General features: G+C 40.2%; 3 protein-coding genes and 1 long non-coding RNA gene across 5 annotated transcripts in view; all 4 read left to right on the top strand.

Annotated features, from left to right (window-relative positions):
• Window positions 1–36,356: 36,356 nt before the first annotated feature.
• Window positions 36,357–116,200, top strand: KLHL2 (kelch like family member 2). The gene is made up of 15 exons (XM_053911166.2): window positions 36,357–36,675; window positions 48,985–49,110; window positions 58,398–58,504; window positions 65,099–65,220; window positions 88,767–88,929; window positions 94,475–94,584; window positions 98,902–99,018; window positions 100,215–100,364; window positions 105,254–105,371; window positions 107,625–107,822; window positions 108,258–108,359; window positions 109,632–109,760; window positions 110,822–110,962; window positions 113,800–113,943; window positions 115,071–116,200. Exons 1-15 carry the CDS (start codon window positions 36,650–36,652, stop codon window positions 115,097–115,099), a joined length of 1,782 nt encoding a protein of 593 aa, XP_053767141.1. The 5' UTR covers window positions 36,357–36,649; the 3' UTR covers window positions 115,100–116,200.
• Window positions 116,201–120,696: 4,496 nt separating this feature from the next.
• MSMO1 (methylsterol monooxygenase 1) lies at window positions 120,697–135,056 on the top strand. Of its 2 annotated transcripts, XM_024569230.4 has the most exons (7): window positions 120,697–120,844; window positions 121,522–121,594; window positions 125,501–125,786; window positions 129,218–129,366; window positions 130,246–130,372; window positions 131,765–131,919; window positions 133,979–135,056. In XM_024569230.4, exons 3-7 carry the CDS (start codon window positions 125,532–125,534, stop codon window positions 134,172–134,174), a joined length of 882 nt encoding a protein of 293 aa, XP_024424998.1. In that variant the 5' UTR covers window positions 120,697–120,844; window positions 121,522–121,594; window positions 125,501–125,531; the 3' UTR covers window positions 134,175–135,056. The 2 variants fall into 2 exon arrangements, with proteins under 2 accessions (XP_024424998.1, XP_024424997.1); XM_024569229.3 differs by lacking the exon at window positions 121,522–121,594 and having other exon boundaries at window positions 120,701–120,844.
• A 15,057-nt stretch (window positions 135,057–150,113) lies between these two features.
• Window positions 150,114–218,741, top strand: CPE (carboxypeptidase E). Its single transcript, XM_053911728.2, has 9 exons — window positions 150,114–150,634; window positions 196,970–197,166; window positions 199,119–199,286; window positions 204,450–204,571; window positions 206,034–206,212; window positions 208,568–208,707; window positions 213,735–213,834; window positions 216,224–216,342; window positions 217,936–218,741. The coding sequence occupies exons 1-9, from the start codon at window positions 150,328–150,330 to the stop codon at window positions 218,032–218,034; spliced, it is 1,431 nt and encodes a 476-aa protein (XP_053767703.1). The 5' UTR covers window positions 150,114–150,327; the 3' UTR covers window positions 218,035–218,741.
• A 58,422-nt stretch (window positions 218,742–277,163) lies between these two features.
• The window catches only part of LOC128779287 (uncharacterized), a 4,009-nt gene continuing 2,418 nt past the window's right edge, over window positions 277,164–278,754 (top strand). Inside the window, exon 1 of the long non-coding RNA XR_008425187.2 lies at window positions 277,164–277,270. This is a non-coding gene — a long non-coding RNA (uncharacterized lncRNA). The remainder of the gene's footprint in view (window positions 277,271–278,754) is intronic.

Raw genomic sequence — 278,754 nt, 5'->3', positions numbered from 1 at the left:
TTGAAAACCTATTTCCCACTGCCTCCTCTACCTCCTTCCTAATCCAATTATTACTGCTCACCTGGACTGTTTCAATGGCCTCCTAAGTAGTTTCTCTGTTTCAATCCTTATCCCCATCCCGGTCTATTTTCTACACATTAGCCAGAGTGATCTGTGAAAAGCAAAAATGAAATCGTGACACGCCTCTGTTCAAATGTTCAAACAGCTTACCCTCTCCCTTTGAATAAAGTCAGGAGCCCTTCCCATGGCGTTTAGGTAACAAGAGCAAAGCATCAGAGGCCACCTCAGTCTGGGAGATCCTAGATCTACACCCACAGAACTCATACGGATTCATGACAATCCTAGGGCATTTGGACAGGCATTTAAGGTAACATGCCTTAGAATTTTTACGATGAGACAAAACCCAGAACCTCCAAGTTTTAATATTGAAAGGAAAATTTCTAGGGAGAGGGGATAACTAACCAAACCCATTTGCTTCCTTGAATTTTACTTTAAATTTGAGATCTTCCTGCAATTTATTTAACTGCTGCTACCACCAGGTTGGAACCTTAGTTTTATCATTTTTGTAAATGGAGACACGAATAGTCCCATCTCAAACTTTAAATGAGTTAGTAAGTGTATAAACTTTAAACGAGCGTTGTGATAAAACTTTAAATGAGTTAGTATGTGTATAATGCTTGGAACAAATCCTGGTGCACAGTAAGTACCTAGTTAATTTTAGCTGTTATTATAACAACTTTCTGTCATACCTAGCCCTCACCATTGCATTCACAGAATATGATTCATCTCAAGAGCAGCTAATCCCATGTACCTATGATGGCTCAGAGGCAGTTACTTTCATGAACATGGGTAAGGACTAGGACAAATCCATCCCAAAACATTCTGATGAGAAAGTAACGTGTTATCTGAACTCTCTATGCATGCACTGAATCACAAAATCCTCCACCTGTAAACTCATTATAATCTTGGGTGGGAACATTGATACCATTTTAATTACTTCAAAAAGATTAGTAAAAACTGTTTTGAAAGAATTCTGTCATTGTGTTTTCTTAAAAGAGTCTTTGAAATGGGGTCTGACATGGTGAAAACTTCAGAGCTGGGCTGCAGGTGTAACTAAGACTTACCCATCGCACCTCATTCAGGAAACCCCATCCTGTCATTCTGTAACATGGCAAGAACTCAAAAACTTCCTGTCCCACTTGGAGAACCGAGAGAAATGTAAGCTGTGTGATCAGCAGTTAACAAGCAAAGGAGAACCAGGGTGTTGGCAGGGAGATAAAAAGTCCATTTTATTTCAGGGACCATTAATAATTTGGTTTTGTGCTAAGATTTGTCTTTGACACTAATTTCAACGGGAAATGCTGAATTCTAGGAAGGAGAGTCACAGGCTGGACCCACTCTGGGGCAATTGTAAGGGGGGTGAAGTGTGTCTTAAGTACTTTTCTATGCTCCCCTGAGGACTTCTGTCCTCTTTCACACCCCTCTTTCCTCTTCTTCCTTCGCCTGTTCCTCGATCTGACCCCGTTACTCTATCACGACTCCAAACACTAATGCTACAATACCTTCTATAATGGCTCGGGACCTAGCAACACATACTCCACTCTTTGACCATTGCCCACCTTCTCACCACTATGCCTTCCCCCATCCACTGTCCGCATTGAAAAGAACTTACTCTTTTCCATGATATTATCTCTCCTCAAGCCTTGATGAGTGCCTGCTGCTCACCGCATAAGTTAACTAAAGGAGTGAATGGTCAACACTGTTCTTTTTTGTATGCCTCTGTAAAATGTATGTGCTTATTAATAGGGGTGTCCAGAAGTGGCAAGGACATAACTAAAGGACCAATTTCTCTAATGATGGAATTATAAGAATTTTGGCATAATAGTTGGGGAGAGATCCTTTTTCTGTAGTGTATGATCAAGAAATTTAATTTTATTACATCATGTTCTAATTAAAAGATGTATTACCAATTTTGGCCAGGATTTTGTTGTTTTTGTTTTTATTAATTTTTGCTGAGATTTAATTCATATACCATTCAGTTCACTAATTAAAGTATATAATTCAGTGGTTTTTAAAAATATATTTATAAAGTTGTACAGTGATCACTATTATCAAATTCCAGAATGTTTTCATCATACTAAAAGAGAAAATATTTTTGAATAAGAAAATCTTTCAAGATATATCTCTGAACATGCCTACTTTGCTTCATAAGACAGTGCCTAGAAAAATAATTACTTTTAATGTCTTTCAAAGATTTAGAATTCTTTTGAGTAAGAGGAATAGTCAAGGCAATCACACAATAAAACCTTCCTACAGTTACATTGATTACATTTACTGTTTGAATTGATTGCATTTACAATTAAGTGTATTACATTTACAAGAATATTGTGATAATAAGTTGTAAGTATTTTGCTTTGTTAAAGAAAAGTAAGCAGATGGGATAAGGGCAGAAGGAGAGAAGACAAACCCTTTCCTCAACAGTTTAAAATAATTAGCATGTTCTTTATTTTCAGGTAGAGTAGTAAAAAAAAAAAGGATTTGGGTTGTGTTGTTTAGAATTGTCTTGTCTGCAAGTAGAAGAAACCAACCTAGTTTGAACTAAGAAGAGAGATGAAAATGGAGAGGAAGATGAGCAGGGAGAGGAAGAGGGAGGAGGAGAGAGAGAGATGGAGAAAAGATCTGAGAGAATGTTTCATAAAGACAGAGGAGGCAGGGACACAGGCGGGGACACTGGAACCAGAGCCTGCAGCATCCTACTGAACCAAGGAAAGAGTTTGTACCATTTCTCATCTGCTACCTTTGCGTGCTGACCAGCTTTGTTTCCAGATGGCAGAAAACCTGGCTGCCAAAAACGTCTTAAATTTGTATGAGCCTGCAGGTCCAGCCACCTGGTGAGAGAGTTTCCCAGTTCTCAAGGTTTGGGAATGGCCCAGTTTGGGGCAGTTGTCCACAGCAGAACCAAACTGTTGGTGATATCTTAGATAGACTTCAGGGGTAAAGAAGAGCAGGAAAGAGTTCCCAGAAGAAGAGAAGTGTGGGCAATGAAATAGGTTTTCACTGTGGCAATCTTTGTGGTCTCTAAATGGGATGGTTTCCGTTTGAAATTCCTGCAGTTCCCTACCACTAACTAACCTTGGGAAAAGAAATAGACTCACTGCCTTGTTTGAAAATTAATTACAGTCAATACTTCCAATGCTCAATGTCGTATTTCGTGAAGAAAGTGCTGGCACTTAGTCATATGTGGTAGTAAAATATACAATACAGAGTCTACTCAGCTTAGCCTTTCGATGAAGTGCGGTGAAGACTGACTCGGAAACGGCATTCGGGAGAAGATAACGAAGGCTCTGTTACTGACACAGTCTCAGATATCCATGAGAGTTTTCCATCCCATCATGTAAATAATGAAGACCTATTTGGAGTTGAAGCCAAATGCTTCTGTTACTCAGCTATAAGCTTGAAAGGTAATAGAACAAAATCCCCTTAAAATTTTGCAGAAAGCATTATTTCTGGGGTTCTAGTAACAGTACTTGAAAAAAGTCATCTGTGATTGTCATATTTTGCCTTAAAAGGGGTATTTAAAAATTCTATGAAAACAAATGGCCAATAAGAAATTTATAAGTGTGAAACCTCTTTCATAATAAAGTAAATGAAAAATAAAAGAAAAACCATTGGTTTGGTCAATAATTGGGCAGTAAATTTAAGAAAATGATCATTATTCATTATTGATGCAGATGTGTTGAAATGGGCACTGTCAGGCTCTCCTGAGGGGGTGAAAATTGGCACAAATTTTCTAGGTAAATTAGGCGATCTGTATCAAGTGGGTTTTTAAAAAAGTTTTTAGAAAAGGGATTTATCCCCAACACAAGCAAATATATATAAGTATTATGACATTGGTTCAATAAACCAATATCAAAGAGAAAGGAGAAAAGATCAACATATCAGGTATAAAGTGATTAAGTGGCTAAGGCTTAGCAACGAATACAATGCTATGCCACTGTTGTGAGTGACGCAAAGATATTAATATCACTCCTACTTTGGCTGGCGCTGTGCTTGCTGAAACCTTCACTGTCTGATGGCTCCTCCTGCCCAGCTGCAGCTCCCTTTTCAGCTTCTACGGGGTGAACCTCTCCAGTGTTTCTTATGCCTGGGCAATGCTCCGTTCTCCTGATGTTGTGACCACCTAGCTAAATCAATGGCTTTTGCATATGAAAGTCTAGCGCTCATTTCTCACTTTCTATAGGTTTATACCACAAATTCCTTATAAGAGTTTCCCTTGATTATTGGCACTTGAACCTTACATGTCAGTAATTGGCTGGGTCATCTTTACCCCACCCACTCTCAACATTTCCACTAGTTACTAACATCACTATCACCCAGGTATCCTTGATATAATCTCTTGGTGCCTACCTTTTGATTCCTTATTCATTCTTCATCTATAGTCTGAATGTTTTTCTTTCCAGGGCCTTGAGAACCTTCCTGTGCTTGACATTTGTCATTCTCATACCCTTTTTACTATCCACAGCCCCATGCTCATTTGTATTCAGTACACCATTTTTCCACTTCCTCTTATGCTAAGTTTTTCAAATAATTTCCCTTAAACACCATTTTTATCATGGCTTTTCCCTTACAAATTTCTACAGTGGTATTTGGTATGCTTAATCATAACAAATAAAAAACCCTCCTCTAATCAGGATTGCTCATTATCTTCCTTCTTTACATGCTTCCCTGAGCTTATTTAATTTAATTTAATTTTTTTTCAATTTAATCATTATTTTCAGAGAGAGGAGAAGGGAGGGAGCCAGAAAGGGAGAGAAACATCAATTGGTTGCCTCTTACACCCCGCTACTGGGGACCTGGCCCTCAACCCAGGCATGTACCCTGACAGGGAACTGAACCTGCAACCTTTCATTTCACAGGCCGGTGCGCAATCCACTGAGCCACACCAGCCAGGGCATATTTTATATTTTTTCTATCCTAGTTCCTCTACTCCATCCCAAACTACCTACTTTCTTTTTCCTGTACTAATACACAAATATTGTCCAAGGAAAGCTCAAAGACATAAACGATCTCTGCCTGAGCAATCCTGTGGGGGGCACCCCAGAGTCAGCAGTCATGGCATAGCCCCACAGCTAGTCTTTTGAGCTGTTTCCCCACTTATAAATCCAATCAGTAGTACTAGCCTTAGACTTCTTGTTGTGAGACCCTTCAAATAAAGCATGAGAAAGTGTTCTATAAACTGCTAGGTAATATGCAAGAATAAGGGAGCTCAATGACGTGGACAGCTAAATATCCACAAAGATGCTGCGGTCTCCCCTCGATGTGATCTGACTTTGCGTGAAGAAGCATGTATCAAATGATTTCTGATTTAAATGCTTTAGAGATTTAAAAAACACTATTGAATAAAAACACCTGATTTCCAGCTGTCACTCTGCTTGGTCCCTGCGTTTAACTTGAGAATCTGTTCCCTGCTCAGCATCTTGGTTCATCATGACAAGTAATGTTGGCTCCTTAAAAGCTGGCAAAAGAACTCTTGTCTCTGAGGATATTTAAATCTTTCTTGGCTCATGGTCATTTCCTCTTGGGTGTTGAAATGAAACGATGTCTTCCAGCCTCTCTGAAATAGAGCTGTAAGAAAGACTCGTGATGCTTTCGTTTTGACAAAATGCTCTTCATAAATCACAGATGCAATGGGCTGTGGTCTCGGTTAACAGCTCTTCAAGATGTCTCAGAGCTCCTGCTTTAGTTTTAGATTCTAATTATTTAGATTATTTTTCTACTCCTCTCTTCCTTTTCTTTCTTCATGTTAATTAACTGGGGATATTTCCCTGACATTTTTTCCTCTGTTATTTTCCCAATGCTTGCAGTTTTTTTTCCTGGTCGTTCTGATAGACCATCTGTCAAAATTTTGCTGGTTTTATAGCAGTTCCATGCTGGGTTTTTTTTTCCTCTCTCTCTTTTTAAAATTGCACAAACAATACACAAATAAATTTGCATTGCAAATAGTCCACACAAAACAGGTTATAGAATAATATAAACATACTTAACTATTAAAAAATAGGGAGAAAACAAAAATAAAGCCCACATCACTGCAGAGAAGGATAATGAATATATATATACCCATTAGAAGTTCTGTGCGTTTTCTGACCCACCTAGAACCTCTTTCTTGGAACCCCCTGGGAGCTGATTTGGGTTACGTGTCGGGGGAACTGGTGTGCAGACGTGGAAGGAAAGCCAGCATTACTGTATCACTATCAGAGTTAAAAACTGAAGAGAGAAAAGAGAATATCTAATCTTGACCATGTGAATGTAATAAAGTCAGAAACACAAAAATGTTTGTTTTATAAGTCTGGCTGCAGTATATTGATATTACCATACTATTTAGTAGTCTCAGGAAATCAGTTGTTCTCTACTCAATTACCATTACAATGATTCTCCAAATATTAAGACTGAGTTCAATTTGAGTCAGTCTTTTCCATGTGATTCTAATCATTGTTTTCCTTTTCATGACTAGTGTCATCCACATACTACCACGTGAATATTGAATATCTAAGAGAAGTGCTCAACAATTGCTTATGAACAATTGGAGAATAAAATGCATGCTGGAAACCAACCAGTGTAAATTAGTCATCATATTGTATTTTAGAAAATATGTTTTTTCTCTCAGAGTTGTTTCAGGGGGCTATGCTTATCTGAACAGCTCCCTAAACCCTCCATTCTGTCTGTACATACGGTCTGAGGCAGATTATTCAAAGTGCAATTGAAGGGCAGGCTTCATTGCAATTTGTAGGCTCTGTTCTCATTTGAAGAAACGCAAGCCAAATATAATTGCTCCGATTCACTGGACTTTGGCTGGATTTCTTGCATAAAAAAATAATAACAGAAGGCAATCAAACACATAAGCAGACTGAGTAAAATTGTAGTGTGCTAATCCAGAAAGAGAGCACACCTAAATGCCACTCTCGTGATTGTGCTATTTGAGAATGTGTTGGCTCTCAAAAAGTGTCGCGGATGTACGTCTTGAGGAAAGGGTGGCTTGATTTCATAAACATATATGAATTGTCTATGTATAAAATTCCAATAATACATTCATGAAACTGAGGCAGTTTTTCACTCTCCTTTTCCTAATTAAGATATTTTTCCTCATATTATTCTTGATTGTTGTTCACCAAGTAAAATCAACAGAGATTTTGCCATTTTTAATTATCACATAAAAAACTCACCTGGCTTTATAAGCCAGGAAAATAACAGTTGTAGATTAGAGTCACGTGTTCATGTATATCTTTTTTAAAAAAATTTATGTATTGATGTTTAGAGAGGAAGAGAAAGAGAGAGAGAGAGAGAGAAACATCAATTTGTTGTTCCACTTATCGATGCGTTCATTGGTTGAATCTTGTAAGTGTCCTGACCAGGGATTGAAACACAACCTTGGTGTATTGGGACGACACTCTAACTAGCTGAGCTACATGGCCAGGGCTCATGTATATTTTAATCACAAAGTACCGGAATTTTCATTTGTTGTATGAAAGTTAAGAGGCTTAGGACCTTGAAGGCTAAGAAGCACAGAGACCAAGTCCTTGTGTGGTTGGAAACTGGGCAGAAGCCAGACAGAACCATGTTTTCCAATGAATCCACAAATCCCGCTTCTGAGCACCCCCAGCCTAGGCAGCTCAGTGCACATTCACTTCTAGACCCACCTAGACTCTCTTCAAACTTATTTGTCTTAGAATGCAAGCTTGGTGACTAAATCTCTTACCTTTCTTGTACATCTATCTCTAACATAGGACAAAAGGCAAGTGGAATGAAAGAGGAATAAATTTCCAATGTTCCACTTATGGACAAGATTGGCAAATAATTATAGGGTACACATTTCATTTTCAAATGTTGTAAATAGTCAATTCTCTCATTTTGATATTTGATACAAAACTAAAATACCCTTATATTTGGCCACAACTGGTCTACTTCAAATGGGTTTCCTTTTATAAAACTGTTTTATTGAACTGGTGTATATTGTCAGCATTCCAGCAAATATCTTAGAGCACATATTTCACTTGGATCATTTGTAGAGTAATTGTGTGCTCCATTGTGACTATTAAGATTGAAATAAACCTAGCCTCAACAAATTTAGAAGATTCTCTGTATGTTTATGATAATTCTCTTTCTAGATGTTTTCTGTTTCTAGGTAACGTATAGGGAAATTAACAGGTAGGGATAGTAAGGGAGTGATGAGGTATTCTGCATTTGGAAATATGAATTTTTTCCTTTTGAAAGAAGGTATTGTTTCAGAGAGGAACTAAGATCTCCTAGAATCTGAAGAGCTGCTGTAAACAGATTATCCAGAGCTACTTTTTTTGCCAAGTTAATGTGATCTCCCTTTTTCCCCTGGGCTAGTTTTGTCCCAATTCTTTACTTTTTCTTTTTGGTAAAAGTGGATTTTCTTCTTCAGGCACTATAACTCTCAGTTTTTGTTTTTGTTTTTTTATTTCAAAATATCAAAGACTTGGTTTCTGGAACTAATTGAAAAGATTTTATTAAACATTTTTGATAGGGTAGTGGGGAACGTTGCTCAAATATATTCAGTGGGCAAATCATATTTTTTATAATGTAGACACTTGCATTGTCATTTCTACTGCCTAACTTCTGAACAAGTAAAAGCATTCTGAGAAGTTAAGCATTTAATGTTGGTAACAGTTTGCATATTTTTGGTAACTATCACTCCATTTACAAATATCTAGGCTTCACCAACCATTGCCTTGCCAAGCAAACCCATCAGCTTCAGCCATCCTGTCCAAGGCAGACCCAGATCCAGTGGAAAATCGAATTTGGCCATCTTTAGATTTTTGTAAAAAGTAGTAGATTCTGTATTTCTAAAAAGTCTAAACTACATGTTTTGGTTTTCTTAATGACTTATGATCACTAAATCCATCTTTTTACAGCAACACACTTAGAGCTGTTAGAGGTGGTTAGGATACTCTGAGGCTTTGAAATTAGTTGAAACACCTCTGACTCCTTTTAATACCACTGCTTCCTCCTTTTTTTCCCCAAGATCACCATCGTACCCCATTTCATGTTTGCTTAACATTTATGCTATGCCAAGAACTACATAAACGACAAAATTTCTTCCCTTGAGATAAGAGCTTAGAGTATCACTTGGTTTTTATTGTGGGTATTCAGGGAGCATTGTTCTCTATTGCATGTCAGTGTTGGTAGGAAATATAGGAGTTGGCGTCCACCTGAGCAGGGGACATTTTATGCATATATTTCACAAGCTGTTGTGAAAGGAATGGTGAACAAGGGCTGTTCCTCCCAGAGTCTGTAGTGCTGAACTTGAATCTGGTAAGTCATTGGCAAAAATAAGAGGCGGGTGGGGGTGGTGACAGGACCATGGAAGCAGGAGAGAACAGAACAAGCATCTGATGTCCAAGAGTAAGACAAAAGCAAACCTTCAGAGCTGGAAGCTGGCCTGGTACTACAATTGGGCCTTGGAGTTGGTGGTATTCGCGGCTGGGCCATGAGGTTCTCTGGTTGCGTATAACCACTTTCTTAGAGCACCAATGTTAGATGAGGTCATTCTGTGTTGGTGATGAGGTAAAACAAAGCCAAGGCCACTTTGTAACTGAATCTGAGGTCAACAAAAACAAGATCTACTGTGAAATCATAAAAATGATCAAATACTCTGTCTCCTAGCAGAGTTACTTCTGGCTTTGTTGTTGTTGTTTTGTTTTTGTTAGATTTTATTTATTTTTAGAGAGGGGAAGGGAAGGAGAAAGAGAGGGAGAGAAACGTCAATGTGTGGTTCCCTATCAAGCACCCTCTACCGGGGACCTGGCCTGCAACCCACATATGTGCCCTGACTAGGAATTGAACCAGCGACACTTTGGTTCACAGGCCAGCACTCAATCCACTGAGCCACACCAGCCAGGGCTACTTCTGGTTCTTTACCAACTGCAGCTTTAGCCCCACTTCACTCCTCCTGTCTTCTAGATAAAAATAATTAAGATTCCCCATCATAGAATTTCTCTGACTTTCCGACAGCCTCTGATCTATAGCAAATACCTGCTTTTTGTGAACCCTCCCTAAAAATGTGTTACATAAGCCAAATTTCTACGGAAAGGTCCTCCTGACTCTTAATGAGATGCCCCACAGTTCCCATGTGGTGTGTGGTCTCCATGGTTCCCATGAGCCCGGCCAATAAACCCACATTTATTTGACTCGCAATGTGTTACTGGTGGTCTTTGGCTGTGGTGCATCACCAACAGGCAGGCCAAGATTTAGAGTTTCTATGTATTTTCTCTTCAAAATAAAGGCACTTGAGCCTGCTTTTAAAAATGAAGATTCCTAGAGCCCTGGCCAGATAGCTCAGTTGGTTAGAGTGTTGACCCGATACACCAAGGTTGTAGGTTTGATCCTGGTCGGACCCATACAAGAAACAACCAATCAATGCATAAAAAAGTGGAGGAACAAATGGATGTTTCTCTCTCTTTCTCTTTCTCTCTTTCCTGTGCACTTGCAATTTTTTAAAATTGTGGAAACAGATTTAACATAAAATTTACCACTATAACCATTTTAAGTGCGTCATTCAGTGGTATTAAGTACATGCACAGTGTTATGCAACCATGACTGCAATTCATTTCCAGAAGTTTTTCATCCTTTCAAAGAGAGGCACCGTATCTGTTAAACAATAACACCTCATCTCCTTCTGCCCCCAGCCCGTGGGAACCTCAATTTTAGCCTCTGTCACTGTGATTTTGCCTATTCTAGGAAACTTAGAGAAGTGAAATTATAAAATAGTTGTATTTTTGTGTCTGGCTTATTTTACTTATCATAGTATTTTCAAGTTTCATCCATGTTGGAGCATATATCAGAATTTCATTCCTTGTTCCAGATGAATAATATTCCATTGCATGTATATACCATGTTTTTTTCCCATTCAAATGAAAATTTGGGTGGTTTCCTCCTTTTGTTTTTTGTCAGTAATACTACTAGAAACATGCATACAAGTATATGAGGTCTGTCCGGAAAAATTCCAGCCATTGTTAAAATAACAAGAATGGTTTGCACAACATCGGTGTAACCTGGCAGCCAAGGGGAGTGGACTGGAATGCACATGTCTGAACAGGGATGACTTCACTGTACTAGTCAGGGGGGTGGTAGACTCCTTTGAGTGAACATGTGTACTGTGTGATCATCCCATTCAAAATGACTGAGGCAGTAGAGCAACGAATCTGCATCAGATTTTCTGTGATGCTTGAACATCCTCCACGGAAACTATTCAGATGATTAAGAAGGCTGCAGCTATGGGCAACTGGTGACTGGCCACTTCATAACAGCAATGCACCAGCTCATGCATCCGGTCTTGTGCAGAGTTTTTTGGCAAAACATCAAATCACCCAGGTAACTCAGCCCCCATACAGCCCAGATTTGGCACCCTGCAAATTTTGGCTTTCCCCAAAACTTAAATCACCTTTGAAATGGAAGAGATTTCAGACAATCAATGAGATTCAGGAAAATACAAGGGGGCAGCTGATGATGACTGGGAGAACTGTGTGAGGTCCCAAGACACCTACTTTGAAGAGGACTGAGGTGTCATTGTCCTATATACGATGTATCTTGTATCTTCTTCAGTAAATATCTCTACTTTTCATATTACATGGCTGGATACCTATGGACAGACCTTATATTTTTGAGTTCCTGTTTTCAGTTCTTTTAGGTATATACCTAAGGCTGGAATTTCTGGGTTATATGGTTATTCTAAGTTTGGTTTTTGAGGAACTGCCACTATAGAAAAAATCTTAAAATTTTTGTCCATTGATAGTGACTAAATAGTGACATAACCTTTGGTGACATATTTTATAACATTTTCCCCCTCTGGGATACTTGTTATTATAATATAATAAACACTCTAACAACCCCTTATTAGATTGATAATCAGGAATCCTATCCCTCTTTTTAGAGTTTCATTAATAGATTCCAAGTGTATTTGGACAAGGACATATCTAGCCCGACATAATTTTATTCTATTACTACCACTAGTAGTGGAAGCATTAGTGTTATAGAACTGTTCTGTTAACCAAAAGCAAACCTCGTCCATGTGTTATTTGTTTCTCAAAGCATATGTATAACGCAGACACAAGCCTTAACAATCATTAAATAGTAAGACCTTTTAAAATGGTATTTCATCCCTGACTGATGTGGCTGAGTGGACTGAGTGCTGGCCTGCGAACTGAAAGGTCTCCGGTTCAATTCCCAGTCACAGCACAAGCCTGGCGTGCGGGCCAGGTCCCCAGCTGGGGGCATGTGAGGAGCAACCAACAGATGTATCTCTCACACATTGATGTTTCTCTCCCTCTCTTTCTCCCTCCCTTCCCCTCTCTCTAAAAGTAAGTAAATTAAAATTTTTTTAAATAAAATGGTATTTCAGAAATTAAATCCAAGTTTCCCAAAGACACATGGCTGCGTCTACAGTGATTGCAGGTGAGGGCAAACACAGTGGTAGAATTTCCCCTGTCTGAGAATTTAAACCAGTGGTAGTGTGCCCTGTAGTACCATAATTTCCAAATTAGTCGGTGTTCATTAACACACTCTACTGAGTTGGGAATGAAGTATTAAACACACTTGATTACATTTTGCTGAAAGATCCCTAGACCAGATCCTGACAGGCTGATCACATGAAGCAACATGACCCTTTAGAAAACGACAGTTGAAAGAATAACATGGGTCTTGATCGGTGACTCGCACGAATTGATGTGGCCTTTCAGGGACTGAGTGAGGATCCGGTGCCTCAGCATGGTGCTGGGGTCTGAGAATAGGACTGCAGCCTCTCCAGGAAGAGCATGAAACCTGAAGAAAGTATTTATGGACTAGAGCGCCCTTCTCTAACAAACATGTCGTGGTTCTCCTACACGCCTCCCTCCTTTTCACCCTTTATACGTGATTCCCACCCACCTGCCCACCTGCCAACCCCCTCCCAGCAGATTGGGAATTACCTCTGCAGTAAGAGTGGAAAGACACAGAAAATCAGCCAGGTTCGTGCGAATGTGTTTAAAATTTATATCTTATATTCTAAAATGTAAAGCCCTTTGTTAGCAACAGTTTATACACCAGGACAATGAAACTATTTAAAATTAAAATACTATAGGCTTATGGTTGCACTCTTCAAGAGATTTAGACTTTGTTCCTCTCAGAGCAAAGCAAGTATTTAACAGGGGTTTTCAAAATATCTAGGCCAGCCTTTGGAAAGAGGAAAAAAAGGAGTAAATCATTGTTTCCTATCTGTGGCATCAACACTTTTCGCTCATATAATTTAAAAAAACTTTATTGAGATATAATACACATGAAATAAAATTCGGCTTTTTAAATCATACAGCTCAGCGACATTCAGCATAACCACAGAGCTGTGCAACCCTCGCCACCATCTAATTTCCGAACATTTCATCCTCCTAAAAAGGAGCCTTGTGCCCATTGGTCGTTGCTTCTTGTCCCCTACCTCTCCTAGTCCCTGGTAACTACTGATCTATTTTCTGTCTCTAGATTTTCTTATTCTGGACGTTTCATTGAAATGGAATCATACAGTAGTACGGGACCTTTTTGTGACTGAAAGCTTCCATTTGGCGTGTTTTTAAGACTTTTGTTTATGTTGTGGAATGTTTCAGTGCTTCATTTCCTTTTATTTCTGAATAGCATTCCCTTGTATGTCTGTAACACATTGTTTAGCCAGGCATCAGTTGGTGGCCATTTGGGTGGTTTCCAGGTTTGGCTATTACGAACACTGCTGTGGACGTCTGTGTGCACTGTTTCGTGTGGCCATATGTTTCAATTCTCTTGGGTATAAACTTATTGTTTTAAATTTTAAGGTAACTAAACTATTGTTTAAGCAAATTCATATAGACCATTTCATTCTCTAGGGGTGAATTCGCATGTGATGGTATTTTCATTTTATGACACATGTAATATCTTTAATTAATTAACTTCAAAATTACTCCTTGAAGTAGGACTATAAAAAGGTGGGACTGTTAAGATACATTGTTTACAATCAAATTACAAATGCAAAAATAATCTTGTATATTTTAAACAGAATCCAGAAGTACACTAAAAGACTGCTACTCCATGACAGAGGAGGATTTATTCCCAAAATGCAAATGTAGCTTATAGCTTTAAAAAACTATTAATATAATTCACCATATGAATAAATCAAGGGAGAGAAACTATGTGATCATCTTGACGGATGCCAAAAATGATTTAATAAATTTAACATCCATTTCTAATGAAAACACTTAGTGCAGTACAATTAGATGAATATTTCCTCAATTCATTAAAGTCCAGAGTAAAATAGAGGTGCTGCTAATATATCAAGCCAAGAAGTCAAATAAGAGCTGGAATGGAGGATGAAGGATCATTTTTACAGGTGATTTAAATATATATATATACAAAATTAATAGTTGGCTTATAGACAGAAAATACCTAGTTATAATACACTGACAGAAACGTCCATTTAAATAGCAGCAAAAGTATAAATTACGTAAGAAAACTTTAACAAGCAATGCTATATAAAGAAAATGGTCAATCTTTATTGAGGTCTGAATCCAAGTACAATGCTTTAACCACAATGCTGGATATATTCATGCACATTAACTTATATGATAAAGATAGCATTTCAAATAAGTGGTTTTAAAAAGAGATCATTCTGGAAGGGTTTGGGACAACAGGTCAGTCATCTGGAGAAAACCAAAACAGATCAAGATTTCATCTCCTTATGTGCAAAAATCTTCTAGATGAATAACAGGTGTGAGTGTGACAGCTGAGAAGCTGGAAGTACTGGAACAAGAATAGATAATATTTTTTCCCCTTGGAGGATGGCAGGCCTTTTAAGACTGTACCACAAAAATTCAGAAACCCAAAAGGATACGATTTATAACTTTGACTTTTTAGACTTTTGTGTTACAAACGATCAACCCACCCCCTACACACACACATACTACCACCACCAAAAAAAAAAAAAATGACCTCACAACTCACTATAAAGAAGGGAAAGCCTGGACCGGCGTGGCTCGGTTGGCTGGGCATTGCCAGTTAGATTCCTGGTCAGGGCGTGTGTGGGTTCGGTCCCTGGTTGGTTGCCTCTCCATGTATCTTTCTCACATCGATGTTTCTCTCCCTCTCTTTCTCCTCACCTACACCGCTCTTTAAAAATAAGTAAATAAAGTCTTTTAAAAAGAAGGGAGAAAGATATATGGAAATTGGGAAAATGTTTTGCAACATGATGCATAACAAAGGGCCGAAAATTTTTTAAAAATTATATATATAGGAGGAAGAGCAAATAAAAGATTGCAAAAGAACAGAATGGAAAAATTGCAAAGAGAATTTCAAATGATCAATAAGCATAGATGTTTAACCTTATTAGATATGAAAGACTAGCAAAATAAAATATCAATGAAATATTATTTTATGGTCCAATTAACAAAAGTTCAAAAGGTTAACCAAATTCAGAGTTGGGGATGGTTACAGCAAATGGATACATAGGTTCATGTCTTTTTTGTGGGAATGTAAATTGGTGCAATAGCTCTAGAGGACAGTTTGGCAATATGCATACAATGGCCCAAAACCTCATATAGAGGAATTTATCCAAAAGAAATAAGTGACTAGGTGAGAATAGATGTAATTGGAGGATGTTCTTTGTGGCTTTGTTTACAATAGCAGAAATTCAGAAACAGCCTAGATAAGTAAATGATGGTACACGGGTGTAATAGAACACAATGCAGCCTATAAAACAGGAAAGCAGCCCTGTACTGATGGAATGGAAAGATGTCTGGGACAAATAATTGACTGTAAAGCAGCATGTTTTAGAATAGCCTGTTCAATGTGATTTCATTTATGTAAAATTGTAATTATCCACAAATGTGTACGTGTGCATAGAGAAATGTGCGGAAGATATTCAGATGTTTTCTCTGGTGATGAGATTTTAGGCATATTTTAATTTTTTCCTTTGTACTTTTCTGCTGTGTGGGAATTTTGTTTATGATGAGTATATATCATTTTAAAGACAGTAATCTTGCTTTAATATATTGGCCCTAAATGCAGCTCCTTTCAGCACGGCAATGCGTGTGTTACCAGTCTGGGGCAGAGGTGAGAGTCATGTCAAGGACATTTCTCCCCTAAAATGCCCTCAGTCCTGAAGAAAAATGTAAAAAAGCTCAGCGGCTAGAGGAGGTATTGGAAGTATTTAGTACACTAGACACAACGTGGTTCAGATAGAGTTGGATGACTCCATACCTAATAATATAGCCTCAAAAAGTTCACACAGTGTCCAGGCATCTCTTTAAAATGTCCTACCATAGCCATGACTGGTACAGCTCAGTAGGTTGGGCGTCATCCTGCAAAGTGAAAGGTCTCTGGTTCAGTTTGGGTCAGGGCACATACCTGGGTGCCAAGTTTGGTCCCCAGTCAGGGCACATAGGAAGGTACCTGATCAATGTGTCTCTCTCACATCGATGTTTCTCTCCCTCTCTTTCTCCCTTCCTTCCCCTTTCTCTAAAAATAAATAAAATCTTTAAAATAATTCTACCACCAAAATACTGCATTTATACTTAAAAGTTACATTCATTGTTTAGAAACTTAAAAAACTTGAATTTGCACATATGCCACAGTAAAACATATAAAAATGATGCATCACAAGGCCAGAAAGTATCATTGTCTAGCACCATTGACTCCCTTGAAGGAAACAAACATTTGCAGTTAGGGGCCAAGAAATAGTAGCAGAGCAAAGCCAAATATTGCACACCATTGCCAGCAACCTATTTCTGGCAAAGAAACAAGGATTAGTAATTGAACTATCAAATATAGTTCAAGAGGGTATTATGTTCCAGAGGGAATGGTTTAGGAATATATTTAGTCTTCCATTCCCTGACCCGAAGATTTCTAAACACCAGCAACTATTAGGCAAGATCCCTTGATATTGGAAGCAACGAATGCATACTTTATATTTCTTATAAATTTTCACATATACTTATTTAGGAGTTCTTTTTTTCCTATAATAATGTCAACAGGCATACTGTAAAGAAAATTGTGTCTTAAACTGGCTTCCTTAACACTATACATATTCAGTCAAATTGTATACTCCACTACAATTTGATTGAAAAGTTTTAGACTCTGCTGTCATAGATTCTACTTCCAGTTGTAGCACTGTTACATTGCTTACTGCGGACAAACTTCTTTATTTGTTGACTTGGTCAGCCTAGGCAAAGAGAGAGAGAGAGAGAGACAGAGACAGAGAGACAGGGAGAGAGACAGAGAGAGAGAGCCTTGTCTTACTCCCCAAATGAGATATTAATAAACCATTTTTAAGAAAAGAGAAAACATACTATGGAGATGTTTATTGCATATCGATAACTAAAAGGAAAAATACAGCCCCACAAGTGAAAAGCATGTGTGAACTAATATTTTTACAGTTTCACATTCATAGACAAATTCTACCTCAGTGTGTTGCTAAGGAAAGAAAAAAAAAAGCCCAAAGAAACACCAACAACAAAAAACACCACTTAGCTTTTGAAACGCCAAAGATCCCAAGGTCAGAGAAGTGCAAACAGAGGACAAACTTACCACGTAATGCCAAAAGTTGTTCAGCCTTATCTATTCATCAATCTCTAACTTCTGGATCTAAGTTTTTTTTGTTTTTTAGGAATGTGCACAAGCTATATTTAGTACACAAACTGCAGAATAACATATTTTGGAAAAGGAATTGAAAATAGAAAACTGGTCAAACAGCTTTCTAAATTCTGTTTAGCACGATTCGAAGCACAAAGATCATTGTGGACTGCTAGCTTTTGTTATCTGTAAAACCTAAATTAATTATTTCAGGGTTCTAGTACCAACTGTAGAAGCTCACAGAAACTGGACATTTCCCCCAGCTCTCAATTCATTCACTATCTAGAGGCTAACTCGTAGTTTAATGCAACTTGGAATATCTAAAACAATAGTGACTTTCTCTTTAGAATTAAAAAAAAAAAGTGTTGGCCGATTTCCTAACAAACTCCAAGGAGCAGTACAGTTGGACCAGTAATTCTCAAAGAGGGTAAAGAGTCAACCTGTGTCCCCATCATTCCTCACTCAGGGATGCATGACAAGCTCTAGGTGTCTGTGAGTGGAAATGAATTCAGTATTATAATTTTGTATCTGGGGAGAAACACTCTGACTTTTATAATAAAACTCTAGATGATAAAAAAAATAGGTGTATAGGTTTAAAAAGATTGAGAAGCACTAATAAATACTAAAAATTACTGTAAAGGAAGGATGGTTAATAAAAGCTGATCATTTAGCTGGGAGCTTAAGAAAATTTTCTGGGTAAAAGAGGTGACAGAGGAACAGAGAGCATCATGCATACCAGAGTGTTCCAGTTTCCTCCCCCATCCCATACTTGCCTAGTTCATGAGCAAGCTGTGAATCTGGAAGGCTTAGTCGGTGACTTGATTAGCTTGATTAAAGGTTGAGTTAAGTTGAAATCTTCATCATTGTGTTTCAGAACTGACACTGTGTAAACATAACCCTTGCCAAGTGTCAATTCCAAAAGTTTAAGATTTTTAATTGGGTCTAAGGTGATTGGGAAAGTTAAGGGAAGACGTGGTAATAAGAAAATTAAGAAAAATATACTTGATTTTCAAGTTTGTGAAGAAACTCAGAATCACTAACAATAAATCATCCATTGAATTGAAGTATAGAAATAAATGAAAATGCTGTTCCCTACAATGCACAGGGGTTTCACATTTTAAGGTAACAAGTCAATTGCTGCCAGAAACCAGAAATACAAACACTAATCAAAAGCACATATTATTTGGAGGCAAGTAGCACAGCAGGCACACACAGGGTTGCATTCTGTGACCATGCACTACACAGTAATTCATGGAACTGTTAAGAGAAACACACTCTCCGAAGAACAAACAGGGACGTGTCACCTATAGCCCACAGAGGAAGACATGCTAACATGTAAGCAGAACCGCTCCCGGAAGGGTGATGCCTGGTTTTTGTGTGTTACTCGTGACCTCTCTTTTCAGGCAGCGGTACAGTTGGGGCCCAGGATGGTACAATTTGGTCCCTATGTGTGAGGTTTGTCTGCTGACTTATCCGAGTTAAAATATCCAAAATAATTCTTCATTTGCTATCCATCCTAAAACGCTTTGTTAAAACTCATCAATAGGTGGGTAAAGAGTGCTTAACATAATGAAAACTCTAATTTAGAATAATTATCTGAAAGACTCAAGTGAATTAAAGTCTGATTTATAAAGTTCTTTTTCAGATCTACAAGTTTGTATTTTAAAGCTCTCTTGGAATAGGGGCTCATTTCCACCAAACTCCCAAGGAGAGCTTCTTTTTGGACTTGTTTTAACAAACAAATATCTTTAAAAATTTTTTATCAGTTACATGCAAATAAATGTTGTCACAGAATTTCAAGAGTGCTTGAAAGGAGAAAGGTTAGTCGTTCCCTCTGGATTTTTTTCATTAATAATTCATTTAGTAAACACTTGCATTAGAGAAAGTACAAAGGTCATGATCTTGCCATGCTAGAACTTTCCCATCTTCTTAAATACTGGGTTTATTTCATGAGATGTTACTGGGATCATCGTCATTACTATTATCACACAAGAATGGCAATTGTGCCGTATGTATAACCCTTGCAGAAGACGGTCTGGACGGCAGTTCCTTATGGTTTGACTTTAGCTATTCTAGAACATTCAATTCAACACAAAACAGGATTCTGGAAAAGTTTGTAGGTTTGGAGTGGATTCAGCTAATTAGTACTTATATATAACCTTTTCCACATAAACAAGGTGTTGGGAGGTGGTGTAGACAAAGGTAAGGGTCTAAAGCATTCTTTGAAAGTGACTATGAGAATGAACCGGAGCCTACTAGGGTTGGAGGGTGAGGCGGAATCGCTCAACGAAGTCCAAGCAGGAGCTGCTATGCCAGAGACCTCTGAGCGTGAGAACTCTGTCACAAGCCAGTTGACTGTGACATGGTTTATGTGCAGCATAATCATGGCAATGGCTGATAAATACACTTACGTAAGCTGTGATCATTTCATTAGTAACTCAGAGAGGATAACTGGGAGGACATGGAGAAAGACAAAAGGGGGCACAGAAGAGGCGAGTGGTAAGGACCTTGATCAACATCCGTGCAAATACTGTATTAACCAAAGTTCAGTTGAAGTCTGTGCTGCATGTCCCCTTCCAGATCCTCCAGCCCTCATTTTATAGTGGAGGATACTGGATCTCAGGGAGATGGAGTTAGAAGCCACGCCATGGCAGAAGCAGGCTATCTTTCCCCATTCATCATCTCTGCCGTGGGAATCCTACCCATTCTTCAAGGTTCAATTCAAAAGCCGCCTCCTTGGTTACCCCTTCCTCATTTTTCCCAACTAAAAGTGGTTTCTTTCACCTCTGAATTTCTACAGATTCCTGAACTCTCTCTGAAATGGAATGAATGATAGTTTTGCTTTATTTTGTTTCCTTTGTCCTGGCTTGTGTAGGAAAGGAAAACTTTCCCTTTTTCCCTTCTAGGTTCTTTGGCTGATCTAACAATTAAATTGACATAAGACAGATTAACAGGCAAAAAACAAATTTAATTTTTTACATACAGAGACCATAAAAATATGAAACATGAAAGGAACCAAAGAAGGTAGCTTTTATACCTGTTAGACATAGAAACAATAAATTTGTGAAGAACTGACAAGACAAAGAAGTTTGGGCTTGGGGTAGTAAGTTATTGGAAATAACAGGTTTGTTTGTACAGCCTTCTCTGCCCTAAATTCCCTGTCTCTGGGAAAGCATCCTCTATCCTCCTGCTTTCAGAGGGATGAAGGAGGATCAGAGTGTTCTTCCTGCACCAGCTGTTTCTCAATTAACTTTAATTCAAATTAATCAATATGCCAAATTGGCTTAGTTTGGGGTGGCATATTCTGCTCCCTTCACTTACTATTCTTCTCGTGTCCTGGGCTTGGGCTGCTTCTCAGCAAAGGCCTGCTTGAGCTTGGAGAGGGAGAGGCTCACCCTGAAGAGCACAGCTGACATGTGTGCATGCTGGGAAGGGTGTTCTACATAGAGTGTTCTTTCACTGGAGGAAAAAGAACAGAGGGAAAAAAAATATGTGCCTTGGCGTCTTCCCTGCTTCCTTCTTTTCAATGAATGACCTTCATAAATTCTACTTGTTTTATTTCTCCCTGTTCCTGTGAATCCAGGCATTAGATTATTTAAGGTTTCCACCTCAGAGCATTCTATTAGCTCCACGCTATGATTTGGAAAAAGAAAGAGAGAAATTCTGAGGACCAGTGGTAGACCAGAAAGCTAGGTGGCTTCAGCTATTCTGTTTCCTCCTTGAGTGACAAACAGTAACAGATGTAACTGAAGCCTGTTAGTATGACACTGCTAGGTGTCCCAGAGCCAAGGTAGTCAGGTGTATAGCAAATAATTGATGAATTAACAGCAAGAAAGAATGGATTTATAACTTTTGCTGTCATTATTATGCTGAAGAGAACTTATTATGAAATTGTGTTTTAAAAGGTGGTTTATACCTAAAGGATGAATTAACAGCTTGGAGAAAGAGATGTATCCTGTCAGTGAGCTCCTGTGAATTCAAAAACCCTGAGGAGTGAGTCACTGAAAAGATCCCAAGAGATAACATATTGTTAATCTGTTTTTTCTTCTGCTGGGAAATCAGATGTGAGAGACTTGACGTAAACTATAAAGTCCAATGCTCATCAAATATCTGGAGAAACTTGTGGTAGAGACCACAACAAAATAAAACAATTAAGTGGGCCTAATTGCAAGAAATAGGGAGAATGTGTTTTAGTTGCTACAAAGCCCTGGAAAGCAAAGGCTATGGTCAAGTTGTCAACTCCTGGAGGGAGGCAGAAGCCCCACTTTGTTTGCACAGTCGGTGCTGGGTGTTTGCTGCATTAAAAACTTTGAGACTTACTTGGTCTACACAACGCACCCATGTGCCTATCTTCTGAGGCTCTGCCAATCTTTGGTGTTCTTTGCACTTCACGAAATTGGTGACAGGAAAGCAGATGCCTTCAATCTTTTGTACTCTCTGTTCTGAGCTTGGTTTTCACAGTAATTTCTTTCCCCATTTTTTTTTTCTGGTGAGGAAAAAAGTGATGACTTTTCTGGTAAACGACGTATGCCTCCTTTGCCTCTAAAGATGACAAATCCAAAGGTCACCAGGGCCCCTGTTTTTCATGCCAGGAGACTCTTATAGGCACGCCTCAGAGATACTGTGGGTTTGGTTCTAGATTACGAGTTGTAATCTTTTTTGCAGGTGGAGGGTCTTGTGTTAAATATGTAAAGACAGAATGTCTGTGAAGTGTAATAAAGTAAAGCACAATAAAACAGGGTATGCCTGTCTTGGTTGTTTGGTCCCGGAATTTGGGCCTAGGGTTTAACGGTTTCATTTCCAAACCTCCAGGGCACAGGGCCTTGGGGGATGCCCCCCTGACCAAAGCGCCTGTCCCTCTTTTCCTTCTATAATCTTCCCTTTGTTTCACAGGGACAGAGCCAGCAGCTCTACCTAGAGAGCCTACTTTTTTAAAGTAAAGTGTTTGCAATCATAAAAGCACTATATCGTTAAAAGTAATGATAGAGAACCGTATGGAATAAAAAGGAAGAGTTCCAACCCTTTGCCATCCATTCACTTGAGGCCACAAAGGATAGGTCTTGACCTTGAGAGATTCGGGTAGTTTATGTCAGTACTAATGTTTGAAAAAAGAAAGATCTTATATTCAAAACAATTCTGTCTACAAGCCTTCCAATCATTCACTGTATAGCTTTGATAAAATGCTCGTCAGGTACTATAAAGGATTTTTAAGGTGTTATGCCTAGCACACCCCATGTGTGGTAGAGACTGACAAATGTACACCTTACATTCTTCCTCATGCATCCTGGATTCCTGGGCAGAGGGTGTATGGCGTGGGCGTGTTTCGTGTGCTTGATATCTAAAAATATACTCAGAGGCTGTTCAAAGCTGCTCACTGTTATTTCAGCTTATTCACTATTCCCAGTTTTCACATACACCCGCACCCTCACAGAAAAGGAGTAAAACTGAATTTTACTTCTGCTAAGATGAACACGAGTCCAGATAAATTGTTATAAAACTAGATATAATTTTTTTAGAAGTACCTCACCTCAAACATGCAAGGTTCACTTCCAGTTTGTCCGCAGCCAGGTGTCTAACACTGTTTTCACTCCATTTTCTGGACCTTCAGTGTTGAATTCCAGAGGCTGACATCTGTTTGTTTATGCCTCTACCCGACTTCCGCTGTTTGGGTCAGGGTTTGTTTTCTCCCAGCCTGTGACTCTGAGTGCATTTCTTTTTGTTGTTGTTCCAAGTGCTATTTTACGATGTCAATTTATTATAATACCAAAATATGTTTTTTAAACGTTGTTGGATAAAAATATTTAAAAATTTCCAAAAAAGGGAAGTTTGATAGCACAAATTTATTTGGTCAGAGACATTGTCTATTCAGAGAATCTAGGAGTTTTCTGTTTATAGAATGAATTCAGTATTATTTGTATTTTTCCCTTTGGGATATATAAACACGGAAAAATGGTAGAAAAGATTCAGTACAGTAAACTAAAAAGTGGTCACATTTAACCTATCAATCTCAGTGAGAAGACCCAAAGATGTTTATAAGATGGCTGACTTAGATATGCCCACAATCCAATATGAAGATTTAGGAAACTCAGCGAACTGATGTGACATTCTTGACCACATTTTTCCATTGTCCCCTGTGGTCAAGTAGGCCACACAGGGCATTAAGCAACTCCTGAAGCTCTCTCTGAAATCTAGACTTCAGGCAAAGCAGGCTTTGTTCACATTTCCTGACTCCATTTCTTGGCTCAAGCTTCTCTGTCTCCTTTTCCCAGGAATCCCAACCCACAAATCTTCCACCCACAGCTGGCTGCCTGTACCTGCTGCTACGATATGTACTGACCTGGAGGACAGGATCTTGGCAGTGGCCAAGGTCCATCACTCACCCCTCTGGTCTCATTCACATGGCTTTTCCTGTGTAGAGCTTAGTGGTTAAGAGCACAGTTTCTGGAGCCAGACTGGGTCCAAATGTTGGCCTTGCCTCATGTAGATACATACATACAGACAGGTATAAATATACTCGTAGATATACATATAGCAGGGAACTGTAACCATTGAAGAAGCAGAAACTTCATTTCTTTAAGCCAATCTTTTCCTTTTTCCTTTTGATTCAAACTGGCTTTGTCCAGAGACTTGGAGCATCCTGACTCACCCCCCTCCCTCTCCCTTGCTTGTCTACTCCCTTAATCATTAACCCTCAGGACAGGCCTTGGATCTGTAGACCACAGAGACAGTTTTAGTCCAACTAAAGATAACATCTAGGCCTCGGTTGTGTTTCACTCCTGACCCAAAGAAGTTGAATGAATCCACCGACCAACCACACCCTTGAGAAATGAGAAGGAGTGTTGCCGAAGCTGACATCATTATCAGATGCAGTGATCAGCTACTCCCCCACCCCCAGACCCCAGCACTGACCAATCAATAGAGACCATAGCCCCAACTCCACCATAATTAATGATTTTCCCCATATTTAACCCATTCCCTAGAAGCCATCAGGGAGCCAGGTCTCAGAGTAACAGCTCCTCTGTGCCTCTGGATTTGGTGCATTTTTAAAAAATTAAACCTTTTCTCTCTTTGCTGTAAGTTCCTGTTCACGGTTGATTGGGCTTTGATGCATGCAGGCAAATGAACCTGGTGGCAGATTGGTGGCAGAACTGGCTTGTGCACCTGTGGGGGCTAGCTAGGGAAGGCCAAAATCCCCAGAGAAGGCTATCAGGAGGCAGGCTAGAACTTGCCCACAAGAGCTAAGGCCGAAGTCCACAGATGGAATTTCTTGTTTTTTAGGAAAGCCTTAGTTCTGCTCTTCAGGCCCTTGAACCGACTGACCCAGGTTTTCTAGGATAACATTGACAAGCAACACCTAGATTAGTGTTTGTATAACTAGGGACCATAGCCCAGCCAACTGGCACATAAAATTGCTCATCAACCTTCTAACATCTTATATAATTTACAATTTTCTCATTTATTAAGTCCATTGCCAACTAAAATATAAATTCCAGGAAGACTGGAGGTCTTTGTTTTGTTCGCAGATGTATTTCACAGCAAACTTTCAGTAGCTAGTTGCATGAAATAGCATCGCATGTTCAGCAAGTCTTCCCTGACAACCCGCTGCCCCACAACCAGTACCCACGTGCCCTGAGACAGCCGCTTCTCTACTTCTCCTTTACCTCTGTAGTGAGCTAAATCCACCCACTCCAGTCACACTCCTCTAATCGCTTTACAAGAGATTAAGGAGCACACCAGAAACAACTAAATATCGTATGATTTTATTTGTTCAGCTTATTTCTTTGCTCACATTAGTCTCTTATTTGCATCTACTCCTTTAGCTTTCTTTCCGCTATTCGACTTTGACCAGATGGGAAAAATAAAGGAAGGATTGCTACGATTAAATTTACATATATAAAGAACACTTACACAGAGACCACAAGGCAGCACTGAGGTATTTGATATCTTCACCTGCAGAAACAGTCTTTTCAGTTCAGTAGCATGCACCCGTAAGAGCTCCCCAGCACTTACTAGCACCAAACATATCAATGTTGTGTAAAACAGTGAGGCCACAGAGAGGCCAGACAAGGTCTCTGCCTTCAAATTGTTTGTCGTCCAGTGCAGAATTATGGCCTAATGTCCTAGGGACCAAATCTAGTCTTTATTCAATGTTAATTCAACTCCCACATTGTTGATCTATGTAGTGTTTGGTATTGAGATCAGTGATAACAGTGGGAAATCACAAGATTTGATGTAAAAATCACAATTTTTGGCTTTCCTTGAAGTATCAGAGGATCTACCACAGAGCCTGAATTTCTCCATGGCACAAGCAGCTCAGATCTGAGGAGTAGCTCTGAGAGGAAGGTATGGGCTCTTCCTCTCAGTTCGCCATCTTTCCTACCCCAAGGTTCAGGTCAGATGCCAATTGCTTTCTGTCATCGCACACCCGGCCTGATTAGTCATTTAAGTTACTTTCCTGGCTTCCTGCAGGCATTTGGTTTTGGGGTTCCTGGTCTAGTGGGTTATATTTGATAATACACTAATAAAACACTTTTGAACTCTGCAAAAATAATTCTGCTCCTATGATAGAATTTGATGTTCGTAATAAATCGAAGAGCATTGTAGGCCAAGTATTATTAGTTCCATTTTTCACATGAGGTAATGAAAAATTGGAGTAACTAATTTACTAGTCTGGGTATAGAGGTGGTTCTAGAATTCACATTTCCTGATGAGCCATCCTAAGTTTAAGGAGTACTGTGAGGGGTCTCGCCTCCACCCCAGCTTTCCCCACTACAACATTTCAGACTGAAGGAGTCAAAGATTGGGGAGAGAAGAAGAATTTACACAAAGTTGAGTTTGAAATTTTGCTATTACTTAATACTGAGTTGTGGCCCTGGCCCGGTACCTTAGCTGGTTAGAGTGTTGTCCTGATGCGCCAAGGTTGCCGGTTTGATCCCCAGTCAGGGCCCATATAAGAATCAACCAATGAATGCATAAATAAGTAGAAAAACAAACTGATGTCTCTGTCTCTCTTTCACTCTTTCTTTTTCTCTCCCTCTAAAATCAATAAATATCTTATAATGTATCAGTTTTGATGGTTCCATAACAGTCCATTACATGGTGGTATTATAATAATATTTGGCCCATTACTTATTGGCCAATTTAAATTTCCAATTTATTGCTCCATAAATACACAGCACTAAATGTTTTGGTAGCTGACCCATTGTGTGCACCTCTGATTGCTTCTTTAAGATAAATGGCTAGAAGTGAAATTACTGTCACAAGACACATCTATTTCTTAAAACTTTAAAAAAGATTTAAACTTATTTTTAGAGGGGGAAGGGAAGGAGAAAGAGAGGGAGAGAAACATCAATGTGTCGTTGCCTCTCACTCGCCCCCTACTGGGGACCTGGCTGGCAACCCAGGCAGGTGTGCCGACTGGGAATCAAAACGGTGACCCTTTGGTTCTCAGGCCGGCACTCAATCCACTGAGCCACACCAGCCAGGGCTATTTCTTAAAACTCCTGGTGCTACCTGGTCAGGGCACATACAAGAATAACTAAGTGAATGCAAAAATAAGTGTAAGATCCCCTTCTCTCTTTCTCTCTCTCCCCTTTCCTCTCTCTAAAATTAATTTAAAAAACAAAACAAAACAGTTGGTGCATGTGTAATGTCTCCTTAATCAATGCTCTTCCTTCTAAATTCTCCCCACTGCTAATTCGGTTTGTCCATTTCAACCAGATAAATCTCACTAAAGTAATGCTTGCATATTTTATTTCCTTGTTAAGAAGCCTCAGTGTCTTCTGGCTGATTAATCAGTCTCAAACCACTCTCATCTAGGCATTGGGAGTCCCCTGGGAAAACACCTTGACTCACCTGCCCAACCTCACCTGCTACTTTTCAACTCCAGTTAGGGCAGAGTTATAATTTCTGCCAGGTGCACCATTTATTTTTTCCCTTCCCTATATGAGGAACCTTCTCCCTTTTCTTCTCTACTCATCTAAATCCTATATGTCTCCTAAGGCACAGGTCAAATTATACCTCTTCCAGAAAGTGTTTCCAGGATAACCCAACCCCAAATGATCTTTCCACTCATGTATCGTATTCCCCTATAATTTTAGGTATGTGTTTCTCATTTCCTCAGGGAGGGCCAGCTGCTCCCATGCAGGTTATTTTTTGAATCTTTCTCCAAAGCCAGCACAGTGGTAGGTGCTGAATCTTGGAAAGAACTGCAAAAGTGTGGGATGAGTTAGTGCAGAGAGTTCTGAAGTATTGCCCTGAGTGCTTCTGGAATCAGTCACACTCCCAAACGAAATCAAGTGAATGGACCTGGTAAGTTTTCACAGTGACTTCAGTCATGCTTTTCTAATAACATGATTACAACTAGTTATTGATGAAATATAAATGATTCACAGCTGATCCTTTGAAAGGCACCTCTACTTACTTGCAAAAATTATTTGGAATGAAATTCAGTATAAGAGAAATGTTTCTCAAAGATGATTTAATCACCACAATTACCAAAGTTGTCAGTGGTGGCCGCATTACATGGGCTTTGAAAAACCACTTTAGTGAGATTCCATTGTATGAAGATATTCTTGTTCAAAGCTTGGATTACAAAATAGAACCAATGAATTTTAAAATTATCCTAGACACTGAACATGAAAAAAACTTTAGTTCATTTAAAAATACATAAATTATTTTTCCCACCCCCCCAAAGTATGGTACTTCACAGATCTAAATATACTGCACGTTCAAATAAACTGTAATTATGAACATATATAGCTTCCCACAGTTAGAACTTTAAAAATGAATTGTGTTAAATAAAATTCATGTTGCTGCAATATTTAAATATGCTTTAAAGTAAATCTTTGTAACGAGGCATGTAATTACTATGATTTTAGGAAGATTTAACCAGGAACTAAAATAGAAAAGAGTAAAATTTCAGCAGTTTTGACTAACATGCAATGAACAGATATCCACCACAACCCAGCTCTTCAAGATCTTCATACCCTGAGTTTTAAAAAGATAGCCTTCTTCTTGGACGAGATAACTGGAATGAAATATTATGGAGAGGAAAAAGTACACATTGAAACAAAAGACCTGAAAAAAACAGAAAGAGAGAATCTAGAAATACTAAGGATTTCTGGTCCTGTAAGTCCATTTCTAAAGAACTGATTTTTGCCCTAGCGTGTGTGGCTCAGTTGGCTGAGCCCTGTCCCTGGTCAGGGCACATGCCTGGGCAGTGGGTTTGGCACTCGATCTATGTCTCTCTCTTGCAGTGAAGTTTCTCTGCCTATCTTTCCACCTCCCTTCTCCTTTCCTAGAAAGAAAGAAAGAAAGGAGAGGGAGAGAGAGAGAGAGAGAGAGAGGAAGTAAAAGGGATAATCAATTTTTACTGGAGAAGTAGTGGCTTTGAATCTTGCTCTCTAAGGATTAGAGTAAGAATAAGATTTCCGAGGTTTGGTGGCAGGAGAGGGAAAACCGGTGTGCTGTACCGGAGTGTCTATCTGGCAGGGTCATATTTAATGTGATGCGTCAGCCAAACTTCCGGTGTTCAAAATCTTCCCTGAAATTAGTATCAGCTAGAATGCTGGAGGTATTGGCGACTGGCAGCTGAGCTCTCCCTGCCTGGGTTCCCCACAGCTACAGCAAATTGGCAGCAAGGCTTCCCTAGCAGCTGCTAATGAGCTGATGATACCGTACAGCATGATTCCACTTATGTGAAACAAATACAAACACATGCATTTCTATATGTGCCACATATGTATGTAACTGCATAGACAAATGTTTGAAAAGATGTACATAAAATACATGTTATCTCTTGGGAGGAGGCTGGGGGGAGGTCCTTTCACTTTATGGTTTGAATTTTTTTTTGCTGTAACAATATAATCCTGTATTATTTGTCTAATTTTAAAACTTGAAACCAACACTGACTGGGGTGCCAACCTATGCAGAGAGAAATGTGGAGATTATATAGGGGAGTTTACGTCTTACAACAAAGTAGCTCGCCATGGAAAGCTACATTACCAGTTTCTTCAGGGGTCAATAACTTTATCAGCGATTCTACCTTTGTACCGAGTGTCCTTGTCCTGGCTTATTTACAACTTCCTGCTGGCCGTTTTATTTGCATACCTTGCTATTACTGCAAAGTCTGCAGGCCTCGAACCATACACACCATCATATGCCCCACGTGGCTTTCTTTTTAAAATTAATTCTGTCACCGTACCCTCAGTTCAAAACCTTGGGATGTTTGACTACCTCATCTTCCTTGCCCACATATCAAGTTAGTTATCAAGCATGCTTTTTCTATCTTTGCATTTGGCATTTCCATTTTCCTTTATAGCATGCTACAGATGGACCCTTGAGCAGCAAGGGCTTTAACTGGGTGGGTCTACTTATGTGTAGATTTTTTTCAATAAATATGTACAGCACTGTAAACATATTGTCCTTCTTTGTGATTTTCTAAGTAATATTTTCTTTTCTATAGCTTACTTTATTATAAGAATACAATACACTATATATAACATACAAAATATGGGTTAGTCGAATGTTTATCTTATTGGTAAGGTCAACAGTAGTCTACTAATAAAGTTTTGGGGGGGAGTCAAAAGTTATACATGAAAAAAAATATATTACTTGAGAACTGAACAAAAGGAAGTTCTACCTGGATTTCTGACTACATGAGGCCGGTGCCCCTAACCCCTGCATTTATTGTTCAAGGGTCAACTGTACTTCAGGTTTTCTGATCTCACATATGAGCTCTTGTAACAGTTTCCCAACTAATCTTCCTGCTTCCAGTCTTTCCCACCTGTCAACAGTGTGGCACACCAGTACCAGGTTAAAAGTCTTCAGAGAAGAGTTTGTTTTTGCTACTACCTGGCCAAACACACACACATGCGTACGCACACAACCCTCCCACACTTGTCTACTTATTTCACATAAGGCTTAAAATCCATTCAAGGAACCCTAGAATCCAACCTTAACATGAACATCTAGGCTGTATTTCTTAATACTCCACTCTTGGAATCAGTTATTTAAATCCTCTTTTACTGTTCATTGAACATACTCTCTTTTCCCACTACGAGCCTTTCTCTTTCTCAAGTGCTCAAGTAAGTATTTATCTTGTTTGTGAAGACTCTGTTGTCTGATATTTTTGTTTAATTACTTTGATTTAATTCATTGGATTTATTTTTTGTGTCTGAAGGTAATGACAAGTTTCTTAAAGGCAGAATCTTTGCCTTAAGCTTTTCATTACTTCTATCTGTCCCCTATCATTCCCCATCTATTACAATATATTCATCAAAGAAGTCATTCAATGTTGTCTGATTGACTAACATTAAAGAAACCTTCTCTGTGTCTTCGTTATTTCTGGAGAGCTTTGATGTCATGCTTCTAAAAGTAATAATAAAAATTAATATAGAGATGTAGCATGTAGGTGTTAAAATACACACTACATGAATTTGAGTTAGAATGTATGTTCCTGGAGGTAAATGTTTTGGTTGGTCTATATACAATGAACTGTGCCAGCTGCTCCATTCAGCAGTATTTGTTGCATGCTTATTATTTGCCAGTACTTTTCTTTCTTTCTTTTTTTCTCCCCCTCTTTTAGCATGCCTTTATTTGATGATTTGGGTTACAAGATGGCTGGATACATAAGAGATAAAATTCAGGAGATGGGCAGGTTCTTGGGGCTGCTCAGCAGAAATCCTTTCCCTTTGGGAGAAGAAACACACCCTCATTCTCTGGTCATTAGCAAGTACTTTTCCAAGTCCTGCAGATATGGCAGTGACCAAACAGACTAAAATCCATGCCTTCACGGAGCTTACACTCCAAGGGAGAAGACAGGCAATAAATGAAATAAGTAAGTAAAATACATAGTTTGTCAAATTGTGATATGTGCTTTGGGGAAAAATAAACCAGAAAAGTAGTTTAGGGAGTGTTGAGGGTGCAGGGGTTCATTGCAACTTAAAATAGGGCAATTATTATTTTCCATATCTGGCATAGAAAAAAGTTGATGTAATACCTAAGTATAATACAATTAAGATTGGCTTGAATCAATTTGCCTCAGAAAATGTGACTAGGAATATTTTTCTCATGACTTAATTTTAGTTGGCTTTTAACAAAGACTTCAAAAAATGGCAGCTTACTTCAATTTTAGTTCAATGAAGAATACTTCTCATACATATGTAGTCTGGTTTCAATTCTATTTCTTGGGTTGGATCATTACCAAGATCTTAACAAGGAAAATGAAGAAATATGGATGCCCGAGGAATTGACTAACCACTTATATCCGCATTAAACATGCTTCTCTGCATCCAGAAGCTGACTAAAACCAGACTAAGAACCAGAAAGGATTTCTTGGCAAAGGATCCCTACTTGCAAAAATAATTCCAAGACTTGGGCTGAGCTCAAATTTTAGGATTTATGTGGACATTCAAGACTTATCTTTTCATATTACCATGTGAATAATTGGACCAAATCACACAAACTCCCAGAGGTTTGGTCTCAAAAGGTCTAGGTTTAAGAAGGATATTTTTCATCTCCTCTCTCAGCATTGTTCTTTATTATAGTAAATCATTCTTTTTCATTAATAGAAGTACAGCAATACTTTTATTAATGAGAATGACATTTCGACATCACTTTGTCATCAAAAGTGTGTAATTAAACCAACATACCAGGCATTGGAATACATTCTTAGGAGGAAGGCTAATAGAGGATAGGGTATAAAGATTTTATTTGGCTAAAATAATACCAAGGGAAGTTACCCCATTATAGTAAAGTGTAATCCACTAATCATCCTATTAACTGACAGTAGATAATTTCTAAGTCTGATTGAAAGATGAACGGAGGACACTGATGACCTGCAGATGGTGATGGTTAGAGGTGATAAATTGATGCCAAAAAGAAAAAAAGGAAAAGACTGGGGAAAGTGATAATGCCAAAAAAGCAAACATTTCACAATTTTGCTTATAGTCCATGCTATTAACAGTTGTGATGGACAAATCCAAGCTGTATATTGAAATTTGTGTGTGTGCGTGTGTATAACTTGAGATGAATGACAACAAGCTAGTAATGCTTCCCATAATTTATCAAGAATCTTTACTTGCTTTTTTCTTCCCCCCAGCATTGACACTGTGTAGAAAGATGTTTAGTCCTAGATAATTGTATAATGAAGTATTACATCACCAGACTACATAAATAGATACCATATAATGGTATACAAGTAAAAATAGATTAGGTAAATTTCCTTTTTTAAAAAAAGCACAGAGAAACTGCTTACCTGATATGCATTAGTGTGAGGTCTATTTTTGAATACTTCCTGTACTAATACTTCCAACATACGTCCAATTAAACTTTGCAGCAAACAATTTGCTTTCGTTTCTCCAGGAACCTCTGATATAGGATAATGGGTAGGTGTGCTGGGCTGGAAGTAAGGTGGGTACATTTTTTTTTTTTAAGAGTAAAGTTTTTATTCACTCTCCAAGAAAGGAGAGGAGCATGGTGTGGAGAGAGACACCAGCTAAGGTGGGTATCTCAAAGACAATGAAAACAAGGAAGCAAGCATTTGTAAACTGAACTCATAGAAATGAAGGCCTCCTTCAATGAAAGGTTTCCTATTTGTCTGGAGCAGAAGCTCACATCACCCTATTTAACCCCACAAAGCTCGTAATAAATACCTTAGTGTATTGACAAATCCATTTGCTAGATAGCACAGTCTCACAAGAATATTTTGAAATGCTTCGTAATATATTATGCACACTAAGCTGCTTCCAAATCAAAAGAATAAAAGCAAAACATTAATTCAAAATTAGAAAATCAACTCAAGTAATCCATTTCAGGCTAACTCTTTAGGATGGAAGACATCTTGGAAGGCCTCCCTCTTCTCTAAAACTATTCTTGAATGAGTGATACTTTTCATACTTGCTATCTTTACACTGAAGGGATTACAAAAACATGATGTTTTATAGTCTTCGGTAAATTTTTTCTTTACAGGAGCAAGTCCCGGATCCTTGCCATGTGCGCGTCTGTGCCTGTCATGTCACGTCCTGTGGTTCTGTTGCAACAGCCGATTTCAACTCCATCTAAGCAATTTTGCTGCCAGCTACTGTCATGGACTTGTTCCTCTGTGTGGGTTTTCCTTCTTTCAAAATTGAATTTATCGGGTGAATTCATTGAATTTAATAACATTGGTTATTAAAATGATATGCTTTATAGGTGTGTTTTATAATATTTTTTCTGTGCATTGTATTGTGTATTCACCACCCCAAGTTAAGTTCTTCCATCACCATTTATCCCCCCTTTTTACAAGTGATGTTCGGGTAACTCACATTAGCTTTAGGTTATGGTTACTAATTTGGCTAAGGAGTTGTTTTATTTTACAGTATAGAAATAGATGGACTTTTCTAAGATCTCATTCCTCATTGGGGAGTGAAGGGCTCAGCTAAAGAATAATCAGTATGTGGATGGAGCTAATAACCTGAGCAGGGAGAGGTCAAACACCTGTACATGTTCCATCAGTTCTTATGCCAAGCGAAATAACAATAAATTTTTGCTGGCCTTGGGTATCAATTCCTAATCCTTCATGTTCTTTACTTGAGAAAATGGTGAAACGGACATACAGAGGAAGACATATTAAAAGATTTCCCCCCATAGATAGATTTCTGTTCATCTTCACAATCATTTTTGTTGTGGATGCTGAGAGGCCGCATCTGGCCGAGTACCAGTTTTGTGAAGTTACTTGGCCCACACAAAGATGAAAATGGAAACTTTGGCCTCACAAATTGCTACAAATCTTAGGTAGGTCTGCTTATGTTGAAAGCCTGAGATTTTGTCACTATCTTCTCAGAAAACAACAAAAACTGAGCATAGATTAATTAACATTCTCAAATTGCTTCAAGATTCTTAGATAAGATACCTGATTAAATCTAAGCCTAGACTACCAAGATACTTCAGATCCTTCTCTAGCTGCTCCTTCTCTGTCTCCTTGGCTGAATCCTCCTCATCTTACTGTCTTAATGTCGGAGTGCCCCAGGGCTCACTTCTTGGTCCTCTTCTGCTCTCCAGCTACATTATCAAGCTGATCTCGACTAGTTCCATGGCTTTAACTACCATCTATATGCTGACAATGTACACATTTCAGTCCACCCCAGATACATATAAGTGTCTACACCTGTCTTCACATGGATGTTTAACAGGCACCTCAGACTTACCATGTCTAAATCAGAGTTTACACATACTCCGTTCCTCCCCACCAAATCTGTTTCTTCTCTCTTTTCCCAATCTCAGTAAATGTCACCTTCACTCTCCCAAGAGCCCAGACCAAAATCCTTGGGATCATCTTTGACCCTGGTGTTTCTTATATACTCATATCTAATCTATGAGCAATTCCTGTGTACTTTATCTATTAAATAAAATCTGACCACTTCTCTCCATTACCCTGACTTTATTCCAGGCCTTCCATAGTTTTAACCCCCCTAGGCTAATCTCCTTGCTCGCTCTCTTGTTTCCCTACATATGTTGCTCATATAGCAACCAGGCATCTTTTTTTAAAACTTATTATGAGCCTTTTCTGTTTAACTTTTTTTAAAAAAATATTTATTTTTATTCAGTTACAATTGTCTGCATTTTCTCCCCTTCCCTCCACCCCACCCCAACCAGTCCCACCTCCCTCCCCCACCTCTACCCTCCCCCTTGATTTTGTCCTTGTGTCCTTTATAGTAGCTTCTATAGACCCCTCTCCCCACTACCCCCTCCCCTTATGAGCCCCTTGAAACATACACATAAACACACATAAATGGTGATCAGCATCACTTGGAAGGCTTGTTACAGCACAGACTGCTGGGCCCCGCCCAGAGAGTTCAATTCAGTAGATCTAAAGTGGGCTTGGGGAACTGGCATTTCTAACAAGTTCCCAGATGCTATTGTTGTCCAGCGGGCATACTTGGAGAGCCACCTGCTACATTGTTCTCCTTCCTGTTCCTTAAGAAGCCAGGCAAGATTTTGCATGAGTCTCTGCACTGCTCTTCCCTAGGTCCTGAATCTCTTTGCATTACTCAAGATTCACTGTATTCTATGTCTGTTTAAATGTTATCTTTTGAGAGGCCTTCCCTGACCACTCCTAAAATAGCATCCCATCTTTTCACCCTGAGCATTTTTCTTCATAGTAGGCAGGCATCGTTTCCTGTCTCCCTTGTCAGTCTAGATGGACAACTCCACACACGCGCAGACCTGGGTTTGCTCTCTGTATCGTATCCCTGGCACCAAACCCTTGCCGAGTAGGTGCCCTCTTCACTCGAATGGATCATATACTGAGGAAGGAAGCGCAGCTTCTTGCTTGGGACACTAAATAGGCAAATTCATTTCTTCTTGCCTCGGTGTCACCATTTGTACAGGAACGGGTTGGTTATACTGATGTTTCCCACCTCCCTGGGCATAGGCTCAAATCCAGAGGATAAGATGAACAACCTGTGAAGCAGAGCAGTAAGTGAAGAGCTTTGGAGCGCCCTTTCCCTGCACGACAACACCCCTGTCCGATTTTCTAGCTCTCCCGCCCGGGGACCCACAGACCCCTCCGCAGGAGCCGTGGCCCCGGTCCCGTCCGCGGGCCCGCGTCTCCGCACGGCCCCCCCCACTCCAGCAGCAGTAGCAGCCGCCGCAGCCGCAGCCGCAGCCCCAGCAGCAGGAGGAGGAAGGGGAGGCGCCGAGGGAGGGGTCCCGGGCCGCCGCGGGAGGCCGCCCGCCGTCCCGTCACGGCGTCGGCGCCGGCGGGGCCGAACCCGGAAGTGGCCGAGCCCGCGCGCCCTCCAGTCTCGCCGTCGCCGCCCCGCACTTGGGCGAGCGCGGTAGCCGCGCAGTCGGACGGAGCGCGCCCGGCCGAGCGGGCCACGGCCGCGGGGGCCGCCGCCGCAGGTGGTGGCGCTCAGTGAGGCGGATGGAACGCGGCTCCACGGGTGGGCAGTGCCGGCGCCCGCGGCTGGAATGGTGCTGGCGGCGGCGGTCGGTGCCTGCGTTCTGAAGCCCGAGAGGAGCCACAATGGAGACGCCGCCGATGCCTCCCGCGTGAGTGAGCGGGCGTGCGGGCGGGCTGTGCTGCTGCGGTGCGGAGGAGCGCGCCTCTGCGGCGCGTGTCGCCGGTGGCGGGCGCTGCTCGGGGACGGCAGCCCGGGGCTCGCGGGCGTTGGACGCCGGGAGCCGCGGGGGAGCCGGGGGCGGTGGGAGGTGGGAGCTTCAGGGCGTGACGAGGCGCGGTTCCCGCAGTCCCGAGGCGGTCGCGGGCGGAAACTCAGCCTGGTCGGGCAGTGACTTAAAACGCTGCCCAGTGTTTCCTGGGAAGGGTCTTCCCGGTCCCAGGCGAATGGGAGATTCGGGATGGGGCTGTGCTGGGGGACTCTGCCCATCCTGTGTCTACCTCCGTGGAATGCACGGGCTGCTGGTGCTCAGCTGGCCGACCCCTCTCTAAGGGATGGGAACAGGATGCACTGGAGTCCGTTGAAAAAAGGATACTGGAAAGTACCAGATGCCCGGCGTCTACATGAATTGATCTCAGGTTGCTTGCTTCTCCAAATTTCTAGTAAAATTAATTGAGGAGCATTTACATCACTGAATGAGCCGCGGCTGTTCAGGGCATGTGACCTGTTTTACCTGGCACTGCAGAAAATTGAGTCCAGAAATCAGAGCATCTTCTGTTTCCTTGGTACCTGGGCAGATTAGTAGTGTAGGACCTGCAAGGCACAGGTGTCTTTTTTCCGTGGTACCCAAATACATTGAAGATTACCTGCAACAAAATTACTCTTCAGAAATAATAACAGCTGAACAATTATATGGGAGATATTGAAGGTATTGCATTTTTTAGTTCACTATTTTTATTTTTACATACTGGTAAAAGTGAACTATAAATCCCTGAGTTCTGAGATTTTTCAATTTTGATTTGCTTTCCTTAGTTTAATTTTTATCAGGGAACAAGAGCCCTTTGAATCTGACTTTTCAAACCGCAGACACACCTCATTTTGAAGAACGGCTTACCTTTTCATGAGAGTTATTCATGGAGACTTATCGGTTTTTACTGCGCCCAGCCTCTTGTGGTTCTTTGGTAACATTCCAGCCAAAATATGGACATTAGGCTTGGGCTGAATAATGTTTTGATGTTGAATCCTTTTAGGAGATCTAATAGGATTCTGTAACTACAATTTCTAAAAGTGCCGTATGGAATTTTTAGCTTGAGTGGAACAGGTCATGGGAATCTAAGGAGCAGATGATAAGACTCTTGAATTAACCCTCCTGAGCTGATACAAAGGAGGGTTCAGTTGCTTCGTGATCACTGTGGCTTTGAGGGCTTTGTGATCTGGTTTTGCTCTTTAGCAGGTTCAGGAAGGCTCCTGACTCCTAGGAAACAGGATGGGGGATTGTTAACAGCAGCAGCATGAGCACCAACCAGCAAGAGTTGTGTCCAGGCTCAAGAGGCACTTAAGGCAGGAAATGCTACCTGTGTATAGATAACACATAGTATGTACAGTACACCGTGTAGGTATGTTATCTGTAGCAGACCTGCCCCCTTTCTGTCAGTTCTCTGCAGTCCCTTTTTAGTTTTTGAGCAGAGTGACCTAAAGGAAAGACCAAGGAGATCTTAGAATGCAGGTGAAAAAAGGGCGTGGAACAAAGCCGGCTCTGTGGATAGGGAGTAGAGACATAGACAATGATTTAAATAGAAATAATTAAAAATTATGGGGGGGACGACACTTTGTAAAGTATATGATTGTCTAACCACTATCTTGTACACCTGAAAGTAATACAAAACAATATTGAATCTAAACTGTCACTGAAAAAAGCAAAAAATGAAATATCTGTGTGCTTGCAAATGTGGGTAAACAGAATCTAGGAAAGACCAACTAATACAGTTTTGGTGTCTAGCCCAGTTCTTTGGTATTGAGACTCCATCAGTAGTGCTGGAACGATGATAAGCTGAGAGGTAATGGAAAGCCTGGGATGCCAGCAGTGATGAAAGAATTGTTAAAACTTCTTTAATTATGGGTGGCCAAAATTGGTGAGACTTTTGCATTGTTTCTGTTCATGTAATAATAAATACAAATAGGTTTTATTTTCACTTGGTCTGTCTAGGATTAATTCTCATCCCAGAGATACTCAGAGTGTTATTTACCTTTCTGCTTCCACTCCCACTAACTTGTTTTTCCCTTCTACTCTGAATCATGGGTGCTGATTTGAGAAATGCAAGCAGTGTCTCTGGGAAGTTGCTTCTTCCAGACTCCCTGGGCTTGAGCTAGACTAGGACAGGGTCCAGTGGAAGTTACTGGGAGGGCTCAGTTTTTCATAAGGTTAGATTTGTAGCCTGAGCTTTAAGGCAAAGAAAGATGTTTGACATGGACTTAGAGGGCCTTGGATGATGTCCTAGGAAACTGGGACTCAGATCGTCTTTGTGTGAGTATCTGCTTATTAATTCATTCGTTCTGCAAATATTTGAATGCCTCTCTGTCTGGCACTGTGTGTGGTATTTTTGCTCACACTTCTCTTTTAGCAGTTAGTTTTACATTGCTTTCAAATATCACCTGTTCCCTTTTAGCCTGTTGATATATTTTCTTGGAGGAATGGAGATGACTGTGCCCCAAGCACCCTTGTTCCTTCAGTATGGGCTTGTTGAGCTTAGGTTTTGATCACTTCTCTTTCGACTCCTCATCCTCTCTGATTATCATATAGATTGTCATTGGGCTTTAATATCCCTGCTTATTGGGTTTTTTGCCTCTTTGAGTACATGTGGTATTTTGATGTGTTGCATTTTGAGGTCTGGGTGTTATTAAGGCCGTGGACATGTGCCTCTGAATCTGAAATCTGTGCAGCTAAAAATTAGATGTTATTTATAAAGGAAATACACAAAAGGAAGTGTAAACTGATAAGCTCTGACCTCGGGAGATTTTTATGTATTCTAGCTTTTAGAATTATTTTTAAAAGGCTTTTCATAAATGTTAAGGGAAGACGAGGTATAGGACAGAGTTCATCCTTCGACCTCCCCTCACTGAACAGTTTTCTTGGCCTTTGTTTTCTTACTGGTTCCTATTTCATAAGTTGGCTTTCTTTCTACAGGCTTTACTTTTTTGCTTTTTCTTCTCAAATCTAAGCAAATATACTTCAGATATAACCATACCTTTTTTTCAGTTGGTTCCACTTCAGTGGAGACTCTTGAACTTCAGAGGTGTTCAAGCGTGGGCTGAAAAACATCTTGTTGACCCTGTTCTAAGGGATTTAGTAGAAGATTGGTTGGGTTGGAGCAGAAGTTCTCAGATTTTTGGATTTTTCTGGCTTGTAAAATTGAAGTCCAACACAGAATTGTTAAGTTGTTTTTGTTTTGCCAAGTAAAGAAATTATTGATAATAAACTAGTTATCAACTCTCATGTTTTTGTAAAAGAAAGGACATTTTAGTGCCCCATCACAATTTAAAGAAGGACATAATCTCAGAATGAAGAATAGATCTTAAAGGGAATAAGTTTAGTTTTAGGAAAACTTACTATGTTTCCCTCATTTTGTCACAGACCAGTTCGTTGAAGCCTGACATTTGCGAGTCACTGGACTAGATGACCTTTAATGCTCTTTATAATTCAAAGATTCAATTCCTATGACTTTAGAACCTTGCCATTCATTACCCTAATATCCATTTGTTTTATAGCCAATGGGCTATAAAAGTTAAACCAGTTTTTTGTTTAACTAGTCCTAAGTAAATTGGGCCTCTCTCAGATCATAGGTGAACCTCCTCAATGATAGACAAGGACCTTTAAAATATTCAGGAGCAATAGTAGCCCACAATGTAATGTTGAAAGATGTGTGAATCCATGTGTGTTGAAAGAAGTGTCATATATAAAGAAAATTTCGAACTGCACTTGAGAACTTGAGAGGTGGATTCTGGACTAGGTAGCATTTATGTAGTAGTCTTAAAAATTTCTGTTGCTGGGAAATCACTTCTCCCCCTCCCACCAAATACCCCCCACACCTCTTATTGCTGATGTATATTTTCTAATGCACTTAGCAGGTATTTAATAAATACTAGTAAGTGTGCTTTTGTAAGTGTGACTCTAAATTTACTCATCCATGGCTGTTAAGGAACTGCACCGGGAATGTTTATGAAGATAATTCAGTTCTTTCTTAAGACCAAGGTGATAATGGAAAGTGAAGATTGCCTTTCAGATGTTTTTCTATAGAATTTTACTGAATTCTAAATGTATCTACTGTTCATAATGAGGAAGGTCAGGGTTTTTTTGTTCATATTTGTTAGGCACCTATGATGACCAGGCTTTGGGAATAATCTCAGAAAACAAAACAAAGTCCTTTTCCTCATGGTTGAAGCTGACAGTAAACAAATACATAACACAGTTATTGTAGTGGGTGGGTTAATATACTTTGTCTTACACACTTTCTTCATTTCAGACTCTTGGCATTTGCTAAGTATTTTTTGGACCACTGATTCTGCCTTCAAAAACAAGCCTTTGCTTTCCATAACAGTACTTTTTCTTGGTTTTCTCCTCTAGTTTTTAAGTTGCTAAATGTGATTAATTTATTTTATTTCTTTATCTCACTTGTCAACAACCTACCATATAGTGTGGGCCTCTTATAATTATCCTTTTCCAGAAGTTAAATTACTTTCCCAAACTTACAGAGGAGACACTGAGACTCTGTTGGTCACTTTTTTGGTCTTCCGTGGCTTTTCTTCTCTTACTGTTGGTTGGCAGTGTCTGTTTCTCACAGATGCAGGCCTTGGCCAAGTCTTCTTTTGAGTCATCTGTTAACCTCTGAGTTGTGGCTCCATCTGTATCTTAAGACCAGGCTGAAGAGCTGTGTTTCAGCCTTGAGCTTTGAGCTTCTTACAGAACATCTACTCTTAGCTCAGCTCATATCTCAGATTCAACATTTCTAAGACTGCATTCATAATCTGTTCTCAAACTGATTTCTCTTTGTAACATCTCCACTTATTCAGTGGAGTAATCAGTCTACCCAAAGCCTTGGAATGGTCTTTGATTTCTCTCGTTCATCACTTTCCACATCTTATCGCCTCCCAGGAACTGTAGAGCCATGGTTTCAAGTGTCTATTCTGACTGCTACTGTTTTGATGAACAGATTTCATCAGTTGATACCTGGATTTTTTTCCTGCTATTGAGCTTTGTTTTCTCTCCTCACCTTTCAGTCCGCCTACTATTTGACCCCCTCCCCCCACCCCAACATCTTAGAGGCATGTTACATGACTTACCAAAACCAGATATCTCAGCCAGGTAGTCAAAGTCCTCCATCATTTTGACCATATTTTATGTGTTCAGAATCTGCTTTATCACACACCAAGAGTCTCCAGCCATTTTTCACCCTGCCTGCAGTTAAACCAACTTGGAGTTCTCCCAAGAGTTGGAGCCTCCTAGCCTTCATAAAGTCTTTCCTATTTCCTTCAACTCATGCCAGCTCTCTTTGCATTCCCATAGTATTTATAATCAGTAGCCTGTAATCTCGCGCCTGTGTACTAACTTGTGCCCTTTCTTGCTGGTTTCAGATGTGCCTCCTCAGTTAGGTCGTAAGTGAAGAAGGCTCCTGTGTTCAGCTTCTTTATATCCCTCTCCTGCTTAGCGTAGAGCATGCAGTGGGCATCTAGGCAGTGCTTGCCTACTTGATTTATTAACAGTGGTAGTTGTCTGGAGTGTTACCAATAATTTTAATTGACTGTTGCAATTAAAGATGAGGAAAGCCAGTAAAATCCATAAAAATGTATCTCCATATTCAGTTTAGCTCCTAACTTCAACATTTTTCTTCTGAACTCTGTGTTTACATTTGTGTAGTGTTTAGTATTGCTCCCTGAGGCAAGGAGGTGAGGTGCTATCATCTTTGACTTTCAAGTTACATTTTATATTAGACATATTTGTGGAATAAGAAAGCCTTATTTTATAGTTAAACAGTCCAAAGCCCAGAGAGGCTAAGGAACTATCCGAGGTCAGTTGGTTAGTATTTGGCACAGGTGGGGTACAATTCAGGTCATCCAGCTGATTCTGGCCCTCTTTTAGCACCTTTGCATTCAGTACTGGAAAATGTAGCCCAGTGGATGGAATTGCCACATCGTATTGCTGCCTTCTCTTACCAGCCAAGTGATGGCCATGCTAGGAAAAGTGGCAAAAGGAAGGTCAGAAATATGAGTGATAAAAGACACGGAAATGTTTGAAATGGATCATCAACCTCTTTTAGCACCTTACAAATATCCCATTTGACAGCACTTGTTAACTGTGTATAACATAATCTTTAAAATAAGAATGATCTTGCATAAGAAATGCTTTTACCCTGGTCCCTTTCCTGGTAATAGTCACTGTCAGGGACAAAAAGTGCCTGATTATGCGCTGTTTGTCATGTAGGTGGGAGGGAGAGAAGGCGAGTTGAACTGAAGTAGAGCTTTATACAGCTCTATTGTTCTACTATCTGAGAGCAATTATACTGCAACTTCCATCAACCTCTCCACCTCAGACATCTCAACCACATCCTGCCAAAAGCTTTTTCCCAACACACTTAACAGAGAGCCCCACAGCCAAGTCCTAGGGGCCTGAGGAGGGGTGGCATGTAATACCTCAGTGCTCTGCTGTAATTGCTAACCCATGTTATTAACATTGTGCAGTTACAGTTTCTCTAGATGTTTCCAGCCCAGGAAAATTGGAGACATAACTTTTAGCGATATATGTACTATACTGATGTGTTCTGGGGCATTGTTATGATGTTGTCTGTAAGATGTCCTGTGACCGGATAGGAGGTGTTCTTTAACCTCACAAGATCTTCATATTGAGTTCTAAAACTCTACCTACTGAAGGTACAGTTCCAGTTCTTACATGTCGGTAGGGCAGACATTAACATTTTGAAGCTATATTTATTTGGTAACATTACCATATGTTTATAGGTAACAGTTAGTCTGCTGGTTCTGGACTTAATAAAAGTTTAAATTCTAAACACTTGAAGAAAATTTGCAGAGCATGTCTCTTTGTCTTTAGCTAATTGCAAAAATTGAAACCACAACTCTACCACAAACCGAGACATGTTTCCAATGGAAAAAGCCCTCTCTACTTTTACAACCTCTAAGAAATGTAGTGGTGATCTGGGTGAGAGTATTTTGTTGGGAAACTGTAGTGACATAACAAATATTAGTTACATCACTTCCGATATCCTGGTCTTTGTGTATGGTAGGAGTGTTAGTACAATAACCAAGTTTTGCTAGGAAGACAATAAGCAGGTTTAGCTAGGAGGACAGCAGAGAGAATCAAAGTGGTATCATAAAATAATGGAGAAACTCCAGAGCTGTACAGCATGGATGGTGACTTTGAAAACAACAGCTGCTGACATGAACTTGGCAGAAATTTGTGAGTAATGGTGGGTGACTCATTGCAGGCAGGGGAGTCTTGCAGCTTTTGAGGTGAAGAGGCAGAAGGGAGAGCAGATACGGTGGGTACCAAGGGGCTAAGTATTGGTGTTCTGAATGTGAAATGTCTGGTCCCCTGTTAAATTTTGCAGCTGTATCATTCATAAGAATTACGGCATTGTTTGTACCCGAAGACATTAAAAATATAACCAACCTGTATTTTTTGGTGTTTGTTCTCAATCTGAGATGATTGTCCTAGAGTAGGAGTTAAGTGGGTGGTGGGGTATATCACAGCACCTGAAAAAATTATACATAGCTTCCTTTCACCCCTGCTCCTGGAGATGCTGTCATTTTGATACAATTAGTGCTGTAAAAAGGGCTTTCCTGAATCTTCTTGTGAAGAGGGATGGTTAAGTGTAGCTTGAAAAAATTGCTTGGGTCATTCTGAGTCTATGTCCCCCTCCGTTGGAAATCACTGTTCTCAAGCGAATGATGTACATGGAAAAAAACTGGGCCTAATTTTTAAGGTGTCCTCCAAGTTTTTGTGGTAGGTTTAAACCTTTGCCTGGTTATAGAGTCTTGACTCCTGAAAGGAAACAGCCCAGTCTCTGTTTGCTTCTTCTTGGAGAGTTCAGTAATTGTCAGTAATGTGTTCTTAGCCAGAGTTAGGAGTTACCTGGTGTGCCCTGACAGGTGTGGCTCAGTTGGTTAGGCATCATCCTGCAAAGCAAAAACACCACCAGTTTGATCCCAGGTCAGGGCACATGCCTGGGTTGAGGGTTTGACCCCCCCGTTGGGGGGTGTACAAGAGGCAGCTGATCGATGGTTCTCTCTTACATTGATGTTTCTCTCCCTCTCTTTCTCCTTTTCTTCCCCTCTCTCTAAAAATAAATAAATAAAATCTTAAAAAAGAAAAGAAAGTTATCTGGTCTGAGAAGCCGCCCTTGCCCACAGCTAGGAATTTGTGGAAGAGGCAGTCATTGAAAGCAGACCTTAGAAGTAGCTATTACAAAGCATAGCAGTGGGCTGGGAACAAACCCTTGGAAGCCTAAAATATTTTAGAGTATGTTTTATAACAGTAGGCCATTGGATAATATTAAGACCGTGTGGAATGTAGAGTTAGGGGAAGACTTAAAAAGTGAAAAACCTTGGAAAAGTATCTTCGCCAGATATTTTAAAGAAGACAGTTCTCAGAATGAAGAGCTTTTCTGGAAAAGGCCAGCTAGCTCTTTGCTTTAAAGGGAAGCAGGGACAAGATGTAACGCTGCACTTAACAGTGGTATAACTTAGTGTTACCTTCCACTTAGCCGCTTCCTGGTGTATGTTCATTTTCCACATCTGGAGTTTTAGACATGAAGTGTAATGTCTATTACTCATTTCTGCTTCTGAATGAGAGGCCATCTAACACAAAACCACATAGGAAATGGGAAATTATGGAGAAGGCCTTACTGTTGCAAATGTAGACCTGTGCAGCAGGGAGCTGTATTTGTAAGTGGCTGTCATTACAGAGAACACTTAAAAAAAAAATTAATGGTATTTCTTACTCATTGCCTTAAGCCATTTAAGAAAAAAAAAAGCCTTATAATAAAGTCTTTTTTTTTTTTTTGGTAGAGTTTCTGGAGTACATAAAAAAAGTGGGAGATGAAAATAGCAGTAAGAAAGCACCAATATAGACATTGATTGTTGTATGGTAGTTGACTTAAAGTTAATTCTCTAATGCAAGAGGTTTTAATTTCTAATTTCTTAAGCAAATATAAACATTCTTGACCCTTAATGGTATACTTTCTAGGACAAAGTTGCTTTTGCTTCTATTCTGAGCATTTTCTGGAAAGCCTTCTATGACAGTTTGCTAATCCTCAATATTACATTTTCTGTCTGTTGAAAACTCTTAAGTTGTTCTATCTGGAAGCAGATATAAATATTATCAAATTGCTATATATGTGGACATTCAGTGTTACATGGTCAGTTTGTGTACGTTACATATATCTATTACACAATTTCCCCCTTTTCCTACTGTTTTCCTTATGAAAAAATGGTGTGAAGTGACATTTTGAAAATATGTCTTATACCATAAAGTGTTTCCCCAGTCCCCTCCGCCATTCAAGATGTTCTGCCATCTTTTGACTTCTAGACATACTAATTCTTCTTCTTAGGCCAGGTGTAACTCAACCCTCTAAATACACACACAGAAACGAGAGGCCGCAGGGAGTAGAGTACCCTCTTCTGTTCTCCCACTCCGGCTGTGGGCTCATGTGCTGGAGGCAATGCTTTACCCTCAGTCTTACCTTAAAAATGTAAGGCCTATTTAAAAACTCTCAAGTGGTGGGGAAGCAGGACCGATGCTCACTTCTTCTAGGCAAGCTATGGAATAATCAGCTGTCTCAGTGTGGATTCTTGGGGCGGGGGTGGGGGCTGGTGATGGGAATGAGCAAGGTTATGTTGGAGGTTACCTTAATGTTCGGGTGCCTGAGTTTCATGGCTTCATGTACCACCTAGGTCAGCGATTTTCAACCAGTGTGCCACAAAGACTTTAAAACATGCAGTACTTGACTATTTAGTCAGGGGTACTGACCTCTTTTCCCTTAGACTGTCAAATAAAAAAATAACAATAGCCAACACAACAATAGCTGTCTGGTGTGAATGAATCAAAATCATACCTATCTTTTTTGTCAGATCAGCAAAAAATACATTTTTTGGTGTGCTGCGGAATTTTAGAAATTAGTTGGTGTGCCATGAGATGAAAAAGGTTGAAAATCGCTGATCTAGGTAATCAGTGATTTCCACATTGCTATCTGTAGCTAGATTTTTCTCTCCAACTCTGGGCTCTAGTATCCATCTGATATCTTTTTGACATCTTTACTGTGAGGTCTGATACCTCAGAACCAACATGTATAAAACTGAGCTCTTGATCTTACCCCCAAACCAGTTCTACTTGCATCCTTTCCCATTCAATTAACAGAAACTCAATCCTTCCCAGTTGCTCAGGCCAAAAACCCTGGAGTCATTCTGACTTTCTTGGACATGCTGCATGTGAACAGAACTTGCATTCTGTGAACAAATCTTGTTGTCACTACCTTTAAAATATGTCAGAACTGAGCCACTTCTCACCACTGCTCCTGTCTCCACTGCTACTACCCTGCTCTGAGAGACTGTCATCTCCTACTGCAGTACCCTCCTCAATAGCTTCCCCCCCTTTCATCTTTGACCCATATAGACTATTCCCAACCAGCAACCAAAGTGATCCTTTGAAAACATAGGTTGGATTGTGTCACTCTTCCGCAGAGCTTCCCCATTTAACTCAGGGTAAAAGCCAAAGTCCTTACAATGTCCTACAGGCCCTACATGATCTGTACTCCCCTGTGCCCGCTGGCCCCAGCCCTGGTCTCATTGCATACTCCTGACTCTCTTTACCTTGCCCCTTATCTTTTCTCTGTAGCTCTTACCGTTTTCTAACATGCCACCTACTTTAATGGTTTGTTATGTGTATTATTCCTCCACACATACCCTGGACTGCAAGCTCTGTGAGGACAGAAGTCTTCATTTTGTACATGGATGTATTCCAAGTGCCTAGAGTAGTGCTTGGTCCGTAGTTGGCACTCAAAAAAAGTTTCTGAATGAATTAATGAGAGATAATATTTAAAGTTTCCAATTAGCAATAATCGCATCTCAGATAAACCTCATTGCCACAGCGCAAAGCTGAAAAGATAATATTTAAAAAATGAATCAGCCTTTCAGAAATGGGTCAGGAAAGGAAGAGGTATGAAGAGAAATATAACAATAACTAATGATGTTTGCCTGTTGTTCTTGGGTGATGTATATGCGAGTATGACTTTTTAAGGCTTAGTTTGGTATCCTGATTTTTTAATTTAATAGACTTATTGAGGTATAATTTACATGCCATATACCTCATCCATATAATTGTACAATTAAGTGATTTTTAGTAAATTTCTAGAATTGTGCAATCATTTTCTCAAAGTTTCCTTTTGTACATTAGCAGTTAATTCCACCTCTCCCACTTCCCCTGCCCTCTGTGTTCCCTGATTTTATTTGCTGTTTTATGTCTCTCAAGTCTCAAAGGAATAATTTATGCAATAATACCAATATAACCTTGTGCCCTAAAAAATTATAAATTTAAATATAAAATTAAATATCCAGTGCTAAATGTAGGAATTGGTATTGAACCTCAGTGAAAAGAATGAGCTTGAGAGTCAGACAGGCCTCTTACTCTGTCATTTACCAAGTTACCCAAATTATTTTTGGCCTCAATCTCTTCATCCATGAAATGGGGGTACTAATAGTAATTAGCTCACAGATTTGTTGTGAGGATTAAGCAAACAGTGAAAGAAAAGTACATACTGTAGTCGTTGCCGTATAGTCAGTACTCAGTCTTTAGCTAACATGATGAATGTCTTGATAGAGTAGGTTGGAAGTAGTGTATGGGATAAATAACCTTACTGGGGTGGGAGGCAGGGCTGACTGGGGTAGCAGGGAGTGGTGGGGGTCAAATAGAGACAAGTGTACTTGAACAACAAGAAGAAAAGTTAAAAAAAACAACCTTACAAGTAGACAGCAAAATTCAAATCAGATGCTGAGTTTCTGAAATTTGTATAAAATATGATTCTGTTCCTGTCTTGGTTTGTAAATACTTTGTGACTATAGCAGATTGTAAAAGCAGGTTGATTTCCAATGGAGGAGATCATTTCTTAGCATTTGTGTTTGGAGGTAGCTGCCGAACCACGTTTAGTGAATTGTCATGCTCATGTGTGACAGATGTATGACACCAGGGAGGTAATTACCCACTTTTTTGTTAAAGTCATAGTGACCATCAGAAAATGTTCTACATTGGGTCTTAATCGTACATTTGGATACACTGTGAGACTCCTCTCAGTAAGTGTGGCAGGGGCAGTCATTGTATCTCTTGCAGCCCAATAAGCCTGAACTAAATTTTCTTTAATAAAGTTTTTTTCTGTTTTTTGTTCTTTTCTTTTATGTACAGATGCACAAAGCAGGGTCATCAGAAGCCTCTCGATTCAAAAGATGATAATACTGAAAAACACTGCCCAGTGACAGTGAATCCTTGGCATATGAAGAAAGCTTTTAAAGTCATGAATGAATTAAGAAGGTATCAGTATATTAACATACATGTAAACATGGGTGTCTTCCCTTTTTCAGATGTTTAATAGTAAATATACTCTTCTTGCCTCAGTGTCGTTTTGTTTGATACATAGGAGATTAAAAGCCTTTTCTACAACTGTTTTAAAGGAAGAAAGAAAGCAAATAATTTATCAGAAGTGTAAGTGGTATAAGGCCACTGTGCTTAGTGTGGCAGCCACAAGCCTTGTGGCTGTTGTGAACTGAGACATTCTGTAAGTGGAAAGTACATAATGTATTTCTGAGATTTAGTACAAAAAAAGGGAGGTAAAATACTTATTAATTAATAAGTTTTTTAAATGTTGATGACATTTTAAAATGATAATATTTTGGATATTTTGGGTTAAATAGAATTATTATTGAAATTTATTTCACTTCTGTCTATTTTTAAATGTAATTACTAGAAAATTGTGACTTGCATTATATTTTTGTTGGACTTTGGTGGTCTAGGGTTTCTAATTTGTTACCGCAAAGAATATGGAAAGGAAACTTCTAGATAGAGAAGAATGTAGAACTCTCTGGTGATGGTGGTAGTAATTTGGGGGACCTGCCCATTACTTAGGTAATTCTCAAATGTGCTAAGAGTCACTGTAGTGAAAAGAATGATTCTGAAAGTGGACTGCAAGAGGAGTAGCTTTTTTTTTTAATTAGAAGACTAACGTATGTGTGAACAATATTGGTTTTGTGAGCATTTTGTGAAAGACGTGTTTTTTTCTCATCGTTCCCTTTGTTAAAGTACTCTACATATATTTAAAAGGTTGGGCTAAAAAGGGAATGACTTAAACTTTCCCTTAATGTCACTATGCTTTGCCTTCCTGAAAGCTCATCTTTAGGTCCATCATTTGTTCATTTGTTCTTCAGTTAAATTAAGGAGTCACTGAATATTTGTCTGCTGGTGGTGGGAATACGACGGTGAGCCGGAACAGACATGGTTGCTGTCCTCATGATGCTTATGGTTGACTACAGGAAACGGGCATGAATCAGCCAGAGTCTCACAAATAATGTCAGTGGCAGTTAGTACGGTACGGGGGCCTCTGGAGGCAGATATCACAGGTCTGTGAAGGAAGAAAGACTTCCTGAGAAGATCAGAATAATTCTACTGAGATGTGAAAAGAAATAGAGTTAAAGAAATGTGGTCCAGGTGGGGTGGAAGGGATTAGAGAACAGTGTTCCAGCCAGGGGATGGTGGTGCTCAAGTCTGGTGGGAGGGAGCTGGCCCCGCTGCGGAACCGAGGGGTAGCTGGGGCACAGGTGGCCAGTGGGCCACAGCAGGAGAGGAGGCTGCGTGGGTAGGCGAGGGCCAGCGTTCTTAGGCCCTTATACATTGTGGTCTTTGTTCGGAGTTACCATGCAGGGGAGAAAGCCACTGAAGAGTCTTCAGCAGGGTTGTGAGATCAGATTTGTATTGAAAAGAACACAGTGGCTAATCGTTGGAGAGTGGATTGGAGAGAGAGGGACAAGAGAAAGTTAAATTGAATATTGGAGGTTTGATTTGCTTCCTAGTCTTCCTCTGACATTTTCAGTAAGTAGGTTTTCATTTAGTTTTTGTGAAAAAATACACCTGGGATTACCCAGCAAGTGTGGCTATGCTGTTTCAATATTTGAATCTCATTGTAACAATAATTATTAGAATGTAAAGTGCAGTGGTTATTAAGTGGAACTGAAAGAAAAGTAAGAAAAATATTCAGGTTATTTTGTGACTGAGATCTTTAATGGCTTTTCTTTTTCTTTGAAAAGTTTAGAAAGACTGACTTTAAATAGTCCTATGCGCATTTCGTCCCAAATCCATGGGCTGCCATAGCTGTAGCCTTCCACTGGTGTGTGAGTGCGTGTCTGTGAGCCTCACTATAAAGGGCGGGGAGCAGACCTGGTGGAGTCTGAGGTTCATTGCAGCGCTGACATTCCCTGAGCCTGTGGGACTTTTTCTGCTTACCTGCACGTCATGTGGTACACTTGCTTTGTCCTAGGATTATGTAGCTGTAGCCTTCATCTACCTATTTGTTTCATTTTGGGCGTGAACTGTATGGCAGTGAAATAGTACCTTGTTGTTGAGGCTGATTTTCAGAACAAAGAAAGACCTTTGAGTAGCTGGAGAGTGTTGGCTGCCAGATCTCTAGCCAGGATTGTTTTAATGACGTCGTCAACTGCTAGTGTTTTTAAAAATGAACCCTCTTTGGGTTCCCTTAGAATCACCCACCCCCACCTTTTTATGGTATTTAATACCATTCTCTTTTCTCTTACCCCTTTCAGCCAATTTGAGTATTCTTTTTTTTAAAAAAATCTCCGAAGAGGCCTACTCCTTTACAGCTGAAAATCACTTCTTACGTCCTGCCCTGGCGTCAGTTTCCTGCTGCCAGGAAAGGGTAGCTGAGAGTGACTTCCTGACTGCTGGGAAAGGAGAACTTCCTTGTTCTCACTGCTCTGCACTTGGGCTGTCCCCTCCACTTGGTCAGCTGTGCGCCAGAGAGTTTTTATGAACTTTTGGCTGATAGAAGTGCAATTTAAGGAGTAAAAGTCACTTTTTTCCAATTATAGTTGGTGTGAAGTGTGGTTGTGGGAGTGGGAGGACAGTTTTGTAAAGTTTCAGTTATAGAATTAATATAGTTTATAGAAAAGATATGTTACATTTTCTTTAAACTAGTTTTTTTTTTTAAGATAGTAGGCCCAGATATAGCTCTCTGCCCCAACCCAATATAAGCTTGAATAACTTAAAATTATTTGGATTAGAAATCCTGCAATCACTTGTAAACAGTATTTAGCAAGTGTTTGCAAACACCCAGTTCTCCTTTAAAATCATCCAGCATTCCCAAAAGGCTGGGAGCCAAAGAACAGTATCAGACTTGCCCATGCCCTTCAAGTGTCTAGATTGCTGCAGGAGACGCAAGAGAAGAGGATGAGGTGGTGGAAATTGGTTTGCAAAATGTACGTGGTGAAAAGGATTCTCCCAGGACAAATCCACAGCCATCCAGAGAGGTGGCTTCAGCAGGGCCTGATGGAAGTACAGTAGGATTCATACAAAGGATGGGAGAGAAAAGGCAGTTCCCGGTCTGCATAATTAGGGGGTGAGCATAACCTATTGGATAAAGTGAGTCAAGAATTCATACTGGGAAGTCTGTAGAAAAGGTTAGGAAGCAGGAGAAGCACAGTCTTGTGGCAGGTTTAACTGGTGTGGTTACTTTGGACCTAATCCTGTGGGCAGTGGGAATCAGTGAAGGAGTTTGAAAAGGTAGTAGCATTGTCTCCCTTCCAGGTACTAACTGGGCCCTACCCTTCCCAGATCAGACCAGATCAGGCGTGTTCACCATGGTTTGGCCTTAGACTAGGTAGCAGCATTGTAACATTAATGATGTCAGAGGAACAACCTGGCAGTGTAGTAAAAGGACAGGCCGAGTGCAGCAACATATCTCTGATGGGAAATTCATCTCTTTAAATTTTCCAAGCATTGGTTGGGGATGGGGGAGGAGTTTTTCAAAACACTAACATTTTCAAAATTAATCCAATAGATTTTTTCAGAGAGCTTTTTATGCAACACACAGTGTTGGGTTTCTGGAGGAGGCAAAGAAGCAGACTAAATCCCAGACCCAAGTTTTATGGAGAACATTAGATTGTGAGCTTTTTGAGATATCTGTAAAAAGAACTGTCAAAGGTAGCACTCTGCCTTTAAATAAATATTAAATAAAACCCACTTCGATTTTCTAGGATATGGGATAAGACTGTATTTGAGCTTCAAAAATTTCAATGAATATTAGTGGGGGCCAACCTATTACTTGTTTAGAAGGAAGATAATTTTGATCCTTAAGTTATATTTAGGAGTTAGAAGTTTTCAGTAAGGATAAATCATATGAGACAGTTCAAATGTTCACTCATGGATAAGCCACAAATATTTAGTCATTCAGTTAAAACAGTTCTGGCAGTCTAGAAGATATTGTAAATAAAAGAGCTCTCTTTTGAAGGAGTAATTATTGTATTTTCCCCCAGGACTTTTAGACATTGTGCCCCCAGATCACTAGTAGGATAAAATTGTCTGTTGTGCATCTGTGAAAAATTCAAATTGTGGTTCTATTGGTTATTTGTAATTTGTTGCTTAGATGGCAAGTGAATTAAACAAGAAACTTAAGTGAGCCTGCCTTTCTCTTCATAGCTTTATATCACTGTTTTTATAAGAAATATTAGGAAATTATATAGGATGTGAAATTTTTATCGTTCAGACATACGTATTTTTCTACAATAAGACAGTTTCTTTTGTTTTTGTGTTATACTAGCATAGAATATAAAACATGCCTTGAAGGACAGAACAGTTGGAAAGGACCCCCAGATGAAGTGGACTTGTTTGTTTAGAAAGTTTAAGGGATATTTTGAAGTTTACAGTCTCAGTTTAACTAGTAATTTTCCACCGTGATTTTTAAGCACTCAGGATCAATCTTTTTTAAAATGGTGCTTATTGAGCATGGACAGAATCATTTAAAAATCTCAAAGACTGAAGAATGGATGTTAGTAAATGAATTTACTAACACTACTACTATTTCTTGCTCTCTTCATGTCGCTGAATGATTAGCATGTGTGAGATAGTGCACTCCTTCAGAGTTAGCCTCAGCAGCCCATCTTCAGCCAGAAACCCAGAAAATCTTAGTTTGGCTTGATTTTTAAAAATTATTGAAGCTAAGAGTATCTATCTTGTGATTTATCTCACCAAGTTTAAAAAAAAAAAAACAACTTTTAATGACGAAGTTCCCTTTGTACATATTCTACATTTCCTACCAGGTAGTGGAGTTTTTCACTCACACCTTTAGAAACTCACCTCTGTATTAGTTTTCCATCAACTCTTTTAACTCCCTCATCTCTACTGTGCTCCCTCCCCATCATGTTTTTCTGTCCCTAATGTCTTCTTTCACTTTATTTCTAATTACTCTTTTCATCTTCTCTCAGCGGTGACCAAGTATTCTTGCAGGTCCTCAAACCAGGAGATGTTCCCTTCCCTTCCCTACAGATGGTAACATGTTTTCCCCCATGTGTTCTTGTGGCTCCGTTTTGTCGTTTCACTGTTACCTGCTGTCTTGATTCTATCTGAAAAGAATGCTAGATTCTCCATTCAGGAGCCCCTTGCTAGTTTAAAGCAGTTTCTCAGGTACTGACTGTAGTAGGTTTTCCTGCAACTTTCTAAGTTGACTGTCACTGCTTCCTGCTTCGTGTTTGAAGGTCTCAGTGGGTGCAGATCTGTTGAGGCTGTTCTTCAGGACTCTTAGTGTGGTGGATCTTATTACACCCAACATCTAGGTTTTCCTTGTGCTGAACTGCCACAGAAATTCAAATGCAAACCATCTTGGCTTTAGGAAGAAAAAGAAGAAAGACAGCAGTGGCCCTTGTCTTGGAGTTTTATTGTTCTTTAATTTTATTGGCTTTTTAGCCAGGTTGCATCTGCCTCGTCTGTTAAATGACATTGTCAGTTATAGGAGGTTTGGTAAAATATGTCTGATTTAAGTCAGTAGTCAGGTAGCCTCTCACCTTTAAAACAGCTCATCTCCCTACCCCACCTCCCTGCATGCCAGGTAGCCAGTACTCAATGGTGCGGCTGTACTCTGAATAGCAGCCCCCATCTGGCTCACCCCTGCTTCCTGATCAGCTTTTAAATTCTGTGGCTTCTGACCTCTTCCCTCTGCCCCCACCTTAAAAAAAATGTCTTTGCTTGTTTCTTTGTCCTGACACCTGAGGCTGTTCCAAGATGACTTGGGGCACCTTCCTAGGCTGTGGTTTGTGTTTGCCCTGGGGACTCTTGATGAACAGTGCATCTCACCACCAGCCTGGCATCTCGGTTGTTACTTCTGGTCCATGCCATGTGGCAGGAAGTGCCTCCAGGTATTCCCTGGCACCCAGGAAAGAAAGGTGGACAGATGCCATGTCATCTGCCTACCACCCCCACTTCCAGTAGAAAGTAAATTCTTGTTTCATGTGACTACTAATTATTTTTGATATCTCAGAGCCCGATGGCACATTGTACTTGAAGAAGATATATACACAACAGTGCTAGGTTTTCTAGTGTTAAGAATTCATTCATTTAAAACCAAATAATGTCTTGGTATGTTTAGGCATGTTTTATTAATTTTCAGAGCAGTTTTTTTTCCTGAGAAGGACCCATTCTCAAGATGTCATTTCATTTAGGAGATGGAGTGCCTTTCATTTTTCTGTGCCATCTGAGTTTTACATAAGGGCTATGTAACTCCTGTTCTTCAGATTTGAGCTTAGGAGCAACTTCTCTCCAGAGCCCCTGTAAGGTTGGGCTTGGTGGCTCTTGTGTGTTCCCAAACACCCCACACTTGTACTACCTTAATAGGTCCATTTTGTAATTACCTGTTAGCTCGTCTGTTTTCCCTGCTTGACTGTAAATTCCTTGCTGTCGTGGACGTTTTCTTGTTTATTGTGGTAAACTGACATAGTGCTTGGCACACAGTAGTCACTACTCTGGATATTTGCTAAATGAGTGAGTAAGTGCTAAATAGCAACTTTATCTCATTTTGAAAACTTTTTCTTCCTATAGTCCATTCCCTTGTTAGATTTCAAGTAATAGGAACATAAACTCAAGAACTTACCCTGGTTTTGGGCTGCTCAAACAAGTTTCTCTAAGTTTTATTGCCAGACTTTTCGTTTGTAGCCTTTTCTTCTCACCCCATAGTCATTCAGTTTGTTGATTTCGAATGTGGACCTTAGACTCCGTGTGACCTCACCCAAGGCGTGGCTGTGTATTACTGGTTTGGGAATGCTTTTTTACCTCATTAGTTAGCTAACATCAGCTAATAAGCCAGTAAGACCAAGCTAATTATGTGACACCCAGCAGGTGTTATGCTACAAGGTTTGGATCAATGAGTAATTGTAATTGAAGCTGAATGTAATTAATTTTGTGATTTTGAGGTGTTCAAGTATAACCCCACTTAAGATCCATCTTGAAACTAGAGCACTAAGAGGGATGACTGACAAAAGGAAAACCGGCATAAAGATGCTGTTGACTTGTTTGATTTGTGTCCAGATCCCCTGGTCACAGCAGGGAAATGCCGATGAACCTCTTGCCGGACTTGTGCAGCTCTGCCGACTGCCGTCCCACCCCCTTGTGCGTTGCTCACGCCCTCTGTCTCTTCACACAGCCCGTTCCACAGGTGCCCGTCGGACTTCGCTGCTTCAGGTCTCCATTGCAACAGCACATTCTGCTCTGTCTCTTAGACTTCTCTTGCTCCTTCTTCATTCAGCTAACGTTTAGTTTTTTAGAGCTCAGCTTAAGGTCAGTAGCTGCAGGAAGCCTTTCTACCACTAGTCTGATTTAGACGCTCCCTTATTCCCATAGCGTTTTTACAGTGGCGCTTTCCACTGTCCTGTAATCTTTGATTGTCAGTCCCTTCTGCTATTCTCCTTAGGTAGAGGTGATCCTACACTGCCTTGTTGAATGAGCAGATAAACTTTGATTTTTCTAAACACCCTTGTAGAATAGTGCCCAAAACCCATTAAAAGTGGGCCTTTTATAAACTATATATAGAACTTTAACAAACAGTTCTTAGTATAAAGGATGTCAAATAATAATTTGGTGTTATTTATAATTTATACTTTCTATTCTGTTTTATTCAAACTTTAACAAGTCTTAAAAGCACAAACTTGGATGGTTTTGTGTGGTGGTTAAGAGACCTCTGTTGCTAGACTCTGGGTTTGAATCCTGACATTGCCACTGGTGGGGACTTTAGGCTGGTAATTCAAATATCTTTAACCTGGCCTCCACAGCTATACATTTTGGGAGTAAAAATCATAATTATACCTGCCTCATAAGATTGCGGTGGGGTCTAAATGAGATGGTACATGAAGGTGAAGCTCTTGTATTGTAGCGTCCTGAAAATACCGCTGACTTTTCTCACCCTAGTTATTTGTGAACTCATGGAATTGATAGAGTTGAAGAGTGCTTATATTATTCTCGGAGCAGATGGTAGATATTGTCAGCTCTCCACGCTGATAGAGGAATCACAAAGTAGTGATGTGGAGGAATGACAGATTAGTGAAACATCGTGGCACCTTTTATGACTCTAACGTGGGACCTGCCTGAGGTCTCCTACAGTGTCGTGAGCCATTACTTTGGCACCACCCATGAGCTATACTTCAATCTAAAGGATGCAGTGAGCTCACCGCCAGCTAAAGACTGAGCTCAGGCTGCAGTCGTCACTGGTGCTAGAGGGAGATGGTGCTTGTTACAGTTTCTGCTGGACTGGAGGGAAAATAGATGCCAGTAGCATCTCTGAAAAGTTTTGATATGCACTCCACAGAAACAAGTTTGTAAGCAGTGTGGAAAAGTGGAAAATTTCCTGGACTTGGTTAAACTCTTGTGAAAATGTTGCTCATAAGACTAGAAACTTACAGAAGCAGGCAGGCCACACTTGGAGGAAATAGGCAGAATAGTAGAGGCGGGCCACGTGTGACCTGGTATGCTATAAACAAATTCAGTGTTCAGATAATTGAGGTGTGTTGAAAAGATTTTTGATTTTACCACGCCTGTTTCAGCCGTTGATGCCGTGACTATGAGTAAGGTCAGTTTTAGAGTTGGTGCCTTCTTGCTTGTTCAGAATAAACATCAGCAACCTTTTTTTTTTTTTTTTTTTTTTTGCCAAAAAGACATTTATATTTAGCTGGAGAATCTCACTTAGCAGCTTTTATAGCATGTAAAAAGTGTTTACCACTTGCTTGTGAATAAATTAAAACAATTTAGAATTCGAGGTATATTTGCTAAATAATGGTTTGTTTAAGGTAAAATAATGGTTTTAAGTAACACAATTCTTTTTAATTTTATAATGATCCAAGGTTGTTTTAAATATGTATCTTTTTGGCGCTCCACCCAATTTAGTTGTCTACATGTTTTATCGTGTTTTCCTCTTAATGTCAGGCCGCCATCTGCCATTTCTGTTGATGCTGTTCTTAATTCAAACATCCTCTTTTTGAACAGTCCATTGACAGTTGGCTGCCAGTGATTTCCTTTAGGTTGAGAAATCAGTAATCAAGGTTGGGACTATTTCTCTGTTAAACAAAGGCAAGATTCTGAATAAGGGCCAAGGCATGTTGGGCCTTTGTCATGAACATTTTTTATGTACTTTCTGCTTAAGAATCCTGTTCTAAAGGGTGGTAGTTTTCAGTGTCAACTTCAGAAAAGTGGGCTTTTACTGTAATATTTTTGCATAGGATGCTCAGGACATTTATTATTGCTCTGATTAAATTTTTTTCTCTTTGCTTTGTAAACAGTCAAAATTTGCTGTGTGATGTCACAATTGTGGCTGAAGACATGGAAATCCCTGCTCATCGAGTGGTGCTGGCCGCCTGTAGTCCTTATTTTCACGCCATGTTTACAGGTATGAAATATTTCAGTTACCGCCTTTGTTTTAGGTCTGGACGGTGTGAGAGTGCTTTCTGCCCCAGTGCTCATTGTGCCAGTGGGGAGATGAGATGTGCACAGTTAAATGTGTAACAGGGATGGAAGGCCTGTGAGCCCAGAGCAGTGACGCAGATGGGGAGGACTGTGATGGACAGCACCCAGAGAAGGAGCCGACGTTTCTTGAAAACTAATGGACGTAAAGGGTTTACACAAATGGAGACAAATGCAGAAGGCCCCGTGGAGAGAATGGACTTAGTGTTCCAGGCGTAGAGGGAAGTCTGGAGGTCACCTCACTTTTCAGCCTATTGCAGTCTTGCTGTTCCTGCACTGAGTTAAATAATCCAGAATGTGGGAAGGATAGCAGAGGGGCTGTGAGCCCGGTTGGAATAGTGATTTGGGAAAGGTGCCTTTACTAAGTGATTTGAAAAGGCAATACTAATTTAAGTGGGACTAGTCAAATTTTTATGTCCTGGCGGTCTGTTCTGTCTCTTGGTTTACTTCTTATTTGTTATTCCTGAGTACTCTACACAGAATCACCAGGCTTGTAAGAGGAGGGCTCGATTTGAAATGTATTGGCTTCATTTAGGAATTCCCTAGTAAAATGCTATCCTCTGTACATGGACTTCCTTCAGCTGACACTGCTGTTGCCACTTCCTTGTCAGAATTACCGGATCTTTGGGATCATCAGTCACTTCATCAGTCTGTGCTTTACTCTGTCACTTGCCCAGTGGTTCTCAACTCTGCATGTTTTAGCTGAAAGGCAATTTATGAATACATGAGCTTTGCCTAATGACGGGAATGGGGGGCCTGAAGACATTATGAGTCTATAAATATTCTTAGTGTTTTTCAGTTAACTGGCAGGTGGGTACTTCTTGCAGTTCACCCCTAGTTCTGCCTGAGAATACTTGGGTAAATTTTAGGTTGCTATGTGCTAAGGTTGATGCAAAATAGGGACACTATGTTAATTTCTGGCACATAGTGTGAATTGAGTTCCTCCATTTTTTTTACAACTTTATTGAGGCATATTTTACATAAAAATTAACCCATTTCAAGTGTGGGGTTCAGTAATTTTTAGCAAATTTACTGAATGGTACTGTCATTACCATATAAATCAATTTTAGAACATTTTTATTCCTACATAATGTTTTTGAACTTTATTCATGCCACAGTATGTATCATTGGTTTGTTCCTTTTTATTGCTGAATTAGACGAGTCATTCACCAGTTGATGGACATTTGGATTGTTTCTAGGTGTTGGCTATTATGAATAATGCTGCTGTGAACATTCATGTACAGTTCTTTGTGCAGGCAAATATTTTCACTTATCATGAGGATAGGTAGATATTTAGGAGTAGAATTGCTGGTTCATACAGTAAATTTATATTTAACTTTTTGCTATGCTGTTTTCCATAGTGGCTGTACCAGTTTATTTTCCCACCAACAGTGCACAAGAGTTCCCATTTCTCCAACTTCCTTGCCAAAAGTTGTTACTCTCTTTTTTAAAAAATTGTAGTCATTCTAATGGGTGTGAAATGGCACCAATTGCAGTTTAATTTTGCACTTCCGTAATAACTAGTGATGCTGAGCATCATTTCACGTGCTCAACAGGCTAGACTTTTATGGGTCTTTGTTAATAGGTGCTGTTTACCTATCTGGCAATCTCTGTACTTTTTCTTCTTCTGAATCCACTGAATAGTAAACAGTTTGGCAGAGATTAGGTAAAGAAGATATGGAGACTTGGTCTAGGTGGTTTAGTGTATATACTACATTCATTTAAAATTTGCTAGAATATAAGTCTCTTTATCTCTCTTCTTGGTGTGAAACCTTGTTAAAGTTTACTATAAAAAATATAATGAAGGTCAGGTAGACCTTACATATTTCCCTTCTGTCATATACCACGTGTATTCGTATTCTCTTGCTTAGTCAATAATCAGAAGTGTTTATGGTGGCACAGGGCGTTACCTTCCTTGCTGTCTTGTGACTCACCTCTTAGAAAATGGGGAATATGCAGATGATCCTTTTTGGCCTTTGTTTTTAATCTTCCATGAACTGTAGGTGAGTTTTCACTCATACTATACCACCTGAAAAGGAATTTTGTTACTCATCCTAGTTCTAAGTATTTGGATAGAGAGGAGAGGTGAAAAGTAATTCTGTGATAAGGTTCCAGGTTTCTATACTTTGAAGTATGGGCCTATTTAGAGCAAGGCCAAGTAAACTGTTTACTTAAGAAAGAATGTATCAAATTGGGTTCTTTTTTTTTTAAAGTTAGTTGTTTGTTATAAATGTAGAATTTAAAAAGCTGTTTCTCTTACAAATTTGAGGCAAAAGTGTCTGAAAAGTAGTGGGGAAATACTGAATTTTAATTTGTACTGCTGGACTTCAGGAGTTCTGATTAAAGGTCTTTGAAATGGAAATGTTCTTATTTTTACTTATGTCCTTAAGCTTTTGCAATTTGAAGGACTTCATTTCTTTTCTCAAACAGAGTAGAGAAGGTTCAGAGTTTACTAGTGAAATTGCTTAGCTCATCCTAGAATGCTCGGTGGATGTCGACAGATGTTTGTTGATGGAAATCCTTCATAAGCTTAGAATACCCATGTTCAAGTCTAATTTAAGTGTTATTAATTATGTTAAGTAAAGACGCTACATCTTAAGTTGGCACTTGTTTGTTTTACGTTTCATTCTTCTAGTCATTCATTCATCCAACCAATATTTATTGGTTATTTGCCATATGTCAGGCATTATATGGTACAGATATTAGAAAGACGTCATCCCTGCTCTCCCAGAGCTCAAGAATTCAGGTGGGGAGAGCTAGGTATTGTTACAACAGAGTGGATTTGCAGAATGTACTCAGGGCAAGAGCTTAGGGTGAGAGCTTAGTGTTCTCAGGGTGAGAGCTTAGCTCAGCCTTGGGTCACCCACAGGTAAATCTACCTGGAGAGATTCCATAGGGATTAGCCTGGGGAATGAGAGGTTGGGGAGACAAGGAGGACAAAGCTCAAAAGAGGCATCTTGGTAGGAAATTGCTCTGTGTATGGGGAAAAGTACAAAAAGTTCCTTCTTGATATATTTTAAGTCTAGAAGTGGGAGAGAGAGGAGGCTGGATAGCGAAGCAGGGGTGGACGTGGAGGAGACCCGCATGCCTGTATGGGACCAGTGAAGGCTTCTGGGTGCCACAGTCAGATCTGTGGAGTCGTTCTGGAGGCAGGGAAAGAATAAGGAGGTTCCTGCAGTGGTGTTGGTGAGAGGTGATGAGAGCCCCAGTGGCTCACTGGTAGAAGGCATGGAGGGGTGAGAGGATTGATTTGAGATCTATCTGAGGTTAATTCTGCAGGGTTTGGTGAACCGTGGGTTGGATGGGTAGATCAAGAAGAAGGGAGATTCAAGGATGACTCTTAGGTTTTCAGTGACGGTATCTGTGTGGATATCCTAGTATAGCTACTACACAGAAACCAACACTCTAATCAAGACAAAGAAAATATGGGAAGTAAAAAATGATACAAGATGACCTCGGTACAGTATCACTGGATATCTTTTTAAAAATGCTTCATCAAAAATAAATCTCACACAACCAAACTGTTTAAAGATTTTCTCGAACACAGCAAAGGGCAATAACTAAGGTACTATGTTACAACTAGAATTAGATTGAAATAGCTTTTACAACTCTTCATTCTTAGTGATTTTGGTTTTTAGTGGTTACCGGAATTTTTAAACTTACAATGCAGTCTGTGGCAAACTTTGTTTTTATAAATACAAAAAAATAATGATTAAAATGTTTTTGAAGCTGTGTATGATTGGGGTTGAATTTGCTGAAAGTAGACACTTTTCTGGGGAGAGAAACAGTTTGTATTAAAAATGACATAAGGAATATGTGAATTACTAAAGTGAATTTTAGAGCAATACTTTAAAAACTGTAATATTAAAAACTGCTTGGTAGAGGACTGTTTTTCAGTTATATTTATAAATATTTTTGTATAAGCTAAGTCATGCCAAAACCCTGAGTAGTGAATTCATTCCTTGAGAAAGAGGTACATGGCTTTATTTTGTGTGGCCCCAGGCCCTGCAGGGGTATGCGCATCACAGGGGCCCTAGAGATCAATTAGATATGGCTAATTCTAAAAGTCCACGTGGGAGCCCTGGTCAGTGTGACTCAGTTGGGTGGAGCATCGTCAGGTAACCGAAAGGTTGCGGGTTTGATCCCCAGTCAGGGAGTGTTTGGTCCCTGGTCTGGGAGCATTTGATATCTGTTCCGGGAGCGTGCTATCCCCACTCTGGGCGTGCGTATAGGAGACAACCAATCAGTGTTTCTCACATACACGTTTCTCTCCCTCCCTTACTCTCTGTCCAAAAGCAATGAAAAAATATCCTTGGGTGAGGATAGAAAATAAAAAAATAAAAGTCCATGTGGGAAGTCCACCAAAGTATCTTTACTTTTGGCACAAAAGAGCTTCCAGATGATACAAATCTAGTCTGTCCACAAGATCCAGAAGGATAGCGGAAGATACCTTATATGCAGATAAAGAATTGTTTTTCCATGTTCCTCAGCCCTCCTTTTCCCCCTTTTTTCTTTAGGGGGGAAGAGAAATGTGCTTTAACAGCAGACACATAATCCAGTCTCCTATCTTCCTGCTATATAGACATATGTACCTTTTTCTCTTAACTAGTACCTTCCCTTGTGACACTGATGGATGTTTTCCCTCCTGGGAAGTAGGGTAGTTTTTGAGATATTTTAGTTCTTAGGAGAACAGCTTCTTTCTGAGACCTTGTCAGAGATAATCTGCAGGGAAGCATGCATTTAAATGTACATCACTACTATTTTTTTTTTTCCCTCCAAGGGTTTATGTTTGCAAAGGAATTTTGTGTAGTTATGGAGTCCCTTAGGCTTTTCTTTTTTTAAATTAAATTTATTGGGTGACATTGGTTAATGAGACCATATGGGTTTCAAGTGTACATTTTTTTGATCCATGATCTGTATATTGCATTGTGTGCCCACCACCCAAAGTCAGATCATCTTCTGTCACCTTTACCCTTTACTGTACTCCCCACCCCTTGTGCACCGGTAACGACCATGCTGTTGTCTGTGTCTGAGTTTTGATTTTATATCCCACATACGAGTGAAATCATATGGTCCTTAGCTTTTCCTGACTGACTGATTTTGCCTAGTGCCGTAGTCTTGAGGTTCATCCATGTTGTCACAAATGTCGGTGTTCCATCTTTTCCTGTGGCTGTCGTGTATATGTCCCACATCTTCTTTACCAAGTCATTTATCGAAGGACGTCTCGGTTGTGTCCGTGTCTTGGCCGCTGTGAATAATGCTGCAATGATAGGCTTTTCTGATAGTTTACAGTCTCTGACAGTGCACTGTATCTGAAAAAGAAATGAACTTTTAGGAAATCTTGAGGTCGTTGTGTCCCTTTTGTAACAGTAGATGCCTGATTAAAGTGAGGGTGAAGGACACCAGCATCATTTTTCATGCTGCTGCTTTTATCTTTAAAATATGATGAGTTTTAGAAAGCAATCTTTTTGCTCTTGACATTGTTTTTAGACTGCCCTTGTCATTTTTAATTGAAGTTTTCTTTCCCCACCATTTGATTGCTTATGCCTTGCCATGTCTTGGGTCATTTTGTTGTCCACACATAAAGCTACTTCTTATTCTCCTAAGTCCCTTTGGTTTAGGGGCCATCCCTTCTCCTTTCTGTTTCCCTGTTTCTTTCCACAAGAGAGGATCTTATTTATGATCCCTGAATACTTAATTAATTCTGTGGGTACTAGGAGGGAGGTCCTGTACCACTTTTTAGTAGGCAGTGATGTAAAAGGGTCTCTGGGTTTAGTAAGAAGTGCCGGCATGGAAATGACTTCAGGATGAAGTTACCACAGATGACAAACAGGAATGGAACCTGTGCCAGAAGATCTTTGTAACAAGCCTTTGCCATTGAGTAACCCTTTTGTGATCCCTCTTTTGTCTTGCATTTCCTCAGCATGTTGTGTAACCGTGTTCTTATTGTTTCCTTCATGACAGTTGTGTCCTCCCCATGACGGCAGAGCCTCTGTGTCCAGTGCAGACCGTGCATGTCCGTGGCAGGCACTGGTGTGCTTGTTGGATGGATGCTGCTAACCAAACGGGTCCTTTTTAGCAAGTGCTCATGCTATTAGCTAGAGGGGAAACACTGTGACTCTTCTGGTCATGAGTAGAAATGCAAAACAAAAATAAAACTGCTGGGAAGAATGCCCCCCCCCCCCCCGAAAAAACAAAACAGAAACAAAAAAAAACATGGACAGCATTGGGTGCTGAACCTACAATGACACAGGTGTTATAGTTATGCAGTTGGACATGTGGCACGTTCATTGTTGTGATGTGATTTTTCAGGTACAAGTGGCAACAAGAGTACATCTTATGGTTTGCTCAGGCAAGCTTGTAGGGGAGGTAGGGGAGTGCTTTAGGCCTGCAACAAGTGTCTGATGAGGTGCTTACCGAATACAGTGAGTGGCAAGAAAATGGATCAGTCTGCCTTGGCATTGATATTTCCGCAGCGGTACCCTGCTGTAGTGTCACTCTCTTCTCCTTTGTGTTTTAGGTGAGATGAGTGAGAGCCGAGCAAAGAGAGTTCGAATAAAAGAGGTAGATGGCTGGACCCTGAGGATGCTAATTGATTATGTTTACACTGCAGAAATCCAGGTTACAGAAGAAAATGTACAGGTAAGATAAACACCGCATACCATTTAGTGCTTTATGATCTGCCAGTTTTGTAAGTCAAAAGTGCATACCACCCAGAATACATCTTGTACCAAAGTAATAGAATTCACTGTTAAAACTAATTTTAAGAGGCATTTAGAATGATTATATCTTTTTAATAATGTTCCTGATTTCAGTATTTTTTATATTTAAAGTTCTAAGATGCAAATCCTTTTGTTCTTTGGCGCTTGTTCTTTTATGAAAACACTGTCATATTCACTTGTAACTGCTGATTGATGCCGCCCACATTTGTCTTTTATTCCCTTGAAGGTTAAAGTCACAAAGGATGTTTTTGACTACCAACAACCACTACTTCTTTTATTATTTTAGCATTCTCTTCAGGTGCTTCTACAGCTTAGCTAAAATTAGACATTGCATCTTTCTTTCTGTAAAGATCAACAGTTTTATCTATATGCTATAAATGTTTGAATAATACAGATGTATGTGGAGTAGAAAGTGAAAGTTTGTGTTTGAAATGGCCCTTCCCCTCCTGCCCACCCCAGCCCACTCACACTGATCCACTCTCTTTCCTCAGAGGATAGCCTCTGTTTGTGTGAATTCTTCCAGACCATTTTCTATGCAGTTACACACACACACAGTTTTCTTGACATAAATATATTTTTACTGTATCTGTTGTGCAGCTTGCAATTTTCACTGAACAAAATGTCTTGGATTTCTTTATACTTCCATACACATGGGTCCAGCTCATTCTTTGTGTGGTACCCCATATGTTAATCAGCAATACGATTTTTCACCTTTACAAAGTACTGTAGTGAATTAACGTTTTTACATTTGCATCCAAAAATTTCATGGGGTAGATTCCTCAAAATGTAATTTGTGGGCCAGAGGGTACATGCATATTTTAATTTTTGATAGATATGCCAAATTGCCATCTATATAAAAGTTTTTATTTATTTATACTCCTTCCTACATATCAACGTGTGTTTTGAGGACCACAAGATGAATTAGGACTGACTTCTTAAGAAATAATCTTTAAATTCTACTTGCACGAATAGGAAATTGTGGGTTCAATCTTTTGTCCCTTATAATTAATTAGTTGAAATGTGCTACAAAATATTTGAATGTGGAGATTGATGTCTTTGTGCTTTAACTTGATAAGACCTGCTCTTATTATTAAATCTGAAATATTGGCAGTCAGTGGTGGTCTTTTCCAGATGGCCTCATTAACCTTTGCTTGGAAGTCTTGCTCATGAGGTCAAGTGTTTAAAAAACCCTTGGCTGATGCTGAAGTCACGTATCAAGTTGTGAATTGGGTGCTAGGTGGACATTTTTTTTCTAACATGGCAGGAAGTGTTTGGTATGTGTCATGCGATGACAGCCCAACATGTTCTCTCATTCTGGTCTTTTCTGTACAGTTATGCTCGCTATTTGTTGGATTCTCTGGCATTATTTTCAACAAGACCTTATCTTGGGTTGCTTTTTGCTCCTTCTTTTAAATAATTTAAGTGCATGGGCCTCACTGTGTTTTATGTCTGATCTTCAGCAAATGAATTACTGATTGGTTTCTTTGATTCACACAATGTACCACATGGGGGAAATTGGAAAACATACTGTAGGCCTAGGGGACTGGACTGTGAGCTCAGCCCAGAATGCCTGTTGTAGTAGTTCTTGTGGTGGAGGATGCCTCTCAGGTTTCTTTTAGTAAGTGTCATGTTCTAGTCCTGAAGTTTTAGTCATCACAGCCTTTCAGAAAACCTCTTGCCATCCTAATTTGGCTTTGGTGTATATTGTTTAGCTCTTACAGGAACACATTTAGAGTTGTATTTGGCCCACTTATTAAATGCTTAACATTCATATAGTTGTTTTTTCAAGTGTGTGTGAGAAGAGGCATGTCTTTTCAACATATGGGTATCTTGGTATATAAAGCTTTACTTTTTTTCTTTTTTTTACCTCCAAGTTTTTTTTTTTATTTTTTGATATTAAAGCCTTTATATTTCATTGAAAAACTTGTTTTGGAAAAGGCAGTTTGGAAGTAAAATCAATTAAAATAAACTGCCTTTTCCATAACAAGTATTTTTCAGTGAAATACAAATAAGGGTTTATCTGTCATTATTTTTGTTTGTCTATAGTTTGTTAAATCTTTCTTCTAAGAGCTGTTCACCTTAAGGAAAGAAGTGGTGTGGTGAGAGGTATCTAGTGTTCTTATTCATGTTCAGCTGAAGTTTGGAATGGCCCCAACAGAAGCTCTGCTCTAGTATGCCTGCCTCGAGAGAGGGGACAGAACTGTCTAATTCAAAGGTTAATTATTTTAGGCACATTTTCTCAGTAGAATCACATCTTTGTCAGGTGACCTCCCTTTTGTAAGTTTCTGTTTTAGTAATAAAGTGAAATGCAATTTTAGGATAGCAGATGTCTTAGTCTTTTGCTGTGGGATTGCATGTTTTTATGTAGAATCACAGTACTGTAGAGTGCTGAGGTCCAGCTGCGTGAGTCAGAAAGTGACAGAACAGGAGCCTAACCTTGCTTTCCCTGGTTCCTAGTTTAGGGTCCCTTCTGTGATTCCTTACAGTCCCCTTATTACATGCATTAAAAACACATAGATAATAAGTGTTTGCAGTTAAGGTTGTTAACTTTGAATCAGAATGAGGGGATGAAGTAATTTGAAAAAATAACTCCAAAGAAGGAACAGTTGTTATTGTATTGTATTATACAGGTAATAGGGCTTTAATTCTTGGCTATTTAAGATTCCCTTGTTTGTGTGTATGTTGCTGTTTTCTTTTTGGTTTGTTTTGTTCTGTGTTTTTAAATTTTGGGTTTGAATTTGGGTGTTTTATTTACAGCAAAGCCGAGAAATAATTTGAGCCAAGTATTTTTTAAGTTTGTTTATTTTTTTAAAAGAGAAATAAAAGGAGAATATATATCTTATCAAGATCATGCTTTTTACTGAACTTTTTGTTGCAGTTATTCTGAGTAAAGTAATTTACATTTACCTTTTGTCTAGAGTTTTCAGTTAAATTTTATAAACTTTATGAGTCTGGGGACAGACAGGAAAGCCAAAGGCTACTATAAATTAGGCTTTTACACTTTTGGGGGTCATTGTTTACTTTGAGAATCAGATGAAAACCTGTAGATCCTTTCCCAAGTAAAGTGTATATAAGCATGTATGCACAGAGTTTTGCATACACTTTGAGAGAGTTCAGGTGCTTGTTGTCTCTCTGCCTCCCTTGCTATTAAGAATATTTGGCTTTATATACGTAGGAAGGGTTTCTCATGAGTTTATTTTCAGCTGTCCACTAGGCATTTTACATATTCATTACCAAATTAGATAGGTATTACTCCATTTCATAAATGAGGAAGCTCAAGAAGGTTAGGTAATTAGTTCAACATCACACAGCAACTATTAAGTTGTAATTAACTAGTGTTGCTTAAAAAGAGAGTTTATAAATTCAAAAAGAATACTTTTATAACTAAAAAGTTTTTTTTATTATCCAAAAATTATGGGAGATTTATTCTTCATTTTATGTGTTGATTAACATTTTTGGAAAATCCTGAAGGAGGTTGAATTTTTAAAAACATTTACTTCATTGCTAAATTTGTGGTTTTGTTACATACATTTTTACTTCTCAGCTTTGGGGAATTTGTTTTGGCTTGGTAAAGGCAGGTAAGAGTTTTTCACTTGATGTAAGTGTGAAAAACAAAGGTAAGAATGTTTATAGACAATGACAAATGTGAGCAGATTCTTCATTCCCACATATTGTGAGTGTTTAGCTAGCCACTGGTCCTGTCTTCATTAGAACTTTTATCATGTCAGAAGATTTTAATGAACATCTGATAATTTTGAATGGATGGGTTTTAAACATTTGGTGAAACTTGTATATTGCATAAATTGAAATTATTTAGGATAGAAAATTTCATCCTTTTAGAAAAGGAACAGTATTTATTTATTTATGGAACAGAATTTAAGTGAGAGTGTTTTGAGAGACCTTTAAAATTAATTTTTGGTAAGGAACCCACAAGAGTGTTAACCCAGGCTGAGTACAGGAGAAAATTCAACGTAACATGTCTACTTTATTGGTGGTGTGGGACAGGTTGGTTGGTTTGTTTCAGGAAGGAAGTGCCAGCATGTGTTGTTTTATGGTGCTCTACCCCTGAGTCGGTCCTAAAAGGAGGGCCAGTCAATATGGTTGACCACTTCATCGAAAACAGCTGTTAAAGTGGAGAAACCACTAAAAAAGAATATATGTAGTGTATACTCTAAATATGTTATTTTAACCTAAAACACATAACTGTACAATTGTATGCCGATTTGTTATTGTAAAACTAAGCATGGTCAGCTGCTTGGAGACCCATGTGCTCCTGCTTGCACATACCACCTCATAATGATGTATCAGTTCTCATTTTCCAGTCTTTGTAAGTGCAGCAAGAACTGAGACACTTAAAATGTCAGTGCAAAGTCGTCTTCAAATTACAGTTTCTTTTTCATTCCCCCCATGTCTAATAGGATTAAGAAGTTTCTTTTTGCATTAACACATTGGTCAAGTGATTCTGAAGCAATCAACTTAGTCTTCATAGAAACAACTGTCTTTTTACACTCACATTTTATTGGATTATACATATTTATGTAAATTACATAATTTTAATAATAAATGCAGGTGTCATAAACAGATTTGGGAGCAAATCCAACATGAATAAGTTGATAAAGTGCAACTCTGGTCGAGGGGCAGAAATGTGCGAGCGTATTAGAGAGTACACTTTACAGAGGGTATGGGAGATTCGGTTGCTGGTAATCAGGTGAGTAGATGAGCAGAGGTTGGTAAAGAGTGCTTTTGCTGCATGCATTTCTGCATCATTTACATAAACATTGACATGAAATTCTCATTAGATGGATATTTATCTTAAAAATGAATTTTGAAGACACCCTATCAGTTAAATAGACATTGGTGGAGTATCTGCTAAGTCCTTGGTCCAGTACTAAATCCTGATGCTACAAAAAATTAACAAGGAACAAAGCATAATAAATAAATAGAGTATAGACTTAGACTGGATTTGAATCTTGGCTTTGCTAGTTAAACAACACGTGACCTCGTTACATTGTTAGGTAACTGGTTTATGAAGAGGTGAGACGTGTTGGGACTCAGTAAATGCCTGGTTGGAGTTGAGGCATGAGTCAGAGATGAATGGGGCCAGGAATAGAGGCACTGAACGGGGGGAGCAAGCACTAAAAAATAAATATTTATTAAACTGAGGGTAGCATGCAGTCCAAAGTAAAATGTTCAAGGATGAGTGACAAATTCAGGTTTGAATGAGGTGCTGCAGGGGGCAGCTGGAGGCTCCTGGTAATGATGGTGCTAATGGTAGTAATCCTCATAACTTTAATTAAAATATTTGACTAGAACATTCATTCTCCTGTGACACCAATTAAATGATCTTTTACTCTCTCTATAAAGTTAGGAATACAGAACACATTAAAAGAAAAAAACAAAGAACTCATGGACATGGACAATTGTGTAGGGGAGGGGGGTGGGTAGAGGTAGAAGAGGGTATGGGGGGATAAATGATGATGGAAAGATATAAAATTTTAAAAATAAAAATTTAGAAGAAGCCATTGAGGTCAGCTAGCTTGAGAAAATCTAGAAGCTTATTAAACTTGGACATCACACTTGAAATAGTTTTTAAGTTTGTGTTTGTAGGAAAGCTAGGTACTCTGGAAGCATTAGTAATTAAGTTACTTGTGGTTCTATATTATTAAAATGTATAGTCTTGAAGATATCTGTCCACACAGTTGAGTCATTTTTGTAATTCATGTTTTAAGTAGGTTGGTTCATGTACATAAAAGGCATTATCTTGATGAGCAAAAAATGACTCTTATCTTGATTATGACGTAGCATCTTGTAGCAGGGTGGTAGTAATTTGAGCAGGGATGAGAATAGTTAGAAATACACCAAAGTCCTCATTCGGTGGATTTTTTCCTGGATCCTTAGTCTTTCCCTCATGTTGTTTAGTTGTGCTGCCTGAGTGGGATAGTGTGTTTGTATCAGGCTTCTACTCAGTGATCAGGGTACTCTTCTCCAAACCTGTTTAGGTAGTGAGAGTCCAGCATTGTTTATTTGTTTTTAAAGATTTTGTTTATTTATTTTCAGAGGAGAACGGAGGGAGAAAGAGAGGGCGAAACATCAATGTGTGGTTGCCTCTCACGTGCCCTTCACTGGGGACGAGGCCTGTAACCCAGGCATGTGCCCTGACTGGGAACTGAACCGGCAACCCCTGGGTTTGCAGGCCGACACTCAATCCACTGAGCCACACCATCCATGGTGAGAGTCCACCATTGTTAAATAACCTGTGGTTCTGGCATATTTGCTTTGATATCAGCCAAAGTTTTTATAAACCCTAGCATTGTTGACATACAGTTTTTAAAAATATCATTACCTTTTGGACCTTGATGTCTTAATCCTATTGTCAGGTTAACAAAATTAATGTTTCTGAAGATCATCTCACTTAAGTATACTTGTGCCTTTCTCTAGGATACAGAATTTATGAAAACTTTATTTTTTTAAAAGACTTCATTTGTTTTTAGAGAGAGGGGAAGGGAGGAAGAAAGGGAGAAAAACATTGATGTGTGAGAGAAACATTGATTGGCCACCTTTTGCATGTTCTGAACTGAGGTCTTGGCCTGCAGCCCAGAATGTACCCCAACTGGGAATCGAACTGGTGACCCCTCAGTCCACAGAACGATGCCCAACCCACTGAGCAATACCAGTCAGGGCAAAACTTTACGTTTTGTAAAAAATAATTCTGTAGCTTTATAACATATATTGTTCTATAACATATTCACAAGCTTCTATTTTGAATTAACTTTATGAATACAACTGTAGAAATCTGGTCATGTAAATACATTTGATTTTGTTTACTTTTTTAAATTTTGGATTCTATCAGATAGGATTATTTTCCATTTAAAAATACTGTTTCATAATATATAAATGCCTTCCACTACCTTCTGGTTAATCTCTTGGTGTAGGCTTAAAGCGCTCATTGTTTTTCCCTAGTGAGGTATAATTTACATACCATAGATCTTAAGTGTTCTTTTTACTAAGTTTTAACAAGTGCATGCACCCATTAACTGACACCTAAATCAAGCATTTATGACTCCAAACTTCTTCCCAATAAATACCTCACCCCTGACTTCAGGCAATCACTGATAATGATTTCTACTGTAATAGATTAGTTTTGCCTTTTGTTGAACTTCTTGTAAACGGGACAATACAGAATGCATTCTTTTGAGGCTGACTTCTTTGGCGCAACATAACGCTTGTGAAATTCATCTGTTTTGCAGCTTGTTTCAGTAGTTTGTTCCTCTTTATTGCCGAGGATTCTGTTGTACAGATTTATATAGCATGTTGATGGACATGTGTTTAAATTTTTTGGCTGTTATGAATTAGACTTAAAGCACTTGACTAAGGGTCATTGAGAACAACCACATGGTATAATTAAGCTCCTTTTGGGGGTCAGGGAGAGGCATCAGTAAGATGAATGAAGTTATTTAATTGCCTGTTAAATGTGATTTGGTTTTTTATTACTATTTTGCTTACCCTGTGCTTTTTTCTAATTTTCTCACTTTTTATTCTCCAACAATAATTTGATCTTATTTTAAAATCATTCTTCTTTCATGTCAAGCTTAGGCTTTGAGAAATAAAGTTGGGAGATAGTGAATGAATATTTATTACAGACAGGGTTGAGAGAAGAGAATATAAAATAATTTCTTGTGAAAAATAACATACAACTGAAAAAGAGCTATTTGTCCAAGAAGTGAGAGTGTGTTATGTGTGTGTGCATGTCTGTCTGTGTGTCTGTGTTTTGATTTAGCATCATATTTAAGAATACAAAAAAATCTTTAAAAATTATTGAGATTATTAAAAAAAATTTTGCAGCCTGCTCAGTCTTAGAAAAAAAACCTCTGTTGGAATAAATTTAGTAATCTGTGGGGGCCTCTGAATAATATAAATCAATTTAGGAAGAAGATGAAAATGGAGCACATATGAAAGAAAAGGCAGGAGGGAGAGAAAGGAAAGAGAGGAGAGAAGGAGAGGGAGAGGGGGGAGTTGTGTGTAATAAATGCAGTGCCCCAGGGGCTGTTTGCATTGCTTCCCTTGGTCTCGGTATGGCTGCCCCAAAAAGGAGACAATGAAGGTAAATCATTTTGAAAACAGTATTTGTCAGTTATTTTGGAAATTATCATTCACAGTTATAAATACATTCATGCAGCACCTTTGAAAAGCCAGATGTGTCATTAGGGCCTTGTAACAGGTTGACCTCTTAACCTCTGTTCTTTAAGTTAACTGATAATCTTATTCCCTTAAATGTACTTGCTTATTTTAATTTTTAAAAAAACATTTTTGAGGCCTACTGAAGGTGGTACTCATTGGTCTCAATTTTTTCTTTAGACAGTGGGTTGATGCCTCAATCTTAACACCCTGACCTAACCAGTTTAAATAGAATAATCAATAAAATATACTCAAAAAAAAAGAACAAAAGGAACCAGCCTTGATTACGGATTCCTTCCGGAAGTCCTGAAAGCCTCATTACAGAAGGAAATTTTCTTCTAGTACCATTAGACATACGAAGATTGCCCTCAAAATAAACCTCAAAATAAAACTAACTATATTACTTCCAAAACAAAATAAATAAGTAAATAAATTCTGATTTTGGAAGGTGGACATGGAGACAGTGATAGTCTGTTGTTAGTCTTTTCTTGACTTATGCATGAAGTTCTGAGGTTGTGGGAAGGAAGAATCCTGGATGATCCAATGGAGATAGAGAAGGAAATTTTGATCTGTAGAAGTGAAATGCATGTTTGGTTAGTAGAGAGACTACCAGTCATGTTTTTTGAGTTTCAGGAACTCAAGAATTTTTGAGAGCAGGGACTAAACAAGAGATTAAAGTAGATTAATTCAGATAAATGATAGTAGAAATAGAATAAAATATTTATTTGGGAAGAAGGGGCTGCCTACTTTCCATGTTCCAATCACTTTGCTAAGTACTTACCTCATTTAGTTTATATAAAGTTCAGGACAATTTTTGGTTTTTTTGTTTGTTTGTTTGTTTACAAATTAGAGAATTGCAGCTCAGAGGGGCTAAGTGATTTTCTAGGGTCACACAGCTAGTATGGAGTGTATCAGCATTCAAGGGTAGAGTTCTCTGACTCCAGAGCCTGTGGTGTGATTTCATTCTGCATTCTTTTTATACTAATTGTGTTCTGCTCCTGAGGCTGGGAACTCAGTGACAGATTCAGGGCTAATGTTTACAGCTCCTGAGTCCTTCAGTGCTTGTGGACTTTAGCCTCTGGGATCTGAAGGCCACTTTGAAAGGCAGGAGTGCTGGGATGGTACATCCTGCACGTGCTCATATTAAATGTAAGCGCTAGTGTTAGGATCTAGGTTCTAGGGTGGTAGCTGTATCTGTCTGTTTTGTTCACTGCCATATCCCTAGAACCTAGATTGGTGATTGCTGTTTACTAGAAGCTCAATAAATATTTGTTAGATGAATAACAAGGGAATGCCCACTAGGAACTGCAGGCCCTGTTGGATGAGTGGAAGCTGAGCCAGGGAGGAGATCCTGGCAGGAATGGGACAGGAACAGAGGAGCCTGGGAACTAGCACTCTGCATCTTCTGGGCAGGAACCCAGGGACAGAATTTCAGCCTCTGGAGAAACTGGTCAGTGCACAGCACAGTAGGGCTACATTATTTAGGGCACAGTTAGACAGGCCCTAGTTAGAAGCAGTGAAGGGCATGTGGGCTGGAACTGGATCTGGAGAACAAAGGATCACAGGCCCTTTGTTGCTTAGGACTGGGTTAAGCTGCTTAAGTTATGGCACTACATTCTCTGATAAGAGGAAGGGTTGGATGCAGAAACAGTGCTGCGAACTAGGAAACTGATTGGATGTGAGGGCAAGGAGCACTGTTGTCTTAAGAAGATCAGTGGACAACTTTTTTCACTTATGTCTACTCTGTGTCAAAAAATAAACCTTGTGGAAATGTTTAGTTTGTTCTTTCTGTCTCTGTCAACATTCTTATTTTCAACTTCCTTGAAATCAAGAGAACTTTGCTCTACATTAAGGTTTTCCAATATGAATAAAGCTGTGTGTCCATTTAATTTTATGATATGAATGTGTATCACAAATATTTCAGAAATATTAGATTTGTAAAAACGATTATTAGTCTTCATTGTCTGTCACTGATTATAATTTTTCATCATGAAGATTCAACATTATTTACTTAATTGTTGCCATATTGTTAAATCTTTAGTTGTTTCTGTTTTTACCCACTACTCGTACAAGTAATGCTAAAATAAAATTCATGGATTGTAGCCTATTCCAATTTTGTGAACTGTTTTCTCAGGGTAGATTTCCAGAAACATACTTCCAGGGTCAAAGGCTTTAAACTTCTGTTTTTTGGTAGCTCTTGATAGAGGTTGCCTATTGGCTTTCTAAGAGAGTTGACTAGTTTGCAGTGATGGCAAAATGTGCTAGGTGCCAAGGCTTACTCTACCTTGACCTGAATGCATGTTGTTAAAAAAAATTTTAGCAGTAGTGATAAAAGGTGCTTTCTCATTGTGTTAATTTATATTTATGTGATAATTAGTGAGGTATCAAATATTTTTCCCATGTTTGTTTGCTGTGTGTGTTCTTTTCCAAATTGGCCTTGATTATATCTTTACTTTGAGAATATTTGATTAAAAAAAGGAAGGAATCTTATGCTTTTTGTGAGTGGTCCAGCATAGAATATCATTTTGTGAGGGAGAGAGGAAGTCCTGGAACTCCATTGTCATAGGGTTGACTGTTAAATTTAATCCAAGAAAAAAGTCCTTGAATTAGAACTAGTGCTATTCTGGTCATGTGCTAGGCACTGTATTGAATGGTTGACCATCTAATTTAATTTTTCAACAAGTCTGCAAGATAGATGCTGTTTTCATTATACATTTGAGCCACTGGTGAATAAGTTGTTGATTTAGTGAAACTTTGGGTTAAAAATAATGGGAAAAAACAGCTGTAAAAGGACAGTAGAGGAGAGATGGCTTTCAAACAGGCCCCACAATTTTTTTTTCATACTACCTTTACTATTCCCCTTCATCTTTTTTTATTGTTGTTCAATTACACTTGTCTGCATTTTCTCCCCACCCCTCTACCCCACCCCAGCCAAACCCACCTCCCTTCCCCGCCTCCACCCTCCCCCTTGGTTTTGTCCATCTGTCCTTTATAGTATAGTAGCTCCTGAAAACCCCTCTCCCCACTCTCTCCTCCCCACTCCCCTCTGGCTATTGTCAGATTGTTCTTATTTCAATGTCTCTGGTTATATTTTGTTTGCTTTTTTCTTTTGTTGATTATGTTTCAGTTAAAGGTGAGATCATATGGTATTTGTCCCTCACCACCTGGCTTATTTCACTGAGCATAATGCTCTCCAGTTCCATCCATGCTGTTGCAAAGGGTATAAGCTCCTTCTTTCTCTCTGCTGCATAGAATTCCATTGTGTAAATGTACCATAGTTTTTGATCCACTCATTTGCTGATGGACACTTAGGTCGCTTCCAGTACTTGGCTGTTGTAAATTGTGCTGCTATGAACATTGGGGTGCATAGGTTCTTTTGGATTGGTGTTTTGGGGTTCTTACCCCTTCATTTTTTATACCATTGGAAATGGCATCAATTATAGATATATTCTGCTTAAGAGTTAGCCTCTTAGAACTTTAAATGCCTCAGGAAGGGATTTGTCCTGGAAGGTGATGCACTGTTAACCATTAATATGAGTGAATAAGATGCCTTTCCTTTTGACCCTGCTGGCAGTAGCTGTCCTGAGGGATGGACCTTGGAAAGGGGGATGGGAGCTAGGTGCATTTAGGGAATGAAATACTAAGCAATCAAGAAAGGCAGATCCGGGTAGGGAATCAATCATAGCTGGGTGCACAGAGCAGAGGCCTGGCTCCTGGTGGCTGAGGTTTAGGGCTTTGAGATGTAGAAGTGAGATTGAGGTGGCAGGATGCCAACAGCAAACACTTCCTGTTTTGAAACTGTACTGGGCCAGGCCTACATCCCAGAAAGAGGAAGGAAACTTAATTTCTTCTTCCCTGTACCCCATACTCTCTAAGGTCACAGCGGTCAGGTAGTAATATTGTGTTCATTGATATTATAGTTTATAACTATTTTTAATACTGTTTCTATGAGTAAATGTGCAATGAGCATCAAACAACCAATTGAGAAAATCAACTTGTGAAACGATTTATTTATAAACTGGGGACCTAATGCAGATATTAGAAGATGTCTACTAATGAAAGTTATAAGTTACATTTCATAATGAGACTTTTTTAGTTCAACACCAAATAGCTTCTTTAAGTGTGGGGATAATTTCTTCTCTCTGCTCGTGGCATTTGGACAGCTATTTCTTTGTTTCTTTTCAGGTCCTTGCTGGTGGCATGCAGGGCCCTTCCACTTTAAACAAACAGATGCTTCTGATATGAATATAAAATAGATTGGAAATTAATAAAAATCTGCTTTGAGCAGTGTACTTACTGTACAGTTAATAGTGACTGAGTTGTGAGTTTCAGGTCTGCATGTTTTCATAGACATCTGGAAATCCTATATATGGAGCAATCAGACCAATGGTCCTATCTTCCCATAAACACACTGTCAATGGCTCAGGATTTAAAAGGCTTACTATATAAATTATTTCCCCCAATGGAGTAAATAAATACCCCCGCTGAAAATAAACTATAGATCCTAATAGCCAAGCAGAAGGAATGTACTTGTCTAAGCGAAACATTTCATGTGTAATTTGGCTTGTCAAACAGCATGAAGTAGGATGAAAGCATCGTGCAGCTGGTGTAAGAGTGTCACCCGGGTGCTAATTGTTGGCTCGGCTGTCTTCCATGTCTAGTGTTCCACTCGTCTTCATTAATCAGCGCTAGCTTTCCCCCCACTTCTTTGTTCATTGCAGAAAACATCTCCAGAGAAAAACACTGTCAGGCATTTATGTGTCTTCTTATGTTGGAAATCAACATATCTAGATGAAAAAAAATTTATTTTTCTATTTGGCAGAATGATAGCATTTGAAGTTGTTTATTTAATTAGCTGGCCATGTTCTTTTACTTCATGTTTCTCTAAACGCTTAAGATATTGCTGTGCACGTGAACAAGAAGAGTAATGTGTAGTTACTTACTGTTCTATAAAACACTAGCTTGGTGATGAAAGGCTGCTGAGACTCGGAACCCAGAGGACAGGCCAAACTGAGGCAGTCTCTGTTGAGTGGTGGGTGATAGTCACTAAACAAATAGCTCCCCCTTGCCATTTCTATATTGGCTAGAATTCTAGAGATCCAGAAAGGAGCAGTCCTTTACTTTCTTCTTCTTGACTTTCTTTTAAATAATTTGTGATCATTTAAATGGTATATATTCATTATAAAAAATTTAGAAAATAAAAGTAGAAGTAGAAAGCCTCCATATCACCACTGTCCAGAGATAATCCCCATTAGTAATTACAGTATAATCCTCTAATACTGTCTGTGTTTATGTACATGTGTGTTTACAAAAAAGATAATCATACTGTATATTGTTTAGTAATTAGCTTTTTATACTAAATATATTGGGAACATTGTTCAAGTCTTAAATGTTTGTCTACAATATCTCTTTTAATACAAAGTTCAATCTTACTGATATTGCAGAATTTACTTTATCTGCCTCTTGTTATTGGACATTAAGTTCTTTTCATTTTTTAAATTATTTATTGATTTATTTTGGAACATAGATATTTATTGTATTTTTTTCATTACCATTTAATCCCCTTGTGTTCCACTTTCCCGTCTCAAATTTTGATAAACAGCACTATAATCTTATTTTTATAACTAAGTCTACCTACATTTAGGTTTGGCCCATGGTTCCCCTGGAAGCAAGGCTTTTGGACAGCTAGTTTATTTGGAAAGTGATCCAAGAGAGCAACGGTGAATGAATGAGGGATTTGAATTGGAAAAGAGGGAGAAACAATTTAAAATGAGGTATAGTTCTGGCCACAGCTAAATGTCGCATGTTTATTCTCACCAGGACCTTTTGAGGAGACTTATGCAGCTTGAGAACTCTGCATGGGGTATAAAAACGGAAAATACTTAACCCATCATCCTTTGGACCATTTATGATTGGTCAAGGGTGGTCCCACAAGTGTTACTTCCTGTGAGATTCCAGATCGGGCAGGTGTGAGCCCCTGGTGCGTTGCTGGATGGGAAGCCAGAGAGAGGTTTAGAAGGGGTTTGGTGAGGCACTATTAAGTAACATCTTCACAAAGGTGATCAAAGCCCACGTGGACCCGGAAGCTGCAGCGGCAGCTTGAGCAAGAGGTGGGGCTGAGAGGATTTGCAGTGGGATGCAAGTGTTCCATATAAGTTTGTGTTTCTGGGTGAAAGGACATTTAAAATTGTATCTCTTAAACATTCACAAGAATAACAAATTACATTCAGGTTGATTCTTTTATTAGGCACCTGGATATTCTAGTACCTGAGGACATAACAGGAGGGAAAACAGATGTGACCCTGCTGTCATAGAGTGGAGATTCTTTAGCAGGGAGAGATAGTAAACGTGGAAACAAGTTCATAAGATCATTTTTGACAGCGGTGTTATTAAGCAAATGAAATGGAGCAGTGCTGTTAGTAGTGACCAGAGAAGACCTGAGAATGATGAGAACGGCAGGGTCTAGTGGAGAAGCTTGGGGTAATAGAGTGGACTTAAAGGAGAAACATGTAGGGAGGAGGCTGCAGGAAGGAGAGTTGACTGGGGCCCCAAGACAAACTGCCTGCTTTGCATTTTTTCTTAGGGCATGGCAGACCCAAGAGATGTTTGCTCCTGGAATGTAGCCCTTCCTTAGTATGTACGCTAGATGGGAATTAATCACTTTTATTTAGATTCTTAGAATATATCATTAACATTCGTAACATACAGCAAATATAATTGCTTATTCTTTGATGTTTTAGAATACATTTCAAGATCTTGGAGTGCCTTAAGGTTGTTTTCATCAGCCTCAGGGTTAATACCAGGGAAGCATATGAAAAATGCAGCCAATGTAAATTTTCCATTAGATCATAATGTTTTGTGGTTGGGGGTTTATTGTATCAATAAAATTTACCTCATATAAGAAACAACACTTCTCAACTGCTTCTTTGTTCTACAGAGCTCAGAAAAATTCCTTTTAAAGACATAAATTTATTCTTCAGCTCTCTTTTTTATTCTTCAGACCTCTTAGGTACAATACCCAAGATATTTTTCTGTGACCTAAAGAGAAAATTAAGAAACCACCTCTTTACATTGCCAGGTGTTTCTCACATTTGTTACTAATAGTATAGTTTATCCACTTTGTAGAAAATAAGCAGTGGGATATGATAGCCCCAGATTAAAGCACATTCTTCCTGGGGACTTCCGATCAGGATGGCAGCATACATAAACATGGCTCACACAACCACTTCAAAGTTACAACTAAACTGTAGAACAGCCATCACTCAGAACTGTCAGAAATCAAGGTGAATGGAAGTCTGACAACTACGGAATTAAAAAACCACATCCATACACACTGGGCAGGAGGGGCAGAGACACAGAAGGGACTGGTCCTACATCTATGTGTGGTGGATAAAAATTGAGGGGCGAGCTTTGGTCTGGTGTGGCTCAGTGGATTGAGCACGGGCTGCGAACCAAGGGGTTGCCGGTGTGATTCCCAGTCAGGGCACATGCCGGGGTTGCGGGCCAGGTCCTCAGTGGGAACTGTGTTAGAGGCAAGCACATATCGATGTTTGCCTCTCTTTCTCTCTCCCTTCCCCTCTCTAAAAGAAATAAAGATAAAAATCTTTAAAAAAAAATTCAGGAGTTATATCTTGGGATCAAGGAGTCCCAGCCCCACACCAGGCCCCACCCCAGCCCAGGGTTCCATTGCCAGGAAGCTAAGTCCTCATAACTACTGGCTTCAAAAACCAGTGGGAATTGAGTCAGTGGAAGAAACTTCTGGAGTCCTAAGCAGTTCCTCTTAAAGAACCCACTCACGGAACAGAGAGTCCAGAAATAAACCCAAGTCTCTATGGTCAATTAATATTTGACAAAGGAGGTAGGAGCATAAAATGGAGCAAAAATAGCCTCTTCAACAAATGGTGTTGGGAGATCTGGACAGCTATGTGCAAAAAAAGGAAACTCGATCATCAACTTGCACCATACACAAAAATAAATTCAAGGTGGATAAAAGACTTAAGTATAAGTCGTTAACACCATAAAAGTCCTAGAGGAAAATATTGGCAGGAAAATCTCAGACATTTCATGCAGCAACATCCTCACAGACATGTCCCCTAAAGCAAGGGACATAAAGGAAAGAATAAACAAATGGGACCTCATTGAAATTAAAAGCTTCTGCACGGCTAAAGAAAATAGCACCAAATTACAAAGAGAACCAACAGTATGGGAAAACATATTTGCCAATGATACTTCAGACAAGGGTCTGATCTCCAAAATATATAAAGAACTCACATGACTCCACTCCAAGAAGACAAACAACCCAATTAAAAAATGGACAAAGGACTTGAATAGACACATCTCCAAGGAAGACATACAGAGGGCCCAGAGACATATGAAAAGATGCTCAGCATCACTAGCCATCAGAGAGATGCAAATTAAAACCACAATGAGGTACCATCTCACACCAGTCAGAGTGGCCAACATAATCAAATCAACAAACAAATGTTGGAGAGGATGCGGAGGAAAGGCAACCAACCCTAGTGCACTGTTGGTGGGAATGCATACTGGTGAGGCCACTGTGGAAAACAGTACGGAATTTCCTCAGAAAACTAAAAATGGAACTGTCCTTTGAGCCAGCAATTCCGCTGCTGGGATTATACCCTAAGAGCCCTGAAACACCAATCCAAAAGAACCTATGCACCCCAATGTTCATAGCAGCACGATTTACAATAGCCAAGTACTGGAAGCAACCTAAGTGCCCATCAGCAAATGAGTGGGTCAAAAAATTATGGTACATTTATAGAATGGAATTCTAAGCAGCAGAGAGAAAGAAGGAGCTTATACCCTTTGCAACAGCATGGATGGAACTGGAGAGCATTATGCTAAGTGAAATAAGCCAGGCAGTGAGGGACAAATACCATATGATCTCACCTTTAACTGGAACATAATCAACAAAAGAAAAAAGCAAAAAAATATAACCAGAGACATTGAAGTTAAGAATAATCTAACAATAGCCAGAGGGGAGGCGGGAAGGGATAGTGGGGAGAAGGGTTTTCAGGAACTACTATAAAGGACAGATGGACAAAACCAAGGGGGAGGGTGGAGGCAGGGGAGGGAGGTGGGTTTGGTTGGGGTGGGGTAGAGAGGTGGGGAGAAAATGTAGACAACTGTAATTGAACAACAATAAAATAATCTAAAAATTGGAAAAAAAACCCAACCCCCATACAGACTTACTCAGACTCACTCCCTCTGAGCTCCAGCATCAGGGCAGCTGCTTAAAAGGCACCAGTGGCATACAGAGAGGAACTGAAGTGTCTGGTATCAAGGTGAGAGCTGGGGAACAGCTTAGTACTAACAGACAGAAAGGTAGGAAGAGGCCATTGTCCCTTTTCCTAACCCTCCCTCCACATATCCACAGAGCCAGCAGATGGTTGCCATATCTGAGACTCCCATCAACCTGGCTAACACTGTTTGCCCCGCCCTGGAGACCCCCTGAGTCTCCATCCCACCCAATTTACAGGCCCATCCAAGCTGTTAGCAGTAACTTTTCCATATGAATGGCTGGTCTAGGCTTATGCTTCACAATTCCTAAATCGTCTCAAACATGCAACAGGCAGCCTCAGTGAGCCCCCAGCCCCTGTACCACTTGCTAAGCAGTCTCAGGGTCAGCACTAGAGGCAGCCAGCCTGGATTCACAGCTTGACTTCACCTGGGAATCTCCAAGCCCAGCACAAGTAGCGTCCATCTCATACTGCTTTATAGCTCATGCAGGGTAGCCCCAGGCAGAATACAGGTGGAGGCTGACCTTGGCCTGCACCACCGGGAAACCCCAGGGCCTGTCCACCCAGTGGACAGCTACAGAGAACACTGCTGCACCACCACCCTGCCCTTACACAGCTGATCCTCCATGGTGGGCGGAGGTTGGTGGTTAGTGGTCACAGCCAGTCCTTGCAGCTGACTGGCCTGGAAAAATTCCTCCCATTGACCTGCCAACAGCAATCAGTGCTCAACTATAAGAGGAGGGTGTACTCAGCCCACAGAAAGAGCGCACCACGAATACCCAGCTTGGGTAATAGAGGAGGCTGTGCCACTGGACCCTATAGGACACCTACTATGTTAAGCCACACTACCAAGACATGGAGTCAAAGCAGCTCTACCTAATACATTGAAACAAACAGAGAGGCTGCCAAAACAAGGAGACAAAGAAACATGGCCTCAATGAAAGAACAGATCAAAACTCCAGAAAAAGAACTAAACAAAATGGAGATGAGCGATCTATCAAATGTGGAGTTCAAAACCCAGAGTTTATAAGGCTGCTCAGGGAACTTAGTGAGGACCTCAACAGCATAAAAAAGACCCAGTCAGAAATGAAGGATACACTAATTGAAAGAAAGAACAATTTACAGGGAAACAACAATATGGATAAAGCTGAGAATCAAATCAATGATTTGGAACATAAGCAAAAAACGAATTAGAACAACAAGAAGAAAAAAGAATTTAAAAAAATGAGGATAGTGTAAGTAGTTTCTGGAACAATTTCAAGAGGTCTAGCATTCGCATCATAGGGGTGCCAGAAGGGTCAGAGAAAGAGCTAGAATTGGAATTTTATTTGAAAAAATAATGAAAGAAAATTTCCCTAATTTGGTGTAGGAAATAAACATGCAAGTCCAGGAATCACAGAGTTCCAATCAAGATATATGTGGAGTGGCCCACTCCAAGACACATCATTATTAAAATGCGAAAGGTTAAAGGTAAAGAGAGAATCTTAAAAGCAGTTAGTTTCCTACAAGGGAGTTCCCATAAGACTGTCAGCTGACTTCTCAAAAGGAACTTTGCAGGGTAAGAAATATTCTGGCAAGGGACTGGCAAGAAATATTCAAAGTCATGAAAAGCAGAGACCTACAGCCAAGATTGCTCTACCCAGCAAAGCTATCATTTAGAATAGAAGGGCAAATAAAGAGCTTCCCAGATGAGAAAACAGTAAAGGAGTTCATCATCACTAAACCACTATTACATGAAATGTTAAAGGGGCTTCCTTAAGAAAAAGATCAAAACTATGAACAACAAAATGGCAATAAATATGTATCAACAAATGAATCTAAAAACAAACTATGCAAATAAGAACAGAGACAAAATTATGAATATGGAGGACCTTTTGATGGTTGCCAGATGGGAGCGGAGTTGGGGAAGTGGATGAAGAGGTAAAGGGACTAAGAAGTACAAATAGGTAGTTACAGAATAGCTGTGGGGATGTAAAGTACAGTATAGGAAATGGAATAGCCAGAGAACTTAGACACAGGACCCATGGACATGAACAAAGGGATGGGGATTGCCTGAGGGAGTGGGGGTCCTGGGGGGGGGAAGGGGGCAAAATTAGGCCCACTGTAATAGCCTGATGAATAAAATATAATTTAAAAAAATTAAAAAAATAAAGCACATTCTTCCTTTTCTGTAATATATAAAAATTACAGGGATCAAATGATGTCAGATATTGAAAGATTAGAATACTAAATCAGATCTCCCAAGTCAGGTCTTTCAGAAGTTCAGTAATTTGTGTGTTACCTAGTGATTTTGCTATGTTCTATATTGCTGATACTATTAAATAGTTAATGTTTTTCTTTACATTGACTCAATTTTTGCTTAAATTTACTTAAGAAAAAATTTATGTTATTAAAATAAATAGAAGGTAACTGTAAAAACATATTCCTAACTGTTAACAAGAGAGTGTTTATCTGCATGTCATCTGAAAGCATTATACCCATTTGGTGTATACTGTGCTCACAGCAGACTCTGCCTGTCCCATACCTCGTGTGTGACCTTGGGCAAGTTACTCAACTTCTCCAAGCCTCCGTGTCCACTTGTATATACTGTAATGGGAATAATGAGGTATTATTACCTGCCAAGTGCTTAGCACAGTGCCTGACACAGTAATTACTCGGTAAATGAGAACAACTGTAAGAATGCATTGTCAAAGTTATTATTATCCTTATTACTCTTACTGGAAGAATAATAATGGAGATTTAGAACTTAGACAAGCACTTAAATTCTGCACCTTGAGATGGGGCTCAAGATAAATGAACAAACACTAAACCAAAGCGTTGGTGAATTTGATTTTAGCTCTAGCTTTCCACTGACCAGTTATATGACTTGGTTACGTCATTTGCCCTTTTGCTCTTGGGGGTTTGGTTTCTTCATCAGACATATCAGAAGGTCAGATTTAATTTGATTCTAAGGCATCTAGCTTATATGCTGCCAACTGTTTCCAGTGGTTCTTATTGTGGGGTATTGGTCATCTTAAGTTTGGAGCATTTTTTATTTTGTTTGGTTTAGCTGGCTATCCAATTAATACACAGAGTAATCTAGAATGTTGGTGTGGCCCTAGCTGCTTTCTTGTTTTCATCATGAGTGACTAATGGTCACCAGGGGCCATGTTAGTAAGCCTGAGCCAAATTTTAATTGTTTTTGAAGCTGTCTGTAATTAATTTCTTAATTACGAGCTGTTGATGTTTAGTCCTAGTAAAATTGCATCATAAAACTGAGGCATTTTTGAAGGACTTAGTGACAAAAGGAAAAGATCAATAAACTTGTTTTGTACATTTGACTAACATTTAAGGTATATTTAATATATGTTTGCCAAGCATGGAGACACCTGACTCATTATTGCTATCTATAAAAAGTTATTTTGAATTTCTAGCTGCATGGCCTACAATTAAAATAACTTTTATATTCCTGACCTACTTGACTTGTTTTATCCTTTCCAGATTTGAGATTATACAATTTTGTGAATTTCAGTCTCTTGATAAGGTAGGTCTAGATTTGGAAGTGATGGAGTTGAAATTAAGGAAGATAAAAAAATTTTAAGGCTGTTACAGCTGCTTTTTAAAATGGATGCATGTATGTGTGAGTATATATGTGTACATTGGTATAGTATGAACTGATCCCTGATTTTTTTTCACTTAAGAAATTATCCTGTTTGTATAGTTTTCTTAATTCTTTTCAGTGACTGCAGAATAGTCCATTGAATAGATTATTTTAAGTAACCAGTCTCTTTATGATGGACATTTAGGATTTTTTCTGACATCTGCTATTACCTACAATAATGCTCTAATGATTGTCTTATACACTTGAGAGTTTGTGCATTCATTAGTGTATCTGTAAGTTAAGTCAGAAGATACGGGCATTTGCAATTTTGATTGAAATAGACAAATTGCTCTTCATGGAAGTTAAACCAATACAGGGTGGACAAAAAGTAGGTTTACAGTTGTTTGTATAGAAAATAATACAACAGTTAATAACTAATAATACAAGAATAGCCCTGGCTGCTGTGGCTTAGTGGATTAACTGTGGCTTGTGGCTCAGGCCTGTGAACCAAAGGGTTGCTGGTTCGATTCCCAGTCAGGGCACACCTGGATTGTGGGCCAGGTCCCTGGTGGGGGGCATGCGAGGGGCAACCACACATTGATATTTCTCTCCCTCTCTCCCTCCCTTTCCCTCTCTCTAAAAATAAATAAGTAAAATGTAAAAAAAAATAAACTGTTCTGTGTACTCACAACTGTAAACCTACTTTTGCCAGCCTCTGTATACACTCCCACCAACAGTGCATGAATAAGCCTGTTTGTGCTCAGCCACTTTTTTCCCTCCAGGTACCTCTCTCTGTACTACCAAGTAATTTGAACACTACTGTACTGTACTATGTTTTCTCTGGGAAAAGGCTGATTAGATGGGTCCTCATTATGTGCAAATTTCACAGCGATTGAATCTTACACTGAAGACCACTTTCTTACTCTATATTTGCTGAATTAAGTGGCTGCATTGTTAGGCATCTTGGAATGTACTTTACGTTGCTTCAGAGCACAATTGTACCAGTGTAGGAAATCCTCCAGTATGCAAATTACCTTGACTGAAGTCTCCCACAGAGATTTATTCTCATAACATAAGGAAACACACTATGCATATTATACAGAAGGTTTGGCTGTAAATAGCATTATTTGCACTTTATTTATTTTTTTTAAATTCAGAAGGGGAAGGCATTATTTTTAGATACTGTTTTTATGTGATCAAAAAATGAATATTAGTTGGTGGAGTTGGACTGAAGTTTTCCCCTTAGTCCTTAATTCACGAGCATTTGATTATGTACATGTCGGCACACACACCCAGCCTGTAGGTCTGACAGTTAAAGCTTCTGTGGATTCTTTAAGGAGTTAGAGCAGTTTGTGTTACAGAAAGATGCGATGCACTGTCTTTCTTCCACTTTTAGGACTTCTTATACAGATTTAAGAAAATTGTAAGAGATATTCAAAACTACTATTTCTTTTTTCTCTTTGGGCTGCAGATTGGCTGATATGAAAGTCAATTATTGAAATGAACTTAGGTTTTATTTATTTTTTTATGCTATATGATCTCTTCTAAAATTGACCATTTTTCTAATATTGAGGTTTTTTTTCCTTTTTGCTTATATAAACAGCAGCAGATGTTCGAGAACTTCTTTTTATGATGTTTCCCTTCTAAATTTGACTTTCAAATATCTTCCTTAACATATCACTGTATTAATTCACTTACATGGAAGAATATTTTTATTATTGACCTATTTGAAAAGCAGCTGTGGTGTGAGATGTAGTATTAATAGTGAAGATACTGGCTAAGTCCCATAGAATACCCTATAATTAAAGAAAATTTCTTGGAGCTTTTCAGATAAAAACACAAACTAAAAAGTTGTTATTAGGCAGATACCTTTTATGTTTTCCTTTTCAGCACATATATTACCATCTAGAAACACTGTGTCTGCTTATAGGTAGAGACTGTTGAATTTGAAAATGTTCTGCCCCCCCTCCGAGGAAGGCAGTTTGTTGTGTTGTTCAGGCAGTGGAAGGAAAAATGAGGCTCCGTTATGGTGTCTGTTGCTCTGGGCTCACCCCTGCCCCACAGATCACCAAAACTCATGACCGCTCAAACTAAGGGAACAAAGTAATTTTCACTGAGCCACAGCACCCCGTAGCATCCTAAAAACATGTTTTTAAAATTCAAAGGAACATTTTGTTTATGCTCATAAAAACAGCTATTAAATCAAGTATGATCTAATTTCTCATATTTTCTTATGACTAAGAAGAGACCTTGGAAAGATTCCATAGAAATTTCAGGGCATGGGAAGAGGGTATCACTCTTTTTTTGCAAATAATTGTTACATTACTTTTCTGTGTATGTTTGGATGCAGATCATAAGCTATAGCTGGACCTCTTGTGCCCTGTGTAGAAGCAATAAATAGTGACTGTTTTTCCAGCCAGTCGCCGAACCACACTTCCTTGTGTGTTGCAGGTGCTTCTCCCAGCTGCTGGCCTGTTACAGTTACAGGATGTGAAGAAGACTTGCTGTGAATTTTTGGAATCTCAGCTTCACCCTGTCAACTGCTTAGGAATCCGGGCTTTTGCTGATATGCATGCGTGCACAGACCTCCTGAACAAGGCCAACACCTATGCAGGCAAGTCAAATAGAGCTCCGCTGAGTTAGAGACCAGGAGGAGTCTAGAAATCTTGAGTTATAAAATGACCCTGTAGTGATTTCTGGAAAGTTGTATTCTGTTTCTGGATCTGGACTTTAGAAATGTACATTAAAAACATTATAACGGTAGCACTGCATAATTGAAGCATGCTCATAAAATTCTGAACTTAAAAAAAACCCCACTGTAAATTGGTTTTGGGCCTAAGTAATAGAATAGCTAGTTTTATGCAAGTATTGAATCCTTGTGTATTTTTCTTTCAGATTTTCAAATAGTCATATAAGAAAGTGTTTGCATATGAAATGAAGTCATTTTATCTCTGTGGCTGTTTACACCCTCCTTTTAAATCCATTAAAACAATCGTCTTGCTTAGAAACCTTCAAAGCAATGAAATCTGGATGCACTTGGGTGGAGTAGAAAAGTAGGTTCTGTATAGGCAGCCCTGTCTTAGACAGTGGTCTCCAGGACCTGGTATCTGTGGCAGAGGGAGGGCTTGTTGCTGTTGTCAAGGAAGCCATAACTTGGCTGCTGTGTGGGACCCTGAGATTCCCTGGTCTCTTCAGCTGCGGAGGAGAGATTTTCATTATGGCTTTGGATGTGACTAAAGTACACAGAAGTAACCAATAACTTATTTTGCTTTGAGTTTATAAACATTTAAAACTACATATGTTAGAAGTGATTATTAGGAATTTTCTATTTCTTTAACCATCTTTCTGGAAGGGAAATCTTGTGGAAGTTACACCACCATCAGTCGTCTGTATCTAAGAGATCCAGTAGGGAGAGTGACTATGGGACCTTCCATGACCACTGCCCCTTAGTGAGCTCTGGAACCCCTACTTCTTCCAGCCTTCAGATGTGAGCCCCTCATCCAAACTCTGCTCCATTGTGTTTACTCTGATGAGTGAGAGACGTTTGGACACATAGACCTGGGTAAGGGGTATATGTGTGTGTGAGTGCATGTGCACACGTGTGTGCATGCAGGGCACTGGAAAGGCGAAGTATTCCCGGAATTCCTGTTGCATCTATCAAAGCAATAATGGTAGAAGGTGGTTAGTTGGAAACAAAAACAACAACAAAAAATGCTTCAGTCAAACGCAGTAGGTCTAGTAAATTTGAGCTTTGTGGATTCCTCGAAGGTGGCCTGATTAGCTTAACTTCCCTTTATAAAATTGTTTGCGTAGGAAAATGTGATACAAGTTCCAGAAAGCTTATTTGTGGATGAACTTTCAGAACCCTTTTGTAAGTTGAGGAAAGTCTATAGTGTGTAATGATAGTCACAGAACCCTTTTGTAAGTTGAGGAAAGTCTATAGTGTGTAATGATAGTCACAGAATCCTTTTGAGTGGGATGAGGCATTTTAAGAAAAATCAAAGACAAATTTGAATCCCTTGATGTATTCCCATACAACCAATTCTGTTCTTTAGCAAATGAAAAATAATCCTTCTAAATCCATAAGGTCCATTAACTGCTACATATAATGTACCTGTTTTAAGTGATTTATGTTAGGAAAACCAAGGAAGCGTATATATTTTTTGGTAGTTTTTTTTCCTGCACAAAGCAATCACTAACATTATTTCTTTCTTTGGCTGCTATTGTCTCCAAAGTGCTTGATAAATGTTACTGACTCTTAAGAGATAGGGAGAGGGGCTGGGGAGAGAATGAACAAGGCAGGATTAATGCTAAAGATGTCCATACATATGTTTTACATGGTGTACTATAACTCATAGTTTTACTCTATTAGAAACAATTCATTTCCTATGCTTTCAGGGCATAGATTTTGTTATTTCTTTTATTTAAAATCTTAAATTTATTATAGTATACTACAAAATATGAACAATTTTCCACCAAAATTAGAGCACCTCCATATTTTAGTTTGTAGAGTTCTTCTTTATAATTATGCCAAGATTTTTTTTTGTGGGAAAACTATTGTCACTTCCAGCAAAATTATAAAGAAAAATTGGCTTTTTATCTTTTTAAAAATATTTTATTTATTTATTTTTAGAGAGAGGGGAAGGAGGGGGAGAGAGAGAGAGAGAGAGAGAGAAACATCCATGTATGAGAGAAACATCAATAGGTTGCCTCAGCTGGGCCTGCAACCAGGCAAGTGCCCTCACTGGGAATGGAGCCCACTATCTTTCGATTTGCAGCAATGATGCCCAACCTACCGAGCCACACCTGTCAGGGCCCATTCTCTTCTTGCTCTAACCCTGTTAATCTGTGTATACGTCCTACGTCTGTCCAGGCACTCCACACTGCTCTGCTTTTAGCTTTTCCTCTAGGCTTGCGTACTGAACACATTTTTTTTTTATATGTCCAGCTTTTACATGTGTGTCTTCTCTTCCTTTGTGTTAAGTGAAACTTGGCTTTTCCCCAAAACTGCATGTTGGGCACTCTTCTTTAAGAGACCATTCCCCTGACTCACTGGGGATTTGGGTAAAAGGGTACCTATCACCTCCAGACCATTGTTCTGTCACTGTCGCCATCCTCAGATCTGTACTGGCTGGCTGGTTCTCAGTCTGCAGCATTCTCTCTGCAGCCCGTTTTCTCTCTGTGCCTTCGGGCTTACTTCTGTCTTTGTCACTTAGATTCCCACTGCCTTTTCCCACTACGCTTGGTTTCCTCTGCCACCAGCAACTTCCAAATCTATTCTGTTGGCTCCTTTGAGACCTCCTTTCGTAGTTCCTGGTGACCAGCATCTTTCCTCCATATATCCACTTGCCACCTTAGACCACAATCCCAGAGCATGCAGTGCCTTGTTGGTATTTGGAACTCCAAGGTCTCATCTTTTGTGCTGAACATATTCCTACCTTCTCCTGTGCTTGTTTTTCTTCATGAATCTGTGCTGTCTGGTCCCAGTTCCCCCAGCTATCTCTTGGCTGCTCAGTTGAGACCCAGTGGTCAGTCATTTCAGAACTACCTTCTTTATGTGCCTGGCATTGCCCAAACTGCTGTGGGTGACAGGCTCAATACCATTTAGCCTCTGCTTACAAGGAGATTACAGGCCAGTAATAGCCAACTCTCACACCCAAATTCAGTATACTCAGATTATGCCTCATTCTCTGTAAAAGCAGTTCCCATAAGTTCCTTCTGCAGTCATTTACTTCAATCATTCGCCCACTTTTCTCTAATTTAGTCTAGGAATCACTGCTTGGGGTAAACATCTGTCAAAACAAGTTTATGACTTTGAAAGCTGCCCTCTCGAAAGAACCTTGTGTGGAGACAGTGGTTTTAATAATGGTATTACTAGTTTCCACTGTGTGATGTGCATCCCAAAGAATAGATGATGTTTATTCAGGGATCTATTGTAATGTTAATTGACTGATACAGAAGATTTTTTTTCTTTGGAGAGCTGTGAAAGCATTTGATGTATAGCACTTCTTTTTTTTTTAATCAAATTTACTTAATCTTTTTTTTTTAAAGATTTTATTTATTGATTTTTAGAGAGCGGGGAAGGGAGGAAGAGAGGGAAACATCGTTGTGTGGTTACGTCTTGCGCGCCCCCTACCGGGAACCTGGTGTGCAGGTTTGCAGGCCAGCACTCAGTCCACTGAGCCACACCAGCCAGCACTGATGTACAGTACTTCTTGATTGAATTCATGCTGGCTTAAATGATACTTCTTAAAAGAATTAATCATTTTTATATTCTTGCATTCATTATGGTTCTAATTTATGCCCTAGCGAACTACATGCAATCTCTGTTCTTCTTTGTTGACAGATTTTCCAGTTGGATTGAATGAGCTGGTTTGAGGTTTCACCCAAACTGTGTTAATGGAACTGCTGTAGATATATACGTGAATTTTTTTCCCCTAGAAACTAATAGTATTCAGAATCAAAGAATTACAAAGTGTTAGAACTTGTAGGGAACCATAGCATTTATTTCTCATCTTGGCTTTGGGACAGGTATTAGGCTTCTATTGACCAAACCAATTCAAAGATTTTAGGGTTTTAGTCGATAGTATAATATATCCAACAGAAATCAATAATGTAATTAATTGTGCCCCAAAAGATGTAAAGCGATGATTACATTTTGTTCTGCCCAGATCAGACCATATCTATGAAATTGAGTTCATTTTCAGGTTACATGTTTTGATAGAGATTGATGAACTGAATCCCAGAGAAAGCCTCAGAATCTCTGGCAGGGCCGTTGGAGGGTATCTGTCTCCCCGAAGGCAGTTAGTGAAGACTGCAGGAGGTGGCCACTTCAAATGCAAAGGCAGCATTGCAAAACTCCAAGGAACATAAAAATGAAGAGCATATAACACCAGAGAAGGACCATCACAATCTTCCAGTAACTGAACCCAAAAATATGGAGATCTACGATAACATAGATCTCCATAGTTTTTACCCAATAATGAATTTAAATAGCTATTTTATGGGAACTCAGTGAGCTACAAGATAATACAAAAAGGCAATTTAACAAAGTTAGGAAAATAATACATGAACAAAAGGAGAAGTTTAACAAAGAGAAATAAAGAACCCACAGAAATTCTGGAGCTGAAGAATTTGATGAATGAAATAAAGAATGCATTAGTGAGCATTATTTGCAGGCTGGATCAAGCAGAAGAATCAGATTGAAGACAGGAATTTTAAATATAATTCTTTTTTTTTAAAGATTTTATTTATTTTCAGAAAGGGGGAAGGGAAAGAAAAAGAGAGGGAGAGAAACATCAATGTGTGGTTAAATCTTGCATGCTCTCTACTGGGGACCTGGCCTGCAACTGAGGCATGTGCCCTGACTGAGAATCGAACTGACGATTCTTTGGTTCGCAGGCCCACACTCAATCCACTGAGCCACACCAGCCAGGGCTGAAGACAGGAATTTTGAAACTATCCAGTCAGAGGAGAATGAAGAAAAAAGATTGAAAAACAGTAAGAAAGCCTTTGAGACCTATGGGATACCATCAAAAGGACCAATTTGTGAAACATTGGAATTCCAGAAATATAAAGGGGCACAAAGTTTATTGAAAGAAAGAATGGTAGACAGCTTCCCAAGTCTGGGAAGAGGTTTGGATACTAAAGTTCATAGAGCTTATAGGTCACCGAAGTCAACTTAAGAGTCCTTCTCTGTTCTTTTGCTTGTGGATATCCAGTTTTCCCAGCATTGTTTGTTGAAGAGACTATCCATTTCTCATTGAGTGGTCTTTGAACCAATGTTGAAATCATTTGCCTTGAAGTTCAGTTCTTCTTTTCATTATTGGGTTAGATTGAGAAAATCCTCTTCTTTCCCTTGACCAGTGTGGCCCAGTTGGTTGGGCATCGTCCTGCAAAGTGCAAGGTCTCTGGTTTGATTCCCAGTCAGGGCACATGCCTAGATTGTGGTCCCAGGTTGGGGCGCATGCAGAAGGCAACCAATTATTTCTCACATCGCTGTTTCTCTTTTCTACTTTTTCTTCCCTCTCTCTAAAAATAAATAAGCAATATCTTTATTAAAAATTAAAAAAAAGAAAAGCCTCTTCTTTTTCAAGCAGTTTGAAACTATGATAATGGAATGTTGGTGTTAATAGTGTTTGTTTTTAACCTCCAAACAGAGCAACATTTTGCAGATGTCGTACTTAGTGAAGAATTTCTCAATCTTGGCATTGAACAAGTTTGCAGCTTAATCTCAAGTGACAAACTTACCATATCTTCAGAAGAGAAGGTAAATATATACATTTCTTTTCCCAGTGTACAGTGATGTAGTACTTTTCTGTATTTCATTATCTTTTGTAACTTTGTGATCCTGTATGTGTAGTGCTGGCCAGTGATCTTTCATCTGAAAGTTAAGAAACTCAGCTATTTGACCTGATTGTCTATGTAAATTACTGTGTTTCTTCACTCTTGAGGAGGTTTCCTAAACTGTTACACATTAGAATTTTGTGCTTGACCTATAGCAAGAACTTGCACACATGAATCTGTCTGAAACAAGTGTCATTTTGCAACCAGGTCTCTTCCCACAGTTCGATGCCCATTGGAATTCTCATCTAAATCCAGTATTTCTCAAACCAAAGTAATTTCACCATCATGTAAGCTGGAAGAAGTTACCCTGGGTGGCAAAGTTTAGCCGCTTCCAGACTGAACATCCTTGATCATACTCTTCCTTTAGACTGGTCCCCTGTTACTCACACCCTGGACCAACCAGGGCTCTGCCCTTCCTCCCAGAACACTGTGCAGCTGTTTCACCGCTTGTAGCCTCTGTCTCTCCATGTTTCGGGTTGGCTTTGTCAGCCACCTCTGCCTTTTATATAGATGGAGGGAGCAGCTTCTCTCAGTGGGCTTTTCTCCATTGGGTAGGTTTTGTAGCCCATGTGAGTCAGGGCACAAAAGTTTCTGAACACACTGTGCTTGAAGGAAGTACAACTGGAGCTTTTCTTTTGTGTACCTTGCATGTAAAGTTGTATAAAATTTAGTTCTGTTCCTCAGGGACATTCATTCTACCTGAGGCTAGAAAGACACATTTACTCTAACGTTTACCATATGAAAAAAATATCTGAAAATTACTTGTGAGGTGTATAATTTTAGCACTCTAGAAATACAGAGGAGAAGGCATTCCTATTCACATAATAGTCGTGTATTGAGTGCCTACTGTGTGCCAGACACTGCCAGATGTCTTAGGTACGAGAAGATTAACAAAACAGAATTCTTTGCTCACAGATTAGAGGGACAACCAGTGGGGTAACTGATTACAGAATGCTGGGTACTGTAGGAGATTTAATCATTCCTGTGATAGTGATGGGAATGGGAGTTCAGCTCGGCCCAGATATGTGATCCAAGTTTTTAAAAATGAGTATGAGTTTGCCATGGAAATAAAGATGGGTAGGAGTGGGAAGGGCATTCCATAGTGAGAAGAGAACATGCAGGTATAAAGAGGTGTGGAAGGAATAATTGCATGCAGTTGGTTCAGTATGAACCAGAGTTTAGAATCTCTTTGGCACGTGGTAGGAGATAAGATGGGAAGATGATATAATGTCTTCTCAGCCATATTAAAGAAATTGACTTCATACTAATGATGAAAAGCCTCTAAGAGGTTTTAAGCAATAGGAGAATACCATCAGCATACCTGCCTTATAGAAATGTCATGAAGGCTCTTCTGGTTTTCTTTCTTCTTTTTTTAAAAAAAAGATTTTATTTATTTATTTTTAGATAGAGGCGGAGGGAAGGAAAAAGAGAGGGAGGGAAACATCAATGTGCCAGAGAAACGTAGATCTGTTGCCACTCACACGCCCCTAACTGGGGACCTGGCCTGCAACCCAGGCTTGTGCCTTGACTGGGAATTGAACTGGCAGCCTTTTGGTTTTCAGGCCGGCACTCAGCCCACTGAGCTATAACAGCCAGGGCTCTTTGGGTTTTCTATTGCTGCATAAGAAGCCACCTCAAAATGTACTGACATAAAACATCCATCTTATGCTCACAATTCTGTGAGCAGAAGTCAGGCAGGGCGTATAGAGATAGCTTGTCCCTGCTCTATTGTGTAGAGGGTGTCAGCTGGGGTAGCTTGAAGGCTGGAGATATCTGGCAAGGTTCTACTGGGGCTGTAGCCCTTCTGCACATTGCATCTTGTGTCAGGCATATCCATGAATGGCCCTGTCATTTACTTGTCTGGCTCCGGGGCTAGGGGTTGGTTGGTACCTCTCTCTCCTTGTCCCTCTCTTTTCTTTTCCTTCTCCTCTCTTCTTTCTCTCTGTGGCTAACTTGGGTTTCTCATAGCTTGGCGATCTCAAGTAATCAGACTTCTTACATGATCTCTGGTTTCCCTCAAACGATCATATCAGGAGACCAGCGTGAACGCCAAAAGGCTATGACTCAGTGTCAGAAGCCACACGATGCCACTCCCACCACATTCTATTGGTTACACAAGGGAAGCTTAGATTCCCTGTGGAAGGTTACCTCATAAGGTGTGGATACCAGGAGATGTCCTTTGTTAGGGGACCGTCTTTGGAAGCTAGCTGTCACGGTGGTGATGTGCAAAATGGACTAAAAGTGGAGTGGGGATAAGGTAGGAGGATGTTGAAGTCATACCCGTGAGCAACAGGATCTGATGGAGAATGGTAGAAATGGGTGGAGAAAAGAAGAGCTGAGAAATAGTAGATAGAATTGATAGGCTCCTCTTCATCTATAGCACCTGGCATGTAGAGGCACATGGTAAATATTTGTTGACAATGAATTAAAGAGGCATGTTAATTATAATGTAGATTATTTTTAGTTTCTGGTTCTATTCCTGCATCAAAATAACCTATTCTTGGCTTCCAGTAATCTGTTTACATATCAAACATTTTCTACAACCTTTTAAAGATTATTGGGTTATATATTCATCAGTCTGGAAGGAAATTATGTAGTCAAATCCTGTCTTCATGTTAGTTTATTAGCTTTTTCATAGGTATATATTATAAGTTGTATGCCCTTAATTATTTTTAATTCAAAATACTACATTTTAACATATTCTACTATTGTGACAAAAGAGTTTTTATTTATTTTTTATCCTTACTCAAGGACATACTTACCGATTTTAGAGACAGGGGATGAAAGGGAGAGAGAGAAGGAGAGAAATACTGGCGTGAAAGAGAACGTGGATCGGTTGCCTCTTGTACACACCCCAGTCAGGGACTGAACCCTCAGCCTAGGCATATGCCCTGACCAGGAATCAAACCTGCGATCTTTCGGCTTACAGGGCATGCTTCAACCAACTGAGCCACGCCAGCTAAAGCACAAAAGAGAGTTTGTATCTATTCTGCAAACCCTCAATTTAGAAGTGTATGGTCCAACATTTGTTTGTAAACCTAGAGAAAAAGCCAAAGATGTGTTGGTTATAAGGATATGTGGTTTTCATTCCACCATATCACTTTGATTTTATTATTTTGGGTGCTTTTTTCCAAAGGGACTTGTGATTTAAATCTAGACAAATAGAACCAAATTCAATTTGGAAAGGTTATCAGTAGTGAATTAGATCATCTATCATCAGATTATATCACAGCTACCACTCAGTTTCAAGATTTGATAATGTACTTGGCAAAATGCTTAATAAGTACCAAATGAACAGTATTCACTAAATATATAAAAGTACTATTAAAGTACTTATTAAAATAAAAGAGAACTACGATATGATCCAGCAATTCTATTTCTGGGTATATGTCCCAAGGAAATGAAAACGATCTCGAAGAGGTATTTGCACTCCCATCCATGTTCCCTGCAGCATAATCCGCAATAGCCAAGACAATGGAAACAATTTAGAGTCCATCAAGAGATAACTGGATAAAGAAGGTGTGGTGCATATAAACAATGGGATATTGTTTAACTGTGAGATAAAAGGAAATACCACCTTTTGTGGTGGCGTGGACCTTTAGCGCATTATGCTAAGTGAAAGTAAGTCAGACAAAGACAAATACTGTATGATGTCACTTGTCTGTAGAATCTAAATAACTCGTAGATACAGTAGAGTGAAGGTTACAGGGGATTGGGGTGGTAGGGTAAGTGGGGAGATGTTGGTCAAAGTGTGCCAACTTCCAGGTATAAGAGATGAATACATTTTGGGGGTCCAATGTACAGCATGGTGACTATAGGTAAAAATATTGTATTATATACTTGAAAGTTGCTGAGAGTAGATCTTAAATGTTCTCACCACATAAAAGAAATGGTAACTATGTGACATGATGTAGGTGTATAGTGGTAATCATTTTGCAATATATAAATATATCAGTATCTTAAGGTTGTATACTTTAAACTTACACAATGTTATGTCAATTATATCTCAAGAAATCTAGAAAAAATAAAGTATTTACTAAATACCAAATGAAAAAAGGAAAGAAATTGAATGGCTTTTTAAGTATATCACAAGTCAGAATTTTGGAAAAAAATAAGCCATGGATTAAACTTTGATATCTTAGCAAAAGTTATGTTATGAAATATAGTCTTATTATATTTTATTCAATTACTTTGGTACATAACTCATTACTTACTTTCCTTTTCCCATGTTTTCTGCAAGGTGTTTGAAGCAGTAATAGCTTGGGTAAACCATGACAAGGATGTAAGGCAAGAATTTATGGCTCGGCTGATGGAACATGTACGGTTACCTTTGCTCCCTCGGGAATATTTAGTTCAGGTAAAAGCATATACAGAGCATGTGAATACATGTAGCATTGTGTCACTGGGCTGACCACATGTAGATCTTTGTTACATAATGGTAAGAGTTACAGGATACAGAGCCATGGAGTGCAGGACCTTGGCACCTGCTCTCTCTTAGGCCATCCCCATTCTTGGAAATTTGGTTCCCCCTATTTCTGATTAGTTAAATAAGCAAGTACTAGCTCTTATCAAGGTGATATCTGTGGTCATTTAAGCACATGTAAATAAATGCACCTGTGGCTCTGCCCCACTACTTTGCATCATTTGTTTTCCCTTTGATAGCCTCTTTTGATTGGCTTGCAGATGTGGAATTTCGACATCCTATTCAACTCCTGTTCGATTCTACTTCGTAATTTCCCAGTGGCACGCATTTTCATTGCTATCTTATTTCTGAGCTGAGGAAAACCGGGTTGTTTAAAATAAATAGGTATAAATGGATCTTTAGTAGTCTCTAAACAAATTTTAAATTTACTTTTATTATTAGCATCCTACTAGGAACATTTCAACATTTTTATAATTAAAACCATTTGAAGAAACATTTCTTTATTAAGAGATACATCTGAGCATTTTAGGATTTCTCAAAGTCTCACTATTTTTTTATGATCTGTATAATCATTGGCACTCTGCTGTTAAGAAAATAAACAGAAAAAATTCCTACTCTGCTGTTAAGGTCAGGGATAGCAAGAAGAAGACTTTTTTTGTGGTGTAAGCACGTTGTTATAAAGTATTTTGAGTCCTTTTTCTGGATATTTTATTTGCCATCTTGAGTTTGAAAAAGATTGTTGTTAATTTATTAGTATTACCCTCCCCCACCTGAAGAACTCATCTAATTCTTTTTTCTTGTTTTTCTTACTGTTTGGCTTGATATTTAAAGGTAAGAAATAGGTGGATATAATACTCTCCAAAGATTATTCTGTAGCTGATATTGAAGTATATAATTTTCATTCCAGTTCTTTATTACTTATACATGTTTTTTTCTGCAGACCAGATACTTTAGCATTTTTTGGCTTCATTTATTGTTCTCTTAGTGGTATTCTAATTATAACTTTTACGCTGAATTATAGAGGATAGGTGCTGCTTTTTTTTTTCCTTCTCTTTACTTTTTTTTTTTTTTTGTCAGTATTATCATGAGGTAACTGTCCCCTCACGGGGTTGTGTAATTTCTTTTCACAGAGGGTGGAAGAGGAAGCATTGGTCAAGAATAGCAGTGCTTGCAAAGATTACCTCATTGAAGCCATGAAGTATCATTTGCTGCCCACAGAGCAGCGCATATTAATGAAGAGTGTCCGGACCCGACTGAGGACACCCATGAATCTTCCCAAAGTAGGATCTATAGTTCATGCTTGTTATTACCTCGTCTGAAAGGCCCTTAGTGAGGCTGCTGATATTTTTACTCATCTGAATTTACATGCTTTAGTGTTTTTAATTCCCTGCAATAGACAATGTACCTTGGAATTCCTTTCTGTGTATATAATTCAACTTCTCTATTATTTTTGTCTCTGGAGGGTGGGAATTGTTTGGTTCATTTAATTTTTATAAGCTGCATGATGTCACTCTTCTGGAATAGAAGGAGGCTGGTTTTTGTCCCTTCTGAGTTTTATTAATTTTAGTTATAGTAGAAGGAAAAACCAGGCTAGGTAGAAAGATTTCTCTCTAAGCCACGTGGGTTGGATAATAACTGAAAACCAAGTAATTTCACAGAATTACATGTTAGAGTTAAGAATGATAAAATAGCTCGTTTAGTTTATTTTTTGTTTTATTCCCTGTTATATGCTATTTGGTGATTTATCCACACATCCTATATAGCCAATTTAGTGTAGGTTTTCCCATATGACTTTCCAGATCCCCAGTGTTAACATTTTCCTGTGTGAACGTTTCCATGTTCTACCTTTATGTTTTTAGTTGAAGCCATTTGTGTTTCACTGTTTTAATTTTCCTTATGGAGAAACTCCTCATTTCTGTCTCTCTGTCTGCAATTCCTCTCTCTTTGCATTTATGGTACTAGAAGACCAACAGTCAAGTGTTGGTCTAATCAGAATGATTCATGATACAAGGCCTTTATTTATGTGTTTATTTTTAGCTCTTATGTATGGGGCAGTGATAGATTAAGAAACAAGAATTATTCTGCTATTCATTGTTTTCTTATCTGATCTTTGGTTATTAATCTATCCTTTCCACTAAATTATGTCTTTTAAATTCTTTCACTTTAGTGCTTTTATTTAGTGTTTTTTCAAGTTTTATTTTTAGAATCTACATCTTTAATTGCTTCAAATCTATATTGGTATGGTATTGTTTTCCCTAGTGTTAACAATTCTCAATTTAGAACTAACAGCATATTTGCCAGTGTGCTATTTACTCCTTTTTCTAGATCATTAATAAATATTTTAATTTAGAATGACCTCAACACTCCCCCTGGTGACACAACATTAAAAATATACACTCATTGACATAGCGCATTTATAGAAAATTTTAATCCATATGCTTGTGTTTATTACCTAAGCCAAAAATAAGTGATTTGGCATATAATGTCTGATGAGGTTAAATAGATTCTAATTTGGCATGATTTTTTGTTGGATCCTAGAAGTTTGAATGCTTTTCTCCAAATATTCTAAATTCTTACGATTATTATCACTTTAAAGGTATTTACAGGGCATTCACTTCCTACCCTGTTTCAAAAAATTGGTATTTGCCTTTTTTATATTTTCTGATCTCTCCTCAGTTCTCCACGATTTTTCAAAAATAATTGTAAGTGGCTCAGTAAGTACATGAGCTAGTTCTCTTAACACCTTAGTATGCATGCCATCTGGGGTCTGCTGATTTTATAAGTGTTTACATTTCCAAGTACCCTTTACCTGCTTTTATAAGTAGCCATCTTTATAAGTCTTCATTATTTCATATTTGTCCATATTATTTGGTGTCAGTTTTTGCTCTCATAAAAATAGATTTATAAAAATTGTTTATAGTCTTAACTTATTTAAATGGCCACTTCTTTTACTTTACACTTGTCTTTTCAACTTCCTTCTAAGTAGTTTGTTTTGTCTTCAGTACTTTTTAAACAATTCTTTATAAAAGATCTCTTTTTAACTTGTACATTTCCTCTTCTGAATTCTTTGGCTTATCTATCATTAGCTATGCTGCAGAGACTTTTGGGATGAAAACTAATTCTCCAACTATTTTATTTTCTCCTTTGTCGAGTTGTGATCATCTGTTAAGTTGACCTTGTTTCTGGGCTTCTCTGGTTGTAGCGTTGGAGTAGTGCTTCCAACTGTACTATGCTTTTGGATTTCTCAATTCTTCAGTTTGTATTTTGTGGCGGTTATGCTCATCCATGGAGATTCTCTTTTATTCTGCTCTGTCAGGGTGGCTAGGCAATGAGGAGCAGCCGAAATGGCAGAGAGCAGTGGGATGCGCTGTTGCTTTGACTTTGCATTTGCACGATACTTCTCACAATTTATTCATCTACATGTATTTTTGAAAAGGTGCTTTTGTTAGATGCTCTTTAAACAGCACTGTCGGTCATTTCATAGTGGTTATATTCAAGATGAATTATAAGTACGTAGGTAGGAATGAAACAAAGACTGATTTCTTAAGCTTACATATTTCATCATAATGATGCATCTTTTCATAGTAATAAGTCAAACCAGACAAAATGTGACATTAATGCTGAGGAAAGTGTTGCATCGTGTTGATACCATTTCTGCCACAGCAGTGGCCTGGTACTTTCTATAACAGGCTCTGGTTCTGTGGACTCATACTAAATTGCACAAATGATTCTTTTTATACCTCAGACATTAGTTTTGCATCCTCAATAAACAGTATTGGGGTTGTGTAAGATATCTTGGATTTGGAAACTGTATGTGTTTTGCTACTGTATTGTTAGCTTTTCCTCTTTGGAATCTGTACTTTTATAAGTGCTATTATATTATTTCTTTGTATGTGTTTTTATGTTTTACTCAGGATATTTATTGAGATTTGCAACTGGAAAATTATGGAACTTGATTTTTTTTAAGGGGGCAGTTTTTAAACTAATATTTACTGTGTGAAGAAAACAAAAGAATAAAGTTTAATTGACCTACGTTTCAGGATAGTCACTTGAATTTAACTCCCTACCCCTTGCCTTTCTTAAATATGTCACATTTAACTTTTCCATACAAAAGGTCTTCCTGGTTTCCTGTTTCTTTACATTAGTATAATTAGTTTGGTGTTTTTCAAATGAGATCCAGATGTCTGTAAAAGATAACTGGGGTGTCCGAGTCATGAGCTCCTCTTCTGATGTAGCGGCCCAGTGGGCTTTAGCAGTTTTTTGATCTCATGCAAAGAGTCCAGCTTTCTTGTCTTCCCTTTAAACATTCTTTTTCGGCCCTCTTATCTCTGATTCCTGGACTCCCAAGCCCTCACCTCATTTTTCTTCTCTTGAGTGCGTAAAGGACAGATATGACCACCATTCTCTGTCCTCAGTAGCACGTTTTCTCTTCCGCCCTCATTTTGATGTTGGGGAAGTGAACTCCACATGGAAATCGTGAAATTCAAAGCTTGAGAATCATGAAATCTAAACCAATATTGTTTCTCAAGGATTATTTTGAAAAAAATTTTTTTCAGGTGATCTTTATCACAGATATTAACCATTTCTGTTAGGCAGAGTTTAGAAGTTTAAACACAGATAGAGTTTATATAAATCTCTGCATACAGGGTTCATCTTACTGTATATTTCACTTTACTGTGATTTTTTTCCCCTTTGGTGATAGATGGGAGGGTATTGCAGATTTTTTTTGTTGTTCTTTTATGTATTTTCATTCAACACTAGAAGAGTGGCAAATCTGAAAAAAAATTATATAATTGGTCTGTGTTCAGTCTTCTTTTTAAGACCTGTAAAATTCCTTCTACTCTCCAGTTAATAAATTACTAAAATAGGCTCTGTTTTGGAAACTTGGGATTTACTGTGATTCGGGATTGACGTTTTCTATGTATGTGTCTTCCTGTGGTTCTAAATTCAAGTAGGTCACTGCTCAATCAAGGGTGCAAACCTCCCCTTTTTGAAATGTGTGAGTCATTCCATCTTCTGTTTGTTTTGATTTTTTTTTTGTTTCTTTTGAACATCTGTTTTTTTTCTATCATCACCTCATCCTTCTCCCAAGGTCCTTTGTCATTCTTTACAGTATTCCATATATGACATCATTAACTTTAATGTTCTTCTGATTCGAAGGCTATGTGTTTAGTGTTGCCAAAGTGTGCCTGTTTGTACTCAGTAAGAGACAAACACATTAACTACTAAATTCCATCTATCTTACAAGGTTCCACCCCCTCCCGGAAGCTTTCACTGATCAGTAGCAATTAATGTCTATAGTAATCATGTAGCTTTTTGGTCGTATATAATTGTACATTGTTCTTAGATTACTTTATGGGTCTTGTTTCCTTAGTGAGATCCATAAGCTCTTGAGGGGTAGAGACCATGTCTTAAATTTCTTATGCATGATACCTACCACAGTTCTGGACAAATACAGATGATACGCACTTAGTGAATAGCTGTTGGACTGAATAAAATGGAAGAAATGTATAGACCTCATTGATTCTTAGCACTAGACAACTGTGCATTCATTTATTCATTCATCATGAGTTCTAGTATCTCTGTTATCTGTCCCATTCATTTATTTGTGGGGCATCAATGGAGGTCTTTTTACTTGACATCCAGCAATCTATGCTCTCTTGTGAACTCCAGTTCAATTTCTCCTCCTTTTTCAATAGTCCCACCCCCCATCTTTCAGCTCTCTTTTAATACCTGTCTTTTTCACCTCACCTACCCACTAACATAAATTTCACTTCTGTGTGCTCTCCTAGATTGTGGAGATCTAATCCCTGATTGTTACAAATCCAGGATCTGATTAGTAGCAAGCCCTGTGACGTTCTGCGGCCTTGCCAGTGCTGACTGCCTGCTGTTTTTTGGCTTAAATACTGCTTTTGCTTGAAGGATCAGAAACTTATTTTAGTTTCTGAAATCCTTATTTTTGACTAAATATGCTACAGAATAGAATTGTATTCTAACCTGTGCCCCCGTTGTTGATGTTTATTACATGTTGGTTAGGTGGTGGTTTTCTCCCAGCTCGCCCTCCCATCTTTATCCTAACACTCTCCACATCAGTGTCTTTGTTAGACATTTTAAATCCCTGAATGTGCAGTGGTTGTTCGTTCAAGTGCTTACATTTCTGCCTTTCCAGCTGATGGTGGTAGTTGGGGGCCAAGCACCGAAGGCCATCAGAAGTGTGGAATGCTACGACTTTAAAGAAGAACGGTGGCACCAGGTAGCAGAGTTGCCTTCCAGGAGATGCAGGGCAGGTAAGCCATTCCCTACTGCTGGGTCATTGGGAGCTTTGCTCTCAGGCCTTGTATGAATCAAAAGAATCTTCATTAGCAAGCTTTGATCACTGGTGGTCAAACAGTGATTCAGGAGCCTCATACCGCTCATCAATGGGGGTGGGCACTCTGTTTTCATCTTCAACAAATCTTTCTGATTCTCTAGTGTAAGGTGCAGTAGCTGGGAATTTGCTGGATATTTTCTTAATTACCGTTGCTGACAGGTTGAGACAGAATTCTTTAGGTTGGGACCTTTAGCTCTAGGAGATTCCCAACTTAGTTATAAGCCATAGTTGCCTTTTTCTAGGTATCCACTTTATAAACAGTTATTAAAATAGACATTATGTAGCAGAACTGCAGTCAGAAAAGGCAGTTGCAAACTCTAAGGATTCTTCCTGGGACTCAAGCTTGGATCCATTATTCATAGCTCCCACAGCAAAATGAGTTCTAAGTGGAAGGGAACATTTCTATCATGGTAGTGTACTGGAACAGTGTATCTTGGAGACTGTTACGTATCCAGTAGAGTTACCTCATTCTTTTAAGAGCTGTCTAATATTTTTTGCAGGGAGGTCTGGATATAGTATAATTTTTATTGATTTTTAATTGATCGTTAAAATTGTTTTTGACATTATGCTATAAACAATGCTACATTGAATTTCTTACCATACATCATTGCGTACGTAGGCTAATATAGCAGAATAAAACTCTAGAACTGGAATTACTAAAAGGTATCCTAAAAGGATTCCCCAGTATTACACTAACCTTAAAATATGAAGATGCCATTCTCCCTACACTCCGAACAACACCTTGTAATTAAATATTTTGAGCTTTACCAATCTGGTAGGTGAAAAATATGATCTCATTTTACTTTGTACTTCTTATATTATGAGGAAAGGTAATATCTTTCTGAGTTGTCAGCTGATGATTTTTGCCATTTTTTAAATGTTTTATTCATTTGACAGATATATGTTAAGGAAAGTAACCTTTTTGTTTATCATATATGCTGTAAATATTTACTTGTATTAACCTTTTTCTTTTGATTTTACTAAAGTTATTTTTGCCATGTAAAATTTTTTTTACCAGTTTATGAAGTCCTGTACATCAGAGTTTTGTCTTTAGACTTAAGGATTTGTTTCTTGCTTAGAGAAGCCTCACTCCAAAATTACCTGTGTGTGTATATGTGTGTACATACAAGTTTTTTAAAAAAACTTCTTATGTTGAAATAATTTCATACTTACAGAAGAGTTCTAAAGGTAGTAAAATGAGTTCTGGTACACTCTTTTCCTATCTTAATAACTGTGAAACAGTTATCAAAAACTAAGAAATCAGTATTGGTACGTTACCATTAAGTAAACCATAGACTTCTATGTGGAACTTTGGGGCTTGAAACTTGAAGAAAGCAGAGTGGGTGGTGACAGGAGCTTCTCAGATAAGGACACAGCCTGAAAAAGCTCAGAAAGTGGGAAGGTGGCTGAAAACCTTAGTCTAGCAATATGATTTCTCTGTCCAGGAATCACCTAACACCTCATTGGCCTGGGGGTTAGCACACTTTTTCTTAAGAGTAAGTAGTTTAGGCTTTGTGGGTTATATGGTCTCTGTTACAATTACTAAAATGCCACTGTAGTGTGAAAACAGTGTAGACACCATATAAATGAATGGGTTGGGCTGCGTTCCAATAAAACTTTATTTTTTAGATGCTGAAGGTTGAATTTCATATAATTTTTTATGTGTCATGAACATTTTTTAATTGTTTTTTTAACCACTTAAATATGTAAAAAACATTCTTAGCTCATAGGTCCTATAAAAATAGCCTGCAAGATATAATTTACTGACTCCTGATTTAGCCCACTAACCTGACAAACTAGGAGCACATTATGCAAATTAAGTATAAACATAAAGAGTAGAAGATTCAAAATTGAAAGCCATGGGAGATGTGCCCAGGTTACAGGAGCTGGCTCATTACTGAAGTCTATAAATAAGTGTTTGAAAATGCCTAGAATCAAAATAGGATCTTCCCCCATGCCATTGCATTTTTTAATAATCTTAGAAAGGAGGACAGTTTAGTCCTTATATAGTCATGCTAATGAATAGCATTTCTTAGAACCTAGTCAGTCAGGATTCTCTTAAGAATAACTTATATTCTGACCACAGCTATAGAATACTGGAAAGCAGTCTGCAGGTAGTGGTGGTAGTTTGGTCACATATTTGTCATTAACTGCTTTATTTCTTTGGCAGGGATGGTCTACATGGCTGGGCTAGTGTTTGCTGTAGGTGGCTTTAATGGTTCCTTACGAGTCCGCACTGTAGATTCCTACGACCCCGTGAAAGATCAGTGGACCAGCGTGGCTAACATGCGAGACCGGAGAAGCACTTTGGGAGCTGCCGTATTAAATGGATTGTTATATGCTGTGGGAGGCTTTGATGGGAGTACAGGTGATTTCCGTTTCATTTTTTTCACATTGCTGTTAGAATTAACATAGTGATCACATTTATAGAACAAGTCGTGGTACAATTAGGAGACACTGTTTTAAGATATAATTAAGTTTAAAAATTCCATCAAGAATTTCTTTAAGTGATATAAGAGTGGTAAGTATATAAATTTTCCTTCTCATGCATCAGTATCAGTGATCTTACTAAGTTTAAAAAGCTCATAAATGCCAGTAGCTTGGATAAGAGCCCTCTGGAAAAGAAATTATTCCTATTTATCACTTAATTTATATATTTACATTCCATCATTTTTTTCTTTTAATTTTAGCCTAGTTTAACATACCTGAAGTATTGTTCCCTAATAATATATTGATATATGGGAACAATCACCTTACATTTTTTTCTGGAGGAGGAAATGAAGAGCATTACGCTTTATTATAGGTTTATCATCTGTGGAAGCATATAACATCAAGTCTAATGAGTGGTTTCATGTGGCTCCCATGAACACGAGGAGGAGCAGTGTTGGTGTCGGCGTTGTTGGAGGTAGGTGCCAGTGCTTCCTACAGGTGAACATTTCCACGTTCGTGTGGCTTCTCGATTGTCAGGAGTGGTTCTTCCAATAATCTAAAAATCAGTCCTCTAAATGGGCAAGCAAGTGATCATTTCAAAGGGGAACTGGGTAGGTATTGTAAAATTTTAATTATCTTTTAAAAAAAATTAGCTTTTCCATATTAACTAACCTGTATAAGGCACTTTTTCTCCCACTCCCTTACTCCCTCTCTCCCCCGTCTCCCTCTGTCTTCTTTCCTCCTTTCTCTCTCTCTGTGTCTCTGCATATGTAACTCATATAAAACTGTTAACTGATATTAATGCAGTTGTTTGGGGGACACATCAGATGGCATATATACAAAGAGCCATTTAACATCTAAGGGCTGGGTTGTCACAATTACTTATCTATATTCGACTTTGTTCCCCCACCAAAATTTAAGAAAGGCTGTAAGTATTTTTTGGTATGATTTATTTTATTTTATTTTTTGCTTGGGTAAATTTGTGAGTTGCCATGCTCTCCCCACTGCAGGTTTAATTTTCTGCACTATTTTTAAAGCAGCTTTCTTGAGAGAGAAATTACATGCCGTACAGTTCATCCACTTACAGTGTACGGTTCAGTGTGCTTCCATGACAGTTCATTTTAGAACATTTTTATTACCCCCAAAAGCAGCCCTACTCCCCTTAGCTGTCACCCCCATCCTCCGCAGCTGTCAGCAGCCACCACTCTACCTCTGTCTCTGCACAAATTCCCCACTTCTGGACATTTCATACTATTGAAGTCACACAGTAAGTGGTCCTTTGTGACTGCCTTTTTTGACTGAGCATAATGTTTCAGGGTTCATTTGTGCTGTAGCATTTACTGGTGCCTCATTTCTTTTGGTTTAACTTTTTCTTCTTAATTTACCAAGATATCTTTGATATCTAATTATTTTTTCCAGGGTGTTGTTCACTTACCAAGTAGTGTTATCCAAAGACATAGTCAGTGTATTTTCTATTCTGTCAGTCAGATTATTGATGAAAATGTTAAATTAATATCATCATCTATACTCTGCAAAGCTTCATAATGTGATTTGGTAACTCTCTACATATGTATATGTACAGAGAGATCATATGTATATATATCACCATCAGGCAAGATTTTAATAGTCCATAAAAATCAGTAATACTTTAAAGGGAAACTGTCACAATGGAGGAAAATATATTATCTTCTGACTTGAAAGAATAGCTTTTTTGTGAGCGTGGCTTTCTTTGTGATTCCGTGTTTAGGTCTGCTGTATGCTGTAGGGGGTTATGATGGAGCCTCCCGTCAGTGTCTCAGCACAGTAGAATGCTATAACGCTGCAACAAACGAGTGGACCTATATAGCAGAAATGAGCACCAGGCGGAGTGGAGCAGGTAAATAGGAACCACACTTAGCAATTGAAGCCAAAAATGATGGAAAAGAGTTAAACAAAAGGAAATGATTCCTTGAAATCTTTTATGTTTTCAGAAAATATATACTGATTCTAATGACATTTTTTAAATGTCTTGAATTATACAAGTAGTGGTAGGCAGTTGCTCTTAAATTTCACTTTGTAAAATTTCTGAGGGCTACATAAAAGGCATCTTCTCTTTCACTTAATTATATTATTTGGCATTCCTTTTAGTTTTTTGTTTTAGTGCTTATTGAGAAACTTGTTTAATAATCAAGCCTCTTCATATCCATTTCTTACAAATTTTTTGCTTTAATACTTGTTACATAAAATTTCCCAGGGCTGAGAGACCAGAGAAAGAGGCTCACAATTCTAACATTACATTATGAGTTTATTAAGGGAACTTACATATGAGGTACATCTTGGGCTGCAGCAAGAGGACATGGGCGTCCTCCCTGCCGTGTGGCAGGCGCTAAGGGGAATATAGGACAGGGTAGGGTGGGTAGGGATACTGGGTTGTGACCTATCCCAGTTCAGGAGGAAATGCCTTACATGCTGCCTGGGGTGGGGCAAAGACCTGCTCTAGGAACCAGCACGTTTGGGTTGTAGGGGAGGGGTTGGCAGTCCCTGACAGAATTTATAAGAAGTAATCTCCGTTCTGGCTAGAGGGTCCAACCTCAGTCACATCAGGGGGCAGTCTCTCCACCACAACACTGGTTTGCTTTTATCAGACAAATTGTTTTCACAAGGCTTATGTTAATGGCCTTCCCTCTCTGTGTTTCACCTACCTATTATTTTCATACTATTTGACATGCCTCTTTTTTTAAATAATAATAGTTTTTATTGAGATTCTTATTTGTCCTTACTATTCATTTCCCTTTCTCAGGCTGTATACTTTAGTGTCCACTTTCTTTTTTTAATTACCACTTTTTCTATGAATAATAATTTCAAAAGTTCTAGTTACAAGTCATTTGAATAAACCCAAATATGTTATAAGTCTCTTGTCCCTTTTACTCCACTATAGTTTGGCTCTTTGTTTTGTAGGTGTTGGTGTGTTAAACAACTTACTGTATGCTGTAGGGGGTCATGATGGTCCCCTAGTACGAAAAAGTGTTGAAGTGTATGATCCCACCACTAACACATGGAGACAGGTTGCAGATATGAACATGTGCAGAAGAAATGCAGGTATCTGTCTAGTTTACAAAGTTTATATGATTTGTATTTTAGTTTTACTAGTATTTACTAGTATCACCATATATTTCCATTGTTCTTCTACTGATCTGGGTTCTGTAATAGACTAGGACTTTAAAGGCAGAATCTTACGTAATAATCCTTTTCAACATAGAGTGAATGCTTAGTATGGTATCTGGAACGTGGAGGGTTGGGATGCCTCCGTTAATTTAGAATTTCTCCTAGTGGCTATTTTTGGTGATGAATGTAGAGACTTAAATTAGAAGAAGAGTGCTCTTTATTTGATACTTGAATTCTTTCATTCATAGCACAAATATTTTTGAGTGCCTACCACATATCATGTACTAGATACACCAGTTCTTAGGGAATTTAATCTAGTTGAGTAAATATTTATGCCAGATTAAAAGGTTAGTGTTTATCTAAATCTGGAGGGGAAGCCCAAAGAAGCTAAGCCTGATCTAATATAATTCAGGATTCCTAGGAAATGGAAGAGCTAAAACAACAACAAATCATTTTTAAGAAAACTGAAGTCTTTAAGAGTGGGAAATTAAATACTTGAATAGAAGATCCATGGAAGGGACATGGTAATGGAAAATAGATGCCAGATGGCTAGACAGTCTTTCAGGAAATGCTTTTCTTCTTTAAAATGCCGTTATCTTCATACCATTTTCCATAATCCACAACAAGTTCCTGATGATGCTCAAACTCACTGCACCATTGGGTGATGTTACAGGATGCCCACCCCCCAAAATAGTCTTATTAATTTCTCTTTAATTTAAATGTGATTACTGTGGGAAATTAAACACGTGGGACTGCAAAGACTATCAACAATGGAACAGAATTTACAATTAACTCTGTCAACTTGCACCTCATTCAGTCATTTGTATTTGATAAGGTCCTAAAACTGTCAGCCGTTGATATTCTGGAAAAACATGGTAAGACCCACAAATCTGGACTCTAGGTGGAATGCATGCTTGACCCCAGTACATACTAAGTTAGAAAAGTCACAATAATATGTTCATGTACCTTCCCTGGATTAGGAGATTTATTTGTAATTTGAACTTTCATTATTTTTTTCCTGAAGATTATTTGGAATAATCTTATTTTTTTTCTCTACTCATGTTTTCTTTTCAAATCAAAATAAGCTCATTTCTGATGGCCAGATGGTACATGTAGAGCAATCATTGCCCTGTTCTTGCTGTTCAAGTATTTGAACTACTTTAAAATGGTGTGGCTCTGGCTGGTGTGGCTCAGTGGATTGAGTGCTGACCTGTAAGCCAAAGGGTTGCTGGTTCAATTCCCAGTCAGGGTGTATCCCTGGGTTGAAGGCCAGGTCCCCATTTGGGGGTGTGTGAGAGGCAACCACACACTGATGTTTCTCTCCCTTTCTTTCTCCTTCCCTTCCCCTCTCCAGAAATAAGTGAATAAGTAAAATCTTTAAAAAACATATATTTTTTAAAAATGGTATGAATTTGCTTCTTGTTGGGAGACTGGAATAGTAACACAATTGAGTTTGAGTAGGGAAGATCCACTCTGTTTGCACAGGAGGTACTAATGCTAGTGCGCTTCTAAATGCTGTATATAGACTTGGCTCATCCTTATGTTAAAAATCTGCAAGGATCCATGGATTATGCCAGCCAGACTGCCTGTGGCGCTGCAGAGACCAGTGTGCGGCGGCATCCTTCTGGGTTTTTTGATGCCCTCTAGTAGCAGTTCACAATAGCTCTGAATCTTGCTTAGAGTTATTAAATATGCTTTATAAAAATATGTAAATAAAGGTATTTATCTTTTAACTCAGCAATTTTTTAAATAAAAATTTATATTAAGAAAATAGTTGCAGAAGTATGCAAAAAAGTATGCAGAGGGATCCTTGTTCATTGTAACATTGATAAAAGCAAAAAAAAAAAACCCTAAAAATAACTTAATATCCATTAGTAAAAAAAATAATGTTTATATTAAAGATAATTTATAATTATGGTGTCATACATGGAATACTATGCAGCCACTTGAAATTATGTAGATCCGTATTTATTAATATTAACTTGGGGAGATGTCCAAGGTATATTGTTTGGCGGGGGTGGGTGAGTAATAAAGTAGCATGCATATTATGACCTACTTTGGGGTTAAAGAAGAAGTTCTGAGTATACATGCATAGAAAACAGCAAGAGTAGAGATCACAATTGCAGTAGTCATTATTCTAAGTGGTATGGGATTAGAGGTGATCTTTTTTTCTTTATACTTTTCTAGATGGTTTGAATTTTTGCAAAAAAAATTCCATAAGTTACTCTTAATAGTAATGAAATAATTAATATTGTACTCCCTTTTTGAAGGAGGTAAAATAGTTAACTAGTCAGTGTAGTAATTAAAATTTAGAATCATTTTAATTTTCTTCTAAAATACAGTTTTTCCTTAGTTTTCTCTAAGAAATTGACTTTAGGAGAGTTACTAAACTTACTTGACCTTTAATTTTTCTATTTTTTAAAAAATAAAAGGAGAATTACTGTCATTGAATAACAATAAAAATTTTTAAAAAATAAAAATAAATAAAATGGGAATTAAAGTAGTTTCTAACCTATAGAGTAAGGGTATTATGCAAATTAAGTAAAGTAATGCAAAAATAAAGCAACTACTGTATAAATGACACCAGTCGGAGCTTAAAGTGGGATTAGACTCTCATGAATAAAAAGAATAAGAATTCTTCCATGGTCACCATCTTCTTTTCTTGCCTCTTTCAACAGAGTAAGAGTCTCTGGATCACCTTACAAAACGTGTAGGGATATTCATATTCATCCAGATTTTTTAAAAAAACTGTTTCTCTAATTTTTTAAAAGGAGTTTGTGCTGTCAATGGTCTGTTGTATGTAGTTGGAGGCGATGATGGTTCCTGCAACTTGGCGTCGGTAGAATATTATAACCCAACCACTGATAAATGGACAGTTGTATCATCTTGTATGAGCACAGGGAGAAGTTATGCCGGTAATACTTGTCTAATTTTCTTACTGTCTTCTATTAGAATGCCAAAAAATATATCATTATGATTTTTACATTAAGAATCTTTTTCTGTTATAAGAAGAAAGTCTTTTCTCAAAGTATATTTTATTTCTTGTTCTTAAAATAATATTATATATTTATTTTCTGAAATAAAGCAGTAGTATTCTTGTCTTTCTACAGTCACTTGTACTTGAAATCACAAATCTTTCCACTGCAGGATCATATAGTAAAATTTAACATGGCTGCTATTTGTAGGTGGAGTGGAACTTGCTGTCAGATGTACAAAGAGTATGACCCTACGACATCCCCCTGGCGGGGCTCCATGCGATAGTATGGAGCCCCGATAGTGAAGCTGGGGAGTAATTTTTCTTACTTAAGCACAGCACCAGTCAAATTATAAAATATCATTTTGGTCCATCCCCTTCTTAAGAGAAATTGTAATTCTCTTTAATAAATATAATGATGAATTTTTAAAACTGTATGTTCCATGTTAATTATTCTAATGATATTTATATTGCCTTAAATATTAGAATGTTTTAGTAACATTCTACTATTGACCCAGTTGTGGGGAAGTGATTAGTTAACCATCACTATTATTTATGTATCATGCAAAATAGCACCTAATAGAGCAATGTACAGTAGGATCCCAGAATAACGTCCTGAAGATGAGGGAAAAAAATTTTTAACAGTCTCATTGAGATACAACTGATAATGAATAAATAGCATATATTTAGATGTACAGTTTTATTTTGGCATATGTATATATCTATGAAATCACCACAGTCAAAATAATGAAAATACTATTTATCACCCCTAAAAGTTTCTTTGTGCCCCTTTAAATATTAGGTGGATTTTAGTATTTCCTGAGTAAAATTATTTTTCCTTAATTTTGGCTGCAAAGAGCAAAAGAGTCATTCTGGATTAAATAGTCTGATGTTTTGGTCTCTAATTAAACAGCTTTCACTGTCATTTAGATTAAAATGATAGCACTTTTGATACACTACCATTTGTTCAGTCCCTGTTGCTTGACTAATAAACTAAATTCATTATTTTCTCAGACATATAGAATACTACCTATAACTTCTGCCTTACTTCTTCATTTCTGTGCTCAGGGGTCACAGTTATTGATAAACCACTATGAGCCTGAAAGACACTTCGGCATATTTATACGTGAGAAGCAGATCAAGTATTTCTGAAGTGACTGAGAATCTAGCACTTCTCCACTTGTAGCTGCACTTTGAGTCTCCGCAGAAGATAAGATCGTCTGCCTTTACAGGCCTCAGATTCTGAAGATTATTTTTGGTAGAAGCACCGTGTAGGCTTTTTCTGCAACGAGCAGCAGCTGACTGAATTCTAATGAGACCCCTGGACTGCAGTACTTATCTGTAGCCCTTAAACAACAGTTGTTTTCATTCACACTAGTTACCAACCTTGGACGGCTGTGCGTTATTTTGTGAAGAAGGATAAAGTAATATGTGTGGCTGTAAAATTAAATTTTATCTTTCTTTATTTCCTTCTCCGGAAAAGTCTATATACACAGGAACTGAGAGTCTTTGAACAGTTATTAAATTCTATGTATAAGTATACAAACTAGTTGAGGGGTAAAACTGTTTGCTTTTATAAAATATCTTTGATTACATGAGTATAATAAATGGTGTGCATATAACTGTGTGTCTATATGCTTTCCTTTAAATATGTTTGAAAAGATGTTTGAAACTTGATTACACTATTTATAATTGGCACAGTACTTTGAATTATGCCAGTACTACATTGTAAAACAGAGTTGTATTTTTTGATATTTAACAATGCTTAACACTTTAAAATGCCACTTCTGAGGAATGAACATGGTGTGACACACTTGAATATGTGTGATGCCAAACTTTTTTAAATAAAATGTAAATTATGCTTATTTATTATTTCCTTGGGTTTAATCTTGGTCATGTTTTGGTGTGTATTTTTACTTTTTTTTCTTAAAGTAACACTTTGGCATGATCATTACTGCAGGTTTTTGATGAATATAATGAATGTATGGAATTCAACTGAATTTGCATGGTCTTAAGAATTTTTTCTGTGTGTATAAACTTAGCTGCTATTAACAGGAGAGAGAACTTTCTGTGAGGAGCCATGTGTGTTGATCAGATACAGTTTTTCTGAGATCTTCAATTAATCTCACTTTAAAAATGACCAAAACATGTCTTTCTGGAATTATCTTTGAATAAAAGTTTGTATATTATTTGTTTTACATTGTCCTTGATTTTTATCTATTTAGTTTGATATTAAGAAAGTTGCCTGTTTAGTTTTTCTGTTCTTTTGTAAAATTTGCATTTTTCTCACTTCACAATTCCATGTTTTTAATGTGTTGCCAAAGTAACCTCTAAGGCAAGTCTATTAAATCAATGACTGAAGTCCCTGAAAATTGTTCTCCAAGGGAAAGTTACCTCAACCATCAAGGAAAGTCTCCCAAGGATTGGTGAAATCTAGTTTTTACATTCTTTTGTCCCTAATGTGGGCAGGACACAAGATAAAGGTGAACACAGATAGCATTGAACCAAAAAGTAAGTCAATGAGAAAATACTACTCTAAAGCAACTGAGGAATAAATTGTGATTTTGAATCACAATGAAAGGAGTTGAGGAAATGGGAGTTGGGGAGTGGGGTGGACAGCTGAGGTGCTGGACGCAGGGTGGGGCAGAGGTGATGGGGTATGGTGCTGTTCCTCAGGAGAGGCATTTAAAAGGGTAGCGTGAGCTTTTGCCAGAACAATTGAGAGGAAAGAATTATATTTATGATATAGTGTCTACCTATTTAATATATAGTGTTCACATTTAAACATAGAACCATATATATATATATACATATACATTTATTTATATACATATACATATGTATATGCATATATATATACATATATATATAAAATATGCATATACATATATATATATATAAAATAACAAAAATTTGATTTCTCACAGTCCTGGAAGCTGAGAATTGCAAGATCAAGGCCCCAGCAAATTCAGTGTCTATCGAGAGCCTGCTTCCTGGTTCATAGGCTTTGTCTTTTTGCTGTGTCTTCACAGGCCTAAGGGATCTCTTCGTGGTCTCTTTCATCAGAGCACCAGTCCCATTCATGAGGGCTCTTCCCTTATGACCTAATCACCTCCAAAAGGCCCCACATCCTCATATGGGGCCTTGGGGATTATGTCTCCCCCAAATGCCTGTTGAATTTGGAGGAGAAAGAAACATTCAGTGCATTGCAGAGGTGTTTGGAGTAGGAAGGGATGAGCACTTCAAAAAACATTAGTAACCCTGGAAGGGACTTAATACAGCAGTTTCCAAAGCTCCCTTACCATAAACCACACCTAAACAGTCTGAGCTAGATCCTGGCATAGTAGACGAGGATGCAGAAATCCTCCCCTGTGTGAATGACCTGAGACCACAAGAAGTGTGTAACAACCTGTTAATCAATGGCTTCAAAAATTAACAATCCTGTGTCAAGTATGCCAAAACCCAAATCTTCATTTTCCACATACAAATTTCAGTAGCACTTACACAGAAAATACTAAATAATTCAGTAGGTCAACTAATATAATTATTTCAGATTATATATATGTTTCTTGCTTTTAAAGCAGATTTATTTTCTTATAAAAGCAACACATACTGTAACTGGAAAGTTCAAGGAAGTGGAATTTAATCATAATCCTACCATCTCAAATACAATACATTAATTTTTTCCTTCAGTTTTCTTTTTTATTTGTACCATTTAAAATTTTGCAATAGCTTTATTGAGATGTAATCCACCTACCATACAGTTCACCCATTTAAGGTGTACAGTTCAATGGTTTTAGTGTATTCACAGAACTGCAACCATCACCACACAATTAATTTTAGAATATTTCCATCATTCCTCAGAGCAACCCCGTATCCATAAGTACTCCCTCCCTATTCCCTCCCAAAGCAACAGCCCTAGGGAACCGCTAACTTATTTTCTGTTAACATAGAACCATATTTAATACTTAGTTGAATTTTTCATTTTAAGTGGAAATAAGAGTAATCAGAAAAGGAAAAAGCCGATGCTCAACTTATGAAAACATGAGTTTCTGCCATAGTGTGGCTCAAGCACATCCATCCCCCACAAACATGTCAAGGGAGGGTCTGGTGACCTTGGAGCGCTGCTAGCTGTTTCTGATAGCGGAGCCCAGAAAAATGTGCAGTGTCATCCTTCCTGATCACTTCCAAACCACTGATGTTTCACGAAACTTTCCACCAATCTATCAATTAAAGATTTATCTAAAAAATTTTAAGCTTTTTAAAAAATAGAATCTATTAGGTTAACAAAGTCTTAAGTACTTAGCATGTCAAATACCTCTTTTTCTTTCTTTGAAGCTTTAATAGCTATAGAATAAAATGGTTTGCCAAGACTTGTCAACAGCTCAATTCATAACTGTGATTTCAGGGGCTTTGAATATGTGGTCTCCCCACCTCCCAACAACAGCCTTGTCTTTTCAGTAGGAAACTCATTTTTTTTTTAAAGCATTCCTGCCTTGTTTAGGTATTGCACAAAGAGGTCAGCAGTTGAGGCAGAGAGAGTTGTCTTGGACATCTTGCCAAGAAAAACGGCAGCGGGTTTGAGCAGAGCTCAAGGCTAGGTCCAAGCACCTGCATCTTGAAGAAACTTCTGCCTGCCTCTCCTTCTATCAGTTGCTTGTTGTGCCTTTAAACATTACTTAAGCTCTGACCCTTGTTTTGGCTTCTGTAAAATGGCAACAGTAGTATGTATGTCACTTCCTAAGTTAGGATATGATGTATATTAATGTACTTGAAATACAGAGGACCCTCGACAAATTACAGCTATTGTTGCTCTTCTCTGAACCTCCCATTTCTTCATTGTAGGGAAATAAGTGAGTTGAGCTGCCACATCTGTATTTCCTTTGAGCTCTGAATCTCTAAGGCTTTAAATAATAACCCCTCCACATACACATATCTGCTCAGATTTTAGTAAATATATCTACTGTGTTAGGATTCTAAGCCAGCATTTACTGAGCACTTCTTGTATTACAGATACTGTGCAAAGGACCTTAATACACGGTCTCATTTAATTGTCGTAACACTCTTTGAGATGTAGGTATACCCGTTTTACAGAAGTACTAGATAAGACTTTGAAAAGTAACTTATCCAGAAGCACACTGCTAACAAGTGACAAAGCCTGGTAAGTCTGAGTGCACAAGGTGTGCTTTTAATATTGCTTGACAGAGGGCACCAGGTTTGGGCACAGGGAAAATTGGGCTGCCGCGCAATCATACCCACAACCACAGCCAATAGGAGGGGAAGCTGTGGAGCTGGGGTGGCGGAGCAAATTAGTCCTCATTTGGGGGAAGGGGCGGGGCCTTGATATTCCTGGATCAACCAGTCACTGGACTCAGGATGCACAGCTGCTTCAGTCCTGAAGAAGGGGACCTAGGTAGTGCATCAGAGCGTCCACTCCAGGACACTACTCACCTTCCGTGTTCACAGGCCTCCTAAAGTCAGGGCTCTGACTCCGAACGCCCAAGGGACAGATCCTATTTCTCTTCATTTGATGTGACCTCTCTGACGTGAATGAATGTGGCTATCAGACACATGGGTCAGTAAGAACAGTGAGTAGGGGTCACTGGACCAAAGGAGAGACATTCCTCAAGAGGGGACTTCCTCAAGCAGGTAATACATGAATTGATGGGTAGGAGAGATGGTTATTTCAGGCAGAAGAGCCAGTTTGAACGTACTTGTGAAAGGAAGAACAGCACTCTATTGTCAGAAACTACTGTATAGACAGTGCTTTCAACTAGCCCACATGGTGTCCTTGTGTGAATTTTAAAAAGGCACTCAAGTGAAATTGTAAATTCGTAATTATTGCACCATCTGTACCCACTACTATTATACCCTAGACGCTGTATTTTAGTATTCAGAGAAGACCGAGATAAGGCTAGAGCTGTGGACAAGGTTTTACGTTTCAGCCCTCTGCCCAGTCCCTTGGCGCTCACTGTCCTACACAGGAACTGCAACCCTCAGGTACAGGACCAGCCACCTGCCATCTACTATGTCAAATCAAATCATTTTCTAAACCTTTCTGAGCCTTGGGTTTTCTCATCTGCTATATGGGGATAACGGTAACTAACTCTCTGGATTGTCACAGGAGATACAATGTGTTTGAAATTCCCCATCTTTCATATATAGGGGGTTTATCAAAGGATACTTGGGCTAGGGCCACAAGGAAGAAGAATTACCTAAATCAAATTACCTAAATTCCTCTGGGTAGACCAGAGGAAGGCGGGCTGTCCGTAAACAAAGACAGTCAAAACAGATTTTAAAGCTCGTGCTATTCTCTCTCCGGCTTTTGGCTACGCGGCTGTTGCAAAGTTTACATCCCAAAGTGGCAGGGACCTCGCTCTGGTACACTCTCCCCCGCACAGGGCCAGGGCCCACTACACTCTGCTAGGAACGCAAGTTGCCATGGCGATGACTCCCCGCGGCCCGCAAGTAGAGGCCTCTGTGCCCGCCCCCTCGTGACATCACGCTCTAGCGCGCTGCCCCCAGGCGCGCTGCGGAGCCAATCACTGACTGGGCGTCTCGGTCTCACTATCCTCACTCCATTCGGGGCGCCAATGGCTGGCACCGCCAGTGATTCGTTTGCGCGAGTCGCACGATGCCGGCAACCTCACAGGCCAATCATAGCGCGGAAAAGGCGGGGCGGGAGCCTCGCGAGCCAATAACAACAACAGGAGGAACAGGCCTAGCACCTCAGCTGGCTGAAGCGGCTTCCTGGGTCGCGACACCTGCCCGAATCTGGGTGGCAGTGGGCGGCATTCTCTGCGCGAGCATCCCGGTGAGGGAGTCGGAATAGAGGATCGTAGGTAAGGAGGGAGATCGTGCGGACTCCGGCTCTGTGCTCCGCGCGATTGAGGGGAGTGGGGTCAGGGGGGAATGCGCGCTCAGGGTCGGGTAGGGGCACCCTTACCCAAGGTGAGGGCGGCGAGCAGCAAGGGGAAAAATGGTGGGAAATTCTTGAATGATGGATCGGGGCTGGGGCTTGTTTCTTGCCCTGTATAAATTTACAGTCATCCGGAGACTGGGCATATTAGACAATGGGTTCATTACATAGTGACGGAGAGATGAAACTTTTACAAAACAGAAGCATTACAGAGGAGATTAGACCTGTTATGTTTGTGAGATGGGGTTGGTGGGGTTGGGAACTTTCTTGAACTTTAAGGGTTTTAAGAGGGTTAAAACCTGACATTGTGCCCTAGAAGTAGGGCTTTAAAGGGGCAATTTCGGAGCAGGGCAAGTCCAAATGAGGGCACTGGTGCAATCTGGGCTTAACCAAGGTGCAGGGTCCGACACTGGCAGACAGTACGCAGAGACGGCTAAACATCAAGGGTTCTCAAAGAACTCACAGATAACTTTTTTTCTGAGGGCCTAGTCAGCCTGCTGCAGAGCGGGTTTCCAGGCAATCGGGTTGTCCAAGGAGGAGAAAAAGCAAAAGAAAATTCAGTATATCCCCTCCCCTCTCCTCTTTATTTTCTGTTTTTAGCTTCTGTTCAGCAATTTGCCCATTTTCCTCCCTTGTGTATGGAGAGTGAACTCCTGAATATTCGTTAAACCAGGTATGTTTGTATTGAGTGAGTTTCAAGACTTTACCTAGTTAACAGAGGCAGGAGAGACTTAGAACGTTCTGTCGGAGATGACTAAATAGGTGAAAGTGCAGTTCGAAAGTCAGGTATCAAGGGAGGTGGAGAGTGCAGGGGCAGGGTTGTGAGGAGCAGTTGCTGAACTTTCGGATGTGTTGAGCTTTATGTGCCTCCCAACTGTCTAACTGGAGCTGGCCCGCAGATTTGGATAATTAGAACCTGGGGTTTAGGGGAGGGGGCTGGAAATAGAGACTGTGGATATTAGCCGGCTTTAAAAATGGAATATTTAAGAACACCGAAGGTAAATGGAATTACCAGATTGTTACTAGAAAGGAGTAAGGAAAGCATCACTGGGAAACTTTACGGCCTCAGTTGTCAAGTCTTCCCTTCTCAAAAGCTGTACCACAGACGTACTGAATCAGAAAATGCTGTCTCCTTTCTCATGTCCTGGTTGAGTCTTTGGAGCTGAGGTTCCCCCTACTAAAAACATCCTCTGTGTCCCCTGCCTCTCGCTACTTTTCTCTCTTTTTATCTGGTCTCCTCCCATCATGCTCCGGGGCCAGTTTAGATAGTCTGTTTCACTAGGAACTCTTTCTGCTGCTCTTTGTTCTCGTAACACCAAGAACCAAGGAAAGAAAGTATTTTAATGAGAGCAGTATCAGATCTTCCAGACTAGTTAAATAAAATAAACTCAAAAGAATGTTTGTTGGATTTGGCAGCTAGGAGATCCTTAGTGATTTTAGTAAGAGTAAATTCAGGGTCGTGAGGAGAATAGAAAGCTGATTGTAGTTGCTGGGAAATGTGGAAAGGAAGCAGCCTGTGAAGAAGACTCTTTTAGGAGGCTTGGGTAAACTGTAGGAATTATACTTCTCATCCTATAATATTTACTGTGTGCATTATTACTTATGATTAAAATGTAGCTTAATGGGTGGTAGCATAGGCTTCCCCACTTAGCATTTTTGAAACTTGGGAAAGTTGTGTGATCTTTCTAACCCTGGGTTTTTCATTTAGAGAATGGGGATAATAAAAGTACCTACCTCATGAAAGTGTGGTAAGGATTAAAGCCTTTAATATAAGAGACAGCATGTGGCACACTTAGAATACAGCTCCTGGCACATAGAAAATGCTCAGTAATTGCTGGCTTCTTAGAATCACTGAGTCAGGCCCTGTGCTGAGTGCTTCACATGCATTCTTTCTTGGACTCATTGGAAGAACTGTTGGGTTTTTTTCCCCTTTTTCAGCTTTATTGACAGATAAAATTACAATTGGGAAAAGATCCCCACTACTTAATTACCTTTGTTCTTTATATTTTGCATATGACAAAGCTAAGGCTCATAGAAGTTACGTAACTTGCTCAAAGTCACACAGCTAGTAAGTGGTGTTGCTTCAACCTTGTCAGATTTGGTAATCATGTCATGAAAAGTGAGGATTGGAATGACTTATTTTGCAATTTAGAAGATCTTTGAAGGTAGCTTGGTGTGAGTGGTGAGCTAGCTCGATTCCAGTTAGTCCAATGAGTGTGTGTGTGAGTTAAGCCATCAGAGCTTTATATCAGTCTCTTTGGAAAAGAAGTTGGTTGGTTCAAAGAAAGAAAAATGGCGTGGTGGCTTGGGGGAGAGATGATAGAGATCAGGGAAGCTTTCCTCAGGGAAGGAAGACTGGAGTATGTTTTTAAGCTTGAGGGGCACAGACAAATGGGAAAGGTAAAGTGAGTGCTGGGCAAGTTCTTGATGCGGTAAGATACAAACGCAAGCCTGGTCAGTCTCAGAGGAGAGGCTGGGGGAGCCAAGCGAGGTTTTGAGGTCGGGATGGCACCGGACACACAACGTGATAGTCTCCGTGGGGTAAGTCACTTGAGAATTAGACAAGAGAATAGGATGCAAAGTGAATTCAGAGACCTGAGGAAGTTGGCTAAGTTTCTCTATTTTTTGTGTTGGTAACCTATTAAGCTTATTTACTATATAAGTAAAGCATGCTCATGAAAAAAATTATAAGAAGGTATAAAGTAAGTAAAAGCTTTTCCACTCCTTCCTCACAGCCCCACGCCACGTGTGCACCTGAGCATGACTCAGACCTGTTCCCTCTTGATCCTTTTCCTAAAGGCCACCACTCTAAACTGTTCCCTGTTTCCTTCTGTACATTTCCTCTATTTGTGTGTGTATGTGTCTCTGGAGCTACATACAGATGCGTGAAAGTGCGTAGATACAATACATGACTTTGACAAAAACGTAAGCCGGGCTCCTGCTATGCGTATTGTGTTAACTTGCTAATTCATTTAACCCTGGATCTTAGACGTCTTTCTGTGTAGAACATAACGGGTCTTCCTTTTTCTTTTAAGTGGCTGTATAGTTCTCTATGGAAGGACTTAGAATTTATTAACTCATTTTTTGCTGGTGGGTTTATTTTTATTTTTTTCTCTTTGTTTTTCCTATTATAATCAATGCTTCTTTCAGTTTTAGCATACCTGTCTTTGTGCACTGGAATGAGAAAATTGCTGGGTCAGTGGTGTGTTCATGTTGAATTGTGAGAGATACTGTGATTTTTTTCCCCTCAAAGATGTACTAATCTTCCTCACCCCCCACATACACACTTTCCACCCCATCAACATGTGGACTGATGCCTGTTTCCCCAAATTATTACACTTTACCAATACTGGGTAGTGAGCACTATGATATGTAAAGATTTTTGTTTCGGGGTTCATTTCCTTATTTCAGTCAAATTGAACTGCTTGTTTGTTTACTGAGCATTTGCGTTTGTTTTTCTGTGAACCACGTGTGAATGGCCTTTGTCATTTTACTCAGGTTTTTAGGCTTTTTCTAGGGTTTTTAGGCTTTTCCTAAAGCACACCTTGTAGCCTTTTGTAGTATGATCTTTGACTTTATTTGTGATCTTTTTCTTCCCCAGTCAGAAGTATGTAATTTTTAAAAAAGATTTTATTTATCTATTTTTAGAGAGAGGGGAAAGGAGGGAGAAAGGAAGACAAACATCAATGTGTGGTTGCCTCTTGCGTGCCTGGCCTGCAACCCAGGCATGTGCCCCGACTGGGAATCAAACCAGTGACCCTTTGGCTCGCAGGTTGGCACTCAATGTACTGAGCCACACCACCCAGGGCAGATGTAATTTTTATGTAGTCATATTTGACAGGCTTTTTCTTTGTAGGTTCTTTTGGTGGTAAGTGACATTTTTAAAAAGACTTTATTTATTCCTTTTCTTTTTAAAGATTTTATTTATTTATTCTTAGAGAGAAGGGAAGTGAGGGAGAAAGAGAGGGAGAGAAACATCAAGTGAGAGGGAAATATCAATCAGTTGCCTTTCACACAGTAAGTCCACAACCCAGGCATGTGCCCTGACCAGGAATGGAACTGGCTTTGCGGGATGACACCCAACCAACTGAGCCCGCACCCGTTAGGGCTTAAGTGATGTTTAAACTTCATTACTGCCCATTGAAATTACAAGTTTTTCCATGGAGACCACACTAAAAAGTCTCTTTAAGGATAGCTTGAAATTCTTTATCTGCTGTTACTCTCTTTGACTTTGCTCTTAGGAGTTAACGTGACTTTTTTTTTTAATTTTAAAAATAGTTTGTTATATGTATATTTAGTACAAGGTGAAAGATTTATGCAGTCTGAAGAGAAGCCAGAGTATACAACATGTGACTTTGAAATCAGTATCTACAAATGGAGGTGGTGATGACATCCAGTACCCTTGTTTGTTTGTTTGTTTGTTTGTTTGTTTTTACTGCATGTTTAGAACCTGAGAAATTGGTGCTTCTTTAATAATTGTTATTTTGAAATTATTGAAGATACATGTTTGAAACTTTTCTTGGAATTTCATTGTTTCATTTGCATTCTTGCTTATTTATGTATTTATTTATGTTTACAGAATTCTAAGGCCGTGTGCAGAGATTTGAAAAATGGCAACAAATGAAAATGTCAGCATCTTTAGTTCAGCGTCCTTGGCTGTGGAGTATGTGGATTCACTTTTACCTGAGAACCCTCTGCAAGAGCCATTAAAAAATGCTTGGAACTACATGTTGGATAATTACACAAAGTTCCAGATTGCAACATGGGGCTCCCTGATAGTTCACGAGGCCCTTTATTTCTTGTTCTGTATACCTGGGTTTTTGTTTCAATTTATACCTTACATGAAAAAGTACAAAATTCAAAAGGTGAGTATGATGGACTCGCAGTGGAGTATTATCATTAGTATTGAATATTTTTAAAGTAATTGTGACTTTGTTTTGAGACTCTAGATCAGGGCTATCGACAGGAATATAATTCAGCCACATATATAATTTTTTTTAAAGATTTTATTTATTTTAGAGAGAGAGGTAGGGAGAGAGAAGTAGAGGGAGAGAAACATCAATGTGTGGTTGCCTCTTCCACACCCCCACCTGGGGACCTGGCCTGCAATCCAGGCATGTGCCCGAACTGGGAATCGGACCAGTGACCCCTTGGTTCACAGGCCAGCAGTCAATCCACTGAGCCACACCAGCCAGGGCTACATAAGTAATTTTAAATTTTCTAGAATACATAAAAACATAAAAAGAAATAGGAAAGTTAATTTTAAAATACATTTTACTTAATAAAGCAAATCTAAACAATTATCATTTCAACAGGTAATCAGATTTAAAAAGTATTTAACGAGATACGTTCTAATTCTCATCACTAGTCTTTGAAATCCAGCGTGTATTTAACACTAATTTTAGTCTGTCTCAGTTTAGCCATATTTAAAGTGTTCAATAGTCACTTTTTACTAGTTGCTACCACATTGGACAGCACAGCCTTAGATCATGATTGATACTGTTTCAAGAATAATTTGTTAAGTAGTGCTGTAAGTAGATGTGACATCCTCTGATGAGCTTGAGAGTTTGCAGGAAGGAGTCCAGACTAGCTTATCAGAGAGTATGTATCAGGACTTGGTGAACCCATGGTAGTTTCTCATGCTTACTGTCTACTTTTCTAAAAAGTCATGCCATACTAAGCTCAAGGGCACACACAGCCTTGCTAGGAAGTAGGCATCCTGAGAGTATTCAGCTGTGGAGACTGATTTGCGCACACTGAGTCTGCGTGGGGTGGCAGTACACACACTGTCTCTCACAGTCTCTTGGTTTCATTGCCTCTTCCAGTGAGTCTCACTTGCAGTCAGTACTGATAGCGATATTCTCTGGGGCTAGTGCAGGGGGTCAGGTGCCTGTGGGCTCCAAGCCAAAGCAGGGAAGAACACGGAAAGGGGAGAGGGACTAGAAAGGGTCGTGGCCCAAAAGAGAGTATCCTGTTACCCTCAATTGAGGACACAGAAGTTCCAAAATGTTTTTTATACAAGGGCCTGCCTTGAAAGGGATAATTTAATTCGGGTGCCCAAGTTCTGCATGTTTGGGGTGATTCTGGCTACCCTGTGTTACCCATTGACTTGTTATGTGGCTGATTCATTGTATGGCCATCCAGGCCAAGGTATCATTGTCCTTTCCTGTCTGTAGTTGAGTCATTGGTCAGAGGTGTTAACCTTTCCAAAGAAACGAAGACCTTTTCCAGTCAGTGTTTTATGAGTGGCTTGAAAATGAAGTATGGGAAAGGAAAGGACAAGCAATCGTCCAGTTGGCTACTGGTAGTGATTTGTAAACAGAGATTAAAAGGCTAGGTAGTGTGGCTTCACATGTGACCTCGGCAGGTCTTCCTTTGAGTTTAACAACCATTCAGGGTTTTGTTTTGAGCTTTTTTTGATACTGAAATAAATTGTGATGGTAAATCAGTACAAGTTCTCACAATATGTGGGGATTAAAAATCACTGCAAGTTCATTACAAGTTAATGAATTTTGAAGGCAGATATCCTGAAACATTGAGGGTACAGGAAGAAGTTGCTGTTGGTGATGAAATAGCAATAAAGACTTTCTGCTTTCAAAAAGAATAGACAGTGTGACAGTTAATACACATGTGTACTGATGATGGGGAAATTGACAGGAATAAACAAATGATGAAGTAGACCTTGTAGGATCTTTTTCTTTTTAGGAGGTCTCACATTTTAATAATTCTCTAGGAATTTTCTTCAAGAATATATATATTAACAGCATTCTTTTTGCAGTCCATGGCCCAATGTATTCCTTCATATTAGGATGCAACTATATAGAAAGTAAAATATGGTAAACTGATACTCTGCTGGGTTTGAGTTTTTGGTGGTTAACTATCTTTGAAACTAATTTGTGTACACTTGAAACAGGATAGCATGTGATTTTATTATAATTGATTAATTTTTGCATTAATTTCTGCATTACATAGGTATCAGGTCCTAGCCAGGATATTAAAAGTCTGTTAAACAGTTCCTATCCGAAACAGGGCCATTGCCGGCCCAAGCTAGAATCTTCCCTTTGTTGTGTCCCCAGTTACAGACTGGAGGTTTGGAGGAGTAGGGTGGTAATGCTCAGAATAGAAATAGACAATTATCAATTACGGAATTTCCCCATTGTATTGTTGAGAAAACTGACTCGTATCACAGAGCTAGCTAACTGGTTATTGGTGGTCCTGAGGAAAGAGACTGCCCAGGTCTCTGGATTGATTCTCAGTTTATTTAAAGCTTTTCCTTTTTTTTTTTTTTTTGGTCAGGGAAAGTAAATAACTCAAAATTTCAAGAACAGAAATGGAGACCTAGAATTCAGGTAGTCCCAGTTCTGCTAATAAACTGCCTGTGTGATTTGGGCAAGGTACTGGGCCTCCTTGGCCTCTGCTGACCGGTAGTTCCCACACTTGAGATATTGTGGTTCAGTTGAAAAAAATTTCACTGGCAGATTTCTGAATTTTTAAGTTAGGATATTTAAAACAAAGCAGTAATTATTATCACCATCTTTTTATAAAGCCAAAAGCACTTTTTCTTATGTAAGTATAGCCCTTTAAATTGAATAAATTTAGTGTGTTGTTTTTTGTTTTTTTTTTAACCATGGCCTGCTAAGCTAATTGGTATCCTGATGAGATTTCAATGGACGTTTTACTACATTGATCTCACTCCACTCATTTTGCCATTAGTCTTTGAACTTCATCTGTGGGCAGTAGCCCTCTATTCTTTGGGAACCAATGGACACATTTCTGAAGTTCTTCCAGCTCAGAGTTTATAATTCTGTTACTGTATATGAACAAATGCACTAATTTCTGGGAATGAATACTGCCCAATGTCTGGAAGCATCGATGTACCTGTGTAGTGAAGGCCTTCAGTGCTGCTGATACGACTGCTTCAATAGCTGGGAGGCCCAACGATAATCATCACTTAACACGTTTCTTCTCTGACATTCCTGCTAAAAGAAGTGAATGATCTGTGGGCAGCACGGTCCAGGGAGGTGTTCGTTCTGTGCTGCTTCTTAGGTTTCAGATCTGATGTTCATTATGCCTGGGTTTGTCTAGTAACAATTTCTTTACCTAAGTTAGCGTTGGTAGTTATCAGGAATTTAGAGTGGAGAATGTTGTGATTCCTGGGCTTTATTTACTGTAACATAGTAGCTGTGATATAGAATTCACGAAACAGAATTAATTAAATAACAGAATTAAGGTCTCATTAAACATTAGAGAAAAAAATTAGAAACTAATACTGAATATTTGTGCTTTTTCTCTGTAGGATAAACCAGAAACATGGGAAAATCAATGGAAATGCTTTAAAGTACTTCTCTTTAATCACTTTTGTATCCAGCTTCCCTTGATTTGTGGAACTTACTATTTTACAGAATATTTCAATATTCCTTATGGTTGGGAAAGTATGCCAAGATGGTATGTAGATACAAACACATCTTTAATAAAGATTTGATTTTTATACTCAGTCATGGCCTGCTATCCAATTAACATATCCTTAATGTTTATCTTTTTTCTCTATTTAGTTAATGTTTTTTTGTTCTAAACTTTGGAAATAAATAAAATGTAGAAAAGTAAACCATGGTAGACACTTAAAATGTTAGATCTTTCTCTAAATTTTAGATCTTTATTTTAGTGTAATACTTTATTGGAAGGTGCTTGTACTAACAAAAATACCCTACATTTTAAGTCGAAAATGAATGAGAATAGTTTGTGAGGTTTATGAAAGTTGTGTCCGTGTAGACACACATGTATTACCTGAGCATAGGTATCTGTGTTCCAATAGTACTTGTGTTCAGGTATGTGTTCCTGACATGACTGAATACGAGTATAGCAATACAGAGAGGTACTTTTTCCCTAGGATTGTGTTTATTTATTTAATTTAAAAAGATAGGGGAAGGGAGGGAGAAAAAGCGGGAGAGAAACATCGATGTGTGAGAGATATATCAGTCAGTTGCCTCTCACACGCCCCCAAACTGGGGACCTGGCCCGTAACCCAGGCATGTGCCCTGACCGGGAATCAAACTGGCGACCTTTCAGTTCGCAGGCAGGTGCTCAATCCACTGAGCCACACCAGCCAGGGCTGTACCTTTTCTATGTAATGTATATAACTCTTTTTGGGGGGATGGTATCATGTAGCTACCTTGTATCTAGGGGTTTTAAGAATTTGTTGAACGATATATCCAATTAGGGTAAGCTGGTAAGTGAGTATTTGGTTTTATGTAATGTCTCAAATAGTGGTCCCATGTAGTAGCCTAGATTGCACTTTATACTCACGACAGTATTTTCATCTTAAAGGTATATGCTTTTGGCAAGATGCTTTGGTTGTGCAGTGATTGAGGACACCTGGCACTATTTCCTACATAGGCTCTTACACCACAAAAAAATATATAAATATATTCATAAAGTTCATCATGAGTTTCAGGTATGTTAGAATTATATTTAATACTTTTTCTGTTAGAGGCAAAATGTCATATTTAACCTCCTTAGCATTTTTTAAAAATGTTGTTTATTTCTTGTTCCTTTTGCATGATTATGAAGAATGTTTCTCATACACCTACACAGACATGGCCACTTAGTTCTACAAATTTTCTTTCTTTCTTTTTTTGTTTTAAATTGATTTGGGAGAGAGAGGGAGAGACATTGATTTGTTGTTCTACTTATTTGTGCATTAATTGGTTGATTCTTGTATGTGCCCCGAATGGGGGTCGAACCTATAACCTTGGTATATTGGGATGATGCTCTAACCAACTGAGCTGCCAGGCCAGGGCTACAAATTTCCTTTAGTGTCTTATTTCATGTTAAGTTGAGACCTGAAAGAAGAAAATGTTACATGCAGTAGTTCAGACTCTAATCTTCGTGGCCAGAGCACTGTCCTGACACAGTTGATTCCCTGGCAGTTCGGTAGAAGCAGTAGTGGCCTGGCGTTTTTTAAATGGGACTCCCCAAACAACAAACCTTTAATCTTTCAACTTCTAAAACAATTACCAACTTAGTTTTAACATATTTTCACCATAGTAATGACTCCCACAAAAAATGGTTTAAAAATGTTCTTTTCCAATTACAGTTTATATTGAATATTATTTTGTATTAGTCTCAGGTATAAAGCATGGTAGTTAAACAATTATACTTTACAAAGTGTTCCCCCTTATATTTTTAGTACCTGTCTGGCACCGTACATAGTGATGGTATTATCAACTGTATTCCCTATGCGGTACTTTACGTCCCCATGACTGTTTTGTAACTGCTGATCTGTGCTTCCCCATCCCTTCTTTTTCATCCAGTCCCCCAACCCCCTTCCCCTCTGGCAACCAGTAGTCTGTTCTCTATTTGAGTCTTAAAAACAGTGGCTTTTATCAGAATGGCTTTTGATGTAGATTGATCAAACTGGTTAGGTTGTGTTCCGCATTGATCCTGATTACATGGTATGCTAAATGTATGCTAAATCAAGCATCCCTTTCTTGGCAGAACAAATTGAGATGCATAAACCAAAATTAGCCTTCATGTCAATTGTGTAATGCCTTTGTCTTAAGCTATCAAAGACACTGAGATACTATTAAGGACCTCCCTACTAGACCTTTGGATGTTTGGTAGGAACAAAAACATCATGAAGGTTTTTTATTGAGAATTACTTTTATTGTTTATATACCTCCTTTACTATGAATCTGCTGATTTAAATGTTAGCCACATCTGAAAAATACCTTCACGGCAATGTCCAGATTGATTGTCCAAGCAGCTGGGCACTAGAGCCTAACCAAGCTGATGCATAAAATTAGCTGTCCCAATATATTAAGGAATTCTTACCTATTTCTTTTAGGCTCCATTTGGAATGGAAGCTGAATATGCACATCCCCTGGAAACCCTAATTCTTGGAACTGGATTTTTCATTGGGATCATTCTTTTATGTGATCATGTAGTTCTTCTGTGGGCGTGGGTGACCATTCGTTTACTAGAAACTATTGATGTCCACAGGTGAGCTGTGATTTCTGTCCTGGCGTGAGGTATCATCCAATGTCTTTATTTTCATGGTCATAAGGTTATATATAAGTAGACTAGTAGGAGAAGTTAAATTTGTTAGTATTGCTATTTTTAAGAAAACAAGACAGCATAACCATTGGATAGAAGTTCAAATAACAGAGACTTTTTTTTAATATCCCTGTCTGTGGCTATGTCATTTTAACAGGGAGAATAAGTTCTTTTTGGTTAAATGAAATAAAATTTTGATAGGTACTTCAAAACTGCCCTTCAAAATGGTCCCTGTTTGCATGCCCAGCAGAAATACGGAAGAAAGCTTTCCCTCCCCAACACGCTTCCAAAGCTGGGTAGGACCGTCTTTTTTGTCTTTGTCAATAAGAGGACAAGCCTTTCCGTGCTGTATCCACGTGCATTTCTCCAGTGACCCATGAGGATCTGTGTCTCTTTGTGTGCTTTTTGATCAATAGTATTTTTTCTTCTTTGAATTACCTTGTTATGTCCTTTGCCCATTTTTCAGTTAGGTTATATGTCTTAAAACCTATTGGTTTGTGTAAGCTTTGTTTGTTACATATGTTCTAAATATTTTCTATCCATCTGTCATTTGAATTTTAACTCTTGGTGATTCTTTTCTAGCACTGAAGTTTTTAATTTTCCTAGAGTAAATCCATCATTTTTATGGCTCTTAGGTTTCATGTCTCGCTTAGGTCTTCCTGAAACACTGTTCAGATGAAACTACTTATGTGGTTTTCATAAAGATTTGGTTAAATACCATAATTCAGGGTTCGCAATCATTTTTCTGTAACGAATCTAAGCCTAACTCTTGAAAAAGACATGGAATCATTTAGCCTTCACTGAATAAGAGTATTTATTGTCTCACTGCCCAGCACTGATGAAATTACTACTTGTAACATTTACACATTTCACCTGCTTTTCTGTTGCTTGGAAGATATTTTATGGTTAATTACTTATGTGTAATGCCTTTTAAAATACCTAACATCCTAATTTTCATTATTTTAAAATAATATATTCATTGCATTTTTGACTTGGGACTTATTACTATACCCATGAAAGCAGAATATTAAATTCTAAGAATTATTTTTAAACTACTAAAGTAGGAAAACAAATCTAATTCTAGGCAGAGACTATTCTTCTGTAGAAAATTGTAAGTGCCGTCTCTTTCTTTCTTTCCTTTCGTTGTTCTTTCCTCTTTCCTCTCCTCTCAGCCTTCTGAAGGGAGGGAGAGATTGGGGTGCTTTGGACTAGTGTATATCTGGCTGTCAGATTTTAGATAACATATTAGAAATAAAGGAGGCTACTCTAAATGGTATTCGTTTAAAAATTGTGTGTTCATCCAGCTATAGAAAGCACACTCATATTTAATTAATTGTGGTGCATTTAATTCCAACTTGTCCTTGACTAAAGTAAAAGTTGCACATAGTGATTCTCAGGTCTGACCTTCCTAACGCTTGGTACTAATGTCACATAACCTTTTCTTGAAGACATATATGATATTATAGGCATCATAGGTTATGGTGAGGAAGCTCTTCCTCTGAAACAAAGAAATAATTCATGAAAAACTCTAGTCATTACTGTAAGCCCTCTTTTTCATTCCCTGAGACTATAATATATTATAGCATATTATATAGTATATTATACAAGATAGTTTCAAAGATAGTTAACAACCAAAAACTCATACCTAGTGGAATATTAGTTTACCATATTTTACTATAACTGCATCCTAATATGAAGGAATACCATTATTAGGCCATGGACTGCAAAAAGAATGTGTGTGTGTCTATGTATATATATCCTTGAAGAAAATTCCTAGAGAATTATTAAAATGTGTGATTTAATATAATATGTAATTTCCATAGATTTAAAAAAAAATTTCTTAAGTGGTTTCTATAATATGCACTATTTTTTGTTAAGTTTTTGGCTCTTGTGAGCATATCAGAAATAAAGTGACTTAGGTAAAATGGGATGTTTAAATTAGTTAACATGACTGTCAGTGAAAATATCAATTGCTTCTTCATAATCTTGGTTATTTTTGTTTCAGTGGTTATGACATTCCTCTCAACCCTTTGAACCTCATCCCTTTCTATGCCGGATCTCGGCACCATGATTTCCACCACATGAACTTCATCGGAAACTACGCATCAACGTTCACATGGTGGGATCGAATTTTTGGAACAGACTCCCAATTTATTGCCTATATGGAAAGGATGAAGAAGACTCAGAGAAAGACTGAATAAATATTTATGTAACTTCCTGAAGATGTACATTTCCCTGAATTAAAACTAGTAGCTAACATTGCCTGTGGGGAGCAGAAATAAGCATAGATCTTGTCTGCTGAGTGATAAAAATTTAACAACCTTTGTCTTCCTAGTGGGAACTTTTTCTACTTTCCATTCAGGTTCTATATGTGTAGAAATAAGTAAGGAAGTCTCAAACACCATGTTGCTAACTTTACAAAAAGGTTTTAAGTAATAGAAGATCTATGTCTTTTCCCCTGCAGTAACCCCATAGGCCTGAACTTGATACTGGTCTTTCAATATTTTAAATATACAGTGACCATTTGAAAAACTTTAATAGTGAATGTTGGGCTCATGTGGAACTTCAAACATTTTCTAGAGTTTTCCTAAAGATCAAAATATGGGTTGAATGGCATCGGTTGGTCCAGTGTGGGTGAGGCTGTGAAAATCAGCGCCGGCCAGCACCGTGAGTTTCCACGCCGGTCTGCACCTGACCGGTTTGGGGTGATTTCTGTGGTTTTGAGAGGTCCTTTTGGGTTCCAGTGTACTACTGGCATCTAGGTATTTCTGAATTGATGTAAGTGGAATATTTCAGTCTACAAGTTTCACGTTCCTCGAATTTTTTTAAAAATGAAGCTTTATCTCTGCTATTTACCCTTTAATTTTTGAAAATCAGGTTTTTATTACACTTAAAGCTGTATCTTGAAACCTTGTGAACTGGTTTGTATTTGCACTTTGAACTATTAAAATAAATGTGTTTTTTCTGTCTGATTACCTGGCTTCCAGTTTTGAACATCAGCTGTCACCTTTTACTTTATTCTTACAAGGAAAAGTACAGAAATCATTAAATTATTAAGTTTTGTAATAAAAAGAATGATTTTATTTTTTGTAAGTGCTTCATTTGCTTTATTTATTTAACAGTTTCAACATGTATTTATTGGGCTATTATGGGAGATTCCATTGACCTGTTTCAGTAAAGGGTATTGAAGCAGCTCTTTTCTCTATTTAGGAAATGTATGGAAGAATAGAGCTAAACTTTTTAGGGCTGATTTAATCTCTGATATCTAGATTCTAACTCAAATCAAGAGTTGATACTTATAATTTACTGAATTGTTACTGTTTTAAAGTATGGGGGCATTTTCTGATGAGTTTCTTTCCGTTTTTTTGAAAAGGAAGCAAAATAGTTCTGTTAAGAGGGAACTGAATCTTAATAGAGAGGAGATATTTAATCATGTGGGTACTAAAGGACTTAGAAGTTTCCAAGTTCAAATGAATGGCATGACTGAGGAGGGGAAGAATTTGCAAATGTGATTGTGAAACTATTTTAGATGATCAGGCAGCAAGTCAGTCATTTCAGACTTTGTCTTTTTCTGTAGGTTGGATTCAGGTTCAACTTCTCCAGAGAAGAGCCTTCCTATCTCTGTTCCGGGAAGAATATGCCCACATGCCATCATTCTGGGCATCACCTACGGAAAGGCAGCTTAAGGTTCCCCTCTTAAGTAGGTGCTCTTTCACAGAATCTCTCTTCTCAGAATTTATGCCTACCTCACCCAGGACTTCCGTCTGGAGAGTCCTGAGCCTCTTGTGTTCAATTTCTGTTAAATGTCTCTAGAGAACACACCTGCCATGGCCGGGGTGACCATGCTGATTAGGGAAAGAGACCTGTGACCCAAAGACTTTGTACACAGAGTTTTGGAATGAAATTGCAATGCTGGTTTTCAGTATTTTGCAAACAGAAGCACATAGGTTGATGAGTGATCACAATCGTGTAATTACTACCTGGATCAAGAACTTGTCTACCTTCGCTTTTGACCAGGAATAAAGTTAAATTCTTGGCTGCTTTAACAACTGAATCCAGATGATTTGTCTAATGAGTTTCTCATGTAGTGACATGAGGCTTTGCCTGTGGCTTCAGTTAACATATTTGTTACAGATTTGAGTAATGCATTGAAGGCAAGCTTGTCAAATTTGTAATTAAGGCAAAGGGAAAAAAGCTAACACTTTGTTCCACATGACAGAATCAAGATTCAAATTTTTTGTCTTCATTTGAAGTTCAGCTGTACAAATGGAGGGTGGCAGGATTAAAAGCAATATATGCCTGAAAAAGAAGAATACCCGAAAGTTTAGATAATCTTAAACTGAATTGTTGTCAAGCCTAAATTGCAGAGAAGTTAATGGTCTCAGTCTGCTTTGGCTAGCTGCGCATGGAAAAGCATATGTTTACTGTGTCCTATTTTGACTACATTTAAAAGATAGTAACCAGGAATGGTTTAAAATCTAGCAATGACAGAAAAATAGTTTAAGTAAGTACAGAAGTGGAGTGTAGCAGTTCTATTAAATACAGTAACTGCTACATGTAGGACTCGATTATCTTTTGGGGAAACACATTTATTTCAACCCTTAAGAAACAGCATGGACACGTTTTTTAAAAAAATTTAAGTAGAAGACCAGGATACTAGAATCTTGGTTATTTCTTTAAAAAACCACATTCTCTCCTTAAGACTTGAAGAAACTAAGATTGTACTACAGAGAGAAGATACTTTTCTACCTGCTGTTGACTTAGATACTTCGCGGAAGAAGTGGAGATTTTCCAGAGTTGTGGAAATTTCAGAATGCTGCTGTGCCCTCAATGACCTGAAAAGCTGTTAACTTTAATCATCAGCCTAGATTTGAATTTCCTTTCTGTGATAAACATGAAAGGGGCTATGAGCCGAGACCACTGGAGAGCAAACATCATATAGCAGGAGCTAATTGCCAGCTCAGGACAGTTGTTTCGCTTGGAGCTGTGAGGCCTGAGGAAACAGCACAGGAAAGAACTACATAGACCTCGATGTGGAGCCAGACTGTGCTGTTTACTGTGCGGCCTGTGTGACCTTGGACACGATGCTTAACTGAGTCTGTTCTCTTGTCTGTAAAATGGGAACATTAACGTTTGCCTTGGAAGGTTTCAAGGATTAAACACTGCTATAAAAAACCAGGCAACGTGCCTAACACATGAGAGAAGGAACAACAAAAAGCTGCAAATTAAAGAAAGCAACTATTTGTTTTTTCTGAATGTATTTCTGAATATTATTAAATGGACCATCAAGAAAATGGAAATTGAAGGGAGTATTTATCCATTTCATTGGAAACTGATATTTCCATGCACATGCCAATGATATATGCAGCTTTTACAAATGTTTTTCTGTAAGATGTGGTGTGTAGAGATAATAAAAAGTTGATATAAACACCAATTGCTCATTAAAAAAATAGCTATTAGTTCACAGCACTGTAACTTAACAGATTTATTAAAAACAAAAACTTAAAAAATTTTTTCAATTTGGTTAGAAATTTTACATTGAAATGGTGCTTATCAACCATCTTACCAGTTTTTAAAAAGTATAGTCCAAATGAACCGTGTCTTATTTTGTAGCATCCCTTATAACACCTCTCAAAGTGAGTTTCCTGCTCTGAGAAACACTCTTTTGGATTAAAAGCATAAAATAACTCCGGAACAACATAGTTCAGGTGGCTATTGCCCCAGACAATTTAGTTTACCAAAGCGAATGTTCTCCTCAAATTATGTTAATTCTGTTCCGGTTTATTTTTACCATGTAGTTCAAGGGTGATCTCTAGACATCCCTTAGCTTACTGCACTAAGCTTACATACTAGACAGAATTTCTTACACAAGACTGAGGATTGACTACTTTTTACTCTTTTAAGGAATTAATACAGGGTAGTGAGGACAAGTAACAAGATGGCAACAGCATTTTGAGACTCCACTGTTACAAAGTATTCCCTTTTAATACGGCGCCTGTGCGCTCCACTGCTTTAATAGTTTATAGCCTGAACCACCCCCCACCCCCCACCCCCCGCCAAACTGAGAACTTGGTGACGATTAAGATTTAATTCTGGCCAAGGGATGGTTGAGGAAAGTGGTTCTTTTCCAAAGCAAGGAGCAAGACAGAAATAATGTCACAAAAAAATCTTGACCTTTACTTATATAAAGAACATGTAAAAGCACAACTCTAGTCTAAGAGGTACATTAAGAAGTCTATAAAGTCAGTTTTTCTTACAGACTGAATATGTGCTTGATGACATAATGTATCTTTACCTGTGTTCCTAGTCTTTATAGATACCTGTTTGAGGTTCTACTTACTCTTATCTTTTAGATCTCAATTTTTAGGTGTAATCTACCAAAACACCCAATTTTCTTATCTCCAGTGATTAGTCTGAGAATAGGCTCCTGACCCAAGTCTGCCTGTCTGATTCCAAAATCTTTGGGATTTTACGTGTGAACATTGAGAAGGGTGCTGGATCTGTCTACAGAAAACACTGTAAACATCCCTCTCACTGAAAGAATGAGGCCAACACAGCTTGAGGTCAGAAAGTAACCCTTAGGTGGATGGCTAGAGAGATGGAGATTCCTAATGCTGGCAGAGTCCTGGGAAGAACTGAGAAACAGGCCAGCTCTGTTTATGTGAATTAATGTGTCCTTCCCCCCTTTCTATTATACTATTTTGAATTGAATTTATTTTAGTTGCAACAAAGCAAGTCCTGACTAGTTCATCTACTCTACTCAGGACTTCAAAGCCGGTAGAGCTATATTCCAGGTTGCCTTTGGTTAAAGGTGTATTTCCATGTGAACTGACAGAAATAAGCAGCAGTGATGGGCTCTTCCTTAAGCTCAGAACAATGCTTCTCTCTGATCCGCACACATTCATAACCATGAGCTGTTTCCTGTAGTTCTGGAAGTGTTTGCAGCTGAATGAATGTAGATTTTGAGCAAGTGATTTTTCAACTGTTGAGGCTTGACTTAAATGGAGGAGTATCAGATGTCAACTGAGGAGCATAGCTTGTCTCTTTAAGAATTTATATATTCAGCCCTGGCTGGTGTGGCTCAGTGGATTGAGCACCAGCCTGCGAACCAAGGGGTCGCTGGTTTGATTCCCAGTCAGGGCACATGCCTGGGCTGAGGGCCAGGTCCCCAGTTGAGGGCACGCAAGAGGCAACCACACGTTGATGTTTCTATCCCTCTCTCCCCAACTTCCTCTCTCTCAAAAGTAAAATAAAATCTTTAAAAAAATTATATATTCACCCAGTCAATAAATACTAATTTCAATTATGTACAAACTCCATCAGTTAGGCTCTACTAGCAGACACTAGGGGGCATGGGAGACATGATTTCTGCCCTCAGAATTTATAGTATACTGGAGATTATGGTCGATTAAATAAGTAGTTATTAAAAAGCTCTGAGAAGAGACAGAGGCACAAGGGAGTTTGGGATCCCATAGCAGCAGGATCTTTTCTTGCTTGATGGAGGCTGTTAGGGAAGGTTCTTGTAAGAAGTTATGTTAAATCTGAGACCCTGACAGCAAAAGTTACTCAGAAATGGAAGCGGGGGGGGGGGGGCAGAAGGGGAAGAGTAATTCAAGTAAAGGGAACAGCATGTGCTAAGAAGTGACAGTAAGAATATGGAATAGCCCACATACTGCATGAATGGGAGACACGGGGCAATGATGAGAGAAGTTAGAGAAATAAAGCTAGCTCGTGATACGCTTTGGAGTTTGTTTCTGAAGCATTTTAGACGAGGGAGCATGCACAAGAAGCAAACTGGGGTACAAGAATGGAGGACCATAGGGATTTGTGGCTTATTTTCCATCAGAGCACCTGTGATTAACTCTCACTTGCTCTCTAGTTCCTCTCCTAGGTAACCCCATCACTTCAAGGTACCACTTGAGACTCTTTTTTTATGCGGTGCTGTTGCCCTGGGCCCTGTCAGCTGCCCAGCTGAGCACAGGTGAGTCGTGACATCCATGGAGGGTGAATTCAGTGACTAATGAAATAGCAGAGATGTTAGGAGGCGGGTTGAACAAAATAAGAAGATAAGAAAGTAGTTCCTAGGAAGGGGTGAAACTAAATAAGGGATGGTAGTTGGGCTGGTAGGATTTCTGCAAGTGTTAAATATAAGCAAACTCCAGGGAGTGAAAATATTTGCTGAGGCAAGGAACCAGGCAGAACAAGTAAAACATTGAAGTTTGGAGGAAACCTTCATGAGAATTTTGAGCAGTGTGGTGGCCAAACCTAATGTCTTTACACAACAAGGAAAACTGAATGACTCAGTATGTTTGGTAACACTTCCCGCCACCAGGGGGTTCCCAAGCAGCTGGGGTGTGGTGTGTTCTGAATCTGTGAATTAATTAATTATTTAACCAATCTAGTTATAAGATATTTATGGTATATTTTTTTCAAAGTGTTTAAAATACTCAACAAGTCGCTTCTTAACAGCACTTGTTTTTTCCAGACTTCAATTCTGCTAACTGCCAATTGAAATAAACTCTCCTTTGTGTAGTGATTTGTTCTAGCCAGAGAACACGCTGATCACTGGCCAAGGCCATCCTGAACCTGTACCCTGGAGGGTGAACTCTGAGTTCCTCTCTGGTAGGAACTATATGCTAATCAACCTTATATTCCTCACCGACAACATCCCACCAAGTAACTACCACGTACCTAGCATGTAGTAGCTTCTAGATAAAAGTTTGTTTAATGACTAAATGAATTGGGAGCCCTACTATACATGGAAATAATGCTGTGTGTCTCCACCATTCTGAATTCACCACTTCTTATTTATATAAATTGTACTAATTTTTTAACCTCTCTAAATTTTAGTTTTATTCGTAAAATGTGGTCAGAGTGGAAGATTAAAGGCAATAGACAGTACAGTGTGCAATTCAAAGATTTTAGATATTAAGGTTATTAGGAATGACATGCTTTTGGAGATATATTGGTTATTTTCTTAAACTCGTTGAAGTTTAAAAGGCATAAAACTCTTGTGGTCTTGAATTAAAATATTAGGACACATTTCATTTTTTAAACAGGTAGTTACTGAATCTCTTGTATGGGTTACCCTCAAGGTGCTAATCTTCTACAAGGAAAAGAAAGCAGCACAAATGAAGAAACATCATTTTGTGATGAGCATGTGAGGGAAATGAACAGGAAGATATGATAGATAGTATTGGGAGGAGACAGATTCTGTCAGAATGTGAAACCATGGTAAGAAGTCGAGAATTCCAAGAACATTGGAAAGCTGCTGGAAACTTTTAAGCAGAGGAGTGATATAATCTGACTTACATGTTGAAAATGGGCTGTTCTGCGAGTAATAAATTCTATGTGGGCAGGTGGAGAAGTGGGAGATGGCATATGAGGCCATTGCAATGGCCCGCGTGAGAAAAAGGTGGCAGCTTACATTAGGGTAGTGGCAGTGGCTTTGGCAAGGAGCGCTGGAATTGGTGTATACGAGTATATACATATATTAATATATGATAGAATTGTTAGAAATTGCTGATGTGGGGCATGGGGAAAGGTGGGCGATTGAAGGTGTAAACTGAAATTTTACTTATATTTTTAAAGATTTTATTTGTTTACTTTTAGAGAGAGGGGAAGGGAGGAAGGCGAGAAACATTAATGTGGGTGGTTGCTTCTTGCGTGCCCCCTACTGTACCTTGACTAGGAATTGAACCGTCAATCCTTTGGTTCTCAGGCCGGTACTCAATCCACTGAGCCTCACCAGCTGGGGCTGGAATTTTATTAAATAAGTACATTAAATAAATACTTTGATCAATCAACACTGAACTGCACAATAACAAACATTATATAACAGTACTATGTTAAATTCGCAGTTATTGGTGAATAGTGTTTGAGCATCCCCTTGATGAATATGCTGTGGTTTTTTCTTCTTCCTGTCTCTCTCTTTCTTTTCCTTCCTTCCTTCCCTCTTTCCTCCCTTCTTCCCTCCCCCCTTTCTTCCTTCCTTTTTTGCAAATAATCATGTTACTGATCACTTATCCACCTCCAGGATGATTTTAACTGTCATTCTTTCAGTGGGGTTGGGTTTGTTGTCACCCACAAAGCTTCTTTGAAATTAAGGGTGCAGTCCTGGTAATGAGTGAGAGATTCGCTTATTTGTTTTTTTTCTCTCTGTACATGCATTTTTTTAAAAAACTATTTTTCAATTACAACTTACATTTAATATTATTTTCTATTAGTTTCAGGTGGACAGCATAGTGGTTAAGCAGTCATACACTTTACAAAGCATTCCCCCTGATATTTCTGGTACTCACCTGGTCCCGTATACAGTTATTACAATATTATTGACTATATTTCCTATGCTGTACTTTACATCCTCATGACTATTTTGTGTACACGAACCATTAATTAACCTTAATTTTGGCCTCATCAATACCTTGGCTAGTCCATCTAGAAACAGAGAATCTTCCAACGTGTTGGTCAAGGCAGGACACTTAACATATACGGGTGGACAAAATCTATTCACACACAGTTGTAATTTTGTATTCTTGCAGGGAAATGAGCAGCTTTTACAAATAAGGGACCGTTTTACCTTGATGTCTCACATGTTGTGCAAAACAAAGAGGCAACCAGCTTTCTTTCTTGGACACTTGAGATTTAAAAAGGTACAGGAAATATCAGAGATTGAAAAGTACATAATAGACAAGGTGTAGTTATTGTTTATAATGAAAAATTCCTGTACTTCTTTGTACATCTTCAAAATACTCCATATCCCTGAGAACTATAAATCACTAGCTTCTTACATCATAAAGTTGTTATGCATTGTTTGTGTTGGTCAGCTTCCAGCAGATGAAGGGAAAACTCATCATTCTTGGAGGTGTTTCTCTAATAGAAATTGGCAATTTGATTTTCATTTCAGTAATTTAATTTCTAAAGGTAAGAGCATAAAAGAAAACCCACTTTTCTCTCTGAATATTGTATTTGTGGCAGGGTAGACTTAAAATTATAATACTGACAAAAAGAATGTAGACAGACTAGGAACTACACTGAATGATTACATAGATAGAATATGAAACTTGGCGAGTGACTCGTTGCATGCAAGCAGCTTGGCAAATGCGGTTGATGACTGAAGAGGAAACTGGTTGTTGCATCACGTCAGTAAAGGGATCCTGCAGGAGGCCGTGGGAGCAGGGGAGCTTGTTGAGTAAGCAGAGTATTACCAATGTGGGGAAAGAGTTGACTGAGTCATTCATTCATCTGTAATCATATTGAACAGCTATGACTGTGTCACTCACTGTGCTAGGCTGTGGAGGCAAACACACAAGGCAGACTGGTCTCTGTCTCTAAGTGGGATGGAATGGATATAGGACTCTGAGTCTTGGGAGTTATAAACGTGGAGCAGAGATGTAATAATTGAAACCATGAGCTACAGTATGAAGATGGAGCAGGACCAAAGGCCAAGCGTGGGGTCCTGAGGAAGCCCTGGAAAGGTCATTGAGTGTTAACTCTTATTACATGAGTAGAAGCTATAGAGTAAAAGTTGAGTAGAAGAGTGAATAAGAGGTGAGAAAGTTGAGGTGTTTGGATGATGACTAACGGGGAAAGTGAACTCAGGTGAGAATTACTCGCCCTTCTTTCCTTCTTTCCTTCCTTCCTTCCTCCCTTCCTTCCTTCCTTCCCTCCGGATAGGAGAGAATTGTGCAACGGCAGAAATGCGAGAAGCAAAAGAGGATCTGAAAGTATAGGAGAGAGTAAGTTTGCCTGGTGCAGAAGAAGGGCATAGGAATGGGGACTAGGGAATAAGGTTGGCCCTGGGAGGACGAAAGACAGCTGAGGAGGTGTAGGGATCATGTAGATCCAAATATGGTTGTAGTTTGGGGGACGGTGGTGCAGGAACTTGACATAATCACTTGAGAGAGAGCATAAAGTGAAAGAAGCAGGAGGAGGCTCAAGAAGTAAGATTTCCTTGGCTCTCTAATGAAATTCTCTGAGGAAGAGGCTCCTGGCTCCAGCTTTGGCCCACTGAATGATGGATGTCTCAGGAGGGCAGGTAGTGTCATCAAGGTGAACAACGGAGAAGGTGGTTTTAACCAGTGACAGAGAGGAGTGACCTCCAGGGGAGGATGTTGCCATAGTCCAGGCAAGAAATAACTGGTTATAACTGTGAAGACAAAGCAGAAGGAATCGTTTTAGAAAATAAGAATATAGGAACAGCCAGAAGTGTCAGCTACCCAGCGCAGTTGTCACTAGTCACGTGTGGCTACTGAGCACTTGGAATGTAGCCAGTCTGAACTGCGCCGATGTGCTATGGTGTAAGTTACACACTAGATTTTAAAGACTTAGCATGAAAAAGTATTTCATTAATATGTTTTATATTACCAGTTAAAATGTTAGTACTTGGGAAATAGTGGGTTGAACAAACTATCATTAAAATTAATTTCACCCGTTCCTTTTTATGATTTTAACATAGCTACCAGAAAATTTGCAGTTACGTATATGGCTCATACTATATTTTAGCGAGGCAGTGTTGCTGGATGGTCAGTAAGACTGGTGTAGCCACTGGGATAGAGAGTATCTGTGCAGGGTAGAGTTGTACAAAAACAATGATAAAGCCTTTGGACCACATTTAATTTGAGTTGGCAATTAAATGTTCAGTGGTGCTACTTGTGGATGAAGTGCTGTCCAGCTGATTCAAGCAATGTGTTCAGAATGCATTTGATTGTCACCTGTCTGCTGTGGGAAATATCTTAACTGATACAAATGGAATAGGTAGTGAGTTCAGTAAGGGCAAAAAAATCAGTGAAGGAAGAGAATCATAAAAACATGAAGTGTCCAAGCACAATTTTAAGAATTTATTTTAACTTAAAACACAAGCATACGTGAGGTCTGTCTGGAAAAAAGTCTAGCCATTGTTAATGTAATGAGATCGGTTTGCACGACCTGATGTAACCTGGCAGCCAAGGAGAGTGGACTGGAATGCACGTGTGTGAACAATGACAACTTCACTGTACTAGTCAGTGGGGGTGGAGAGTCACTGAGTGAGTACATGTACTGTGAGGCCATTGTATTCAAAATGAATGAGCCAGTAGAGCAACAAATCTGCATCCAATTTTGTGTTAAGCTTGAACATTCCTCTGTGGAAACTATTTGGATGATTCAGAGGGCCTCAGCTCTGGGCAACTGGTGATTGACAGCTTCATCACAACAACATGCCTGCTCCTGCATCACGTCTCATGCAGTTTTTTAGGGAAACATCAAATCACCCAGGTGGCTCAAACCCCCTACAGCCCTGATTTGGTGCCCTGTGACTCCTGGCTTTTCCCAGAACTAAAATCACCTTTGAAAGGGAAGAGATTTCAGACCATCAATGAGATTCAGGAAAATTCGACAGGGCAGCTGATGGCGATTGGGAGAACTGTGTGAGGTCCCAAGGTGCCTACTTTGAAGGGGACTGGGGTGTTATTGTCCTATGTACAATGTTTCTTGTATCTTGCATCTTCTTCAATACTTGTCTCTATTTTTCATATTATATGGCTGGATACCGTCTGGACAGACCTCCTATTTATCCATTGGTTGTTTGCTGATTGTAGGAACAGCACCATTTTTTTCCATAATGCATTTTCTATCATTATCAGTTTCTATCAGTTTCAGTTTCTTTAAAATAGAGGGACAGGTTTTTGAATCAGTCTAATAGAATCGTGAGAGACTTTTATGAGTTTTTGTCAGTCCTTCGCTGTTTTCTCATCTATACCTAATGCCATTTAAAAAATTCGAGTGCTTCCGAAAGCATTTAACTGTTTTTCTACCCTTGTATTTATCAGTTTGCCTAGTTTTTAATTACATAACTACAGGTAAACCTGGCACGAACGTTTTGGTGGCACACCTGACTGACTCTTGGTAAGAGCGCAACCCAGTGATGAGAGAAGCGAGAGTGTGAGAGCAGCCGCAGCTGGGGTCAGGAACACAGGCTTCCGTCAGTGTGCCTCCCAGTGCGAATGGAGAGATGCTTCGTGAAGGCTGGCTAAGAGAATTTCTTCAGTGCTACCAAGGAATGACAGGCACTGGTGTTCGGAGTTCAGAAAGCAGGAGGAAGGATTTGGAAGCAGGATGGGCACTGCAGTGGCCAACGAGAGGGTACTGTGATTGGGGAGTTGGTCCCAGCAAGGAGGGGAAGGACACCGAAGGCTTCTGTTCATTGAGCACTTCTCTCATGCCCACCCCCTGCAGCCACTGTTCCATGAAATGCTCATAGTGTCCCTCATTTTCAGATGAAGTTATTGAGCCATTTCTGGAAACAATAGAGCTGGGATTAGAACATTGTTCTATGTTCTATCAAACTTCAAAATCAGTCTCTTCAACCATTGTTCCTCCAGTATTATTGTATATCAGAATCACCACTAGAGGGTGGGGTGGGGGTGTTGGAGAGAGTTTATTCAAATGCAGATTACAAGCCCTATTCCCAGAAAATTGGATTCAATTGGTCTGGAATGTGGCCATGCTCACCTGGTGATTCTGACGTAGAAGGTCCATGAAAGTGGAACTGCACTACAATATTGCCCCTACGTGGAAATACAGACGGGGGCCAGCCGGCAAGGGAGGGAATAATGCTGAGTGAGAAATGGAGCCTAGGGATGAATAAAGTGGGTGCCTGCAGACACTCATACCAAATTGCAAGCACCGGTTATTACAACTGAAAGATTTCTATGAATCACTTGTTAAACATAGCCATTATTTATAAAAAAATAAATTATATAAACTTGCAATTAAATTATGTGAAGAACAGAAGCAATAAACAATCAAAATTCATCACTTATTATGTTGCCACATTTTATTATTGCTGTTTCTGGGGTTACTTGTGTCTATTGTATCTGTATGGGAGATATACTATATGTATTAGTTATCTAGTGCTGCATAACGAACTGCCCCAACCATAGCACTTAAAACCTGCACAATTTCTGTAGGTCTGGAACCTGGTTGCTGCTTAGCTGGGTTGTTCTGACTCAGGGTCTCTAATCAATCAAGCTGGCAGAAATGCAGCCATCTGAAGGCTGAGCTGAGGCTGAAGGGTTTGCTTCCAAGCTTGCTCACTGGTTGTTGACAGGCCTCAGTAATTCACAGACTGTTGGATGGAGGATGTCAGTCCCACAGGCTATTGGACAGAGGCCTCCATCAGATTTTTTGCTGTGTGTGTGGGCTTCTCTACAATATGGCAGCCAAATTCCTCCCAAGGACAAGTGATAAGAGAAGGAGAGGGAGAGAGGAAGAGATGGGGAGAGAAAGAAAAAGAGAAAGAGAGAGAGAGAAATGGAAGCTGCAGTCCTTTTATAACCTAATTTTGGTAGACACATCCTATCACTTCCGCTGTATTATGTTCACTAGAAGCCAGCCACTGAGTCTTGTCTACACTCAAGTGGAAGGGAGGGAACGAAACACCCCTCTTGAGCAGGAGGAGTATAAAGAATTTGTACACACCCCCACACCATATAAAGGTACACAGGGCATACCTCTTCTCAACTGCCATGCTCAGTGATGTCACATTATTAATTTGAAATCAGCCATGGTGGGAGTATTTACACCACAGAAATCAGCAAACACTCTAACCCAGGGTCCCACCCACACCCCAGAGAGCTGACTGTTTGTAAGCACTTACCAGCACACCATCGGAGGGCTTTTGAGCTATGTGTTTACAGAACTTTTATGGTGTAGAAGAATTTTAGAGAGGACTTCAGAAGGAGGGAATAAAAGGTTCGAGATACAGAGATCGTTTCTGGATTTGCAAATGGCAGAGGTAATGTAGGAATGGAGGTTTGGGGAGCTTAATATGCCCATACAGGTGTCCAGAGGTGACATGAAGAAAAGCTCTCTTTCTTGCACACGCACAATTTGAAATACGGATTGCCTCCTGTATTTTACTATGGGTACACGAAGTTAAACATGTTAGAGACCTGCCATGCAAGATTTCCTATCTAGCAATCGGGATGGACATATCACCTTTTACTTAATGGCCTGGGAAGTCACAAACAAGTAATATACACTCCAGTGAAGCTGACCTACACCTAAAATAGACCAGAATTCAAAGACCAAGGTTTAGTTCCTTTGAACTGATTCTTTGGTATATGTGGTATGCCCAATAATAAGGGAGGAGCTCTGTCACCAGATGAGCAGGAATTTTTCTAAAGGAGAAAACTTCCAGAAGCATTGCATTTTAGATTAGAAAGAGACTTTAGGAAACATAGGACAGTATTTCTTGAAGTATGTTTGTTTGTTAGTCAAACATCAAAGTCAGAAATACGGGGTGTTCTTATTAAAACCTGAAACCCATCTCCGACCTACTGTGTTGCTGGGAGCTTAGGAATCTGCACTTTCACAAATGAATAATCCAATCCAAATCTTTCATTTTACAGATAAGAGAAGCAAACTTCGAAGATGCAAAGAGAGCCCTCTCAAGTGAGACCACGTAGTTGATAGGATTCCACCCATTTTTTCAAAAAAAGTAAACAACAACCCATAAAATTGAGATTTGAGAGAAAATAGGAAACACGCCCTTCATTTAGAGAGACAGCTGCAAGGCCACACAGAATAATATGCTGTTTCCCTGTGCCGTCACCAGTTGATATGCCCCACCTAGCCACAAATGAGTATGGTGACCATAGACTGCTAACATGAAAATCTTACCCTTCCGCTTCTGAAGTTATTGGTTTTGAGCTACTCTGTTTTCCTTCTCTAAGTTTCCAAGGTTGCTCTTTTGGGCTTGATTTTAGAAGCATAATTATAACTCTGGTTTCAAACTTCTGGACCATGTAATCAAACACAGGCTGGTCGTAGTGGAAAATATACAGTTCTTAGCTCTGCCTACATCGACAAAGAACGTGGCTGGATCCAAATTCAACCCAGTGGCATGTCTTTAGAGTGGCAGCTTTCCCCCAAAATACCCCCAAAAGAAGGTCCATGCGCCTGGGGGGGAATGAAGATAGGCGAAGGGGCTGGGGGCCAGCCTCTCCAGCAGCATTTTTTTTTAATCCAATGAAATCATTTAAATATCTGGATCCTAATCTAGGAGACAATTTTCTTTTTAACTTCAGTGCAATTCATTGTTAGATGGAGAAAGAGCAAGTTAAGAAAAAAAATGTCTAGTATGAAAATGACCTACACAGTGTCCAGTTTTTCTGCTTGGTGGAAATACCCAATGGATTATTTATTTATTTAGATTCGTGCTGTTCTTAAATCCAAATGGCAACCTCATCAGAATAACATCTGCTCCAGGAATATCAACCCTGTCTACAGACTGGGTATTTAAAGCTGTAAATGGTTTTATATTTTTATAGTAACTTTGAGAGGAGAATGTAGATGTTATATTTTATTATCAGAGTTTTCTTTCTATAATAGGATTTAATCTTTTTATTTTTTATTTTTTCTTGGAAGAAGGTTCTCCAGCCCTAATCAAGGCCTCAGGTGACTGCAGTCCTGGCCACATCTTGGTTACAACCAGAGCCAGAACCACCCAAATACGCAGCTCCTAAAAGATTTAATCTTAGTGCCAAAATAAATCCTTTGTCTAGCGCACCCCCAAGAGTTGTACTTTATCTTTTTCTTTTTTTTTCTGGAAGAATCCAGGAACGTGCATAATACAATTAACACCAGCATCTGCAAACTGATGGAATGATTAAAAAAAAAAAATTCTGTTAACCCCGTAAATCAAACTGTTCGGGTTTCCAGCCAGACCTTGCAATAGATGAAAAGATGAAAATCCATCCCTTGGGTTTGTGTTTGAACTATCAAAACAGTTATTAGAGATACATCACGGGAAGAAGGCAAGTGGTTGCCAATATCTCTTTTTTGTTTCCTTTTTCTGGAATATTCTCCAATTCTTGGAGCATCAAGATGGAAACCCAGGTCGGCTTGGACTACTGGTCACTTTAGAAGGCTCCACTCACAACACAAGAGTATTTTTTCGACACGCAACGTCATGGATTTCTCAATGAAAACAACGTTTACAAACGCAGGTCTCAGCTGTCATATCACCTGTGTGGTCCCTCGAGCCCTCTAGCCTTTGACGTGGTTCTGAGCCAACAGATCGCGCAAGCAGCGGCGCAGCTCAGCATCAGCTGAGCTCACGGCGCGGCGGCCCCTCCTCGCAGTGGTTTCTCCTGCAGCTCCCCTGGGCTCGGCGGCGGGTAGTGCAGCCCGCCCAGCGCGGCTCGCCCCTCTCCTCTGGGTGGCCTCCGCGGACGGGCGGACACTCATTCCACCCGGGAAGGTGAGACACGAGGAGGCTGGTGCGGAACTTGCCGCCCTAGCGCAGCCCGGCCAGCTCGGTCCCGGGGCCAGGCAGACAAAAGAGGCGGCCCGCGCAGAAAGGCACGGGCGATGGCCGGGCGGAGAGGCCGGGCGCTGCTGGCGCTGTGCGGGGCACTGGCCGCCTGCGCGTGGCTGCTGGGCGCCGAAGCCCAGGAGCCCGGGGCGCCCGCGGCGGGCATGAGGCGGCGCCGGCGGCTGCAGCAGGAAGACGGCATCTCCTTCGAGTACCACCGCTACCCCGAGCTGCGCGAGGCGCTGGTGTCCGTGTGGCTGCAGTGCACCGCCGTGAGCCGGATCTACACGGTCGGGCGCAGCTTCGAGGGCCGGGAGCTCCTGGTTATCGAGCTGTCCGACAACCCTGGCGTCCACGAGCCTGGTAAGGGCGCTGCCATCCCTCGAGAGCCGCAGACGGTTGGAGTGGTGGCAGCGGGGGTGCGAGGGGAAGGTGGGCCCAGCGGTGTCAGTGGAAAAGGGCGTCTGGGGTGGAAGGTGGGAATTAGGGGGAGGAATGGGGATGAGGATGAACCTGACCGAGAGCGCTGTGGTTTGCCGGGTTCCTGTCTCCGCGGTTCTCCCTCCCTCCCCAGCCGTTAGGCCACCTTTTGGTGAGCTGAGGCTAGAGAGCCTGGAGGGATGGAGGCAGGAGCACGAAGCAAGCAAATCTGTGCTTTCGCCAGCCCAGCGGTCACTCTCACTTTGCTGTATCAAAGACTCGAGGGAATAATAGAATCCTCAGGATGGAGGTTGACCTCCCTTGCGTACAGGAGTAGAAAGCTAAGGTGCAGAGGGCGGGGACTTAAGAGGACCCAGGAAAAGTCATTTATCATTTGCTGCCTAATTTCCAGAGGACCAGCCTTATTGGATCCTGCAGGCTCTGCATACCCATCTCTACCTGTACGTGTGTTTTAGGCGCACGAGCATTGTGGATGCGCAGGAAATGTTAAGGATATTAGCAACCCCGTAGGCCCTCCTCTCAGGGTGGGAAAGTGGCCGCTGACAGGCATTCGGATTTTGAAACTGGACTCCACCTTTCTAAGGAAAAAGGAATATTCCATTTTTTCTGCTTTTGATACTTGGGATGAGTGGTTTGTGACCAGATTTTTATTTCAGATGACGTTTCCTTACAGTTAGTTATCTTATGCATCTTCCTCCTTAGTATTTAATTTATGTTAAATGTGACTCATTTAGTATTAATCAGAGGTATTTAAAACTGTTCTTGGGGCTCCCCCCCATCATGTTTCTGCTCTGAAGAGTTATCTTTAGGACCGAGGCTTCTGATAGAAAGTAACCTCAGCTATTTTTTCAAGGAGATTATAGGCAAGCTAATGCTCACTTGTGTTGTCCTGTTTCAAGTGTAGAAGTAAAAGTCTAACATAATGTTACTGTTCGAATGTGATGTGCTTTTGAAAATGAAAACAAGAATTCTTTGGCTTGAATATCTGGAATGTATAAAGTTTGTCAAGATTTGTAAATGTGTCTTTCAGATCGCAAGCTCTAACGAGGTAGGGACCCCTTCCAGCCACCCCTGCCCACGCCTGCTGACGGCAGGCGCCCAGTACGAATTAGGGAAAAGTCAGTCATTTTCAGTCTGGATCAGTCATTTGCTGAATATCACAGTATCTAAAGATATAATGGTCTATTCCTCCTAAACACAAAATACACAGATTTAATTCATTTTATGAAGACGAACTCAGAAATGTGTTTTATGTTATGTGCTTTATAATTTCTTGTTAAATGAAGCAAATTTTAAGTTCATGGTATTAATAATTGAATACAAAATGTCTATTGTATTTTTAATTGTATTGTATTATTTTGAACACTAAATAATCTCAACAGTGATTGCTCCCCCTCTCCATGCCCCCCACCCCCACCCTGCCCCACCTTTAAGAGGAGATAAGTAAGTTAGAAATCTTTGGGGAACTAGTGTTATAAAACAAAATTCAGCTGAGTAAATTTGAAAGAACTTACTGGCTTTATTCAACGATTCATGAATTGGGCAGCAGATACAAAGGAGCTCCAAGGTGCTGTGCAAAATGAAGACTTCCCACAGAAGAGAGTGAGAACAAGGAAGTTGTAGGCAAAAAAAAAGCAAGTTGGTTATTGCAAGGTTACTTTCCCTTAGAGGATGGCAGGGGCTTATCAGGAAGCTGACCTAACTAGCATTGACCAGGTGATTCCTGCTTGACTGGTTTAAGATTCCATTTCTGGGACAGCTGAAACTGTAGTTGTCCTGATTTGGTGACGTGGGGCTTAGCATAAGCGACTCCATTTTGGGCCCGTTGTGTTGTTTTTAACACTAGAAAATGGAGAAATCTGATCAATATATGTTTGATAGTATGTGTATGTGTATGAATTAACTTTTTAGGAAGTTTTGGATAAAGGAAAGCATTCTTGGATGGCCTTCAAATTCCTTTTAGATGAAGATATTTTAAGAAATAAGAACTACATGCTTTCATTTTTTTCGAGCACCCCACACACTCTAGGTGGGCCAGGTTCTACGGGCTGTGCAGTGATACACAAGATAGTCCTTGCCCTCTGGCAAATTGGGAATCAGGAGTTAAAAGGGAGGTATAAAGGTATGAAGGGCTGCAAGAATGGTGTGGGAGGACTGGTGACAGGACACCAGGGACCTCAGTTCAGGAGGCTTTGGTCATTGAAAAATGGATGACTAGAAAGTAGGAACTATATTTACAGAATGCTGAATATTGAAATGTACCAATTCCAGGGTGGCTTATAGCGGGTAGATGTTTTAAGAGGCCTCGGCTTTTGAAAGAGGGCAACTATCTTAACTATTTTCACCTAATAAGACTGTTTTTTGTATGAAATAACATTTGTGACTAAGCTAATAGGAAATGATATTTAGCCTGAAAAATTCATTTACTTGACTAAAACTTTAATGAAGTTGCCCAGGTATCAAGTTTGTTAGTTTTCTTAATCTAAATTCTTTTTCTGGATTAAAATAAAATGTAGCTTGCCCCAGCCAGGTGGCTCAGTTGGTTGGAGTGTCATCCCATACACTGAAATGTTAAGGGTTTGGTCCCTGCTCGCCGCTCCCCACCCACCCCCGAAGGTTGTGGGTTTGATTCCTGGTCAGGGTGCATACAGGAAGCAACCAATTGATGTTTCTCTCTCTCTAAAATCAATAAACATCTCCTGGGTTGAGGATTAAAAAAATAAACAAGTAAATGTGAAAATGTAGCTAATGTGTAAGGATTTAGTTAGATAATAGAGGAACTTCTCCCCAAACAAAACATACACACAAAAAGCCTTTCGCTGTGGTAGAACTGGCAAGTGAGAGGTTTACTGGGTTAGATTCGTGGATTATGCAGAGAAGGCGTTTGTTGATACCACCAGCTCTCTTCCTGAGCAGAAAGAAGTGATCATCATACTTGTGTGGTATCAGGCTGTGGCCTGAACCTGAACTTTTCTCCTGAAAAAGATTCATTATCTCAGATATTCTACATTAGAATTCAACAGAAGGGAAAGAACATTGTTTTGAATTGATCAGCAAGGAATATCCATACGTATTCTATTATGACACCGTGGGAATCAGCTTGATTCTTGACTAGCTGAATGTTGGGTCTTAATTTTCATTTTGTATCGCTTTGGAGGCCTGCAAAAATCTGCTGGAGGAGGGCCACGGGTATCAGCCATCCTCAGGAGAACTGCGAACAGTCTTGACCCCAGTCTCGTCACCTCACATACTGTGATTCTGGGCCCCCAAGGTGGGACAGGGATGGAGACTGAACTAAGATCGAATCTTTGCACTTTGTCTGGCCTCTTGGCTGATTCTGGGTGCTCAGATGTGTTTCCATTAGATGTGATACCTGCCAGGCCTCATCATATTCCCCATTTTTCTTTATGTTTGTTTATGTTTTATACTTCTAAAATATTTCTATACATAGGGACTCATGTGCTCAAACCCAAGCATTTACTCTCCTAGGCGTGCATATTTGTCATTGCAATACCGATAAAAGGAACCTTTTTTCATTTATGTCAAAGCAATGGAATCCATTCCCAGACCACTCCTCCCAGAGTTAAACATGAGGTAAGATTAGTTTGTTTAAAACACGAATTCTTTGATGTGTAGTTTAAGATGGCTCTTGGGGAATGATTTATAACTAAAATGCTATCTTAGAAACATTCTTTAGAGCATAGATTTTTCTCTCTCAAGGCTGGAAGGATTATTTTGGACCCATTCCTCCCAAAATCTGTTAAAATTTACAGCGTATGAATGCCAATGTGCATTTGCCAAAGATTGTGATGGAACACTTAATACTGGCAAAATTTCCATATAAGAAACAAACACAAAAGAAGTGGGGATTTTGGTTACATGGCCTCCTTTCATACCAGATCAGAATGTATTAGTGGGAAGTGATTACAATTGAGTAACACCTTACAATGAATGGCTGTGGATGTTCGATTCTGGAGAAGGATGTCGATGACCACATGTGGTCAAGAGTTATTTTTAGACCTGAATGAGTCAGTGCAGCTCTTGCCAGAAATAATGTACTTGATTGACTTGTGATTGGCTAATGGAAGAGGAGAAATCGGGCTGGCCCCTCACGTCATGTCCTATGCTAAGATAAAATAGGCAGCTTTCTATGGCAACTGATGGGGAGGTGGGAAAGGAATCATCTGCCAGCGCCTCCCTTATTGGCATAGCAGAAGGGTGAAATCCCTGCCTTCGCAGACACTTCCTTTGGGAAAGATATTTTTGACAAATGCAAAAATAGCCCATGCAGGGAGTGACATATCACCCAGCTTTTCGGGGAGTGTATTTAATGGGACATTCGTTCGGCTTGGTTTGATAAATTAGCTGCACAAAGATAAACAGGTTTGTACATTGCAGAACCCTTCCTATGATGATGTATGTCTGAGACCTCCAAATCAGACATGTATCAGATGGCATTTCCCTGCCTCCTTTCACCATGGAAGCTTTTTTTTTTTTTTTTTTTTTGGAAGGAGCTCATCTTGGAATTAGCTTTACACTAGTTTGAGAAATATGGCCTTAGCCCATCAACATTCGCTGTATTATGAAGGAGCAATTTGGTAATTCTCTAGCAGAGCGATGCATACGAGGAGTTCTTCGGGGGTGGGACACATGTGTTTTCCATTTTTTGCCCATTAAGTGCCCGCATAGTGATTTATGCAGAGTAAGCTCTTAAGATATGCTTATTGAATTAAGAACATGATTCCAAGGCAACGAGACACAGGACAGATAATTTTGACTAGAAAGATTAAGGTAATAAATGCCATCCCATTCTTTTATTAAGTAGCTTCATGCTTTAATGTCTAGTTACCTCTTTTTCTTGTCTATAAAATAGGGATACTTTAAAAACTCATACCTCATGGGGTTGCTGGGAGGCCAGAGTAGTATAGTATATAGAAAAGAATTGAGTGAAGTTGCTTTCATCTAGTTATGAAGATGAGCTAGTTTGTTAAAATTTTTCTTCACTTTCAGTCAGTCTGGAAAACGTGCCGCACTGGCCTTGCGCTCATTTGGAGTCGGCCTGCTTGGCCGCGCCACCACCCGAGACCGGCTCAGGGCTTCCCTGGCCCGGTGGCATTGCTCGGGCCCAGCCGGGAGCCCGGACTCTCACCCTCTCATCATGCGTCCTTGTTCACAAGTGTTTGCCCTTGATTGATCTTTAAGATGCGGGTCATTTCCACTTTTGTTCGGTTTGACTTTATCTTTTGCTTTATTCAATAGGAATAGTGAAAGTGTTCATCCTTGTTTGAGCATGTTTTTATGGTTGTTTCCTCAGGTTATTAAATAAATGTAGGGCAATTCCAACATTTACTCTGGCAAACTAACTTATTTTCCTGAAGAATTTGATGAAACTACGCAGAACCCGACTAATTTACTCTTTTTCAGACTCAGTGTTAAGTGGAAGGTCTCCGACACCGTCTTTGGCATCCCTGCCCATTTTCTCACCCCCACGGGGCTCCTTTCTCTGTGCTTCCACAGTCCCCCGAAGAGCTGTAATGTAAAGGGTTATCGTACATGCTTTGATGTCAAGGGGTATGAGTTTGGATCCTTTCTCTTCCTGTTGTTAACGAAATGCTCTTGGGCAAGTCACATCCCTTGTAAGTCCCAAATTCATTGCCTATGAAATGACAATAATGTGATGACTAAGTGAAGTAGGAAATATAAAGTTCTTATTAATTCATTATGTGTCAACCATTATTATTACCTTTATTATGGCATTTTTCCATTGTTGGTCTAAGTGTTCCCCTGGTAGGCTGTGAGAGCTTCTTCTGGCCAGGGGTTGTATTTTGTGCAAACTGTCTAGACCTATGTTTAGCACATGGTGGCCACTCAGTGAATATTTGTAGAATAAATAACATTTCTCAAATCAGCAGAAATACGCGTCAGCAAACAAAGCCATGTTGAAAGTCAGTGTTGACTTTATGTATGTTAGCATGACGGAATATGACACAAGAGAGGACAGAAATAATGTTTTTCTTATGTCTGAGATTAACGTGGTGCATGCAGATGGCATGATGGAGAGATCCCGCAGCTGCTGGTCCTTCCCGGTCTCAGTGGAGCGCTTGTGTGCGCCGTCTGTTGCAACTGCCCTGGTAGGAGGCTCTTTTCCTTTTGAGACATTGTAGAAAGCCAAACTGCTTTTTAAAGGTTAAGTCAAAGTTCTAAAGATATTAAATAAAAGCTCCAAAGATAGTAAGTAAAAGTTCACTTTGTAAAATTTTTGACCTTTTAAAAATCTGCATGAGTCCTTCGTGTTGCAGACTAAGAACTGAGTGCTCTTGGAACGTGGACGTCATGCACCTGCAGGTTTTCATCCCCCCTTCCCTCGGGAAGTGGCATTCAAGCCAAACACTTGCAGGGCCCGTGTACCCGAGGCCGCTCTGACAGGTAGCTGATGGGCCAAACAAGCTCCAATTTGAAACATGTTTAAATTTGCTCTTTCCTTCCCTTCTCTTTTTGCTGAATTGCTGCCAGTCCATGGCTCTGTGAATGTTTCTCTTCCTTTAAAAGTTCGGGATATGGTGTTTTGCAGGCAACCCAGCAGGCAGCTCTTTCTAATAAAGTATAGCCTCAGAGAGGAGCGTGTTTGTGTTACCAGTACCTTTTATTCAAATTGTTTATTCAAACAATTTACCTATATCTTTAACTGTCTCCAATTTGTAACCTTTGAAGGATAAGGCGGCGTATTACAGGGTTGATTCTTAAAAAGAAATGATTTAATTATATAAACCCTGGAACAACTTTCTACTCCCAATAAATATTTTGTTTTTTTCAAATACCTGCTTACTATAAAATCACTGCTAAGCATGGTTCCTGTACTGAGGCTTTGAAAGGCCATAACTCAAAATGTCAGAGTTTGGAATAAGGACGGGTTCGTTGATCAAGAAGGCGCCAGCAGAGAAGATGGGAAACTTAGCGTGTCTCAAACCCGTCTTGCTCACTGGGCTAGTGTAAGGGTTTTAAGAGTTTACAGGGGAACGGGTATGAGCAAGTTTGAATTGGAGGATCTTGGAACTTGGCCATTTATGATAAGGGGTGGCTGCACTGGATCTTCCTGGACAATGGACTGTTCACTTTGAAAGGGTTTTGGGGTTCAAGTTCTGGTTATGTCCTGGTCCTTTGGTTTCCTCTGTGTGTGTATTTGTGTGTGTGTGTGTATGTGTGTGTGTGTGTGAGAGAGAGAGAGAGAGAGTGGGAGAGAGAGAGAGAGAGAGAGAGAGACTGGTTTCTGGTGTAGCTGGAGGTCCACGTTCTCTCCTCGGTGCCTCCTTCGTCTGGATGACATGTGGTTTTGGTCTGCTGTCTCTGAAAAACAGCTCATTATCTCATTAATTAGAATAGAACTGTTTTGAGCTGATTTTGCAGTTGCAATAATAATAATGCCCCTTATTTTAAAATGTTTGATTTGAAAAGAAGGATGATTATTTTAAAAATGGATGCAGACTACTTATTTTTAAAATGAGACTAAATATAACCTTTACCAGGTTGCTAAAAAATTCCTGGTTTTCCTGTGGTTATGCACATCAAGGTAATCGGGAAAAACAACAATTATCTCATGTATTTTCATATGCAGGCAGCTACTCATATTCAGATCCAAAGTGATGCTGTCTGATTGGGCCCATCCAATTTCTCTTCCCATATAGCCTAAGTATTCCAAACGAGAAAATCTTTCCTTAGTATGCAGCTGCTTCTCATTTCCATTGTGTAATTTTTCCCCCAAGAAATACTTTGTTTCTAGAGCTCAGTTCCACACCTTGCACAGATGATAAACTTTGGTCATGAGTTCCAGATAGTAAGACTTCATCGTGAAGGTTGGACTGTCACCTCCCTGACCAGTGAGTGGCCTGAATACTTTTTTTTCTAGCTTTTCTACCTAATCAGTAATTTCACAACAGACTTTTCTTATGACCATCAAAAATTGCTGCATGGTATGCCACGCTAAAATCAATTTTCCACTATGAGAAGAAAATGTAAGCTTTTGTCAATATAGCTACTACTAGTAATTTAATTTAGGGAATATTTAATGAATATCCACTATGTATATGGTCTTTCACTTTGTCAGTCACTCCTTTAGGCAGAGCCTTTGCATCGAAATGTGTTAATTTGTCTCTTGCTTTGGATTCACTCTTTCATGCATGTTGAGCTTAACTGGCATACTGTTTAACCAGTGGGCACATTACTTGATTCTGGAAAATGTGTGTTCAAAGGTCAAAGGGTTCCTCATGCTGTTATTGATGCAGCAAGCGTAAAGACAATATCTACAAGGGAGGCTACTGGAAATGCAGCTTGCCATCACATATTGCAAACTAAAATGTGATGGGTGTCCTTTCTGTGTTTTCGATACAGTGTTGAACAACTGATTTTAAAGTACAACAGTCCTATTGAAATAGTTTCATTTGTCTCAAATCGTGACATTGTTCAGCACTTTTTTTTTTTAAATTTTATTGGAGCAAACCAGTCTTATTCATTGTGGGAACTCAGTAAACATTAAGCCAAATTCCTCACATAATCAGCATCGTGGGATTTAAGTTAACACACTTTTGGAAACTGCATTAACTTTACAAAGTCAAAAGGACCTTTAGAGCACTCACACAATGGGAAATCCACTTGTTAAATGTATTTTCTCAACATTCAAGTTCAGGTTTTGGATAATGTTAAAGCAATAGAAAATACGGACAGGAAATTCTCATGTGAATATTGTGTAGATGTATAGTGAATATACTATATAGATGAATAGACTAACATACTGTGTAGACATATGGGTTTTGTCTAGGCCTTGGTGATGGCAAGATAATCATCAGTGGAACAGTCATTTTAAATTATTTTAAATTTCAAATTGGTTTATGTATTTATAAGATTTCATTCACATCTATAAAATAACCTTCATTTTTCTTGTTTTTACTTCTATGTTTAGCTATTGTCAGCAATTGACGGGTTTTCTGTTTTATCTAAGTGGCTTACTCTTAAAAAAAAAATCATTTCTCCAGAAGTCTTTTCTTTCAGGAAGTTTTCTTGGGCTATTCTTGCCCCCTCCAACCACATTCAGGTGTTCTACCAGGGCTTTCTGTGCTTGGCCGAACTTGCCTTTACTTCCATGTAAAGACCCTAAGTCAGGTGTACCCTCTCAGCTAGTCCAGGAGAACCTAATGGTTAACACGGCCCCACAGTTGCTTCTTCTTTTCCCTCTCTGGCTTTTTTTCTCTTCTGTGGATATTAAAATAAGACAGTAGTCATCTGAATGTCAGTCGGAAGCCTTTGTCTGACACCTTTGGGCTGTAAACACACGGGGATGTATAGAGGTTTATTTACTATCAATCTTTCCATCTCTATATAAACTGTCTTTAGGTTGGTCCCAAATTAACAGCTTTTCTATACCTATCATAGATGAGGAATTATATATTATTTATCTTTATGGGGACTTAAAGATGCAGGAAGAGTGTGCCTATTGTTGAAAAGAAGTATTTAAAAGAAAAATTAGGAATGTAGGTTTTCTTGTATTTTAAAAATTTATCACAATGATCTTAATTCCCTATAAAATGCACATTAATTAAATTGTCTTATTTGTGCACTAGGAAAATCTTTAAATATATTAAGAACTGTTACACTATAAAAAAGGTAACTTGAGGAGTTTAATTTTTAAGAGGTTTAAAAAAATTGTTTTCTCATGAAAGTGTCGTTGGCCTTTCTAAAGAGGTTTCATGGAGGGGTGGAAGGCACTTGTGGTTCAGTCTGCACTGCCTTTGTGTGTGAATTGGAGGCGGCTTGCTATTGGCTACGTAAAGGAGCCCATTACTGGCCTTCGTGTCCTTCGCCCTCCACATTTTATCTCTGACCGGAGTCAGAGTGGTAAGATGAGGTTTTGAAAACATAGTTGTAAACTCAGTTACAAGTTCATAGTTTAAAGCATTGCTTGTGCTGAAGTCGTCTTTGTCTCTAGAGGACCACCTGTCCTGCTAATTTCTATTTTATTTTATTGGATTTATTATATAGGTTTCAGGTGTACAGTTCTATATATGTCATCAGTATATTGTGTTGTGTGCTCACCACCCCAAGTCAGGCCTCCTTCCGTCACCGTTTGTTCCCCCTTACCCTCCTCTGCCTCCCCCACCCCCCTTTCCCTCTGGTCATCATCATACTGTTGTCTGTGTCTGTGAAGATTTTTTTTTTTTGTTTTGCTTAATCCCTTCACCTTTTTCACCCTGTCCCCAGTCCCCCCTTCCCTCTAACAGTTGTCCATCTGTTTTCTGTATCTATAAATCTGTTTCTACTTTGTTAGTTTATTTTGTTCATTAGATTCCACATATAAGTGAAATCATATGGTATTATACTTGTTTGTCTCTGACTGGCTTTTTTCACTTAGCATAATACTCTCCAGGTCCATCCATGCTGTAGCAAAAGGTAAGGTTTCCCTCTTTTTCACGGTTAAGTAGTATCTGTTGTGTAAGAGTACTAGGGCTTTTTTATCCACTCATCTACTGATGGGCACTTGGGCTGCTTCCGCATCCTGGCTGTTGTAAATAATGCAGCGATGAACACAAGGGTGCATATTTTCTTTTGGTTCAGTGTTTTGGGTTCCTTCAGATACATTCCCAGACATGAAATTGCTGGGTCACAAGGCAGTTCCAGTTCTCATTTTTTCAGGTAACTCTATACTGCTTTACACGGTGGCTGCGCCAGTCTGCATTGCCGCCAACGGTGCAAAAGGGTTCCCTTTTTTCCACAGCCTCACCAACACCTGTTGTTTGTTGGTTTATTGATAATAGCCATTTTAACTGATGTGAGCTGATACCTCATTGTGGTTTAAATTTGCATTTCTCTGATGATTAATGACATTGAGCATCTTTTCATATGTCTATTGGCCATCTGCATGCGCTCTTTGAGGAAGTATCTATTCAGGTTCTACGCCCATTTTTAAATTGGATTATTTGGTTTTTTGCGTGTGCTTGCGTTGAGTTTTATAAGTTATTTATAAATATTGGATATTAATCCCATGTCGGGTGTATCATCGGTGAATATGTTCTCCCATTCAGTGGGTTGTCTTTTCATTTTGTTGATGGTTTTCTTTGCTGTGCGAAAGCTCACATGCCCACCTTGAGTATATTAATTTTACTCGGGTCAACATTGGTAGGCTGTATGTTGAGGATAACTGTAGGCCTTGCCCTAGCAGTAAAAAACATGACTTATATGATAATTATTTTAAATATTTTTGAGACCTCTTTTTTATTATTTCTCGACTTCTGCACATGCCTTTTATAGTTGATTTAGATTGCTGGATAGATGAGAGTTGGGGGCGCCTTATACTGTTGTAATAAACATTTTCCCCTTCTCTTTCGACTCCAGTCCAATGAGCACAAACTGTATCTTTAAAAAATTACATGTGACTGTGAGGAACCACCAAGTGTTTTTTCTGACTAGTTTTAAACCTCTTATGGTTGTTGCTGTTGTCACCTGGACATTGAAGCTGAGCCGTTGGCTGTTACAATTCCGTGAGCTGTGTGTACAGGGAGAGGGAATGAATGAGGGTGTGTTTCTTAAGTGAATGCCCGTATGGGTGAGACTGGCTGGTATTTCCTCCACAGTGCATAGAATAAAGGTCATGTGTTCACTGACTCCGTGAAGACAGTAGCAGAAGCGAAACACTTCTATCTGTGCCAACATTTCCAAGGGCCCAAGAAGGCCCTCATTTGTAGACCATACCGTATTTTCCATGATGTTCTCAGTTCCCAGACCAAGGTAATAAGAACACGTTATCATCAAAAAGGGCCCTCTAACACCTCACACGTATAAATCTCTCTAACTGAACAAATTACTAAGAAGTCTATAGACATTTCACTCACTAGGCATTTGGAAATGCCAGGTGGAAATGCCAGGTAGAAATGCTGTGAAACTAGTTCATGTTTGAAAATGAAATTCTGATAGTAGGGAGCAGCAAAAGAAGTACTTTCATTATTGTATGCATTGTTGTATTCATAGCTCTAATGCACTTATTTAAAATAACAACCAGTGCCTGCTATGTGAGTGACATTCTGAAAAACTGAAGAGATACTTATAAAAAGGAGCAACAAACAACAGTATTTTACCAGATACATAATATGAAGGTATTGACTCAAATTCTGCAGGGAGCTGAGATAGAGACCATGGCGGGGGTGGGGGGGGTGGGGGGGGTGGGGGGGGTGAGGGGCTTTCAGAAGGAGGCGCGAGCAGGAGCAGGACTACAAGGGTGAGTCACATCTGCAAAGTAGAAGAGAGGACCTCATTCTCTGTCGTAGAATATCATTCACGCTTCCTGTGTCTTTTTCTTTGCTGTCCCCAACAGTGACGGCGTGTATTTAATAAGAGTTGTGACATAATTACATTCCATTAACTTATGAAATTCCCACCTTGTCAGGGAGAATGTCATTTTTAGGGTGGTGTTGTTTCCTGTCGATTTCACTCATCATCTACAGAATAAAACTATTCAGGAGGATAAAGCTATTTGGGATAGAGATAATGCTAACATTCTCCTTACCTGTAAGTTAAACATAGACTGTAACATGATTACAATTTGTCAAATAATTATAAATATAATTAAGCATATAATAGATACTATATTGTAATAAGCAACACTTGATTACTAACACTTTCCCCCTTTCCTGGGTGTACTTTTGAACACTTTCTAGTAATTCATGTAGTGAAAAGAAGTTAGTTTGACTTTGTTAGGCCAATTTCCCAGAGTTAAATATTGCTCAACTAGTGTTCTCTGTGACCATGCATTTTAAAGACTATGTTTTAATAACACAATAACAACAAAAGTAAGAAGAACAACAGAAAAGCAACGCAGCTTGGGCTACTGAAGGAGAACGGAGCCTGGAGCCTGCGTATGGCTTCTCTTCTTGCATCGGCAGCCGCTTCCGAGCAAGTCGCCAGCTGCATTTGTCTGACACGGGGGTAATGATCGTGCAGTTTGTCAGATGCTTTGGGGAGAGAAATTTGCTATGCAGAAATATTTAGCATTTAACCAATTTTCCCAATTATAGATTTTTGATTAGGGGAAATTTATTTTGAATTACGCCTGATGTTAAACACAATCTTCATTAGCATTACATAGAACTGTGAAACATTAAAATTATAGATTTATTTCCAAGCTGGAAGGAACACTCTCGTTTAAAAATGAGTCGATTGAATTGAGCTTCAGAGAGAGATTGAACACCCCGCCCCGGGTTGTATAACCTAGGAGTCTCATTTCCCGCTATATGGCTAGGCCTTCTCTTTAGAATGTTTCCTATAGCAATGTACAGAGATGGGGGAATAAACCTAACTGTTTCTTGTGTGGCCATTTACAGTCATCAACTACTTACTCGGACCGAAGTCTGTGAGGGAGTTCACAGGAGTCTAACTTACTGGTGTGTTTCCAATTCCTTAGGGCAGAGTTTCCAGACCATAAGTTGTAAATGGGCATGGGTGTGCCGGGGGTGGATGGACGGGGCCTGGGGTGTAGAGAGAGAGTGTTGGGTGGCAAAATAATCAGGAAGAACGGAAATAATCCACTTTAGCCTACTATAAGTATATGTAGAAGATACTATTTTTCTTGGCAGTCGAATCCAGTCTCTAGGAAGAAGCAAGCTTTTGTTGAAAGACAACTCTGGCGAACCCTTTTGAAGCTTGGACTGAATGAAAAGGAGAGGAATATTTTCAGAGGCTGTGTGGGGAGTCAGAAGAGAGAAAGACTGAATGGCTGGTGGTTTAAGAGAAACTCAGGGAATAAGAGAAGTGTCGGGTGGGAACAGCAGCAGGCTCTTTGTGGAGTAGATCACTTTGGGAAGCGGGATGACGTACTTAATCTTGTTTCAAATCAGCACCGGCAAAGCCAGAGATTGTCCAAGGAAGGACAATTATATACAGGTGACATTGCAGTGGTGAGAACTGGTTAACAAAGATCGGCTGCGCACCCACCACAGCGCTTCCTAGAGTACATGAAGGCAGTGTTGTGGGAATGTGAGCCAGGCGTCTCCCACCCGCTGACCACTTCCAGTAAAGCCTGAGGTCCCTGGGCGGTTTTCTGAATTCAGATCCTGGTCCCAGGAGAACGTGAACGCTGGGAGAGGGCCTCTGGGGGGGGTGATGTGGTTTTTACGGTCAACTCAAGGATTGTGTGAACCATGCAGAATGAATCATGTGTTGCTGGAAGTTAAGGGTGCAGAATGTAAATAACTGAAACTGGGTAAAGTTTTCTTTTAAAAAGCAGTACTTGTGCTGACTTTTTCATGGTCTACATTAAATTCTAACATGAAGAAAGTTATTTGTGCTAAAGAAGGTTACATATTTGTTGAGAATTTTTCTAAACCAACATTCAGCACACAGTTTCTTTATCTCCATATGTGTAAACACTTATTTTATAAAACACGTTATAGTAGTTTTATATTATATTGCATATCTAATAAATAGCCATATTGAAAAGAATAAATATGTATAGGAACTGTACCTGAAATAAAGCACCCCCTTAAATTATTATACAGACAATAGTGGTATACATTATTGTAAGAATTAAAAAATATATGTGAAATATATGTACAATATATTTTGTATATATACAAAAAAATATATGTACAAAATATATGTGAAATATATGTGGATGAAATTTTTTTGTTTTTTTTTTTGCCTTTGAGAAACTCTGCCAAGATGATTAGAGATTAGATGAAAATTTCTGTTGGTAATTTATAGTCGGGATATGGACAAGCAAAAAGAAAAAAGCCCAAATCTTCAGGCTGCTGTTTGAGGGAGAGGGAGTGTTCTCATGAGGAGGAAATAGACTAAGTATACAATGAAAACACTTGTGGTAATTTTACTGTGAATTCAGGGTAAAATAACTTTACGTTCATTGTCATATAATTTCAGGTGAAAGTGTTCGGTCTGACTTATTCAGGTAATTGCTTTAATTCCCCACCTGTTCTGTGCGTAGGCATGACTGTTGGGCGTTAACGAGAAGGGGAGTCCAGAGCCTAATCAAGGGCAAGATCAGGGAGACTGGACCGGGGAGAGGTCTACTTGCGTCAGGGTCAGTGAATAATACTGGTATTGATTTGAGTTTTATTAGCTGCCATTTCTTTGCCAGTCTAATAAAACATGACTTTTTAGGGTTGCTTTCCAAGTTCTCTTATTTGGATTAGAATACAAAGAAAAGAGCACAGACTAAGTTCCATCTTATTTCTGCTTTCTGGTAAGTTATGTACTCAGCTTAGAATCCATGTGGACAGCTCAGGATAAAACTTGAAATTATAAATGCTGCGTATTCCACATAGTTCAAAGGTATTATGTGTTATTTCACATATAGAAATAGTACAAGAATCTTGGGAAATGCTTTTTAAACCTCAGAGAATGCCAGCTGGGCACAGGTAAGGCCTTTGGATGCCTGAAGTACTTCAGAAGTGGGATGACTAAAAAAAAAAACCTTATAAAGAAAGGTTTGTGACAACCCGGCCTCGCATATATGAGCCAGGGTATTGGGCTAATTCTAATATGAAGAAGAGTGTTTCTGTGTCTTAAGTGAATAAAAAACTAGATTGACTTTCATTCTATCCTTTATTCTAAGAACATTGGTACTTTTTTCTCCTTACACAAAGAAGAGCATTTTTCCCCTTCTTACAAAAAAGAGGTGCCCCAGAGATGGCCCGTTTACTTTTTCCTCCTTTCCGCATTCCCTTCCCTAATTGTGCTTAAGAAACAATTAAGATGGACCCTGAAACATAACATTTAAAATAAAAGAAGTGAAGCAAACTTGAAAACATTAAAAACACTATACGTAAAGTAGAAAATAAAGTTTAAAGATGAAATAATAAGGATAAGCAAAAGTATTGAAATGTGGAAAAAATAGGAATCTTTTGCTCGTATTTATGTAAGGCTTAATATATGCCAAACACTGTTTAAAGGCTTAACTCATATAATTCTCAAACCCTGAGTGGTTGGTACTGTTATTATTTTCACTGTACAAACTAGGAAACTGAAGCCCAAGAGATACGTGATCCATTTACTATCACAGGCTTGTAAGTGGCAAAACCAAGATTAGAATATATATATATCTACGTTATTAAGTAAATACCCCGAATCAGTACACTGGATGCCTATCTGCATCATCCTTTCCTTCTCCTGAGACTAGCTCCTCTCTTCTTGCCTTCCTCCCTTTCTTTTTTGAAGAAATTCTCCTTCTTGCCATGCGGTTTGAATGGGAGCTGCTGCCATGCTCTTACTAGAATTCCTCTCTCCTCACTTCCAAAGTAAGCGTTCTTTCTACCCCACCGTCAGGTCTGGATTCTACAGTCTGTATCAGAACGCTATCTCAGATTCTCTGCATTTTCACCAGGTAAAACAACATCATCTCCCTTGGGGCAAATGATCATTTCAACTTAAAAATGGAGCTGTATTAACAATAAGATTCATTGTTATCTTGCATTCATACTAGATAACTTAGAGGCTAGTAACAATGAGAATGTAATTCCGGTCTTTTCCACATTATTTGTTTCCTTGATTAAGCTCTTTAACCACATATAATTTTAATAACAGACTGAGAAGAGTATGCACCAGCGGCCCTGGCTGGTGTGGCTCAGTTGGTTGGAGCATTGTCCTGTGAAGGGTCACAGGTTCCATCCCCAGTCAGGGCACATGCCTAGGTTGCGGTTTCATTCCCCGGTTGGGGCACTTATGAGAGGCAACTGATTGATGTTTCTCTCTCACGTCAATGTTTCTCTCCCGATCTCCCTCTCCCCCTTCCCCTCTCTCTCTTAAAAAAAAAAAGCATACACTGGTGAAAATTTTCTAAGACATTGACATTTGTTATATTTAGGATCATTAGCCTACAAGTGCAAACACATACACATACATACTCACTTTAAATGAAGTTTGATTATCTCGGATATCAAGAAAGTTAGAAACGGAGTGCACATAAATATTTTTAAATGGAAGAGCAAATGGCTTGTCATAGGTAGACTTGATCCGAGGTGAGTGAAAAGATCTAGACGTACTTTAGCTAAAGTATTGATCATTATACCTTGAAGGACACTGGAGTGTTAAGATGGGTGGCTCATTTGGCTTGAAAATACAATATTTTTTTCTAAAGTAGGTGTTGCTATGGTGACAGACTGGCTTAGCAACTGAAGACTAATTTCATTGGTTGAGTGTCTGCAGACTGGCTTGTTGAGTAACATTAATATCCTGCTTCCTGCTCTTTTTTGTTGAGGAGACCATCTGGCATTAGCCATATTTAAAGGCACAGTTCTGTTTGAGAAAGAATACTGGGTGACGTACACTGAGGTGTTAAAGATAAGTATTGCAGGCATTAGTTGTTTTAACTAATCAGCGACCAAGAGATTCCACTTCACATCACTGCCTAGTACAGCCAATTCATTCATAACTCTGGGCTTTGACACTAGGCATCAAAGGCCTGTACTTCTGAGCTTGCTTATGTTATACAGATTTAATTGCCTAGATATACACCTTTACACAATCATGTCCATGTTGATGTGCCTAAAAATGAAACCACTTGATAAACTGTTCTCCCACATTATGTGTCCATAAACCATACAGAGATACAGTTTTAAAGTAGTGTTTTATATATTGGAATGTGAATAGTTGTCATTTTTTTCTCTTGCATTTGAGGATGATAAACATAATGGATTTTCAGTGAAAAGATGTCAAATGCATCCATTATGCAAATACTAATTCATTCTAAATAATAAATATCTGCTGTGTATCTGTTAAGAGAGATACCCTATTCAGATGGAGCTTCCAACGTGGTAGGGAGGGATAAGGTGCATCTATATGATAATCAAGACAATATGGCAAGTACCTCAAGGGAAATACAAAGTGAAGTTTGAGATTAAGGAATGGAGGAGGAGCCATTCAATAGGATACCAAGAGGTCCCTGTGGAAGAAGTGGCACCTGATTGGCCTGGACTTTAGCCAGTGTGGATGAAGAGAGGATTTTAGATGAAGCAATAGCATTCAGTGAAGTTATAACGCCAGCTGCTCTAAGAGTGGGCTCTGATGTAATATTCAGAGAATATCAACAGCATACTTCGTGTTCAGAGCTTACTGCACACCATCAGTGTATAAAGGTTCCAATATTTCCACATCCTCCCTAACTTATTTTCCATCATTTGGATCATGACCATCCTACTGGGTGTGAAGCATTAGCTCATTGTATTTTGATTTTCCCTTCTCAAATGGCTAATGATTTTGAGCATCTTTTCATGGGCCTATTGGCCATATATGTATCCTCTTGGAAGAAATGTATTTTCAAGTCTTTTTCCCAATTTTGATTGGGCTCTTTGTCTTTTTATTGTTGAGTTGTAAGAGTTCTTTACATATTCTGAAATCAAGGTTCTTATCTTGCATGTGATTTGGAAAATTTTTCTCCTATGGATTGTCTTCACTTTCTTGATGGTATTCTTTGAAGCACGGAGATTTTTAACTTGGACGTCATTCAGTTTGTTTATTTTTCTTTTGTTCCTTGTACTCTTTGTGTCATATCTACGAAACCATCGCTTAATCCAGGGTCACCACAATGTGTAGCTATGTTTTCTTCTAAGATTTTATAGTTTTAACTCTTAAACTTAGATCTTTGATCCAATTTTGAGGTAATTTTTGTATAGGGGTCCAGCTTTCTTCATTTGCATGTGGCTATCGAGCTGTCCCAGCACCATTTATTAAAAAGACTATTCTTTAAAAAAAAATTACCCTCTGTCCCAATATTTTCACCTCTCATGGATGGGTTTTTATTGGTTTCCCAGGCTCCAGGGGTAGCTGTAACTCTCTGAGGCCAAAGTTTTCTAACTTCCAGACTATACCATGGGAGGAAAATGATCTATTTCCAACTGCAGGGAGCTGTTTAGCAAACAACTGCTATATGAAGTTGATGTGAGTGCCTTACGCATTCCCAGTGAGTATGGCAGGATTTGGGAAATTGTTGGGATAATCTTCCCCAGCAAAGTGTATTTTCCCATTGGTGTTTTATCTGATGCTCCTCCTTACTCACTAGCTACATGTAGCAATGGTGTTTCCTGCAGACACGTTAAGGTTTGTTTCCCAGTGATTGTGTCTACTCTTCCTATTTCATTCAGTTCATTTGGTTCAACTAAGTATCTGTGCAGAGGGCAAATTATTTTCAGAGAGTTGACTAGATACCAGGAGTTAAAGATACGAAATACAGAGACAGTCGTATTTATTTAGAACTCAGTATGTGTCAGGCTTTGTTTAATATCCTCTCCACTTCATCAATGAGGAGAGGCAACTTAGAAATGTCACACAACTTGCTAAAGTCATCAGTGGTGCAGCAGGAATTAAAACCTTAGATTATTTATTTCTAAAACCCATACTGTTCAAATATATCAGAGTTCTCAAACTTGAGGCTGCATCAGAATCCCTTGGAGGACTTGTTGAAACACTAAGTTGCTGAGCTTACCCTTGGAGTTTCTGATTCTATAGGTCTCACGTGGGGCCTGAAAATTTGCATTTCTAACAAGCTTCCAGGGACCCTGATGCTGCTGGCCCAGGGACTGACCACACTTTGAGAGCCCTTATAATGCACTGCGATGATTCTCCTGTGTGTGGTTCCTGATTCAACAAGAGCTTTCAGTTGGGGTGGAAGGAGAGTCCAAAAAATAGTCTAAAGTCAGTAATGGTTACAAAGGGTTCAGAGTGCATAGAGAAGGAAAACATTACTTCTGATCAGAGGGTTGGAAAAGTTTCAGTAGGAGACATGGGGGTAAATTTGTTTATGGATAATCTCAAGCCTTTACTCCTAGCTGGTGAAATCACGAAGAAGCCACTGTCCGTCCTTACATTTGTTTTGTCACAAATGTGCCCAGAGCAGCTAAGCTCTTGAGCACATGAGCAAGCTCGTCGTGGAGGGGCTGGTTCTGCAGTGGCTAATGTGAGAGGTGCAGAGAGGGTGGCCAGATGGTGAAACTGGATACAGCAGCGTGATGCGGGTGAGGCTGGGGAGACTTCCAGGCACTCGTCTATCCCACGGTCGGACTCAGGGAATGATGCCATTTGGACGTGAGACTAAACAGTGGACTTAATGTGATGATTCTTTTTGTCTGAGTCTTTCAACGTACAGATGAAATCTTGATAAGGAAAATATCGACAACAGCAGTATATCACTGCTTTTCTAAGAAGCCATGAGATGCTGTGCTGATGTCATCCTGCAGTGAATGTGGATGGGCCAGTCTTTACTGAGTTGTTTTATACTATAGTTTATTTCGACTTTATGTTCACCCATAACCTTCATGTTGCTGAGCTCTGTAAAGTTTCACTGCGGACGCAGTATTAATGGCATATACGTGCTCTCAGGATTGTCTACCAGTTGCCCCTCTTTCTAAAATATTTTTGTCTGTTAACCATCCAAGGCTTTTTAATGAACTAATTTTAAAGATCAGAGATCTTAATGGGTCGATCTTGAACTATATGAACAATTCACTCAGAAGAATACTTTCAATTTGTAAAGGGTCAAAAAAATAATAATTGAGACCCAGAACTATGAACCGATCTCTTTTTAATGCAACCTGGTTGTTAATGGCCCTATTCACAGCTGTGGCCAAAGGAGAAATCACACCCTGCTGGGTGAATAAATGAAAGAGACCAGTAACTCTCTCGGCTGCCAAAGACCCAGCTATTAATGGAGATTTATTTTTATTACATATTTGGAATCTTGTCATCCTAGAAGGTGCTAAAATAGAATCTCAGTAATACTTGACTTAGGAGGCAGAGGTTTTGTAAGTTTTCAGCAGTTAGGAAAAATGAAAGGATAAAGGAGAAGGGACCATATTTGTCTTTGCATTTGTTCCTTTCCCAAAACAGAAGGTGGAATAACTTATTAGAAGATATTTTAAGGGCCCAGCTGAGCACCAGGGATTAGTTTACAGAACGGGAAAATCCTGTTCCAAAATCGATTTCCTTTCCTTCTTGGTGCCTCTATGCCTCCTGTAGGTGTGTGGGTGCGTGCGCACCCCTTGTATGTGTGTGTGTTTTGGGGTCTCCTTCCCGTGGATGCTGTAGGATCTGGGGCTGAAGGAATATAGAAGCAATATAGCAGAAAACGTCGTTTCGGGGGAAGTCAGAGGTAATTTCCTGGATGCGCTGGTAGGTGAATCCAGGACCAGAGAGAGTGGTGAATGGAGGGTACTACACAGCCTTCCCAATCTTGAAGGAAATAGGAAGTGATTATTTCAGTATTAAACTTAGGGGATCTTGACCAAAATGTTACTTAATATAAAAATATAGCTCATCGTTTCTGAGAGCTGACCTCTTTCTTCTCTCCTGGAGGGATTATTTCCCGCCTTTTTCTCCTCTGTGGAAAGAAATTATTAAAACAAAAAGCATTATTGAAAAGAGAGTTTGTTTTAGTACATAGGAGAGGTACTCCCAGTACTTATTTATTGAAAAAAATGGACATTCTTTGTCAACTGTTTTCCTTCATTCTTTCCTTCTTCTTTTTCCCTTCTTTCCCTCTCTTCCCTGCTTTTATTTCCTTTCTATCTTCTCTGGATCCCTTGTTTTATTTATTTTATCTCATTCTGAGGAGCTCACAGTCAGCCGTCTGGGAGAGTGCACTTGACATTCTACACAGGTGGTAAATCAGTGCCCTATCAATTGCCCAGTCATTGGCCAAGAGCAGCCTTGATTAGTGAATGTATCCTCCCCTCCTTATTTTTTATTGAACGAAGATGGAAACCAGCTTTCTTCTCTTTTTGGGGATGTGGCCACTTAAATTCTAATTCTTTATAGTATGCAGTGGAAACCTGGCGATGTGCTTTTCTCATGGGTATCTAGCTACCTGTGAGGGTGTAGGGTACATGGCAAACACCTTCTGTTTACTTGGTCAGATGATTAATGCAAGAGATACTTTTATTCAAAGTGAACAGTGTGCTCTTTTTACAGGCTATGTTAAATCATTTAGTGGATTCTGGTTCTGCTAGATGAAACACTACTCCTATTGCCGATGATTTGAAGAGGAAACCTTTCTTTATCAGGAGTGGGTATAAGAGCAGTGTGGGGAAGAGAGCGGGCCTGCGTATCTTAAATTCCTCCCTGAGAATAAAACCACCTCTTTAAATAGGAACACATTTCCCACAAGGGAACCATCTTTGGAATCATTCATAACTTTTGGTATAGCAAATGGCTCCTTAGCAGCTACCATTGGCTGAACTAATACATCTTTAAAGATGTCGAACCTACATCTAAGGGAAAACTTTTCTAGTGGAACAGCACCTGTCTATGTGCAGAACAGGCTTAGGTGATTGTAGAGGGCACTTGGGTCCCAGCCAGTTTGAAAGTTCGGCTTCACAAATGCATTCAGCAGAAGAAGATTTGTTTAAAAGGGTAAAGCACATTATGGAAAAGTTAAGGAAGAAACGGAAGAGAAAGATGTCAGTTTACTTTTATATTAAAAAGAAACAGATGTGTGATTAACATGGAGACTGTAGACTTTTAAAAAATATATAGTTTGGTGGTGAGGAAAATTCTAGACATTAAATATATTTTATGGTTATTGTGACACCTTACAATAACATAATCCTTTATAATTTTCAAAAAATATTAACATTGCATACTAAGTAAACACTGAATACTAAGAACAATCTAGATGCTGGAGACAAGGTGATAAATAAAACACATTTTTCCATTAATTCTTCTGAACAAAACTTATGAATCGGTTACCAGTATTATTTCAACTTGACATATCAGGAAACTGAGGCACAGAGAAGTGATATGACTTGTCCAAAATTTCACACTCAGGAAGGAGAAGAGTCAGACTTTTCTTATTCCAGAGTCTGTGTTCTTAGCTGCCACACTGTCCCCTCTCTGTCACTGTGACAGTGTACTTAATCTTGAAAACAAGGCACTGTAGGTGTTTTTCTTCACATTTAGAAAATAGGAAAAAACATTTAAAGTGACTTATTTGAAGTGGTATGTCAGGAAGAAGTTCTAGAGTCTTCATCCCTTTCCTTAATTAATACCCCAGTCTCCCCGTGCCAGCCGCTGACAGCCACATCCCTCCATTTCTTTTCTCCCATAATCACTGAGCCATTTTTCTCAAACACAAAAATCTGTGTTTCCCCTCAGCTTCAAACCCTCCCATGGTTCACTTGTACCCAAACTTCTCAGCATGTTCTCTCTCTCTTACAAGCTGAGGTCCAGTGGACACACAACATTCTGTAAGTTTAAGGGTTACATGTGTTGATGTGATACATTTGTCTGTTGCAATATGATTACCACCCTACCTTTAGCTCGCACCTCTATCATGTCACATAACCGTCATTTCTGTTTTGTGGTGAGAACATTTAAGATCTAGTCTTGTAGCAACCTCTGAGGTTATAGTTCAGTATCGTTGGCTATAACCACCGTGCTCTGGAGACTTCTTGGTGGGTCCCTGCCTAGTCTGTAGCTTTGTCATGTCCCTTGTTGCCCCCTTCTCCCCCTATGAGCTGTAGTCCTACTAAACTTCGGCCGTTTAACAAGACATTCTCTCCCTTGCCTCTTTCGTGTTACATGTACTGTTTCTTCTGCCTCAAACACTTTTCCTCCCCGTTTCCGCTCTTACTCTACTCTTCTTTTTAAAGTGGCTAAATCCTAATCCTTTTTCAGTCTTCGTCTAGAGAGCACCTTACACAATGCAGTTGCCCATTCCTCACTTTCTTCACTGGACTGGAAACCCCATGACGATGTGGCCAAAGTTGGGGTGCAGGGATAAGGGGGGGCTTCTCACAGTTCTGTCCAGCACCCAGCACGGTATTGCAGAATTTGTTGCATTAACACATTTAATCAGTTAATGGACATCTTTTGAACACGTGCTTTGGCTAGATGTTGAGCAGAAGTGTGGCATAGTGGAGAATTTGAATGTAATCATGTAACTCTTAATTGAATTCTGGCTTTAGCTTCATCATTTACTACTCTTGAGACTTTAACCTAGTTACTTAATCTGCCTGAACTGGTTTCCTCAAATAAAAAGTGAGGATCACTAAAATAGCTTTGAACTGTCGTGTGGGCAACTGACTAGTGAGTAGATCATTATGGCGCATGCGTGTTACGGTATAGGCGCTCACGGTGGAGCACAACCAGCTCGCCCCGGGGACCGGGGAAGAAGCCGGTGAAGCTGCTCCTTCCTTCTCAGAGCTTCTGGCGGAGACAGGCCTGGGGACACTTGAGGATTGGCTGGCTGTTCATCTTTCTGAGAAGTATAGTCCATGATCTTTCTGAGCATGAAGATAGTGGAAGTGACCTTCCACTCATGAATATTTATGATTCTATTCTAAGTTAAATTATTAATAGCATCTGGAGAAATACTCTATTTTTAATATGGACAAAAATGTTCACATTTTGTTTCATAAGTATGCTTGCTTACAGCATACTGGGAAAAATGTCTTAGCTTCGTTAGTTTCTCAAAAGACATATGTATATGTATATTTGAATATAATAGCAAAATATAATCCATTACTACTTGAAGAGAGTCTTCATCTATCGATCAGATGGACATATCTTGAAAATAGTTCTTTAGGTAAAATCTATTTTATTCTAGAGAAAGGCTTTTATTATGAGAAGTAAAAACAAAGCTATAAAATTTTAAGAATCTTATGGTGAATAGGGTGACCTGCCTTAAAGAAGGGTGAGTTTAAATAATCTGTGTATATTTGTACACAAAGCCAGATGTTTTTATTTGAGAACCAAACTTTGTGATGCTTCTAAAAATAGTTTTTATGTAAGAAAAATAAACACACTGGTGCACTCAGAAGGCTGCGAACATTTTCTCGCATACACAGTGTGTGTGTTTCAGCCCAAACATATTCCCTCGTTGGCTACTTGGCTGAGTCATTACGGTGATTTGGTGAAATTGACTAGTGTACACAATCTGTCCAAGGAAATGTTGAACAAAAATAATCTAAATGACATGTACATGTGAAGTGAAGACTCATAAGATCATCTAGAAATAAAAATGAACTTTAAAAGTACCAGCTCCCTTGACTTCAGGGACAGCTGGTTATTAGCTTAGGATAATATTTGTATTTTGAAGTGAACGACAGTGACTTTGCAAAGTGCCAGGTTGGGAGAGCAGAAAACCAATTTTTTTTTTAAACAAAATACAGTTAATACTAGAAGAATAAGTTTTCCTGTGATTATCTCATTATTGCAAGGAATAATGCTTTATAGTTGGTAAGGGCTATGCCTGAACTTGAACCCAGGTGCTTTAGAATCCAAATCTAGGATGATCTGATCCACAATGCACACTCTTCCAGCAGGGCTGTCTTCAGTTTTTAAAATCTCATTATTATAAATTAACTCCAAATGAAGATGTTTAAATGAGACATTGATCTAGAATCTTTATATCGTCCCTAACCTTGCTGCTCACAAATCGTAAGCAAGTACAATTAGTGAGAATGTTAATAGTGCCAAACCAGAAACCAGCTCCAGATCAGTGACCTTCTGATCGATGGAATAGCTTTTGCAGGAAGTTTTCTCCAGGCTTCCACGGCAGTGAGCTAATCCGCTTCTTCCTCCAACGGGGCAGCAGACGGGGGTGTGTTTTGGCCTGTCGCTTTGTAGGGTGTCCGTTGTTGTTCTCTAAGGAGCTTTTGTGTAATAACTGACATGAATTATCTTTTTTTCCCTGTTATAATTCATTCATTCACTCATAAATCAATATTTATTGGCAGTGTTTTTCATCATTAGTTTTTTGTTTTTTTTAAAGACTTTATCTGTTTATTTAGAGAGAGGGGAAGGTAGGGAGGAAGAGAGAGAGAGAAACATTAATGTGTGGTTGCCTCTCATGTGGACCCTACTGGGGGCCTGACCCGAAACCCAGGCATGGGCCCAGACTGGGAATCAAACTGGTGACCCTTTGGTTTGCAGCCCACACTCAATCCACTGAGCTACACCAGCCAGGGCAGTGTTGTATTTTTTTGATGGTAACAATTGCATTTCATTTAGAGCCATGATTTATTTTTTATTAAAAAAATTAAAAACATTTCAGTTTACATTCAATGTTATTTTGTATTAGTTTCAGGTGTTCTGTATAGTGGTTAGACAAGCGTATACTTTACAACATGTTCTCCCGGGTATTTCGAGTACCAGGCTGGCCCATACATGGTTACTACAATATTATTGACTGTATTCCCTATGCTGTAGTTTAGAGCCACGATTTTAACACAAAGAAACCATGTATAAAGAACACTAAATTAAGTAGATCATGTGAATATAAATGTGAAACTTTACCATTTTACTCATCTAAAAGTATCTAGGGCTTTAAGTTCAGTTCCTTTTATTATAACTGTAATGTCTTGTTTGTCTTTTTTTTTTTACATTTTTTTATTGTTGTTCAATTACAGTCGTCTGCACTTTCTCCCCACCCCTCCATTTTTTTTTAAACCATTGAATCCCCAGCCCTTGGAACATGATGGGCACTTAGTAAATAATTTATAGTGGATGAGAGAAATTAGAACCATAAATCATTTTCTGTTCAGTGTTAACAAAGGCCGAGTTTTTTTCTTGGTTCTGTGAAAGGGGCATTTCACTGAGTGTAAATTATGAAGGACTGGAAGGCTCCAAGTCACACTCACTGCTACACTCACTGTTAGAATTGAATTCCTGGGGGACCTGGGAGTTCCTTGTCCTCTAAGCCCTAAGACAGATGACACCAGTGCAGGTAGTCATTTCAAATAATAGATGCAGGAATTGAATAGATGTGTTGGCATCAGCCAGCAGTGACACAAACATGTTTTATAGGAAAGAGAACTTAGTCCACTGATTGACATGCAAGACCCATTGGGAGAATCAGGAAAAATAAGAGTGGGAAGAGCCCTCAGATGGGAGCAGCTATGGAAAAATGCAGAAGGCCCGAAGGTGGTGCGAAAAATGCCAGACAGCAGACTGTGGAGAAAAATAAACGAGCCAAGAAAAGTCCTGTTTGGCATTAAAGGAGACAGATGGTGACAGGAAATATTCAGTGAGGGGTGATTGTGCTAAAATCACAAAAGACTATAAAATTATTCATCTGTAGTTTGAGTTTTGGGGGAAAAGTTAAAACTCTTTGCTAGTATTACAAGAAAGGGTGATGGTACAGAAACAGAATATTAAGTAAGTGTGTGTTTGTGTCAGGATGCTAGAAGTGTGACATGCAGTATTTCATCCGAAAAGAAGTTTTGTTGCTTAGAGATTGTGACCAAAATTACAAAAAGTGTTTTTGTTTTGCATAAAAAGAGTTGGATTTCTATTAAATCTGTGCCTTTCACATTTTTTTTTCTTTTCACATCTTTGATGTAAGAAAGAATTCTCCTAAGAATGTTAATAGGTTGCTATGGTAGCAATAATAATTTTCTGACTGAAAGAATGTACAAAACATTCTTCCTTTCTCTTTTTATTTCTCAAGAAAGGTCTTTGGAATGTAGGAAACAAGAAATGACAATGTCGAGGTTCAAGGTAAATACTTTAAATTTGAAAGTGGAGAAAAAAATTATAGCAGAGAAAACTGATCATATGGAATGGTATTAGGGGGATTTGAAAAAAAGTTCATTGTGAATGTTTTAAGATAGACGTGGCTGGAACATTTAGAATTGGGAGTCGTTTTTAAATAAAGGACCTAATTTTCTGTGCTTAAATTTTAATTCAGAGCTACTTACTCCACTTTCTCATGGTGGTGTCCGACCTACGTAATCAGATAAGCCTGGGTTTTTACAGTCTTCTTCTAGACCACTGAAGCATTTCTGCTTGAATATGTCTTTGACTTCATTCATCGGAAATATTAGATGCTTCCCTCTCTTTCTTTAGAAGTAGTCAATAATTTCATATACTGAATTCTTAATTTTTTTAGTTGTTTTACTCTTGGAGTTCTAATCACACTTACTTAAGAGTAAATACTGTATTTTAAGATTAAATGAATAAAATAAAAAGCTGGGAGGTGGATTGTGTGGTGATGCTTCTGCCCTTTTCCTTGAGAACGGAAGGCAAAAACTTAAACATATTATGAAAATTTATTTCATGTTTAAAAACAGCTTTCCAGACAGTGAAACAAGCTTATATATCAGTATATTTTTAAATGAACTAGAATCATGAAATCTAGACACTCTATATTTGTTATTTTATTTAACCTCAAAACAACATTTTAACATAGTTATTATTATCATCCTCATTTTATAATTGGGGAAACAGAGGATCATATAAACCAAGTCAATGTTCAAAAGTCACACACCTTTACTTTGAGTAATAAGGAATGGAGTTGGGCTTTGAACTCAGTTCTCTATGTCTTCCAACTCTTTCCATTACGCCAGTGCTGCTGAATGGGGAAAAGGGTTTTGCACATAAGATTACTTAATCCCGTTGTTCCTTTGACTACGTACTTGTCCTTGGCACCTGCCCAGGGGTGTGCGTAGGCATATCTATATGGAAAAAGTTTCAGAGGAGGCTCTGTTTCTAACCTTTAGCTGGGGACTGCTGTATCCAAAATTTCAAAAACCAACCCCACCCACCCAGTCTACTTATTTTTGGTGGTAGGTAAAGATTTAAACATTATTTTCTGCAAGTTTCCAGTTAATAAATTCAACCTTCTTCACTGAATAATATCTTTAAGCCACAGATTAAAATATCTTTTTAAAAAAGCATTAAGAAATATGAAAGGTTATGTCTCAGGGATGCATATATTGTATATACATACACATATCTGTTTCATCCTGTGCTTTTATATTTTTTCACTTTTATGGCTTTTTATGAGTTGGTATCTCCTAATATCTCAAAGGATTAGTTCTATCCTCATTCTCATTCTCAGATATCACCTCTTCAATAATATTCTTTGTTTTGTTGTTCCCATGATTTCTGTCTTCTAGGAGGTCTTCAGAATCATTTTATCATGTAACAAAAAATGCCCTCTTTTATTTTGGTTCAAAGTGCATCAAAACATGAATCTGGGCAAAATGAAAATACTTTATATCTTCTGTTTCTCAGAAAACTCTAGCCATGTTGTTAATATTGATAGTATACTTCTCATCACAGTCATTCATATACAAATAGTATGCCGCTTTTTTCAGAAAATTATTTTATTGAGGTCTGTGTATGTATTACTATAATGGGAAATGTCCCCGTTTTGGTGTGCATCATACAGGAAAATTACAGGTCTTCACAATCTGCCTGATTATTAGTTATTTCCCCTTAATTGCCTAAGATTGGTCAAATCAAGCATGATGTTAATGTGGAAACTTACTGGGTGTGCAATAGTAAAGTCAAAAACACTTTACAATCCCACTCTGCTTTTTTCCATTCCCCCTGTACTAGGGGGAGACTGTTCATTGCTCTATCGAAAGGTGTTCTTTTAGGACCTGCATGTCTGGTGGTAGCTCTTTGTCCTCCAGTGGGCAGAGAAGGAACTGAATCTTAATGTTGATGTCCCTTGTGTGGTTGGGCAGCAAACAACCCCTGCTGCTATTCTCCCTCGAGTTTGGCAGTTTATAGCACCCATCCCGTGGTCTCACTGTCCGGGACAAGGCTCATTCCCAGAGTGGTGACTTCTTGTTCTTCCCCAAGGTTGACCAGCAGGCTGACAAACCCTCTGTCCTTCCTGCTTTTACATACATTAGGGACCCTTGAAGTTTCTTTGTCTTCCTTCATGTAGAATAGCTTTTGACCCAGGAAAGGACAATTTGAGTTGTAGTTATAGAATGCTCATTTAAGGTTTGATTTAAGCTAAACATCTTGTGCTCACATTTTCATCCAGCTTATACATTAGGAGCTAGTTAATACCATCTTGGACTTAAACTCCAAATTATGTATAAACAAGAATGCATTTCTGGCCTGCGACTGCTTTCTAAAATTATGTTCTCTCATTTTAATTAATGTGCAATTGTGCATAACATTCCATTTTAACACATTATTTTCATTTATTGTTTCTAATCTAATTATTGTTTCTAATCTAATTATTTCTGTTTTTTCCATTAATAGTTTTGCTAGCGGTTTGTCTAGTTCAACATTTCACAAGCTGTTCTCAGAATACTAAAAAAATGGCAAGTGAGCTTGGGAAATTGTACTAAATACCCTTCTCGAGGGCTCCGAGTCAAAGTACATATTAACATAAGAAAAGATCTGAGAAGTTTTAAAGTAAAGGGAAAAACATGTGAAGTCTATTTAATGTTTTAAAGAACTTAAAAATAAAGAACTTATTTGTGTAGAGGAAGACTTTTTCTTGGCACAGTTACTGATTTTTTTCCTGAACACCAATTTGAGAAGTGCTGGTCTATTTCATCATCATTCTTACCGAAATAAGGAGCTTTGCAGCTTATTGATTCAATTCATTATTTTCTTTCTTCTTACTTTTTTCTTATATTTTCCTTTACTTTTTATAGGTAACTTTTACTCTTTTTATAACTTAAAAATAGTTAAGTCCATTTCTTTTAATAATTAAAATTGGAAAAAGTTAAAGCTATGACAACATCTTGGGGCACCTTTGACCAATTCTAAAGATTTTGACATTTAGCAATCGCATTATTGCGATTTTATAAATAAAATGTTTTGTTTTTAATATTTTTCTTTAATCTCCTGCTTTTTAAGAAAAAGTTTTAAAATTTCCAGTTGTATGCCTTTTTAAGGTGAATTTTCAGTTTGTGTATGGTTACGAGAATGTGATCTATATTCTTTCATATTTGTAAAATTTTGCTGTTTAAAATTTATCAAAAAATTTTTAAGACCAATTTTGTAATTAGCCATTATGTTTCATGTGTACATTAAAAGATGAATTCCTTTCTAGATTATTGAGTTTAGTATTCTTTGATTAATTTTATTTTCTCTTAAAAAGATCTTCACTAACCTTTTTGTCTATTTGACTTACTGTGAAAACAGGTTAGTCTTTTATGTAATTGTGCTTTGATTGTTTTCTACTCATACTTCCATAGGTTTTTGTTGTATATACTTTTCTTGGTGCATTATTTAGAGTTATATGCTCAGTAGATAGTGTACCTTTTCAAAGTACTACATACTGCCTTCTGGAAACAGTTAAAGTCAACTGTGCATAAGTAGTTTACGTTTCTTTTTTTTGGGCTTTTCTTGATATACATGTATATATTCTGTGAGGTCTTTTTTTTTTGTCTTTTTTTCCATGTCACTTTTTCTCTTGACATCATAACGTAAAGACAACCTAGACTCCCATATGTATGCCTTACACATTGTGTCAGTTTCCTGTGAGCTCTGTAACAAATATCCACAAACTTGGTGGTTTAAACAACAGAAATTTATTCTCTGCAGTATTGGAGGTCAGGATGTTGAAATTAGTCTCACTGGGCTGAAGTCAAGGTGTCTACTCCCTCCTGAGGCTCTAGGGCGGAGCCTCACCTTAAGTCGCCTGGCTTCAGGTGCCTGCCCACATTCCTTGGTTTTTGGCCACTGTCATCCAGTCTCCGCCTTGGTAGCTGTGTGGCCCTCTCCTCTTCTGTTACTGGAATCTCCCTCTTTATGATGATGCATGTGATTGCAGGTAGGACCCACCCAGGATAATCCAGCATAATCTTCCCATCTCAAGATACTTAATCCCATTTGTAGAGACCCTTTTGTTTTTGCTGTAAGGTCACATTTACCAGCTTCAGGGTTTAAGACATTGAAATCTGTTAAAGGGCTACGTTTTTTGTTTTTTGTTTTTTTTCAGCCCACCACACCATAAAGACAACAGATCCAAAATGGACTCACTTATGTTAAACTCCATGTCACCAAACTTAACGTAATTACAGTTTGAGCTGTCCCAGAATTGGAATCTTAAACCAGTCAGTCAGGAATCACTGATCAGCACTCATGAGGTCAGCTGCTGGAGAGGCCCCAGCCATTCCCTACAGCAGGGGTGTCCAATCCTCGGCTCTCAGGCCACATGAGGCCCAACACAAAATTGTAAATTTACTTAAAACCTTGATTTGCTCATCAGTTTTCACTAGTGTTTGTGTATTTAATGTGTGGCCGAAGATAACTCTTCTTCCACTGTGGCCCAGAGACACCAAAAGGTTGGACACTCCTGCAAGGAACTTTTCAATAAACAGCCCACTTTTTTTTGTTTCTGCCAAGTATAACTTCCTTGTTCTTGCTCCCTTCTGCCTAGAAGTTTTTCATTTTGTACAGCTCTTTGGAGCCCCCTTTTATCTGCTAGATTGGATGATGCCTAATTCGAATAAATTTCTGTTCAAATAAACTCTTAATGTTTTCAACGTGCTTCAGCTTGTCTTTTAACTACAGCAGTCTTTTTCTCTCACCCAGTCTTGTTACTCTTCTCCTTGTATCTGTTGTCTATCTAATCCCTGTATCTAAAGGAACCATCCCCCAAATCTGTATGTAGGTCAGCCTTCTGGGCTGGGCTCAGTAGGGCTGCTCTTCTGCTTGTCTTGCCTGAGTTCACGTAGAAGCAGGCTGGTTCAGATGCCTTCATGAACATCCGACTGTGCAGACTGATTTTCCGGCAGTAGAAGGGACTGCACAAGCATGTGAACTCAGGGGGTTGTGATTCTTTGGGGGCCATTCATTTAATAATTCCTGCATCTCCCACTTTTAATACTTTCGGCAGTTCAAGTTTACATGAAAGTATTCCCAGAATAAGCATGTTGGAAAGATTCTTTGTTCTTTTATACACACTTTAACGAGTATTAAACTCCTCTCACATTACCAACACTTCAAGTTTATGAGAAAGATTAAGTATATTTATATTATATATAAAATGTAAAAACAATAATAAGCAGCCAAGACAATTATAAGGAATTACAAGTCCTTATTCATGTTGTGCTTATGTTTTTGGTTATATTTTCATGCCGTATAAATGCTTAACAGGTGAGAAAAAAATGTTATGCTGCTTACCATTTAATCCCTGGGGAAGTCCCAGGGATTAAAGGCCAGCCACCACTGTGTTGGGAGTCCTCCGCAGGTAATTTTTATGCACCTGGAGAATTTCCGATGCTTTGTTCCAAAGCTGAGTGAAAATGTCAAAGAAAAATAGAAATAGTGTTATTATTTTTCCTGTTGTGCTCTTTAAAATGGATTAATTCTAGTCTTTTTATTTTTCTACCAGTTTTTAATAGCTACAGAAATCCCATAGCCTAGAGGTAGTTTTTTTATTTTAAAAAAAATTACTGCTTGCAAGTAACCATATGTGGCCAAATTGATTGCATGTGTTGATGCAATTTTTGGAAGAAGTGATCTTAGTCATATTTACTACAAGACCTTGTTCTCTGAGGAAAATGTCACTTTGGGAAGCTTGAACAAAAAATAATTTAAAAGCAATGCAAAACAACATGTGACCAAAAAAAAAAAGTATTTGTTTTGTCCTGATTCCAAACCTAAGTGCTTGGGATTTCAGAATGATGTTCTACAGAATCCCATTTCTGTGATATTTTGAAGGTAACAGACTAAAACTTTGGCCAATTAATTTTTAAGTGACACCATTCTAGTACAAATCCCAAAGGAAGATGATAAGGACTTTCTGAAATTCACCATATGATTGATGGTTGAAACTGTCTCATAGTAAAATATATAGTTTTCACTCCATTTTGGTGTTTAAAGAATGTAGATCTGTATGAAAGTGGTTTTTATTTACATGTAACATATGCCTTACAAAAGAAATGTAAAAAAAAAATTGATTTAAGGATATATACCTGTTAGGCCTACTAAGAGAAAGAGTGAAATTTAGGGTGAAGAGGTGATATTTCAGAAAAAGTACAAAGAACAATCAAAAAAGGATTTAAGTGAAATATTTGGGTTTAGTCTGAAGATTGCTGGCACAGTCCGGAGGAAGCTGAGAACTGAGTGGTAGAGTGGACGAGGCCTTCGTCACCATCTTACTACTGCTGATGCCGCACCGCGCCCTACCAGAAGGAAGTCTGCCCAGCCCCGCGCTCTGGCTTTTTCCAATAAACCTGTCTCACCTGAATAGAGGAGACTTTGTGATCGTTTATTTCAAAGTCGGTTCTTCAGCACCTGGCCCAGCTCCCTGCTGAGCTGCCTTCTCCAGAAGGGAGCCTCAGCCATTCCTAGTGAGTTTCCAAGGCGTGCCCTGCTTTTTCCCCAGCATCCTGCCTTTCCTGCCTTAGATCGCCTCATCTTGACCTAGGAGCTATAGTTGTACCAAGCTTCAGGTGCTGTGTGTTTCCTCCCTACCTGTCAATTCCTGCCCTGGTAGGCCTTGCCTGTCCTAATTTGATACCTTTGTTTTCCACTGTTCACACGTACTTAGATTGGTGTCCGCAGTTGTTTTTGCATCTGCTCCCTACCAGTCTGGCTATGTTAATACTACAAAGTCGGGCAGAACAAAACAAATGAAACAATCAATGTAAGACAAACATTGATTTTAAATACTAAAAATTGGAAGCTGATCGGTGTAGGAAGATTTGCTTGTGTCTGTGTTCCTTTACCTGGCATTTTGTGGGCCCAGCTACACACACAGTCCCTGTGTTGGGCACGGATGATAGATTCACATACTGCCGATGGGTTATTCTTATTTATCTCTAAAGTGCAGGGGCCAGTTCCTGTGCTGCCCCATTAAACCTGTTTATTCTTCGTTTTCTGCCTGAGTGGCCCTGCCACCTTCCAGCTGTTCTGCCACAAACCTGGGAGTTACTCCGGATGCCTCCTCCTGCTTCACCTGAGCTTCCCCAAGCCCTGCCCGTTCTACCTAATCTTTCTCGCATCTGTCCACTGCCTTCCATGACCCCCCCCCCCCCCACCACCCTGGACCAAGCCAACAGCACCTCCAGTGTGGACCACCACAATATCTCTGACTTCTTTTTTATTACCTTCTTGGTCCCTCCAGTTCGTTCTCTACACCAGAGGTCGGCAAACTTTTCCTGTAAAGAGCCAGACAATAAATATTTCTGGCTTGGCCAGCCCTGCAGTTTCTGTCTCAATCCCGCCATCAAAGGGGAAAGCAGCTAGAGCCAGCACAGAAACAAACGGTAGTGGAATTCCAGTAAAACTTTATTTATAAAACAGACAGCGGCAAGGTTTGCGGTTGGAGCCACCGTTTGCTGAGGATCCCTGCTCTTTACTGGGACCAGAGACCTGACTCGTGCCAGACCCTCGCTTAACGCTATTTAAGTGCTTCTCACGGCTGCCCGTGGGAACAAATTGGTAGGCAATGCCTCCCTTCTTCATTCTGTTCTCCGGAGCCCTGTCCTCTGGGATCATTTCCAGCCATGGTCCTGGCCTTATTTCATTCAGATCCTTGAAAGCTCCAGGTTGCTTCCTGACTTGGGGTGGTTACACAGCTGATTTCCTCTCCCTGGAAAACTCCGCTCCCCTGACTCCCACTCAAACCTGCTGTTCTCAGTGCCAATGTCTCTTGCTCAGGGAAGCCTCCCAGCCTTCCTGAAGGACTAATTTAGGTTCTTCTGCTCCATCCACACTTTTATTTTTTGTAATTTTATCTTAATTTCAATTGAATAAATACTCGTATGATGATTTGTCTAGTGTTTAGCCCCTGCTAGGCTGTAACGTGTGAGGGTCAGGGGACGATTCTGAAGTTCAGCTGTGAATTCTCAGCATCTAATCCTGTTCCTCGTAGGGTGGGCACTTGGCAAACATTTGTTAAATAAATAAATTTAAGCCTCTGATTACTACTTTTTCTACTCGTAACGTGAAAATCGATATTAGAGAAATGGTTGCAGGTAGGAGAATCAAGGTGAAGTAGAGAGAGGGTTTGACTAGCAGCAAGGGGGAGCACGCAAATTTTGCAAGAAAAACTTTCAGGCTGAGCCTTTGCATTTGACTGTTCTTGACCTTCAAAAACAGGCAGTTTCTTGTGCCTCAATCTAATACCCCACGTCGTGTACCCTCTTTCTTACAGCTCCTTCCTTCCAGCATCAGAAGAGCTCAGTGGAACCCACAGACACTAACATGAGGTCACAGTGCCCACTTGGCTTCTGTTACACTGACTGCTGTATTTAATGTGCTCCTGAGGCCCCGTTGCCCCCAGCCCCAGCCCCTGGGGACACCATTGTGTTGTTTCACTGTTCTCGATGCCTCATGTAAGCGGAACCATGCAGTAGTTGTCCTTTGAAACTGGCTTATTTCATTAGCGTAATGTCCCCAAGGTTCATCCATGTTGTCGCGTAATGCTGGGTTTTCTTTTTTTAAAATATAAGGCTGAATAATATCCCATTGTGTATATGGACCACATGTTTTCATCCATTCAGCTTAACTGTTGCAAACAGTGCTGCATTGAACACAGGGGCACAAATATCTCGTCAAGATTCTGAATTCAGTTCTTTGGGATGAATATTTGCTCAAGAAGTGGGTTTGCTGGGTCATATGGTAGTTGTGTTTTTAATTTTTTGAGGAAACCCCGTACTACTTTCCATAATGACTGTACCATTTTGCATTCCCACCAATAGTGTACAAAGGTTCCAATTTCTCCACATCTTCACTGACACTTGTCTTATTTGTTTTTAAATAATAGCCATCTATGCTATAACAAAAATACCACAGGCCAGGTATCTATAAACAACAAACATTTATTTCTGAAGTTCTGGAGGCTGCAAGTCAGAGATCAGGGTGAACGTTTTCTGTTTTTATGATGTTATTTATCCTTTCTACTGTTTTTTTTCCTGTTGTTTGTGTTTCAAATATTAATTTTTGCTTATAGTTTTTAAAATTTCCTACTTCTACCTTCTTTTGGCTGATTTTTGTGTTGTCTTTGGATTTGAAAATGTAAAAGAAATGACAGGAAAGTTAACAGCTTTTACAAATAGTAGCAGCAACAAGTTATATATAATAGTGGGAAAATACTCCTTTCACAATTACATACACAAGAACAGATTTAATACGAAAGCTGCAACTCCTGTGTGAGGAAAATGTACATCTTTATTGGTAGGAGCTGAGTCAATGGAAATTGAATTCCTATGTTTCATTAGGTATGTTTTAGACAGGGTATCTCAAGTCATCCAAATGAGTCTTAAATAGCTGTACTTGGGAATGTAGATATTATTTACTGGGGTCCATGTGAAATGAAAGGTGATTGGTTCATATTTAGTAACTTTTATTTTTTCACTGAAGCCGGATGCTTTATATTTTATTTAGCAAAATATTTCAATATTCTTTTTACTTTTAAATACTTATAAAATGTTTATTTAAATTACCATTAAAGAATCCCTGAGGAAAGGGACAGGTGAAATACTAATACAAACTAACAGATACATTATAAGATCAGAAATTTCTAGTCTTTTTGGGGGTCGTATGTGTCTGTTCAGTTATCTACTTGACCTTATATGAGATTTTGTCCATCATTTTACTACCCTCTCCTCTTCATTGGAAAAAAAAAACCCTCTAAAGAGTTTGGTCCTGAAGAAATAAATAAGAGTAGCAGAAGCAGAGTGAGATGGAGTGGGAGATAAAACCAGAACAGTAGCAATTAGTAAACATCTTGAAAGTACTTTAATGCGAGAACTATAAGCAAAATATGATAGTACATGTCCTGTAAGAGTCCATGATTACTCATAATTTATTTACAACTACATTAAAAATGTAGAACTGTGCATAATTATTTAATGTATACTTAAATATTAAAAATCGAATTTAAAAATTGAGAGGAGCAATACATTTTCCTGTAATCTGAATAGTTCTGGAGCTTTGTTAGGGGTATTTCAGTAAGCCCTGTAATATTTTCCCATCTTCCTGCATCTACCATTGGATTCAGCGCACATTAGCAGCTGTTTTTTGGGGTCATGCAGTTAAACACAGTGAATCTTAGACCTGAGGCCACATAGTGGCTTCTGAAATTATGCTGGGTGTGCCCTTGGTGGGTGGGCACTGGAGTTGGTTGGAGTGAGCCAACAATAAGGAAGAAGAGCACTCAGGTTTCTAAAGAGTTCTTTTATTATTTAAAAGTCAGCGTCTCTTGCTCTCTCCTTCTCTGCCCACTCTTGGTTTTGGAAGTTCCAAATAGCCTTTCTACATTCAAAGAGCAGTCTGCAGGCCAGCAGCTTGGTTCCGCCTGGAAACGTACAGGCGCTTCAGGCTCTCAGGCCACACACTCCTGACCTGCTGAATTGTAACCTGCATTATAACAGGATCTTCAGGTGATTCACAGGCTCATCCAAGTTTGAGGAGCTTGCCATATGGGATAGGTGGACACTAAACTGATATTTCCTATACTCCTGGAAGGACTGGTTAATTTTCCAAACCCACTTGGGTTCCATAGCTCTTTGAAAGGTGCCAGGGGCACCTCCTGATCCTGTTGGAAGCTTCTGTGCCTTGAATAGTGAAGATTGTTCAATTGTGTTAACAGTGTGAGCCTGGGCAATATAAAATCCATTGGTTGGTTGCCTACTAGTTTTTGGGATGGTGCAAAATATCTATCTATATATTTTATCACTTAATCTTCTCACCAACTCAACAAAAGAGATTTTAGTAAACCAATTTACAGAAAAGAATACCATTATGTGTGTTTTTAAAAATGTAATCTTTATTGTATTTTTTCCATTATCATTTAGTCCCCTTTGTACCCTCCTCCTCTCAGAAATCACCACACTTGTCTATATCCATGAGTCCTTTTTCCTTTTTCCTCAATCCCTCCACAATAGAATTCAAAGAATATTTGTAGAATAAAAGATTGGATGTCATTGTGGGGGAAATTCGTACTAAGATTAGGGTAAAGGGTTACTCATTCAACATTAGATAAACTGTGTCAGAGCTGAAATTCAAACCCAAGTCTGTTCCACCCAAGCCCATGCTCCCCAGCCTCCTCTAACTTTTTAAAGAACGGTGCTGTGTTGCTGGCAGGCTACTGTGTTTTATTTGCAGCAAGGAAGGACAGGGAATAGTCTCCTCTTTGTCTGGGATCAGAAAACAAGCCTGTGTAAGAGATGTCTGTCGATATTTATGGTGGCTGTGATTTCCCTCTTTATAAATGTCTAGTATAAGATTCCTTAAGTTTGTAAAATCTTGGCATAATTTTGTGGATTCTTTTTATAAATATGAAGGAAAAGAATCCATAGTTTTGTTTAAAGCAAATTTTCAAAAAGTCCTTGACCCATAAATTGTTAAGAACCATTACCCTACACAGTCTGTGTCTCAGTGGCCTTCAGCCTTTGGAACTCTATCTGTCTGCTGGTGTCATTGAACTTCTTTTCATAACTAGACTTTCCCTGCATTTACCTCCAAACTCATTCCTTCTCAGTCCTGGGAGGGCATCGAAATCACTTCTAAATCCTTGAGAAATACAGATGCTCAGGCCCCTTCTCAGACCTTTTGACGCATGATCTCTGGGAATGGAGCTCAGAAATCCGTGTGAAGAAGAACCACAGTAACTCTGACAGAGAGAGTTCTAAGTCAGCACAATTTTCTTTAAAAACTTTGAGCAGAACAGGATACTTCCTGCACGCCCTGCTGTGGAATAATCTGGAGGGAGATGTGGAGCAGACCCAGTCCTCCCACAGGGAATCATCACCAAGCTAGACATGGCCTCCCTTGTGCTAAGGCGTGCGGAAAGACCCCCAAGCATCCTTGGGCCCTTCGCTCTCCTTTAAAAAGATTCTATGGCATTGCCTAATGCTTCTGAGACTGGTGTATGTTTAGTGCTGCAAGTCTTTAGTTATAATGTTGACAAGAAATACCATCCTGAAGATGTTTTGACAAATCAATTTGACATTTGAGTTACCTTCTTCCTGAGAGAAGTGAAAGGACAGTTCCAAGGAGTTCCTGGAAAGAGATTGTTCAACTGAGCTTTTACATTGCAGACTTTGTTCTGGGTAGTTAATGTTGCTACCACTTTATCTGCTTAACAGCAAATTGAAGTTTTTCTTTTTCATTCACTCGTGTCTGCTAAAATGCTTGACATTTTCCACCCCCGCAGGTTCTGATGACATCACTGTTACTCATCCTCTCATCAATTCATTTTTGAAGTGAGATGAGCTGTTCACTCATGGGCATAAGGCAAGCAAAGAGGAGACTATTCCACGTCCTTCCTTCCTTCCTTACTGGTGGCAATGGACTTGTGTTTTTCCATTACTTTTTGTGATTGTGACTCGGTTCACTACCATGATCTACATTTTCTCGTTGTTTCAGAGAACTGTCAGAATTCTCAGCTAACACTTACAGAGAACTATGGTTTGTTTTTACTCTTTGCCTTTCCTTTGTTTCTTTTCCTCCCTTCTTTCTTTATTTTCCCTCCTCTCTTAGGTAAAAGAGGAATCTATTTTTATAACCATACTCACTCTCTTCCATGGTTCCTTGGGCCTCTGGAGATTTACATTTCTTTTAGGAATATGCTCAGTATGTTAGGGCTCTACGATGTGCTAAAACATGAGCCAGTTAATGATGTTCTTATTGAAGAGTTCTAGAAACCTGCAGGGTTCGTTCTGCAAGAATGATTTGTAGGCTATGTGTTAGAAGGTCCAACAAGTGGAAACAGTCAGCAGCACTAATGTCTGAAGCCCAGGTTTACCACGGAGGGAGGGAGACCATTGATTCAAAGGCCCACCTGTTCCAGACATGTTCCCAACCTGCTTGCATAGTTGGTTGTGAATCAGCTCAGGTCAGTGATTGTGCTGCTTGTGTAGCTATTTGTTTATTTGTCAAAATCATTGGGTGTGTGCACATTTTACCATGCTATCTTTAAAAATTGGGTTTTATTTTTAGATACTGTAGTTAACAGTATGTTTAGTATATTACATGTACTAGGAACATGTAGTTTGAGCTTGTCACCATCTCTAAGAATCATGTAATCAGTGAGTTAAGCATATAATTTCAAATGAGTGGACTTGTGTTTTGGTAATAATTTGATGTTAGAGAAAGAACAGATTCGTCTGAATGTGAGTTCATCTCTATTTACAGAATGAAAGATGGAAGTGTTCTGTTACTCTAAGCAATTCTTTCCTTTTTGTCCAAAATGTGAGGATGTCCAGCGTAGGGAACATAGTTAATAATATTGTAATAACTTTGTAAGGTGACTCATCATGGTGAATCAATTGTATGGTATGAAAGTGTCGAATTACTATGGTATACATCTAAAACTAATAGATAATGTTGTATGTCAACTGTAATTAAAAAATATTTGTTCTTAAAATATCATTAACCTATTTATTTTTTTGTAAATAGTGATGCTGTACTTATGTAGAATTTCACAATTACAACACACTTTCACATTTATCTCATTTTTCATTAGATATTTTCTCTCTGCTGTTTTCTTCCCATATAGAGGTCATTGAATAATTAACTCTAAGATTTGAAGGGAAACTTAAAAGTTTTCTGGTCAATAACTCCACCCAATGTTCAACCAATCAGCTGTTTCTAACAGGAGAAAATATTAGACAGACAGACAGGCTGATCATTGGATCAAGTAAAGGGGTGAAAGAAAAATTTTGTTTTTATGGGAAAGGCAGACAATATTTTTTTCCCCCCTTTATTTGACTATTTTTTTTCAGGCTCAGCCTATTGGGCCTGTGGACTTTGCTTTAGGGGCTCTCTGGACACCTTGAGGCTGTCAATTCCTACCATTTGGGGGCTTTGTGAATCTGCCAGTCAGCTTCAAACCTCACCTACATGCCAGGCCTAGGGAGTGTGAGTTTCTGGGGTACAATTTCTCTAAGGGTCTTTTTGTTGTTGTTGTTTTACTGATTTAGTTATTTCAAAACACAATATACAGTGGGGAAAATTAAGAGTTATAAGTATGGGACTTAAAATTGTTTGCCTGCTCTGATTTGGAATTTATTGAATTATTTCTGACTTCCATAAACGCTGGAGCCTGTTTTTTAAAACTTGTAAGTTATTCTTATCTTGTTCTGAGGAGAACACAAATCCAATGAGGCACATTCATTGTTCTGTTACCCAGATGGAAAAGATAGAAACTTGGCCCAACCAGGCTGGGTTAGATTTGGGAGGAGACTGTCTTCTAGCATGTCTTCTGGGGTGATTGATGATTGTGTGTCCTGCGAAGTGACTGGGAGCCAGATAGTTACACAAAACTGTGGAAAAATTGACGCTGCAGGGAAACGGTGCCCCTGAGCTGGTGCAGTGCACCCTGTGCAAATACGGTGATTCCCGGTTGCAGGGTCAGGAACTCGGGGTCACTACTGTGTGAAACAGAAAATGAACTAGGTAGTGAGTGAGGCAAGTCAGATGAGTGTGAAAACAAGCATCCTCAAGTGTACTGACAATAGTTCTCAACGCCTCTCCTTCCTGTTGCTAGGAGAGGGATGAGCGTGGTACTGGTGCATTACCCACTGCACCCACAAGGAATGACGTACCTGCCAGACCTGGGACTTGCCCTGGCACACACTGTCAACAGGCATACGTGCGTCATCCACTTAACAACCTGTTGTAAACTCTGTGTTGCCCCAGCAAATGAAGTGAGGATGAAAAGCTGTCATTCCTTCGCTAAATAAATTGCAGTTAAATTGACACAGGGAGGCTTATTCAAAGTCCACAGTCTTTTCACCTCTGTTTCTGCATTAAGGATTCTGAAGGCAGTCTCTTCGGAACCCTTTGTTTAGAATTTACAACAAAAATACCCCAGGAAGCTGCTCGCCTAGAGAGGTTTGTGGTTCTCTTGTGACCATGGAGATTAATCTTCCCAGGAAATCAGCTGTTCACAACACTGCTGCCTTCATGCCCAAAGATTTCCCAGTCCTGCCTGAGAACTTTGGATACAGCAACGAGCACCGAGCCCTCTAAATGCTCAGCACAGGGACTGGGCTCCCTGACACTGGTGCAAGTCCCCTTTGGCTATTCATTTATGCCTGTCCCTGTTCCAGAAAGGTGCCCAGGCACCCCGGCTGCACCTGCATCTCAAGGGCATGCTGTGCTGTCAGCCATGCTGCTGGGAGGATGGGGTTAAAGGCAAGGCCATTCATTCACTCATTCACTCATGTATTTGTTTCATGGCTACTTACTGGGCCCTCACTGTGTTTGTTTCCAACTCTACAGGTGGTATACTGGTGAGCGAAAATAGATAGCGTCTCTGTACTCACAGACCATGCAGTCTTGGGGTGGGGAATGAAACTAGTAACCACACTGGTTCATGTATATTTTCAAATGACATATGAAAATAACAAAGGAACTGGACTTAGACTAAACATACTCTGAAAAAACCATATTTACCCGTGATCAGAAGGATGTGAGGCCAAAATCTGTGTGTGAGAAGAGCGTGTCAGAAGCAAGAGCCCTGTGGACAAAGCCAGTGTGGCTGAAGGACGGGGTAGGGGGGCGGGTGGGGGTGATGGGGCCTCAGGAGGCAGGGGAGGTAGATCAGCCAAGACCACACGGGAGTTAGGAATCTTGTAGAGAATATTTGGGCTTGATGGTAAATACAAATGGGAAGTTAACCGACAGGTATTTTGGTATTAGAGGGGCCCTGAGGGGGTTGTGTTTGAAAAGATGACGAACTCTGGCTTTGGGAGGGCAAAGGGCCAGGGAGGGGCCAGAGACATGGTAGGAATACTCCAGTTCAGAAGCTGGAAGACAGTTGTTTATGATCCAACATTCCTTCATCGCTGCCTTTCTCCTGAACACTGTTTTGGGCATGTCTGTGTCCTTCGGACCCGACATTCCATGAGTTTAGGAATGCTGCTTTATTTGCCTTTGGGTTCCTTGTGGTGTCTGACGCTGGAATTTGCATATATACTTCCAGCAAAAGCTATAGTTAATCTGTGGCTTTTCTCCACCTTACAAGACATGTCTGCTGGCTTAAAAGAAGACAGACCTTCTGTATTCTGGTGATAGCATTATCTAGTGATCTCATTTATGCCTGAAGACAGAGGAAGACAAAAATACTCTTGCCTTTTCTTTTGCTAACTCATGTGCCTTTCATTTTATTTGCACACATTAATATAGTTGGTAAAATAACCTTTACAGTCCTGTCTTCATGTCAGCCTAAAGCATTGCTGTTGTCATTAGTATGACTGTCTCCTCACAAGGACAATGGACATATTGGGGGACATTTGTTCCTGAGGGCAGTTTCCTACAGGGCAGAAGAAGCAAAACAGCACTGGAAATTTTCTGCATTTGAAGACTGGGAGTTGCGAACACAAATGCGTGAAGCGGGTTAGAGAGTCGTGCTGCCTGAGGCAGGCCTGGAGAGCCGCTGGTACCCCAGGGCCTTCAAGTTCACCCAGGGCCTTCAAGTTCAAGTGCAGAATACACCGTGACAGCCACACAAAGCATAGGGGCTAAGTGACCGTGCATTTGCCATTTCTGCTTTAAATGGATAAAGGTGTTTTTTTTTTTTAATTTAGAGGAGTAATAGAGAACTTCAGTGTGCTCTTGTGGATCGCAGGCCGAGCTCTTCTGAGTGACTGAAGCTTCAGGGCTGGGCTGGGCTGGGCTGAGGGAGCAGGACCAGAAAGCCTCCTGCAGTGCAGTGCTCTCCCAGCCGCAGAGCAGGCGCCGGGGTTCCTCTGGCTGCTCCAGTTTCTCCTGGGCTGCAGTCAAGTGAGGGTGTCCTGTCAGGGGAAGGTGCCCGGCACCTGTGTGTGACAGAAGGGAAGGAGGTTCTTACGCACTTTGAAATCAGAAGCAAAGAAAACATCTCTTCTCGCACATCTCCTGGGCAAGTCTCTTGGAGGTCGTTTCATTAGAGATGTTCCCTGAAAGTAAAAAACGAGGGGCATATAAATAGCACTGATCTGCCCCCATCTGATCCTTAGAAGAAGATCAGCTTAAGCGCAGGCTGAGAGGTCATACAGGACACAGTTTTCTGTGGCTAGCAGTCACTTAAACCACACTCAGGAATCTGTTGTAAAGAATATTCAGATGACATAATTCCAGGAGAAACATAATGCCAACTATTTCTTAAACCAGAGTGAGCAGTCCTGGCGGTTTTGTAAATGGGAGAATCTTTGCCACTGGTGAAATCGGGCCTGTGGGATGGACAGAGCTGGGAGGAGCAGAACAACAGGATTAGCTAAGTCACTTCGCTGTCTTATTCCTCCTCCTGAAATGCAGTGGGGAGCCCAGAAATGGGCAGCCACGATTTACATTGGAATTCTGAGCCCTTCAGCAACCCATCCTCTCTGGGCTGCATTCGTTTTAATGGTAACACAAATACCTGTCTTCCCTCTTTTACTGGGCTACTGTAAAGAGAAAACTAGATTGTGTGTACTAAAGCACCTCACAGTGACAAGATAATAATAATAATAATAATATTAAAATAAGTCTAGCAAACACATGCCATTTGTTATTTGCCAGGCACTGTTCTGAGCATGTACACTAATTATTTTACCTAGTTCTTACAGTCCCCCCATGAGGTAGACTCCGTCATCTGATTTGTAGGTGGGTAAACAGAGCCCTGGGCTGAAGTAAGTTGCTCAAGGTCAGCTGGTAAGAATTGGTGCTGGGACTTTAACCCACAGAGTCTGGCTCCAGAAGTTTAATCACTATGGTAAAAAAAAAAAAAAAACCCAAACAACTGAGAAAGCATAGACTTTTAACTAAATGATGAGGTAAGTGTTTGAATCCTGGCTCTATGGCTGTGTCCCTGTGCTCAGTTCTCTTATGCAGTCGGAGCTTCAGTTTGCTCATCTTAAAACACATGCATAATGAAGCCTACTTTTAGATGTTCGCCGAGGACTAAATGAGACATGCAAAGTTCAGTGTTTAACCAATAGGAGGCACACAATGTATTATTGTTCGTTATTGGGAAAATCGTGGTGTATTTGTCTACTCGGGCTGCCATAACATATGTCACAGACTGAGCACTTAAACAACAGAAATTAATTTTCTCACAGTTCTGGAAGCTCCACGTCCAAGATCAAGGTGCCAGCAGGGTTGTTTTCTGATGAGACCTCTCCTCCTGGCAGGTGGGCAGCGGCCTTCTCCCTGGGTGCTCACAGGGCCTTTTCTCTGTGCACCTTGGAGAGAGGAGGGAGGTCTGTGTGTGTCTGCCCCTTCCTCTAAGGACACCAGTCCTGTTGGATAGAGCCCCCCACCCTTATGACCTCATTTAACCTTAGCTCTCTCCTTACAGGTTCTGTCTCCAAATACAAGTCACATTGGAGACATAGGGCTTCCACGTAGAATTTGGGAGACACGATTTAGTCCACAAGAAGTGGGTAACTAGAGGGAGAGAAATAGAAGAACAGAAGCGGAGTTTGGAGTCTTTTTGATATTCAAGGTAGATTTCTGAGGCATCAGTTCTGGAAGCAAAAGAAGGTGTCTGCTATGGTTAATAAACTAGCAGATATACAATGTTTTTGGCACCGTTTGCCGTTTGCCTTCTGACGGGTGTTACAGAAAACATCTCCATTCTGTTTTATCTTGCAGGTGAGCCCGAATTCAAATACATTGGGAACATGCACGGTAATGAGGCTGTCGGGCGGGAGCTGCTCATTTTCCTGGCCCAGTACCTGTGCAACGAATACCAGAAAGGGAACGAGACCATAGTCAAGCTGATCCACAACACTCGGATTCACATCATGCCTTCGCTGAACCCCGACGGCTTTGAGAAGGCCGCATCTCAGGTGCGTGCGAGCCTGCTCCCTGGTGTGAGTTCGTACACGCGGGCTTATGTACAAGTGATGCGCTCCGTACGACTTGCCGTCAGCGCAGTAGGAGAGTGTGTGTCACAGGGCTTGGTGGTAAGAAAAAAATTCAGAGGGTAAAGGATGATAGGTGAGAGTGTCTTCAGCAGAGATTGCAAGTGAGAAATGTTAATAAATCAGTATTTAATCAACATTTTTGGGTGTTGTTAAATAAATCATATTTACTTATCCATGTTTGTGACCAGGTCAATATCCTAAAACTCTACAAATATGTAAAATATCTACTGATTTATATTGGAAAATAATACCATTGCTGTATCTCAGTGATTTTCAACCTTGTTCATCTCATGGCACACACATAAACTAATTACTGAGATTCTGGGGCACACCAAAAAATATTTTTGGCTGATCTGGCAAAAAAAAAAAAAGGTATAATTTTGAGTCATTCACACCTGACCTCTGTTGTTGTGTAGGCTGTTGTCTGTCATTGTTTAATTTGATGGTCTAAGGGAAAAGGGGTCAGTGCCCTGGCAATAGGTATTGCACATTTTAAAAATTCTTGGGGCTCAGGTTGAAAATCGCTGCATTATCTGAATGAATTGATGTCATAGCGCCCTCTACTGAAACCAAGGAATAAAGATGTTTGTTGGCCAGATCTGTGGTTCACTGATGCTTAATCCTTCCTTGTCTGTGTGATGAGTAACGTAGAAAAACAAAGCAAAACAAAAAAACCCCTCCTACCTCTAAACTAAAATTGATTTAATGTATTTTAACTATAAGAGAAGCTGGAAAGTAATGACATTCTAAGAGAAGATGTATGGTATGTGTTCTCTTTTTGTTTGGACAGGGACATTACATTTGCTGTTTTCTACAGTTTTAAATGATTTTTTATATATGAAAACATAGTAAAGTATATATCTGCTATGTATATATAAAGATGAGAAGTCAACTTGTACCTTAAACATGATAGATCCTGTGACCTGATAGTTTGACATTGTAAGAAACCCCAGACAGTGAATTTCTGTAATGAAGTGTAACATTGATATGTAATTTCTAAGTTATGAGAGAAGAATTCTAGTAACACAGATAATTAAATAATTTAATGTTTTAAGGTGGTATTCAGAACTGTAAGAATGGACAAAATATTATCATTGCTACTTTCTGTCTTATATAAGTTTATTCCTCACAGTCTAGGGTATCTGAGCTTATATGACCTCAGAAATCTGGACATTATATAATAGATTTGATATAACTTAATAGTAAACCAAAAAAGTCTACATTATGGAATATAACAATATCTTTGAGGTTCATTGAATTTTCAGGTTATCCTTAGTGAAATGAAGGGTTTAAAGTCGAAATTTCTCAACTTAGAAAGCTCTAGACTTTTGTTCCAGAGCTCATATTCTTTTTCATGAAGACTATAGAATAAGAATTCTAGAGTTCCTTTTTTTCATGAAAGCTATAAGAGGGAGGTATATTATTAATATATAAATAGTTAATGTTGAACTCATTTAAGCTTCTGATCTTATTTAGTAATTTATTCTTTTGAATAAAGATAGATTGCTGGGATTTACAGAGGCAATGAATATTTATTTACACCTTAGTATAGAATGGCATGATTTGAAGCACATCTTCTATTACCAGCTAGTATATATTGACTTGCAACCTGATGATAAATATCTTTTAAATGCAATTATTGTTAACATTTAAAATATTTATTGAAAATATTTTCAGAATAGCCATAACAATTATTTTAAACCTGATTCCTTCATGTTTATATCAGTAAAATAGTGAAAATGCCATTATGGGATAATACTGTTGAAATAAATAATCAATCAATAAATTCTTCTAAAAATTATTAATGGAAACCTTAAGTCCACAGTAACAATAATAGTAAATAACTGGTGATTTTTCTCTTTGATTTTTTTTAGCCCGGTGAGCTCAAGGACTGGTTTGTGGGTCGAAGCAATGCCCAGGGAATAGATCTGAACAGGAACTTTCCCGACCTGGACAGGATAGTTTATGTTAATGAGAAAGAGGGTGGCCCTAATAATCATCTGCTGAAAAATCTGAAGAAGATTGTGGATCAAAACACAAAGGTACAGATCATGTATGGATTCTTGGGTTCTGCCCTCTAGCCTAAGGGAATGTGTTCTAATGTCTTCATCATAACGAAGGACGTAGGAGTCATGTCTGCCCCTGCGTCCAGTGGGACGGCTCCCTGTGCCTGGGAAGTCAAGGCTGGAAAGGCTGCAGCCTGGATGCGAGTCCTGCCCCCAGAATCCTGCAGGGTCATTGGGGGTGGGGTAGGAGAGTGGGACCCAGTTGTGAGTGTCTTAGAAAGTCACCCTGGCCCTTTCAGAGGTGCTTATCAGAACATCTGATTGGCCTCTCCCATAGCATTTTACACTGTTGATCTGCTTTTCCAGAATCTTCTCCTCTCTTGCTTTGGACAACAACTCTTTGTCTTACCTCTTCTACTGCCTTTCGAATCACTGTTTGGTTTCTTTCCCTACTTCCCCCACCTTGGCTTCATGCTGGCTTTCAGGGTCCCATCTGCTGCCCCTCTGTCTTTCCGCAGGTCTCCATCCTTTCCTGGACCTTCCAGGTCTCCCAGACCCACATCTGTAACGGCAGCTCTCGCACGGAGCTCTGTTGCTGTTTTACTTGCTGTGGAGTCTCTTTGGTGGCACTCAGAGCCTCAAGCTCAGCCTGACTCAAACCCAATATTTTCCCCAAGAAAACACTGTTCTCTCATTGAACTGTCATCACCAAAGACTGATTTTTTCATGGCCGTCACTACTCACCAGCAATTAGTTACCAGATCTCAGTGATTTCACCCCCTGACACCTGTCTGGTTTTCCCCTGCTCTGCAAACTCTCTCCACGGCTCTAGGGCGGCCCCCTCCGCCACTCTGATGACTACAGTGGCCCCATAGTCTTGTTTTGGGCTCAGCCTCTCTCAGCCCCATTCAGTTTTCTTGGTTTCTTCCAGAGTGATCGCCTTCACACACCGATTATTGCTCTGTGGCTTAAAAAACCTTGCCAGCTCTCCACTGCCCAGAGTTAAAGTAAAAATTCAATGTGGCAGAATTGGGTGGTGGTCTAGCATGGAGACCCTGCAGGCAGCCCCCTTTGTTCAGTCCTGGCTCCATGCTTCTGTGTGAGTTTTGGACAGTTACTTCAGTACTATGTGCTCCCACTTCTTTCCCTGAAATACGGAGATGATAATAGTATCTCCCTCATCGGATGGTTATAAAGATTGAACTGTTATTACCATTTTGGCGTAATATCTCTGTACTCTCTGTCTTGTACCTCAGGCTTAGCTGGATGCAGTGATAAACACTAAACATTTGATGTTCCCACAAACCAAATTGTCTGCACATTGTTTTCTGTTCTTGGGGGACAGGGAGAGCCCCTCACGTAGGAAAGGTGAGAAGGAGTGCTGTGGGCACTTTTCAGTTCCTCTTTGATGATTCCAGGCAGTGCTGCTGTGGCTTAGCATCTACTCTCAGTATCTTTCCTACAGGAGAACTTGAAAAGTACAATTTCTCCATCTTATCATCCTTCCAGGGCCGTCCAAGTTTCCCTTGGCCTCTGGCGGCTGCCACGGACCCACTCGTTAACCTGGCTCTCATACCCCGTATACTTCAGTCCACCAGCTCCTCTCTAAGCAAACAGTTTTCTAAGGATTGTATGTCTCTTTATGTGTTCCAGTGGTCTAGAATGCTCTTCTTTCTCTTCCACATCCCCTCCTCTGAAGCCAGCTTCTGCTATTCCAGATAAAGCCTTCCTTTCTGTTCTTTGTATGCACATGCTTCCAGGATGGGGCTAATCGTTAGAGAGCTTTATTGTGTATGTTATGTTATAATTATTTATGTAGCTGTTTTCCCTTCGATTCTAGATTTCAATCCCTTGATTGCAGGAGTTAGAATTCCTATTTGAGTCTAACACAGAGTAGGCTGAGGGCCTGTTATGAATGCACACAATCCACCCTGGCAAGCAAATCCCATCTGAAAAATGGAGCCCTTGAAAATCAACAGCTGGAGTTCCAGACGAGCATTCACTGCGTGGTTGGGATAGTGGGTAGAGGATCCAGGAAATAGGCAGTTCCAGACTGTTGGTCTAAAGTTCTTAAAACCCTCTTGCTTGTACTTAGGATTTATTCCAGAAACCTGGGCTGAGCTTGTAAGTCAGGGGCCTAGTCTGAGAAGAGGGCTGGGGGTGCTGAGGATTCTGGCAGCACCTCTTAAGACAGTGACCGAAACAATCCTGCTTCTGAGCCACAAATATACACATTTGCAGGTTCTCAGCCCCCTAACCATGCGGAGGAGCTGGAAAGGCAGAGGGCTGGGGGCCAGCTGGGGTAACCGGAGGCGACAAGAGGGCGGTCCTGTGTGGTGAGCTATGAGGGTAAGACAGACACACTGTACGGGAAGCCCCACGCCGGTGTCGGCCCACGCACTGTCCGCGTGGCTTGGGTGAACCTGCCTGTGCTGTCTTCGTTAAGTCCAAACAATGAGGAAAATAATTCCCAACACCTCTGAGACGAGTTGTGAAATAAACTCATGTGGATAGGACATCTGTGTAGGTGCCATTATCATTCAGCCCACGCTGCCTTCCTCTTCTCCAGCTGAACCTGTGTCAAGCTTGCACAATCTCTCTCTTAGATGTTTTCACATTTCTGGCTGCAGCAATACTTATTTAAAAGATGCATGTTCATGGTGCTTTTAAAATGTTAAAGCTTTCGTTTTAAAAACCTCAATGCCAGTACTTCTCAGTAAATGTAATTGGAAGAGGAATATGTACAAATTAAAGTTGTGTCTCTTGTCTGCAACAGAGGCATGGTTTGTTCACATTGCACGGAATTTCCAGATGACAGTGCCCATTCTCGTTCATCTTCCTCTTTTTCCATCTTTGTTATTAAGACTGCCACAGTGGTTCGACCCAGCCTGGTACTAGGCGTGGTAGGCATTTCCTTAATGTTACTACACATCCTCGCTTTCCCAGTTCCCCTTCTCGGGGGAAGTGATATGCATGTAGTATCTATATTCCTTATGCTGGTCCTTAAATGTCAAGGTTTATTTATGTTTGGGGTGCTAGCATCGGGGGCCAACAGTGCAGATTCCCGTGGATTCCCAGTGAAGAGGCCTGCAATGGGTACGCTGCAGGGCTGGGTGAAGGAAAGGAACCTGTACTTTTATCAGCTTCTTTAGATGCCCCCCCTTGCTCTCCTGAACTCGGAATAAAAGCTCTCTCTTGCTCTCTTGGAGTTCTTTCCTGCTAAGTCATTTCTTGTCTGCTCTTGAGCTCTTCAGCTGGGTCACCTCCACTGTCACCTGGGCTCAGTACCATGACCCTTGGCCTGGATTGCTTGAAAACAAAGTGGCTTAAAATAAATAATTTTTATTAAATTTATACTTGTCTTTAATAGCTAAAGTTGCGAAGAAAACAGAATAAAAAATAGCTTTAATGTATTTTAAGGGCCAAAGCCATCTAATTGTAGAGCATAACATTAGTGCTATATTTACACTCTTTAAATGAAAGCTTTAAAAATAGGTCCCAATTGAGCCTAGGCCCTAGTTTGCATTAAGGGCTGATCATAGGGTGCTCCAGAAGCTTCTCTGTGGATCACTTAAATATATAATTACAGCACCTAGGGGTCTCAGCATTTAGTCAGCCTGAAAGACTCTATTAATACTGAAAGAGGAACTTACTGTGGAATTTGCATGCTAGGTTTTGAGCACACTGATAACATGTATGTTAGCAGCAGGGTAGCCACGAGTGTAAGAACTAATGGGCCAAACCTAATAGCTGCACCCTACTGTGTGTTCAGGATCGCATCTTTAACTTTACGTCAAAGCACAGTTTCTTTAATGTGTTTTTTATCACAAAATTAATATTTTATCACAAACAAAAAGCTAAAGTGAATATAAATGAGAAATATAACCTATTAGCCTACAGTCTTAAATGACCACCATTTACCTTTGGCTCTGTAGCCTTCAAAATGATTTTTTATGCATGTATCAACCTATAAATATATGGAAATATGCCAGTAAAGCTTTTATGTTATTATTTTTAAATCAAAGAAGTACTTGGGAATTTGAAAGTCTGCCTAGTTGCTGTTAAAAAGTCATCACATAAAAATATCAAGCTTTTGGCTCCAGATTAATTCTTTGGTATAAATTTCTTTTCTCCTTTATTTTGTTTCCAAGATACAAAAGATTGTGACTCGTTCAGAAGACAACATGAATTGCTAAAACTTTTGCCTTATGTTTTCAAATTTAAGAGGATCGTTTCAAAGCGGACTGATATTTTACAGTGCCCTCTGAAAGAGGCCCCGGCTAATATTTTTTATAGGGATGATGTTTTAAGTAATTGAAAGGAATTAGGAAAATAGTAAGCAAAAATAGGAAATAAAATCTATCCTGTTTCTGGAATTGAACCACCATGGAAAAGGAACCCTGTTCTGTGGTGTTAAAAAACAAAATTCAACTTAGTACATTTGAAGATCTCGATTGGCTTTGTCATCTGGCAATTCAGGAATCAGGTCTAGCAAGTAGAAGGGCCCTTGGAGGGGTTGTAGGAAATGGAAGGGTGGGGCAAGGGTGGGGCAAGGGAGCCCTGCAGAAAAGAAAGTATTTCTTTAGACCACTAGTCTTCTGGGGGAAGGTGAACAGCAAGGCTTTTTATCTTGCAAACTGCCTCTTCTTTCTTTGCCTACCAGAGACTACCTTACTGATGTTTGATGGGAAAATTCCAGACTGCTTGGTTGATTAAGATTGTATTTCTGGGAGAGATTGAAATAGCAGTAGGTCAGGCGTTAAATCTAGGTTTGGGATCATGGACTTTAGCACAAATGATGCTATTTTGGGCCTATGGTTTTCTCTTTAACATGGTTCAGCTATCTTCTGTTTGTCTTATCCTTAGCTATTATTAACGCTGAAACATCAGATGGCTATATTCCAAAATTTGTAAGTGATTTACATGCTTGTTTTCATGGAGAGAAAAGCTGGCGGCCCACAAAAGTAGAACTTGTAAGGAAATTTAAACACGATTAAAATATTTTTTATTGTAAATCTAGGGAAACATAGAGAGGGCAATGCTGTTCATATAGGAAACTTTTTTAAAAATGAAGATGAGCCACAAAGTCATTGACCAGCTTTTAGGTGGTTTTTAAACCTTTTGTACATCTTTTCTGTCAAGTGATCTCACCAATGATTGCCAATTTATAATCCTTCTAATCGCCAATCTTTACTACAGCTTGCTCCTGAGACCAAGGCGGTCATCCACTGGATTATGGATATTCCTTTTGTGCTCTCTGCCAATCTCCACGGAGGAGACCTCGTGGCCAATTACCCATATGACGAGACACGGAGCGGTAGGTGGTCTTTCCGTTTCTCTAACTGGTTCAAAGTTTACAGTTACTTTACAGGGCTTTATAGGATGACTTTTATGATATTCTTCTCAGAAACTCATCATTAAGTGATTTTGCCTGTAGAAATTCATATGTTTAACAGGAACATCCCCTAACTATTTCACATGGCATTGGCCATATATGTTTGGCAGGAAAGGACTGTAACTTTTTAAAAAAGTTTTTGTGAAGAGAAATGTAATCTCGACAAAATAGACAAAAAGGGAGAAGACAGAAGTCGAACTTGGTCACTCTTGGACACTGGTAACATGGAGAGATCTTGGATGTTACATAGCTTTGTGTACAGGATGGCTTAACAATGGGGGCAGACTCGGTGCTTGACCAGGGCCCACACGGAAAAGTGCACATGTGTCTTACCGAGCTCTCACACTTTTGCGTTTGGAACTGTTTGTGGTGATGTCAGGGAGGGAAAGTGGTGCTTTGATTTTCTCTGACATGTTTTCGTTAAGTTTCAGGCATAGCAAGCTTTGGCCAGATAGATAATTTCAGCTTAATTTTTGTTGCTGCAGGAAATTTTCTGCTTTGGGTGGATTCTCAGGGGCCTCTGAAGAGTTAGCTCTTTGCAAACACAGGATGATAATTTTGGATATTGGAAACTTTGCGTTTTGAAGAAAGTCTTTGGTAAAATATTGTTAACATTTAGAGATTTTTGTGCTATGTCAATAGCTAGGAAATATAAAAGCCTGGCCTATTTTATAATACATAAATCAGAATATAGTGTATTAAAAATACTGTTGTTTTCATAACACACATAGGAGATTTTTCAAAACTCTAAATTCAGATACTGAAAAGTATGGGTGAGAGTGGGTTATAGCGGCTATGAGGTTAGTACAAGAACATTTTTTAAAAAATTAGAATGTATTTTTTCAATGACAGTTGACATGCAATATTGTTAGTTTCAAGTGTACGACATAGTGATTGATTAGACATTATATAACTTACAAAGTGATCACCCCGATAAGTCTAATACCCACCTGACAGCACACACAGTTATTACAATATTGCTCTCTGTATTCCCTATGCTGTGCTTTGCGTCCTCGTGACTATTTTATAACTGCCAACTTTGCAAGCACATTTTTTAGGTTAAAAATGTCAACAATGGAAATCTCCTTACTGTCCTGCCAGGTCCAGTTCCCTATAAGCGTATCACCTTTTCTTGTGAAGCTCTGGATTCATAAGTGGAATGTACATCCTGTGAGGTTTTTATTTTATGGTATCAGCAGTGGAAGTTATATAACCTAAAAGCTAGGTGTTAATTGCTGAGTACTTCAACCTTCATTGCTTTCTCACAGTGATGCAGCTAAAAAAAAATATGCCAGCAGGGGGCGCACACTGACTCACCCTTCAGCAAACGTGCAGTCTCCTCGGGCCCTGCCCATTTCTTTAGTCTTGTGCATTTATTTTCTAGGTAGTACTCATGAATATAGCTCCTGCCCGGATGATGCCATCTTCCAAAGCTTGGCCAGGGCATACTCCTCTTTTAACCCACCCATGTCGAACCCCAATCGGCCACCATGTCGCAAGAACGATGATGACAGCAGCTTTGTAGATGGGACAACCAATGGGGCTGCTTGGTACAGCGTCCCAGGTGGTGAGTTTCCATTTCACTCTTCAGTTCTGTGATAGTTGCTTATCTGTAGTTACCGTTTGGATTTAGAGAATCTTCCATCCTCCTTAACCACTAAGAGATACACTATCTATAATTCATCCATTAAAGTTAGTTTTCTGCATGAATGATCGCTATGTGTAGTTTTGTTTTTAAAAATCAAGATGCTAATTGAAGAGGGGTAGGACATGAACTGGAGCTGTCCATTGGGAAAACAGACATTGAATATTAACTACCCTACTTTTGAAATTCTGGCCTTAAGGAATAAGACAGCATCCTGATCATTACATGTTGGTCCTGCTTTGACTAGGTAAATGTATGTTTTAGAGGGCAGGCTTTGACCTTTCCCATATGTTGAGCCACGTACATTTTTATTTTATTTTAATGGTACTATTTAATGTGGAATACTTATTTTATATTCACTGCTGTTGTAAGCATTATTGGGTCAGGAAGTTCTTTTATGGAATCTGTAAAGGGGAAGCTCATGTACAGCATCTTCTAGAAAACATCAGTGTGCTCTTGTGGCTGCCTTTGCCCCAACGTGGACCTTGCAGAGATCTCATTTTTCTGGCTACTCGGACCAATCACAGTTGTGCAACACTTGCCTCTACCAATGATGCACAGTGAAATGTAAAGACACTGATATTTTTTTCCTCCTCAGCTAAGAATAATATTCTACAGCCTCTTAGAAATGAAAAAGAGAATTAATTAGGACAGTAGCAGCGCTACCTAATTTTAGGATTTTGGTTTGTTTAATATGCTTCTTTTGTTGAATTATGCCCTGAGAAAGATATTCTTCCTGATTTCTTTCTTTTTGATACATGTTTATCCTGTTGTAAGTAATATTTTGCACCAGGTCAGATCAGATTTAGTACATTCCACCCCTCCATGGCTTGAGAAATATATCAGATTTTAGGATTTAGACTATGTCAAATTAAATGGGAAGTAATTTTATACTTCAGTTTTTCTAAAAATTTTAGTGATTCCTTTGGAATTACCTTTTTGGACAAATAGTGCATTGTCTACAGTATATCAAGTTATCTAGATTAGTTAATAACAATAATATTAACAATAAGATTTTAATCATAGTCAATGGTTATGTACCACAATAATTGAATAGTCAAAGAAAGCTGTGACTTTCTTTAGCCATATAGTTAGTGAGTAAAATCACTGTCTTTGGTCAGGTTTTTAGAAGCAGAACCTGAGACAGGAATTTGGGTTCTCACACTTTGCTGAAGGACTGTTCTTTAGGAAAAACCCTATGTGGAAATGAGGAAAGCAGAGTAAGGAAGGAGATAGAGCTGAGCCAGGACGTGGTCACAGGTGCAGTCTAACCTTGGCCTGAGCGATTGGGAGGAGAACCTGAAGCATACATCCCAGGCAGGGCTGTCCTGCCTTAAGGTCAAGGGGCCAGACTTTGGTGGCTCCAGATCCATAAGTCATTGACTGTGAGATTTTTTCTTAACATAGGCATTTATCACAGCAAACTTCTTCGTTAGGACTGCTTTTGCTGCATCCCGTAACTTTTGGTATGTTATGTTTCTGTTTTCATTTGTTCTAGATGCTTTATTTCTCTTTTGATTTCCTCTTTGACCCATTGGTTGTTCAGTATAATGATTACTTTTCTACATATTTGTGAATTTTCCCGTTTTCCTCCTGTCATGATTTCTAGTTTCATATCATTGTTGTTATAAAAGATATTTGCTATGATTTCAGTCTCCTTTAGTTTGCTAAGGCTTGTTTTGTGTGACTTATCATATGATCTATTCTGGAGAATGTTCCATGTGTGTTTAAGAAGAATGCATAAACTAGGCATGTGCCCTGACTGGGAATTGAACCCACAACCTTTTGGCTATGGGACAACACTGCAACCATTGACAAAGTTCTGGTCACACCAACCAGGGCTGGGACTTTTTCATTGGACTCCCAGACTTCCACAAAGACACTATTCATGAGTGATTGTCAAAATTGGTGTTCTTTGGGGAGGGAGGACCATGGAAAACTCCTGTTTTGCCGATTCGATGATGTCACTCCCCTGTTTTGTTCTTTGAAGCCGACTCCAGCAATGTGGCTAATGCTTGAGCCCCTTGTAGCAGCAATGCATTAAGCTACATGATCACTTAGGAACCTGAGAGAGTTTGTACTTCTAAGGTAGTAATCATTTCCCAAGCATGTGGTTCCGTCCTTTAGGGCAGGTGATTTTTCATGTGGCTTCTCTAAGGCTCCTCCAAAGGTACAGCTTGTTGTGTCTTTCACTCGGCTCTCAATTGAACAGAACAGCCTGTGTAGAGTTTTAGTCACCACACGCATGCTGAGACTTTCCATTTGGTGTTTTGGCAGGAATGCAAGACTTCAATTACCTGAGCAGCAACTGCTTCGAGATCACCGTGGAGCTGAGCTGCGAAAAGTTTCCACCTGAAGAGACTTTGAAGAGCTACTGGGAGGATAACAAAAACTCCCTCATTAGCTACCTTGAGCAGGTAAACAGTCTCCAGTGTAAGATGGAAAACTTAAGAGCATTTGAGCCTGGTATATAGTAGTCTCCTAAGAGGAGCCCCATCCAGGGGAATGCATCTGGCCCAGAATGAGGATGCTACACTTGAAAACTGTGTCAGTAGTGGTTCAAATAGGCTTTCATTTGTCATAGGTGCTGTGGTTCATGAATATGCACTGAGAACTGATTAACCTGGAGGCTTGTGGAGAAGTGAGGGAAAACCCTGTTTCCATTCATGCTGCTCCAGGCAAGGGCGATCCTAGGACTGTCCTCCACCCCGATCCCCTTGGGCCCGATCCCCTTGGGCCCATTCAACATCCCAGGCAGAACTAGGACTATAATGAGCTAAGTAAGTGAGGCATCTAGGATTTAAGGAGGCATTCAGTCTCAAAGTCATGCAGGCATAGGGTCAGCACCCAAGAGGTAGTGCGTCCTTAAATCTTGTGCCCCACCTGCTTCACTTGTCTCACACTAGACTCAGCTCAATGTGAGGTAATAATAATAATGATAGCGTACATTTATTGGATGTTTACTATTTCCCAGGCCTTCTTCTAAATGTCTTACGTGTAGTGATTAATATATTTAATCCTCACAACTCTATGAGGGAAGCTACATCAGACGAGATCTGGTGTGTTCAGGGAGGTATGGCCGTAGACAGAGGGAAGTTATATCATTATCTTCTTTTTCTCCATCATCATCATCATCATCATCATCATCTCTGAATTAAAAATGAGGAATCAGGGGCACAGGGAAATTGAGCAGCCTGCCTGAAGTCACTCAGTCAGAATCTAGGCTGTGTAGTTCAGAGTCACTGGCCAGGTCGCCTCTCATGCCATGAGCCTCGATCTGCACCATCCACCTATGTAGCCATCCCAGTGGGATCTGTACGGAATTTGGGGGCATCTCACCATCTATCAGAACAAAATACCCTCCCTGCCTGGGCCAGCCCCTGCCACCCCCATGTCTCCGTGCTGTGTAGACATCGGCACCAGGGCAGTGGCGGTGAACAGGCCCGAAGACCGTTCCTTGTGTGCGGTGCCTTGGCAGTTCTCAGACTCCGCCCTGCAAGTGGCCGTCTACACCCAAAGTCAAGTAGATCTGTGTGTGTTTCACGTGTCAAATAGTCCAGAGTAGTTTTAAAGTAATTTCACATAAAATGTTACTGACATAAATATATAGCCATTTGCATGTATGCATACATATATAAAACACATATATATAAATCTAATGCATTTAAAACGTGTAAAGTCAGCTTAAAAATTCTTTTACACATGTCAAATATCCATACGAGGGGCCTTACTAAAGGGACTGTCATGGAATAATAGATCCACTGATGACAGACAGTGATGTTCAGAAACACCCATTAAACAGGATTTTGTCAGTCAGTGGACTCCCGCTGCATGTTAACATAAAAAGGTATTTTCAACAACAACGCTGAGGATTTTAGCCACGTTGACCTGGAACAACTTCGGTGGGGGTCCCAGCAGAATGTCTCCTTGGAGGAGAGTTGTATTGGAATGGATCTTCTGAGGGCAGAGTTAACTGAACAGTGGATTTTGGGGGCAGAGGAAGTAAGACGAGGCTATTTGGTGTGCTTTCCACTTCAGTGTCAAAGAATGTCCCCTTAATACAATGCTTTTCATTTTATGTAAATGTTTTTCCACAAAAATTCATTGAGCTACTTTCTTGTCTTTGGTATCATGTGAGACGCTGGGGCTAGTGGCCATCCTCCAGAATGCTTCCTGTTAATGGGGTTCAGAAACATGAATACCTAATTACAAGAGAGGGTGATAAATGCAAAAACAAAGGTTAACTACAAACAAAAATGGCAGTACATAGAAGGGTTCCTAACCCAGGCCTGGGACTCAGAAAAGGCTCCACAGAGCTAGACTACAAGATTTACTATAGTTGATTCCAATAAGATTATTACTCTTACTTCTTGAGAAAAAAATTCAATACAAAACAAAATAAAACACAAATGTGTGCCATTAGGAAAGAGGAGAATAGTTGTCATATTTATTGTTGCAGGTGGGCATGCATCCATCGACCTAAGAGCTCTATCATTTTATATAGAAATAATCTGGAAAGAAGAGGAGCCAGGTCATGCAGGCCTGCTTTCTGCCACTTGGAATGAGAATTTGGCCCATCTGCACATCTGTGTGATCTGCCCCCATCAGGCACCAGGGTTCGGGCGCAAGCTGGGTAGAAGCAGTGAGAGTGGCATTTACAATGAGCTCCTCGGAGCACAGTCCAGTTAGGGACTCAGGGTCTGGCGGGAGATCAGTGAAGACTGCCAGGAGTTCTGTGTTGAAATTGTTTTCTTATTAACAGGGCATGGTGGTGATTAGTAATTGAATACCTGGGCCTAAAATGTAAGCCTGTACTAGTTTACAACTCCTGGAAAATAGGTGATTAGGAGATCTGATTCTGTAATTGGTTGAGAGGAAATTTCTTGCAGAGTTCTAAAGGGATGTTTGCAGGAACTGGGATTGTAAAGTTAATTAGGGTAGGTAGTTTGCTAAGGAGAGCGCCTCACTCAATAGCTTTGGAACAGTTTAGTTCTAAAAATTCCCAAAGAATTTCTCACGGGCACCTGCTTCAGAATGATCTAGGTTCTTGTTAAAAATGGGTTTCCTGTCCCACCACTCCCTGAAGAGCAGGACCCCCAAATCTCCATTTCGGCAAGCCCTCAGTGCCATCTGAATACACAAGGGTTGAAGAACTGCTGATGTCAACAGCCCTAGCAACAGTGGAGCATCTTCTGGATTTTCTTCTTCTTTTTTTTTTTTAGCATTACAGAAGGAACAAGTGTACTGGATAGCTTCTCCAGTCACGAGTGAAGTTTTCACTTCTGTGATTTCTTTTGCAAAAGTTGGGAAGGGACAGGGTTTTTCAATTTACATTCATCTGGAGTTGTGACAGCCTATCATACTTCGACTGAGATTTATTACTACAGTGGAATTTTTTAAGCAGAAACGTGCTCCACACTTGGTATATCAGAGGTAGACGTTTATTTATTTATTTGTTAAACCACATACTGTAATGTCTTGGGTTGCAGAAGCTGAAAAAAGTAAAGTCATGGTTATTGACTGGGTATATTTGGGCCCAATGCAGGTGAATTATACTTATGTTTTAAAAGTGATGGTTTGACTTCTTTTCCAATGATGAGGAGATTTCACCCTTTCGTTTCTCTAAGGTTTATATTTATAGTGCCTCGAGATGAATAAATTCATCCCCACGGTTTTCTCATCCCCAGTGACTCTTCCACCAGGTGAATTTCACCCAGAAAACTAACTTTTTATGTCTCCAGTAACTAAGTTTTAATGTGTTCATTTTGTTTGGCTAATTAGTAACTCAGTTTGGGGGAAAAATCAAAGATTCACTAGATCCTAAAAATGGTTTTTTTTGTTTGTTTGTTTTTAAAATGTATTCACTCCCTTCGCACCATGCTGGTTGCCAATAAAGTGATCATTTATTATACCGACAGCATGTATCACTTTTTCCATTTCTAAATTGCCTTTAGAGAAAAGAGCTTCTTTATGTCACTCCTATGGAGCTTCAGAGGTTTTTTTTTTTTTTTTTTTTTTTTACCATAGTCAGAATATTTCTATTTTGGGAACCAAATATAACAAAATATAAACTTACAATTTCAACACATTTTCAATTATTACAAATTATAATTGTATTTTACTTTATTTTTAACTAAATGCAGTTACCTCCTATAGAAAGGGTGTTCCAATGATTTATTGCTACATAACATATCACCCCCAGAGGTTGTGGCTTAAAACAATAACAATTATTGTATTATCGCTCGGGGGTTTTGAGGAGCCAGTAATTTGGGAATTGCTTGGCCTGGCAGTTTTGATGCAGGTCTCTCATGTGGTTGAAGGTCAGATGGTGTTGAGCTGGAGTGGGGGTGCTGAGGCGGTGGGGGGCTTCCTGGGCACCTCTCCATCTTCATGTTGTCGGGGGCCGCTCCACATGGTCTCCCTTGTTGTGGCTTAATTTGGGCTTCCTCACACCATGGTGACTCCAGAGGTTTTGTTTTTTTAAAAAATAGAGCATGTAAAACGTTTGCTGATAATCAGTCATTTCTTCCATAAAACACTGTACCGCTGACAAATTTATTCTCCGATGGCAAAGGGGTATGTGAGACTTATTCTGTCTGTAGGGAATATTCAGATGTCATCAGTAGTGAAGGAAAAATCATTTTCTGGGGCCTGACTGAGAAACAACCTGAGAATTTGGGAGGTCAGGACATATTTTGTTAAGTAATGAAACTTTATAAACTACCAGTTAGTATTCCAGAGGCAGTACTTTCTCAAAGGCCTGAAGTGACTCTCTGTCACTTCAAACACGTACTGACTTAGTTGAATTATCATTTAAAAATAAAGAAAAAAGTTGTTTTTGTAGTTTGCATCACGAGAGTTAGTTGATGGCTTCATTTTAATTCAAGGGCCTTATTCTCAGTCATACTCTTCCGATTCATTTCTGACTAGAGTTTTCAGTTAGGAAGTTCCCTGATCTTTCATGCCACTTACTTTCAACCAAAATGGGATTGTTAATGGGTTTAATGCCAAAGTGGTCTCAGTATATATCTTTTTATTAGAATGAACAAGCATTAAATGGCTGTAATATTCTTGTTAACTGACAGTGACCATGTCAGATGGTCCCAGGTGACCAATTTAAAATGGAAAGTAATAAAATGTGCTAAGACTAGAACTGTTTTACAGATATGACAACTTTCTATTTTTGTTTTTTTGTTTTGGTGGTTCAGAAGGTACTTCAGAGTTTTTCTTTGACTCAGAACAAGATATAAATTTTGGGAGGATTAGTTCTCATTTGTCCGCTTGAGGAAAAGCAGAATAAAAAGTGCAAAAAAAATTCAGTGACCTTTCGAGCATATTTTGGGGACCTACAGTGTGTCGCTAGAAAATAAGGAGATGCTTGCTATAAGATGGATTTTTAGGTCATTTCTGATGTGAATTTTTTGATTGTTCTTGACCTTCACAGATACACCGAGGAGTTAAAGGGTTTGTCCGAGATCTCCAAGGCAACCCAATTGCCAACGCAACCATCTCAGTGGAAGGAATAGACCACGATGTTACATCCGGTGGGTATTCTTTGCCGTGGTCTGAGGCTCTGGCGTTATCCACAGGAGCACCATTTCTTATTATCATAGTTATAATTCTTATGGTGTTCTAAGCAACACAATTAAATGCCTGCTATCTCATTATCTCCTCCCTCCCAGCTTTGATTGGTCAAATTTCCTTGGGAGAATTCAGGCAGGGACTCAGGATGGGCAGCTGCTGCGTGTGGAAATCAGGGTGCAGCAGGTGGCGCCCTGTCCTCAGCTATCTCCCTGCAGAGCTGCGGGGTGGCGCCATCCACTGGAGGTTCTTGGCCATCCTTGAGGCACAGGAAAATGCACTTGCTGGCGTTCAAGTACCTGTGTCTTTCTGATCTCTCTGAGAAAGTGGGACTAACGAATGAGCTGTGCATTGGTGGGCCTCAGGAGGGAACAAAGAAAGTAGGAAGAAGAAAACTGCCAGCATCTCGTGTATTTAGGATTTCCCATAAGTTTCTTCATTTAATCATGTAATAAATCCAGGCTTATTCAAGGTTAAACAGGCTGTTGCAGGATTGAGGTTGATGTCAGTTGTTTTGAAGTTTAAACCACATTTCAATTTTCCCAAACCGCTTGTACCATTACCTCTTTCTTAGCTTCCATATTTATAACTTGTATTTTTAATCTTTATCACTTATCCCCTAAAACTTCATTTATTTATTTGACAAATATCTACCAACAACCCACTAGGTGCCAGCTCACCTTTCCGAACTTACACCAGAATCCGTGCTGAGATATTGCCCCCTCAGCCCTGCAGGAGGTTGGCTTTTGAAGGCAGCACCTAGGCTTGATCTGGCCACAAGCAACCTCTCCTACCTGTTAACCCTCATGTGCCTTCCAGACAGATATTTGCTCTGCATTCTATGACGTGAACATTTTAGTGAAATCTAGCCTAGGAAATAAATACAGGTAGAAAGGAGTAAAAATGGAGAGAGGGTTTTGGGACATGCAGCCTTTTGGGGGCAGGACAATGAGGAGGAACTGGCAATAGAGTCCAAGGCAGAGAGGACACTCTGCATTTCCCTGGAAGCCTAGAACTGTTTCAAGAAAGAAGAAATGCTAAAAAGTGTCAAGTCTGATGAGTCTTGTGAATGAACCAGTGTGCAGAATCTTGACAAAATGAGCTTCAGTCGGGTGGTGGGTGCATGATCGGGGCGGTCCAAGATGGGAGAAGAGGAGAGACCTTAGAGACAGAGAATATTGCCAAGTCTTCTCTGGAAATTTCCTGGAAAGCAAAGAAGATAAAACGAGGTGCTAGCTGGAAGGAGATGTGGGGTCTAGAGGTAGCCTGGAAGAGATGGGGACGTATTTCTTTCAGGTTGTTTCCATTTTCGTGGTGAAATAAGATGTAAAGCACGGACTCAGACTGAGGATGAAGGCTGTCTTAGGGGTGTTAGGAAGCAGGAGAAAGTGTGAATTGTTCCCCAGGACCTTGCTGTTCAAGGTACGTCCCACCCTGGGCCAACAGCTGAATTCTGCGTCACCCGGGAGCTGATTAGAAATGCGGAGTCTTAGGCTTCACCCCAGAGCTAGTGAGCTAGAATTTGCATCTTGACGAGTTTCCCCGGGATCTGCACTGATCTAGAAAAATAGGAGAGGAAAAGACTAGCAAGGGAGGCACTAGCAGGAGGCAGGACAGTACGTGACCTGTGTAAGGTTGGTGTTTATGAGTCAGAGTCAGACCACATGGGAGTGTGCTTCTCCTTCCCCTTCTCAGTCACATGGGGCAGGAAGAGAGTTGGGAGTTACCCAGACTTGGCGGTTTGCCAGGCACGTATCACCACGCGGGAAAAGTAAATGAGTGCAAGGCATGTGCGTGAGGGCGGTTGTACTGGTGAGCTCGGAACCTCACCTCAGTGTGGAGGGAAGGACGAATGCTTGCAGAGTGAGAGGGTGAGAAGCGTAATTTTGCTGAAGAATTCTCTGGAGCACTTGCTGAAGACAGAGCTCTTAGGAGGCAGTCCAGACCGACATGGCCTGAATAGTTGGAAATTTGTAGCAAGTGCCTCAGGGATTCTGGTGGGACTATCTTTGGGCCACATGTTGTGAAACCCTGATCTAGACTCTCAGACCATTAGGTCTTCACCTGGCAAGGTGCGTGGCAAGAATCAAGAAGATGCTCTGACCCCACTGCCTGGGGACCCTGTGTATCTTGTTATTCCTGATATGCTTATGAAGAATCACTCTCTTAGGAGATTTATTACAGATAGTTTCACACTTTCTTCAGTAATTGCATCAAATCCATTAATATCTACTGTAAGAAGGGGAATAAAAGGAATTGAACTGAAGTCTAGTGGGTATTCCTTAGTTGGCATAACTATGCATTTCACACTATGAACTATGCCTTGTGGTTTGACATTTTGCTTCCTTTCAGCAAAGGATGGCGATTACTGGAGACTGCTTGTACCTGGAAACTATAAACTTACAGCCTCAGCTCCAGGCTATCTGGCTATCACAAAGAAAGTGGCGGTTCCTTACAGCCCTGCTGTTCGAGTAAGTAAACGTATTAACAGCTAAGATTTATTACGCCCTTCCGTGTGGCAGGCATAGTTAAGGGACTTGTATTCAATCTCTGGAAACACATTATAAGGTAGATACTATTATTAGCCCCATTTAACAGATGAGAAAACAGTCCTAACAAAGTTAGCTTGACCGGGGGCTCATTGCTTGATTTAATACCATTCAATGTGAAGCTCTGTTACTGCTTCTCAGTTTTTGATGAGATCCATAAGAAAATCAAACAACCTAACAAAATTAAACCTTTTTTTTTTTTTTGCCACATTGATTTCTATCTAAATGAGATTCTGTTCCATTTATCTTTTTATCTTGAGTACCTAGGACAATACTTTACACAATGAGTATTCGGAGAAATAAGTTACGCCTGCAAGATGATTTTAGGCATTGACTAAACACTTATTAAGCACATCCTGTGAGCAAGGCCCTCTCTATAAAAACTACATTAGATTTAAGTGGATGCCATTGTTTTGCCAGGCAGGTGATGGTGATGAGACCAGAGCTGCTCTCAGTGCAGAGTTTCACCCTGTCTTTGTGTCACGTTACCAGGACCATGGAACGGCTTAGGGGTTTCCAATCAAAAGACGAACTCGGAAAGAATTTGTTTTACTTCTGTTTATGCGCCCACAGTTTGGAGTATCTATGCTTCGGTTTTGCAAACAAAAAAATCTCGAGTTTATAGCTGGTGCTTTGGTTTTGATTGTGTGTATATGTATACTTGGCTGTAGGTATATTAAATTCAGGAGGGACATTTAGGCAAATGAAATGTGGAAAAAGAAGTAGCCCCGGAAACAGGCTGTGAAAGTTTCAGGTATTTCAATCCTTAGCCTTTTTTATTCCATGTTACTTCAAGGAGGTTGTGAGGGGCACCACCTTCCTCAATAACCAGGGGCCTAAGTGGCCAAATCAAGGGGCTCTTATTTCCATCTGCAATGAGGCACAGAAGTCTGGAGGAGGATTGGGGTGGTAGGCTGCACGTGTTGAATATCCTTTGTGTGATGTGTATGGATTCTCCGTGGACTGGATGAGGACGCCTAGTGCACAAGGGGGGCTGAGTTTCTGGGCACCGGCCTCTCTGGAGGTTTGGAGTTGTATGGAGTCTCTTTAGCAGATTCAAGATTCCAGGAAGCAGAGCCTTGTGGTTTGGGATGCAGGACACAGAAGGGCATGCTCCCTTAGCTACTGGGAGGAAATTCAAGGTCGACAGGAGAAGCTCTCTGAATATTCAAAGGAAGATAATTAATTATAAATTACATCTTTTTACTGGGAGGGGGAAAGACTACTTATACGTCATTTGCCATTAAATAATCTGCTTTTAAATAATCCTGCAAAGCTATTATATCAAAGCACATTTCAAACATAATGATGTTTGACTATTTTCCCCCCGAAAGTATCTTTTATCATGAGAGATTTTTAAAGGATATACTTTAATTCAAGTGGCGAGTTTATTCTAGTGAGTTTATTCAAGTGAGTTTGTTCTTAAAGTTCTGAAATTACTCTTATTTTTTAAATTACAGCTCTTAAGGGACATGCGCATTTTGATAACGATATATTCCTGATTTTCTTTTTTAGGTTGATTTTGAACTGGAGTCATTTTCTGAAAGGAAAGAAGAGGAAAAGGAAGAACTGATGGAATGGTGGAAAATGATGTCAGAAACTTTAAATTTTTAAAAAGGTTCTAATTAGCTGCTTTTGTTCTGTCCGTATAATGTAGTCTGATGTAACGTGGCCGTTTTCATTTAGATTTTGTGCAGTTAATATTTAACACTGACTTCCTTTTTAATCATTTAAATATTAATAGACATCACTTAAATAATTAGGCTCTTAGGTAAAAATACAATAACTTGGCCTATTTCTTCTTATATAACGTTCATTTTCCTACATATATTACACAAAGGATGGTGGAGAAGGTTTAAGTGATGTGGCCATGTTCGACTTAAATGCAGTATTCCATGGTTATTTATAATGCAGGACTTTTTGAGTCATTCTAGCTTTAAAAAATAAATGAAGTCCTTTTGATGTCATTGGTGACAATGTCACATAATGAATGTCATAGGAAAGGTCGACAGTTACTGCTTGGAATTGTGAGCACTATGTTGAAAGACCTAAATAGCTCAGTATAAATTGTCATTTGTCTCTTGTGCTGACCAGCTATATAAGCATGATCTTTATTAATGCATTTTTTGATGGGAAGAAAATGTAAGTGTTTATTAGCAAGAGGTATTATGAAGGGAATGGAAATCGGCTTCTTGGCTTGTACATATAGGGGCTGTGTTGCTCTCTTACTCGGCCTGTTAATACTACTTCAAAGTTTAGGGTTTTCTCTGCTTGGAGATTGGCCCAGAATTGCATTCTAAATTAATAAAGGCTTAAAAATATCCCAATGGTCTGTTTTTTAATTCTCCTATGATTTTGGTCTAGAGTGGTGGTCTCGTGATAAAAAAAAATGTATTCCGTTGATAGTGGCCTCTCCTTTGTTCATCCTCTCCATCTCTAAATGCATTCACTGACTGCCGTATGCCAAGCACAGTGTAAGCTCTGTGGATATTAATGTGGTGGACAAAGGTTCTGATTCCTTGGACCTTATGGGTCAGCTGTGGACACAGACTTTAAATATACACACAAATGACGATGTAATTATGAACTGTGATGAATAAAATGTCAGGAAAGGATAGTGTGTGGAGAAAGAGAATGTCAGAGCAACTTAAGTTAGACTGGATGAGGTGACTCAGGGATGACCCCTCAGTGCACATAAGCCCAGACCTAAAATATGAGTAGGTGTGAGCAGTGCAGAGTGACTGAGTATAGGGGTGTGTGTGCACGTGTGTCTCTCTCTGTGTGGATAGGGTTGATGAATGTTCCAGGTACAGGATTTAAAAAAATAGTGTTAACTGTTGTAATAATAGACTCCCAAATATATAATGGCTTAAGCACGATAGAAGTGTATTTCTTACTCAGGTACCTGTACCGGGCAGAAGACAGAAAGATGAGATGGCTTTTCTCTCCAGTCACTCTGGGACCCCTTCTGACAGAAGATCAGCAGACTTCTGCATGTGGCCGTCAAAGCTGCATGGTGGTCATCCCACTGCAGACAGTAGGAAAAACCATGGAGGAGCCTGTAGAGGATGTCGTTAGGGGCAGGCCTGGAAGTAGTATAGTTGCTGCTCATATCACATTGTCTAGAATTGTATTCCTTAGTCACAATAACTGCAATGCAGTCTGGGAAATGTAGTTCAGCTGCACACCAAGGTGGATGAGGAGAATGTGGTCTCTGGTGAGCATCTACCAGGCTCTGCCACATAGAAGGAACTGTAGGTGCAAAGGCTTCAGGGTAGGAAAACACACGGCGTGCTGGAGGACTAAGAAGGATGGAACAACTGAAGCAGAGAGATGTGGGAGGTGGGGAGCAAAGGCCAGGAAGGTGGAAGGGACAAAACCACACAGGACCTTGTGGACCAGAATTGAGACCTGAGGATTTTGTTTTTCAAATCACTGAATATTCTTTGGCTAGGAACGGTCATGATCAAATTTGTTGTAATTTTACAGGTCATTCTGGCTGCCATGTAGAGAGCAGAAGCAGGAGTAGGGTCTGGTTAGGAGGCTACAGCAGGTCCAGAAGAGCAGTAACGCGGATCACGTGGTGCCATAGAGATGAGAAGACGTGGGCGGGTTTGTGACATGTTTCAGAGGTAGAACTGACAGGCCTTAGCAATAGTGTGTGGGTGATGAGGGAGAGGCGGGTGTCAAAGATGACATCACATTTCTAACGAGCAAATGGGTACGTGGCACACAGCATATTGAGGATGCAGCAAATTGGGAAAGGTGAGAAGAAAAAACGTTCAATATAGGAAATGTTAAGCTTGAGATTCCTCTGCTTGTGGGACAGACAAATGGAGGTGTCGAGTGTATGGTGGATGTGTTGTGTGTGAAGCTCTAGAAGAGGTCTGTGGTTGCAAATAGAGATTTGGGTGTAATTGCCATATACAATACATAAGGCGACTATTATTTCATTATCCAAACCAAGGCAGCTTTGAGAATGAAAGGGACAAAACTAATTTTGCCAGCACACCAGGTATAACCCACACCTATCTGGGACAAGCTTAGAGTTTGGTCCCCTACATACAGATCATATTAAAGTCATGGTAATATATAGATCCCTAGGAGGAGCCCATAGAGTTAGAAGAGAGAGAATATTGGAACTGAGCTCTGCGGAACTTCAGAATTTTGCTCCCTGTGGGTTATACAGGAGAAGCTAGACCGTGTTGCAGCAGAAGCAACGTTAATCTCTAGTTTAATTTGACAGTAATTTTTTCATGAAAAGTCTCTAGGTCCATGTAACTGTCCAGGAAATTCATCCTACATGTAGTGACTCCACAACGCAGTATGTGTCAGCCTTGTGGCTCAGCCATCTCCACATACAGTTTCTGCAGTCTCTTGTCTTGGTCTCAGGAAGAGATACCCGGAGTCACTTCCATGCACAGCTCGTTGGCCAGAGCTAAGCACACAGCTTTGTTGAGCCACAACGTTTGGCGAGCAACCCTGTCATCACCGTGCTCTTCCCTTCTGGTCTCCAATGTAACTTGGTTCATTTTTTTTTTTCAAATAGAGGTTTCACCGAACTCTTTCACAGGGGAGGCAACTTCAAATCACATCAAATCAAGGCTTTGAGCTTCAAGTTTGGGACTTTGAGTGATACCTCAATAGCCTGTGTATCAGGTCTGCCTAAGGCCCCTCGTGAATTAGAAACCTATGAACTAAGAAGACGGGTATGCATCCCTCACAGCCAGCAGGTAATGGTAGAATAGGGTCAAGATACAGCCAGAAAACACTCCATTTGGAATGGTGAGGCACAGGAGGTGCACAGCACTCCCCAGTCCACAGCAGTTCTAAAGTCTTGCCTAGCAGATATTTTATAGGCCTCCTGTTTGGGGGGTGGAGACTGTTCCTGGTTTCAGAATTGATTCCTTCCCTCGTTGTTCTCCATGGCCATGGCCTTGCCCTCTTGAACTCCTCTCTCATTTGCTCAGGACTTAGGCTAGCAGAGGCCCTGCCTGTCATAGCTGCCCCACCTGGAATGTGGGACCTCTGCAGTCACTGCAGGAGAGGGACAGTGAGACTGAAGAGCCAAGAACACACTTTTCATTGCCTTAGCCTGCAGGCGACACACATCAGCTCTGCTCACATTTCATTGGCCAGGACTGGTCGCAGGGACTCATATAAGTGGACAGTGCAGCAAATGTGGCAGCAGGAGGCAAGTAGAACGTACATGTAAGACCGAGTCAACTAACTACCCGTTCAGTGGCCAGAAGGAAGGTATTACTTCCATGTAGTCTTGTGCTTTCAAAGGTCCCCACCCCCCTGGTCACGCCCTACTCTGAGTTAGTGTCATGAAGGGTCTACGATTGAGTGCTGTTGGGAAGGAAACTCCTTTCATTTGGTCAATGTTTCTGTGTTGAAGGACCTGCACTGGAATAAGACTCATGTCCTCCAGTCCCAACCCTGACTCACTCCTTCTTACGGAGAAATCAGGTGATGACAGGTGAGCTAATTGGACTGTCAGCTTCCTCTCACCCAGTGTTCCCTGCCCCAGGCAGACGCAGCCCCCGGGTGCTGTGGTAGGCTTTGGGTTTGTGTGGGGGGATGGAGGAGGGGGCTTGGGGGCATAGATTATTAATCTGGTCCACATGTCAAATGTCACTTTCTTCAAGTAGTTGATTAATGATAAAGCTGACAGTTTTAACCTCTATCTGTTGGTCTCTTGTGTCTTATTTTTCAACCACTATAGCATTATTTTTGTTTTGTTTTGCTTTCTTCTGCAAAATTAACATGGGACCAACACCTCTCATGTTCTGAATACTGTACTTCTCTTAATACAGTCCGAGGTGATACTAACCTTTTGAAGGTTATGTCACATTATTGCCTCATATAAACTTAGCATAAAATGAAAACTCTGAATTAAGGCTTTTGCTTTGGTTTGAAGCCAAAGGTTGAAGCAGACAAGAATGCAGAGGATATGAAAGCTGAGGGTTGAAGAGATCTGGATGATGCCCAATAGGGGCAAATTGCTTGAGGTAACAAAAGTCAGAAAGGGAGGGGTCTAGACAGTTTATTTTAGTGAAATAATGAACACATTTTGAACTTTGTACCCCCTCCATTGTCAATGAAAACCAGACACATTACTATGGAAGGAATAGCTAATCTAAACTCACATTTTGATTTTCAATTCTTTATAAAAACAAAGATAAACATTACTTGCAGAGAGGGAAGCATGAACTTTGATATTCATCTATTATTTATACAACTTCTGAAATCTTTCCATCATTTGATGTCGTGGGAGGCTTGCAAACCATTGTTCATTCCAACATATGACTCAACTTCTCTTTTCAAATTCTCACGAGGGTTGTCTTCTGCGGTTAGGACTAGATGGGCATTTGCAGTTTCTGTGTCAGAAATGTCAACAGAGAATATGCCTGGACCTTTAGGTCTTACCTTGTAAATATACTGCATCTTAATCTGCTCTTCTTTTTTATTTTTTTTAAAAAGATTTGATTTATCTTAGAGAGAGGGTAAGGGAGGGAGAAAGAGAGGGAGAGAAACATCAATGTGCAAGAGATACATCAATCAGTTGCCTCTTGCACATCCCCAACTGGGGACCTGGCCCACAACCCAGACACGTGCCCTGACTGGGAATCGAACCAGTGACCTTTCAGTCCACAGGCCGGGGTTCCATCAACTGAGCCACACCAGCCAGGGCTATTCTATCTCTTCTTGAACATCATTTTTAGGTACTTACAAATGTTCTGTTTCCTTATCACTTAATTTTTTCTACTGGACAGTCAGCTTATGAATCAACTCAATTATAACATGGGTTTCTAGGGTAATACATGCTTTAATTTTATGCAATTAATTGAAATCAGTGCAAAGTTCCCTAAGAATCAGTGTTCTTAAAAACAGGGCAAAGGCTTGGCTTAGCTGGGTGAAGGGCCACCAGAGCAGCCCACGCTGATGGTGAACGCAGCCTGTCATGCCTCAGGCGGGAAAAGTCACCTTGATGAAGCTGACTGGAAATTTCCGTGATGCCAGGGACCACGGGCTGGTTTTGTAGGTTGCTACACTTTCCTTTACCTCTTCTAGTTTTTAAACCTATCTTAGCTTTGTTAGTATTCTATTCCTTTCCTTTTCTTTTGTTCCTTCTTTTATTCTGGAGATTTGCTCAGTAATTACTGCATGCTCATCCTGTGGTCTCTATCAGAGGGCAGAATGGCACATCACCGTGTCTCTGCTCATGGCCACCATCCCGGGAACCGTCGTCACTACCGTCACCGTCGTCATCACCATTACTGAGGGTATATCTTGGTTATACCCTGCTAGATACTTGAAATGCACTATTGTGGAATCCATCTGTAACACTAAGAGAAGGAAGTGTTGCGGCATTCCTATTTAACTGTGGAGGAAACAGACTCAGAATTTATATTCCTCACCTCTCAGCTAGCATGTGGCCGATTAACTCCTGTCTGCTTGACCCCACGTCCATGCTGTTCCCACCTCCCCTCCCCTCTTTAGCATATCTGAGCAGGGCTGCAGTCTTCTCAATTCATGTCTTTGCTTTATATTCTTTAGACTATTTCACACATGGTAATTGTTATACATTGGGTTTATTATCTATTTATTACCTGTTCTGAAAGCAGGCCCTTTAAAGATAATTTTAAAATATTTTGTAAACGAATGCAATAAATCCTGCTTTACAACTTCTTGTCATGTGGAATTGCTGTGAATCCAGTTAGTTTGATCCAGTCCCCTGTAGACATGCAGCGTTTGGCACAGAGGCGTGCACGGCCCTGACACGAGCGCTGTGCAGAGATGTGTTTCAGGACAGACCAGGGCGTGGTGGGAACTTAGGGCAGGACAGGGCAGTGGGAGAGGAGGACCTGGCATTGACACCTGCCTCTAAGTGCTCCACTTTCGCCACTGGGGCAGGGGTTTCCTGGGAAAGCTACAGGTTCTGATTGCAGAAGTTCGGTCTGTCTGGAGGTTCTAGTCAAGGCAAACTTCAGCAGGTGTCGAGCGGGAAGGTATAAAATGAAATATTGTGAGCACTGAAGTCAGGTGAAAAATTGATGTAGACAATACTTCAATAAAGGGACAAATGAAGGGGCCCAGATCCCTAGCTTCAGGGCTACCTATGCGTCATGTGGCTTCTGCTCCAGGACGAAGGTTCCCGTCAGTCTGCAATCCTGGAGGGAAGGCTGCCGAGGAGGGACCGTGGTACCCATGTGAAATGAATTAATACGTGTAAAGCAATTAGAAAACCGCCTGGCATGTAGCAAGTGCTTAGAAGTGTATTTATTATTATTCAACAATGTGTTATTACTACTCAAAGATGTAGTACTACTATTTCTCAAACATGCTATTATTTTTATTACTACTGCTATTATTGCAATATAAGTTAGGAGGTTTGGTACTGAGAAACAGGGACTGTGAAAGAAACCCAGGGAAAATATCCGCAGGTGGAACTTGTGCTTGGAAGTGAGGTGAAAACCTAGATATTGGAAGAGCTATGGTGTAATATTGGGGTATAGATAAGACTCTTGGAGACTTTAAAATGTCCCTGAGTCACGATTGGTCTAGACACCTCCGGTTGACCTGAGTCTGTTCATTAGAAGGCAGAGATAACGAGGTAGGGACCTCATGCAAAAAATGGTATTCTTTAGTAATGACTTTAGTGTCAACTATAGTAGTACTTAAATAACTTAAACATTATTTAAAATAATTATTTGTATTTTCTCTACTCTTGTGTTTAATGAGCAACCATTTAATACTAAAGCCAGAATAATAAAATAAAAAAGAGAGATAAAACCATAATGAACCCAGTACTTAAAGATTCGTGAGGCTGTTATCCAACCTACACTGTGAAAACTTGGTGTTTCTGAAACATTAACGCCTAAGCACCCACGTGGAGACAACGGTGATAGAAGATGGAGCTACAAAGTTTCAGTTGTGAAATAAGGAAGTCACAGGAATGTAATGTACGGTGTGGTGACTGTGGTCCCCACAATAACACCGTATCCCATATTTGAAAGTTGCTAAGAGTGTAGATCCCAGAAGTTCTCCAGTGAGCAGCAGACACTTGAAGATGTTCCAACATTAACCTAGAAATACGATCAGAGCCATGTCAACAGCAAGGAAACTGACACATTTAAAAAACTTACTGAGCAGAAAACACTCACTGATGAAATCGACATACATACCACTCACTCCCTTTTTACTTTAAGCACTTAAAAAATGACCAACTGCAATTGCTACAGAACTGAGGGAAATATAGTCTTTTTCTCACATTTATTTCCTATATACGTTTTCAGATTTAAACTGTTACTGGCTCTGTGTCTTAAAATTGACCTGGCTGACATCCTCTCCATAGCCTTCAGAAAACTGACAAGCAGCATATTTAATGAATTCCTAAGAAATCACAGTTGGTTCCCATAAAACACAGCATAACATGTGGGAAACATGTAAATCAGAAAGTGATACAGCTTTCTCGAATGGCTGAACCGGCGTTCACGTTAGTCAGGTTTCACGAGTTTGAATATGTTAATAATGCATCATCGTTCTCATTGTGCTGATCAGATAACTTTTAGAATTTTCCAGTAAATCCTCCGGCTGAAAGTGCTGTTCCTTCTTACCCACACTTCCACTAATATTTAGTCTATAAATTCCTGAAAAATCAGCCCTGACACCACCAGTCTCCCTTCCATTCCCTGCTCTAGTGCTGACGCAACCTCAAGGCGGCTCCCTCATCCCGCGCCTGCAGCTAGCTGCCCTTTGCTCCTGAAACGCCTCTGCAGCCTTCCTCTGTGTTTATTTTAACCCTTACATTTGAAGAGCAGGATGGCGAGAGAACAGCCTGGAGTCTGGCCAGGGCTCTGTAAGCGTGTCGCCATGGCTGACGGGGCTCCGTGAAGCACTGCTGTGGGATTTGGGAAGCTGGTGCGGGAAGATGAAAGCAGTGGGTGGTGCAGTGTTTTTCACTTTACACCTAAAAGATTTTTCCTTGTGCATTACATAGGCGGACGCGTTTCAAAGCCAAGTATATGTAATTAGACAGGAAGGTGCCTATTTTATGTGCATGCCTGAAGTTTTGGACTGCCACATGTGTGCTTGGTCAGTCCACAGGAGACGCCAGCAAATGTGCTGAGCAGACAGGCAGATGTGGAAAGAAGGATTAGATGCTGGATGTGGGGCTGGGTCTGTTGCCAAGTGGGAGCTGCAGGCTCCCGCCTGCACAAACTGGGTCGTGTTATCTCCTCTTCCTTCTTTCACCCACGCAGAAGCGAGAACACACCCCTGGCAATCACAGCATGAGACTCTCACTCCTTAACCAGGGCAGCTGTGGACCACCCAGCCCCACACACAGCACGAGGCCTGCTTAGATGTTCGGCTAGGGTGCCCAGGATTGACAGATCCTTGGGGATTGTATATAAACAAAGAAAAAAAAATTGGAAAAGCAGAAAGCCATTTTCCCCCACTTGGGACTCACTTTCAAACCCAGTGTTTTATTTTTGAGTTTTTGCAACATAAAATATAGTGCTGATTACTCTTGCATTTCTGCATTTCTGTTTCTCCGGTCAGGTGCCTCTCAAATACATTTTGTCTGTCATGAGCTTCCATGGCTTCCCTGTGCCTGTCGTCTTTCCTTCTCTTCTGCCCCCTCTGTCTTCCGTTGCATTTGCTCCCTCTGCCTCTCTGGACCTCTCTGGGTCAACCATGCAGTTAGCCAGCCAAGCAGCTGAGATCAAGCAGACTCTGGAAGGGCCTTCACAAGGGTCTTCCTTGGCCCCAGCCACTCTCTGGTCAGTTTGCTCTCTGGAGAACAGCCTTGACCTTCTCCACAGCCCTTATAATGCCCCCAACCCTGACCCTGATCCCAAGAGCCCAGATCCTCATTCTGGAGTCCACCCTGCCTCATCTGAAATCAGGTCTCCTGAATGAAACAGAATTCTCATAAAGAATTCTGTTGCTTCTCTCATATTGACAAATATGAGAAACTGCAGCCAAACTGATGGACCACCGGGAAGGATGAACTCTGATCAGGTTGCGTGGTAGAGGAGAAAGAGCCCTGGACTCAGCTCAGAAGGCCTACCTGCGCAGCGGCTGTGACTTGTCGGAGAATAGGCCAGGTAAGTTCACCTTTCAGAACCTCAGTGTCCTCATACTTAACTGGAAGACAGTATTGTTGCTTTAAGGTATTTATGAAAGTCGTTTTCCAAACAATTTCATAAGTCTACAAATAGGAAATGTCCTCTATCAGGTAAAGGGAGGTCAGCATGAAAGGCACACTAAAATCTTTAGGTTGGAATGTTGAGTTTGTTTGGATTCAAATGCACCATGGCTCAGAAATAGCTTTGTACTGACAGTAAATCTGGACATAAAATGTTACAACTTGTAAATGTCAGTGATGTCGACTCCCTGAGCAAGACAAGCCATCAAATTCTTAGACACACTCCCTCCACCGCCGCACCCCTCATGGAGTGAATCTCAGGAATGGAATGAAGCCTCCGAGTCTGATGCAGCAGCTTTAGGTGGGGAGGAGTCAGTGAACCCGGTGCTGATAACAGAGGGCACAGCCAGGGCAAGAGGGAGCAAGGTGGTGGGGTGGGAATGCTGCAGCTGGGGTCACGTCTGAAGTGTGGGATGGTGCTCTGAGTCCAACTCTATCCTTCTGATATAGGTCTGTCTGTCTGTCTGCCTCTCCTTCTCCCTCTCTGCCTCCCTCTCCTTTTCCCTCTCTGCCTCCCTCTCCATCCTCATCTCTGACTCTCTAGCCAGCTGTGCCCAGGAGCTGCGGGCACCTCATGCAGTGTCAGGCACACCCACTGGGGCTGGAGGGACCAGAACCCTGAGGGAATTCTGTCCTGGAACCAGAGACGTGGGAGAAGAGGACAGGAAGGCCATTGATGCCACTTCTGCCTTGGTCAGCACTAACGAGACCCCCTTCTTTTCCATTTTCAAGGACCCTGTGTGAAGAATGACCAATTCTTAGAGAGAGCTGAGATAGCTGTCTTTAAACTTCTCACTATTGCTTACAGGGCATTTTGAAAATGGTTTTCCTGCTTACTTATGAGACTAGTGTTGACGAACAAATTCGATTCTGTGCTGTCGACCTGCGTGAGTTGATGGTGGGACGTGTTTCCCTGTGGGTGTGCGCCAGTCACAGCGAGCCAGTTAAGATGCTGTTGTGGGGAACTTGTGGGCGGAGGTATCTCTGAGTTTTAAAAGGGATATTTCATTTTTCTTATAGTAGGTTGTTTTGCTAAAAGGCCAAAGTAAATGTGTATCCGTATCCAAGTGGAAAAAAGACACTCCGTCTGAAGCTGCTTTGAAGTCTTTGCAGACTTCAGATTATGTAAACTTCTGACGATTTTTTGAGTGTTAGACTTTGTCCCGTGCTTGCAAGTCTTCTTCCTTCCCCTTTCCTTTAAAGACCAGGATACAAGGCGAAGGCCGGCGATGCCAGTTAGCCAGTGGCTGGACACTGCAGGGTGCCCATGTAAACTCAAACCACCAGCAGGCCTGCGCTGCTGGCAAGTGGTATTGGGTGCGTCCCATCCACTGGGAGTCACGCTCCCTCTGAGGGTGACACCACTGATGGTCCCCAGGAAGTGCTGAGCATAGTGCGAAGGTCATGGTAAGTGACCCCGAAATGCTACCTATTGTTTGCCTCTGGCTTATTTTGGCATCCTTTGAACGGTGCGTTACAGTATGTGTGAAAAAAAGCATCACAGATTCTGTCAGGCAAATAAGCCTTGGCTGTGTACCCAGGGACTAGAAGACATTACAAAGGCACAGAACTCAGGTTTCGGCCACCGGAGGTCATGAGGAAAAGAAGACGAACATTCCGGTGCTCGTTCCCCATCCCGTTTAGATTTGGTTTGGCCTGGGTTTCTTTGGGATCTTCTCTCAGAGAACCAGAGTCTGTTTGCTCCGGCATTCACGACCTCTGAGCTCCCAGACTAACTGCACCAGGATGGAAGGGTGGGTGCCAGAAGCAAATCGCATGTGAAATAAAGGGGCAAAGGGTTGTAGATTTTATCCAAGGGCGAGGACCGGGTGTTTCAAAATTGTTTTTTAAGTTGTTAGAGGATAGACTTTGGCGAGAAGAGCGGCTGCTTTTCAGCAGGTACTCGCTACAGGAGTGTTGGGTAGAACCCTCCCCCAGGTCCCCGCATGTTGGCTGTGGTTGCCCTTTGAGTGCCCCATACTGATCTCTGGTCACTCTGCTCAGCATCACAATGAGGGCCCCGAGTACGGACTGCTCTTTGGGACCATGACAGCCCTGGAAAGGGCACAGCAGTGGTGTAGGATATCTGTCCGTTCAAATCCAGGTTCTGCCACTTCGAACCGGTGAGGTTGAGCAAGGTATTTAATCTCAGAAACTTAATATCATAATCCAAAAGCAAAAACGCCTCTGTTGCCTTTTTTTTAAAAAAATGAGGATGACTTGAGACAAAGTACACAATCCTCTGCTTATAAACACTGATCAACGTCTCTTTCGGGACAAATTCATGATTTACGGAAAGAAGCCTTCTGCCCCTTTTAATACAAACAAATATGTTTAGAGAACCGTGTAACCAGCTTAAAATAAAATAATAGAAACATTCCTTAGACGCATAAGTGAGCAGTGAAAAGTCTAGTATTGTTCTGCCCAAACCAAGACAAAAACAAGTGTAGAATAGAGATTTTTTTTCCTTTTTATTTATGAAATAAAAATTTGCAGAACAGAAGCCCAAGTCTGCCCTGGTAATGATATTTGATAGTTCAAGGGAAATAAGACTCCCATTTAGCATTTAGTTGTACTTTGATCTGTGTTTGTGAAAATGGATTTTGGGTTGGTTTTAGAATTTTTGTCTAAGATCAGCACTCTTTTTCCAGCGATCTCGTGGAGTCAGGTAAATGTCGAAAGAGTGCGCGAAAAGGTTACTCTGGGGCAAGGTAGTGATGGGATGGACGGTTCCCGAGACTCAGGAGGTGGCAATCGTCATAGTAATCATGGTGATGATCAGAATTATGATTGGCATTACTGGAGAAGTTATTGCGCGACATGGAACACGTTAAGTACCTTTTCCTACATTTTCTTTTCCTTTACTTCCCCAAGCAAATCTAGGCACTAGTTCTGATTCCTGTTTCACAGACGGGGAAACCAAAGTGCAGATAAAAGCGCTGTAATGAACAGTGAGAGGTGGCCCGTGGAGCCCAAGTTTGCAGTGCGGAGTAGGAAGTCGTCATCTAGCGTCTCTGAGACGTATCCCCCTTATAAGCCTTCTCCTAACACCTTCACTAGGGTTAATGTGGGTTTGCTCATTGTTTCTGCAGTTACAAACTATTTTCCCACCTGGCATTCCGGGAATATTCCTTTGCGTCAGGGTTTCCCAACATCAATACTATGACTGTGACATTTTGCAATGGATGATTCTCTCTTGGTGGGAGTGGGGGGGTTACCCTGTGCATGGTAGGGTGATTAGCAGAATTCCTGGCCTCTATGCAATAGATACAAGTAGCACCCCCAAGCCTGACAACCAAAAACGTCCCAGCCATTGCTAAATGGCTCTGGGGGGCACAGTAGCCCCTGGCTGAAAACCGTTGCTTTAGAAATGTCTTTAGAAAACCTTCTAGATAATCACAAAAATATCACATGCAGCACGTAGCAATAGAAACATCTTGTATTGCCTAGGTACTGGTCATCTAGGATGGTCAGCAACATAAAATTTATGAACCCGTATGAATACTAATGACATTGGCCTTTCCATCTTATAAAGATAACTCAGCCTTTCTGAAATCATTGCTTCCAGAAGCTTTTCATGTGTCATGTTTTCTCTGAAGCACAGTAACACTTGCATGTTGATTCTGACATATGATCTATCATCTAATGTATACATGGTCTATTCATTTTCTAGGGCCGTTATAATAGATGACCGCAAATTCAGATGGCTTGAGACAATAGATATTTACCATATCATAGTTATGAAGACCAGAAGTCCAAAATCATGGGATAGGCAGGCCCATGGTCTCTTCCCAGCCTCTAGGGGAGGGTCCCTTCTTGCCTCTACCTAGGTTGCTGGCAATTGCGGTCATTTCTTGGTTTGTAGACGCATCATTTTAATCTCTGCCTCTATGGTCATACAGCATTTTCCCTGGGTCTGTGTCCAAACTTTCCTCCTTTTACATGGACACCAATCACTGCATTAGGGTCCTCAGCCAGCAGGTCCTCATCATAACATGATTTCATCTGTTAAGACCCTATTTCAAAATAAAGTCACATACACAGGTTAGCCTAGGGATTAGGACTTGAACATATCCTTTTGGAGGACCCAATGTAACCCCTAACACATGGCATATTCCTGTGTTAAATAGAACATATAAAGAATCCTTGCACTATTTTCTGTTTATTCCTCCAGATCCACTCTTCATATTTTACGCTTCGTTTTGGATGGCACCTGTGGGCTCCTTTGTTTTCAAACCTGCGATTAGGTGACGCCAATGGGAGGCATCAAAATTGGAGGTCAGGAGGAACATGTTTATGTACTGGGCCATCTCCCTGCCCTGGCGCTGTGGGTGGGCTGTGTTCTTCTACCAAATCCATAGCTCCTGTCCGGTGGTTGTCCCATACAGCTGCTCTCTCCAGGTCCATCCACTCGTCCTCAGCCCAGGGTGGCAACAAGTGGCTCTGCTGTTTCTAGCCCTCACCGTGCTTGTCGGCTTTCTCAAGTCTGTCCTTGTAACATTCACCTCCTGAGCCCATGGGAGGTACCCTCCGATTCCTGCCAGAGTCTGACTGGTCACAACACTAAACACAGTGTTAGTTTGTTTAGAAATAAAGTCTGTGCCTGCTTCCTGGAATTACAGACAAAAGCTCTGTTTCAAATTCATGTTTCTTACCTCTTATAATACATGAACAGGTGAAATTTCTGAGAGGTTGGCTCTGGACCCTTTCAGATGAAGAGGTGCCATTTTTTCCTGTTGGGTCCTTTGGCCTGACTGTAGGCAAGGAGCACCGACCTTTGTGGGGGAACAGTCTTCTCACTCAGGAGCGGGTCATGATAGCACTGTCCCCCTGCAGCAGAGCACAGGTGAGGAGAATTGGTCTCTTAGTATTTGGAACCAAACCATTGAGAGCTTATAAATCATTCATCAAAACTGCAAGGAATTGTCTTTCTGGGTTAGCCCATAGCAGCTGGAGCCAAGTTCAGTGCCAGGAAGCAGCTCTCTAAGGAGGGTAATGCCATGTCTGAGCCTGGGCTCCGTGGCTCCCTCCCTCCCTCTGTCCTTCCTGCTGTAAATGGACGTTGTTCCTTGGGTACCAGGTCTGGGTTGCATCTGACCCCGCCCACTGGAGCCTGTCGGGAAAAGTACTGGTGAGTGTGGAAGAATGCCGATCTTGTTGATGGTAAAAGCAGCACATAATAAACACCACTTCTTTCTCTGTTCGCTACTCATTTTTTTCTAATTTTAAAGGCAAGTGAAAGAAGGTGTGGGGCTGGGCTTGGAGAGGGGGCCTTTGGAAAAGGAGAGAAAACACTAGGTGTCAGAGAATGGAGGGCAGAGTCGTGGGGTTTGGTGTGTTTGCAGCTTTGTTGGCTTGTGGAAGATTTAATTGCAGACATCTGGCTTGAAGGCAGTGTCCAAGTTCCTGGGCACTTTGAGTGTACCCTCCCTCCCCCTGCTTTTCGTGTCTGTTTGGCTCTGTGGATATCTGTGCTGCTTGCACGGGGCCTCGGGGAAGAGAAGCAGGCGCTGGCTCTGAAGACGCAAGGGAAGCCCTTCCTTCCTGGTCGTTCAGCCAGCTCAGGAGGGCTGCAGAGGGCGCAGAGCCTGACGGCATGGCCCACTGGCTGCTGCTGGGCTGCTTCCCTCAGGGCTGCAGGGAGTAAGAAGGGTGACCGAGGCCAACAACATGTTTCATAAACACGGGCCTCTGGGCACCTGGAAGTAGAAAAGGGATTAGGGGAGAGGGAATCTCCCTCGATCACATCAGAGTATTGTCTGTTCTAAAAAAAATCTTTGAAGCCCTCATTGAATCCTGATAAACACATCGTAAGTTAAAAATGCACTTAAATGCACCGAACCTATCAGACATCATGCGTCGCCTCGCCTGCCTTTCAATGGGCTCAGGACACTTACACCGACGTACCGTTGGGCCATTATCTTGAGTTTCATCTCAAGATTAATTGCCTTTTTCTTCTCGCCAGAAGCAGGAGACACAGATGAATGTTTTGTAGATATGACAGGATGTGAAAACACAATGTGCAGAAAAGTGCTGGCAGCACAGTGCGCTGGAGAGACCCAGTTGTTTACCTCTGCGGCCGCGGCTTGCTGGGAGTCGGGCTCGCTGCCACTGCGCAGTGTCGCCGGACGGCATTGGACCGCACATCCCTAGCTCAGGAAATATCAATATTCAAAATCGGAAGAACAGTTCCTACTGAACACGTATAACTTTCATATCATTGAAAGCTGAAAAACTGTAAGTCAAACTCTCATAAGTTGGGAGCCAGCCGTATCAGTCACCCTGAATTCAGAGGCTGAATTCAATAAATCAATCAACCCTGTCTATGTTACAAAGTCTCCATGAACTCTCTGAGCAACAAGCTTGAGTGAGCTTCCCTGGTGGACAACGCTCTGTGTGTATTGTAACACATCAGCGTCAAGAAGGTAACATGTTCTAAGGACAACAGAGGTTTCACATTGGAAATCCTTCCGGACTCTGCCCTACGCATCAATTTTCTTGCTGATTTTAATTTGTGTCTTTTTCCTGTAATAAACTATAACCATGAGTATAATAGCCTTCAGCAAGGTCTGTGAGTCCTTCTTGCAAATTGTTATACTTGGGGGTAGTTTGGGGAACCCCTCAAATTTGAGTTGGTGTCAGAAGTGAGGGGGGATGTCTTGTGTGAACTTTCCCCTATCACTTTGCCATTGGACTCGAGGGCTTTGCACTCAGGGTCAGAAGTCTTGAGCAGACTTGGCAGCCAGCAGGACTGTGCCCTCGAACTTCACAGTAGCCTACCTCCATGTAAGTAACCTGTTCGAAGTAACCAGAGACAGAGACACAAGTGGAACCTACATGCTAGAAGGCAACTACGTATAACTACATACGTAACACCAAATGCTGTGAATCATGTCCTATAATATATCCTAACAGGAATATACTGACTAGGGCAGGAATTGCCAGAGCATCTTGCAGTAAAAACAGCGGTAATCATAGTATCTAGGAAGTGAGAGGCAATTGGGAGAAGTCAGTCCACCAGGGAAGGAAGCAGTGGGATTGAGCGGGAATAACTGAGAGCCCTGGCTGGTGTGGCTCAGTGGATTGAGCGCTGGCCTGAGAACCGAAAGGAATACCTGAGAGATCTTGGGATTGAGGCAGGTGGCATGGGGCAGGGGCTAGGGGGGTGGTGACTGACAGGTGTTAACCTTATTTGTCTTCAGGCAAACTGTTAGCTGTGCTGAGATAGTGTTTCCACTCATCAAGAGCAGACAGAGGGGGCTAAACTCTCTCTAGCACTTCATCCAAGAGCTTTTGAGCCCACCCACCTCTGGCAGGTCAAAGACTCCAGCTTTAGGTTTTTTTTAAATTCCTCACCTGAGGACATTTTGGGGGAGGGAAGAGAGAGAAATATGCTTGTGAGAGAAACATTGATTGGTTGCTTCCCGTATGTTCCCTGACTGGGAATTGAACCCACAACCTTTCTTTTGGTGTATGAGACAATGCTCCAACCAACTAAGCCACACCGGCCAGAGCCACTGGCTTTAGATTTTAAGTCACATTTCCACAGGCTTCTGGCCTACAGTAAAGCAGTGGGATGAGTTAAGAGATTCAAGTATTACACCGACCTTTTCTCTAGAGATTCTAAATTGTTGGTGTTTTCCTCCTGAGATTTCAAAACCCCAGAAGAAAAATGTGCAGCTGCCATAGCAGCAGAGTGTTCCCCTTGAAGCTAATGTGAGAAGTTTTATAGCACAGTGATGCAATCACCTGGGACAAGTTTCATACTGCCAAGGGCCTGGCAGCCCTGGGAGGATTGTGTTCAGTCACGCCACCTCTTCTCTTCAAAGAGAGCGACGCACACGATCCTCCAGAAAGTCTGCTCCACTGTTCCGCTGAAATTCCAGGTTTATTTCAAAAGGCGCCAGTGGACCCGCCTTGATTCCCTTGAACAGCCAATTTAGTCCAACAGCGTGGCTCAGTTCAAAGCAAACATTGAACGAGTTCCTTGACTGCGTTATTGGGTAAAGAGCACCTTAAGGCAGTCAGGGAGGCTGGGTATGCAGTCACGGCGCTTAGGGAAGTGATGGGGAGAATGGTCTCCGTGGGCCCCTGTGTACCGTCCGCTTTCCGACATTGGTATCCACGCCACTGCCTGTGCCAGTCCTATAAATGTGCCCACTGTAGAGATGACTCACTGAGGCTCGGGGAGATGAAACAACTTGCCAGAGGTATTAAAAAAAGGCAGAGACAGCACCAAAACGCAGACCTTTCCACTAAGTCTTGATATTCCCATAATTCCACACTGCCTACTTGTTAGAAATGTAATTCAGAAATATATCACACCATTGGGGCGTCTCAGGGGCCTATTAACTTAGGAATCTAAGTGAGAAATTCTAAAGTGTGATCTAAATTCCATCTCTGATTTATGGAATCTATAAATATGTATATTTGTGGGATATAAATATCCCATAATTACATAAATATATAAAATGAATAAAATGTATATATGTATATGTATGTGTGTGCATATGTATATATATAATATGTGTGTGTGTATACATATATATATTTCCCTCCTGTCCAAATTTGTAGAATTCAAGTAAGTTTAACATATTGATATGTTCACTAAACATAACTTGTCCGGTAATTTCTTCTCCTTTTTTGTAAGAGAGATTGATTCCAATTTATAAGTTGCAATGAAGAATTAGTTCACTCACATCTCCTTTGTATGTTATAGAGTTTACACCCAGAGCTGTGCTGCATCATCTCTCAACTCTGTATCAATATCCGTTATAATGTGCTCAGTGTTTTGTCTGAAGTGGTTTCTGCTCTGTGATACTGTGTTATGTTTTGCTAACTGGCAGCCTAGAGTGGCATACTAGATCTGGTACCACATCATTCTGCGGGTTCACCCCTCCAGCCCCATTTCTCAACCTCACCTAAACCTTTCCCTGACCTTATAGGGACCTAATGTACCTCATACTCTCTCTGGACTACAAAAGGATGTCCTTCCCTTGAAAGACTGAAACTTCAGTCACACAACTATTCATTGTCTGTCCCAGGTGCTGAGAAGACGACACTGAACCAACAGACCCAAATCCTGGCCTCGCGGAGCTTCTGTTCTAGCGGGGTCCTGCCCCATCAAGCCTCTCTTGCTGCGTATCTTGTGTCTGAGCTGGGTGTGAGGCGGTTCAATGATCAGATTGCAGAATGCCCAGGTAAGATGTGAGTGATTTACAGAAAGTCTTGGCTTTACAAAAACAACCATTAATGTAAATATTCCTTTGACTAATGAATAACATGTAAGAAATATGTGTCTACTCTTTCTCCTTTGCATCCCCCATGAGAGGGGTTCTTTTCACTTATTATTAGGGAAACAATAAGTTTTACAGGGATATTTAAAATTAAACTGTCACATTACAAATTCTAGTCAAAAGTGGTTTTTTTTTTGTTTTCCTTCTTTACATGTACATTATATGTTTCATGTGGACATCACTGGGATATAGTTGCTCACGTTCACACAGCCAGCACGTGAGCAAGCAGAATCTCCAACTCAACCTGAGTTGATTCTAAGACCGTGTTTAATTCTCTAAACACTAGCTACCTTCCCACACAGCTATGCATAGTTTTCACACACTATTGATTTAAAACCCCGAAACTTAGTGCTATCTTGTTTTCAAACTTGCAATGACAAGAAAGAAAAATACAAAAGAGATTTCAATCTCAGTGTCCTTCTAAAATGGAACAACCTGATAGGGGTTTATAGCCAGTTAAAATACATCTCTGTGGTCGCATTAAGACCTTTTTAATTTTTTAAAATTCTCACCTGAGGACATGCTTATTGGTTTGTAGAGAAAGGGGAATGAAGGGGAGAGAAAGGGAGAGAAACATCAATGTGTGAGAGAAACATCAAGTGGTTGCCTTTCATATGTGCCCTGATTGGGAACTGAACCCACAACCTAGGCATGTGCCCTGACTGGGAATTGAACCTGTGACCCTTCAGTTTACAGGACGACACTCCAACCAACTGGGCCACACTAGCCAGGGGCTACATATTAAGATCCTTTATGCTTGTTGTTAGCTAGATATCAAGAGCATACAAGTCAAACAGCAAGTCAGAGAGGACTGGGGCCTTTGCTTAGAGCAGAGAGCTCCAGATAACCTGCTAACTTCTCTGGTTGTGTTAGCATTTGGCAAAACGAACGAACAACCCCCTCCCCCGCTGCCCACCGACTCTGCTGCTTTAACTCTTTACTGAACTAGATATCCAGAGGTAGTTTGGCAGGCAGATCCTGTGAGGTCAGCTGCAAACCTGTAAGATTTCAAAGAAGAAAGCTAAAGCCTTTTGGACAACTTAATAAATTGCTATCATTTTTTGTATGTATCTGTGCTCTTCTAATCTTGTTAAGAAATGAAATGACCTCCTTAAAACTGCTGTGGGCAAATTTGAAAATAACCAGTGGAAGGGATTAAGTGAGCAGAGGTATTTCTTCCCTTCCTGCAGTGGTACTGGAATCTCTTTTTGTCCTTTGTTGTGTTGGGACTGTTAGCAGATTATCAGCTTCATCCTAGGAGCTGTTTCTAAACGGTCTCATTGAAGAACTCTGTGCTGACTTGTCTGCAGGATTGCACTGAAAAAGGAATTGGGGCGACACATCCCCCTTTTCTCAGGTGGGAATTACCTTGACAGCCACGGGAGAAACAGCAGACTTTCAGCTGTAGCCTGGGATTGGCACCCTGTGGTAGTGTTTTCCCATGCACTGACACGCGGATCGACAACATGCTCCTCTACCTTTTGCTAGCATTCTAAGCGAATGGACTAATTGCATAAAGCCAGACTTTGACGTGTGAACTATACTTGTATAGTTTAATATTCTGGTCAAGTAAAATTTATGATAAAATATTATGTGCTTGATATGTAACTAAGCTGTGTAATAATTAAGCATAAGTAGTAACCAGTTTCCATAAATGATAAAATTTGTGTTAATTTACTAAGTAAGAAACTCCATTCTTACTTTTCTACTCTTTTTTTTTTTTTAAGATTTGCTGTTTTAATAATTAGTCTCATATGTCCTATTTGGTCTAACATATGTAATGTTTTAGCATCATTATCTTAATCATAATGCTCATCATCATCAAAATACAACTGATGCCCTGGCTGGTGCAGCTCAGCAGATTGAGCACGGGCTGCAAACCAAAGGGTTGCCAGTTCGATTCCCAGTCAGGGCACACACCTGGGTTGTGGGCCAGGTCCCCAGTATGGGGTGCGTAAGAGGCAACCACACATTAATGTTTCTCTCCCTCTCTTTCTCCTTTCCTTCCCCTCTCTCTAAATAAAGAAATAAAATCTTTAAAAAAAACACAATTGACACATAAAAAGACAGATATTCTGAACTTCATATTGTCAGATACAGATCGTCAAAAAAAAAATGACAACAGCCAACACAATAGCTGTCTGATGTGAATAAATCAAAATTGTACCTCTTTTTTTTGTCAGATTGGCAAAAAATGTATTTTTTAGTGTGGTGCAGAATTTTAGTAATTAGTTTATGGGCGCCATGAGATGAAAAGGCTGGAAACCACTGCCCTGTAGTCTGCATTGCCGTCTTATTGGTAAATACAGGAAAAGGCGAGATAAAGACGGCCTGTAATTGCATCCTCTGTGGGAAGCATGATGCAGAGTCCTTCGGTTGCACAGAAAACAGAAGACATCGTGCAAAGGCAGCCACCACTCATGACCTTCAGAAAATGAAGCTTTCCGTCAAAGTCGGAAGGCTTCTTAGCTTTCTCCTCTCGCTGGTACTGAGGTTTCAGCAGTGGAGCAGTGGTATTCGACAGTGGAGGAAAGAGGCAAGCATCTGCCACTCAGCCATCTAATTCAGGGCTCTTGGACCCATAAGGAAGATGGAAGTGTTCTGGAGATCACAGAGCTCTGCAGAAGTTAGTGCATCCCAGGGGAGTGGAGAGCATCTAAGGACTCGGGAAGCGCTGTACTTAAGTTCCTGTTCTGCTTAATACCTTGCTGAGTCGCACAAGGCCCCCGGGGGGCCCTTGCGTGGTCAGGCCTCATCTTCAGAGAGTGGCTGCAGTGAAGCCATTCTTTGTTGCTGTCAGTTCAATTCTAGAACACGTCAGACTCCTTCCCATCCGAGGACATCTGGCGTTGTTTCCTGTGGCTGGAGCTGGCCCTCCCTTTCCTCACCAGCCACGGTGGCCTTTGTGGCAAGGTTTCTCTGCACCCTTCAACTTCCATCTTTCTGTTAACTTTCTCAGAGATGCCATGCCTGGCACAACATGTAGGCATTTCATAAATATTTATAGAATGAATGAATGATTCGTTGTGGCTGAAAGAGGTAAGATATCTGAAGAATATAACAGAATGTCTGACAAGCGGTAGGGGCTCCGGAGTTACTCGTTTCCTCAGTCTGATGTTTACAGCGATTCTGAATCAGCCTTCAACCGCACGGGAAAAGTCAGCTTTGGTTGTAATCCCGACAATGTCTATGAATCATGCAAAAGTTTTGCCAGGTACAGTATGTTTTAAAAGAGACCCACCAGAGAGAGAACAAGAGCAGTGTTTACTATCTTTTAAAGAGACTTCTTCGTGTTATCTTGCTTGAAGATCTCTGAGCTTCTTTTGTAGCCTGTTGGCTTTGATTAATTTTGAAAAACTGCTGACCATTATATTTTCAAATAATTCTTCTGCCCTAATTTTTTGGTTCCTCTTCTAGTATTCCAATTACCTATTTTTTTAGACCATTTAATATTGTATCAAAACCCTTAGATGTTCTTTTCCTTTCAACTTGCTCTTTTTCTTCATTTTGTTTCAGTTTGGATCATTTTTACTGACCTATCTTCAAGGTTTTTTCCCCCCTCTGTTACGCTGAGCCTTTTGAAGGAATTCTTCATCTTTGGAATAGTATTTTCTACTTAATGCATTTTTAAGGCGTTTCCGTCTCTCTGCTGAAATCCCTCATTTGCCTACACATATTGTCCACTTTTCCACTAGATCATTTAAAAGTCACAGGTATTCTGACGTCTCAGCCAGATAATGCCAACAGCTTAGCCCACTTATGGGTGTGATTCTGCTGGATCTTCATCTCTTGACAATGTCACTGTTTTGTATCTTGACAATTGGTCATATATTTTTCGATGTCCTATAATTTTGTTATTGAATGCTGGAAGTTATGTATGAAACAACAGTAGGGATGGAGGTACATAGTTTTACGTCCAGAAATGGGGAAGCCTCTTCTTCTATGAAGCCATTAGTGCATATGTGTGGGGAGAAGGAAAGTCCATCTGGCTGGAGTTGAGCTGGGTTTGGGCTTTATAGGTGCTTCTGTGCATCAAAGTCATTCAGTTCCTTTAGCGGGGAACTGCTGCTGCCTTGTGCTTGGGTGAGACCCAGGGCAGTACCTTTCAGTATCTTTAATTTCAGCAGCTTTGCACGGCTGCACCATGAAGGGAGGTTCTGTTTCCCCACGTCCTCTGCCAATAGTAGACAGATGACCATTCTTTAATGTTTGGGGTAAGACTTGTAGTGGGAGAGGAAGGTTTCTCGGCTTTTCTGCTCTAGCCTGTTAGGAATGCTCTATGTGCTTGCATCTGAGGGATAAAAACTTCTGAAATTCCTTATCCTCTGAACTGGCAAAATCCTCTGTGTCCCCACTTGGAATGGGTCTGGAGTACCCCGTGAGCACTAGAGGTGAGTTTGCTGTGTCTCCTTAGGGGCGGAGCAGCGCTCACTCCCAAACCAGGGCAGGGTCTCTGGCAGCTCGATTTATTGCACATGGCTTCTGCCGGAGGTCAGTGAAGTGTCTGGGAGGGTGGGTTCCTGTTCTTCCTTCAGTGGCAGACAGCTTCTGCTGGTGACAATAAGGGTCCTTTGTGGTTTCAAGTGGTTACCTTTTCCTGAAACTTGGGTATCGCATCCCAGAAGCCCCTGAGGAAAATATTAAGGGTCAATGGCTGACTTTAACTTTTGAGAAAGCAGCGAGTTCATCCAAATCTTCATATTCTTCTTGACTGCGTCTTTCTCTTTGTAGAATAGTTACAGTTTATTTTATCTTTAGTTCTCCCAGGTCTGGTTTATCCTCATTTTGCCCATGATGCCTTGTAGACAAGTAGAGTCTTAACCAACATTTTAATTAAAAGGGTAAAAACTACTCAAAGATGAAAGAGTTGACTACATTATTCTTCATTTGTAAATGTCTGGATTATATGTTGTATACATTTAGGTTACTTAAAAGGAAAAATAATCCACTTTATGTTTTTCAATTTTTAAATTAGATTTGCGGGCTAGGAAAAGTAGGGAAGAAGGGAATTTTTCTGAGGAAGGTGAAGCATTCTTGCGTTTTTCTCAGACAGACGGCAGTTGCTCTTCACTAGGGATGACATATGGGAACGACTCACCACCTGCTCAACTGCATACGATGCAGACAAACTCACACCCACAGATTTCTGGGGGATCCAAGGTTAAAATTACTTAAGATGTGTGTATCACGATCTTACCATTTTACTAGGACAGCTTCTATTTCTGTTTTAATAGTTTTCTTTATGCTCTGACTGGGTGGCTAAGCTGGTTAGAGCATTGTCCTCATTCACCAAGAGGTTGCCGGTTCGATTCCCGGTCAAGGCACATACCCAGGTCGTGGGTTCGATCTGAGGTCGGGGTGTATGCGGGAGGCAATCGATCAACATTTGTCTCTCACATTGATATTTCTTTCTATATATATGTATCTCTCCCTCCCTCTTCTCTTTAAAATCAATGAACATATCCTTGGGTGAGGATTAAAAATATTTATATATAGCCTTCTTTCTTGGAAAGGTCTTCTTGATGTGAAAACTAAGTCATTCAGCAGATTTTAATGTCTCTCTCTTTCTTTCATCCATGAAACATTTATTAGGTAGTCACCATGTGCTAGGTTTGGTGCTAGGCAAGAGGCTGCCATGGCTTCTGGAGATCGAGAGGCAAACCAATAACAGCACAGGGTGGCGGTTCTGCCTATGTGTGGAAAGTGCTGCGGAAGCATGGGGGGTGGCCATGATCTGGGCCTGAGAGGAGTGGAGGCCCTAGTGGGTCTTGATCTTGGCTTTCCCCATCTGTGGAACTGTGAGGAACTGCTTGCTGTTTATAAGCCGGCCCGTTTACAGTATTCTTGTCTCAGCCTGAACTGATTGAAACAGCATGCGGCATCCTCAATTCTAATGATCTTCCACATGCGAAACATACATTTCATCCCCTTGATTTAAAATTTAAAAACTCCTTGCTTTTTCAATGGCAATGGATTACTGGATTATAAGGCCTGCACCGCTCTGCCCTGTTTCATATTGTAAATTTGCTTCCACTCTTCGAGAGAGGTTTCCCTGGGAGGTGTGAAGGTGGAGACTTCCTTATCATCTAGATGGGTCCGTGCTGTATGTTAGCCAGACAAGCTAATCCAACAGGGGCACACTAATTCCTTATTATTTAGATGAAAAGCAAATAAGTGAATGTGCTCCAGTTTCTGTATTGTATATATATTTTTCTGTGTTATCTTTAGAAATGAATGTAGAAATTGTTGAGAAAAAAATGAAGCAAATCCAACAGACAAGTCACCTTTATTATATTGTACAAAGTTAGTGTGATGAGAAATGAAAGGCAAATAAACTAGCAGTTTGGGCTTCTTTGCCAGAAAAATAGTTCTCCATAGATTTTGTAATCTTGTGAGTGTGCCACAGTATATTGTAATCTTGAAGACTTTTTTAAATTATCTACAAAAGCTAGGCATTTCCAGGGGTTTAAAGGTGAGTTGAAGGTGATGATATACATTTATTGGAAGATAAATAATTTTATATTACTCAGGCATTTTATGATTATAGTTGATCTCAGAAAATCTGCAGAAGTGTTCGTGCTCACATACATTTGAATGATTACCTTATGCCTGTCTTTCCCCACAATGGTCTTAACCAGCTGGTATGTATTTAAATGGCTGGGAAAGTGTTTGAAGTCCACCTGATCCGAAACATCCTCTGATTGCTACTAGGTCAGAGTAGAAGAGCTATTAATGAGTTACACCTCCCCAAATAGGGCATTTACTTTATGAGTCCAATTAAAGTGACTTATGAAGCACATACAAATTGCCTATTTGGTACAGGGAAGATAAAAATAAAAATTCCTTTTCCATGCTGCAACATGTCAGTAGCAAGCGTGAGTCCAGAGGAGCACTTCAATACTGCAGGTTGTCCAGGAATGGGTGTCTAATGGAAAGACACCTTAGCAGGCTAGGTCAGCTGCTTTGCATTAGCCTTGGCAGCTGTCACTTATTTTCAGTTGTGCAGGTGAGTCATATACACTATTGCCACTAGGTGGCAGCATAAACCAATGAAATAACTAGGAAAACCTATTTCCCCACTTCAAAGCAAGTTAATGTATTTTTATGCTATGACAGTCTAAAGAAAACTCTCTAGAGAAGGTAATTGTGTACTAAGAGTAAATATATATATGTATATATATATTTTTTTGTGTATATATACACACACATATATGTACACACACATTTAATATTAAAATAATAAAAGTGCAAACCAAAATTTTTCTCAGGAGTGAAAAAATTTTTTAGCCCTCAGAAAATTGAGGTTTGTAACTTGGTTTTTCTATATTGAATACACTGAAATAATCTTGTAACGTTCTTCTTTCTAACTCTCAGAAGTTTTACTACCTCTCAGATGCAAACAGGCCTTTGAAGGAAGATGACTCTGTTTTTGCCACAGGAAAAAAAGAACCCCCCCCCCCACGCAAACAACCCCACCCGGCTGTACTGTGGTGTGACTGCGTGTGTACTTGCCTCAGGTCCTCACTGCCTACTCGGTTCCCATCTAAGTTCTGAGTTTCTTCCCAACGTACACAGACCCCTCTGTTGTCTCATTAGGGTGCTTCTTGGAGCAGGCGATCTGTTTGTAAGAGTCAGGCATGTGGAGTCTGAACTAGAACCTCTGTCGAGATGCTTCTTTGTCTAGTCCTCCCATCAACAACATAAGTGAGCATCTACTAAGTAATGGGCATTCTGCTAGTTGTTTGCGGTGAAGACACAGCCTCAGTCTTCACGTTACTTGTAATCCAGCAGAGGAGAGAGCGATTAAGTAAACAACCTCACAATCAACAAAAGCAATCAATTATTGTTATAACAAAGCCTGCAGAAAGATACAATACCACATGATTACATAATCACGGGAGGGCTGACTGGATTAATTCCACACAGCTGTATATTGACCGCCTGGGTACTGTTCTAGGTGCTGAGGATTCATTAGTGGAATAAACAGGAAAAGATTCCCCTCCCTCTCTCTCTATATGTACATGTATATACATATAAAATACAATTTTTTGTTGAGGGATGCAGACAAAAAACCAAAATAATTAATTTTATGGTACATTGGAAGGCGCCGTAAAGAAATATAAAGCAGGGAAGGGGAAGCAGGATTGAGGAGTCGTCTGTGACTTTACCTAGTTCCATCGCAGAGGGCCTGCCTGAGAGGGTGACATAGGCCTGCAAGCCTGAAAGAGATAAAAGAAAAGGTCTAGGCAGACAGTGGCAAGTGCAAAGCCCTGGAGCAGAAAGACATCTGGAGAGCTGAAGGAACTGCATGGAGGCTAACGTGGCCAGACAGGAGTGGACAGAGGTTTAGGGCACCTGTTCAGAGAGGTAATGAGCAGCAGATCACGTAGGGCCTCGCAGGCCTTTGTAACCCAAACTCGGACTGAGTCAGGGAGCCATGAGGGTTCTGAGCAGAGGCGAGACATCACCTCATTTATGAGAACATCACTTTTGTGGTTATGTTAAAAAAAATCTTTTAAGGGGTCAAAGAGAGAAGTCAGGAGACCAACAGTCCAGAAGGAGATAATAGGACCTTGGACCCAGGCTGTGGTAAATAGGAGAGGTATTGAGAAGTGGTAGAACTCAGGCTGGATTCTGTAGAACCAACAGGATTTCCTGATGGAATTGGTGGGGCTTACATGGTCACAAGAGGAGTCACAATGACGGCCAGGCACTTGGCCGGGCCCACTGAAGGGTAGCGGAGCCATGAACTGACCCGGGGAGGGCTGAGGTGGGAGCAGGGTTTGGGGGCAAAGGTCAGGAGTTCAATTTAGGGTGTGGCAAAGATCACCTGTCTGTTAGTTATCCAAAGATAAATACGTTGTTTCACTTGGTATGGGTTGGAGGTGTAAATTGGGGAACTGACATCATTTAGATGATGTTAAAAGCCACAAAGCTGGATAATTGAATGGCTTAGTCTGGGACGTGTAAGAGGGAAAAGGAAGTCTTTTTTGAAGAAGTGACGTTCCCGCAGAGGTCTGAAGGATGAGTAAGTTGGCTGGGTGGAGCTGGGAGGCAGAGTTCTCTCCCCTCCGTGGCACCACTAATACACTGGTCCAGTAACACAGTGGGAAATGGAAGAACAGTCTAATCATAGTTTCTTAGGGTGAGAAGGTAGCTTCCCTTTAATAGGTCTGTGAACTTTCAAATGTGACATTAAAGTAGGTGGAAGCCTAGAACAGTTCCTGATAGTTCTTAAAGTATCTTACATAAAAATGAGGGGTGATCTTTATCATCAAAAGTGACTTTGTGATATATATGTGTTGATGCAGCAGAAGTAACGAGGGTAGTCGTCACGACCGGCGACAGCGTACATTCCTCCCTCACTGGGAGAAGGCGTTCTGGGAGCTTAGTGTGCTTGTCTGTAGGTCATCAGGGAGGCGATGGCAGCTGGGAGCGCAGGCCGTTGGGGCCCACTGCTTGGGGCCGGGTTCCACGCTGCCATTTACAGGCCGTGTAATGCAAGCAGGTTGTTCAAGCTGTTTTGTGCTTTCCTTTCTGCCATAGTATAACAAACAGACAGTGAGTTTTGCTGTGAGGATCAAATGAGAATATAAGTTACTCCAAATGCTTGGAACGTAGTAAGGCTTCAGTAATAGTAGGTAATTACGCCTTTTATGGCTGTGAATCACCATGGGATTCGTTTTTAAGATGAGGAATAGAAAAGCATCAGGTATATTTCTTGTTAAGAAAAACAGCATATTGGATAATAAAATATCTATTTGCCCTTTAGCACTGAGTTCTACTAGCTTTTACCTAGACTCTCAAACAGTTAAGACTGAAAATAATAGCAGACAGTTATCGAGCACTTCCCGCAAGCGAAGCACTGGACGTGCATTATCTTACTTATCTTCACTGTCCTGTGCGGCAGGTGGAATGCACCTTAACTTATAGATCAGTAAACTGGGGTCTGGAGTCTTCACTAAAGGAGCAAAGCTAGTGAGGGGCAGATACAGGATCTGAAAGAAGGTGTCAGTCTTTGAAGTTTTCAAAGCACCCTCCTCGCCACCTCCTACTGCAGAGCCCTTGTCACTTCGGTGGATCACATCCAACGCATGCTGCTCATGATTGCAGGCTTCACATAGTAATTCATCTTTGAGGAGGAGGAAGACAACCACGTGAGAACGTATCTGTTATTTCAAATGTTAATACAGACGTATACTTCTTTCTCTTTTGCAGAAAACAAGGTAATTCTATTCTCCTATTTGCTTCCACAAAGAGTTTGAAATCTGGGCAATTCTCTCACATCCACCTAGATTGCTAAACACAGCCAAACCTCTAGGACATGTGAACTTGGCTGACAACACCCCATTTGGCTGAAGTCATTGACTGGCTCAGCGATGACCGGAGAAGCTGAGCCAGGTCCTTCCCTGTGTCAGCCCAGTCGTTCGCATACCAGGCTGGCAGTGAGTAATGGGCCCTTTTCAAAGCCTTTGTGTTCCATGAAGATGGCTTGGGATCCAGTCTCCACATCTCCACTGGATTTCCAGGTTATTGCCTCCTACAAATGCCGTTAGCTCCCTTCAGAACCTGGCCCAAAGCCACATCTCTGACCCCTCCCAGGCGTTGCTGGAAAAGGGCTTAAAGGAGGCTCTGCTGATGTCACTATCACATGGGAGTGAGATGTTGTCTGTACACTGTTTTGCTGTTTTTCCCTGTCTCATGGGCACTCCCAGTGCTTAAAGCTTACAGGACTTACAGAGGTGCTATTTTTTTTTTTTTGTAGGGCATCTTGATTCTAATGTAAAGGCAAAATATGAAGTTGCTTATTGCCTGTGACAGTAGAAATTCTGGGTAGATACTTATTGGTTAACTCCCTGTGCTCTTCAGACAGGTTTCCAAGAAACAGCTCAGGGCCAAGAAGAACATTACTCTGTTCACATTTTTCTTCTAGAGTTACATGTTTCTGGGTCCCCAAAGGCCACATTTTGGAGTATATCCAAGTCACCGTGTGCGTGTTCCTTTCTTGACCACAATTCCTCCAACAGAAATCAAATTTAGAAGCTTCCTATAGTTCCAGATGGTCAGATTCGGAACATATCTAATTACCATTTCCCACTGGAATCCATGCCAACGAAGCGCTGAGCTTCTGCCCAAGTGACATCGACTTTCTCCTTAGTAAGTTCTGATGACTGCGTCTTACCTCTTGCCAGTTACTGAAATGAAATAAAAGTGTTCAGTTTGTTTACAGAATTCTTGTGTTCATTTACTTTGTAACATTCAATGAGAGAAGCAGAAAAGGTTCTTCAAATTTAAATTGTTCAAAACGAAGGGGTCTTTAAATAGAGAACACAGCTAGGTCTTGAGATATCTATTATTTGCATAGTTGCTCTTCCTGCTCTTCTTTTTCTTCCTGTTCTGAAAAAGGTGTTGTGAGCATAGACTGTGTACAGTTACTAACTCCCCACACATTTGTGCGGCCTGTACTATGTTTACCGAACCCTGTTAGCTATTACGAGGGATATAAATATGAACATGTTTTAATTCTACCCTCTAAGAATTTATAGTGTTTTTTTTACAGAAGCAAATATGTTCAAAACATGCTATAAAACTATCGATTTGTGTCACAAGGGTCAATGTCTTTAGCGTGGAAATTAAAGATCAGTAGCGGACAAAAGATTCCCTCTTTACCTGCAATGTGCCTTTCTTCTTACATTGTTATAAGTAATCTAAAGAAACTGTAAAAACCCATAACACGACAGAATGTCTCGTGTCTTCATAGAACGTTAGAGTATTTTAAACGAAATGCTCATGGGGAGCAGGGGTGGAAAAATCAATCTACCTAGGAGCAGCTGGTGGTGCGTGTAGAGGCAGCGCCACCTGAGCTGGGTTTGGGGAGGAGGTGGGAGGGAAATCCTGGCAGCCGAGAGCAAAGCGCTCATGGGAAAATTGAAGGTATGTTGGGCAGTACTGGGGTTTGACGTTTGGCTGAAGAGCAGAATGAGTGAAAGCAGGAGACCGAGAGGTTGACAGGTGGGTGGCACTGTGTCAGGGTAAGCTCTTCGAAGTCAATAATATCATAATGAATATGTATGAGGCTTCCTGGGTGCTGGATTTGAAGGGGGTGGGGGGGCGGGTAGAAATCATTCCGTAACTTATGTAGATGTCTAACTGCTCTGCTGTGTACCTGAAACTAATATAATATTGAATGTCAACTATAACTGAAAGAAAAATCAAGCAAAAGAGTTTAGATTTATTCTCTAGGTCAGCAGATTCCTAGCCAGATCTGCAAAGTGCTGGGCCCATGAGACGTGCTGAGTGTGAGAGCCACAGATCTGAAGATTCATTATGGGCATTAGAATACTTACAATCTAAGGAGAAGTCCTGCAGTAAAGATTCTTGTTTTACTGAGGTTAGACCCTGCATTTCCTAAAGGCTTCTAGCCACAGACTCCTTTAAATAATCATATGGAAGGAAGTACCTTCTATCTACACAGAGTTAACACTTAGCAGAAATATGTGCTAGGCACTGTTTTCTGTGTTACATTTATTTGCCCAGTTAATCCTTGACACTTGGGGAGGTGCTCTTATTATTATCCTTACCAGTGTGGAAGTTGAGGTGCAGGGAGATTAAGAAACACACCAGGGTTGCAAGCTACTAAGTACTAACTCTGGGACTTGAGCCCAGGGAGTCTGGCTGCAGGGTCCATGTCTTTAATCAGTGTGATACACAGCACCTCCAATGCTGTGAGGTGAGTGAGGAGCTCTTACAGGTATTTGAGGAGGAGAGAGGCCTGCTCATCACTAGATTTAAAGAAGACAAGGCTGATTGCCTTACAAAGCCTCCGAGGATGAATAGGTTAAATTCATTTGGAAGTTATTTTTCCTTATTTTACTGTGAAAAAATTTTAAACCCACAGAAAAGTCAAAAGATCAGGACAATCCGAAAATCTGCGTACCCAGCCTCTAGATTCAACTGTTAACACTATGTATTTTTTTTCTCTTGAACCATTTGAAGGTAAGTTTCAGGTGTTACGACTCTTCATTGCCAAATACTCCAACCTGTGCATCGTAAAGATAAAGATGTTCTAGGAGGTCATGTGTCCAAGTGAGAGGCCATGAGTGCCTGAGGGAGCGAAGGAGCAACACGGGGTAGGGATGGAGTAAGAGAGGTGTGGGCTGCTCCCTTGAAATTTCCTTCAGAAAGTATTTCCCTTCAGGTAGTTTTCCGTATATCTTGAGAAGGTCCTTATACATTTTGCTTTATGTGGTCAGTGTGAACTCCAAGAAGGTAAGTTAATTTTATAATGGGCTTAAGTAAAATAAAACTTGGATGATAAATAGTGTTTATATAGACATGTAATCTATGTAATTGAGTCAATATCTGATAGAGCTTCACGGATTCCTATTATTATTATTATTGTTATTGTATTGAGGTCTGATTGACGTGCAACCCTCCATTGGTTGCAGGTGCACAGCACAGTGATTTGACACCTGGGTATATTGTGAAGCGATCCAACAACATCACCAAACATGGCTGCAGAAATTTTTTTCTTATGATGAGAACTTTTAAGATCTATTTTCTCAGCTGGTTGATATTATTAATGCTTCTTCTTATGAACAATAAAACCCTGTAGTTGTAGATTATCGGGCACACACAACATCCTAAGCATTGCTGTGGTCACATTAGACACAATAGGGCAGAAATAAAGGGAACTTATTTCTTGAGAAATTTGGGCCAGATTATCACTTTTTGACATTGTTAGACATCTTAGTGGGATTCTATTTCATGTGCTTTTATCTTTTTTCCTTGATGAGAGAGAGAGAGAAAGAGAGAGAAACATGGATTTGTTTTCCACTCCTTTACATGTTCATGGGTTGCTCCCGGTAAGTGCCCTGACTGGGGATTGAACCCGCAGCCTTGCTGTGTCAGGACAAAGCTCTGACCAACTAAGCTCCCAGCCAAGGTTTATCTCTCTGCTTTTAGTTCAAACTACATATGACTTCAGTGTGAGCACATATATTGCCCGTTACCCATTAAAATGAATTTGGGTTACTTGAAGAAACGGCTCATTCCAGGTCTGTGGCAGGAAAAGTCCAGGTTTAACCTGAATCTTTTATTGGCCAGAGAACAGCAAATGTTCAAAGAAAGATGGAGACATGTCAGAAAGCTCATGAGCTGACTGGAAAAGATCTATTAATGAAAATTGGCACAATGAGCTTCTAAAACAATAATGATAAGAAGGCATAGTAAATATAACAATTTTGATTGCATAATGATATTAGAAAGAAAGAGAGAAACAGAGGGATAAAGGGAGAAAATAAAAGCTCTTTTTAAAAAGCAGAATGGCTAATAAATGCAGAGAGAAAGTATTTGATTTATGTGAGGAACATCTCTGAATGAGAAGCCACTGGGTAGCAGGTTGCGGAGGGACAGGGTATGGACACAGTTTCAAAGTTTCACAGCACACTGTACTTGTTAATCACAGTGGGATGAAATGTGCCTTTGTGAGGGGAGAGGTCCTGCAGGGACTATTGTGCACATGGTCAAGCTCGGCATTGCAGCCATGGCCTGGGCCGACATTGGTGCCTTCTGGTATGATGTCGTGGGAAGTGCCCAGCATCCCCTAGGTGGGGCCCTTGCCAGAAATGTTTTGTCAAAATTCACTCCTGAGGAACCTATCAGATTCCTCAGGAGAAAGGAACACATTCAGAAGGTGGAACATTTTAAAGAACAATTGGCCTGGACTCATCAAAGGATTCAGGGTAAGGAAGGTAAGAGGGAGATGAGAGGAGACTGCAGGGGGTGACCTGCAAATGTAATGGGAGTTTGGTTAGATGCTGCATTTTTAAGAAGCTATGGAAGACATTTTATGGACAAGTGGGACACTTGAATATGGCTTAGATGTTAAGGGTTGTTATTCAATCAGTTTTTTCAAAGTCTGGGTAGTGGTGTTGGGTTGTGTAGGAGAATGGCCTTGTTTGTGGGAGATATGTCCCGAAGTATTTAGGGATGAAGTGTCTTCTTGTTTGCAACCTGCTTCTGGATGGCTTGGCAGAAGGAAGTGTTTGTAGGTACCACTTAGAGAAATGAAGCAGGCGCAATGAGATTAGTAATAGTTGGTGAATATAGGTAAGGGGTATATCAATATTCATCATATCATTCTTTAATTTTTGTGTGGACTTGAACTTTTTCAAAATAAAAAGATAAAAGATACTATCTATGGGAATCATTGGATTCCCCCCACCCCCCCCGTCCTCCTACTCTTAGTTATCAGTCCAGGAAGTTTAAATTCTTTGGCTCGTTAGTTTTGTCTCCTGTGTGGAGTTTAGCTCTGAGGAGACACCCCATTTCCCAGCAGTGATGGGGATGCTGCAGATACAGGAAGTTTAGGTTTTTAGGATACACTTTCTTTTAGGACTCTTCTTTGACTAACATGCGAAGTGACAGCAGGGGACCTTGAGAAGATCTTGGTTCTTGTTATTCTCTGCAGCTGTGAGAGCGGGTTCCCGAAGGCCAGTGAGGATATCCGATAGAGTACGTGGCATGCTCCTGTGGTCCAGGGGAAGGCTTAAAAGACCCTTGGAATGGGTAGGAGAGAAGTACCCGGAGACCTTTTTACACGCACATCTTTTAAATCCATCACGTCAGTGCATTTTATAGCATTTTGTCTGCCTCCTTTCGGTAACAGATTTTGACAGCCTTGATAAGGTAGTCATGAGTTTTGAACTACTTGCAATGGGTGTTCTTGGGTGCCTTCCATACAAGAAAAGATGGTAGAGAGGATAAAAAGGGGGGTTTATTTTCTCATAAGTTTTATTTCTCCAAAGATAAGATAGAACTCAAGTCACAGCTTCGTGGTTGTCATAGATCTTTTGAAATACTGACTGGTTGGTAAGTAACAAAATTTCCTTAAACAGTTATGGATGAAGAAGGAGAAGATGTGGCATCATGGGATTTTTTGCTAAATGGAGTTTTTGTACTAAATGACGGATATAAATAATGGGTGACTTTAACTGAATACCTGCTATGCAGTTACTCTTAATACAATAATTTGGCAATATTTTGCTACTTTTCCTGCAGAAACTCAAGAGTACTTTAATGACTCTTTCTTAACCTTTTAAATGTTTCTGCAAAGAGAGAATGTTTAACTTTCATATTTATACTGAGCTTAAGAAGTATTTTGGGGGTTACAATTCTGATCAGGGTTTTGGCTTTCAGTCCCTCCCCACCCCCACCCAAGAGCAAGGCATGTTGAAGAGTAATGACGGTTCAGAGGAGCTAGGCTGTACCGACTGTAGCCGACTGTCATGGAGTGAATCTGCATTGAGCATCCACCACGTACTGGGCACGGTGCCAGTGTAGGTAAAAAGCACAAGAGATGGCATTGCCTAGAGTCTGCTTGGTGACTGACAGGGACAAATAACTCATGTTTGGAGGAACTTGGCTGTTTCCTGCTCTGATGCACGGACTAATGTTACTATTCTCTCTTTGTAATACATTAAATCCATGAACAGAAGAGCTCTAACCAATCCCTTCTTGGAACGTTCCAATTTTGTCTCATACACTTTATTGGGGGAAATGAATTCCATATGTTCAGTAAAGTTGTTCCAGAACTACCTCCTTTATGGCTCATTTTTAGTATTTGGGGATTTGGTGGTTTGTGTTTATGGTCAACAAAGGCATGCTCTTCGTGACTTCAATGTCTTCTTTAACACACACGCCTCTTCAACCACTCTGCCCTGCAGATGTAAAAATCTTTGCCTTCTTAGTTCATCATAATGTTCTCTTTACACAAGTGTGAGAGGGCTTGACAGTCCTGGGTACCATTCGCTTTCCCTCCCAACCTTGTTTTCTATGGAAACAAATGTGTGAATTGTCACTAGGCAGTAGGTGAGAAAAAGCTTTCTTTCCCTCGAACAAATACATAAATATTTAGAATTATCCTTGCAAAGTTCTACATAAGTCCCCAGGGCTATTGTCTCAATTTTGGAGACTGGCTAGTGGCATTCTCATGAATGGCCATCTGTGATTACGGAGTTGTGGCCAGTTCAGCAGTTTACTTTCCCCATGGGATTCAACACCCCTGATCATTTTAGTTCCTTTACATCAACCATGCTCAGAAAGTCTTAATGGGACAGGATGCAAACTGCTTTCTGGTTAAATTTGTTCATTTCCATTATTAATAACCCAAGGTCACTTAAGTATTCTTAATCATTTCCCCCTCAGCAGTATGCACTTTATAGGAATTGGCCTATCTTTCATTTTACACAAAGAACATAGGCTTTATTTTGAGCCATTCAGCCAGTTTTGAACTTAGGCAACTGATTAGGTTTTCACTCTTCTTTGCCAACCATGTTTTACACCTGTTTTCATAGGACATCAAGGAGAAGAGCAAACTCCATTCAAGGACTTTACTTCTTCTGGGGAAGGGGCTAGCGTAGTTTTGGTTGTAAGTAGAGTAAACGTGTTATGTTAAATTGAATCATGACCTTGTTATTGCCTTTATCTGAAGATTAAGTATGGTTTGAGATGTGTATGGGTGTCAAATTGACAAGAGGGGGGCCTTGTCATGGTTAATTTTATTTGTTAGTTTGGCTGTCAGCAGGGTGCCTAGACATTTAGTGCAAGCATGATTATGGTGTGTCTGTGGGATATTTCTGGAGGAGACGAACATTTGAATCATTAGACCGAGTAAAGTAGCTTGCCCTCCCTAATATGAGTAGGCCTCATCCAATTTGTTGAAGGCCTGAATAAAACAAAAATGTTGACTCTCCCACAAGTAAGAGGGACTCCTCCTGCCTGATTGCCTTGAGCTAGCACATTGGCTCTTTCCTGGCTGTGAACTTGAACTGAAACATTGGCTCTTTCTGGTTCTCAAATCTACTAACATTCACACTGGAACGTGTTGGCCTCCTTAATTGGGTGATCCAATTCCTTATAATAAATCTCTTTCTCTTTGTATATATGCATATCTTGTTGCTGCTATTTCTCTGGAGAATACTGTATTTCATATGTTGTTTTTCTCTGCATATGTTTAAGATTCCTCTTGTTAGTTGCTTTTCAAAAGTTTGACTATTAAATACCTAGTGTGTTATTCTTCACAATTACTCCAGTTGGAGGTTTTCTGATCTTTTTGGTTATATAAATTTATGTATTTTACTAAATTGGGGAAAGTTTCAGCTATTTTTTTTCCAGAAATCTTTTCTACTCCCTTCTTTCTCTTGTCTCCTTTTGGGATTCCAATTACATGTATTCTAGACCTTTTGATAATCTTCCACAGCTTTGTGAGGCTCTGTTCAAGTTTTATACATAAAAAAGTTAAAAAGGGACACTGAGTTAATCTAAATACAGTAACAGAAGCTCACTGCTCACATCCTAGGGAAGAAAGTGGGGTCACCAAACACTAGAAGAGACCAAATGGAGCCGGAATGAATACCCCTAAGTTTGTGTGCTACCTCAGCTGCAATGGTGGCTCGGGAGCTCGGAGGAGGCATGCCTCACTCTGCGGAGCCACACTGAGGCTGTTTCCCCTGAAAAACTGAGGAGTGAAACCAACTGCTGCCGCCAGAGTGGAAGGCTGTTGCTGAGGCAGGACTGGAGGGCAAACAAAGAGGAATCAGCTCCTTCTTTTCCCAGCCTTCCCCTTTTGCTTTATGTCCATCATTGGCAGAACGTAATGGAGGCAGATAGAAGGGCAGAAACGTGGTTTGCAGAGTTCAGCTCCAACATCACAAAGCCAGGTGCAGGAGGGCGGTGTGGTGGGCAGAATGCTAAGACGGTCTCCACAAGTCCCCCTCCCCGGTGTACATGCCTTGTGTATAACTCCTGCACTTGACTGTGGGCAGAACTTGAGGATGTGATGGGGCAGTGGGTCCCTAGATTAGGTTACAGTATATGGCAAATAGTGATGGGACAGTCATTGCTGAGAGTTCATTACTATATAAGACTCAGTCATAGCTGACTGGAGAGGGACTGGAAGGCAGAGGGCACTCTCCTGCTGGCCTGGAAGAAAGCAAGCATCCATGTGGTGAGCTGCCTAAAGGGGTCACATAGCGAGGAACTGCAGGTGGCCTGCAGGAGCTAATAGCAGTCCCTGGCAAACAGCCATCAAGAAAACAGGAGCCTCAGCCCTGCAACCACAACCTGCAACCTGCAACCTGCAACCACAACCTCTTCCAAGTCACCACAATACGGTAACTTGGAAGAGAACTCCAAGCTCCCAATGAGAACCACAGTGCTGCTGACACCTGATTACAGTCTTGTGAGACCCTGAGTAGAGGATCTACCTAGCTCTGCTCAGACTCCTGACCCTGGGAAAATGGGATGTAATCTGTGGGTGACATTTGAAGGCACTGCATTTGGGTAACGTGCTACTCAGCATGAGGATATGGATACAGGTGGGTTTGAAGCTGAGAGACAATAGCATAATAACCTGCATATCTATTTAATTTTTAACCATAGAACTAAAAAAACAAAAACAACAACTGGTATTTCAGATAATAACTGGAATAGAGCAGGCCAGTCCAGTGTTGTTGGAGGCTGCTATAAAGGCCAATGGAGTGTAAGCTCTAGCCATGCTGCCGAGACCTTAGAGATGGAAGTGGCGTTCCAAACGAGACCCAGGAGGAAGGGTAAGTCTGCTCTGAGTGTAGGATGCAAAGATGGAGTGAGCCTCTCTGGGGAGGCAGCTCTGAGTATAATCATTCATTTTCAGTTTGCCGAAAGTAGAGCAGGGAAGGACTTGGGGCACTAGAAGAGCTGTGGGCTCTCTTTCTTTTCTATTGAAGGTTATCCAGTCTACCACAAAAAAATTGCATATAAGTCAGTGCAATGTCCAAATTATACTGACACCATCACTGAATTTACCAAATGAGTGTGAGCTAATGGGTGTTATGGAATGAAGAGGAGAAGCAGGAGGAGTAAGAAAGAAAGCCTTCAGACCATGATGCTGACCTTACAGGAGATAAGGAGGGAACGGGGTTTGGGTACGTGAAGCTTCAGACTTCAGTGTGGCTCCGAGGCATTCTTGGCGAGGCTGATGGGGAGCTCCAGATGAAGACTCTCTGTCAGTGGAGTCCCTAGTTCAGTAGTGAAGACCCAACTCTACTGCCCCAACTCAGTCACTGGCTGGTAGCCTAGGGAGAGATGGCCTCAGGTGAAATTTCCAGCTGATTGGGAGATGTGGCAGTTGTCTGCCCAGCTACCTTCACCCCAGCAACTTCTTTTTTAAAAAATCCTCATGCAAGGATATGTCCACTGATTTTAGATAGAGAGGAAGGGAGAGAGACACAGAGAAAGAGAGAGAAACATTGATTGGTTGCCTCCCACCCATGCCCTGACAGGGGATCCCACCAGGGATCTGACTGGGAATCCTACGGGGCATCAAACCCGGCAACCCAGGTATGTGCCCTGACCAGGAGTCAAACCTGAGAGCTTTTGTTGTACTGGACGATGGATGCCCCAACCAACTAAGCCAGCAGGCCAGGGCACCCAAGCAACTTCCTGAAGGGCGGTTAGAGCAGAGGACCTCCTTGGCTAACACAAACACCCTTTGTAAAAAAAAGTTTAACATCTAGTTACACATGGGAGGAATAAGATAAGTGGATGGCACAGTTCCTCATGGAACTAATGCCCATGATGTGGGACCAAAAGCACAGCACTGACTTTGACTGGTGGAAGTTTCTGCAAAGAAGGGCATGTTAGGCTCTCTATTGATGATTCAAACCATACAGAGCAAATGGCTTAATCCCCAGGGTAAAAGCTGAATTAGAAATTAGAGCCAAGAGCAAATATTTATTTTTAGTTTGGTCAGATAAGTAGACTAGCTTCTGATAAGTAGAGTAGCTTCTGCTTGGGTCTCTAACAAGCTGAAGCAGAAAAGCTGCTGAGGCAGTAAATTGTCATCACCCAGCTAAAATGCAGCTGCCCTGAGACCAGAGGGATCACAGTCCTTTCTGACCTTCAGAAAAGAAGAAAGACAGGGTACTGTTCCCAGACTGGAGAATGAAATCCAGAGGAAAACTAAGCAGTGATTGATGGTAGTTATGGCTTAGGGTGGGACATTGCAAATCTCTGGAAATTAAAATAATTATTGCTTTTCTAATTTTGCCTTTACCAAAAAATCATTTCCCATGGATTTGATAACTATGCAGAGTGTTTGAAAATACCTGTCCTTTGTTTCTTTCAAACGGATGTGTGGTTTTAGTTTGCTTTGTTTACTCCGGAGTACTTTAATGTGTGTGTGTGTGTGTGTGTGTGTGTGTAGGTACAGCCTATCAAATTAAGAACAATAGGACTGGGGGTTTCCTTTATTATTTTAACCTTACACAGTATAGAGGTATTTCACAACTAAAATGTTAAAGCCTCTTTCCACTCTAGTTCTTTTCAATATGTGTGGAATTTCCCTGGCCGGTGTGGCTCAGTTGGAGTATCATCCTGTAACTGAAAGGCTGTGGGTTCGATTCCCTGTCAGGGCATAAACCTGGGTTGTGAGTATGAGCCCTGCTCTGGGCACATACGGGAGGCAACTGGTTGATGCTTCTCTCTCTCCCTCCCTCTCTCTCTAAAAAGCAATGAAAAAAATGTCCTTGAGTGATGATTTTTTAAAAAATGTGGAGTTTAAAACAAAAACAGAATTGTTAAAAGAGAAAAATCTATGCATATTTTTACATCTTTAAATCTCATTCTATGTCATTTTTTTAGTTTGTGAAACAAAGGGAAAACTTAAGAAATCATTGATATAATTTTCAAATAAAGCATTACATATTCATAAATCAATGGTTATATTTTGTCTCACACAAGTTATTTCCACACGATTGTACACCAATCTTAGAATCAACTATACAAAGTGAGGCACCCTAATTTGTATGGTAAAAGCTGTGGAATGAGCTCATACTTTATTTTCAGGAAATAATGAGGAGGCCGGAATGGTTAGATGGAATGAGTAAGGAGGAGAGTAGTAGGAGACAGCATCAGGTGATGAGGGCTAAACTCGACAGGAATTTGTGGGTCCTGATAAGACACTGACATTTACTCTGGGTGAGATGGGAGGCCATGGAGAATTGGGAACAGAGGAGTGACGTGATGATTCACTTTTATCGTGATCTTTATGAATTTCCTGTTAAGAGTGTACTTCAGGGGTCAAAGGTGATAAGCAGGGAGACCAGTCGATATTGCAGTAACTTGATGAGAAGTGATGGAGGCTTGGACCGTGATGGTGCAAGGGAGGTGGTGAGAAGTGGCTGGATCCTGGCTTCTCCAACTTCTTTCTCTTCACCTTTTCAAACGGCCCTCACTCTGTTGGTAATATGAGTGTGGCGCTGGGTTGGGGACTGCCAGCTACTCAGTCCGCACTCCTGCCTTCAGTGTTCTCTCTGGACCAGCCTGCAGTCTGGTCAAATGATGAACGAAATATAGATGATTCTAGTCTGAACCTAACCTAACAGTAGCTTCGGAGCTTTAAAATCAACATTTGCAATCTTGACAGATCTTTTAAATTAAGTTCTTCTGCTGTCTTATTCATTTATTTTCTGTCTATCCATGGCTCTAGGAACTCCAAGAAAGGAATGATTATTGTTTTACTTTCCCGAGAATGTATTTGAGTTATTTTCCAATCTTGCACACTTAATCTCTCAGTGTTTCACACTCCTTTTGCAGGGAACAATCTCCCTTATTAAAATTGTGGCAAAATATACATGACGTAAAATTTACTATCTTAACCATTTTTAAGTGTACAGGTCAGTAGGTTTAAGTATATTCCCACTGTTGTGCAACCATTACTCCAGAAATTGTTCATCGTGCAAAATCGAGATTCTACCCATTAAAGAACTCTTAATTTTCCATTCCCCTAGCCCCTGGCGACCATAATTTTACTTTCCATTTCTATGAGTTTGACCATTATAGGTCTCTCATGTAAGTGGAACCATATAGTATTTGTCTTTTGGCTTATTTCACTTAACATAATGTCCTCCAGGTTCATCCATGTTGTAACATGTGACAGGATTCGCTTTCTTCCTCAGGTTGAATGATAAATAATCTCTCTTTAACTGAAACTCTTTTTGTGGTAAACTCCTTAAATGGAAGGGAGAACTGACGTGCTATGGAAAGATACTCAGAATTTAGGTGACCACTTATTAAAATCTTTACCACTGACATACATCTTGGACACGTGTGAGAGAAGTTGATGAATTCTGTTTGGAAAGATGGGCAAGAGAGATTCAAGAGGAGGACTATGTATAACGAAAAGTGTATTGGAAGGATGGGGAGAAAAGGCATACAACTGTAATTGAATAACAATAAAAATTAAAAAAAGAAAAGAAAAGTGTATTGTAATTGATCTTTTCCATTTGATTCAGAAAAAGACACACTCACTAGGTACATGCTCATTTTTAATGGTTCTATAGCACTGACTCCTGATACTCAAAGAACAGTCAGGTCACACCGACATTAGCTATGTGAGTTCAGGTTTCCCATTGCCCTTGCTTTCAAGGATTCCATTGAGATTTATGGAAAATAATATTAAGAAAACACCCTGGGAAGGCCTTTCATTTTGATACAGCACCACAATAAATTCAATAAAAAAGGAAAAAGCATCCAAGTGAAAAGATACATTTAAACTCAGACCTCAATAAGACATCTGTTGCATTTTGGCTGTTCAGTATCCCTCCTCCTAGTAGTATTTTGAATATCCTTTGAGAAAACCACCTTCCCCATTCTCAACTATGTGGTTTGTGTGAAACTAACCTACCATTCACAGCTCAGACAGGTTCTGAGTCAGTCAGAACCTCAGTCAGTCAGCATTTCTCATAGTCCTTGATCATGATGTTTTATTGGTTTAGGAATGGGTCTGTAACCCAATCAGTGCTAAAGAGATGCATGGAGATGTTTGTTGAAAAGACCAATATTGTCTTGGACGGTCTGATTTCAGAACGTGAGTTCCGGAATGGGAAGCAACCGTGCTGCTGTGAGAGCTGGCTCAAGTGTGGGCTTAGAGGAGAGCCTGCGAATGTGGCAGGACAAGAGTGGACACACTCATCCAAGCCACTGAGTCAGAACTTGCCCAAAGACAGAGCTATTTCTGTAGAACTTGGTTACTGGAACCGGTATGTTTTCCTTGTTACGTGAGCATTGTGGCTCTACTACTGGCGTTTAGCCCTGGCTGGTGTGGCTCAGTGGATTGATCAAAACTGGGGTTTATTCCTCTGTTTCACAGGAAGGACAACTGCGGGACCAAAGGGAAATATAATATTGATGTTAAAGAAGAAAAGTTTGGTTGATTATTAAAGAGAAGATAGAACACTGCTGTTAAAATTTTTGTAAGGAATATGCAAAAACTGTAGTGACATTTTACTCTAAATAGAAGAGAAAGCAGCACAAACCTGAGGAAAGCAAACTGTTATTGATTGATTGATTTTTAAACAACAAAATTTTGTCTCCAATATTTTATGATGGCAGCAATTAAAAAGGGGGCTACTGATAAGTTATTGTAATTCTTCTGTTCTTTGAGCTGCCAAGCCTTACATTTGTTCCTAAGAGGGTTTAAGTTTGTATCTTAACGACTAATGGTTTGAATAGTTTACATGTTGACTCAATGTCAGAAACAATCACTGCTGAGGAAAAACAGGGTAAATAAAAAGCAGTTTTCTTCCCTTAGAAGTTGTCTTACTGTCCTGAAAGAAAGAATAAAACCTCACATGTGAATCCAGTTAAATGTGGTGGACGGCACGTAATACTCATTTCTCTCTGCTCCCTCCTAAAAGCCAATTAAAATGATAGTAGAGCAACAGAGAAGTAAAGTAGAGATTCACCAAGGGTGAAAAAACACACAGACAACATACGAGAAATGCCTACCAAACTTAAGAAGTCACAAAGCATGTGGAACAATACCCCAAACTGGAGAGGATGAGGAGCCCTGGGAAGTGACATATATGTAACATGTATCATAAGTTGGGGAAACCACTTCAAAAGCTGAAGATGCACATTTACACAACCCAGTAATTCTACCTCTTGTCTCATTGCTCAGAGCACTTTTGCACACATGCGTGCTGCAGAAGGCATGCCGAGGATGCCCATAGCGATAAAAACTGGATAAATTCAATTGCCTATTAACAGTAGAAAGAATAAATAAAATTGTGGAATATTTATACAAGCAAAATTATATAGCAGTAAAAAAAATGAATAGCCTAATCTAAAAGCAAGGATGTAGGTAAATTGCAAAAAAATTGCTATTGAATGAAGAAAGCCTATTAGAGAAGATACACAAAGTATAGTTCTGTTTATATAGCGCTAAAAGCCAAGCACAATTAACTAGTGTGTTATTAAGGGGTGCACACATTCAGGGGGGCAAAAGTAGGTTGGCAGTTCTGAGTATGTGAAAGTTTATTCTTACATTATTATTTATTAATTATTGTATTATTTTCCATACAAACAATGGTAAGCCTAGTTTTGCTCCCCCTTGTAGATAGTATAGTAGTAAAGCTCCATGAAAGAGCAAGGTAATGATAAACACACAACAATCAAAACGCTGGTCACCTTCAGAGCAGAGGGTGGATGTAAGTGGGAAGGAAATTTTCCAAGGGGAACTTCAGAAAGCACTAGTAATATTTGTTTATTAAGCTGAGTGACATGTAAAAAAATAATAGTTATATGGCCCTGGCTGATGTGGCTCAGTTGGTTGGAGCATTGTCTGGTAGATCCAAAGGTCACAGGTTCAATTCCTGGTCATGCACATATCCAGGTTATGGGTTCGATCCCTGGTCAGGGTGTATTCAAGAAGGCAATGAATCAATGTCTCTCACTCTCTCTTTCCCTCTCTCTCTCTCTCTCTCTGTCTCTTCCTGCCCCCTCCCTCTCTCCCTTCCTCTCTCTCTAAAAACAATGAAAATATGTTCTCAAGTGAGGATAAAAAAAGAATTATATATGTATACTTTTCTGTATGTGATTTCTCTCTCTCTCTCTCTCTCTCACACAGAAATGAACAGAAAGACATGTAGTAAGGGACATGGAGCAGGATGATTTGTGTATCGGGATCCCAGAAAAAAGCTCTGGAATTTGAGGCGCCAGGTTTCTACGAAATGCAGGTTTGCTAGGTAGAAATAAAAATAAGAATGTTGACTGAGAGCCTTTATAAGGAACTTTATGACCCTTAGATCTTCCCCACACCTGGTGCAGCCAGGAACCACTGCTCCCAACAACACTCTGTTGCCCCCATGACCCCTCCGCATGCATATGTTTTCCTGGCAGGAGCGAGATTTATTCTCCAGAAGAAAACTAGTCACGAAGGGTCCAGAATTAGGATTAGGGAACAACACAGCTGATAACAAGTGTATGAAATGGGCCTTTCAAAAAAAAAAAAAAAGAATGAGAGAAACAGTACACAGAGACACCAGTTAACCCTTTGTCTCCACTCTTCAACCTCAGATCTGCACCCCAACCCCTCAGATATTAGATTGGATAAGTTTTCCTTAAGAATTAGGTTGACCTAAGAGAGAAGGCTGGGTAATACCTACATCTGGGAGCCCTCTGCTAAGGGTGGGATTTTAGCCTGGTAACCCCTTAGTGAACCTATCTACTGACAAGCCAAAGGGCTTCAAATTGAGTTTTAGCATCTCACTGTTAAATGTAAATTCTGAATGATACCAGGAATCTGAGTAAAGGCTCTTATAGGAAGATAGGAATCAATACAATTAAAAAAAAAAGCCTTAAAGAAGAGAGAGAGATAATGCAAGTAGCAGAATGGAACTAAAACTAAAACAAAACAAAAAAGCTCTTTTCCAAGAGATGAAAGAATATTGCATCCATAAATGAGAACAGGACAATAAATGGAAAGTTTGGAAGCCAAACTTGAGGAGACCTTCCATAATCTAGTGTAAAACAGCAAAGAGTTGAAAAGCAGGAGGGGAAAGATCAGAATATTGGAGAATCAGTCCATGAGGCTGAACATTTCAAACAGGGAAGCTCCAGAATAACATAAGGGAGGAAACGAAAAGGAGGAAATTATCAAAGAAATAACATTTCCTAGAACTGAAGAACAAGTTCTATCCATTTTGAAATGGCCCATGGAGTTCCATTAAAAAAAAACCCCACAAAGTGACATCATTATCACATTTTAGAATCCCGGGGGGGAAAAGAGAACAGCCTGAAAGCTTTTGGAGAAAGAAAAAGAAAGACACACAGAGAGAGGAAGGTCGAATATGAAGCACCAGGAATCAGAATGAGCTTGGAACACCCAGCATCAACACTGGACGCTCACAAACCACAAAGACATATTACACATAGAAAGTCAGTTGATAATGTCAAGAACAGAAAAAAAAAAAAGAGCGCAAGAAACACAGAAATAAGCAATGTAAAATTAAAACAACTAAATGGTTTGCAAGTAGTTGCCCAAGAGAGTGGACTTGGAGATAGAAAAGAGAACACAGCCCCGAGAACGGTCTTGTTCGGTTATGACATTGCTCAGATGGTAGATATGTGTTCCTGTGATAAACATTAAAAGATAAAAAAAGCACAATGTGAGAAATTCTTGCCCAAATTCGTTCCTTTCATTAAATTGCAACTTTTGGACTCTTCCAAAATATTTTCTTCCTTATCTCCCCTCATTTATTAAACACTATATCATCCATCTGACCATTTATTAGAACACTGTGAAATTATTACATAATAATTGGATGAGGAGGTTAGTTTCTCCTCAAAAATCATGTCTTTCTTTCTAAAACTATTTTAGTGCAGTGGGAATGCTGGAGTAAGACTGGCGAGGCTCGATGCTCACCTGCCACACGTGAGCTTGTGACCTGATCTTTTTAATTCTGCTTCGTCATCGGCGAAGTGAAGGTTTGAATGGCACCTAATTTATTGGGTTGTGGTAGTACATTGGGTTAATATATGTAAAGTTCGAGAAAAGTACTCGGCATGTTCCATGACAAATCCTCTTAGTTTGCTTTGAGATCGAGTGTTAGAATATGTGAAATTATTCTGGTTATCATTTTAGTTTAAAAACAATTCAATTTTCTGCTGAGATACAAAATGAAGGTGATATCATTTTCAAAGCTTTCCCATCCTTTCTAGCTGGAAAACTTGTTTCCAACACTGGGCTCTGAATAAAACCTATTATCATGATATCATATGCCTTTTTAATCAACAATATTTATTTGTTATTGGTTATTTTGAAGCAATTTTATTATGTATATGGGGACTATGAAGAAGTTTAAGACAAGTTCTTTTTTTTTTTTTTTAACTTATTTTGGACAAGTTCTTAACCCCTGCTGGGCTGATAGTGAAACAGAAGAAAGACAATGTGTCAAACTAGAAGGAATTACAGACCTGCCACTAAAAAGAATATGCTTCCATTTCTAGTTGCAGGGAAATGGTCATTTTATTTTGTAATGCCAGCTTATAATTATGTCAAAGGACAAACACTCAGTGTATAAGCTCATATCTTGAGATGAAGGATTAAAAAATTTGCTAGTTTTGCTTAACTTTAGAGTGGCTATATTTTGGTTCTAGGTTAAACATTTTCTAAAGATCTGGACATCTTATGTGTGTGAGTCGGGCGGGAGGCGGTTTGGGCAAGGCAAAGCAATATTACTGAAGCCTCCTGCTGATGCATTGCTTCGGAGACTGGGTTTCACTTTGACCAAGGTTACCTTCTTTGTTGTCCAATGGGTGTGACAACAAAGAATTGAGAGACGCATTTCTTCAACGAGCCCAAGTGAGTGGGCATCAGGACAGTGCCAGAACAAGGCTCCAGTGTATGTGGCAGTGATTTTAGCAGAGTATTCACACTGCATCAAAATTCTAATAATTATGCATTCCGTACCCTCTTTCCAATGTACTTGGTCAGTATACTTAGGGGACTCATGTGGACTCTGTGTGAGGAACTTGGAGTGCACCAGCCCAAAAGGCCTCTGAAAGGCCTCTAGGCCTTGTGTGGGCCACTTCGTCTCCCTGAAATTTTCACCTTCATTGTCCTCTTCATCTTTCGATCTCCAGCTAGACATCCCTTCCTTTAGAGAGCTTTTGCGAACGTTTTCCATTCCCCAACCATAATTCTCACAGCGACCATTACTTGGCTCTATCAGAGCACTTCTTTGCTTTTTTTCAGTTGCCTCTTTACTGAGCCTGAATGTTCCCTTCAGACTTATCTAGTCAGGTACTATGTCCTGTTGAGTCATTTTGATACACTTGAGAAAATTATCTAAATAACAAAGGACCCATCTGCCATCATACAGTGGTTCACTTTGTAGGTTCTGTAGTAATTCCCTCACTTTAGGAAATTATTATAATAAACCTTCTATATGCATTTTACATTTATAGATTGTGTTAGTCAGATGAATACTCAGAGTCTTCCCATTTTCTTCTTTCTTTACGATCTCATTACACATAACACAGTGGGGACCTTGAGTTTGTGGCTTGTTAGTCAAGTCTGTGTAAAAGATATGTTCCCTTGACTTAAAGCGCTGAGAAGATAGAAAGTCCATTAGCAGTCCTCATACGTTGGAGACATGCTTAAAAAGAAAAAATTATCTGTGAGCAACATTTAGATGTTATTTGGACTCTTATCCTCTGAGTTGGCTATGTTTTGTACTCTTAAAACCTAAACAGTTATGTTGAACATGCTGCACTAGCTTAATGGGTTGGCTGTGAGTCCAGGCACACATCTCAGGGTTTCTATGCGCCCGGTAGGCCGGAGTTGGTCTCCTCTTTCCCGGCTTACAACCAGCACGATTCACGCATGCCGTCATCAGGTAAAACAGCCTTGCAACTGATTTGACCCCACTTCCCAGAGCTTGTTTAGAGCCCTATTAAGAAGAGAAAACAACAACACAACGTCTCCGTGGTCCTTGGTAAGCTGTCTGCGAATGTGCCTGCAGGACATTTGCAGCCTCTGAGTCATGTCTAAGGACCCAGAAATGTCTGACTTCTTGCTGTAGTATGCAGCATGAAGTAAACTCAGCAATTTAGCAGCTGAGCTTTGTTAGACGGCTGACTGACCTGCCGTTTCTCCTAGAACAGTCTGGCATACATGTTGTAACAAGACACCGATTAAAAATATGATTAATTAAGTTTTGGTGGAAAATGCTCAGGATGTTCTGTTCAAAAAGTGAAATGACTCAAAGCTGACTTTTTAGTGTGAGTAAAATTAGTGACATTGCCCTAGAAATGTACCAAACCAGTGGTAGACTCACCCATGGCTTTATCAAGTTGTTAAGAACTGAAGCCTGGAATCAGTAACAGCAACATGATCTATGAATAGCTTCAAGATGACGTGTTTCACAAACCCATGCTCCAAGGCAGGGTGACATTCTTTATGGGCACTTGTAATGGTGAGATTTTAAGAGCACAGAAAAAAATATCATCGGCTATTCTCCAAGTTAATGAAATGCAGGACTATGAAATGTAAGTTAATGAAATGTAAGACCATCACACATACACTAACTCGGTTCGGCAAGTGTGCGCCACTCACATGGAGTCCAAGCAATGGCAGCTATGGCTGCTGAAGGGGATGGCCCATTTTTCCTGATTAGCAGTCACGAAAGGCAATACATAATTCTGAAATAAACTGTGAAATACACAATTATTGACTTTCTTTGAACTCCATGTTACCAACAAATGTAATTCTTCAGATTTTTTTGCTCATTAAAATGCATTTGAAAAATTATTGATACTTATTACTTGAAGAATAAGGAAAAACCATTAAAATGACTGGTCTGTCCCACTTAATTTTGTTCCCCAAAGTATACTGTAAGCTTTTTAAAGTCAGCACAGTAGCTTTTACTTTGTTCTGTGTCCCTCTACCTCATTCTTCTATCTTCTGTATTTAAACTAACGTGTGGTGTAAACACTTTATCCATTAGTTTATTTAAGTTTTTGAATACCTACTATGTGCAAACATGATGAGAAGTGGTGGTACCTGACTTAACAAGATATGGTACCTGACTTAAATACATCCCCTTCTGGAGGGGATGTATAGTCCAGGTAAAGAGGCAATTATAATGGCAGGTATTACAGGTCCTGATAGAGCCAAACAAGGGGCATTGTGGGAATTGTGGTTGGGGGATGGAAGAGAGTAGAAAAGGCTCCGTGAAGGAAGTGATCTAACCTGATGTCAGAAGGTTAAGAGGACAATGAAAGTGAAGTAGATTTCAGGGAAAGGGGTTCGCCATGCAATGCCTAGAGGACTGAAGGACTGTTTGGGGTGAATGCTGTGTTGAGAACAGTGGGACATGAAACTTGAGAGGTCATTTGCTATATTTCTTTTCACTGACAACAGGAAATTGACATTGACATGACATAAAGGAAAACATCATTTGATTTAACTACTGTTACATTTAAAATATCATAATTTGAATAGGTGTTTGAAGTATGCAAAGATATTTCTTCATATTAGATAGGATGGAATTCATATTAGGTAGGATCGATGGTGATGGTAAAATTAATTTTATCTTGATCACATATATTATTTTTCTAGCTTAAACCTCCTAATCAGTCATGTCAATAAATCTCACTCTTCTTGAAAGGGTGCAGTATGACTAAGACATAGGACATGTCAACAGAGATTAGTTGCAAGATATTGGGCTAGAGTTCAGCAAGGGCAAGATAACAGGAGCCATTAACCTGGGCTGTTCAAACTTTATCCAGGAAAGACGTGACATTGATTTTTGTTTGTTTGTTTGCTGTGTTAGAAAGATCACTTCAACAGTAGTTGGCAAATGGAGAGGAGTGGAAAAGATTTGTGGCAGGGTGAAAGTGTAGGAGATTGTTACATATGAGATATGAGGAGAGTCCAAAATAAGGGCATGGAAGGGTAAATGGGGAGGAAAGGAAGAATATGGGACATATAAGGGAGATAGAATTGAACATGGGAAGTGAGCAAAGGAGAGGAGCCAATGGAAACTCTGGGCTTTTTGGTTTGGGAGACAAGGTGAATGACAAAGACATTAAAGTTGGGATTAAGGAGGATCATGGCCAGAGCAAAAATATGAATTTGATTTTGAACAGTGTGCTGATGTGCTAGGGCTGATCTGTCCCAGACGTGGACAGGCTGCTGTGTCACTGGAAGACAGACGGTGTCTGAAGGAGTGGAATGCATGTGCAGAGGAAAGGATGGACTTTGGGTGCATGTAAATGCTGAGGTCATAGATGATCAATATATAACTTTCCTCTTCTGCTGCAGGGTTTGAAACCAATGTGGAGCTAGACACAGAAATCAGACAGTTCAAGATGGAAACATTACCTTGATTACTGATAAAGCTGATTGGAGGACATTTCTGAGTTCTGAGCTAAAAGGCATTGATAGAATTTCACCCAGTAATTAGACATTCAACCTGCTGTTCCTGTCCTCAGGTTTCCCATTTGTGGCTTCAATGGACCGCTGATTGAAAACAGTATTTTCACATTACCAACTGAGGGTTCCAAAGTGTGGATTCCCAACCAGTTGGAAAATGCTGTTTCCAATCTGTGGTTGGTTGAAGCCCCATGTTCAAAGGGCCAACTCAGTTGGTCCTTGAGCAGCATGGAGTTAGGGGCACTGACCTCCTCCCTACCTCTCAGCAGTGAAAATTCATGTACAAGCTTTGACTCTACAGTCAGCCCTCTGCATGCCCAGATTCAACCAATCGGAAACAGTGTTTTCTGTAAGGACTGGGAGCTTGCAGTGAGGAATCTGTGACTGGGAATGCAAAAATACTGTTTGCCATCTGCAGTTGGTTGAATCAGCAGATGCGAAACCCATGCAAAGTGAGCCGGTTTTGAAAAAAATCTACTAAGTGGACCCATGTGGTTCAAACCCGTGATGTTAAAGAAAAACCAAACCAAAAGAGTTGTTTATCCTGATTTCAACATGGAAAACAAGGTAATGGGAACTTTAATGTAAATACCCTTAAGATCTTGAATCAATGTCCTGTGTTTTAGGGGGTTTTAACATTTTTAAAAATTTTTAACTAGGGTCTAAGTATGGTGGTTTCTTCTGTGTAGACATAGCATTATACACTCAATTTGGCCTGGATGGTGGTAAATAGACTGAACAAATTCAAACAATCTAATTTGGTTGACTTCAAATACGAAGTCAATTATATAATCCTGCTATTTTCTTTGCACTTTGTATAAGCAATGTGAGAACGTGAGTTGAGCCTTAGCTATAAAGAGGTCAGGATTTGGGTCTTGCTTTGACTTATGGAATTAAGTGACAGGTTCAACCCTAGGCCTTCTGTAATGAGGGTGATGATGTATACATTGTCCGAGATATCCGGCAGTGATATCAGAAGGATGCTATGAATCATAAACCTTTGAACTGGGGTGGAAGACTGTCCGCGTCTCATTATTACTGCCATTGTCAGGTGGGGAGGCCAATAAAAACACTGTCTTGTGAACTACATCCTTGGATCTTTCTGCAGTGAAAAGTTGGGAACTCAGTCAGACATCCCTATTACTTACGTGAAATATCTGTTTGGAAGAACCCTGCCATTTAAATTACAGGGCTTCACTGCAAGATCCAGACATCTTTACACTGAACTGTGCGTTAGGGCCAACATGTTGAAAGCTTTTGACTTACTGAAAACATAGCTCCAAATTATACTCAGTGAGGTAATAGTTTCCTTCGTTGTGATGCAGCATGTGCTGCCCTTTAGGATGGTGCACCTGGGCCATCTGTCTGCAGTTTCTTCTGCCCTTCTCACTTGGAAATTCCAAGATGGTATATACCTCCTTAATTGTTTCTTGACAGACAGGAATACCACAGCAGGCTCTGGTCACCTCAAGCAGAAGACAGCCTTGTAGGCATTTGTAATTTACAGCATCCTGTGTCTTTGAAGATCTTTGATACAAATATCTGTACATTTTGTAATTTCCATATTTTCTCTTACCTGCCAGATTTTAATTCACAGACAGTAGGTGCTCCTGACTGTATAGAAATGTAGCAAGAGTATACAGTCTAGGCTTTTGAGAATGTGCTAGAAAAGGTGCTGATGGCTGTGGTAATAAAATCAGAGTGAAAAGCTGCTTACTCACCTGTTTTATGTGGTTTCTACCACTCTGTGCTCCCAAGTAAATACAACAGAGCACTCAGGTTTTATTAGGACACCACTTGCCTTGTCATTAATCACACAGTATCCTTAAGCATTCACTAGACAATACAACCCAAAGGCAATAGTCCTCATGACCAAACCACACATGTATGCTTACAGAAACAGGTTGTTTTGGAATATGAAGACCCCTTAAAAAAGAACAATGTCAGGCTTTAAATGACTTAATGTAAGAAAAATGCTCATTATCATCATGCCAGTGATGGGCTTGATTCTGGCTCCCGTCTCAGGGAATATTCACACGCCCATATATGTCCCTCCCCTCCCACCACCACTGTCCTCTCAGTTGGCCCAGAAGCAAGACTTTCTGGAGAAAAAGGCCAGAGGTCACAGATCTTTGTCTTTCTCTTAAGTTCAGCAATAAAATAAGCCCCATTTTTTCTGGAGAAGAATGAAGAGGAGCTGGGGAGAAACTGGAAGTGTTGCTCTAGGTGAAATTCCTTTATGTGGAAGGAGGCCTGGATGGGTGCCCCTCCAATAACCTACAGTTACGAGCAGGGCTGAAGAAGAAAAGGCAGAACAGTAATACGGCGATGACCCTACTTGCCTTTGGGTTCCTTTATAACCAGCCCAGAGCTTCACAGTAGGTTCTCACATTGTCACTTATGTATCTTCATAGCTTTTGGTTATTTATGAGTGTGTCTCATGCTTGTCCTCTTGTTCAGCTCATGAACTCTGTGAGGAGTCAACATAATATCCCCAGTCCATAATATCCTCAGTGCCTGGCACCCTGCACATACAGGGTTGAGGAGATAAGGAGCTTTTCCTCCCTTTACCCTCTGTGACACTCTTAGAAATGGCCCCTTATTGCAAGTCACAATAATTGGATAGTAAAATTTCATCTCTCCCAAACCAGCTATGACTTTGGGTTGTCATATAGCTTTTGTCTCTGAACCCATGAGAACATTTAAGGTACCTCCCGGCTTTAAAAACATCATAGTCTGAATATCTAATATGTCTTTCCATATTTTTCAATATTAGCCAATTGGAACTTGTTCTCCAGTGAGTTCAGTAGGTCAAAACCACATTTTTATTCATATTCCTTTAGGAGGAAATAAATGAACATCCCCTGTAATAACTTATGCCCTTACGAAACAAACACAGGAAGAGACAGTTTTACTCCATGGGCTCAGCACTTTACAATGATCAATAATTTTAATGATTACAGCAAGAACACCTTCAAAAGTAGAGGATTTTCTTCTAGAATTCTCTCAGTTGCCATATTAGAGAATTATCTCAGATCACAAAGACTGAATCTTATTTTGCTGGATTTCTTCCTGGGTAGTTATTATCCCTTCCTGCCTTCATCTTTATCTCCTCTCATCTCCCTTCCCCCTTCCCTTTTCCTTCTCTTTCTCCTTTCCTGTTATTATTCAATCGGAGGGCCCTAGTCCCTTCATTAATTGCAATGTCACACTTTAGTTACGTATTGGCACACCTGTGCACCACACTCGTGGGCTGCTTGCAGCCTAGCTAATGTTTCCATTTTTTCCTTTGTAAGCATAATTATCCCTTGTCCTTTACAGAGAGCTTCATTGCCTGCAGAAACCTCATTCCTGTAATTCTAGGAGCCTTTTACTTCCCTGGGTACTTCTGACCTGAATTTTGGCCAACTGTGTCTTACAAAGTCAGCAGGTTTCCTCCAAATATTATCATTAAGTGTTTCCTGTGTGAAACCCTGTCCTTTCCAATGTACTTGGAAGAAGGAAATAGCAAAAACAACGTGGGTATTTACATAGGATCTTTTCTTCTTACAGCCAACTGCTCGTGAATCCTTAGACAGTTTCAGTGAAAGCACAGAAAACTGCTGATGGTGCTGGGCAAACAGAGGTTAAGATGTTTGAAGTCTGTTCTAATGTTCCAGAGGGAGTGATCAGGCTTGCGTGACCTCCACAAAGCCTTTTGAGTTAATTCCCCTATGTCAGGAAACCCGAATAAGTTTCAAGAATTCAAGGCATTACTGTGCCCTTTGTACAGTGGAGAAGTACAGAGCATGAAGATTACCACCTAGGTTTTTGGGCAGCTATTGGCAGGGAGTCAACAGTCCTGCAGAACTTAGTCTGGGGAAGAGTTGAGGTAGGGCTGGAAACTGACAACTGATACTGACTTTTCAGGTCCCAGGTGTCGGAAATGGGAGGGTGGGGCAGTTCTTGGAGATGGCACAATAATCTCTGAGTGGGCCTGATGGGTAAAGAAAGGACCAGGGAAAAACTGAAAAGAAACTTTGGATTCAAGATATTATTAGAAAAAAATGTTGATATAAAAGTAACATTGTCTTGTTGAAACTTAAGTAACTCTTAGAAGACTCAAGAGAGAAAAAAATTTTTGAATTCATTGTATTTCCATGAAAATGTTATATCATTTTCTTTTGTTCCCTGAAACTTTTAGATTAGTCAAGAGGATATGTTTATAAGGTATATTTATTAGGTAAGTTTTTTGCCTTCTCTCTGAAATTATATTTATATTTAAAATAGCTTTAAACATTATTAACATGCTTGACTTTTTTTCTGCTCTGAGTACATGATTTTTGTCCTAATTGTCTTTAGGTCTCTAGTCACCTACGGGGAGATTAAGATTTATTATGGTAGGAATGTAAGTAGAATGAATGTGAAATCATTAAGTTTTTGACATGCAAAATAGCATTCTGTACTACGACAGTTCCCTTTCTGTCAGATCGTTTCCTTGAGGTTTTCTAAACTGTGTTTTTTCCTTTTAGAATATCAACCCCAATCCTTGAAAAATTGTCTCACAAATTTCTCCAACTGTGTGGAGAAAAATACCCCATGTGGGCCAGTAGGTAGGATTCAAGAGAAAGAACATAATAGAGGGGAAAATCGATCCCTTCCAGGCCTGGGTGTGGTGCCGTGGGAGAGAGTTGGCCATGAAGAATGCACAGCTTTTAGGTCGCTGCGTCCTGGTTTTCCTACCAGTGTTCAGCATGTTTTGAGAAATGCTGAGGTTAAAAAGCGAGTTGCGGTCATATTACATTAGGACTTAGGACAAGAGGCTGTTTCTTGTGGGATACCCACCTACAGCTTAGTTCTTGAGATCATCTTGGGTTTTAGTAGGAGCCGAGAGTGTGGATGGGGAGCTTTCCAAGGGTGTGGTTCTTTGTGGGTGAGGTAGCTGTAGATTAGGTCTGCCAAGAATGCCGCCTGAGCCTGGTCCGAATGCCAGTCCCAGTCTGCCTTCAGAGAGCCCAGTGAGTCAGTGGGAGCCAGGGCGTGTCTGAAAGCAGGAGCTCCACAGAGCATTCCATGAGCAAAAAAAGCGTGTCTGCTGATCACGGCGACTGGACTCCAGCACACCGTGTAGAACATTGCAGCACAGACCACAGGAGCAAGAGGATGCTTGTGCCCAGACTCCAGGACTTCCCCCCACCGTGAAGTCATATGAATACCCCTCCTGTCCACACACTCAGACACTGGCTATTTGAAGGTCGTGGGGTGTGTGTGTGTGTGTGTGCATGCTTTCTTAAGAGACAATGAGCAATACCAAAGGGTCTATTAAAATTATTAGGTTGGACTAGGTTTAAACCATATTGAATCGCCTCCCTCTTTTTATCCTCCCTCCCTCCCTCCCTCCCCTCCTTCCTTCCTCCCTCCCTTCCTCCCTTCCTCCCTCCTTCCTTCCTCCCTCCCTCCCTTCCTCCCTTCCTCCCTCCCTCCCTCCCCTCCTTCCTTCCTTCCTTCCTTCCTTCCTCCCTCCCTCCCTCCCTCCCTCCCTCCCTCCCTCCCTCCCTCCCTCCAGTTACCTAGTGGGCTTCGGAGGAAAACCAGATTTAACTTCCGTGTTCCCTATTTCCCTGTTCTGGACCAGAATGTCCATCCCTTTTCAGTTACAAATCTGTCTTTCTTTGGGTGTCCTAATGCCACCTTTGTGCCTTCCGTCCCATGAAAACATCTGACAAACTAGTCAGCAGTAAACTGATACTAATAACATTTTACTTCTTTCAGAAATATTCACATTTAAAATAAGTCCAGGAAAGGTCCAATGCTTAAATCAAAGAAAGAGAGGCAATAGGAAATGTTCAGGCTCCTTGGGTCAATTGGCCAAACATTGTAGGCAGTGGTTTTTCTCTCAGAGCTCAACACATATGCGTGTGTTGAGACGGGGGTTGAAACAGCTTATACAGTGACTTATCCATTCCAGACCACAGGAATCCCCATTATTTCTAAAGTTTTCTTTTTCCATAAAATGCAAGGTATTTGTCTGGGCAATTGTACTAGGAGTAGGTTGGTGTTAGCCAACTGTCAGGGAACAGGTGCCAAGTGCGAAGCAGGGGAGGGAAGGATGTGATCAGAAGAGACAGGACTGGCCCTGGTCTTCACCGCAGGGGGGTGCAGCGCATCTCAGATGAGGGGAAAGTGAGATTGGCTGCTGCTGCCTCCCTGCTGAGAGTCGAAAATCTATGTCATCAATCTGAGAATGGGCGAGGGACCATGAGGGGGCTGGAAAATTTTGGAGACATCTTCAGATATCTTTAGCTGGTTCCCACATAAAGGCTGGGGAGATTTGTGATGCTGTGAATCATGGCTCGTCTTCACAGGTGCAAGTCTGCATCTGCTGTTGGGCCTTGGCTGAGTGTGAGAAATGACTCTGAGCCTCAGTGAACAGAATGGCAATTGTGAATGTAATAAGCAGGATCGGAAGAGTAGAGCGGGTTGTTAAGTATTTGTTATACTGAAGGCGTAAACAGGTGTTCTGTCTAGAACGGATGAAATTTCTAAGTTATAATTACAAAGAATTCCATATTATGGAAAAAGGACCAAGAGGTCACAGCAGGTTTTAAAAGCAGTCTTAAGCAAAATGACTTTTAAGTAATTAGCATATCGCAAAAAAAGTGATTGTTGATGTAAGTTATATATTACATAATTAATGCAGATTTAGGCCAGTTGGCCTAGAAAAATAATTTTGTGTGTGAAGTGGGGTCAGAAAGACCTGGGTGAAATTCTGGCCCAGCTTCTTTACTGACCGAATGACTTTAGGCAAGTCACTTAACGTCTCCGCGAGACATTCCACTTGTAAAAATAGTGCTAATGCTTATTATTATACAGTTTTGCTTGGGCTCTCAGATTTTAATTTATACCATTGACTGGGGATGATAAGAGACCCAGGACAAAATCTTTTGCTCCATTCTGCTTGCATCCATGTTAAAGGATCAGGTCTGGTGTGTTCTGTTTCCTTATCACACATATGCGTACACACACGTATGGAGCTGTGAAGGAGTGGAGGAAATCCCAGAGAACTCACCTGAGAAATGACCGAACTGAGTTGATAAGTGCTATGGAGACAAATAGAGCAGAAAAGAGGAAAAGAAAGTATTGGTGGGGAAAGAGGTTGTAATTTTAATTAGTGGCATTTAAGAAAACTCCTGAAGGAGATAAAGGATTGAGCCATTCGAATCACTGGGGAAAGAGTGATGCAGGAAGAATTATGAGTACAAAGGTCCTGGGGTGGGAGCGTGCTGGCTGGCATGTGCCAGGAGCAATAAAGAGACCCATGTGTCAGGATGGCGTGAACAAGGCAGATTTTGGACATAGTAGGATATGAGACCAGAGCAGTCGAGGGGACCAGATCATCAGAGGCCTTGCAGGCCGTGCTAAGGATTTTGGTTTTCCTGTCACTGAAATGTTTGCTATTATAGGGTATTGATGGGATCACTTATTATTATTATTATTTTTTAACAGGGGGATGCTGCACTGAGAAAAGATGGTAAAGAGGCAAAGATAAGGAAGGGCAAGAAGATCTGTTAGGTTATTGCAGTAATCCATAAGAGAGATGATAGTAGTTTGTAGCAAAACAGGAAGCCTGGGAGTTCACCCTCAGATGGTAGCAGTACAGCTTGCTGACAGGTTGCATGCGTGGTATCAGAGAATGAAAGACTTCAGCTGAGGCCCCTGGAAGAATGGAGTTGACATGCGCTGAAATGGGGAAGACTTTAGGAGGACAATGTTTGAGAGGGAAGATCAAGAGCTCAGGTCTGGACATGTGAAGTATGAAATGCCTCTTAGGCATCTAAGTGAAGTTATTGAATAGGTGTTTGGGTATGTGAATCTGAAGTTCAGGGGAGAAGTCCAGGCTAGGGTCATAAATCTGGGAATTATCAGCATATAGATGATATATAAACCCATAAACCTGGATGAGATCATCCAAGAACAAGTGTAGAAAGAGAAGAGAAATGGTCTGAGGACTCAACCCCAAAGTACATCAATATCAATACATTACGGGGAAGCGGAGGGACCAGTAATGGAGACAGAGAAAAAATGGCCAGTGAGGTAAGAGGAAAGGCAGGTGCGTGTAGTTTGCCAGACATCTGGTGAGTAAAATGTTAATGTGGGGGATGGAGTAGAGAGTAGAGAACTGTCTCAAATACTGCTGAAAGTCAAAGAAAAAATAGCTGGGAATTGAGCATTGAGTCTTAACAACTTGGAGCTAATCTGTGAACTAGAGAAGAATTTTGTGGAAATGATAGCTGTAAAAATAATGGAAAAAATATGTATTGGTTTCTGCCTGATTCCTGGCACAGAACTCCTAAAATCCTTGTAATTTCCCAAGTGATGAGAATACCAGGAGCACCACCCTGGCTGAGTGGCTCAGTTGGTTGGAGAATTCACTGTATGTCAAAAAAACTTTGTGGGTTCGATTCTTGGTCCGGACGTGTACAGGAGGTGACCGATTGATGTTTCTCTCTCTTTCTTCTCTCTCTCTCTCTCTCCCCACTCCCATATTCTCCCCTTCCCCCTTGGTCTCTCTCTCAAATCAACAAACATATTTGAAAAAAGAATACTAGGAGCCTCTTTTGTTCTAATATTTGGGCTTTGACCCCAGTTCCTGACACAGAGCTGTAAATCCCTTGGGATTTCTTGGGTGATAGGAGCTCTGTTCTAATGAGCTCACTCTGAGTGGGCTTCTGTATGGCACTGGTTCAGACAGCTTCTGGGTTGGTGAAATCATCCATGTGTCAGGAGGCTGGTGCATCCCAACTCCACGTGGGACAGAAACTTCTGCACTTGGGACTGTTCCAGACCTCGCCCCGAGTGTCTTCACCTGGCTGTTCATTTTATCCTTTAATAGCTGGGAAACGTAAGTGTTTCCTTGAGTTTTGTGAGCTGTTCTAGCAAAGAGTCAAAGCCAAGGAGGAGGTTATGGGAACCCCAATTTATAGCTGGTCATCAGAAGTATAGGACTTGGACTTGCAATTAGCATCAGAAGGGAGGGGGCACTCTGGTGGGACTGCGTCTTGAACCTTGGAATCTGATGCTATCTCTAGTAGGTAGTGTCAGAATTGAGCTAAAGCATAGGACATGCAGCTGGCATCAGAGTATTATTTATTTGGTGGAGGGAAAACCTCAGACGTTTGGTGACCAGAATAAGTGTTGTGAAGAAGTGTAGTAGTGTGAGAGTGAAGGAGACAGTTTTTCTTACTCAGTAGTTGAAAAAGGATGGTTGGAGTGGGCTCCAAGAACAAAAAGATGAATATTGAAGACAAAAATACTCTAGTGAGACATTTTGTTGTAAAAGGGAGGAGAGAAACAGAGCAGTAACTAGGGGGGCATATAAAATCAGTACACATTTCTTAAGATGGGAGAAATAGTAGCACATTTATGTGTTATTGGAAGATCCAGTGCGGAAGAAAAATTTTTTTATGTAACAAAGAGTTTATTTCATTATACGAGGTATGGCAAAAGCAGGTTTACAGTTGTGAGTACACGAAACACAGTTTAGTTTTTTATAATTTATTAATTAATGTATTACTTTC

The sequence above is a fragment of the Desmodus rotundus genome, chromosome 9 (assembly GCF_022682495.2).
Source record: "Desmodus rotundus isolate HL8 chromosome 9, HLdesRot8A.1, whole genome shotgun sequence".
In the NCBI taxonomy this organism is placed as follows: Eukaryota; Metazoa; Chordata; class Mammalia; order Chiroptera; family Phyllostomidae; genus Desmodus; species Desmodus rotundus.
The sequence above is the reverse complement of the archived record's forward strand: the minus strand, read 5'-3'. Positions and strand labels throughout refer to the sequence as shown.

Coding starts and splice junctions, on each gene's coding strand:
- KLHL2 (XM_053911166.2), top strand. CDS start 36,650: ATGGAGACGCCGCCGATGCCTCCCGC. Junction 36,676..48,984: donor ACGCCGCCGATGCCTCCCGC/GTGAGTGAGCGG, acceptor TTTTATGTACAG/ATGCACAAAGCAGGGTCATC. Junction 105,372..107,624: donor TTCCAGGAGATGCAGGGCAG/GTAAGCCATTCC, acceptor TTTCTTTGGCAG/GGATGGTCTACATGGCTGGG.
- MSMO1 (XM_024569230.4), top strand. CDS start 125,532: ATGGCAACAAATGAAAATGTCAGCATCTTTAGTTCAGCGTCCTTGGCT. Junction 125,787..129,217: donor AAAAGTACAAAATTCAAAAG/GTGAGTATGATG, acceptor TTTTCTCTGTAG/GATAAACCAGAAACATGGGA. Junction 131,920..133,978: donor GAAACTATTGATGTCCACAG/GTGAGCTGTGAT, acceptor TTTTTGTTTCAG/TGGTTATGACATTCCTCTCA.
- CPE (XM_053911728.2), top strand. CDS start 150,328: ATGGCCGGGCGGAGAGGCCGGGCGCTGCTGGCGCTGTGCGGGGCACTG. Junction 208,708..213,734: donor TCATTAGCTACCTTGAGCAG/GTAAACAGTCTC, acceptor TGACCTTCACAG/ATACACCGAGGAGTTAAAGG. Junction 216,343..217,935: donor CTTACAGCCCTGCTGTTCGA/GTAAGTAAACGT, acceptor TTTCTTTTTTAG/GTTGATTTTGAACTGGAGTC.